Source organism: Tamandua tetradactyla, chromosome 16 (genome assembly GCF_023851605.1).
Source record: "Tamandua tetradactyla isolate mTamTet1 chromosome 16, mTamTet1.pri, whole genome shotgun sequence".
Lineage (NCBI taxonomy): Eukaryota > Metazoa > Chordata > Mammalia > Pilosa > Myrmecophagidae > Tamandua > Tamandua tetradactyla.
In genome coordinates, this window is record NC_135342.1 from 26,986,580 (window position 1) to 27,209,884 (window position 223,305).

Sequence of the window (223,305 nt, forward strand, 5' to 3'; positions counted from 1 at the left end):
TTCTGTTACTGATTTCTAATTTCAGCCCATCATCTTCAGAGAACACACTTTGTGTGGTCCTTGAATCCATTTAAAGGTATTGAAATTTATTTTATGGCCCATAACGTGATCTGTCTTAGCAAATACTTTGTATGTGTCTGAATAGAATATGTACTCTGTGGTGATTAGGTATGGTGTCCTATATATGCCAATGAAGTCAAGCAGGTAGATAGTGTTGGTTTAAATCTTCTATACCCCTACTGATTTTCTGTCTACTTATTCTATCAATTGAGAGATACTGAAATCACTGATAATTGTGGGTTTATATACTCTCCGGATTCTATCAGTTTCTGCTTCATGTATTTTGAAGGTCTGTTATTAGGGGCATAAATGTTCTAATTTGATATCCTCATGGTGAATTGACCCCTTCTTCATTATGAAGTACTCTTCTTTAACTCTGACAATATTCTTTACCCTCTGAACATCTACCTTGCATGGTATTTAATGTGGCCATTCCAGCTATCAAATGTTATCGTCATATATCTTTTCTCCTTTTAATATATGTGTGTTCTGATATTTAAAGTGTGTTTCTTTTCAACCTTATATACTTGAGACTTGTTCATTTCTAATTCACTTTGACAATATCTGACTTTAACTATTATATTTGGTGTGATTATTGACAGCATTAGGTTCAATTGCATCATCTTATATTTGTCCCATCTGTTCTTTCTTCTTTTTCCCCTCTTTTCTGCCTTCTTATGTGTTCATTGAGAGACAGAAAGAGAAACAGAGAGAGTGACAGAGAGAGAGTTTCAAAAAATTTTTGGTGACCATTCTCAAAACAATATCTCTTGTAGCTGATCAGTAGGATAACACCCACTGTAATCATATTATTGTATTGGTAGTCCCTAAAATAACACCTCTCATGGTTTAGCCATCAATCTAAGACAGAATTAGACTAATTTGTTTTACTTTGATTTGTATTTTCTGGATTACTTTGCCCCCACTTTGATTTAAATTTGTTTTAAAATTACATAAAACTTTTACATGACTCCAAGATCAAAACTATATACTGAGAGGCATTCAGAGAAGCCTGGTGTCCATTTCTGTCCCCATTGCCCCATTTCCTCCTTTTGTCCATAGATAATTACTGTATTTCTCTTTGGTTCATTCCTCTATTTTTCTTTTAACAGGTTCTCATTTTAATAGGGTTCAAATTAGTTTTTTTTTTTTAATCATTCTTCATGTTTTTCTTTTGTGTTTTAAAAGTCAGAGCCATACCAAAGGTCATTTAGGTTTTGCTCCATGTCATATTTTGGAAGCTTTATAGTTTTACATTTTCCATTGATGTTGATGATCCCATTTGAGTTAATTTTTTTGAAAGCTGTAAGGTGTCTATATTCATTTGTGTGCACATGGATGTCCTGTTGTATCAGCACCATTTGTTCAAAAGATGATCCTTTCTCTATTGAAATCTCTTTGCTCAGCTGACTATATTTATATAGGTGTACTTCTGAGTGCTTTATTCTGTTCCACTGATCTATTTGTCTATATTTTCACCAATACTACACTGCCCTGAGTATCATAGTTTTACAGTAAGTCTTGAAGTGCATAACACCAGTTCTCCAACTTTATTCTTCAGTATTGTACTGTGGACTGTATTTGTTAAACTACCAGAATGCAATATGCCAGAAATGGAAGGTATTTACCAGGGAAATTTATTTTGTTGTGAGTTTACAGTTCTAAGGCCATAAATATGTTCCAGTGCATCCAGGGAAAAATACTTTGGCTCAAGGAAGGCTGCTCTGGGAAGGCACGTGGCTGGTATCTGCTGATCCCTTGCTTTTAGGCTCCATTGCTTTTACATGTTTCCTGTGGGGATTCCTCACTTGGTGTCTGTGGGCCTTCACTTAGTTCCTCCAGGATACAGCTCTGCATTCGGGCTTGCTTAGCATCTCATGGTAAGGCACTTGATGACATCTGCTGGGCATTGTATCTTCAAACATCTGGGTCTCATTTTGGCTATATCAGTTCTGAAGCATCTGTTCTCTAAGCATCTACATCTGCTCTGAAGTTTTTCCAAAAATTTGCACTTTTAAAGGACTCTTGTAAACTAATCAAGACCACCTTGAATGGGTAGAGCCACATCTCCATCTAATTAAAGGGCACATTCATAATTGAGCATGACACATCTCCACAACAATAATCTAATCAAAGCCTTCTGCCCTACAAGACATTTATTTAGATCTTTGATATCTTTTATCAGAGTTTTGTAGTTTTCCTTATATAGATCCTGTTATTTAGATAGATTTATTGCTATGGATATCATTTTTGGGTGCTAATGTAAATGGTGTTGTATTTTAATTTCAAAATCTAACTGTTTGGGGGTGCGGGGAAGATGGCAGAATTAGATTGATCAAGTTCAACCCTGCTCCAAGAAATAGCTAGAGAAGGGATGGAAGGGCAACTGAGATAGTGATTCCAGGGTCTAAGTGACCTGGGAGAGTCTTCCGCACCACACTGGATGGCCCTGGTAACAAAAGCTGAGGAACTGAGAAGCGGAGAACTGGAGACTGTTCAGCTGGTACAAACGACTTAATGCTGAAGCCTGGAGCCCTCAGGAGTTCATGGACTGGGAGACAGGAACTAGGAAGTAAGTCAAGCCACATTCCTAAAACTTGCTATGCTCACCAGCATGACCCTGTAACTTATGACTCACCTCACACCCCATGCACCTGAACACCATTGCCTGCCTGCACTCCCAATGCTCAAAGCACTCTTGCCATGTCAGCCACTCAGGCACATACCTGCTCCACAACCCCACCCCAAGCACAGGGCAACCCACTTCTACACAAGAACAGTTTTGCCTCACCCCTGCTGAGCCCTACTTCCCAGTCCCTGCCCCCTGCAGGCAGTCACCAGAGCATAAAAGCTGCTGGTGCTTACCTCCATACCCAGGCTATACCTGCCCCTAGCCCGTATGGTTGCACAGCCTCACACCACCTCCCTGAGCTCTGAGCACATGTGCATCACTATATGGCACTCCCAGATCCACACATGCGCATGACCCCCAGACAATAGCCCCCCAGCTCTAGGAAAGCACTGACCTGCGCAGTCAGGCCACATCTGCCCCAAGTCCATGCAGACACAATGCCTACCTGCTGCCCTAGCTCTGCACATGTACACAAAGAGCCCCATACCCTAGACCAGCACACATGAAAGCCCTGCTTCCTAGACCCATGTACTGGCACAGCCACATCCTCCCCCACCGCTGGGCAACCACACTCACAGGCACCAACTTAGCATCCTCAACCTGTGCCTATACCTGTGCTGCAATGCATCACTGCACTGTTGTGTCCCACCCTGTGTGCTGTATCCTGCTCCACATTAATCATGCAAATACAAGGCTCTAGACTAGTGAAGGGAATCAACATCCAAAGTAAACCAGTTAAGATATTTACATGGGGCAAAGGCAGAAGAAGATCACTAAACCTATCAGGATGCAGACAGATATACCCCAGCCTAATGACCAAATTAAAACACCAGAGAAGATACAGACATTGGAACAACTAATCAAACATGTTCATATAACTCTACTAAATAAAAACTCTACTCCACTAATGACATAAAGGAGATCAAGAAGACCATAAAGAGGAATTTGAAAGAATAAACAGAAAAATAGCAGATATCATGGAGATTAAAGATTCTGTTGACCAAATAAAAAGCGTACTAGAATGCACAAAACAGAAGATTTGAAGAGGCAGAAGAAAGAATAGGCAAACTAGAGGACAGGACAATTGATTTCGAACACTCAAAACAGCAAATGGCAAAAAAGATGGAGAAACTTGAATTGGGTCTCAGGGAAATGATGGAAAAAACAAATAACACAAATATAAGAATCATTGGTGTGTAGAAGAGAAGAGTAAATGGCTAAGAAGTGTAGTTGAGGATATAATGGGGGAAACCGTGCCAATCCTTATAAAGGATATAAATATACACCTCAAAGAAACTCAATGAACCCCAAGTAGAATAAATATAAACAGGTATTCCCCAAGACACATAGTAATCAGTCTGTCAAAAGTTGAAGAGAAGCAGAAAATCCTGAAATCAACAAGTTAAAAATAATCTACTACATACAAGGGAAACCACATAAGACTGAGTTCACACTAGACAACTGCCACTATGGAGGCAAGAAGGCAGTGGTATAATATACTTAAGAACATGAAAAAGAAAGACTTTCAGCCAAGAATTCTGTAATCAGCCAAATTCGCTTCAAAACTGAGGGAGAGATTAAAATTTTCAGACAAATCCTGAAAGAATTTGCCAACAAGAGACTGGCCCTACAAGAAATAGTAAAAGCAGTTCTGCCAGTTAAAAAAAAAAAGACAGGAGGGGGAGGTCAGCAGGAGGGCACAGAATTGGAGAGTACCAGTAAGGGTAACGTAAAGGATAAAAAGAGAAAGAAGGAAGAAAATACATAGATCTGACAAATAAAATCCTAAAGATAAGATGGTGGATTCAAGAAATGCCTTTTCAATAATAACTCTGAATGTTAATGGACTAAATTTACCAATTAAAAGATATAGATTGGCAGAATGGATTATGAAATATAATCCAGCTGTATCCTGCTTACAAGAGACTCAATCTTAGACGCAAGCACACACATATTGAAAGTGGGAGGATTGAAAAAGACGTTCAACACAAGTTGTAGCCAAAAGAAAACAGGTGTAGCTATACTAATATCAGACAAAATAGACTAAATGTAAAGACATCATAAGAGACAAAGAAGGACACAATATATTAACTAAAGGGACAATTCACCAAGAGGAAATAACAATCATCAATGTTTATGCTTCCAATCAAGGAGCTCCAAAGTACATGAGATACACATTGGTAAAACTGAAGGGAGTGATGGGTATTGCAACAATAATAGTAGGGGATATTAATATACCACTCTCCCTTCCAGATAGAACAACAAGACAGAAGATCAACAAGGAAATAGAGAAGTTAAACAACTTGAAAAATGAATTAGACCTAACAGACATGTTCAGGTCATACACCATACATACAAGAATATGCATTCTTCTCTAGTGCTCATGAAATATTTTCCAGGATACACCATAAGCTGGGACACAAACAGGTCTTTATAAATTTAAAAACATTGAAATTATTCAAAGCTGTTTCTCTGATCACAGTGGAATGAAACTGGATCTCAAAAACCACCAAAGAATGAGAACATTCAAAAAGATAGGGAGATTAAATAACACACTCTTAAACAATCAGTGGGTCAAAGAAGAAGTTGCTAGAAAAATCAGTAGCTATCTGGAGACAAATGAAAATGAGAATACAACATATCAGAACATCAAGAGCTGCACCAAGAGGAAAATTTATTGCCCTAAATGCCTATGTTAAAAACAAGAAAGAGCAAAATTCAAGGACTTAACTGCTCACCTGGAGGAACTTGAGAAATAACTAACCCCAAAGCAAATAGATGAGAAATAACAAAGATGAAACCAGAGTTAAATGAGTAGGGGAAAAAAGAACAGTGGAAAGAATCAATAAAACGAAAAGTTGGTTCTTTGAGAAAATAAATAAAATTGATGGGCCACAAAGTCCCCATGGGGGAATGGTGAGAGAGGGAGAAAATTCAAATTCCCAAGTAGAGAATTCTTGATATTCTCACAAGCGGTGGGGACAACCAAAGCAATAGGCTGAGACTGCAGTCTTGGGATTTGTTCATATGAACTTAACCCCACAAAGGATAGTCTAAGAGTCACCCCCAAAACAACCTCGTTTGTTGCTCAGATGTGGCTCTCTCTCTCTCTCAGCCAACATGCCCTCCCCCCTTTACGTGGACATGACTCCCAGGGATTTGGACCTTCCTGGCAATGTGGGACAGAAATCCGAGAGTAAGCTGGGACTTAGCACCAAGGAAAACTTCTAGACCAAAAGGGGGAAGAGAGAAATGAGACAACGTGTCAATGGCTGAGAGATTCCAAACAGAGTCAAGAGGATATCCTGGGGGTTATTCTTATGAATTAAATAGATATCACCTTTTTAGTTAAGGCATAACAGAGAGGCTGGAGTGAACTGCCTGAAAATGTAGAGCTGTGTTCCAGTAGCCATGTTTCTTGAAGATGATTATATAATGATATAGCTTTCACAGTGTGACTGTGTGTTTGTGAAAATCTTGTGTCTGATGCTTCTTTTATCTACCTTATGGACAGGTGAGTAAAACATATGGATTAAAAATAAATAATAGGGGGAACAAATGATAAAATAAACTTAATAGACTGAAGTGCTAGTGATAAATGAAAGAGATGGATAAGGGGTATAGGATGAATGACTTTTTTCTGTTTTCTTTTTATTTCTTTTTCTGAATTGAGGCAAATGTTCTAAGAAATAATCATGATGATGACTATACAACTATGTGATTAAAAAATAATGTTCAGGGGAGAGGGCCAAGATGGCAGCTTAGCAAAGTGCACGTTTTAGTTTGTCCTCCAGAACAATGACTAAATAACCAGAAACAGTACAGAAGAGCTCCTGAGGCCACATCAGAGACCAGTCACACAGCGTACCCCAGTCTGGGCTAGCTGGACCTGCTGTGAGCCTCCTCAGAACCGTGAGTTTCCCAAGCCGTGGTGGCCGGTGCACCCGCACCCCCACAGGCTACTTCCCTGAGGGGAAAGGAAAGAGACTTTACCAGCAGCAGGGGCTGAGCCCAACCAAACGCCAATTGTGGCATTAATTAACAAATTCTGATTACTAAAAATAGGCCCCCAGCTCAGGTGAACCTGGTCAAAGTGGAGGTCGCTAATTTTTGCCCTGGTGCCGAGGGGGCAGGGCTGACAGAAAAAGAAAAAAAAGGAAACACAGGTTTTTGTAGCTGTGTTTCTACAGACTTGACTGCCCTTGGATTCAGCGGCAGGATTTCTCAGGCTGCAACTGCCCCAGGCATAGGGAGAAACAAGCTTGTTTGAGGGCTTGTCTGGAGCCTGTGCCTTCCCCAGGGGAGGGGTGAAGCCCAACTCAGGTGGAATCCCTCCCTTAAGGAACTCAGACACCAGAGCTTGGTAATTTGAAGCCATTAAAACCAGCCTACAATCTCTCCTCTGTCTCCACCATGCCCCCAGCAGGGAAAGCCTGCCAAAGTTAAAGGTACTGCATCATCTTATGCTGGTGGGACCCACAGGCAGACAAGTGCCACATACTGGGGAGGATAAGAAAAACAGAGTCCAGAAACTTCACAGGAAAGTCTTTCAACCTGTAGGTCTCACCCTCAGGGAAAACTGATGCATGTGACTCTTTCCTCCTGATAGGAGGCCAGTTTGACCAGGAAAAATCTGGCTGGGGTCTATAATACCTAAGTAGACCCTCCTAAGTGTGGGGGGAAAAGGCACCATACAGGCAGGGCAAAAAACAAGAAAACAAGAACTGAAAAATTCTCCTCTGTTAAACAAAACCTAAGCTAGAAGTCCAGAAAAAGTTGAACTGAATGTCAAAGAACAGACAGACAACAAATTCATCCAGCAAGAAAACCCTAGGTAAAAGAAGTGAAAGCAATCTCCAGAATAAACTAGTTAAGATAATTAAATGTCTAGACATCAGCAAAAAACAACAAATCACACCAGGAAAATTGAAGATATGGCCCAATCAAAGGAACAAACCAACAATTCAAATGAGATACAGGAGCTGAAAGAATTAATTCAGAATATACAAACAGGCATGGAAAACCTCATCAAGTAGCAAATCAATGAATTGAGGGAGTATATAAAGAAGGCAAGGAATGAACAAGAAATGGAAAGTCTGAAAAAACAAATCACAGAACTTATGGAAATGAAAGCCATGGTAGAAGAGATAAAAAAAGGATGGAAACCTACAATGGTAGATTTCTAGAGGCAGAACATAGGATTAGTGAACTGGAGGATGGAACATCTGAAATCCGACAAGAAACAGAAACTATAGGGAAAAAAATGGAAAAATATGAGCAGGGACTCAGGGAATTGAATGACAATATAAAGCACACAAATATACGTGTTGTGGGTGTCCTGGAAGGAGAAGAGAAGAGGAGGAGAAAAACTAATGGAAGAAATTATCACTGAAAATTTCCCAATTATTATGAAAGAATAAAAATTACAGCTCCAAGAAGGGCAGTGTACCCCAAAGAGAACAGATCCAAATAGCCATACTCCAAGACACTTACTAATCAGAATGTCAGAAGTCAAAGAGAAAGAGAGAATCTTGAAAGCAAGAGATAAGCAATCCATCATGTACAAGGGAAACCCAATAAGATTATGTGTAGATTTCTCAGCAGAAACCATGGAGGCGAGAAGACAGTGGGATGATATATTTAAATTACTAAAAGAGAAAAATTGCCAACCAAGAATTCTGTACCCAGAAAAATTGTCCTTCAAAAATGAGGGAGAAATTAAAACATTTCCAGACAACAAATCACTGACAGAATTTGTGACCAAGAGACCAGCTCTGCAAGAAATACTAAAGGGAGCACTAGAGACAGATGGGAAAAGACAAAAGAAAGAGGTGTGGAGAACAGTGTAGAAATGAAGACCATGAGTAAAGGTAAAAAGAAGGAAAATTAGATATGACATATAAAACCCAAAAGTCAAAATGGTAGAAGAAAGTACTACCCATGCAGTAATAACACTAAATATTAATGGACTGAATTCCCCAATCAAAAGACATAGACTGGCAGAATGGATTAAAAAACAGGATCCTTCTATATGCTGTCTACAGGAAACACATCTTAGACCCAAAGATAAACATAGATTGAAAGTGAAAGGTTGCGAAAAGATATTTCATGCAAACAACACTCAGAAAAGAGCAGGAGTAGCTATACTAATATCCAACAAACTAGACTTCAAATGTAAAACAGTTAAAAGAGACAAAGAAGGATACTATGTACTAATAAAAGGAACAATTCAGCAAGAAGATATAACAATCATAAATATTTATGCATCAAACCAGAATGTTCCAAAATACATGAGGCAAACACTGAGAAGAGAAATAGACACATCTACCATAATAGTTGGAGACTTCAATTCCCCACTCTCATCAACAGACAGAACATCTAGAGAGAGGATCAATAAAGAAACAGAGAATTTGAATAATACAATAAATGAGCTAGACTTAACATACATTTATAGAACATTGCACCCCACAACAGCAGGATACACCTTTTTCTAAAATGCTCATGGATCATTCTCGAGGATAGACCATATGCCAGGTCACAAAGCGAGTCTCTATGAATTTAAAAAGATTGAAATCATACAAAAACACTTTCTCAGATCATAAAGGAATGAAGTTAGGAATCAATAATAGGCAGAGTGCCAGAAAAATTCACAAATATTTAGAGGCTCATCAACACATTCTTAAACAACCAGTGGGTCAAGGAAGAAATTACAAGAGAAATCAGTAAATACCTCGAGACAAATGAAAATGAAAACACAACATATCAAAACTTATGGGACACAGCAAAGGCAGGGCTAAGAGGGAAATTTATTGCACTAAATGCCTATATCAAAAAAGAAGAAAGGGCAAAAACTCACGAATTAACTGTCCACTTGGAAGAACTAGAGAAAGAACAGTAAACTAACCCCAAAGCAAGCAAAAGAAAAAAAAATAACAAAGATTAGAGCAGAAATAAATGAAATTGAGAACATGAAAAAATTGAGAAAATCAATAAAACCAGAAGCAGTTCTATGAGAAAATCAAAACATTGATGGACCATTAGCAAGATTGACAAAAAGAAGAAGAGACAGGATGCAAATAAATAAGATCAGAAATGGAAGAGGAGACATAACCACTGACCCCACAGAAATAAAAGAAGTAATAACAGGATACTATGAACAACTTTATGCTAATTAACTAGACAATGTAGATGAAATGGACAGCTTCCTAGAAAGGCATGCACAACCAGCTTTGACTCAAGAAGAAATAGATGACCTCAACAAGCCAATCATAAGTAAAGAAATTGGATCAGTCATTAAGAATCTCCCCAAAAAGAAAAGTCCAGGGCCAGATGGCTTCACATGTGAATTCTACCAAGCATTCAAGAAAGAATTACTACAAATTCTGCTCAAACTCTTCAAAAAAAATTGAAGGGGAGGGAAATCTACCTAATTCATTCTATGAATCCAACATCACCCTCATACCAAAGCCAGACAAAGATATTACAAAAAAAAAAACAACAAAAAACAAAACTACTGACCAATCTCTCTAATGAATATAGATGAAAAAATCCTCAAAAAAAATTCTAACAAATCGGATCCAGCAACACATTAAAAGAATTGTACATCATGACCAAGTAGGATTCATCCCAGGTATGCAAGGATGGTTCAACATAAGAAAATCAATTAATGTAATACACCATATCAACAAATCAAAGCATAAAAACCATGTGATCATCTCAATTGATGCAGAAAAGGCATGTGACAAAATTCAACATCCTTTCCTGTTGAAAACACTTCAAAGGATAGGAATAGAAGGGCACTTCCTTAAAATGATAAATGGAATGTATGAAAAACCCACAGCTAATATCATCCTGAATGGGGAAAAACTGAAAACTTTCCCCCTAAGATCAGGAACATGACAAGGGTGTCCACTATCACCACTATTATTCAACATTGTGTTGGAGGTTCTAGCCAGAGCAATTAGACAAGAAAAAGAAACACAAGGCATCAAAATTGGAAAGGAAGAAGTAAAACTCTCACTGTTTGAAGATGATATGATACTACATGTTGAAAACCCTGAAAAATCCACAGCAAAACTACTAGAGCTAATAAATGAGTACAGCAAAGTGGCAGGTTACAAGATCAACACTCAAAAATCTGTAGTGTTTCTATACACCAGTAATGAACAATCTGAGGGGGAAATCAAGAAAAGAATTGCATTTACAGTTGCAACCAAAAGAATAAAATATTTAGGAATAAACTTACCTAAAGAGACAAAAGACCTATACAAAGAAAACCATAAGAAATTGTTAAAAAAAAAAAAAATCACAGAACACCTAAATAGATGGAAAGGCATACTGTGTTCATGGATTGGAAGATTAAATATAGTTCAGACGTCAATTCTACCTAAATTGATTTACAGATTCAATGCAATAGCAATTAAAAACCCCAAAATATATTTTTCAGAAATATAAAAACCAAAAACCACATTTATCTGGAAGGGCAGGGTGTCCCAAATAGCTAAAAGTATCCTGAGAAAAAACAATGAAGTCGGAGGTCTCATGCTATCTGACTTTAAGGTGTATTTTGAAGCTACAGTGGTCAAAACAGCATGGTACTGGCGTAAAGATAGACATACTGACCAATGGAATCAAATAGAGTGTTCATATATAGACCTTCTCATCTATGGAGAATTGATCTTTGATAAGGCAATCAAGCCAACTCACCCAGGACAGAACAGTCTCTTCAATAAATGGTGTCTAGAGAACTGGATGTCCGTATGCAAAAGAATGAAAGAGGACCCATATTGCACACCCTATACAAAAATTAACTCAAAATGGATCAAAGACGTAAACATTAGATCTAAGGCCATAAAACTGCTAGAAGAAAATGTAGGAAAATATCTTACAAATCTTATACTAGGAGATGGTTTCCTAGACCTTACACCCAAAGCAAGAGCACTGAATAAATAAATAAATAAATAAATGGGAACTTCTCAAAATTAGACACTTTTGCGCATCAAAGAACTTTGTCAAGAAAGTAAAAAGACAGCCTACACAATGGAAAACAATATTTGGAAATGATATTTCAGATAAAGCTCTAGTATCCAGAATTTATTATAAAGAGATTGTACAACTCAACAAAAAAAAGACAGCCAACCCAATTACAAAATGGGCAAAAGACTTGAACAGACACTTCTCAGAAGAAGAAATATAAATGGCCAAAAAGCACATGAGGAGATGCTCAACTTCCCTGGCTATTAGAGAAATGCAAATCAATGAGATATCATCTCACACCTGCCAGAAAGGCCATTATCAATAAAACAGAAAATGACAAGTGCTGGAGAGGATGTGGAGAAAGAGGCACACTTATCCACTGTTGGTGGGAATGTCAAATGGTACAACCGCTGTGGAAGGCAGTTTGGCGGTTCCTCAAAAAGCTAAATATAGAATTGCCCTATGACCCAGCAATACCATTGCTAGGTATCTATTCAGAGGACATGAGGGCAAGGACACAGACATTTGCACACCAATGTTTATAGCAGCATCATTTACAATTGCGAAGAGATGGAAACAGCCAAAATGTCCATCAACAGACAAGTGGCTAAACAAACTGTGGTATATACATACGATGGAATATTATGCAGCTTTAAGACAGAATAAAGTTATGAAGTATGTAACAACATGGATGGACCTTGAGGACATTATACTGAGTGAGATTAGCCAAAAACAAAGGACAAATACTGTATGTTCTCACTGATATGAACTGACATTAGTGAATACTCTTGGAATATTTTGTTGGTCACAGAGACCACCAGGTGATAGAAATAGGGTAAGATATTGGATAATTGGAGCTGAAGGAATACAGATTGTGCAACAGGGCTGAATATAAAAACTCAGAAATGCACAGCACAATACTACCTAACTGTAATACAATTATGTTAAAACACTGAATGAAGCTGCATGTGAGAATGATAGAGGGAGGAGGGCTGGAGGCATAAATGAAATCAGAAAGAAAGACAGACATTACAGACTGAAATAGTATCATCTAGGAATGCCTAGAGTGTATAATAATAGTGACTAAATGTACAAATTTTTTAAATGTTTTTGCATGAGGAAGAACAAAGGAATGTCATTACTATAGGGCGCTGAAAATAGATGATAATTAATATTTTAAAATCTCACTTTATGTGTGAGACTAAAGCAAAAAATGTTTATTTGGTACAAAATTTTTATTTTAAGTAGTGCATTTCCTAATATAACATGTAGATAGCTTGATTGAACACCATAAGTACTTGGACTCTCAGGTAGGACATGAGATTTTGTTGGTTTGTTCAGAGTGATGCCCTGATGAATCCCAGAGTGATTCAGTCAGTGAGTGGGAAAGTATTTGCAAAGTCACCTTCAGAGAATGGGGAGAATGGGGAGAAATTCAACTTCCCCAAGTTGAATCCTTGGTATTATCACAAGCAGTGTGGATAACCAAAGCTATAGGCTGAGTCTCCAGTCTTGGGGTTCGTTCACATGAAACTTAACCCTACAAAGAATATGTCAATTCTACTTAAAATTTAGGCCTCAGAGTCACCCCCAAGAGAGCCTCTTTTGTTGCTCAGATGTGGCCTCTCTCTCCACCAACACAACAAGCAAGCTCACCACCCTCCCCCTGTCTATGTGCGACACGACTCCCAGAGGTGTGGACCTTCGTGGCAACATGGGACAGAAATCCTAAAATGAGCTGAGACTCAGAATCAAGGGATTGAGAAAAACCCTAGAATGAGCTGAGACTCAGCATCAAGAGATTGAGTAATCCTTCTTGGCCAAAAGTGGGAAGGGTGAAATGAGACAAAATGTCAGTGGCTGAGAGATTACAAACAGAGTTGAGAGGTTATCCAGGAGGTTATTCTTATGCATTGAGTAGAGGTCACCTTGTTATTCAAGATGTAATGGAGAGGCTGGAGGGAACTGCCTGAAAATGTAGAGCTGTGTTCCAGGAGCCATGTTTCTTGATGTTGATTGATAATGATATAGCTTTCACAATGTGACTGTGTGATTGTGAAAACCTTGTGTCTGATGCTCCTTTTTCTACCATGTCAACAGATGAGTAGAACATATGGAATAAAAATAAATAATAGGGGAAACAAATGTTAAAATAAATTTAGTTTGAAATGCTAGTGATCAATGAAGCCAAGCAGTAAGGGGTATGGTACGTATAATCTTTTTTTTTTTCTGTTTTCATTTTATTTCTTTTTCAGTTGTCTTTTTATTTCTTTTTCTGAATTGATGCAAATGTTTCAGAAATGATGAATATGCAACTAGGTGATGATATTGTGAATTACTGATTATATATGTAGAATGGAATTATCACATATTAATGTTTTAGTTCATTTGTTAATTTTTTAAATAAATAAATAAATAAATAATGTTCATATTGTGTGTTGATTGGTAGTGTTCTAGTTTTCTAGGTGCTGGAATGCAACACAACAGAGATGGATTGGCTTTTAATAAAAGGGGATTTATTTTGTTAGTTCTTCCGAGGAAAGGCAGCTAACTTTCAACTGAGGTTCTTTCTTATGTGGGAAGGCACAGGGTGATCTCTGCTGGCCTTCTCTCTAGGCCTCTGGGTTCCAACACCTTTCATCAGGGTGATTTCTTTCTGCATCTCCAAAGGCCTGGGCTGAGCTGCGAGTGCTGAGATGAGGTATGCTGAGCTGCTTGGGCTATGCTACGTTGTGCTGTCTCATTTGAGCACCAGCCAATTAAGTCAAACATCAGTCATTGCAGCAGGCATGCCTCCTAGCCAACTGCAGTTGTAATCAGCAACAGATGAGGTTCAGGTACCACTGGCTCATGTCCACAGCAACAAAAGTAGATGCCTTCACCTGGCCAAGTTGACGACTGAATCTAACTACCACGGGTATTATTAATAAAAAATTTTTTAAAAATTGATGGGCCACTAGCAAGGCTGACAAAGAAGAAAAGAGAGAGGATGCAAATAAACAAAATCAGAAATGAGAAGGGGTGCGTTACCACAAAGCCTGAAGAAATTAATCATAAGAGGATACTATGAGCAACTGTATGCCAACAAATTAGACAGCTTAGATGAAATGGACAAATTCCTGGAAACATACAAACAAGCTAAACTGACTCAGGAAGAAATGGAAGATTTCAACAAACCAATTACAAGTAAAGAGATTCAATCAGTCATCAAAAATCTTTCTACAGAGAAAAGCCCACTGCAAAATGGCTTCACGAGGGAATTTTATCAAACATTCCAAAAAGAACTAAAACTGATCCTGTTGAAACTTATCCAAAAATTTGAAGAGAAAGGAACACTATCTAACTCATTTTATGAAGCTAATGTCATTTTAAAATGGGTAAAGATGTGTATAAGTTAGGGTTTTCTAGAGAAACAGAATCAACAAGAAATATTCATAAATATAAAATTTATAAAAGTGTCTCATAAAACAGTGGGAACGTAGAGTCCAAAATCCGTAGGGCAGGCTGTGAAGCTGACAGCTCTGATGGAGGGTCTGGACAAACTTCACAGGAGAAGCTCGCTGGCCAAAGCAGGAAGAGAGCCTGTCTCTTCGGAATCCCCCTTAAAAAGCTTCCAGTGATTAGATTAAGCATCACTCATTAAAGAAGATACTCCCCTTGGCTGATTACAAATGGAATGCACTGTGGGTGTAGCCAACATGATCAAGATTTGATTCCATAAAATGTCCTCATAACAAAAGACAGGCCAGCATTTGCCCAACCAGACAAACAGGCCCCACCACATAGCCAAGTTGACACATGAACCAGACCATGACAGTTCACCCCTTGTCAACTTGGCAGCTATATTCATCACCTTAAACCATACCTAATTTCTAAATAGTAAACAATAAAAGATACATTTTTTTTCCACCTGACAATACTCAACTGTCCTGCATATAACCAGAAATACATTAAATCTCTCCAGAAAAGGGTACAAGACCTTGGGTAATATTCATTCTTAAACTTGATATCTTACAACTTAAATAGTATAATATAAACAAAACAGCATTACAGTCCTCATTTCCATGACTGATCACGTGGTCATGGTTCATATTTATCATTACCTTCTTTCACTACCCATTCCATGTTCCCTTTACCTGCAGCAAGCGCTTCAGCTGGCCATGGTTCTTTGCCTGGTGGGGTGACCCAAACCTTCATTTCTGAAGTTTCAGAGACACTGGTAGTCCTGCCAGGATTAGGTTGTAGCAGATTTCCATGGATTTTAATCACAGGGCATGGTAGTACTAAAAGAACCCTAGGGGATCTCCAATAATCCAGGAAAACCCTTCTTCACTTCCCTTGTGTAGCTGCAGCCCTATTCCCCCCTGATAGTCAGGGCTAATCATTCCATCCAGTAATGTAATCCCCATCTTGGCTTGTTGATCCAGGGACATGAGTAGCCCAAAGTGAGCAGGTGGCAGCCTTAGATTCCAGTTCAACGGAATTGTTGTTTCTCCTGGTGAAATCACTCCCCCTTTTGGAACTAAAACCTGTAGGCCAGCAGAGCTCAGGGCCACAGGGACAGGAGTAAAAAATTTTCCTAGTGGATCACTAGGGGTAATAGTGAATGGTGCCACTCCCATTTCCACCCCTTGGTTCCTGGACCCATTGACCCTGGCTATGGGAGAAACAGCACAATACAGCAGATGCTGATTCAGAGCATACACAGCTTCCTGGAGAACATTACCCCAGCCCTTCAAGGTATTGTCACCTAGTTGGCACCATAATTGAGTTTTCAAAAGGCTATTCCCCTGTTCGATCAATCCAGTTGCTTCTGGATAACCAGAGAATTCCATGAGAATGTGTGCACGCCCACACTTCATTTGCTGTGAAGTGCGTTCCTTGATCAGAAGCAATGCTGATTGGAATACCATGATGATATAAAAGGCATTCTGTAAGCCCACGGATGATAGTCTTGGCAGAAGCATTGTGTTCAGGGAAAGCAAACCCATATACAGAGTATGTGTCTACTCAGAAAAAATCACTGCCCCTTCCATGATGATCAGCCAGCTGGTCAGCTCAGGGAATGGTGCCATATTGGGGGCTGAGTGCGGGTCTTTCCTGCAGGCAGATTGGGCATTGAGCAGTGCCTGTAGCCAGGTCAGCCTTGGTGAGTGGAAGTCCATGTCACTGAGTCCATGGATAACCTCCATCCCTACTACCATGACTACTTTGTTCATGAGCCCATTGGGCAATGACAGGAGATGCTGGGAAAAGAGGCTGAGTGGTATCCACAGACCAGGTCATCTTATCCACTTGATTATTAAAACCTTCCTCTGCTGACATCATCCTCTGGTATGCATTCACATGGGACAAAAATATCCTCATGTTTTTAGCCCACTCAGAAAAGTCAATCCACATACCTCTTCCCCAGACCTCTTTGTCAGCAATTTTCTAATTACAGCCTTTCCAAGTCCCTGGCCATCCAGCCAAACAATTAGCAACAGCCCAGGAGTCAGTAAACAAATGCACCTCTGGCCAGTTCTCCTTCCAAGCAAAATGAACAACCAGGTGTACTGCTCGAAGTTCTGCCCAATGGTAGGATTTCCCCTCACCACTGTCCTTCAAGGACACCCCGGAAAGGGGTTGTAGTGCTGCAGCTGTCCACTTTTGGGTGGTAACTGTGTATCATGCTGAACCATCTGTAAACCAGGCCTGGTTTTCTCTTCCTCAGTCAACTCACTGTAAGGAAGTCCCCAAGAGGCCATCATTGCTCTGGTCTGGGAAAGAAAAGATAATGTGGCAGGAGTGGAGACCACGGGTATTTGGGCTACTTCCCCATATAACTTACTTGTGCCTTCAGAACCTGCTCTGGCCCTATCTTGTATATACCATTTCCACTGTATGATGGAGTGCTGCCACACACGCTGAACTTTATGGCTTGGGTCAGACAACACCCAGCTCATGATAGGCAACTAGGGTCTCATGATAACTTTGTGGCCCAAGGTTAAGCATTTGGTTTCTACTAAGGCCTAGTAACAGGCCAAAAGCTGTTTTTCAAAAGGAGAGAAGTTATCCGCAGTAGATGGTAAGGCTTTGCTCCAAAATCCTAAGGGTCTGCATTGTGATTCTCCTATAGGGGCCTGCAAAAGACTCCAAACAGCATCTCGATTTGCCACTGACATTTCCAGCACCACTGGATCTGCTGGATCATATGGCCCAAGTGACAGAGCAGCTTGTACAGCAGTCTGGACCTGTTGCAGAGCCTCCTCTTGTTCAGGCCCCCACTCAAAATTACCAGCTTTTCTGGTTACTCAATAAATGGGCCAGAGTAGCACTCCCAAATGAGGAATATGTTGTTGCCAAAATCCAGACAGCAACTAGGTATTGTGCCTCTTTTTGGTTGTAGGAGGGGCCAGATGCAGCAACTTATTCTTCACCTTAGAAGGGATATCTTGACATGCCCCACACCACTGGACACCTGAAATTTCACTGAGTTGAAGGCCCCTGTATTTTTTGTTGGATTTATCTCCCATCTTCTGACACACAAATGCCTTACCAATAAGTCAAGAGTAGTTGCTACTTCTTGCTCACTAGATCCAATCAACATGATATCATCAATATAATGGACCAGTGTGATGACTTGTGGGAGGGAGAAATGATCAAGTTCCCTGCAGACAAGATTATGACATAGGGGTGGAGAGTTGATATACCCCTGAGGTAGGACAGTGAAAGTACATTGCTCACCTTGCCAGCTGAAAGCAAACTGTTTCTGGTTATCCTTACTAAAGCTATTGAGAAAAAACAATTTTCCAGATCAATAGCTGCATACTAGGTACCAGAGGTGTATTGATTTGCTCAAGCAATGATAACACATTTGGAACAGCAGCTGCAACTGGAGTTACCACCTGGTTGAGCTTATGATAATCCACTGTCATCCTCCAAGACACATCTGTTTTCTGTACAGGCCAAACAGGAGAGTTGAATGGAAATATGGTGGGAATCATCACCCCTGCGTCCTTCAATTCCTTAAGCATGGCAGTAATCTCTGCAGTCCCTCCAGGAATCTGGTATTGCTTCTGATTTACTATTTTGCTAAGCAGGGGAAGTTCTAGTGGCTTCCACTTGGCTTTCCCCATCATAATAGCCCTCACTGCACAAGTTAGAGTGCCAATGTGGGGATTCTGCCAGTTGTTCAGTATGTCAATTCCAATTATGCATTCTGGAGCTGGGGAAATAACTACAGAATGGGTCTGGGGACCCCTGGACCCATTGTGAGATGGACCTGAACTAAAACTCCATCGATCACCTGACCTCCATAAGCCCCCATTCTGACTGGTGGACCATAGTGATGTTTTGGGTCCCCTGGAATTAATGTCACTTCTGAACCAGTGTCTAATAATTCCTAAAATATCTGATCATTTCCTTTTCCCCAGTGCACAATTACCCTGGTAAAAGGCCATCGGTCTCCTTAGGGAAGGCTTGAAGGAAGATTAACAGTATAGATTTGTGGCAGTGTAACAGGGTTCTCCCCCAAAGGGACCTGGCCTCCCCTTCATTCAGGGGGCTTTGGTTCTGTAAACTTTCTCAAGTCTGGAAATTGATTAAGGGGCCATGACTCTGTGTTTTTGTAATTCAGTTAGACTTCTGTTCACTTGACCTAGAATGCTTTTGTTTATATAGCTCAAACAAGAATTTAGTAGACTTCCCATCTATTGTATTTCTAGGTACCCCATGATTTAGTAGCCAACACCACAAATCTCTGCGAGTCAGATTATTTTGACTCCTGCTTTGAGTTTGCTGTGCATTATAATAGCCACGTCCACCCTGTCTTTGGTGATTAAGTGCTGCCACCTGGCTTCTGCCAACTTAGGTTCCAGTCATCTCCATTGTGTTTAAGGATTCCAGCTCAGTGACTGCAGTTCCTACAGTAATATCTGACCTACAGAGAAGTGCAAATACAGAGCTCTTCAGGGATGATGGTGCTAGTCTCAAAATTTATTTCTCACTGTTCTGGTAAAAGGTGTATCCTCTGGACATTCCTGGGGTGTAAGAGCAGGGTTTGCATGATAAATCCACTCTAACATTCCAATCTCTCAAGGCCTCTGGATCCCCTCATCTACATTATACCAGGGCAGTTCTGGCATTTCAACCTCAGGTAATGGAGGCTCCCTTTTGATCCATGTTTCAAACAACCATCCAAACGAACTGTTAATGCCTTTTCTAACCCCTTGAACTATAACATTGAATGCAGAATCTCTGTTTAGTTGGCCCATATCAATACATCCAGCCTGATCCAGCCTTATATCCCTCCCACCATTATCCTACACCTTTAAAATCCATTGTCATGCATATTCCCCTGATTTCTGTCTATATAAATTGGAAAGCTGACACAGTTCTTTTGGAGTATAATGTACCTCTTCATGGGTGATACTTTGTACCTCATTTTTAGGGGCCTGTTGTGACTTTAGTCTAGTTATAGGTCTGGAAGAAATGAGGTGTGGTAGGGGTAGCTCATGAAGAGAATTAGAAGTATCTTCCAAGCCATTTGCTTCAGGGAATTCATTTGCAGTTTCATCTGGTGAAGCAGGATTAATCACTCTAGGGCTAATACCTTCAGGTGGAGGTTGGGTGGCCAACTCCTCAAGGTAGGCTGGAGGTGGTGCAGCTATGTCCTCAGGGCAGACTACTACAGGGTTATATAGAGAAGACTCAGCGTGATCCGGTGTTTCAACCTTGCCACTAACATCATTATAAACCATATGTCACCATCCCATTTTTCAGGGTCCCACTCCTTTCCAATCAATGCCCTCACTTTATGGCAGACACCATTTAAGATTGAAATTTCAGTTTATGTTGTAAAGTTGCTACTCTAGCAATAAGATTCTGAGTCTGAGTGTTGGAGATCTCAAACCTACAGCTACAGGAAATAAGATTTTCCTTCAGGACACTCATAGAAACCTCCACATCTGTCAGATGGTGCATAAGCTTCTTGTTTGAAGCTTAAGCCCATCCCTTTCACTCATCAATGTATACAGTGTATCTAACAACAATCAGCCAACATGTCTATACCTCCTATTTTCACAAAACTATGTAAAGGTATCCAAAATATCCCCCAGAGCCTGGGTTCATACAAGAGAAGCATTAGATGAATCAAATGCTGATATTTTGACTATCTCTTTTGCTAATTCACTCCATGGATTGGCAATGTCATTCTGATTATGGGAATCAGAGTCTTTAGTGCCTTTGAGTCCAGTAAGAGTAGAAAAATATTCATAAAAAAACATTTTTAAGATTCTGTTCATAAGAACCACTCCTGGTACCAAGTTCTATTAGTTAAGGTTCTCTAGAGAAACAGAATCAACAGAAAATATTCATAAATATAAAATTTATAAAATTTTTTCACAAAACCATGGGAACATAGAATCCAAAATCCATAGGGCAGGCTGTGAAGCTGACAACTCCAATGGAGGGTCTGGATGCACTCCACAGGAGAGGCTCATTGATCATAGCAGGAAGAGAGCCTGTCTCTTCTGAACCCTCCTTAAAAAGCTTCCAGTGATTACATTAAGCATCACTCACTTAAGAATATACTCCCCTTGGCTGATTACAAATGGAATCAGCTGTGGATATAGCCAATGTGATCATGATTTCACTCTATGAAATGTCTTCATAGCAAAGACAGACCAGTGGTTGCCCAACCAGACAAACAGGCACCACCTCCTGGCCAAGTTGACACATGAACCTGACCATAACCAGATGCTATAAGAAAGGAAAACTATCTGCCAATATCCCTAATGAACATAGATGCAAAGATTTTCAAGAAAATCCTAGCAAATCGAACCCAACAACATGTTAAAAGAATTTTACACAACAACGAAGTAGAGTTTATGCCAGGAATGGAAGGATGGTTCAACACAATAAAATCAATTAATATAATACAGCACATTAACAACAAATTGAAAAGGAAAAATCACATGATCATCTCAATTGATTCTGAAAAAGCATTCCATAAAGTTCAACATTCCTTTCTGATAAAAAAAACAATTCAAAAGATAGGAATCAAAGGTAACTTCCTCAATATGATAAAGAGCATACATGAAAAACCAATAGCCAGCATCATACTCAATGGAGAGAGTGAAAGCTTTCCCCAAGCCCAGGAACTAGACACTGATGCCCACTACCACTATTATTCAACATTATGCTAGAAGTTCAGGCTAGAGCAATCAGGCAGGACAAAGAAATAAAAGACATCCAAACTGGAAAGGAAGAAGTAAAACTTTCATTATTGCAGGTGACATGATACTATACTTGGAAAATCCTGAGAAATCTACAACAAAGTTACTTGAGCTAATAAACAAATTCAACAAGGTGGCAGGATGTAAAATTAATTTACAAAAACCGGTAAAGTTTCTATACACAAGAAATGACCTAATTGAGGAGTCAGTTAAGGAAAAATTCCATTCAAAATAGCAAGTAAAAGAATCAAGTACTTAAGAATGAACTTAACTAGGAATTTAAAGGATTTACACATAGAAACTATCTAACATTGCTAAAAGAAATCAAAGAAGATCTAAATAGGTGGAAAGACATTCCCTGCTCATGGATAGGTAGGTTAAATATAGTTAAGATGTCAATTCTACCCAAATGGATCCACAGATTCAATGCAGGACCAATCAAAATTCCAACAACCTACTCTGGAGACTTGGAAAAGCTAGTTACCAAATTCATCTGGAAGGAGAAGGGACACCAAATAGCTTAAAAGATCCTATACAAGAACAATAAAGTGGGAGGATTAACACTTCCTGATGTTAAAACTTATTATAAAGCCACCATGGTCAAAACAGTATGGTATACTGGCACAAAGATAGAAATATTGCCCAATGGAATCAAGTCAAGAGTGCAGAAATAGACCACCAAATCTATGGTCAACTGATTTCTTACAAGGCAGCAAAATCCAATGAGCAGGGACAAAATGGTGTTTTCGAGAAAAGGGCATGGCAGAACTTGATATAAGTAGCCAAAAGAATGAAAGAGGACCCTTATCTAACACCCTATCCAAAAAGTAACTCAGTGTGGCTCAAACAACTAAATATAAGAACTAGCACCAAAAAGCTTCTAGAAGAAAATGTAGGGAAACATCTTCAAGACCTAGTAATAGGAGGAAGCTTCCTAAACTTACATGCAAAGCACAAGCAAGAAAAGAAAAAATAGATAAATGGGATCTGCTCGAAGTCATGTTTCTGCACCTCAAAAGACTTTGTCAAAGAGGTGAAGAGGCAGCCAACGGGGGAAAATATTTGGAAATCACACATCGGACAAAGTTTTGAGATCCTGTATACATAAAGAAAGCATACAACTCAACAACAAAAGAACAAACAACTCAATTATAAAATGGGCTAAAGGTATGAATAAGCCTTTTTCTGAAAGGTTCAGAAGACTCAAGACATATGAAGAGCTGCTCATTTAATTTCATTAGATGTAAGGGAGATGCAGATCAAGATGACAATGAGATACCAACTTACACCTATAAGAATGGCTGGTATTAAACAAATAGGAAACTATAAATGTTGGAGAGAATGAGGAGAAATTGGGGCACTTATGCACTGCTGGTGGGAATGTATAATGTAACAATCAGTATGGGAGACAGTTTGGTGGTTCCTTAGAAAACTAAGTACTGAGTTGCCCTAAGACCCAGGAATAGCATGACTTGATATATATCCAGAAGAGCTGAAAGCAGTGACAAAAACAGACATTTGCACACTGATGTTGATAGCAGCATTAATCACAATCACCAAAACATGGAAACAAACCAAATTCCCATCAACAGATGAGTGGATTAACAAAATATGGTACATACATATGATGGAATATTATGCAGCAGTAAGATGAAATGACATCCTGAAGCACATGACAAGATGGATGAGCCTTGAGGACATAATGCTGACTGAAATAAGCCAACACAAAAGGATAGACACTGTATGACTCCACTTTTATGACCATGGTGAAGATAAAATCAGAAGCTTAAAATAAAGAATATAGGGGACTTAGAGATACACAAAAACTAGGGATGGGAGAATGGTTAGCTAATGAGGTGAACTCAAATGTAAAGAAATAGATAGAAAGGAAGGCAGTTCTCTACCAGGACTACAAGTAATATTTCCATATTGAAGATGAACAATGTTGAAAGGGGTTGTATAGACCTATGTGTCCCACTGATTACCACTAGAAATATAAATTGGTTCTTGCAAGAACTACTTCGAAGGTACAAATTGTGTAGAAAGAATATTTAAGTCCAGGATACAAGGGAAAACTACTATTGCATGCTATGGGTTTGTTTAACAGGAAAACATCAGCAGGACCACAGCAACAACTGGGGTAAAGAATGAGGGGAGGGACAAGAATTAAGGGGAAGTTTACATTTCCTATTGGGTGAGAGTGTGTTTATTGGTTATCTTTTCCTGCAGAACAGTGAAATTATCTAAAATTGAGAGTTTTGATGGACTGTGGACTTTTGGCATTATACATGATGCCTAATAAATGCAGGTGGCTGGAGGATGCACTGACTGAGAAGTAGATTGGTGAATGATGGTATATATATATATAATCGAATATTGTGCTGCTACAAAAAGGAACAAAGTCCTGAGGCATGCAACAGTGTGAATGAACCTGTGGGACATTTGGTGAAGCAAACAAGCCAGAAATGAAAGAACAATTATTGTATGTTATGCTTTAGAAAATGCTTACAAGGAAACAGGGCTTAGATTATAACCTCTTATAGCAGAAACATTTAGTCCAAAGGGGTAATTATTATTTCTGGTTTTGAGAGAGGCTCTTTTATATATCTATAACCTGGTATTTAGATATAAGAACAAAGCTGATCAGGTTGAGATTAAAGTAATTCAGAGCCCAGGGGTAAGCAAGACATTTTCTATATTTCAAAACCACACCTACTCTTTGAGACCAAAGGAAGAAAGTTTTATTTTGACTGGATTCTGAATTTTCTGAAGCACATATTCTAACTTAATCTGTCTGAATAGCTCATTGAACAATGGAAAAACAGGGAGCTCAGAATAAGAATGAGGGCCTTTAATCCTGTATACCTTAATGTAATTCCTGGATACATCCTGGAATATAGTAAGCAGATAATCAAAAGGTATTGGCAAAGTCCCTTGAAGGATGGGGGAAGAAATATGGAACTATTAAATTTTACCATCAGGCAATCCCCTGATACTGTGTCAAACATTAGGGAAACGCAAATCAATAGGCCAAGCCCTTGATCTTGAGATTTACTCTTGTGAAGCCTATGTAGGCAGTGGTGAAGCTTAGCCTACCTTTAGGTATGCCTAAGAGTTACTTCTGAAGGACCTCTTTTGTTACTCAGGTGCGGTCTCACTCTCTCTAAGCCCTACTCTTCAAGTGCAATCATTGCCCTCCCTCCTATGTGGGACATGGGACATTAAGTGGTGAAAGTCCCCCTGGTGTTATGAGGGATGAGTCCAGCCCTGGCACCAGGGGATCAGCAATACCATCCTCACTAAAAGGGGGAAAAAGAAGTGTAACTAATAAAGATCAGTGGCTGGGAGAGTTCCAAAAGAGTCAAGAGGCTACTCTGGAGGGCACGCTTATACACACTTCAGTTAGACATTGCTACCTATCATAACTTCCCAAACCCCAACCAAAACTATTCCAGCCAATCATAAAGAACACCTAGGGGAATAAATAAGATTCTACAAAGCTTCCATCCACTAGGGTAACTTTTCAGAAACCTACAACTTCCAGATGGGTCCTTGGACCCGATAAGTCCTGAAACCTAGAGGGTCCAGCCTCTCCAGAATACCAGGTAGTTCCATCTCCTTATCCCATATTATTGACAGTCCCTTCCAACATGAAAAAGTCAGAATGGCCATAGCACAAATACCCTTACAGAGTGGGATAGAAGGTGGAGTTGTATAGAGAAGGTAGGATCTAACAAATGAATTTGATCACTGAATCATTAAATTAATATTTCTTTTAGTCTCCAGTATCTTAGAGCAGCTAGAAGTAAAAACCTAAAATTGTGGAATTGCACCCCATACCAAACTCTGAAATGTGTTCTACAACTAGTTGTTGTGCTGTGCCTTGAAATTTATTGCTTTTTTGTATATGTTATTTCTCATAAAATATTTTTGCAATGATAAAAAAATATTTATTCCTTCTAGTCTCTTATATTCTGGAGCAGCTATAAAGAAAAATCTGAGAGGGTCATATGGTAGCCTATGACAACTCTGGGGTCTCTCATGTAACTACCTGTTGAATAGTGCTTTGAAAACTATTGCTATTTTCTTTCTTTGCTTTCTATGTATGTTGTGATACAATAGAAAGTTAAAAATATATGTTTCCATTGCTCATATATAGGAAAACAATTGACTTTTGTGTATTAATTTTGTACCCTTCAACCTTACTATAATTTGTTATTAGTTCCCGGGTGCTTTTTCATCGTTGTTGATTCTTCAGATTTTATAAAGGATGATCTTGTCATCTCTGAACAAATACACTTTTGTTTCTTTCTTCCCATTTGTTACACCTTTATTTCCTTTACTTGTCTTACTGCATTATCTAGAACTTCCAGTACATAGTTGAATAGTAACAGTGAGAAAGTAGATTCTTAAGTGTTTCTAAATTTTATGGGGGGGTAGTTTATCATAATTAAGTATGATGAAAGCTGCAGGGTTTTGGGGGCTTTCATTGGAGATGCTCTTTATCAAGCTGAAGAAGTTCTTTATTCCTGGGTGCCGAGTTCTATCATGAATGGGGGATGGGTTTTGCCAAATGCTTTTCTGCATCTATTGATATGATTATGATTTTTAAAATATTTAATGTTTGATGTGGTGGGTTATGGATAACGGTAATTGATTTTGAAGTATTTTGCCAGCCTTACATATCTGTGATGAATCTCTCTTGGTCATGGTTTATAATTGTTTTTACACATTGTTAGATTCAATTTGCTATTACTTTCTTTTGGATTTTTGCACATACCTTCATGAGAGATATTAGTCTGTAATTTCATTTCCTGTAATGTCTTTTCAGGTTTTGATTTTAGGGTAATGCTGACCTCATAAAATGAGTTAGGAAATGTTCTCTTTGCTTCTAGTTTTTAAAACAGTTTCAGTTTGCTAAAGCTGCTGGAATGCAGTATATTAGAAATGGGTTGGCTCTTTCAATGGGGATTTACTAAATTACAAATTTAATAAACTAAGGCCCTGAAAATGTCCAAATTAAAGCAACAAAAGATAACTTCTCAGAGGAAAGGTAGTTGCCACCTGGGGTTCCTCTGTCACATGGGAAGGTGCAGGGTGACATCTGCTCATTCTTCTCCCCCTGTTTCTGGTTTCAAAATGGCTCTCTCATCTCCTGTGTATCCTTCTTGCTTCTGCCCATGGCATTTTCTTTCTTAGCTTCCCTAAACTGTCTTGGCTCCGAGCTCTCTCTAAAATGTCTCTCCCTTCAAGGAATCCAGCAAGTGAATTAAGACACAGCTTAAATGAGCAAGTCACACCTCCATGGAAACAATCTAATCAAAAGGTCCCACCAAACAATAGGTGTGCCCCACAAGATTGGATTGAAACAACACAGGATTTCCTGGAGGGACAAAACAGATTCAAACCAGCATACAGGCTGTTAGAATTATTATCACTACTTCTTCAAATCATCTGGGCCATGTGCTTTTTTCTTGGAAACTTATTATTGATTCTATTTCTTAAATAGATAAAAACCTATCCACATTATCTACTTCTTTTGTCATGTTTGGTGGATTTTGTCTTCCAAAATATTGGTCTATTTCACCTATGCATCAAATGTGTGGGCACATAGTTCATAATTTTCCTTTATTCAATTAATGCCCATGGAAACCAGTAGTGATGATCCCTCTTCAATCTCTGATATTAGCCTTTTTTCTTTACTAGCCTAGCTAGTGTCTTGTAAGTTTTATTGATCTTTTCAAAGAGCCAGCTTTTGGTTTTCTTGATTTCTCTACTTTTTCCCTGTTTTTCAATTTCATTGATTTTGACTCTAATTTCCATTACTTCTTTTCTTCTGCATATATTGGATTTAATTTACTCGTCTCTTTATGCTTTCCTTTGGGGAAAGCTTATATTATTGATTTTAGATCTTCTTTCCTCATATATGCATTCAATGCAAGAAATATTCCTCTAAGCCCTGTTTTCCCCCCATCTTGCAGATTTTGATGTCTTACTTTCATTTAGTTCCAAATGTTATTCCATTTTTCATGAGAGCTTCTCTGACCCTTGTGTTAATTTAAAGTTATGTTGTTTAATCTCAAACACTGAGAGATAGTTCAAATGTCTTTCTGTTATTAATATCTATTTTAATTTCATTGTTGTCTGAAAATGTACTTCTCATGATTTCTGTTCTTTTGAATTAAGTCAGGTGTGTTTTATCAGAGCCAATGTGCTCTATATTTGTGAATCTTTTTGTGAGCTTGAAAAAAATGCATATTCTGCTGTTGCTTGAAGTATCCTATAAATGTCAATTAGATCCACTCATTGATGGTGCTGTTCTGTTCAGCTGTATCCTTACTGATTTTCTTCTGCCTACTGGATCTGTCAGTTACTAATAAAAGGGTGTTGAAGTCTTAAACTGTAATAGTGGATTTACCTAATTGTCTTTGAATTCTATTGGTTTTTAGATTTTAATCTTTGTCATATATTTTGAAGCTCTGTTGTTAGGTATGTACACATTCAGGATTGTTGCTTGCTTGGAGAATTCACTACTTCATGTTATGTAATGCCTCTCTATCAGTTTCTGAGAAAAAAATGCTATATTCATAACACCAATTATGGATTTATCTATTTCTGCCTTTACTTCTATCCATTTTTGCTTCACATAATTTAAAGCTCTGTTGTTAAATATCTTCACATTTAGTATTGCTATTTCTTCTTATGAATTGATCTTCTATCTCTAGTGTTACTGTTTATTTAAATTCTGTTTTGTTTTTTCTTAATAGCCACACAATTCTTTTGTGCTTAGTGTTTGCATGGTATAGGTTTTTCCAGCATTTAGCTTTCTAACTATATTTGTATTTAAATTTAAAGTTTGTTTCTTGTCAATATCATATTCTTGGAACTTGTTTTTTAATCTTCTCTGATACTATCCTTTTGTTAGAATGATTAGATGTTTCACCTTTAATGTAATTAGTATTACATTATTGTCTAATATTACAATATTGTGTTGACCACTTTGATTCCTATCAAGAATGGAAGCATCCATGTTTCTATTAATAGTTGTTCTTTTCTCAATTAATTTGACGTATTGTATAAAGATGTCTCATATTATCTATAAGTTTCCTTTCAAAAATGGCACAAATGGGGTAATAATTTTTTAGAGAGCATTCAATTGACCAGGGTTTTTGTCAGATCTATATTTTTCTCTCCTTTTATCCTTTTATTCACCCTTACTAATACTCTCCAACTCTGTGTTCTCCTGCTGACCTCTCTCTCCTATCTTTTCAGCAAGAAGAAATTCCTTTAGAGAGTTCTCATGGGGTTGCTTTTGTATTAATGGCTTCTCTTGGCTTCTACTTATCTGTGAGTATTTTAAACTGTCCTTCATTTTTGAAGGATAGCTTTGCTGGATAGAGAATTTTTGCTGCAAATTTGTCTCTTTCAGCATCTTAAATATATCTTACCATAGGCTTCTTCCTTCCATTGTGTCTGATGAGAAATCAGCAAAGTAGAAGGATATCAGATCAATGTGCAAAGTCAATACTAGTAATGACCTATCTGAGGGGGAATTGAAGAAAAAAATTCCATTTACTATAGCACCTAAAAGAATCAAACGTCTAGGAACAAACTTGACCAAGGATGTAAAGGGCCTGTATTCAGAAAACAATGCTAAAAGAAATAAAGGAGACCTAAATAAATGGAAAGAATAAATCATGGGTTAGAATGCTAAATGTCATTAACGTGCATTCTACCCAAATTGATCTGCAGATTCAGTGCAATACCAATCAGAATTCCAACAGACTGCTTTGCAGAAAGCTAATTTTCAATTTTATTTGCATGAGTAAGGAGCCTAAAATAGCCAAAGCATCTTGAAAAAGATTGAGAAGTATCACACTTACTTACTTTAAAGCATATTTTAAAGCCACAGTGGTTTAAAGAGAATGTCACTAGCCTAAATATAGATATATCAACCAATTCTCAATGAATTGAGAGTCCAGAAATAGACTCTCAAATCTATCATAATTGATTTTTGGCAAGGTTCCAAAGTCCACTCAATTGGGACAGAATTGTATCTTCAATAAGTGGTGTTGGGAGAACTGGATATTCATAACCAAGAAAATGAAAGAGGGTTCCTATCACACAAAATTTACAAAAATCAACTGAAAATAGACCAAAGGCCTAAATATAAGATCCAGTACCATAAAACTCATGGAAGAAATGTAGGGAAACATCTTCAAGATCTAATGATAGGTGGTAGTTTCTTAGACTTTATACTCAAAGCACAAGCAATGAAAGAAAAAAATAGAATAATGGGAACTCTTCAAAATTGAATACTTCTGTGCTTCAGAACACTTTGCCAAAAGGATGGAAAACAGCTGACTCAATTGGAGAAAATATTTGGAAACCATATATCTAATAACAGTTTGTTATCCAGAGTATATAAAGAAACACTACAACTCAACAATAAAAAAAGGAACAATCCAATTTTTAAAAATGGCGAAAGACATGAACAGACATTTTTACAAACAAGAAATAAAGATGGCTGAAAGGCACATGAAAAGCTATTCAGCTCCACTATCTATTAGGGCAATACAAATTAAAGTCACAATGAGATGTCATTTCACACTTACTAGAATGGCTATTAGACAGCCAGGAAACTACAAGTGTTAGAAAGATGTGGCGATACTGGAACATATTATGCCTGCTGGTGGGAATGCTAAATAGTATAGCCACTGTGAAGAATGTTTTGGTATTTCCTCAAGAGGTTAAATATATAGAGTTGCTTACAATCTGGCAATTTTCCTACTCTGTCTATACCCAGAAGATCTGAAAGCAGGTCCACAAACAGACATATGCACACTGATGTTTTATTGTAGCATTGCTCAAATTTTTTGCAAAAGTTGGAAACAACCCAAGTGTGCACAAACAGATGACTGGATAAACAAAATGTTTATCACACACACACACACACAAAGGAATATTATTCAGCAGTAAGTAAGAATGAATGAAGTCCTGCAGCATGTAACAACATTGATGAACCTTCAGGACATTATATCAAGTGAAATAAGTCACACATAAAAGGACAAATATTGTATGATCTCCTTGATATGAAGTAATTATATATGTAAATTTATAGACATAAAATAAACAATATAGGTTATCAGGATCTATAATAATGCTAAAGAAATGGGACCTCTTGCTTAAAATGGTCAGAATTTTAACTAGGGTGACTTAAACATGGACTGAAATTACAGTAGCACATTATTATGACAAAATTTAACTGTTTGAATGGTGTGTAAAAGGGGCAGAAAGGGGAAGTTTAGAGTCATACATGTCACCCCCAAAAAAGTTGAAGGTTAAAACATGGGGAATGTGTAACACAGTGAATCTTGTGGTGGACAATGTCTTTGATTAAATGTACAAATATTAAAAAGTTCTTTCATGAACTAGAACAGATGCACAATACTATTACAAGGAGTTAATAATGGAGGGGTGTTTTAGTTTGCTAGCTTCCAGAATGCAATATACTCAGAAATGGAACAGCTTTTTAACGGGAGAATTTAGTAAGTTGCTAGTTTACAGTTCTAAGGCTGAGAAAATGTCCCAATTAAAACAAGCCTATAGAAATGTCCAATCTAAGGCATCCAGGGAAAGATACCTTAGTTTGAGAAGGCTGATGACACTTCTCTCTCAGCTGTAAGAGCAGATGGTAAACATGGTAGCATCTGCTGGCATTCTTTCCAGGCCTCTTCTTTCATGAAGCTCCCTGGGAGGCATTTTCCTTCTTCATCTCCAAAGGTCGCTGGCTGGTGGATTCTTTGCTTCATGGTTCTGTGGCATTCTGAAGCTTTCTCATGGCTGTCATCCTCCTCTGCTCTCTTAGACTCTCCAATGTCACCAGCTGGCAGGTTCTCTTTGCCTCATGGCTCTGCTTGATTCTACTGTGGCTTTCTCATCATTCTCAAAAAGTTATTCTCTCCAAAAATGTCTCCTCTTTTTCAGGATCCCAGTAAACTAATCAAGACCCACATAGAATGGGTGGAGACATGCCTCCATCTGATCAAGTTTAATACCCACAATTGATTGAGTCACATCTCTGTGAAGATAATCAAGTTTCCAACCTATAGTACTGAATAGGGATTAAGAGAATCAGTTGCTCTCACAAGATTGCTTAGGAATAAAACATGACTTTTCTAGGGTACATACATTCTTTCAAACTGGCACAAGGCATATAGGGAGAAAATGTACTTATTGCAAACTATGAACTGTTGTTAAGAGTAATATTTTAATATTTTAAAGTCAACATTAACAAATGTCCCAAACCAATACTATGGGTCAAAAACAAGGGGGATGTTTTGGTTTTCTAAAGCTGCAGGAATGTAGTATACCAGAAATGGATTGGCTTTTATAAAGGGGATTTATTAGGATACAAATTTACAGTTCTAAGACCTTAAAATGTCCAAATTAAGGCACCAACAAGAGGACACCTGGGAGGAAAAGCCACTGGCTCTTATCTGGATTCCATCACAATTGAAGGCACATAGTGATGTCTGCTGTCCTTCTATCCCAGCTTCCATTTTCAAATGGTTTCATCAGCTTCTGGCATCTCCTGGGAATTTCTCTTTTGCATTTCTAAAACATCTGTGTCTGTTCTGAGTACTCTTTCTCTATGAACTCTTTTAAGGATGCCAGTAAATTAAGACCCTGCTTGAATGGGCATGGTCAGATCTCCATGGAAACAATTTTAATCAAATAGCCCCACCCACAACTGGTAGGTCACATCCCCTATGGAACCAATCTAATCAAAAGGTCCCACCCTAAGCAGTAGGTCTGCCCCCACAAGATTGGATTAGAGGAACATGTCTTTTCAGGGGTACATAGCAGTTTCAAGACAGCACAGTGGGCCTGTGGAATATGAAGGAATTGGGATTTCTACTTTATTTTTATTTCTTTTCTGGTGTAATAAGAATGTTCTAAAATTGAATGGGGGGGATGTATGAACAATTAAGTGATGATACTGTGAGTCAGTGATTGTTCACTTCAGATATGTTTGAATATATCTCAAAAAAGTTGCTTTTAAAAAATGAACATGAAATTGATTCACACACAGATAAAAACGAAATGTGTCAGTGCAGAACTATCTTACAGGAAATGCAAATGGAAGTTTTTCAGAATAATACCTTTTAATCCCAGATATGAATATGAATCCTCATGCCCAAATGGGACATGTGTGAATATTTCTCAAAAAATTGCAACGAAAACAAAAAAGAAAGAGGACCAGTGTGCTGGTTTGAAAGGATTTATGTACCCTAGAATATCGATGTTTTAAGCCTAATCAATCTTGTGGGAGCAATGGTTTCTTCTAACCCCTATTCAATAATGTATGCTAGAAACTTTGATTAGATTATCTCCATAGAGATGTGACTCAATCAAGTGTGGGTATTAAACTTGATTAGGTGGAGATGTGTCTCTACCCTTTCACACTGGAACTTGATTAGTTTACTGGAATCCTATAAAAGAATAAGTCTTTTAGAGAAAGCTTCAGAATACCAAAGAACCACAAAGTAGAGAGTTGACCAGCCAGCAACTTTTGGAGATGAAGAAGGAAAATACCTCCCAGGGATCTTCATGAAACAAGAGGCCTGGATAGAAAGCCAGCAGATGCCTCCATGTTTGCTATGTGCTCTTCCAGCTGAGAGACAAATGCTAAATGTCATCGGCCTTCTTGAACCAAGGTATCTTTTTATGGATACCTTAGTTTGGACATTTCTATAAGGCTTGTTTTAATTAGGACATTTTCTCAGCCTTAGAACTTAAATTTGTAACTTATTTACTTTTATTTTTTTACATGGGCAGGCACCGGGAATCGAACCCGGGTCCTCGGGCATGGCAGGCAAGCACTCTTACCTGCTGAGCCACTGTAGCCCTAAACTTGTAACTTATTAAACACCCCTTTTTAAAAGCCATTCCATTTCTGTTATATTGCATTTCAGCAACTAGCAAACTAGAACAACCAGTAAAGGTAATTTTAATTATATAAGACAGTATTAGTACACATGCAATCTTCTTCTCTTAATTATTTTTGTAGTTTGAAGCTATTACATACTCCTAGAAAAGCCATGTTCTTTAATCCTCATTCAATTGCTGACTGGAATCTTTTATTGTTTCCATGAAGATGTTACCCATCCAATAATGGGTGGCAACTTTTGACTAGATGGTTTCCATGGAGATGTGTTCCCACCCATTCAAGGTGGGGTTGCTCATTGGAGTCCTTTAAGAGAGAATCATTTTAGAAAAAAGCTTTACAGCCACCAGAACCAACAGAGCCCACAGAGCCCAAGATCTTTGGAGCAGAAGGAAAACACCCCCAGGGAAGCCTTAAAAAGTGAGGAAAGAAAGCCAGCAGATGTTGCCATGTGCCTTTTCAGATGAGAGAGAACTTTTGAACATCATCAGTCTACTTGAACCAAGGCATCTTTACCTGGATACCTTAATTTGGACATTTTCATGGCCTTAGAACTGCAAACTTGCAACTTAATAAATTCACCTTTATAAAAGCTGTTCCAGTTCTGCGATACTGCATTCTGGCAGCTTGCAAACTAACACACTGTTTTAAAAATGAATTTTATAAAAGTATATAATTGTATTTTAGAGTTTATGACATAAAGAAATGTAATATACTTGACTATAGGAGATGAGTGGGAACAAAGCCATATTAGAGCAAAAAAATGGCACCAGAAGATAACTTGCATCTGCAAGAACAAGTGAAGACCAGAAATGCTAAATATGGAAGTTAATATAACAAACTCATCAAATATATACCTATACTCTTTTCTTCTCTCAGCTTCCTTAAGATACATGAAATGATATAAACGAGTAATTATAACAATGATGATTCTTTAACATACATAGATAGCATATGTGTAACAATAATAGCACATTGGGGGAAGGGAGACTAAAAGATTTATAGGAGTAAGTTTTTATGTTTCACTGGAGCTAATTTAGTATAAAACTGAAATAGATTAAAATAATTCAGCATGCATATGGTTAGCTTTAAAGCAACCACTGAGAAAATAATTAAATATATATAGTTAAGAATTCATGAAAGGAATTTAAATGTTCCCTAAAAAATATCCTCTTAAGCAGCTGAAAATCAGGAAAGGAGTAACAAAATAGTCATGAAACTTACAGTAAACATAGAAAAATGGAAAAATTAATCCAACTACATCAATGATAGCATTCAATGTGAATGGATTAAACAATCCAATAAAAAATGAGGGATTTTCAGGCTTCTTAAAAACAACATCAAAGCATATGCTGTCTACAGAGGCACTTTAGATTCAAAGATACAGATGGGGTCAATGTTAAAATATAGGGAGACTTATAACACGGAAACAGCAGTCATAAGAAAGAAGGAGTGTTTATATTAATATAAAACAAACAAACAAAAAAGACTTTAACGCGAAGACAAAAACCCTTAAAATACATTAATCAAAATTTCACACAATTAAGGAAGAAACTAATAATAGAAACTTCAGAAATGCCTTTAAATAATGGGTAGCCAGAATAACAACAAGGAAATAGAAAACTTGGATAAAACCATATACCAACTATACCTGACATATATCAATAGAACACCCCACCCAAAGACAGCAGAATACATACTTTTCTCAAGTACCTACACAACATCCTTCAGGATAAAGCATACAGTAGACAATACAACAAGTCTCAAATTATCAAAGAATAAAACCATGGAATGAATGTTGTCAAACACAATTGAATGAAATCAGAAAACAATAACTGGAAGGAATTTGGGAAATTCACAAGTATGTGGAAATTAAACAACTGACCTAAATAGCCAGTATGTCAAAGCAGAAATCTCAAAAGAAATTAGAAAAAAATTTTGAGGTGAAATAATAACAAAACACAACATACCAAAACTCAGGGGGAGCAGCTAAAGCAGCCCTTAGAGGGAAATCAATAATGATAAATGCCTGTAATAAAAAGGAAGAAAGATATTAAAGGCTTAAAGGCCTAATTTTCCAATTATGAGAAATTATACCTGGGTTTGATTCCTGGTGCCTACCCATGCAAAAAAAAAAAAAAAGAAAAAAAGCAACTAAATCCAAAGTGAAGAAAAAAAGAAGGAAATGATAAATATTAAAATGGACATTAATGACATGGAGAATGGAAAATCAATCAGAAAAAATCACTTAATTGAACAGAGGTTCTTTGAAGAGTCTAACATTTAACTAGACTGACAAAAAAAGATGACAAAGTAAAGTTAGGACTCAAGGAGATATTACTACAAATTTACGAATTTTAAAGAAATTAAAAGAATTATAATGGATGCTATAAACAACTATATGCTGAGAAATCTAGAAGAAAGGAACAATTTCTGGCAAGACAAGTGGACTAAACGTGCTCAAAAAGTAATAGAAAATCTAATCAACTTAAGTAAAGAGATTGAATCAGTAATAATAAAAAAAAAAAACCTACCCACAAAGAAAAGGCCAGGACCGGATTGCTTCAAAGATAAACTCTAACAAACATTGAAGAATTAATACCAATTCTTCACAAAATTTTCCAAAAAAAAAAAAAATAGAATAGTTGGGAACTTTTCTCAACTCATTCAATGAGGCCAACTTTACCATGATAACAAAGCCAGATAAAGAATAAAGATATCACAAGAATACTAAAGACCTATATCTCTTATGAAAATAGACATAAAAATCTTAACAAAATAGTTCCAAACTTAATCCATCAACTGGTAAAAAGGATTAAGCACCCATGATCAAGTAGGATTTATGTCAGAAATGCTAGCTTGGGTTAACATCTGACGAATAATCCCCATGAATAAAAGATAAAACAACACAATCATCTTAAAACAAGCAGAGAAAGCGCAATAGATGAACAATAAGACAAAAACCTAATTAACAAGTAGATCACTACAACCCCATAAACCCTCCAGATCTAGACCCAAACACATAAGGAAAGATATAATATATGATAACAAAGGCATTTTAGATCATTTAATGCCCTCTTGAGTGGCTGTAAGTCTTGCAGATATGGGTATATTAATTAATATTTATATAATTAATATTTTATCATGTGTTAAACAGTTTTTTCAGGTATTCTCCTTAGTAGTCTCATTTGAAAGATAAGACAAAGTATGTATTGATAATTATTCAGTTTGAAGACATCACTCCACATTTAATTCAATTATAAAACAGGGAAAATAGAACTTTGCAATTGGTACACTGCTGTCCACAACCTTAAGGAAATAATCAGGAATGAGAGAAAATGATATCATATGACTTCTGATGTGGTGCATTAAGAGATACACACTATGACCCATGGAGAATTCTGGCGAAAGTATTTAACCTGAATTTAAACATGATGACAAAATGAACCATATATTTAGTAGAAGTTCTTTCTAGGGGGAAGCACTCTAGGCTCTTCAAAAATATGAAAGTTTGAAGGTCAGTAAAGCTGTGAACTGTTGTAAAAGAGACTAATAATTCATAACAACTAAATTTAATGAACAATCATATCTTTGTTTGAAAAAGAGCTTTAAAGGACATTCCTGGAATAATTGGAAGTAATTTGATTTTTTTACTAGATAATATTGAATAATTGTTAGCTTTCCTGAGTGTGGTTACTATTGTATTAGAAAATGCCCCTGTTCAAAGAGCATGCATACTGTGTAATAAAAGTGACAGCAATTTACTCTGGAATGTTCAGCATACAGCGAGAAACATGGAGGGAGAGAAAGAAAAAGTATAGTATGTTAAAAAAGTGATGAATGTGGGTGAAAAATATATGGGTGTTCATTTTATTATTCCTGTAACATTTCTCACTTTCAATTTGTATAATAAAATATTTGGGAAAATATTAATATACCATGTACTAACTAATTCAAATTGATGACTCAGGTAAATTTAAGTAACTAGATCATTGGCATTAAATAAAAAGTTTAAATGTAGTCTCAACACATAAGAAAACAGTGTACCTCATAGAAGTGCATTTTATATTAGTCTGTAAAATATAGACTATTTAATCAATGACCTTATGTAAATTGATAATTATATAGAAAAGATTTTTAAAACTCTTTGGATACCTAATGCACAGCTGAAAACAAAATTAAAGGCAAACAGACCAGAGATGTCAATTAAGAAATGAAGCTATAAAATTTTAGAGAAAACATGGATGAAAAAATAATGTACAAGTAACACAAAACTGTGAGAACATTGTAGGAAAGGGTGATATATTTGCCAGTTTTTTCATGGCAAATATTTGAAAGGAAACACTACTAAAAGTGAAGATAGAAATTTGGAACAGGAAATTATTTTTGCAATTTTCATCAGAGAAAATAGCCTATATTAGCTAATAACAAAGTAATTCAAAATCATTAAGAGAGAATATACTGAGTAGAAAATCAGCAGCAAGTAAAAAATTGAGAAGGAAATCTGAAAGGTTTCTATCATCTTTCATGATAAGATATATGTAATTGAAAAATGCAGTTTTCACTCATCAGGCTGACAAGATAAAGAAAATTGGCATCTAATCTTTTAGCCATGGAACTGAAAATAAAAGGTATGTGCACGTGTTGCTAGACACCTGAACTGCTATAATCTAAAGGAGAGCAGTATAAAAATACCTAACAATGTCTGTACCCATTTCTCCACCAATTCTTGCTGTAGGAATTAATGTTACAGGTGTCACCACACCTATCTACAATAATATAATTTATGTCAGCAGTTAATAGGAAAGTACTGGGTGGGGGTATGGGGACACCATGAATTACAGTAATGGATTGTTTAAATAAATCATGAGACATCTATTTAATAGGAAAATATGTAACAAATTAAAAGAATAAGGTACTTTGTGAAATTTACAAGAGATATTGAAAAACATAAATGGGAAGGGGCAATAATATGTATAACAAGCCAACATTTTTTTCAAAAACAATCATATCTTTATATGCACTCCAGCACCTATGCACCCACACACATGCACATAATTTCTTAACATATACAACAATTAGTCAAGCAGTTTTTACCATGGGCAAACTTTTAAAATCAGTGGTGGATCATAGTATGCTTCCTGTATTTTCTAGCTGTGACTATACTTTTTTTCAGCCCAGGTTCCATGTACTGAGTAAGCCAACAGCATTGGCAGTCTTCTACCATACAGACAGTGGAAACTAAATATTATTAGCTATCGATAGCAATAGGAGAGTTTGGAGGACAGCCCTCATCACAGGCAGGACATATCCTAGCCAAGGTGTCAGGGGTGGAGAGGGTCAGAACCCAAAGGATTCTGGAGATTGTAGTTTAATTTACCACACTGCTGAAACTATGTAGTTCCTTTTTGAACTACAGAAAGGAACCTTGTTGGTATTGTTTCCTGGGGCATTAACAGGGCCTCCATCTCATGAGGCCTGGATGTCTCCTTAATGAAAGCTGGGCCCTGTGACCACTGATCTAGGACCTCAACTTGGGTGTTTTAGGCTCTGGGTCTGGATAGACATGGGTTTGAGTGATGAGAGTATGGTCCGACTGAAATACCCTTCCCGAAATGTAGCGGAGACCTGGTAATGCTCAGTGGATGTAAGATGACCTGGGATAATGCATGTTTGTGGCCTAAAATTTATTCGATGGAGCCTGACACTTCAAAGGTAAGAAAGGGGCAGGATTTGCCCATTTTCAACCCCATCTCCTTTAATGTGTCTGTGTGGAAGCAGTGGCATTTCGAACCAAGTTGTTCTGGTAACTGCGGGGCCAGCCTTGTCCTACCAGCTGTATTACCTCACAACTCTGCCAATCTCCAGAAGAGGACTCTCTTGTGTCTCCTGCAAGACAGAAAGCCATGACCCAAGGTGAGATAATCCTTTCTGAAATACATGAGCATTTTTTTCTTTATCTATGCCTTTCCCAACCATATTCCATTCCAGCCACCCAGCTTTCTTCCTCAGATGTCTCTTTTATTTCAGATCAATCCAGGGTATAAGGTTTTTGAGGACTTTATTATCCAAGTCCAACAGACAGATCTTAAGGTCTTATTAAGGCCAAATGACCAAATGAAGAAGGATAAAATCAGTTGTTTCCGTATGATGTATAATAGTGCTTCCAATAAACATAGTGTTTACTTTGAGGAAGTCCCAGTTATTTTTAAAATTTCATTACCTGTGCTTTGGGTATAAGATCTAATAAGTGACCACCTAGCACATGATCTTGAAGATGCTTTCCTACATTTCCTTATAGTTTTATAGTTCTGGATTTTACATTTAGGTCTTTGATCCTTTTTTGAGTTAATTTTTATTTAAGGTGTGAGATAAGGGTCCTTTTTTCATTCTGAACTGGAGCCTTGTCAAAAATCAATTGAGTGTACAGTGAGGGTCTGTTTCTGAACTCTCAATTTGATTACATTCATCAATGTCTTTATGCCAATATCATGCTGCTTTTTATCACTGTTGCTTTGTAATATGCTTTAAGTCAGAAAGTCTGGGAACCTTGTTTTCAAGATGTTTTTGGCTGTTTCAGATGCCTTACCTTTTCAAATAAATTTGATATTTGGGGTTTTCTTCTACTAAGTAGGATGTTGCAATTTTGGGATTGCATTGAATCTGTAAATCAATTTGGATATAATGGACATCTTAATGACATTTAGTCATGCAGTCCATGAACATGGAATGTCCTTCCATTTAAGTCATTGTTCTAGTTTGCTAGCTGCTGGGATGCCACACACCAGAGATGGATTGGCTTTTAATAAAAGAGGATTTATTTTGTTAGTTCTTCAGAGGAAAGGCAGCTAACTTTCCACTGAGGTCCTTTCTTAAATGGAAGGCACAGGATGGTCTCTGCTGGTCTTCTCTCCAGGCCCCTGGGTTCCAACAACTTTCCCTGGGATGACTTCTTTCTGCATCTCCAAAGGCCTGGACTGAGCTGCAAGTGCTGAGATGAGGAATGCCGAGCTGCTTGGCTGTGCTATATTGCATTCTCTCATTTAAGCACCAGCCAATTAAGTCAAACATCACTCATTGCAGCAGACACGCCTCCTAGCTGACTGCAGATGTAATTAGCAACAGATGAGGTTCACGTACCATTGGCTTGTGGCCGCAGCAACAGAACTAGGTATGCTCACCTGGCCAAGTTGACAACTGAATCTAACTAACACAGTCATCTTTGAATATTTTTAAAATAATGTTTGGAGTTTCCTGAGAATAGGGCTTTACATCCTTGGTAAAACAATATTCCTAGATATTTTATTGTAAATGGAATTTTTATCTTGATTTCCTCCTCAGACTGCTCTTATACTAAACAGAGTTCTGCAAGTGAAGGAAAGAAAAGAGAGAGAGGTTTGGAGCAGACTGTAGAAATAAAGATTACCAGGAAAGGTAATTAATAGGATAAAAAGAGAGACAGAAACAATATAAAATCCAAAGGATAAAATGATTGAAGTAAATACTGTCTTTACAGGAATAACATTATGTCTTCATGTATTAGTTGGAACACCTGTATAAATAGGAAGTTGCTCTCATATATGTTCCTGTACATTTAAAATAAGAAAGGTAGGATAATACTTTATTTTTTATCTCTATTTACCCATTTCACTAGCATCTTCCAACAGTGAACAAAGGTTGCCTTTTTTTGTCCTTTTGATTTTTCTGGTTTCATATTGAAATAAGAACTTAACATACACTTGATGTTTTTCAATCCAGTGTAATTATAGACATTCCTGATATTCAAAATACATTCTCTTAGATGAGTGGGTACCTCTTCACAGTGGGTTTTATATTTTTTTAGTAGTAGTTTTTGATAGCTTCCTTGTTATCTGGTGTGAAAAAGATATTCCAATCTCATCTTGTACATTTCTTGTCTCAAATCTGGAGTTCATTGTTTCTCTAATAGCTCTAATTGATTCCTTTTAGTGAGAAATAGTATTCAAAAACTGGATGCTCAGTAGTGTGTTGAGTGCCATTAGGCTAGTCAAAACTTCTAGGTCTTTATGTGAGCACAGTGAAGAAATCTTTACTGTTTTAAAAAGATAACCTGTAGCAAATGAGTGATCCGATTAAAAATTAGATCTACAAACTTTTATTTATCCATTTAAAAAATTTTATGTTTATTCAATTTCTCTCATGCTAAAAATCTCAATTATCAAAAAAATTAAAGTCTCACTTATCACTGACCCTAGGAATGATAGAAAAATCACATATTTACTTAATCACACATTATACATACAACACTCTAAAATAAGAGCCACACCACCATCTATATGATAACTTAAAACAGTTTGAAATAATTAGTTTTGCAGTTTCATTTGTAGGTGTTTAATACTATTGTCAATAAATAGTAGTGATAGCAAGCATGCATCCTCTTTTTCCTAACATTAATATTCATATCTCTCAAGTTGATCATTAAGAACAATGTTTGCTGAAGCTTCTGAGTATTTGGTTAAGCCTTTTCCAGTTCTGTAGTGTCTTAGTGCAAAATGAATATTTTGATGAGTTATGAGATATGAACTTATAATGAATGTTTTCTGACACATGATATAAAAAGATTTATAGTGACTATGGTTTGTTCATGTCTTCTAATGAAATAAGAATTATAACTGAAAAGTTTCCTAGTCATTATACAGGTTTCTCACCTGAATATATCCTGAGGTGTAGAACAAGGGATGACCGTTCTGAGGCCTTTTGACATACATTACCCGTATGGCTTCTGGGCCAGTTTGAAAGTATTGTGTATCCCAGAAAAGCCGTTTTAATCCTGACTCAATCTTGTGGGGGCAGCCATTTATTTTAATCCTAATTCAATACTGTAGGGTGGAAACTTTTGATTAGATTATCCCCACAGATATGTGGTGTGCCCAATAGTGGGTGTAACCTTTGATAAGATGCAGATGTGATTCCACCCATTCTAGGTGGGTCTGGATTAGTTTATTGAAGTCCTTTAAAAGAGGAAATGTTTTGGAAAAGAGCAGAGCTGACATAGATGCCAACATTTAGAGACTAGACATGGATGTTTGGAGATGCTGGGAATCCAGCAGAGGTTGCCATGAGATGTTAAACAAGAAAGAATGTAGACAGAGCCAAGGGAAGCAAAGAGATGAGAGCCAGCTCTAGAGAAGCAAAGAAGTGAACTCCCACAGGAACAGAGGCTGAGAACCACAGAGCCCAGAAGTAAGGGACCAAAGATGCCAGCCACATGACTGTCCAGCTGACTGAGGTGTTCCTGACCATTGGCCTTTCTTGACTTAAGGTATCTTTTCCTGGATGCCTTAGCTTGGACATTTTTATAGGCTTAGAAAGGTAAACTTGTAACTTATTAAGTTCCCTTTTTAGAAGCCATTCCAATTCTAGTATATTGCATTCTGGCAGCTTACAAACGAAAACATCTTCTTATCTCTATGACTTTTTAAATGTACAGTAGATGTGTTTTGAGAAAAAACCTTCCCTCATTCATTGCACTTAAGTGGTTTTTCACCTATATGTCTTCACACACATGTCATAAGTACTGAGCTTTGACAGAAGGCTTTCCCACATTCATTGTATTCATAGGGTTTCTCCTCTGTGTGACTTCTATGTATAGAAACAGATGATATTCAAGGAAAGACTTTCTCACATTCATTTCACTCATAAAATTTTTCTCCAATATGAATTTTCAGAAACTCAATGAGGTTTTTATTAAACCTAAATGCTTTTTCACAATTAGAACATTCATAAGGTTTTTTTTTTGCAGAATGTTATTTTTTTTCATGCTCAGTGAGACCCTATTTATTATTAAAGGCTTTCCCACAATTCTTACATGCATGATTTTTCTCCAGTGTGAACTCTTTGATATATATTAAGCTTTGACATCAAAGGTAAAGCTTTTTCACAATCATTGCATTCATTAGTTTTTCACCTGTATGATTTCTCCTATGTGAAGTAAATGGTGAGTACTGGAGAGACAGCTTTTCCACAAATATTACATTTATATGTTTTGTCCCCTGTGTGACTTCACATGTGTGAAGTAAGGAATTCAGTTTGAGAGGCTTTCCCACATTCATATGGTTTCTCTTCAGTATGAATTTTCAGATACACAATGATGTTTTTCTTATATCTGAATACTTTTTCACAATTAGAACACTCATAAGGTTTCTGTCCAGTGTGCATGTTCTCATGCTCGGTGAAATTATACTTGCAGCAGAAGGCTTTCCCACATTCTTTCCATGCATAGGGTTTTTCTCCTGTTTGAGTTTCTATGATGTGTAATGAGGTTTTGCATTTCAATGAAACCTTTTCCACATTCTTAAGGTAAGAAGCCTTCTTCTATGTATAGAAAGGGATAGCATTCAACCAAAGACTTTCTCACACCATTACATTCATAGGGTTTCTCCCCTGTGTGACTTTTTACCCATATGAATTTTCTTATGTGAATTAATGCATGTATTCCGATTAAAGGTTTTCCCATGTTTATAATATTCATTAAGTTTCTCTGCACTATGAATTCTCAAATGTCTGATGAGGTCCAACTCCTGAATAAAACCTTTTTTACACTGAGTACACTTAAAGGGGGCTACTATCATAGTGGATGAGCTCTATTTCCCAGATTTATTATATTTATGATGTTTCTTCTCCTAGTCCCTATCATGATTAAGTAGGCCTAAATCATGTTTCAATACTCTTCAGAATAGTAACATTTTTAGAGGCATTTCCTGATAAAAGTAATTTCTGAGTTCAGAGAAGACATTTTTTGAAATTTTTCAGTTTCACTCCCTTTTTCCTCAGGCAAGACTTTCTCAAGTATTGCTGCAACTCTTTTTAAAATCTTTGTTGTTCTCTCTCTATCACTTCACCAGCTTCCCAGTCTTTTTCTAAAAAGAAATAAAAATATGTAATAATGTCCAGCAAAATATCATGAATAAAATTTCAGAAATGAGCAAATTCTTTGGTTTCAGAACATATCTCCCATTATAAGAGGAATCAACATTAATTTGAGATTGCCTGGTTTTCAGAAGTAAAAGTCATAAGATTTAAAGGTAGAAAAAATAAAATAACATTAATGAATCTAAAGGATATTTCAATCCTTTTAGTGTTACTTTGCACAGTGCAGAAATCAGGGAAGTTAGCAGGTCAAAAACTGGACTTATGATGAAAGGTTACAATAATATATGAGAAGAATCCATCTGGATTCTTCTGCAAAGAGAGTAGTATCAGCAGCAGAATAAAAAAAATCATGTACCTTAACATAAATTGAATAAAATCAATTTGTTTCCTCCCTATCCAAAAATTTCACTAACATAACAGAAGAGATAAAAATATATATAACTGTTGAAAGTATAGAAGTACCATTGGAAATACAGAAGTACCTGAGCTGTGTCATATTTTGGATCCTAGGAAATTGAAGGAGCATAAACAACAAAGCTGAAAATGGTTAAGTGAAAGTTCTTTTAGGGAAAAATGTCAAAACACTGAATTGTGACACAAAAGTAAGAAGGCCTCAGGAATGGGTAAATAAACTACCTCAAAAGGTTAAGATGAAGGGTATTTCTGAAAACAGTATATGAAGCAGTTACAACTCTCATCTGACAGAGCCCATAGTTACTATTTTTCCATACTGGGAGAGATGGAAGTTACATTTGATGGGAAAATGGGAGAGAGTCTCCAGGCAAAGCCTGTAAGAAAGGGAGACAATCAGGAGGATTAAGCAAAAATTTATATATTGAATGCTGAGACTCACCAGTCTACCAGTCCTTCTTGCCATCTCGCAGAATACTGTCATTCAGAAATGTTCCCCTATGTAAAAAAATGGGAGAACTCTTTTAGAAGAAATTGAATAGATTCAGAGAAAAGACACAGACATATTGATACTTGAAACCTCCTTCAACCCTGCCCTAAAATGCCTAGTTTCTGTCTGGTAAAACCATAGTGAATACTCATTAGTTAACAATGGGTCTTGTCCAGACACACAACTGAAATCACATGTTTGGGTTTAGTACTTACAGATAAATGGGCAGCCAAAGGTTACAAAACATTTGTGAGAAATCTTTAAATAACCAATAATAAAAAAGAAATGAAAGTTGGATAAAGAAATCAGGAAATAGAGCAAAGCAAGGAGAAAAACAAAGCTTAAAAACAAGAGTAAACAATATGCTCAGTAAGATGGAATTGTAGGATGCTCCAAAATCCCATCCCATCCCAGAAACACTGAAGTCAAGCAGGACTTGCCAGAACTCTGGTAAACAATCAAAGATTTTATTGTGAGGAGGTGAACACTGAGTCAAGAAACTGGCAATTGAAAATGAGTAGTATCTATTGGTGCTTTTACTAGCTCTTATGCGATGCCCTCTATGGTTTGGTGAAGCAGTCTATAAGATAGCATCCATGCTTCTGGTACAGGTCATTAGTCCCAGGTTCTGGAGGGAGCAGAGAATGCCTTATCACAATTTAGGGTGTATGTATGTCTTTTTCAAACTTTCTAATGCTTTAATTCTATCTTATCTATCCAGGGCTGACATGTGGCAGGCATGGCTGTGAAAACACTGTAATGGAAGGATCAAATTCCAGCTTCTTGTGGTGCATGATTACAGTTGAGTCATATGCTAGAGGGACTGGAACCCAACAAGAAAGACTGTGGAGAGTTTATTTGGTAAGGGGGGCCAATTAGGAACACATATGGATACAGGGGAATTCAGAAAGGTACCAGCATGCCCCATGCAAGATGCATGCTCCAAAAAAAAAACTAGAAAAATCTAAGATTTTAAAAAATTTTTTATTAATAAAATCAATCAACATACAATATGAACATTCTTTTTTTCTTTTCATCATATAGTTGTATATTCATCATCATGAAAATCTAAGATTTTACTGCAGATTTATCTCTAAACTCAGTGTAAGACTGACTAAACCCTAAGCATGCAGACAGTCTGCAAAGAATGTGCAGGTTTTGAAGCTCTTATGTACCCCAGAAAAGTCAATGTTCTTTTAATCCATTCTAGTGTATGCAGATCTATTGTGATGGGTTGTGGTTAGGTTGTTTCAATTAAGATGTGACCCAACCAATTCAGTGGGTCTTAATCCTTTATTAGAGTCCTTTATGAGAGGATAAAATACAGAAAAAAGCCCAGAGAGCTGAGAGAGAGGAACACCCAGAGAGCTCAGAGAGAAAAATACCAGGAGAAGGAAGCAAGGACCCAGAGAAACTGAAAAAGCTAGAACCTGAAAGCAACAAAACCTGGGAGAGAAGGATGAGCAGATGTGCCTTCCCTTGTGATGGAGGAATCCTGTTCCTTTAGAGAAGGTATCATCCTGTTGACACCTTAATTGGGACATTTTCATTGCATTAGAACTGTAAATTTGCAAAGTAGGAAATCCATATTGTAAAAGCCAACTCATCTCTGGTATAGTGCATTCTGGCAGCTTTAGCAAACTGAAAAAAAGGTACCTTCTAACATTCAAGGAAATCTCTGTTCTAACACCAGCTGAATAGAATTGAAAGGAATAGAGATTTCAGTGATGCACAGGGCAAGTAATATAGCCTTTACAAAAATAATTTAGCAATATCACTGAAGAAATTTAAAAATTTTTAAAGTATGATAATGCTTATATTTTAATCTTTTTTCTTAATATTTTTATTGAAAAATCTTCACATATATAATTTCCATACATGGTGCACAATCAATGACTCACAATATCATTAAATAGCTGTATATTCATACCATGCTCATTTTTTATAACATTTGCATCATTCCAGAAAAAGAAATAAAAAAGAAAGAAAAAATCATACATACCATACCCCTTACTCTTCCTCATTTACCACTAGTATTTCCAACTACCCAACTTATTTTACCCTTTGTCCTCCCTATTTATTTACTTATTTATTTTAATTATTATTATTTTTGCATGAGTAGGTGCCAGGAATTGAGCCTGGGTCTCTGGCATGGCACATATTATTTATTTTTATCCATATTTTTACTCATCTGTCCATACTCTGGATAAAAAGAGCATCAGACACAAGGTTTTCACAATCACAAATACACTATTTTAAAAACATATAGAAATGAAAATGAGAAGAGGATCAAAATAGGTCATTAACAGGTCAAATAAACCCCAAAAGGACAGTAATGGAGAACTAACATTATCAACATGGCAGAAAACCTCTTCTGAGAGATACAACAACAACAACAAAAATATTAGTTGCTACAATAAAAATTCTTAATCTGGATGAAGGTATAGACTGGAGAAGGATCCAACATATGCTGAATTGAAGAGAAAAATATCAGGTAGGAAACTTCCATCTCAGACCTAGCAGTCCTCTCCCCTTTGGGGACAAAGGGGACAGAATAGTGTCTTCAATAAATTGTTTTGGGAGAACTGGATATCCATAAACAAAAGAATGAAAAAGGACCCTGTTAGCCATGCAGTCATTAAGGATTCCATGTGAGACAGTGAAGTCAAAGATGAACAGATTTACTGAAGAAATAAAGCAGGGAGGAAGCAGATGGAAGAACAAAAGGGAGAAAGCAGGTAGGAGCCTAAAATTGGCTCCTACCTGGGCAGCCAGCAGGAAGAAAGAGAATATGGCTCCTGATCTTTGTTCTGGGAGCTGTGTTTTAAAGGGACAGTGATGCCTGGAGGGGAGGGTGCCCACTAGGTGGTGTGTTGTTTCCTGATTGGATGGGGGCTTGTAAATGGTTTATATCTGGATCCTTGGACCTGCCAAGGATGCTGGGGGGTGGGCACTAAGCTAGGGCTCTCATCAAGAGTTCCTTTTGCTCTTAGAATTTTCTGAGACCTAACATTCCTGCCTTTTTTTTTTTTAATAAAATTGAATGAAGCTGGTGTTGGGTTGGGGTTAGTGCCTTAGCTTAGTTCAAAGTAATTTCCTGAAGGAATAGGGGCATTGTGTTCTTTCATTGACTACTTCCTGAGGACAAAAGGGCATAGCTGGGGGAGAGGGGGATTGCTTTGAGTTGAGCAGGGTATAGTTGTTTTTTTGGGGGTACTTTTGTTGGAGCAGGTTGATAGCCATGTCTTTGCTGTGATAGGAGCTGTAGCAGAAGTAGGTTTTCAGAATTCTGCCGGCTGGTTACAGTTGCTATTGACCTGTGAATAAATCTTGATAGACATTGTAAGAGGCAGGGGGCTAGGAGGAAAATTAATAGGAGGACAAGTAAGGGCCCAATGAGGGGGAGCAGAATAGCTCATAAAGGAGAAGAATGAAAGAGGACTTGAGAGAAATGCAAAGGGATGAATGATGAAATTAGTTGTTATTTTTGGAGAGTTTAGCATTTTCAAGTTTTAGAGCTTTTCAGGCATTGGAATAATTTGGAGTTTTAAGTTTTTGAAAAACAACCTTAATAAGTAAAATTTTATAGAGCATTAGATATTTTTTAGGTTATATCTAACCTATATCCAACCTGTTGGTTCGGATTTGCCATGCTGTGGCAATTTGCAATATTTGGCTGAAGGTTGCACAAGAGTAACCTCCAGAATAACCTCTTGACTCAATTTGAAATGTTTTATTTAGCCTTTTAAACTCTACTTTTTCCACTTTTGGTCAGTTTATCCATGATATTAGGGCCAGTCTTATTTTTGGAGCTTATGTTTTACAGTGCCAGGGCCAGCTATGTTTTGCAATGTCAGGGCCCACTATGGTTCACGCTGCCAATGCCAGGCTTATATTCCTGGAAATTATGTCCCACACTGGGGGAAAGCTTAGAGTTTGACTTAGAGAGAGACCACATTTCATCTCGTAGGCACTAATTTTAAGTCGGTTTAGTTTATTATCAAAGAAATAAGTTTTATAAGGGCAAGCCTCAAAACTGAGGCCTTGGCCACCTGGAAAATTCCTTATAGTTTTATTTTTTCCAGTTTTTCCAAGGACTTTGCAGATACTTTTTTATTTTTTGCCTCAAATATGCTGATAAAATATTAAGATTTGGTGCCTTATTCCAATTTTTACATTAAATGAGTCTGAATTTTGTTGTTTAATTTATTAGATTAAATTAGTGCAAGTTTTGATCAAAATAAAGTTTTTAAAAATTTTACACAGAAGTTAAAGCTTTAAAATATAGACAGTATTATTTTTTACTTTGTATATTGATTTACATTGGTTTTAACCAGATTAATTTTATTACATTTTTAATTGGAGTTAGATTTTTTTATTTTTTATTTTTTTAGTTTTTAAATGTTGCTGTGTGGACCCATGCTAACTTTTAGACCTGAAGAACTAAATTTGAGTTTTAGATGCCATATAGACACTTAAAGTTTCAGGAAGCTATTAGGCTATACAAAGAGTAAAGTACCTTAGAATTTAAAGATAACAAAGTTTATAATATAGGCTTTAACCTTTATAAGTATTTTTTTTTTTTTTTTTTTTACATGGACAGGCACCGGGAAGTGAACCCGGGTCCTCTGGCATGGCAGGTGAGCATTCTTGCCTGCTGAGCCACCGTGGCCCTATAAGTATTTTTTAATGAAACTGTTTTTAGAAATAAATTATTAGACAGCTGTTTTATGTTAACAAATTATAACAGAGGCCTTGCTTTGCTCCACTAGTGTATTAGAGCAGAGCAGTGCCCCTGACAATTTGGCTGTTTAATTTTTTTTTTTTTGGCTGTTTCTTTGATCGGTATTTTTTTAAAGAAAAATTAAAACTATGATTAATAATACCATACTATTGCTTAATATTATATTGATTAATGATAGGATATAATATGGAAAGTGAGAACATTGTTAAATTTTTAGGAATTTTATATAGTTTATAAATATATGAATTTTATTTATTTAAATTTAATTAGTAACAAGATAGAAAATTCCTTTTAACTATTGTAATACTTTGCAAACTTTTTTTATGCAATAGATTAAGTTATTATAGTATTTTATTTATATGAGGTGAAAGAATAGATTATTTCAGCTTTTTCCTAACAGTGAGAAGACCTGTCTTTTGAAAATAAAGGATAATGTCAACATAAACATTAATAAGGATATTATTTTGATGTAAAATATTTTAGACACAGTATTTAGATGATTAAGAAAAAAATCTTTTAAAAATAATCCATGTTAGTAGAACACAGAGAAAACTTAACTTCAGTTTTGTATGAATACTTAGCTTAACACAAAAGCTTTCTTTTTTTCTGAGATATATGATAAATAGACCTATTAAATTTTGGCTAGCACTGATTATGACAGACAGAATTAATTTTTATAAACTTTTTTTATAACTTTTTACAATTATTTCAAACTTTTATATTATAACAAATAAAATTTACCTCCTTTTTTTATTTAGGGCTTGTAGTGTAGTCCACAATTGCTATAACAAACAAAATGTTTTTTTTAACTTTTTATTATTTTTTGTATTTATTTTACCTATAGTTTTTTTTTCTGCATGGGCAGGCACTGGGAATCGAACCTGGGTCTCTGGCATGGCAGGCAAGAACTCTGCCTGCTAAGCCACTGTGGCCTGCCCAGTTTTTATTTATTTAGACTGCATATAATTAGAAATAAATTTGATAATAAATTTAGAAAGGTTTAGAACTTGCATATTTTTTTCCAAAAGCAGTAAGAGATACATTAGTATACTGAATAATATTTTGTATTTATTTTTCATAATGTTTTCCTTTATAATTTCCTTCTATGTATTTTTGAATTATTTTATTTCCAGATTGGCATTTAAATAGTTCATGTATTGGCCACTGCTTATGAATTAGTAGATAAATGACATTTACCTGTTTTTTATGCACTAGGGTTTGGCACTGCCTTCAATTCTGCTTAGTTGAATACTGCCCTTTTGTTATGACTGATTTTAAACTTTTGGTTTCTGAGGAGGAAAGTATTGATTTACTGGGCCACAGGGCATTTTTGATGCTGTTTTGTTATTTTGTTTTTGTAAGCAAAATTGAGAAGATTTGGGTAAATAAATTATTATACTGTTATCTAATATTATGTAGAAAGATTACTGACATTAGAAAATGTCTTAATTTTTATAACATTTTTAAATATTTTTATGCAACTTAAAACATATTAAATGAATTTTATTTTTAACATTTTATTTTATAAAGTTGAAGAGCAAATTTTGTGCAACTGTTTGGATTAAAAAGTTATTTTTTAGAATTTGACCTTTAGAAAGTGTTCTAGTTTGCTAGCTGCAGGAATGCAATATACCAGAAACAGAATGGCTTTTAAAAAGGGGAATTTAATAAGTTGCTAGTTTACAGTTCTAAGGCCGAGAAGATGTCCCAATTAAAACAAGTCTATAGAAATGTCCAACAAAGGCATCCAGGGAAAGAAGTTCAAGGTTTCTCTCTCATCTGGAAAGGCACATGGTGAACATGGTCAGGGTTCCTCTCTCATCTGGAAAGGCACATGGTGAACACAGAATCATCTGCTAGGTTCTTCTCCTGGCTTCCTGTTTCATGAAGCTCCCTGGGAGGCATTTTCCTTCTTCATCTCCAAAGGTTGCTGGCTGGTGGACTCTGCTTCTCGTGGCTATGACGTTCTGCTCTGCTCTCTCTGAATCTCTCCTTCAGAATGTTTCCTCTTTTACAGGACTTCAGAAACTAACAAAGACGCACCCAAATGGGTGGAGACATGTCGTCACCTACTTCAGTTTAACAAACACTCTTGATTAAATCACATCTCCAGGGAGATGATCTAACTACAGATTCAAACATACAGTATTGAATGGGGATTATTCTGCCTTTACGAAATGGGATTTAGATTAAAACATGGCTGTTCTAGGGCACATACATCCTTTCAAACCAGCACAGAAAGCAAAAGGTTAAAAGTTATTAGGTTTGAAACAATATTTGGTTCTATACTTGAACTAAAACTGAAGGATAAAATTCAGCCTTTTTAAACAATGAGATTCATTTTTCTTACACAGCCAAGGTTATGATTAAGTTAATATAAAGTACAAGAAGTTATTTTGATAAAACACATTTTCTGCTTTTTACACTGATTACTTAGAAAAGATTTCATAACTTTTTTTAAACCAGGCATAAAGTTAAAGAACAAATTTGTGCAGCTGTTTGGAATAGAAAGATATTCTTTAGAGTTTGACTTTTAGAAAGCAAAAGGTTTAAAGTTACTAGGTTTGAAACAGTATTTGGCTCTTTACTTTAACTAAAGCTGAGGGAAAAAAACTTAGCCTTTTTAAACAATGAGATGATTCATTTTTCTTACACAGCCAAGGACATGATAAAGTTAACATAAAGTACAAGAAATTATTTTGATATAGCACAGACTCTCTTTTTCCACTGATTTCTTAGAGAAGATGTTTATAACTTTTTTATTAAAACAGGCCAACAGTCCAAGAAAACTTTGTTACTTTAACAGAGAGAAAATTAAATTTTAGTCTTGCATTAGTATATTTTCCAGTATTAAAGTTTTAAAAACTTTTATAGATATGGACAGGACTAAGGTAAATCAGAATATAGGGTAAAGGATGATATTGTCCATATTTTAAAGCTTCAACTTCTGTGTGAGACCAAAAGGAGAGATGTTTATTTGGTATATTATATAAATATATAAAATTTATATATTGGATAGTGCATTTCCTAATTTAACTTGTATGGTCAGTTTAATTGAACACCGTAAGTACACGGAATCTTGAATAGGGAGTGAGATTTTGTTAGTTTATCCAGGTTAGTGTGATATACCACAGAGTAATGTGGGCTGTGAATAAAGAAGTTTTTGCAAGGTCCCATTGGGGGACTGGGGAGCAAGGAGGAAATATTCAATTTCCCCATTTCAAGAATTTCTGGTATTCTTGCAAACAATGGGGACAACTAATTCAATAGGCCAAGCCCTCGATCTTGGGGTTTGCCCCTATGAAACTTATTCCTGCAAAGGATAGGCTATGCCTACTTAAAATTAGGCCTAAGAGTCACCCCCAGAGAACCTCTTTTACTGCCCAGATATTGCCCTTCTAAGCCAACTCAGCAGGTGAACTCACTGCCTTCTCCCCATGACTCCCAGGGTTGTAAATCTCCCTGACGATGTGGGACAAAAATCCTGGGATGAGCTGGGATGAGATCATGCACACAGCTTCATTCACTCTACAATCGTGGTCACCAGGGTGGGCCATGGTGTCTCACTGGCAGAGTTCTTGCCTGCCATGCCGGAGACCCAGGTTCGATTCCTGGTGCCTGCCCATGCAAAAAAAAAAAAACCAAAAAAACCAATCCTGGTCACCAAACATGCTACTCCAGTTCACTACTAGGAAGAGATCAAAATATGGTCCTGAATGTTAGAGCAGGTATGCCAGTGAAGCTATTATGTTCTCCAGAAAAGTCGTGTTTTAATCCTGATCCAATCTTGTGCAAGCAGTGGTTTCTTTTAATCCTGATTCATAATGGCAGGTCAGAAGCTTTTGATTAGATTATCTCCACAGAGCTGTAATGCCCAATTGTGGGTGTGACCTTTTTTTTTTTTTTTTTTGCGTGGGCAGGCACCAGGAATTGAACCTGGGTCTCTGGCATGGCAGGCGAGAACTCTGCCACTTTGCCACCATCGCCCAGCCGGATGTGACTTTTTTGATTAGATAGAAATGTGATTCCACCCAATCCAGGTAGGTCTTAATGAGTTTACTAGAGTCTTTACAAGGGAAACATTTTGGAGAAACATCAGAAATGTCAGAGCTGACAGAGAGAGCCAATGTATGTTTGAAGATTGAGACAGAAATAGCCAGAACCTGAAAAGAAGAAATCTCCAGGCCCAGCAGATGCTTAACTAAGAGATGAAACACAGAGTTTTGCTCAAGAGCAGCTAAGTGAATATCCACAGATACTTAGAAAGGAAACCACTGACATTACCATCTGGAAGGAATGGAATAGAGAACAAGGACTAAAATATGCCAGCCAAGAACCTTCCCATACCACCCTTCCTTGACCAAAGGAATCATTTTCTGGATGCCTTCATTAGGAGGTATATAGACCTTAGAACTGTAAACTTGTAACTTATTAAATGTTCTTTTTAAAACACATTCCATCTCTGTGGTATATTGCATTCCAGCAGCTTAACAAACTAAAACAGCAGGTTTTATTAATTTTACTTATTTTCACTTGAAGAATGGTGAAATTTGATCTCTGTCTCCATTATGCTGGAATTTCATAAGTTTGTGACCTGAAGAAACTGAGAATAAATTAGGCTTGTCAAAAAGAGCAGAAAAACATTTTTTTTTTTTTTTTTGCATGGGCAGGCACCAGGAATCGAACCCAGGTCTTTGGCATGGCAGGCCAGAACTCTGCCACTGAGCCACCGTGGCCCGCCCCAGAATAGCATTTTGTTCTTTTCTCACAGTTATGCAATAATAATTAGGGATACAAAATCAGGATACATATAAAAAACCCTTCACAAACAAACTACAACAGCAGAGGCTCCCTTAGTCTGCTAAGTAGTTATAATAAAAAATTAACAATTATAATTTGCTGAACTGTTACCACATATGCACTAATCTTTTCAGTGTAGCCAAAAGTGACTACTTACTTCTGTCACTTTCTGAACTGTGATCCAGATGCTCTGATACATTATTCTCCATCTGTAATTTAGCAGCCTCACCATAATCTTTGAACTTTAAATTGTTTAGTAACCTGGGAATCTTGTGATCTTGCTAACAGCCAGCCCCCTTAATATTTATTAATGAAGAAACCTGAGTCTTCCTACCCTAATTCCGGGTCTGTATTGCTAGATAAAACCAATTCTAACCAAAGTTGGCCCACCGGATATGTGCAGTAGCCTACACAATCTACAAGTGACCTATACCTCATTATAATTCTAAAAATCATGCCCATCATGTTAAGGCAGCCATTTTCTTACATGAGACCTAAGACCAAGTATGTAAGCTATCTGCTTAAGCTTAAGTAAGCTATCTCTAACCACCTCATCTTTGGCGTTTTAATTATCATAAACCTGCCTATGTCAAAAAATGCTATAAAATTTACAAAACCTCTACATTTCAGGGAGACAAATCTGAGGCCCGCAAGCTTCCAGCTCTATTTTTAAAGCCCTGGTGTGATAATTTGGCTGTTATGCATAACGTGGAAGGATGCACACGTTTTGGTCCGCAACAGAAATTCCACTGCTATGCAGCCTCAACTACAAATCACTTCATTTCTGCAGTAAGAAGAATCATAAATACAACCACACACCTGGTCACTGAGACGCAGCGTGCCCGACATCACGCATTGTCAAACAGAAGTGCGCGTGCGCGCGCGCGCGCACACACACACACACACACACACACACACACACACACACACACAGCGGTCCGAATGCTCGTTCCAAAGCGTTCTCAGGCCTCCTTCCCAGCATAGGATGCTTCCCTCTTTCTTCTTTCCCCGGGCGGTTTCCTCCTCCTTCAGATCACAGCAAGACCCTGGACTCAACTAGCCACTAACCACGTCAAGGCCCAACCACCTGAAGCATGAGCTGCTTCACGCTGAAAGCAGACAGACAATCCCGGAAGTAAAATTTTCACCGCAGTTGAGGCGGCCGGGTTGCCCAAGTCGGGTCCTGGGTAAGTGTATTGAGCCACCCAGTTTCCTGGCTGAGTGGCTTGCTTTGGCCTTCCTGGCGCTGGACTACATTTCCCAGAGGGGCCGCGCCGACGTGGCTTCATTTCCATGGTGAGATTTGGAGACCTTGCGTAGAAGACGGCCGCTTCTGTGACAGGCGTTTATTTAGTTCAGCTCCAGGTGGACAGACAGACCAGGCACCCAGCTTTGCTCGGGTCGCCATATCCTGGAACCTGAACTGCACTCTGTGCAGGTGAAGGGTCCAGAGTGGCAGAGAAGAAACACGCGGAGGCAGGGATGCTGGAATGGTGCTGCCGTGTCCCATGTGGATTTATAGTTGTGATACAGGGTGCCTGATCTCTGCAACTGTGTGGGAGACGGGGCGTTTTTTACGGTGGTTTTGTGTGTGAACGTTTGCGTGAGTTCGGGTTGTGACTCTGAAGGTGTGATAGTATTGTTTGTGATAAACTTTTTAAATTTATTCAATTTAGGACAATCTCCACCACCACCACCACCTTTTTTTTTTTTGGTAATGGTTTTGATACTCCATTTTTTAAAGGAGTCCGGGATTAACAGAATGTCCCACTTTCAGGAATTGTCTGTTTCCTCCTGATCAAATTCAGGTGAAACAGTTTTGACAAGAAACTATATGGGTACTATATTCTTATTACTACAACAGGAGTCATATTGAGTTTAATATAAATCACCAAAAACCAGTAATATGTTTGTGCATGCACATATATATATATTGTACTATACATATATATACACACACATATAGGTATGTATATGTATGTAGCATATATATATTTATAGTACTAGTGTTGATATTGCTGTTTGATCATTGATTATAGTTGGGACTACCAGATCCTTCCACTGTAAATATAATAATTTTTACTTTAGTAAATATACTTTTTAATTAGTTTATATTTTTACTTTATAATTCTAACTTTAAAAGTAGTAATTTTTGGAGTGGCTAAACATTTTTGTACAGTTCAAAAATACTGAATACAGAATATAACATACACTCACGTGTTACCTTGTAGAAATAATGTTAACATTGTATAATGTGTCATATTTATAAAGATATAAAAACATCACAAACGAATGTGAAAAGTCCATTGTTCTCTAAATCCTATTCCCTCCCACCCCTGTGGCAGTCACTATCATGAATTTAATGTGGATAATTTTAGCCTACCTACAGGTATCTATCAGATTTTTCAGATCTATTGTAAATACGTTGGATGGCTAATTTTTAGGTAGCAGGAGCTTATAATTCATTATTTAATTTTCTATCTAGTTCATTCTCAGACTCCAATTTCTGCAGATGCAACCAAAATGCTTAAAAACCATAAAATAATCCAAGAACTTCTGCATAAAATAAAGTATTAAAAACATTATAATAATTATATAACTGACAAACTCAAAAAAGAAAATCCCTTTTATAAGCAAAAAAACATGTTCTGTAATGAAACTAAACAAATATGTTAATCTTTAAATTAAGGAAAGTTGTTAGTACCTTCAGGCACCTGATGAAAGTAAACTGGGATCCATGAAAGGTTAACCCCCCAGGGAAATGACAGTGAAAATGTTCAGCATGTTTAAAGAATGGAAGCAGGGGTTTCAAGTCAATGTGAAGATGGGCTAAGATGATTTCATCCTCTTACCCAGACTTGCTTCAGTTTATACCTTTTTTCATGGTGTGATAATGGAGGTTCATTATGGTGGGGTTCTTTTTCAGATGGTAAATTTTGGGTAAAAAAATGGAAACTGTCACAGTGACTATTTGAGTAATGCATGTTCTAGATAATTGGGGATACATATATGTGTACCTCTAAAAATGTTATTTTGTGTGGTTAATTTTCCCTTTGTTATATATGTCTTTGTATAATTTTATTTCATTTTTGAAACCTTTACAGAATAAAACATACAAGATATACTTTGACTTTTGTGCAATATTCTATTATATGAATGTATTACAATGTATATCTTTTCTCTTTTGTTATTGAAGCTTCTTAGTTCATTACAGAATTTGTTCTAGTTTTCAGAATCTCAGGGGTGGGGTAAGTGCAAATGCCCAAGGATAGTAAAACCAAGAAAAATACTGAACTTTGTGCTGGTGAATTACCACTGCCCATGCAACTCAGTCCCTGTGATACTAAGAACAGGGTATCACAATATCCACCATGGAGGACTAAAAATATATTTGCTGGCATTTTGGTATGTGACTCAATGTACACTCGGCCTCTAAGTAACTGCATCTATTTGGTTAAAATGAAATCCTTTATGGAATTCTTGCTGCAAGAGATTCTGAAAAGTATATAATGGCTATCATTTGTAGAATGCCCTACCATGTGCCAATGTTCTAAATCATATATCGATTTTTTATATATATTTATATTTTTTCATTGTATATCTACACTATCATGCTGTTATTATGTTAGATGCTGTTATTGTCATCTCCATTTAGATGAGGAAACTGAGCAATGATGAAGTAAAATAACTTGACCAAGATGTGCCAGACTGAAGCTGTTCATGATCCCCCCAAAAGCCATATCCTTTCCCCTAATCTAATCTTTGAGGGCAGCCATGTTTCTTTTAATCCTGAGTCAGTACTGTGGTATGGAAACTCTGATTGGATTGTTTCCATGGAGATATGACACACCAATTGTGCATGTGGTATTTCGATTAGATGGAAATGTGACTCTGCCCATTCAAGGTGGGTCTTTTTATTTTATTTATTTATTTATTTATTTATTTTTTGTGCTGACCATTTTTTTTTTTAGACGTCATACCATTCTACATATGCAATCAGTAATTCTTAACATCATCACATAGATGCATGATCATCGTTTCTTAGTACATTTGCATCGGTTTAGAAGAACTAGCATTATAACAGAAAAAGATATAGAATGTTAATATAGAGAAAAAAAATAAAAGTAATAGTAATAAGAACAAAACAAACAAAACAAAACAAAACAAAAACCTATAGCTCGGATGCAGCTTCGTTCAGTATTTTAACATGATTACTTTACAATTAGGTATTATTGTACTGTCCATTTTTGAGTTTTTGTATCTAGTCCTATTGCACCGTCTGTATTCCATCAGCTCCGATTACCCATTATCTTACCCTGTTTCTAACTCCTGCTGAACTCTGTTACCAATGACATATTCCAAGTTTATTCTCGAGTGTCGATTCACATCATTGGGACCATACAGTATTTGTCTTTTAGCTTTTGGCTAGACTCACTCAGCATAATGTTTTCTAGGTCCATCCATGTTATTACATGCTTCATAAGTTTATCCTGTCTTAACGCTGCATAATATTCCATCGTACGTATATACCACAGTTTATTTAGCCACTCGTTTGTTGATGGACATTTTGGCTGTTTCCATCTCTTTGCAATTGTAAATAACGCTGCTATAAACATTGGTGTGCAAATGTCTGTTTGAGTTTTTGCCCTTAATTCCTTTGAGTAGATTCCCAGCAATGGTATTGCTGGATCGTATGGCAATTCTATATTCAGCTTTTTGAGGAACCGCCAAACTGCTTTCCACAGTGGTTGCACCATTTGACATTCCCACCAACAGTGGATAAGTGTGCCTCTTTCACCGCATCCTCTCCAGCACTTGTCATTTCCTGTTTTGTTGATAATGGCCGTTCTGGTGGGTGTGAGATGATATCTCATTGTGGTTTTGATTTGCATTTCTCTAATGGCCAGGGACATTGAGCATCTCTTCATGTGTCTTTTGGCCATTTGTATTTCCTCCTCTGAGAGGTGTCTATTCAAGTCTTTTTCCCATTTTGTAATTGGGTTGGCTATCTTTTTGTTGTTGAGTTGAACAATCTCATTATAAATTCTGGATACTAGACCTTTATCTGATATGTCGTTTCCAAATATTGATTCCCATTGTGTAGGCTGTCTTTCTACTTTCTTGATGAAGTTCTTTGATGCACAAAAGTGTTTAATTTTGAGGAGTTCCCATTTATTTATTTCCTTCTTCAGTGCTCTTGCTTTAGGTGTAAGGTCCATAAAACCGCCTCCAATTGTAAGATTCATAAGATATCTCCCTACATTTTCCTCTAACTGTTCTATGGTCTTAGACCTAATGTTTAGATCTTTGATCCATTTTGAGTTAACTTTTGTATAGGGTGTGAGATATGGGTCTTCTTTCATTCTTTTGCATATGGATATCCAGTTCTCTAGGCACCATTTATTGAAGAGACTGTTCTGTCCCAGGTGAGTTGGCTTGACTCCCTTATCAAAGATCAAATGACCATAGATGAGAGGGTCTATATCTGAGCACTCTATTCGATTCCATTGGTCGATATATCTATCTTTATGCCAATACCATGCTGTTTTGACCACTGTGGCTTCATAATATGCCTCAAAGTCTGGCAGCGCAAGACCTCCAGCTTCGTTTTTTTTCCTCAAGATGTTTTTAGCAATTCGGGGCACCCTGCCTTTCCAGATAAATTTGCTTATTGGTTTTTCTATTTCTGAAAAATAAGTTGTTGGGATTTTGATTGGTATTGCATTGAATCTGTAAATCAATTTAGGTAGGATTGACATCTTAACTATATTTAGTCTTCCAATCCATGAACACGGTATGCCCTTCCATCTGTTTAGGTCTTCTGTGCTTTCTTTTAGCAGTTTTTTGTAGTTTTCTTTGTATAGGTTTTTTTGTCTCTTTAGTTAAATTTATTCCTAGGTATTTTATTCTTTTAGTTGCAATTGTAAATGGGATTCGTTTCTTGATTTCCCCCTCCGCTTGTTCATTGCTAGTGTATAGAAATGCTACAGATTTTTGAATGTTGATCTTGTAACCTGCTACTTTGCTGTACTCATTTATTAGTTCTAGTAGTTTTGTTGTGGATTTTTCCGGGTTTTCGACGTATAGTATCATATCGTCTGCAAACAGTGATAGTTTTACTTCTTCCTTTCCTGTTTTGATGCCTTGTATTTCTTTTTCTTGTCTAATTGCTCTGGCTAGAACCTCCAACACAATGTTGAATAATAGTGGTGATAGTGGACATCCTTGTCTTGTTCCTGATCTTAGGGGGAACGTTTTCAATTTTTCCCCATTAAGGATGATATTAGCTGTGGGTTTTTCATATATTTCCTCTATCATTTTAAGGAAGTTCCCTTGTATTCCTATCCTTTGAAGTGTTTTCAACAGGAAAGGATGTTGAATCTTGTCAAATGCCTTCTCTGCATCAATTGAGATGATCATGTGATTTTTCTGCTTTAATTTGTTGATATGGTGTATTACATTAATTGATTTTCTTATGTTGAACCATCCTTGCATACCTGGGATGAATCCTACTTGGTCATGATGAATAATTCTTTTAATGTGTTGTTGGATACGATTTGCTAGAATTTTATTGAGGATTTTTGCATCAATATTCATTAGAGAGATCGGCCTGTAGTTTTCTTTTCTTGTAATATCTTTGCCTGGTTTTGGTATGAGGGTAATGTTGGCTTCATAGAATGAGTTAGGTAGTTTTCCCTCCACTTCGATTTTTTTGAAGAGTTTGAGGAGAGTTGGTACTAATTCTTTCTGGAATGTTTGATAGAATTCACATGTGAAGCCGTCTGGTCCTGGACTTTTCTTTTTAGGAAGCTTTTGAATGACTGCTTTGATTTCTTTACTTGTGATTGGTTTGTTGAGATCATCTATATCTTCTTGAGTCAAAGTTGGTTGTTCATGTCTTTCCAGGAACCCGTCCATTTCCTCTAAATTGTTGTATTTATTAGCCTAAAGTTGTTCATAGTGTCCTGTTATTACCTCCTTTATTTCTGTGAGGTCAGTAGTTATGTCTCCTCTTCCATTTCTGATCTTATTTATTTGCATCCTCTCTCTTCTTCTTTTTGTCAATCTTGCTAAGGGCCCATCAATCTTATTGATTTTCTCATAGAACCAACTTCTGGCCTTATTGATTTTTTCTATTGTTTTCATGTTTTCAATTTCATTTATTTGTGCTCCAATCTTTGTTATTTCTTTCCTTTTGCTTGCTTTGGGGTTAGCTTGCTGTTCTTTCTCCAGTTCTTCCAAATGGATAGTTAATTCCTGAATTTTTGCCTTTTCTTCTTTTCTGATATAGGCATTTAGAGCAATAAATTTCCCTCTTAGCACTGCCTTTGCTGCATCCCATAAGTTTTGATATGTTGTGTTTTCATTTTCATTCGCCTCGAGGTATTTGCTAATTTCTCTAGCAATTTCTTCTTTGACCCACTCGTTGTTTAGGAGTGTGTTGTTGAGCCTCCACGTATTTGTGAATTTTCTGGCACTCTGCCTATTATTGATTTCCAACATCATTCCTTTATGGTCCGAGAAAGTGTTGTGTAAGATTTCAATGTTTTTAAATTTGTTAAGACTTGCTTTGTGACCCAGCATATGGTCTATTTTTGAGAATGATCCATGAGCACTTGAGAAAAAGGTGTATCCTGCTGTTGTGGGATGTAATGTCCTATAAATGTCTATTAAGTCTAGTTCATTTATAGTAATATTCAGATTCTCTATTTCTTTGTTGATCTTCTGTCTAGATGTTCTGTCCCTTGATGAGAGTGGTGAGTTGAAGTCTCCAACTATTATAGTATATGAGTCTATTTCCCTTTTCAGTGTTTGCAGTGTATTCCTCACGTATTTTGGGGCATTCTGGTTCGGTGCGTAAATATTTATGATTGTTATGTCTTCATGTTTAATTGTTCCTTTTATTAGTATATAGTGTCCTTCTTTGTCTCTTTTAACTGCTTTACATTTGAAGTCTAATTTGTTGGATATTAGTATAGCCACTCCTGCTCTTTTCTGGTTGTTATTTGCATGAAATATCTTTTCCCAACCTTTCACTTTCAACCTATGTTTATCTTTGGGTCTAAGATGTGTTTCCTGTAGACAGCATATTGAAGGATCCTGTTTTTTAATCCATTCTGCCAATCTATGTCTTTTGATTGGGGAATTCAGTCCATTGACATTTAATGTTATTACTGTTTGGATAATATTTTCCTCTAACATTTTGCCTTTTGTATTATATATATCATATCTGATTTTCCTTCTTTCTACACTCTTTTCCATATCTCTCTCTTCTGTCTTTTTGTATCTGACTCTAATGCTCCCTTTAGTATTTCTTGCAGAGCTGGTCTCTTGGTCACGAATTCTTTCAGTGACTTTTTGTCTGAGAATGTTTTAATTTCTCCCTCATTTTTGAAGGATAATTTTGCTGGATATAGGAGTCTTGGTTGGCAGTTTTTCTCTTTTAGTATTTTAAATATATCATCCCACTGTCTTCTAGCTTCCATGGTTTCTGCTGAGAAATCTACACATAGTCTTATTGGGTTTCCCTTGTATGTGATGGATTGTTTTTCTCTTGCTGCTTTCAAGATCCTCTCTTTCTCATTGACCTCTGACATTCTAACTAGTAAGTGTCTTGAAGAACGCCTATTTGGGTCTAATCTCTTTGGGGTGCGCTGCACTTCTTGGATCTGTAATTTTAGGTCTTTCATAAGAGTTGGGAAATTTTCAGTGAAAATTTCTTCCATTAGTTTTTCTCCTCCTTTTCCCTTCTCTTCTCCTTCTGGGACACCCACAACACGTATATTTGTGCGGTTCATATTGTCCTTGAGTTCCCTGATACCCTGTTCAAATTTCTCCATTCTTTTCCCGATAGTTTCTGTTTCTTTTTGGAATTCAGATGTTCCATCCTCCAAATCACTAATTCTATCTTCTGTCTCTTTAAATCTATCATTGTAACTATCCATTATTTTTTCTATGTTTGCTACTTTATCCTTCACTTCCATAAGTTCTGCGATTTGTTTTTTCAGTTTTTCTATTTCTTCTTTATGTTCAGCCCATGTCCTCTTCATGTCCTCCCTCAATTTATCGATTTCATTTTTGAAGAGGTTTTCCATTTCTGTTCGTATATTCAGGATTAGTTGTCTCAGCTCTTGTGTCTCATTTGAGCTATTGGTTTGTTCCTTTGACTGGGCCATATTCTCAATCTTTTGAGCGTGGACAGTTATCTTCTGCTGCTGGCGTCTGGGCATTTATTCAGATTTCTCTGGGTGTTGGACCCAGCAAGGTTGTAAGATTTTTCTGTGAAATCTCTGGGATCTGTTTTTCTTATCTTGCCCAGTACGTGGCGCACGTGGCACACGTTTGTCTCAAGTGTTTGGAATGGGTCTCCCCCAGTCACCGATCTCCGTGGCCTGGGGCTTTCGGATCCAAATCTCTCCGTTAGTTCAGGGGCCGCGCGTGGTGGGGGCGTCAGCTGCCGCAGCTTGAGGGGACGCTGTGGCTGGTTGCGGGCCGCAGCGGGCCTGGGGGATTCCCCACCGGACCAGGAAGCCTCCCGTGGGGGGGGCTTCCGCGGCTTGGATAGCCCTCGTATCTGAGACTCGTATCCGCGGACTCGAAGCAGAGACTCGAAGCCGCCCGCAAAAGAGGGGTGCCACCTGCCTCGGCTTGGGAAACTTGCTTCTCCAACACTCTCAGCCGGCCTGGAAAGGGGGGAGGGAGTAGCTCGGACCACCGCAGCTGCCGCTGATCGGGAGATCGCACGCCGCTCGGGGGTCTCACTGCAGCCGAGTCTCGCAGTCAGTCTAGCCAGCCCAGACTTTGGATAGCCCTCTGATCCGGGACTCGTAGCCGTGGACTTAAAGCCGAGACTCGAAGCCGCCCGCAAAAGAAGGGCGCCGCCTGCCTCGGCTTGGGGAACTTACTTCTCCGATACTCTCAGCCGGGCCGGGAAGGAGGGAGGGATTAGCTCGGACCGCCGCAGCTGCGGCCGCTCGGGGGTCTCGCCGCAGCCAAGACTCGGAATCAGACTTGCCAGCCCAGACTTTGGATAGCCCTCTGATCCGAGACTTGTAGTCGCGGACTCGAAGCCGCCCGCAAAAGTGTGGCGCCGGCCGCCTTGGCTGGGAAGCTTGTCTCTCCGAGTCTCTCAGCCAGCCCCGGAAGGAGGGAGGGATTAGCTCGGACCGCCGCAGCTGCGGCCGCTCGGGGGTCTCGCCGCAGCCAAGACTCGGAATCAGACTTGCCAGCCCAGACTTTGGATAGCCCTCTGATCCGAGACTTGTAGTCGCGGACTCGAAGCCGCCCGCAAAAGTGTAGCGCCGGCTGCCTTGGCTGGGAAGCTTGTCTCTCCGAGTCTCTCAGCCAGCCCCGGAAGGAGGGAGGGATTAGCTCGGACCGCCGCAGCTGCGGCTGCTCGGGAAATCACCCGCCGCTCGGGGATCTCACTCACCGCAGCTGAGTTTCGCAGTCAGACTAGCCAGCCCAGACTTGGTTACGCTGTGTGTCCATTCCCTGCTGTAGCCCCGGGAGTTGTTTTGTACTGTTTCTGTTCACCTATTAGTTGATTTGGAGTCGGAGGAACTAAGACGCATGTACCTTACTAAGACGCCATCTTGGATCTCCTGATTCCTTTTTATTTTTTAAAAATATTTTCATTATAGACAATGAACAAATATACAGACATTCTTGATATACAAACATTTTTGTCATGGTTACAATCAATGGCTCACAATATCATCACATAGCTATGTATTCATCACTATATCACTTTTTTTGAACATTTACATCTCTCCAGTAAAAGAAAAAAGAAACAACTCATACATGCCATACCCCTTACCACTCCCTTTCATTGACCACTAGTATTTCAATCTACTCGATTTATTTTAGCCTTTGTTCCCCATATTATTTGTTTATTTCTTACCCATATTTTTTACTCATCTGTCCATACCGTAGATAAAAGGAGCATCAGACACAAGGTTTTCACAATCACACAGTCCCATAGTGAAAGCTATATCATTATACAATCATCTTCAGGAAACACGGCTACTGGAACACAGGTCTACAGTTTCAGGTACTTCCCCTCTAGCCACATCATAAACTAAAATGGGGATATCTATATCATGCATAAGAATAAATTCTCCAAGTTCACTCATTAATGTTAGTTCATATCAGGCAGACCATACAGTATTTGTCCTTTTGTTTCTGGCTGATTTCACTAAGCATAACGTCCTCAAGATCCATGCATGCTTCATGACTTTATTCTGTCTTACAGCTGTGTAATATTCCATCACATGTATATACCATAGCTTGTTTAGTCCAAATTGTTGCTGACAGGGCAACGAGAATTAAGACAGACACAGATTTCTGAAAATGGGAGAAAGGGACTCTTGAATGTCTAGAGCCAAGAGCCCTTTGTTAGTTTTGCTCCAGCTATTTATTAGTGGTTACTTCAAAAGGCAGGAGGAAGTAACATCAAGTTAATTTTTAATGTTAATTACAATTACACCAATATGTAAAATACAAGAAAATACAAAACTTTTTTTTTCTTTTTTTTTTTTTGTGATCGTGACTGAATTCTATGAAATGAAGAAAATGCAAAACTTTTAAGCTAAGTTGTTTATCTGTGAAATCTCTTCAAAGAATAGCACATTCCAGCCCCCAGCCCTTTTACCCTTCAAAGCTTCCTTGTAGGAGATAATCTGCCTACAGTGTTCCAGTGTTCCGCAAGAGCTACATGACCCAGTGTTGGGGTCACCATCTCAAGGTTTAGCCTGAAGGTCAAAAGGTCTGTTTTCCACACCAAATGATGGAAATTTGGGCTGTTTCCATCTCTTGGCAATTGTAAATAATGCTGTTATAAACACTGATGTGCAAATGTCCATTTATGTCCTTGTCCTCATGGACATAGATACTTAGAAATTGTATTGTTGGATCTTATGGCAACTCTATACTTGGCTTCCTGAGGAACTGCCAAACTGCCTTCCACAGGTGTTGTACCATTTTACATTCCCACCAACAGTGGATAAGTGTGCCTCTTTCTCCACATCCTCTCCAGCACTTGTCATTTTCTGCTTTTTTTTTTTATAATGGCCATTCTGCTGAGTGTGAGATGATATCTTATTGTGGTTTTGATTTCCATTTTCCTAATAGCCAGGGAAGTTTAGCATCTTTTCATGTGCCTTTTAGCCATTTGTATTTCCTCTTCTGAGAAGTGTCTGTTCATGTCTTTTCCTATTTTTTTAAAACATTTTTTTATTGTATAGTATAACATATATACAAAGCAAAGAAATAAAAAAGCAATAGTTTTCAAAGCACTCTTCAAAAATGGTTACAGGACGGATCCCAGAGTTTGTCATGGGGTACCATACAATCCTCTCATATTTTTCCTTCTACCTGCTCTAGAATATAGGAGGCTAGCAGGCTTAAATACTTTTTTTTTATCATCACAATCAACTTTATTTTTCCTTCTTTTTATGTAAACAATAACATGTATAAAAAAAGTTATAAATTTTGAAGCATAGCACCACAATTAGTTGTAGAACATATTTCAGATTTTGACATGGGTTACAATTTCACAATTTTAGGTTTTTACTTCTAGCTGCTCTAAAATACTGGAGACTAAAAGAGATATCAATTTAATGATTCAGCATTCATATTCATTTGTTAAGTCCTAACTTCTATGTATAATTCCACCATCACATTTGATCTTTCCATACTCTCATTGGGGTGGTTTGGGCTATGGCAATTCTAATTTTTGATATTGGAAGGGTCTGTTACTAATATGGGGTAGGGAGATGGAACTATCTGATGTTCTGGAGAGGCTGGGCTAGGTTTCAGGACTTATCTGGACCAGGGACCTATCTGGAGGTTGTAGGTTTCTGGCAAGTTACTCTAGTGCCTGGAACCCTTGTGAAATCTTATAAATTGCCCTAGGTGTTCTTTAGGATTGGCTGGGATGGTCCTGGTTGGGAGTTGGCAGGTTATGATAGGTAGCACGGTCTACCTGAAGCTTGCGAAAGAGCAGCCTCCAGAGTAGCTCTCGACTCTATTTGAACTCTCTCTGCCACTGAAACTTTATTAATCACACTTCTTTTCCCCCTTTAGGTCAGGATGGAATTGTTGATCCCACAGTGCCAGGTCTGGATTCACCCCTGAGAGTCATCTACCATGTAGCCAGGGAGACTTTCACCCCTGGATATCATGTCCCATGTAGCGGGGAGAGCACTGATTTCACTTGCAGATTTGGGCTTAGAGAGACTTAGGCCACATCTGAGCAACAACAGAGGTCCTCAGAAGTAACTTTTAGGCATGCCTACAGGTAGTCTAAGCTTCTATGCTACCCACATAAACTTCACAAGAGTAAGCTTCATAAGTGAGGGCATGGCCTATTGATTTGGGTGTCCCTAAAATTTGACACAGTATCAGGGGATTCCCTGACAGTAAGGTTTAATAGCTCCATAGTCTTTCTCCCCTCCCTCAGGGGACTTCGCCAATACTTTCTGATTATCTGGTTAATATACTCTAGGATGTTTTCAGGCATTACAATAATCTATACAGGATTAAAGGACTTCTTTCTCATTCTGTGCTCTCTGTTTCAGTTGTTCAAATGAGCTATACAGATAGGTTGAATTAGATTATGCACTACAGAAAATTTCAGTTCCAGATCAAATAAATCTTTATTCCATAGGTCTCAAAGAATATGTGTGGTTCTAAAATATAGACACTGTCTTCCTTACCCCTATATTCTGAATTACTTTAACCCCAACCTGTTTGGTTTCATTTTTATCTCTAAATATCAGGTTGTATATCTTTTGCCCATTTTTAAATTAGATCATCTTTTTTGTTGTTGAGTTGAACAATCTATATATTCTGGATAGTAGACCCTTATATGATATGTCATTTCCAAATATCGTCTCCCATCATGTAGGCTACCTTTTTACTTTCATGACAAAGTTCTTTGATGCACAAAAGTGTTTAATTTTGAGAAGCTCCCATTATTCTATTTCTTTCTTCAGTGTTTGTGCTTTGGGTGTAAGGTCTCAGAACTGTCTCATTACAATTTTTAAAAGATATTTACCTACCTTTTTTTCTAAAAGTTTTATTGTCTTAGCTCTAATGTTTGGATCTTTGATCCATTTTAAGTTAATTTTTATATAAGCTGTGAAATATGGATTCTCTTTCATTCTTTTGCAAATGGAGTTTTCCAAGCTCCATTTATTGAAGAGACTGTTCTGTCCTAGGTGAGATGGCTTGACTGCCTTATCAAAGATCAATTGTCCATAGATGAGAGGGTCTACATATGAACACTCTATTCAATTCCATTGGTCAGTATATCTATCTTTATGCCAAAACCATACTGTTTGGACTACGGTAGCTTTGTAATGCACCTTAAACTCAGGTAGTGTGAGACCTCCAACTTCATTTTTCTTAAGATATTTTTAGGTATTCAGGGCACCCTGCCCTTCCGGATAAATTTGGTTATTTCTGAAAATGAAGTTTTGGGGATTTTAATTGTTATTAAAGCAATTAAATCAGTTTAGGTAGAATTTACATCTTAACTGTATTTATTCTTCCAATCCATGAACACAGTATCCCCTTCCATTTATTTAGGTCTTCTGTAATTTCTTTTAGCAATTTCTTATAGTTTTCTTTGTATAAGTCTTTTATATCCTTAGTTAAATTTATTCCTAAAAACTGCCAGAAAATGTAGAGCTGTGTTCCAGTGGCCATGTTTCTTGATGATGATTGAACAATGATATAGCTTTCACAATGAGACTCTGTGAATGTGAAAACCTTGTGTCTGATGCTCCTTTTATCTACTATATCAACAGAAGAGTAGAACATATGGAATAAAAATAAATAACAGGGGGAACAAATGTTAAAACAAATTTAGTTTGAAATGCTAGTGGTAAATGAAAGCGAGGGGTAAGGGGTATGGTATGTATAATCTTTTTTTCTCTGTTATTGTTTTATTTCTTTTTCTGTTGTCTTTTTATTGCTTTTTCTAAATTGATGCAAATGTTCTAAGAAATGATGAATATGCAACTATGTGATGATATTAAGAATTACTGATTGTATATGTAGAATGGAATGATATCTTAATGTTTTGTTTGTTGTTCATTTTTTTAATTAATAAAAAAAATGAAAAAAAATAACTATAGGTCAAAAGGATATGGAAAGTTACAAAGTTTGAGAAAGTGAATTTTGGTTTTTATATTGTTGTAGATAACAAGCCTTGAATGGATATGGAAAGTAGCCCAAACTTAAGAAAGTGAATTTTGTTTGTTGTAGTCATTGTTCCCTATAAGCCATGAATTAATAAAGATGGCTGGAAAATGTTTTTTAAAAAATTTATTCCTAAATATTTTATTCTTTTGGTTGCAATTGTAAATGGAATTTCTTTTCTTGATTTCCCCCTCAGATTGCTCATTACTACTGTATAGAAACATTTGGTGTTGATCTTGTAACCTGTCACTTTGCTGTACCCATTTATTAGCTCTACTAGTTTTCCTGTGGACTATTCAGGGTTTTTGACATATAGTATCATATCATCTGCAGACAATGAGAGTTTTACTTCTTCCTTTCCAATTTTGATGGCTTATATTTCTTTTTCTTGTCTAATTGCTCTAGCTAGAACTTCCAATGCAATGTTTAATAACAGTGGTGACAGTGGACATCCTGTTTTGTTCTTTAATTTAGGAGGAAAGCTTTCAGTCTTACCCCATTGAGGATGATTTTAGCTGTGGATTTTTCATATATACATGTGGTAAGTAGAATCAGTTGTCAACTTGGCCAGGTGAAGGCACCCTAGTTCTGTTGCTGTGGACATGAGCCAATGGTCCATGAATCTCATCTATTGCTGATTACATCTGCAGTGGGCTAGGAGGTGTGCCTGCTGCAATGAATGATGTTTGACTTAATTGGCTGGTGCTTAAATGAGAGAGCCCAATGTAGCACAGCCCAAGCAGCTAAGTATACCTCATCTCAGCACTCGCAGCTCAGCCCAGGCCTTTGGAGATGCAGAAAGAATACACCCCAGGGAAAGTTGTTGGAACACAGAGGCCTGGAGAGAAGGCCAGTAGAGACCATCCTGTGCCTTCCCATGTAAGAAAGAACCTCAGTTGAAAGCTGCCTTTCCTCTGAAGAACTAACAAAATTAATTCCCTTTTATTAAAAGCCAATCCATCTGTGGTGTGTTGCATTCCAGCAGCTAGCAAACTAGCACAATTCCCTTTATCATGTTGAGGAAATTCCCTTCTATTCCTATCCCTTGAATAGTTTTTATCAAGAAAGGATGTTGAATTTTGTTAAATGCCTTTTCTGCATCAACAAGATGATCATGTGTTTTTTCTGCTTTGATTTCTTGATATGGTGTATTACATTAATTGATTTTCTCATGTTGAATCATCCTTGCATATCTGAAATAAATCGCACTTGGTCATGTGTATAATTCGTTTAATGTGCTGTTGGGTTTGATTTGCAAGAATTTTGTTGAGGATTTTTGCATCTATATTCATTAGAGAGATTGGTCTGTAATTTTCTTTTCTTGTAGTATCGTTGTCTGACTTTGGTATGAGGGTGATGCTGGCTTCATAGAATGAGTTAGGTAGCCTTCCCTCCTCTCAAATTTTTTTGAAGAGTTTGAGCAGGATTAGTACCCATTCTTTCTTGAATGCTTGATAGAATTCACATGTGAAGCCATCTGGCCCTGGAGTTTTCTTTCTTGGGAGCTTCTTAATGACTGATTCAATTTCTTTACTTGTGATTGCTTTGTTGAGGTTGTTTATATCTTATCGAGTCAATGTGGCTTGTTCATGCCTTTGTAGGAAGTTGTGCATTTCATCTATGTTGTCTACTTTATTAGCATAAAGTTGTTCACAGTATTGTCTCATTTCCTCCTTTATTTCTGTGGGGTCAGTGGTTATGTCTCCTCTTCCATTTCTGATGTTATTTATTTGCATTCTCTTTTTCTTTTTGTCGAACTTGGTAAGAGTCTATCAAATTTGTTGATTTCCTCAAAGAACCAACTTCTGATTTTGATTTTCTTGATTGTCTTCACATTCTCAATTTCATTTATTTCTGCTCTAATCTTCACTATTTTTCTTTTTACTTGTTTTGGAGTTAATTTGCTGTTCTTTCTCTAGTTCTTCCAGGTGAGCAATTAATTTCTCCATTTTTGCTGTTTCTTCTTTTTTCATATAAGCATTTATGGCAATAAATTTCCTGCTAGCACTGCCTTTGCTGCATCACATAAATTTTGATATGTTGTGTTTTCATTTTCATTTGCCTCAAGATATTTACTAATTTCTTTTTAATTTCTTCCTTGACCCACTAGTTGTTTAAGAATGTGCTGTTGAGCCTCCAAATATTTGTGAATTTTATGGCCCTCTGACTGTTATTGATTTCCAACTTCATTCCTTTATGATCTGAGAAAGTGTTTTGTATGATTTCAACCCCTTTAAATTTATTTAGACTTGCTTTGGGACCCAGCATATGATCTTCCCTTGAGAATGATCCACGAGCACTTGAGAAAAAGGTGCATCCTACTGTTGTGGGGTGTAATGTTCTATAAATGTCTGTTAAGTCTAGTTCATTTATTATATTATTCAATTTCTGTTTCTTTATTGATCCTCTGTCTAGATGGTCTATCCATTGATGACAGCAGGGAATTGAAGTCTCCAACTATTATGGTAGATGTGTCTATTTCTCTTTTAAATGTTTTCAGTGTTTGTCTCATGTTTGAAGCACTCTAACTTGGTGCATCAGTATTTATGATTGCTATGTCTTCTTGTTGAATTGTTCCTTTTTATTAATACGTAGTGTCCTTCTTTGTCTCTTATAATTGTTTTACATTTGCAGTCTAATTTGTCGGATATTAGTATAGCTACTCCTGCTCTTTTCTGATTGTTGTTTGCATGGAATATCTTTTTCCCACCTTTCACTTTCAACCTATGTTTGTTCTTAGGTCTAAAATGCATCTCCTGTAGACAGCATAGATGGTCCTGTTTTTTAATCCATTCTGCCAGTCTTTGTCTTTTGATTGGGGAGTTTAATCCATTAACATTTAGTGTTATTATTGTTAATAATATTGTTTCTTCTACCATTTTGTCTTTTATGTAATATCTAATTTTTTCCTCTTTTTACCTTTACTGAGAATCTTCATTTCTACACTCTTCTCTTCACCTCTCTCTCCTATCTTTTCCTATATGCCTCTAGTGCTCCCTTTAGTATTTCTTGTAGAGCCAGTCTCTTAATCACAACTTCTGTGATTTTTTTTTGTCTGAAAATGTTTTAATTTCCCCCTCACTTTTGAAGGACAATTTTTCCTGGATTAATGGTGGGTCTCGATTGAATTTCTTTAAAAGCTGAAACTTTGGAGGAAGTTTAGATACCTGGAGAACCATTTTGTCAGAGCTGACAGAACTGCAGACATTTGGAGATGCTTGGAGTGCCAACAGAGAGACCAGATGCCTCTACACAGACATTTTGAGATGCAGAGCCCAACTGATGTCACCTTGTGCCTTCAAATGAGATACAAATGAGCCAAAACCCAGAGTTATGTCCCCAAGGAGATAAGTGAAGGCCCACAGATGCTTAAAGAGGAAACCACTGGGATCAGAAGCTGGAAGTACTGCAACCAGGAACAAGGGCCAGCAGAGACCAACCTCATACCTTCCACATGGTGACAGACATCAGTCTTTCTTGAGTCAAGGTGTCTTTCTATTTTGGATATTTTTATGAACTTAGAACTGAAAACTTGTAACTTAATAAATTCCCTTTTGACGAGCCATTCCCTCTCTGGTATATTGCATTCTGGCAGCATTTAGCAAACTAAAACACAAGCCTCCAGAGCTAAGGGGACACAGAAATTATTCAAAATAATGATAGTTTTAATTAAAAGGACAGCAACCATGCAGAGGAGCATCTCCTCCCTATCCTCAAGTTTCCTACTGAAGTATAATGCTGCCAGGTTATACTGTCCATGGAAGGAAAGTCCTGCTGAATTTGAGAAGTAGGTTTTACAGCTCAACTTGGGGTGGTCTGGCTTGAATCTGCCCACTTAACCACTTTGTTGTACTGCCTTTCTATTGCATCTAGGAAATTATTAGGTTGAATGGCCATAATCTAGGGAAACTATTTTTATGACCTGGTGTATTAGTTAAACTGCTGTAATGCAATTTACCAGAATTTTGCACAGGGAATTTAAGTTACATGTTTACAGTTCTAAGGAAGTGAAAGTATTCAAATTAAGGCACCAAAAAGAGGTTACTCTTCACTCAAGAAGGACTGATGCCATCCAGAACACCTCTGTTAGCTGGGAAGGCACAAGGCTGGCATCTGCTGGTCCTTGTTCCTGGTTCATTGCTTCCAGCTTCTGATGCCAGTAGTTCCCTCTCTAAGTGTCTGTGGGTCTTCAATCAGTTCCTCTGGAACAGCAACTCATAGGGAGGCACATGATGACACCTGCTGGGCTTTGCCCACATCTAGGCATATTCTCTCTGGGCACTCCAAGCATCTCCAAGCATCCATGTCTCTGAAGTAACTGTTCTCCAAGTGTCTGCATATCTGTTTTTCTCTGTCATTTCTGAGTTTCTCCAAAATGTTTCCCCTTCTAAAGAACTCTAGTAAACTGATTAGGACCAATCTTGAATGGGCAGAGTCACATCTCCATCCAATCAAAAGGTCATGTCCACAACTGGGCATGTCACATCACTGTGGAGATAATGTAATCAAGTTTTCACCCTAAAATATTGAATCAGGATTAAAAGAAATGGCTACCCCGATAAGACTGGATCAGAATTAAAGCATGGTTTTTTTTGGATACATAATAGCTTCAAACTGGCACAACTGGTGACCACTTAGATGCTTTAAATGAATTCAGTAAGACTGATTCTTCCAGTGTATAAAAACCTAGATATACCAGAGTATTTTGGGTCACTCTTAGGTAAATTAAAGTTTGTTGAGGGTTCTCCTCAAACTTAGTTCTGCCTGTTGCAGGAAAGAAGCATGCCACCAGAGAATGAGAATAACAGAGATAATTTCTCTCTTATCAGATGTGGGTTGAACTGTGCCCCCCTAAAAGATATGCTGAAGTCCTGTGAATGTGACCTTATTTGGAAAGAGTATTTGCAGGTGTAAACAAGTTAAGATGAGGTTATACTAGATTTAGAGTGGACCCAATCCAAAGACTTGTATGCTTATAAGGAGAGGGTTATTTGGAGACACACAGGCACACAGATGGAAGAAGGTTATATGAAGACAGAATTTGAAGTAATGCTGCTATAGGCCAAAGAATGAAAGCTATGTGAGATGAAAGCAACAGATTCTTCTTCAGAGCTAATAAAAGATTGCTCCTTGAATCAAGCAAATACCTTGATTTAAGACTCCTCGCTCCCTGAACAGTGAGATTAAATTTCTGTTAAGCCATCCAGTTTGTAGTAACACATTATAGCAGCCCTAGGAACCTAATACTACAGGATAGTACCTTTACTTATCACTCAGCTTCCTAAATTGTTCTTGACTTTTTGAATTCTGGAGCTGAAAAAGGAAGCAAAGGAAAGGGGTACATATAATTTCTTACTGGGATGACACTGTAATTCAGTATTGCCATTCTCTACACTTAGCAGATGTTTAAAGGTGAAAAAAAAAGTGGGGCTGTTATTGGTTATTTGGAGAATGCCAGCACTTGGGAACCTCTCACTTATATTCCCTTGACTCAAACAAATGCATTTGGGATAGCCAACAGGCAATTTACTCCACCCTTGGCCCTTAGGAATCCAGCAATGTTTCCAGGTTTTCTCTGCTAAAATCTGTTTATTTCTCCAGGTGGCCCTCCTATGCTGGACCTAGGGCCATATCTAGTCCTTGGAAAACATTCCCACATTCTTGTTTTAGATTGGGATTGTTGGCTGATGGCAAAGGAGCAACAACTATTCAGCCCATCTCCTCGGATTTCTTCAAGAAGGCAACAATCCACTTAGTCCCTCAACTGTAGTGATATCAGGGCTGCCCCTTCCAGTAAGTGTTATGGACTACCATACTCTTTATTTTGCCCTGGAAGGTATAAGACTCATAGCAGAACAGCTCTCCCAAAATTATTTCCTAATCACAATCTGATTTTTTGAACATCCTTAGCATTGTATGTGGTGGTTTTGTAACCAGTTTTTGGCAACTTCCTTTATCAATCTTATAAGGTATTGTTTTAAATGCAGTTTTTTTTTGTCTGGTGCCTTTTCTCACAAGACAAAAAAATAGGATACTAAAAATCCTATTAATGTAAGGTTAGTATCCTATAAATGTAAGTTTTTAGATTTTCAGACTTAAACCTCGGAAGAAAAGTATGAAGGGCATTGTAATAATTAATGAATGAGCCAATATAAAGTATCTGCCACATTCTTTTTGAGAAATATTGAAGTTGTTTCCAATTTCTCTCCACTACAACAATACAGGCAGTCAATAGCTTTGTTAATCTCTTGCTTATGTGGCATTATTTCCTAAAAGCCAAGAAGGAAGTGGAATAACTCTGTAATATGATATTTTGTTCTCAGATGTACTACCTATTGGCAAATTTTTCAGCCAAATGACACCCAGAAACTCACCCACTGAATTAGTTTGCAAGCTGCTGGAATGAAATATATCAGAACTGGAATGGCTTTTAAAAAGAGGAATTTAGTAAGTTCAAGTTTACAGTTATAAGCCTATAAAAATGTACAAACTAAGGTATCCAGGGAGAGATATCTTAGTTCTAGGAAGGTCATAGGTCAGGAATACCTCTGTTAGCTGGGTAATCATGTGGCTGGCATCTGTTGGTTCCTTGCTCCTGGGCTCCATGCTTTCAGCCTCTATTCCTGTGGGGGTTTCTCACTTTACTTCTCCAGGGCTGGCTTTCATCTCCTGGCTTCCCTTGGCTCTCTCCAGGTTCTGGCTGGCTTAACATCTCATTGTGATGTCTTCTGGGCTCCAAGCATCTCCAAAAACCCATGTCTCTCTTATCCAAGTGTCAGCATCTATGTCAGCTCTACTCTGAAGTCTGTGTCAGCTCTGTTGTTTCTGGCTCTCTCCAGTATTTCCTCCTTTAAAGGATTCCAATAAACTAATCAAGACCCATCTGAAATGGGTTAGAGTCACATCTCCATCTAATCAAAAGGTCACACCCAGAACTGAGTGTGTCACATCTCTGTGCAGATAGTCCAATCAAAAGATTACAACCTACACTATTAAATCAGGATTTAAAGAAATAGCTGCTCCCACAAGAATGGATCAGGATTAAAACATGGATTTTCTCGGGTACATAATACTTTCAAACTGGCACACCCAGTAAACAACAAAGTTTGATTACTTTCACTTCTCATTCCTTAAAAAAAATGTATTTCAATGTTATGGCATTTCCCAGATTTTTATACGGTTTAATTTTTTTTGCTTGTCTATTGACTTTCCTTGGTTCCCATGTTTTATATGCATATGATTACTTATATCCTCAATATTAAAAAGGCACTGACTGAGACACAAAGGGATAGAAACTGTATGATTTCCCTAATATGATCCTGGTAAAGGTAAACTCAGAGGCTTTTAACATAGAATATAGGCAAACAGCATACAAAGAAGCTAGAGATGGGTGGTTATCTAATGAGGTTGAACTTAAATATATGGGAATGGATGGAAATGATGTAGTTCTTTAGTGGATTTATATGTAATATTGCAATATTGAAGGTGAATATGATTGAAAGGATTATACAGAGCCACATATTCCACTGATTAACACTACAAATATAAGTTCTTGCATGAACTACTTCAAAGGTATGAATCTTGTACTAAGAGTCAATAATAGAGAGGTATAAGGGGAAAACTACTATTGCATGCTGTGGCCTATATTTAACATGAATACATCACCAATACCAAAGCAATACAAATGGTAAATAATTGAGGTAGGAGGAGGAACAAGAGAGGGAGTTTGGATTTTCTGTTTGGTGTGTATTTGTCTGTTACGTTTCTCTTTGGAACAATGAAAACAGTCTAAAACTGACAGTGTTAATGATTGTAAAACTTCAGTGTTAATGATTGTAAAACTAAGTAAGGCTACTGTGAGACACTGATTATTTTGGGCATTATCCATGATGTGCAAAGGATGGAGGTGGCTGGTGGGTACATTGATTAGGAAGCAAAGAGCCAAAAACTGTGGTGTGTAAATATGATGGAATATTGAATGTATACAGAAAGGAATGAAGTCATGAGGCATGCAAGGAGGTGAATGAACCTTGGGGACTTGTTATGCAAAATGAGGCAGAAACAAAAGGAAAATATCTCTTTTAGAAAATATTTATAGGAAAATTGGGGCCTAGACTGTAAGCTTTTATAACACATTCATTCTAGTTTGCTATTTGTTGTTTCTAGATTCTGAGATGCTGTGCTATATGAATATACCTGGTAGAGCTCCCTGGAACTTTGGTCACCTGTGTCATACCTAAGACTCAGAGTTGAAGTTCTGCAGCTCTGAAAGTCAACATTGTTACATATAACAACTGTTAAATCAAAAAAGAGATCAGACTTCAAACGGAGATAAAAATCAAGTTGATTTGGTTGGGACTAAGGTAAGTCAGAACGCAGGGTAAAGGATAATATTATCTGTATTTTAGAACTTCATCAACTGTATGAGACCAAATAAAGTGAGGCTTCTTTTGTTTAAAACCTAAATTTTCTGTAGACACACTTAATGCAAACTGTCTGGGTAGTTCATTTAAATAACCCAAACACATGGAGCCAAGAATGTGAATGAGGACTTGCAATTTTGTTTAGCTCAGTGTAATACCCAGATATATCTAAAACTACATTGGGCAGATTATTAAAAAGTATTAGCAAAGTCCCTTGAAGGACTAGAGAAAAAATATGGAACTATTGTTTTTTTTTTTTAATGGAACTATTAAACCTTCCCACCAGATAAATACCTGATACACTCACAAACTACAGACTCCCAAGTTAACAGTCCAAGCCCTTAATTTTGAAACTTGCTCTTTTGAAACTTATTTCTGTAGTGGAGAATCTAAGACTATCTATAAATAGGCCTAAGAATTACCACCAGAGAACCTCTTTTGTTGCTCAAATATGGCCTCTCTTGGAGGCCAACACTACAGATAAAATCATTACCCTACATGGGACATAACATCCACGGTGTGAGTCTCCCTGGCAATGTGGACATGACTCCTAAGGATGAGCCTGGCCCTGGCACTATGGGATCAACAATGCCTTCTTAACCAAAAGGGGGGAAAATGTGATGAAATAAGGTATTAGTGGCTAACAGTTCAACTAGAAGCAAGAGGCCATTCTGAACACTACTCTTATGCAAACTTCAGCTAGATATTGCTAACTGTTTTTTGCGAGCCTTGACCAATATCATTCCTGTTAATCCTCAAGAACACCAAAGAATGTATCTGAGATTCTACAAAAGTTTTACATACTAAGTTTACTTTTCAGAAACCAAAAACTTTCAGATAATTCCTGAAACCTAAGGTGCCAGTCTCTCTGAGAACATCAAACAGTTCCATCCCCCTATCCCATATTGTCAACACCCCTTTTCAACATGAAAAAGTTGGAATGGGTATACGCCAATTAACCCTAAAAATTGGGAGAAGGATTGAAGGAGGAGAAGTTATGTTAGAATTTATGAAATGAGTATGACTACTGAATCATTATACTGATATTTGTTTTTAGTCTCCAGTGTCTTGGAGCAGCTAGAAAGAAATACCTCAAACTGTAGAACTGTAACCCAAACGAAACTTTTAAGTCTGGTCTATAACTACTTGTTAAAATGTACTGTGAAATTTATGGTTTTGTATGCATATTTCACAATAAAAAATGTTTTTCTTATTCGTTTCTTTTTTTTTTTTTTTTTACTGTTCTTGGTTGGGTGTAACAGTTTAAGTTCAAACATTTTTTTCTTTCAAATCTTGAAAAATCCAATTCCACTGTCTCTTGCATCCAATGTTACGGTTAAAATATCTGATGTCTCATTTTTATTCTATTTTAGAATACTGTTTGTAAAATTCATTAAAATGTGTCCAGGTGTGGGTTTCCTCCTAGCTACCTTATTTTGCTCTCCAGAAGCCCTGTCATCTATCGTCATATCAATAAACGCATTTTCAAGTATTTCATTTTCTTTCTCATTTCCCTATTCCCCCCTTCAGGACTTTTATGTAGATACTGGCATTTCTCTAGTCTCATATTTCTTACTTTTACTTCCTAACTTACTTTTTATATTTTTGATGCTTCCTAAGAACATCTGTCTGATAGTCTAGTTTTTTAGTTCATTCTTCTGTTTTCATCCTTCCTCTCCCATTTATTATGCTGTTTCAAGTGTTATATTTTTTAACCTAATATTTTCACTTTTAAATGACTGGTCATTTTCCTTCATATCATGAATATCTTCCCTTTTCTTAGTTCACTGAACCAGTAATTCTTCTCAGATGTCATAACTTGTTAAGCTTGTTATCTGGAATGACCCCAAGCCAGGCACTAATTTAAATAAAGCAGAGAGGATAAACCTCATTTGCTGCTGTTTCTTCCAGTCAAGGATTCCTTTAATCTTTAGGAAGCAGTGATTTCTTTACATAATCTATCAGCCCTGGGGAGTTAGAATGATGTAGCTAAAGATAGGCGATTAATTCAATGTTTTTATGCCCTGAAATTACCACTGATAGAGAACAGCTTGGATCCTTATTGCTGATTTGTGACAATAGGATAAGCAAAAAATAATCACAATATATTGTGGGCAAGAAGCAACAGCAGTTATAAAAGGCTTTCCCAATCTATTCTCTTTAGTATCCAAGGCCCTCTGCCCCATGGTGCTAACCCCTCCACTTACTTCTCCCCCCAACAAACACACCAGACTGATCTGAGAGTTGGTTTTTGTTATGGTTGTTGTTCACTCCATGCACCTTGTTTTATGTTCACTTCTATTGTGTCTCAAGAGTTGACTTTGAGAGGCAGAGCTAGCAGCCCAAGCAAGCTCATATTTTGTCAGAAACTGGAAAATAATCTCCTAATAAATGATCCAACCTCATTAGCATCCTGATACTTACAGAACATGGTATTTCCTATTCCTATTTCAGCCAATCACCACAAATAGGCTAAGATTTCCAGGCCATCCTTACTCTATCAGACTCCCATTGCACATGGCTCTGCACAGCCCACTTTCTAACTCCATTTGCACCCATGCCCAGTTCTCTGGGATTCACTATCACCCAAATCCTCACGTCCTTAAAAACATTTCTCAATGTTTCCTTCATTTTTTCATCTAATTAAAACTTGGATTTCCCCTGAAGACTATGTTTCTATGGCAGCCCATCCAATGCTGGCTATTTTCTCTTCATATCTGTATTAGTTTTCCAGTTGCTAAAAGTAATGCCACACAGTAGGCTGGTTTTAACAATGGGAATTTATTGGTTAATGGTTTTGAGACCAAGGTAAATAAAAAATTGAGGCATCAACACAGCACTGCTATTGCCCCAAAGACACTGGCATTCTGGGGCTGGTGAAAGGCAAAACTTGGTCCTTGGCATTTCTGTCACATGGCAATGTACATGGCAATGTCTCCTTCCCCTTCAGGTTCCAATGACTTCTGGTTTCTTGCTCTTTTCTTGGCTTTTTCTGCATACAATTTCCTTTCCTTAAAAGGAGTTAACATATATTTGATAAAGGCTCACTTTCATTGAACTTGAGCACACCTTAATAACATCTTATTTACAAATGGGCTCAAACTCATAGGACTAGGAATTGGGACCTACATATGCCTTTTGTGGGGGATATGATTCAATTCTCAACATCCACTATATCAGTAGGCTTCAGGGCAGGGGAGCTGGCTCTTTTCCTCATTTTGTTTCCAGACAATTTTCCCTATCCAAAACCACCCACTTTTTCTTCTTTTTTTTTTTTCTTTACCTCTTAAGACATCAAGAACACAAGCTACTTCTGCTCCTTATTCCACCTCCCAGATTCCTTAAGGATTTTAGCCTCCAGCTCACTGTTATGGTTTTTAAGAATACTTCCATCATTTCAATATACATGATTTTCCAACAGTCTGTTCTCTTTTTCCATGACCACATTTCCATAAATTATATGTCATTCATCCCACTTCATGCACTCATTCTTGGATTACATAGATCTGAACATTATCAATGCAATGACTTCATCAACTCAATTTCAAGGACACAATTCTTTGAATATCACCTCCATCTTTCCAAGTCACTCCTAAATCCATCTGACTTTAAAAGTCCTTGAATTCCACATAAATCTACAATCCATTTATTCTACAACCAATTATTGTCTTTTACCCTCTAAAATCCTCATTTCTCTACTTAAATAGTATAACCACTTACTAAAACCCTTACCTTATTGTGCTTTTCATTTATATATTATTATAAAATAAAGTTATTATATTATAACTACCCTGGTTAAAGCCACAGTGAAACATGGCTAAAAAAACACGATTATAAAATATAATGAAATGTATGCTAATTACATGACCAAATAGTTCTTTTGCAGAAGAACGCTCTACTTATATATACAAGTAAAGTTTGGTCACAATTTCTAACAAAATTATAAGTTATGGCTTATCTTAGATAAATTATTTTTCAATATTCCAGAATTTTGATGCAGTAACACAAATATACACTTCCCAAAGGCACATCTTATCCTTGGTTCACTAAAAGATCTTTCAATTTTTAGCAACATGGTGAATGGCATTATTGTAATTATAAGTTGTAAAAGCCTACCATAAGTAGAGTCCAAAGATTCAATGTCATAAAATGCAGGCTTTAGTTATTGGGGTTAATAATGTATTTTCAATTGGCCTGTACTGTGTACGAACTTAGCTTATATTTTCTTCCCAAGTCTATATCATATATTTTCCTTTGAATTGTTTTATTGACTATATCAAGCAAATCTACTGTCAAAAATAGAGACAGCAAGCCTGCAGCTCTTTTCCAGATACTAACATTCATACTTCTGAGTTTCATCATTAGGTACAATGTTTACCCATAGCTTTGTGGTACAGGCTTCCCATTGCACCAATATGAATATTACCTTAAGGCTTTCCACTTTCAACTTGTCTGGGTGCAGAATGAATTTTTTGATGAGGTATGAGATGTTATTTCTACTTAAAATTATCTGACACTCAAGGCAAAGGGTTTTATACCCCTGAATTTGTTGATGTTTAATGAAATAAGGATTATGATGGAAAGGTTTTCCAAATTCTTTGCACAGGTTTTTCACCTGTATGTGTCCTCACATATAAAGTAAGGGCTGAAATTAGTTCTTTCCACATACATTATACTTACAGTTTCTCACCTGTATGAACTTTCAAATGTACAGTAAGAGATGGTATTTGAGAAAATGCCTTTCTACATTCATTACATTTAAATGATTTCTCACCTCTATGACTTCTCATATGTGTGATAAGTAATGAGCTTTGACAGAAGGCTTTCCCACAGTCATTACATTCGTAGGGTTTCTCCAGTACGAATTTTCAGATGCTCAATGAGGTTCTTCTTATCTGAATACTTTTTCACAGTTAGGACATGCATAAGGTTTCTCTCCAGTATGAATTTTTTCATGCTCAATAAGGCTTCACTTCTGGCTGAAGGCCTTCCCACATTCATTACATTCATAGGGTTTGTCTCCAGTGTGAATTTTCTTATGCTCAATGAAGTTTGATTGGTGGCTGAAGGCTTTCCAACATTCCTTACATGAATAGGGTTTTCTCCCATGTGAATTCTATGATGTCTAATGAGGCTTGCCATGTGAATGAAAGCATTTTCACATTATTTACCTTCATAAGGCTTATTTCCTGTATGAATTTTCTGATGTGAATTAAGGTACTCCTTCCAGATAAAGGATTTTCCACATTTATAACATTCATACGGTTTCTCTATATTATGAATTCTCAAATGTCTGATGAGGTCAAACTCCTGAATGAAGGCTTTTCTAAACTGATCACACTTAAAGGGGGCTACAACAATAAAGGATGACCTAGGGCAACATTTCTCAGACTTATATTCATGATGCTTCTTCTCCTGGCCTCAACTGTGATTAAGTCTAAATTATGCTTCAAACTCTCTCCAGAAGAGTCACATTTATAAAGGCATTTCCTTGTAAAATTAATGTCTGAGTTCATAGAAGACATTTTCTCAACTTTTGTAAATTCACTGTTTTTTTTTTTCCTCAGTTAAGGTTTTCTCAGATATGGTTGCAACTCTTTCCTGTTCTCTCTCCTTTGGCTCACCAACTTCATAGTCTTCTAAGAAGGAATAAAAAACAAACAAACAAAAATCCCAAGCATTATATTATTAGTATAATTTCAGAAATAATCTAATGTGGAGTCAATTCTTTGGTTTTGTTTCACAATAGGAAAGGAGTCCAAGTGAAAATTTATTTAAGATTGTCTAGTACTTGGAAATAAAAGTCCTCAAAAGATTTGAGCAGAAAAACTAACATATGAATCTAAAGGATCTTTGAATGGTTTTAATGTGACTTTGTGCAGTACAGAAATCAGGGCAATGAGCAGATAAAAAAGGATATATGATGAGATTAAAGGCTAAAATTATATAGAATCAAAAGAATCCATCAAGGGTGACGGCAAAGAGAGTAGCATGATTAGATGAATCATCAAAGAACAAATCATGCAGCTAAACATAACAAACTGAATAACATACATTTGTTTCCACTCTCTCCCAAAATTCTACTAAAGTAGAAGAGAAAAAGAAGATATAAAACCACAAGGACAAAGATAGCTGGAATAAGTACAGAAGTATATGCACTATGTCCTATTTTTGCAAACCAGAAAACTGAAGGAGGATTGTCCATGGACAGCAAAGCTGAGAGAGATGTTATGAAAGTACTTTTTAGGAAAATGTAGAAACGTTGATTTGTGCCACAAAAGTAAAAAGGCATCAGAAATGGGTGGAACAAAGTACCTCAAAAGATGAAGATGAATGTTATTGCTGAACATGAAAAGGTTATAACTCTTACCCCACAGAACCCATAATTCCTGTTCCTCCACACTAGATAATGGAAGTTACATTTCATGGAGTCATGCCATGAGAGACTCCAGATGAAACCTCTAAGAAAGGAATAAAACAAATTAAATGAAAATATACATATTGAATGGTGAGAATCTCCAAATTCTCCAGTCTTTCTTGTAATTCCTCAGAACACTGACACTCAGTATGGGAGAAATATATTCAGGAGAAATTGAAGAGGTTCAGAGAAAAGGCAATGATATATTCATACCTGCAACCTTCTTGTCTTCCTTCCCTTGCAAATGCTGGCCGCGGCCCAGTAACAGCACAATGAACTGCCATTAGTTGATATGGGTCTTGCCTAAACACAAACTCAAATCACTTCTTTAGGCATTGTATCTAAAGATACATGGACAACCAAGAATTATAAAATATTTCAAAGAAATCTCTAAATTGCTAGCAGGAAAAAAAGATATGAGAGGTAGGTAAGGAAATCTGATAAAATGCAGCAAAGCAAGGAGAAAAAGAAAGCTTAACAACAGTAAACAGTGAGAATGGTGGCTTCAAAATGATGGAATATGAAGCTTCAAAAATATGATCCCATCACAAAAATACTGAAACTAAGCAGAAATGGTCAGAACTCTGGAAAACAAATAACATTTTATAGTAACAAAGTGAATATGAAAGCAAAAAGCTGGCATTATTCTGGAAGTGGCTTACTGGCACTCCTTTTCTGCTTCTGTCAAATGGGATCTTTCTCTTTCTGTTCCTCATACCTCCATGTAAAAATTTCCTTTGCTTATATGGACTACAGTCATATTGATTAAGCCACATACCGTTTCAGATCAACCTGGTCTTAATAGGAATTCTGAAGAGTTCATACTCACAGCATCAGGGGTTGGAATTTGAAAATATCTTTGTGGATCACATGATTCATTCTGCCACAAACACTACAATTTTCAACAATCAAAAAAAATCAAACAAACATTAAAACCTGGGGAAAAGGGAAAATGTGATTTCCAGAGTTAACATTAAAATATTCAAATATCCAGATTTTTACAGTAAAAAATGAATACAAAGAAATAGGGAAAGACAGCCAATTCAAACAAAGCAACAGAAGTCATCAATGAGGATAACTAGATAAGGAAAATACATGTCAAAGATATTAATTCAACTGTTCTAGTCATATCTAGTAAGCTTAAGGAAAATGTCAATAAAGGACTAAGGGAAATGATTAAATCAATATATAGACAAAACATGAATTTCAGTTAAAAGATAGAAATTAGAAAAAGGAACCAAACTGAAATTCTTGGAGCTGAAAAGTACAATGAAAAGAATTTAAAGGTCAATAGAGGAGTTCACAGGAGATTTCAACAGGTAGAAAAATGATTACAGAACTTCCAAGCCACGTAAATTGAAACTGCCTAGCCTTAGGAGAAAAAAAAAAAAGAGGAAAATGAATAAAGGATAAGAAACAAGTAGGAAACTATCAAGCATATGAACATACACATTAAGAGAGTCCCAGAAGAAAGGGACAGACAATATATGAAATAATGACCAAAAACCTCCCCCAAATGGACAAAAGACATGAATATACAGATCGAAGGTCAATAAATGTCAAATAAGATAAACTTAAAGACATTTGTGTCAATACACATTATAATCAAACTGATAATGTCAAAAAAAGAGAAAGAATTCTGACAAGAGCAACAGAACTGATTTGTCAAGTACATAGGAATCCTAAATAAGATGAACAATTTCTCATCAAAATCCATGGAGGCCAGAAGGCAGTGGGGTGATATAGTGAAAGTGCAGAATGGCAAAAATATCAAACAAGAATTTTATATCCAGCAAAATCAACCTTAAAAATGACATATTTAAGATATTTCCAGAAAAACAAAAGTGGAGGGAGTTAATTCCTAGACTTATCCTAAAAGAAATGATAAAGAATGTAAAGAAAAGGACACTATATAGCAACATGAAGCTGTATAAAGAAATAAAAATCTACAATAAAAATAACTACATGGATAAATAAGAGCATTATTGTATTTTTGGTTTGTGGCTTAACTTTGTACTTCTTAAATGATACATAGATAAAGTGTAAGAAGTTTATGTTATTGGCCATACAAAATACAAAAATATAATTTTTTTTAGAACAAACTAGTTTTACAGTTTGTTCTAAAGTTCAAAACTGTGAGCCCTCACACTTTTTCTTTTTCAAGATGATTTTGACTATTCAAGGACCCTTACGCATCCAAATAAATTTGATAATTAACTTTCAATTACTGTAAAGTAGGCTGTTGGAACTTTGATTGGGATTGCATTGACTCTGCAGATCAATTTTGGTAGAACTGACATCTTAACGATAGCCTTCCAATTCATGAACATGGATGTCTTTCCATTATTTAGGTCTTCTTTGGTTTCTTTTAGCAATGTTTTGTAGTGGTTTGTGTATAGGGCCTTTACGTCTTTAGTTAAGTTTATTCCTTGATATTTAATTAGCTGTTATTGTAAATGGGATTTTTTTTCTTGATTACCTCCTCAGATAGTTTATACTAGTTTTAGAAACATTACTGATTTTACATGTTGATCCTGTACCCTGCTACTTTGCTGAACTCATTTATTAGTTCTAGTGGCTTCGTTTTATATTTCTTAGGATTCCCTACATATAAGATCATGTCATCTGCAAAGAGTGAAAGTTTTACTTCTTCCTTTCCAATTCAGATTCCTTTTATTTTTCTTGCATAATAGCTCTAGCTAGAAATTCCAGCACAGTTGCTGAAGTTGAATAACAATGCTGGGTGAGCATCCTTGTCTTGTTCCAGATCTTAGAGGGGAAGGCTTTCAGTCCTTCTTCATTGAGTATGATTTCAGCTGTAAGTTTTTCTCACATGTCTTTTATCATGCTGAGGACGTTTCCTTTGATTCCTATCTTTCAAAATGGTTTTATCAAGAAAGGATGTTTGATTTTGTCAAATGCATTTTCTACATAAAGTGAGATGATCATGTGTTTTCACCCTTTTACTTACTAACGTTGGTATATTATCTTAATTGATTTTCTTTTGTTGAACCACTCTTGAGTACCTGTGATAAACCCAATTTATTGTGGTGTATAATACTTTAAATGTGCTGTCGAATTACAAGTATTTCATATGAGGATTTTTGAATCTATATTCATTAGAGTGGTTGGTCTTTCTTGTATCTTTGCCTGGCTTTGGTATTAGAGTGATGATGGCTTCATAGAATGAATTGGGTAGGCTTCCCTCCTCTTCAATTTTTTGAAATGCTTGAGCATGATTGATACTAATTCTTGGAATACTTGGTGTAATTCACCTGTGAAGCCATCTGATCCTGAACTTTTCTTTCATGTCAGGTTTGTGATAACTTTGATTCAATCTATTCACTTGTGATTGGTTTGTTGAGGTCTTCTTTTTCTTCTAGTCAGTTTATGTTCTTCATGTATTTCTAGGAAGTTGTCCATATCAACTGAGTTGTCCAGTTTGTTGCCATACAGTTGCTCATAATATCCTCTTATGATCTCATTAACTTATGTGAGGTCAGTAATAATGTCCCTCCCACTTCTGATTTTATTTGCATCTTCTCTTTTTTCCTTTCTCTAGCTAAAGGTCCATCAATTTTATTGTGTTTTCTGAAAGAACCAACTTCTAATTTTGATGATACCCTCTACTGGTTTTGTTCTCAACTTCATTTATTTCTGCTCTCATCATTGTTTCCTTCTGTTCACTTTGGGATTAGTTTATTATTCTTTATCCAGTTCTTTGAGGTGTACAGTTAAGTCTTCTATTTTAGCTCTTTCTTTTTTTTTAATAGGGGCATTTAGGGCAATAAATTTCCCTCTCAACATTGCTTTCACTTCACCTAAGATTAGACATGTTATGCTATTTTCATTTGTTTCGAGATATCTACTGGTATCTCTTTTAATCTCTTCTCTGACACACTGGTTGTTTAAGAAAATGTTGTTTATCCTCCATAAATTTCAATTTTCCCAGTCCTCCACCTGTTATTGATTTCCAACTTCATTCATTATGATTAGGATGTACTGGCTTGCTAAAGGTGCCAGAATGCACCTTTAAAAAGGGAATTTATTTAGTTCTAAGTTTACAGTTCTAAGGCTTTAAATGTTCAAACTAAGGCATCTAGAGAAAGAAACCTTGGTCTAGAACACCTCTGTCAACTGGAAAGGCACATAGCATCATTTGCTAGCCTTCTCTCCCTCACATTTCAAAAGGCTTCCCTGGGGGTTTTCTTTCTTCATCTCTGTTCTAGTTTGCTAGCTGTCAGAATGCAATATACCAGAAATGGAATGGCTTTTAAAAAGGGGGAATTTAATAAGTTGCTAGTTTACAGCTCTAAGACCAAGAAAATGTTCCAATTAAAACAAGTCTATAGAAATGTCCAATCTAAGGCATACATGGAAAGACACCTTGATTCAAGAAAACTGATGATGTTTAGCATTTCTCTCTCAGCTGGAAGGGCACATGGCAAATATGGTGGCATCTGCTGTGTTTTCTCTCCAGGCCTCTTGTTTCATGAAGCTCCCCAAGAGACATTTTCCTTCATCATCTCCAAAAGTTGCTGGCTGGTGGACTCTCTACTTTGTGGTTCTGCAGTGTTCTCTGCTCTCCCAGGTCTCAAGCCATTTCCAAAAATGCTTCTTCTTTTAAAGGATTCCAATAAAGTAATCAAGACCCACCTGGAATGGGTGGAGACACATCTCCACCTAATCAAGTTTAATACCTATACTTTATTGAGTCACATCTCCATGGAGATAATCTAATTAAAGTTTCCAAGATACAATACTAAATATGATTAGAAGAAATGGCTGTCTTTACAAAATGGGATTAGGATTAAAACATGGCTTTTCTAGGGTACATAAATCCTTTTAAACCAGTACAATCTCTAAAGGTCTCTGGCTGTGTGAGCTCTAAAACTTTTTCCAAAATTATCCTTCTTAAAGAGCTCCAATAAGCAATCCCACCTTGAATAGTGAACACATTTTCATGGAAATACCCTAATCAAATTGGCATACCCATCACATCTCCAGGGAGACAAACTAATCAAAAGTTTCCACCATACAGTATTCAATCAGGATGAAAAGAAATGGCCTCCTGCACAAGAATGGGTCAGGAAAGAAGATATAGCTTTTGTGGGGTACATAATAGTTTCAAACCAGTACACTCCATACTCTGGACCTCCAAAACACATGTTCTTTCCATACATTTATCCCATCACAATATCATAAAAGCTTTAAACCATGTCAGTAACAACATAAAAACCATACAAAGTGAAAAACAGTACAAAATCTCACTGAAGTCAGTTACTGTCAGGGTGTGTTCTTAAGGGAAAAAAAAATTCTCCTCTGGCTCTGGACCTGTAAAACTCAGAATGAGTTATATGCTGCCAATATACAAAGGAGGACAGTCATAGGGTACATGTTTCCACTGCCATTGGGAGAAATCAAAAGGTAAACAGGAGTCACCCAGACCCAAACAATTCTGAAAATGTGCAGGGCAAACTACATTGGTTTCAAAGTCTGAGAGTTATTCATCCTTGAGGCTTTAGAAACCAGCAGTCCCACCCTTTCCAAGGGCTTAAGCAGTGGTCTTGCTTTCTCCAGATGCTGAGGTGAGGGCTGGAGACTGGGGCACATTGGAGGACTACCTTTCTTTCGAATCCACCCTCTCCAAGCTTTGAGGTAGCACCTGGGATCTCTGCCATCTTCAGGGCAAAAGTTGAATCCCTCCAGAAAAATGCAGTGGTAGCCAGGTTCCTTCTATTCCCTGGCTTAGATGCTCCACCCTCTCTGAGGCCTGGGGTGACAAAACTCTTCCTAAGCATGAAGGCCTGCACTCTGCCTTTGGAGTAAATTCACCCTCTCCAAGTACACGAGTGGGTCGGCTCTCCTGGCCTGAGGTTACTTGGTTTCAGTCCTTAGCTTCCATGGTTCAGTCTCTGAAGTCATTTTTGCTTCAATTTGTCCCTTTTCTGTTCCTTTTCGTCCAGACTGGCAATGGTTCCATTTACACAGATCCTGTAACATTCCTATTGGTTTTCTATGCAGGGATCATAACCATCAGACAATAGGCCTTTCCACAAATCCTTTCTGTATCACTCCATCTCCAATCCTCACTTGTTCTGTAATGGCTGGCTGCATCCATGTTTGGTTAAATCCTCACATGAGGCCTTATACACTAGACTGCCCCTTTTATTACTATATAGTGTACTTCTTTATCTCTTGTCAGTTTTATGAAGTTTATTTGACTGATACTAGTACAGCTCCCCTAACTCTTTTCTCATTCCTGTTTGCATGGACTATCTTTATCTAACTATTCTCTTTCATCCTATTTGTATCCTTGGGTGTAAAGTGAGTCTCTTGAAGACAGCACATAGATGGATCATGTTTTTATTATCCTTCTGCTTATCTATATATTTTGTTTCTTTTTTTGTCTGTGTATTTTTATTGGGAAGTTATATCTATTAACATTCAATTTTATTACTGTAAAGGTAGAACTTCTACTATTTGGTCCTTTGGATTTTATTTGCCATATCTTATTTTTTCCCTCTTTGTCCCCTTTTATTTACCTTTACTGATAGTTTTCACTTTTATGCTCTCCTCCAAGCCTCTCTTTCCTGTCTTTTCCTATCAGCCTGCAGTACTCCCATTAGTATTTCTCGTATAGTATTTCTCATAGAGCTGGCCTCTTATTAATATACACATGCACAGAAACACACACCCACAAACCAAACCACTACTTCTTGCTTAAGGCAAAACCTAGAATAGATAATAATAGTTGTTAATTAACACTGTAATACTCTCATTAATTTTAACAAGGGCTATACCTTAGCTAAATGTCAATAACGGGGATTAAATGGGTATGAAATTTTTTTCAAGAGATGTGAATGTTCTCATATTAATCGTGCTGGTGAGTGTCTAACTATGTAATTATACCAGAAGTCACTGATTATAAATTTAGAATGGATTGTATGGGATGTAAATAAAACTGATTTTTGAAAAAAGCACTAGAAAATTATGAGTGCTGGAGGGAATGTGGAGAAATACATATTTACTGTTGGTGATAATATAGAATGGTGTAGCCAGTCTGGAAAGCAGTTTGACAGTTCCTCAGGAAGCTAAGTATAAAATTGCCATATGATACAGCAATCCCATTACTAGGTATACATTCAGAAGAACTGAAACCAGGGACACTAATGGATATTTGGAGACCCATGTTCCTGGTGGCATTATTCACAATTGCCAATGGATGGTGGTGTCCCAGGTGTCCATTAACTGAGGAATCGATGGGCAAATAGTGATGTATACATATGATGGAAGACTGTGCAGCTATATGAAGGAAGTTGTGATGCATGCAACAATGTGGATAACACTGAGGTCATTATGTTGCATTATGTAACATCATAAATGTTTATGCTCCAACCAAGGAGCTCCAAAGTACATGAGACACACATCGACAAAATTGAAGGGAGCAACAGATGTTTCAACAATAATAGTAGGAGACTTCAATACACCACTCTCCTCTATAGATAGACTAACCAGACAGAAGATCAACAAGGAAATAGATAAGTTAAATAACTTGATAAATGGATTAGACCTTATATATATATGTCATTGCACCCCAAAGCATAAGGATATACATTCTTCTCTAGTGCTCATGGAACATTCTTCAGGATAGATCATAGGCTGGGGCACAAAACAGGTCTTTATAAATTTAATAACACTGAAATTATTCAAAGTACTTTCTATGATCCCACTGGGATGAAGCTGGATCTCAATAACCACCAAAGAATGAGAACATTCACAAATACATGGAGATTAAATAACACATTCTTAAACAACCAGTGGATCAAAGAAGAAATTATGAGAGAAATAAGGAGCTATCTGGAGATGAATGAAAATGCGAATACAACTTATCAGAACTTATGGGATGTGGCAAAGGCTGTTCTAAGAGGGAAATTTATTGCCCTAAATGCCTATATTAAAAAACAAGAAAGAGCAAAAATTGAGGAGGATTTTAACAGCACACCTGGAGGAACTTGAGAAAGAACTTGAGAAAGAACAGCAAACTAACCCCAAAGCAAATAGAAGAAGAGAAATAACAAAGACTAAAGCAGAGACAAATGAATGGGAGAACAAAAGAACAACAGAACCAATACAACCAAAAGTTGGTTCTTTGAGAAAATATCAGTAAAATTGATTTTCTAGCAAGACTGACAAAGAAAAAAAGAGAGAGGATGCAAATAAACAAACTCACAAATGAGAAGGAGTACATTACCACAGAGCCTGAAGAAATAAAAGAAATCATAAGAGGATACTATGAACAACTATACATCAACAAAGTAGACAACTTAAATGAAATGGACAAATTCCTGGAGATACACAAACAAGCTACACTGACCAGGAAAAAATAGAAAATCTCAACAAATCTCTATCACAAGTAAAGAGATTCAATCAGTCATCAAAAATCTTCCTACGAAAAAAGCTCAGGGCCAGATGGCTTCACAGAGGAATTTCATCAACATTCCAGGAAGAACTAACACCAATCCTACTCAAACTCTTCAAAAAAAATTGAGGAAAAAGGAACTCTACCTAACTCATTTTATGAAGCTAATATCATTTTAATACCAAAACTGAGTAAAGATGCTATAAGAAAGGAAAATTATAGGCGAATCTCCCTAATGAACTAGATGAAAAAATTCTCAATAAAAATATTAGCAAATCAAATCCAACAGCACATGAACAGAATTACACACTATGACCAAGTTGGATTTAAACTAGGAATGCAAGGATGATTCAATGCAAGAAATCAATTAATGTAAAACAGCGTATTAACAAATTGAATGGGAAAAATCACATGATCATCTCGATTGATGCTGAAAAAGAATTTGACAAAATTCAGCATCTTTTCCAGTAAAACACTCCAAAAGATAGGAATTAGCGACAACTACTTCAATATGATAAAGGGAATATATGAAAAAACAATAGCCAGCATTGTACTCAATGGAGAGAGACTGAAAGCCTTGCCCCTAGGATCAGGTACAAGACAAGGACGCCCACTGTCACTACTGTTATTGAACATTGTGCTAGAAATTCTAGCTAGAGCAATCAGGCAGGACAAAGAAATAAAAGGCATCCAAATTGGAAACGAAGATGTAAAACTCTCATTATTTGCAGATGATATGATATTATACTTGGAAGATCCTGAGAAATCTACAGCAAAGTTACTTGAGCTAATAAATAAATTCAGCAAGATGGTGGGATATAAAATTAATGTGCAAATATCAGTAATATTTCTACACACAAGCAATGACCTAGCTGAGGAGTCAGATAAGGAAAAAATTCCATTCAATATAGCAACTAAAAGAATCAAGTACTTAGGAATGAACTCAACTAGGGATGTAGAGGACTTGTACACAGAAAACTACATAACATTACTAAAGGAAATCAAAAGATATCTAAATAGGTGGAAAGACATTTCCTGCTCATGGATAGGAAGGCTAAATATAGTTAAGATGTCAATTCTCCCCAAACTGATCTAGAGATTCAACATAGTATCAATCAAAATTCCAACAACCTACTTTGAAGATTTGGAAAAGCTAATTACCAAACACATCTGCAAGAGAAAGAGACCCCGAATAGCTAAAAGCATTCTAAAAAAGAAGAACAAAGTGGGAGGATTAACACTCCCTGACTTTAAAATCTATTATAAAGCCACAGTGGGCAAAACAGCATGGTACTGGCACAAAGACAGAAGCACTGACCAATGGAATCGAATTGAGAGTGCAGAAATAGACCACCAAATCTGTGGTCAACTGATTTTTTTCTTTTTTTACATGGGCAGGCACCAGGAAACAAACCCAGATCTTTGACATCGCAGGCAAGACTTTTGCCTGCTGAACCACCATGGCCTGCCCAAGGCCAACTGATTTTTTTTTTTTATTAATTAACGGAAAAAAAAAAGAAATTAACCCAACATTTAGAAATCATACCATTCTACCTATGCAATCAGTAATTCTTAACATCATCACATAGTTGCATGATCATCGTTTCTTAGTACATTTGCATCGGTTTAGAAGAACTAGCGACACACCAGACAAAGATATAGAATGTTAATATAGAGAAAAGAAATAAAAGTAATAATAATAATAAAAAAACAAACAAACAAACAAACAAACAAAAAACAAAAACAAACAAACAAAACCTATAGCTCAGATGCAGCTTCATTCAGTGTTTTTTTTTTTGCTTTTTTATTAATTAAAAAAAATTAACAACAAAAAACAAAAACATTAACATATCATTCTATTCTACATATACACTCAGCAATTTTCAATATCATCACATAGTTGCATATTCATCATTTCTTACATTTGCATCGATTTAGAAAAAGGAATAAAAAGACAACAGAAAAAGAAATAAAAAGATAACAGAAAAAAAAAGATTATACATACCATACCCCTTACCCCTCGCTTTCATTTATCATTAGAATTTCAAACTAAATTTATTTTAACATTTGCTCCCCCTGTTATTTATTTTTATTCCATATGTTCTACTCATCTGTTGATATGGTAGATAAAAGGAGCATCACACACAGGGTTTTCACAATTACACAGTCACATTGTGACAGCTATATCATTGTTCAGTCATCATCAAGAAACATGGCTACTGGAACACAGCTCTACATTTTCAGGCAGTTCCCTCCAGCCTCTCCACTACATCTTTTTTTAAATTTTTTTTTAAATTTTTTTATTTTTTTATTAACGGAAAGAAAAAAAAGAAATTAACACAACATTTAGAAATCATACCATTCTACATATGCACTCAGTAATTCTTAACATCATCACATAGATGCATGATCATTGTTTCTTAGTACATTTGCATCGGTTTAGAGGAACTAGCAACACAACAAAAAAAGATATAAAATGTTAATATAAAGAAAAGAAATAAAAGTAGTAATAATAGTAAAAAACAACAACAACAAACCAACAAGCAAACAAAAACAAAAAAAACCCTATAGCTCAGATGCAGCTTCATTCAGTATTTTAACATGATTACTTTACAATTAGGTATTATTGTGCTGTCCATTTTTGAGTTTTTGTATCTAGTCCTGTTGTACAGTCTGTATCCCTTCAGCTTCAATTACCCATTGTCTTACCCTGTTTCTAACTCCTGCTGAACTCTGTTACCAATGACATATTTCAAGTTTATTCTCGAATGTCCGTTCACATCAGTGGGACCATACAGTATTTGTCCTTTAGTTTTTGGCTGGATTCACTCAGCATAATATTCTCTAGGTCCATCCATGTTATTACATGGTTCATAAGTTTATCTTGTCTTAAAGCTGCATAATATTACATCGTATGTATATACCACAGTTTGTTTAGCCACTCTTCTGTTGATGGAGATTTTGGCTGTTTCCATCTCTTTGCAATTGTAAATAACGCTGCTATAAACATTGGTGTGCAAATGTCCGTTTGTGTCTTTGCCCTTAAGTCCTTTGAGTAGATACCTAGCAATGGTATTGCTGGGTCGTATGGCAATTCTATATTCAGCTTTTTGAGGAACCACCAAACTGCCTTCCACAGTGGTTGCACCCTTTGACATTCCCACCAACAGTGGATAAGTGTGCCTCTTTCTCCACATCCTCTCCAGCACTTGTTATTTTCTGTTTTGTTGATAATGGCCATTCTGGTGGGTGTGAGATGATATCTCATTGTGGTTTTGATTTGCATTTCTCTAATGGCCAGGGACATTGAGCATCTCTTCATGTGCCTCTTGGCCATCCGTATTTCTTCTTCTGGTAGGTGTCTGTTTAAGTCTTTTTCCCATTTTGTAATTGGGTTGGCTGTCTTTTTGTTGTTGAGTTGAACAATCTCTTTATAAATTCTGGATACTAGACCTTTATCTGATATGTCGTTTCCAAATATTGTCTCCCATTGTGTAGGCTGTCTTTCTACTTTCTTGATGAAGTTCTTTGATGCACAAAAGTGTTTAATTTTGAGGAGCTCCCATTTATTTATTTCCTTCTTCAGTGTTCTTACTTTAGGTTTAAGGTCCATAAAACCACCTCCAGTTGTAAGATCCATAAGATATCTCCCAACATTTTCCTCTAACTGTTTTATGGTCTTAGACCTAATGTTTAGATCTTTGATCCATTTTGAGTTAACTTTTGTATAGGGTGTGAGACATGGGTCTTCTTTCATTCTTTTGCATATGGATATCCAGTTCTCTAGGCACCATTTATTGAAGAGACTGTTCTGTCTCAGGTGAGTTGGCTTGACTGCCTTATCAAAGATCAAATGTCCATAGATGAGAGGGTCTATATCTGAGCACTCTATTCGATTCCATTGGTCGATATATCTATCTTTATGCCAATACCATGCTGTTTTGACCACTGTGGCTTCATAATATGCCTTAAAGTCAGGCAGCGCGAGACCTCCAGCTTCGTTTTTTTTCCTCAAGATGTTTTTAGCAATTTGGGGCACCCTGCCCTTCCAGATAAATTTGCTTATTGGTTTTTCTATTTCTGAAAAATAAGTTGTTGGGATTTTGATTGGTATTGCATTGAATCTGTAAATCAATTTAGGTAGGATTGACATCTTAACTATATTTAGTCTTCCAATCCATGAACACGGTATGCCCTTCCATCTATTTAGGTCTTCTGTGATTTCTTTTAACAGTTTTTTGTAGTTTTTTTTATATAAGTTTTTTGTCTCTTTGGTTAAATTTATTCCTAGGTATTTTATTCTTTTAGTTGCGATTGTAAATGGGATTCGTTTCTTGATTTCCGCCTCAGCTTGTTCATTTCATTCAGTGTTTTAACATGATTACTTTACAATTAGGTATTATTGTGCTGTCTATTTTTGAGTTTTTGTATCTAGTCCTGTTGCACAGTCTGTATCTCTTCAGCTCCAATTTTGACAAGGCCCCCAAATCTTCTGAACTGGGAAAAAATAGTCTTTTCAATAATTGGACATGGAAGAACTGGATATCAATAGCCAAAAGAATGAAAGAGGACTCCTATCTTACACTGTACAAAAAATTAACTCAAAGTGGATCAAACACTTAAATATAAGAACCAGCACCATAAAGCTTCTAGAAGAAAATGTAGGGAAACATCTTCAAGACCTAGTAATAGAAGATAGCTTCATAAACTTTATACCCAAAGCATAAGCAACAAAAGAAAAAAATAGATAAATGGGAACTCCTCAAAATCAGATGTTTCAGCACTTGAAAAGATTGTCAAAAAGGTAGAGGCAGCCAACTCAATGGGAGAAAATATTTGGAAATCACATATCAGACAAAGGCTTGATTTCCTGTATATACAAAGGAATCATAGAACTCAACAACTAAAGAACAAAAAGCTCAACTATGAAATGGGCTCAAGATTTGAATAGGTATTCTTCTGAAGAGCAAATACAGATGGCTCAAAAACACATGAAGAGATGCTCATTTTCATTGGTTATAAAGGAAATGCAGATCAAGACTACAATGAGATACCTCCTCACACATATATTAAACAAACAGGAAACTATAAATGTTGGAGAGGATGTGGAGAAACTGGGAAACTTATGCACTGCTGGTGGGAAATTGGTGCAGCCACTATGGAAGACTGCTTGGTGGTTCCTTAGAAAACTAAATATCAAGTTACCTTATGACCCAGCAATGGCATTACTTGGTACATATCCAGAACTGAAAGCAATGACACAAATAGACATTTTCATACCGATGTTCATAGCAGCATTATTCACAACCACCAAAAGATGGAAACAAACCAAATGCCCATCAAGTGGATCAACAAAATGTGGTATATACATATGATGGAATATTACGCAGCAGTAAGACAAAGTGACATCCTGAAGCACATGACAAGATGGATGAGCCTTGAGGACATAATGCTCATGAATGAAGTTGGCCAGACACAGAAGGATAGCTACTGTATGATTTTACTTTTATGAGGAGCATAAAGGTATAATCAGAGGCTTATAATACAGAATATAGGGGACTTAGAGATACATAGAAGCTAGAGATGGGTGAACTGTTAGCTAATCAAGTTGAACTCCAATGTAAAGGAGAAGATAGGAGTGAAGGTGGTTCTGTAGTGGGTCTTTAAGTAATATTGCCATATTGAAGATTAACAAGATTGAAAGGGGTTGTATAGACCTCTGTGTCCCACTGATTAACACTAGAAATATGAACTAGTTCTCTTAAGAATTACTTCAAAGATATGATTCTTGTACTAAGAGTGTTTAAGTCCTGGGTATGGGGGAAAACTGCTGTTGGATACTATGAGCTATGTTCTAAAGGAAACCATCAGTACTATCACAGCAATAGCAGAGGTAAATAAGGGGTCAGGGACAAGAGTTAAGAGGAGGTTTAGATTTCTTATTTGGCGAGGATGTGTTTATTGGTTTTCTTTCTTTTTGGAACAATGAAATTATCTAAAATTGAGAATGTTGATGAACTCTGGACATTGATGCCTGATGAATGCATGTGGCTGAAGTGTGCGCTGACGGAGAAGTAGATTGGCGAACGATGGTGTATACTTATGAATGAAGGTTGTGTTGTTACAAAAAGAATAAAGTCGTAAGGAATGCAACAATGTGAATGAACATGTGGGACATTTGGTGAGACAAAATACAAACAAAGAAAACACTGGTATGGTCACCTTTAGAAAATGCTTATAAGAAAACAGGGACCTAGATTGGAAGCTTTTAAAGCAGACACATTAAGTTCATAGTAGTGATTATTATTTCTGGATTCTGAGAGGCTGTTTTATATATAACCTGATATTTAGAGATAAGAATGAAGAGGTTGGAATTAAAGTAATTCAGAACATAGGGGTAAGGAAGACAGTGCCTATATTTTAGAACCACACATACTCTTTGAGACAGATGGATGAAAGGTTTATTTGATCAAGGAACTGAAATTTTCTGTAGGGCATAATCTAATTCAACTTATCTGTGTAGCTCATTTAACAACTGAAACATGGGGAGCACAAAATAAGAAAGAGGTCCTTTAATCCTGTATAGATCATTGTAATGCCTGGATATATCCTAGGGTATATAAAGCAGATAATAAAAAAGTATTGGCAAAGTCCCGAGGGATGGGATAAAAATATGGAACTATTAAACCTTACCACCAGGGAATCCCCTGATACTTGTCAAACTTTAGGGACACCCATATCAATAGGCCATGCCCTCTATCAGGAGGCTTTCTCCTGTGAAGCTTATACAGGTAGCAGAGAAGCTTAGACTACCTATAGGCATGTCTAAGAGTTACTTCTGGAGGACCCCTTTTGTTGCTCAGATGTGGCCTCAAGCTCTCTAAGTTCAACTCTACAAGTAAAATAATTGCCCTTCCCCCTACATGGGACATGACATCTAGGGGTGAAAGTCTCCCTGGCAACTTGGGAGATGACTCTCAAGGATGAATCCAGACCTAGCACCGTGGGATCAACAATTCCATCCTGACCTAAAGGGGGAAAAGAAGTGTGATTAATAAAGTTTCAGTGGCAGAGAGAGTTCAAATAGAGTCGAGAGGCTACTTTGGAGGTTGCTCTTAACATAAGCTTCAGTTAGACCTTGCTATGTATCATAATCTGCCAACTCCCAACCAGAACTATTCCATCCAATCCTAAAGAATATCTAGGGCAATATATAAGATTCCACAAGGGTTCCATGCAGTAGAATAACCTTCCAGAAACCTACAAACTGCAGATAAGTCCCTGGTCCAGATAAGTCCTGAAACCTAGCCCAGCCTCTTCACAATATCAGATAGTTCCATCTCCCTACCCCATATTAATGACAGACCCTTCCAATATGAAAAATTTAGAATAGCCATAGTCCAAATACCCCTAAAGAGAGGGATGGAAAGATCAAAGGTAATGATGAGTTATTAGAGAAGATAGGATTTAACAAATGAATATGAATGCTGAATCATTAAATTGATATCTCTTTTAGTCTCCAATATTTTAGAGCAGCTAGAAATAGAAATGTAAAATTGTGAAATTATAACCCATGTCAAACTCTGAAATATGTTCTACAATTAACTGTGTGCTGTGCTTTGAAATTTATAGATTTTTTTTGTATGTATGCTATTTTTCACAAAAAAAAGAAGGAAAAGAGTCGACCTGATGATAAAAAATATTTTTTATCTAGCTTCCTATATTCTGGAGCAGCTAAAAGGAAAAATGCGAGGGGATTGTATGTTAGCCCATTACAAATTCTGGGATCTGTCCTGTAACCACTTGCAGAAGAGGGCTTTGAAAACTATTGCTTTTCTATTTCTTTGCTTTGCATATGTTATACTATACAACAAAAAAAGTTAAAAAAATATTGTAAGCAAATTTGCTCTCATTCAGACCTTGTGATTCCATTAATAAAGGGCAGGGAGGGTAGATTTAGCATAGTTCTTAAGGGCTCTAGGATTTTGAGAATGGTAAATGAGCAGTGGCTTCAACTTAAAATCACCACTGACATTAGCCTCTAACAAGAGAGTAGGCCTGTCCTTTGAAGCTCTGAAGCCAGGCAATGACTTATCCTCAAAGAATGCCCTAGATAGCAGCTTTTCCCAATAGATGCCTTTTTTGCCTATAGTGAAAATGTGTTATTAGTGGAGGCAGTTTCCTCAATTATAGTAGCTAGATCTTCTTGTTAACTCATAGCAGCTGCTACTTCAGCATTTGCTGCTTCACCTTGAGCTTTTATATTTCGAAGATGGCTTCCTTCCTTAAACCTCATGAACCAATCTCTGCTACCTTCAAACTTTTCTTTTGGAACTTCCTCACCTCTCTCAGCTTTCATGTAATTGAAGAGAGATACCGTCTTGCCCTGCATTAGGCTTTGGCTGAAGGGAATGTTGTGGCAGGTTTGATGATCTACCCAGACAACTGAAACACTCTCCATAGCAGCAATAAGGCTGTTTCATTTTCTTTTCATGCATATGTTCAAGGGAGTAGCACTTTTTAATTTTTTTCAAGAACTTTTCCTTGCATTTGCAACTTGGCCAAGTGTTCGGTGCAACAGGATTAGCTTTAGGCCTGTCTCTACTTTGGACATGCCTTCCTCCCTTACCTTAATCATTTCTAGCTTTTGTTTTAATGTGAATACCTTGAACACTTAGAAGACATTGCAAAGTTTTTAAGTGGCCTAAGTTCAATACTGCATCTCAAGTAATAGGGGGGGTCCTAGGTGAGGGAGAAGGAGAACATCTAGTCAGTGAAGCAAACAGAACACATAACATGTAATGATGAAGTTTGCCATCTTATGTGGGCATGGTTTTTGACTCCCCAAAACAATTACAGTAGTAACCTCAAAGATCACTGCTGACAGATCATCATTAAAAGGTATAATAATAATGAAAAAATTTGAACTATGGTGAATTTACTAAACTGCAACATAGAAACATAAAATGACCACATGCTGTTGCAAAAAAATGGTGCCAATAAATGCTGCTCAGTGCAGAGTTGCTATAAAACTTCAATTTTTAAAAAAATGCAATATCTGGAAAGCAAAGTGAAGCACAATAAAGAAAAGTATGCCTGAAAATAGATTCAATCAATAATCAAAAAAGCTTTCAATAAAGAAGAGTCTAAAAGGAGATGGCTTCCCTGTTAAATTCTACCAAATAATAGAAAAACTAAGAACAGTCTTTTTCAAGCTCTACCAAAAAATTGAAGAGGAGGGAGTATTCCTAATTATAATGTGTCAGCATTATCAGGATACCAATGCTAGTAAAAGCAACACAAGAATAGAAAATTACAGACTGATACCCCTTAATAAAAGGATCATCACATAACCAACTGGAATTTATCCCAGCAATGCAAGTGTGGTTCAACAGAAGAAAATCAATCAATGTAATTACCACAATAATAGAACAAAGGGAAAGGCCACATCCTTATGACAACTGATGACCATGCAGAAAACATAGTTGACAAATCCAACACACTTTCATGATAAAAAACACTCAGAAAACTAGATCTAGCTGAGAACTTCTTCACATGATAAGACAATGATGAAAAACCCTTAGCTAACATCACATTCAATGGGGAAAGAACTGAAAGCTTCGTTCCTAAATAAGAAACAAAGCAAGGATGTCTGCTTTCACCACTGCTATTCAAATGCAGTGGAAGTTCTAGGCAAAGTACTTAGGCAAGAGCAAGAAATAAAAGGGATTCAAATTGGAACAGAAGAAGTAAAACTATCTCAACTTACAGATGTTCCCTAATTAGAGGAAATCCCAAAGAACCCATAACAAAACTACAAGAGCTTATCAACAATGTAATATGATAGAAGATGACCAAGCAGAAATCAAATACCAGCAATGGACAATCTGAAAAGGAAATCAAGAATAAAATTCCATGTACAATGGCATATAAAAGAATAAAACATAGAAGAATAAATCTGTACAGGCAGGGCAACATCTTACACAATAAGAATTAAAAAAAAAATTGTGAAAGAAATTTAAGAAGATCTAACTAAATTGGAAAGACAGTCTCTTTTCAGGGATTCAAAGACCTAATACTGTAAAGATGTCAATATGACTCAAAGCAATCTACTGATTCAGCACAGTCATGATCAAAATTCCAGCAGCTTATTAGCAGAAACACAAAAGTCAATCCTCAAATTCATATAAAATGGCAAGAGGCACCAAAGAGGCCTCCTTGAAAAAAAATTAAAAATCAAAGTTTAAGTTCTTCCTGATATCAAAACATACAACAAATCTTTAATAATGAAAACAGTATAGTATTACCATAAGGATAGATATATAGACCAATGGAATGTAACTGGCAATCTAGAATAAATTCTTACTTCTATGGCCAACTCATTTCAACGGATCTACTCAATGGGGTAAGAATGGTCTTGCCAACAAATGGTGCTGAGAAAACTATATCTACATGTAAATGAATGAAATTGGATCTCTACCTAACACCATTCCCCCAAATTACTATAAATTGTGTCAATAACCTAAATATAAGAGCTAAAAGCATAAAAATCCCATAAGAAAACATAGGGATAAACCTCATAGTATTGGATTTGGCAATGCAATCTTAAACATGACAGAAAGCATGAGCAACCAAAGAAAAAAATAGGTAAATTCTGCTTCATCAAATTAAAAACTTTCAGGCATCAAAGAACATTATCAAGAAAGTGAAAATGAAACCTATAGAATGGGACAAAACAGTTGCAAATCACATACCTCATAAGGGCCTAGTGTCCAGAATATATTAGAAAATCCTACAACTCAAAGAAAAAAACCAAACAAATCAATTAAAATATGGGTAAAGGACTTGAAAAGACATTTCTCCACAGAATAAATACAAATGGCCAATAAGTATATGTAAAGTGTTCAGCATCATTAGCCATTAGGGCAATGTAAATGAAAGCTGCTACTTCATACCAACGAGGATGGCTACTATTTAAAAAGCAAGAAATAAGTGGTGGAGAACATGTGGAGAAATAGGAATACTCATTCATTGTTGGTGAATGTAAAATGGTACAACCCACTCTGGAAAACAATTTGGTGGTTCCACAGTAAGTTAAATACAGACTGGTCATATGACCCAGCAATCCCACTTCTAGATAAATACCCCAAAGACTTGAAAACAGGTTCTCAAACAGATAATCACATTCCAATGTACACGGCAGCATTATTCACAGTAACCAAAAAGTGGAAACAAGTATCCATCAAGGATGAATGGATAAACAAAATATGGTATATATACACACACAATATAATTCAGCCATAAAAAGGAATGAAATCCTGATATATGCTGCACCATTAATAAGTTGTGAAACATTATACTAAGTGAAATAATCACAGGACAAACGTATGATTCCACTTATTTGAAATATCTAGAATAAACAAATTCATAGAGTCAAAATAGATTAGAGGTTGACAGGAGTTGGCAATAGGGAAAATGGGGACTTATTGCTTAATGTGGCAGAGTTTCCCTTGACAGTGATAAAAAAGTTTTGGTAATGGGTAGTGCTAATGGTAGCACAACACTGTAAAGTAATGCCACATAACTGTTCACTTAAAAATGGTTAAAATGGCAAATTTCATGTTTTATATATGCTACCACAATTTAAAAAAAACAGTAAATAATGTAGAAAGACAACAGAACATAGCATTCAAGAAAAGGGCAGTGTAAAAAAGGATTAAAGAAGTGAAATCATTGCACACTGCACCCCCCCACCCCCACCCCCCATGTGGGACATGATATCCGGGGGTGAAAATCTCCCTGGCAGTGTGGGAGATAAATTTCAGGGATGAGCCTAGCCCTGGCACCACGGGATCAACAATATTATCCTGACCAAATGTGGGAAAAGAAATGTAACAAATAAGGTATCAGTGACTGAGAGAGTTCAAACAGAGTCTAGAGGTTACTCTGGAGGTCACTCTTATGTAAGCTTCAATTAGACACTGCCACCTATCATAGCCTGCTGTGCTGATTTGAAAGGATTATGCACCCAAGGAAACCCACATTTTAATCCAGATCCAATTTTATAGAAACAACCATTTCTTTTAATCCCTATTCAATAATGTGGGTTAGAATCTTTTGATTAGATTATCTCCACAGAGACTGACACGTCCAATTATGGGTATTAACTTTTTGATAAGATGGAGATGTAACTCCACCCATTCCAGATGGGTCTTGATTAGTTTACTGGAATCCTTTTTTTATACTCATTTTATTTTATTTATTTATTTATTTATTTACATGGGCAGGCACCGGGAAGTGAACCCGGGACCTCTGGCATGGCAGGCAAGCATTCTTGCCTGCTGAACCACCGTGGCGCGCCTTACTGGAATCCTTTAAAAGAGGAAGCATTTTGGAGAAAGCTTGAGAATGAGAGAGCCATGAGAGGAGAGAGCCACAAGAACCATGAGAGCCTACGCCGCCAGAGACCTTTGGAGATGGAGAAGGAAATCGCCCCTGGGGGAGCTTCATGAAACAAGATGCCTGGAGAGAAAGCTAGCAGACATTGCCATGTTCACCATGTGCCTTTCCAGTTGAGGGTGAAACCCTGAATATCATCAGCCTTCTTGAACCAAGGTATCTTTCCCTGGATGCCTTAGATTGGAATTTCTATAGCCATGCTTTAATTTGGACAATTTTAACAGATTTAGAACTGTAAACTTGCAACATACTAAATTTCCCTTTTAAAGAGCCATTCCATTTCTGGTATATCACATTCTGGCAGCTACCAAGCAAAACAATTGCCAGACCCCAGCCAAAATGATTCCTGCCAATCCTAAAGAACACCTAAGGCATTATATAAGATCTACAAAGGTTCCATGTACTACAGTAACTTTCCAGAAACCTACAACCTCCAGAAGGGTTCTTGGACCAGATAAGTTCTGAAATGCAGGGGGCCAGCCTCTCCAGAACATCTAACTGGCTCCATCCACCTATCCCATATTATCAACAGCCCCTTCTAACATGAAAAAGTTAGAATGGGCACAGCCAAAATACCTTAAGGAGTAGGAGAAAGATCAAAAGTGATAGTGGAATTATACAGAGAAGGTAGGGTTTAACAAATGAGTATGATTGCTGAATCATTATATTGATACTTCTTTTACTCACCAGCATTTTAGGGCAGCTAGAAGTAAAAACCTAAAATTATGGATTGTACCCCATGCCAAATTCTGAAATCTGGTGTACAACTAATTGTTGCAATGTGCTTTGAAATTTATCGCTTTTTTGGTATATGTTATTTTTCACAGAAAAGAAAAAAAAAGTCAACTGTGATGATAAATGCATACAAAAAAAGAAGCAATAAAGAAAAGAAAATTAAAAGATAGTTTCATAAAATAGACATTCAGACCAAGGACATTTTGATAACCAATTTTCTTGCTCTAACTTACTAGGGAACAGAATGTCTGCTTCTTCGGCCAATTTGGATTTGGTAGATAAATGAAGAGGCTTGGACTTGGGAAAAAGTGAGAAGGGAACCCTGGCTCTCCCTCTTTCTAATGGGATGCCTTGGGCAATTAGTAAACTCTCTAAGCCTTAGTTTCCACATCTGGAAAAGGGTGATAACAGGCATCCCTTCATAGGTATATTGAAAGAATAACATGAGCAAGCAAAGGCACATAAAGCACTTAGCTCAGTGGCTGCTGCAAAGTAAGTACAAGAGTATTGCCTATTATTATTAGCTTGAGAATTTTAACAACACTCAGAATAATTCACTTTGAGATTCTTGAGAAAGAGTAAAAAAAAAAAAAGACAATAAGAAATTGCTTTCAGGAATTAAAAATGTGACAAGTGAACAAAAAGTTCAAAAGTACTTCAGAAAAGAAGGATAAGAAATTTCTCAGGAAGTACAATTAAAATAGAAGCTGATGTGAAATAAAATGGAATTATGCTTTTCTTCAAAAGCATAAGATTCAGTGGTTGAACAGGTCAATTTTACTACAAGCGTAAGAAACAAGATTACCCCATTCTCATTTAAATTGTCCTAGGGAGTGGATCAAGAAACTAAAGAACAAGGGTCAAGTCCTGCTGCCATTTGTTTTCTCACAAAAGTTTTATTGGAATAGAGCCACAATCATGAGTTTACATGCTGTCTATGGCTATTTTCACAATAGCAGTGATGAACAGCCAACAAAGCCTCAAATATTAACTACCTGATCCTTTAGAAGGAACATTTGATGACTTCTGTAATGAAGCATACAAAAAGAGACTTCCAAAATATTTCTATGAAAAAATCATAATAATAACAAAACTTGACAAGGAATTCAAGGACCTATAAGAAAAAGACAGGTATCCTTATATATAATGTGGCCAAAATCTAAATTAAAAGCTTGGCAAAAATAATCCAGCTGAATATCAGAAGAATTATTAAAAGAGAACTATGTGCAGCTACAAAAAGGAAGGATGTTGAGAAGCACACAACGAAATGAATAAACCTTGGGAACAATGTGTTATGTAAAATTTGCAGAAACAATAGAACAAGTATGCTAAGGTCTCTTTCAGAAAAACTTATAAGAAAACTGGAACCTAGATTATAAACTGTTATAGCAGTCCCACTTAGTCATAAGTGTACTTCTAGATTCTGAGACACTGACCTATATGTGTTATTAGCTGGCATTTCCCTGGAACTTTTGAGTAACTTTGTGACATATAAGAGCCAGAAATGGAGTGCTGTAGCCCTGAAAGTTAGCACAACTATATACAGTAACAGTTAGTGTAACCAGTAACAGTTAATGTAACTAAAAGAGATCAGGCCTCTATTAGAGATAAAAATGGCTGGGACTAAGGTAAATCAGAGTTCAGGGTAAATGACAATATTGTATGTATTCTAGATCTTCACCTACTGTATGAGATCAAAGGCAGAGAGGTTTATCATGTCTAAAACCTAAATTTTCTGTAGCATACAATCTAAATCAACCTGTCTGGATAGCTCATTTAAATAACCCAAAGTCCAGTTGTCCAGAATGGGAACAAGGCCTTGTAATTCTGTATGGCTTAATGTAATACCAAGATACATCTCAGCCTATGGTGGGCTGAAAATTTAAAACTATTGGTACAGTCCCTTCTGGGTCTGAAGGACTATGAAGACATGGAACTATTAAACTTTCCTATCTGGGAAACCCCACATACTCTCTCAACCATTGCTGATTCACAAGAAAATAGGCCAAACCCTGGATTTTGAAGCTTGCTCTTATGAAATTTATTTCTGTAGTGAAGCTAAGCTACCTATAAAGAAGCTTAAGATTTGCTTCCAGGAAACCTCTTTTGTTGCTCAGAGGACTCTCTCTCTCTCCAAACCCAACTCTGCAAGGAAAATCAGTATCCTCCCTTCTATGTGGGAAAGGACATTCAGGGGTAAAAATCTCCCTGACAACATGGGGCTTGACTCCAAATGGATGAATCTGTCCCCAGCATGTAGATGGACAATGCCTTCCTGACCAAAAGAGGGGGAAATAAGTGTAATAAAATAAAGTTTCAGTGGCTAAGAGAGATCAAATAGAGTCAGAGGCTATTCTGGAGGCCACTCTTAGGCAATCTTCAGGGAGATAGTGCTAATTGCCATAGTTGATGAAACCCCAACCAATGTCATTCCTGTTAATTCTTAAGAACATCTAGGACTGGAACTGAGACTCTGTAAAAGTTTCATGCATTATGAATGCTTTCAATGCTTTCCTGGAACTTATAATTTCCAAAGGGTTCCTAGGCCAGATAAATCCTGAAACCTAGAGGGACTAGCCTCTCCAAGATTATCATCTAATTATATCCTGTACCCTTTAGTGTCAACACCCCTTCTCCCAATGAAAAAGTCAGAACTGGCATTGCCTAAAGATCCTTATAGGCTGAAAGAAGGATCAGAGGAAAAAGAGCAGTTAGAGAAAACAGGACTTAACAAATATGACTGCTGAATGACTAAATTGAAATTTCTTCTAACATCCAGTGTTTTGGAGCAGCTAGAAGGAAAAATCTGAAACAGTAGAATAGTAAGCCATAATGAACTTTGAAATCTGGTCTGTAACTACTTGCTGAAGTGTACTTTGAAAATTAATGCTTTTTCTTTCTTTCCTTTGTATATTTGTTATATTTCACAATAAAAAGTGTTTAAAAAAAGAGAGAGAACACCATGAAGAATTCCTAGTAGAACTGCAAGGATGGTGCAACAATATTCATAACCTCCACACAACAATTTACTTAAAAAGTTAGGGAGAAATTAAAGGTATAAATAAATGGAGAGAGGTATCATGTTCATGAATAATATGGTAAAAATACCCACTGTACTTAAACTTATTTATTGATTTAATGCAATGCTACTTTACTTCTCAGAGGTTTTATTGTTGACCAGACAAACTGATTCTAAAATTTATATAGAAATGTCAAAACAACTTTGAAGATGGAAAAAAAAGTGGAAGGCCTCGCTCTAGTAGGTATGAACACTTATTAAATCTGTTTGCTACAGGCACAAAGTAGACAAATAGAATGAAAATAAATTGATCACTTAGAAATAGATTCATACATATATGGGTGATTCATGACAAAGGTGACATAGCAAAGCAACAGGGAAAGAACAATTTCTTCAATAAATTTGTTATCACCTGTATATTTTTATGGAGATAGGTGATACTTGATACGCAAATCATATATAAAACCATATATAAAAATCAGTTCCATGTAGACTATAAAAATTTTAAAGAGAAAACAATAAACTTGAACATATTAGAGAATATGTTCTTGATCTTGGGTTAGTAAAACAATTTTTTAAATGGGATACACACAGCACTAACATTAAAAGATGTCAAAAATTGACTACATTAAACTTAAAAACATCTGTTCATCATAAACTACCATTAGGAGATGAAGAAAGCAAGCTGTCTAGCTGAAGAAAATTCAAGCCATAAAAGACTCTTATCCAGAAAAGGAAAAAGTTCATTTATAAATCAATAAAAGAAAAACAGGTAATTCAGTAGGAAAATGGCCAAGAGCCTTGGATGCCAAAGAGTAAAATGGGAAATTCATGTGTAATAAACATATGAAAAAGTATTCTATCTCACTGGTAATCAGGAGAATGCAAATTAAAACCACAATGAGGTAAGACTATACCTTTACCAGAATGGTTCAAATAAAAAGACCAATAATGGCAAACACTAGTATCTGTTTAAGAACACTTCACTTCTGATTGAATATAAATGGAAATAAATACTTTAGAAAATGGTCTAGTATTATCTACTAAGGCTGAAGATATTCATAACCCATTATGGCATAATTCCACTCCTATGTTTATAACGAACAAACATGCATGCATATATGCATCAGGAGATATATATGAGTGTTTATAGCAACATGACTTACAACCATTAAAAGCTGGAAACAAGTCAAATTTCCATCAATAATAGTTATAAGAGTGTTTATAGCAGCATGATTTATAACAGCAAAAAATGGGAAACACATCAAATTTCCAACAATAATAATAGAATGGATCAATAAATTGTGGTACAATCATGCAATGGAAGACTAAGCCACAATAAAAATAAATGAATAAAAATTACATATAGACAGCAAGGGAAGAATCATGCAATCATAATACTGAACAAATGGGACTCAAGCATAAAAAGTACATAAACTATGACTCTATTTATATAGAATTAAAAAGAAACTAAATATTATCTTTAGGAATGAACACTTAGGTTATAAGACTATGAACAAATAAGGATCATGATCGTCATAATTGAGGGATCAGGGAAATGCTCTGGCTAATTTCTTAGCCAGGAGAATGATTACATTGATATTTACTTAATGCTATTTTGTCAAGATATACATTTATGCTTTATGCAGTTTTGATGTGTGTTCTATTTCACAAAACAAATGGTTATTAAAAAACAAAAAAACCCAGTTTGTTTAATAAAAAAAAAAAACCTGGAGTTGGGTTAGCAGAATGGCAGCAATATTTATAACAACATTATGATGTAACTGAGAAATGAAGATTTAAGGGATGACTATTATTGCTGAATCATTGCATAGATATCCCTTTCTGCTTTCTGGTATACTGAAGGAGACAGAGGGAAAGATCTGAAATCTCTAAATTATAATCCAGCTGCCTTGATATCTGATAATGATTGTACACCTTTATCTTCTGCCCTGTGATTGTAAAATCTTGTGACTAACCTTCATTTGTACTCATTTATCCAGTTTTTTTTTTTTTTTTTTTTTTTTACTTTAGAGTCTTGTAATCAGTAAAGACAGACCCTAATGTTTATTTAAAAAAATTTTTTTTCATTTTGTGGCATGGGCAGGCACCAGCCCCTAATGTTTATTAATGAAAGGTCTTGGGTCAGCCAAGAACTAACCCACCCAAAGTCCAAAGTTGTCCTGATAATCAAAACTGGATCTAACCAAAATGGGCCCACCTGACATGTGCAGTATCTTAAACTTTAATCTACAAGTCACCTATACCTCATTCCACTATTTTCTTATATATAGTCTGTGACTAAGCATGTAATCAATCTGTGCATGCTCAATAATTAGATCACCTCTAATTACATCACCTGGAACCACTGTGCTCATTACCTTAAACCCTGACCATCCTTTTCTCTAATAAAACTATCAGAATTACTGCTGTTTGAGGAGACAGATTTTGGGCTGTTAGGCCATCTGCTCTCCTACTATGTACCTAGCAATAAAAATCTCTTTCTCTCTTTGAAACCCTGGTGTTATTGAGCCTGTTGGGCAAAAGAATCCATGGGCTTTGTCTGGTAAAACTAGCATGTAGAAGAGTTTAAGTATGCTGATAGCCAATGAAAGGACAATGAGGGATATGCCTATGGCTTTAATTCTGACACACTGTACAATGGATGAAAAGAGATAAAGAATGAAATGAAAAATGAACCTGAGTAAAAATTTGGCTGGTCTTCCCTGTTCTTGGTGAGATAATCTCTATATCCCTCAAAAGGAGTGTTTTTTTGTTAATCATGGTGATTAACCATACCTAATAGTTTAAATGCTAAGAAAATGACAGGGTATTTGTAGTCTTAGGGTGGGGGATGGCCACATCAGAAAGACTAGTTAAGTGATTTGAAGGTTGGGATATTGAGCTGTGTAATGTCAGCCTGACCTCTCTGAACTCTAGAAAGGAAGTGGGTCTGGACACAGAGTTCAATCACGTGGGTACTGTACTCTGTTAGCATGCCTATGTAATAAAATCACACATAAAATCAGGATACTCAAAGTCTGAGATTCCAGAATTGAAAAAATAACTTTGTTATGTTGGGAAAGTGAAAGGCTCTGAGTTCATGTGAGGACGCCATGAAAGTTTGTGTTTGAGGTCCACCCTGCAGTCCTTGCTCTATATATTTCTCCTCTTAATATGTATCATTTTATTATAATAAAGCTTTAGTTGTAAATACTGTGCTTTCAGTAAATTCAATGACTTGCTTTAGTGAATTGTTGCACCTGAAGGGGAGGTAGGACCCTCCAAACTTCTAGCCAGTTGATACAGAAGTACCAGCGGTCTGTGCCCCTTAACTTGCAAATGGCACATAAAGGGTACTCTTGTAGAGAACTGCCCTAAACCTGTGGAGTCTTGCCTAACTCTGGGCATTTAGAGTCAGAATAGAACTGAATTGAATTGAGATACTGCAGTATTTACAGAAGCAAAAGAAGTCATTAAAGTTTTCAAATTCTATATAGAACTTAAATGTCAAACAGAGATTTTGAAAAATAATAGTTTTCTATCAGGTTGTTATAATTTTCCAGCATCACATCCCTGTACAAATTCCTTTGAGCAGGTTTCAGTTGTTGCCATTCCTCCTCAGTAAAGTCAACAGCCACATCCTTAAATGTAATTGTGTACCGTAACAACATATTTCTAATCAATTTAAGAGTGGTATATTTAAGGGTGATATCTTCTGAAAGCATGCAGAGGTCAAAGTTCATAAAAAGCTATATAATAAGTACCTAATGTTTAACTAGTTTTCTTTTATACTCTAAGAGATAATGTCATAATATATTCACTAAGTATCTGTGTTTATTGCTTCAGACAACTTACATGTTCATCAAACATTGTGTATGAAAGAGAAAATCTTATAATGGGAAATGATAGAGTAACACAGATGGCTACAGGAGTCACTGGCCAAAAGTATATGACAAATGGTATTGGAGGCAGAAGGAAATGAGAAGGAAATAAAGAACCAGAGTTTGGGCATGTAAAATTCAAGGTTTGCAAAACGGGGTAAAGATATCCAATAGACTCTTGAATATGTTCACTGGATGCTCAATAGGGACTAGGATGGAAATGAGCAATTAATAATCATTCATGTATAACTAGTAGCTGAAGCCACTGTAGTGGGATTTGCTAATTCATGAAGCTAGCAAAATGGAATGAGAAAGGAGGCTGACAATAGAATTCTAGGGAGAAACACCACTTAAGAAATAGGCAAAGAAAAAGTATTCACTAATGGGAAATTATTTTTAAGTGGTCAGAGGATTTTAATGAAAAGGACAAAATATCAGATTTCTAAAAAAAGTATGTCATGAAGAACAAATTTGAACTTTCCCTCTCATAAAACAAATGAAGAAAGAAATCAAAACACTAAATTCCAAAAGGATGTAGAAATAAGAAAAAAATGCACAATTTTCTCCTTTCTTTGAAAGGAGGAACACCTCATTTTCTGAGACTAGAGTAAAGATGGTGTGGAGAGCTATGGATGACCACTTCAAAACGCTGCCAAAGCATTTTATTTTATTTTATTTTATTTTTTGCATGGGCAGGCACCGGGAAACAAACCCAGGTCTCCAGAATGGCAGGTGAGAACTCTGCCTGCTGAGCCACTGTGGCCCACCCCAAAGCATTTTATTCTGATGCTCATGAAGATCTTTTGTTTTCCTCTCTCTGAGCCCATACAGCTCAGAGAGAATTAGCCATGGAAGTTTGGAGCAAGCAGAGGGAAAAGCCCTGGAGATGCTAAGAATGGACCTACAGAAGCTCAGAGAGGAGGCCACTGGAACCAGGAGCTGAAAGCAATAAAATCCAGGAGTGAAGGACCAGTAGACAAGGGCCATGTGCCCTGCTATCTGATAGAGGAACCCTGGATGCCAGCAGCGTTTCTTCAGAGAAGGTATCTTCTTCTTGATGCCTTAATTTGGACATTTTCACAGTCTTTGAATTATAAATTTGTAACCTAATAAATCCCCATTGTTCAAAATCAGTTCATTTCTGGTTTATTGCATTTTGGCAGCTTTAGCAAAAAGAAACAGGTTTTCATTTTATTGTTGGGATTATTGTAATCTACTTTATCCATACTACAAAATAAGGTAATAAAATAAATACATCATATAAAACTTACATGGGACTTGATCACTTCTCCTTCCTGGGAGGACAGAGTATTGAGATGGCTAACCTGGGGGATGGGTTAAAAAGAAAAATACAAACCACAACTTTGAGTAACCAGTTGCTTAGCAGCTCTAGACAAGCCAGGGAGATAAAAGTCAACCTTCTGGTGGGGGAAAAAATCTTAAGATCCATGAAAAGGACACTATTTGGAGGCACTGATATATATACAAACATGAGTGACAAGTATAAGAAAATCCTATGGGGCATCAATGTAGATTGCATAGATTAAGGAAATTTCCCCCCAAAACCATTTGGGAGTAAATTCCTGAGCCAATGCCACATACCCTTGAATATGCTAATGTGCATTTCCCACAAACAAGGACATGTCCTTACATAACCACAAGACAATTACCAAGATCAAGAAATTAACATTAATACATCTAGTCATCAGACACCATTAAACTTTCATCAATGGTCCCAATAATGTCCTTTGCAGTAAAGCATATAGTGCAGAAGCAGGCATCATGTTTAGATATCATGTTTCTTTAATCATCTTTAATTGAAGAGCCTTTCAGATTTGCCTTGATTTGTATAGTCCTGACACTTTTATCACAAGTCAGTTCCTTGGAGAATGTCCCAACTTGCTTTTCTCTAATGGTTCCTGATAATCTGGATATGCTTTTTGGAAGAAATACCACAGAAGTGAGGTTGCATTCTTCTCAGGGAATAACAGGAGGCAAATGATAGCATTTCATCCCATTATTGGTAATATTCACTTTGATCAATTAATTATAGTGGTATCTTCCAGGTTTATCCACTATAAAATTACTCATTCTCCTTAGTAAGTAGTTAGAATTAAATGGGAAGTATTCTGAGAATATATGAACAACCCTATGTAAACATCATACTTCCAATTTATTAATGTATATCAGTATGGACTTGTGATTTCCTATTTTAGTCAAAGGCTTTTACTATTATTTATCTTAATGATAAATAAGACCCAGATTGGGCAAAGTGGGAGACCTTTCCCTCTGGCTTCTGTGTCCTTTAAACATGACCCATCTTTTCTAAGTACTTCCATACTTGTGGCATAAGATATTCCAGACTTATCACTATATGCCTGTCCCAAAACTAGAATCAGTGATTTCTTCAAGGAGCCTGTCATAGTTAGGTTCATGTGTCAACTTGGCCAGGTAGTAGTGCGCAGTTGTATGGTCGGGCAAGCGCTGGCCTGTCTGTTGCTATGAGGACATTTCATGAACTTAAATCATGATCATGTTGGCTGCATCCACAACTGACTGCATTTGTAATCAGCTAAGGGGAACGTCTTCTGCAATAAACGATCTTAATCTAATCACTGGAAGGCTTTTAAGGAGGATTCAGAAGAGACAGCCACTCTTCCTGCTTCAGCCAACCAGCCTCTCCTGAGAGTTCATTGAGGACCTTCACTGGATCAGCCAGCTTGCAGCCTGCCCTACAGATCTTGGAATCTTACATCCCCATGGTGGCCCAGCCAGTCTCTCCTAAGAGTTCACTGAGGACCTTTATCAGAGCTGCCAGCCTGTGGTCTGCCCTACAGACCTTGGACTCTAAATCCCCATGGTTACATGAGACACCTTTATAAATTTTATATTTACAGATATCTCCTGCTAATTCTGTTTCTCTGGAGAACCCTAGCTGGTACAGATCTCAAGTTTCTAATAGAAGAGAGAATAGTATTTAGAGGCCAAGAGTCAGTGAATACTAGTGTATTCACTACTCCCAGACTTTCTCAGTGCACAAAGCAAATAATATATAGCACACGCATAAACTGCATATACACACTTACATCTATATTCATTTTTAATTTGTGTACATATAATGAAAACAATGAATGTACACTAATTCAACCTATTCAAATATACAAAACTATAGAATTCATTCTTATTTTCTCTCATCATATGTGTAACTTCCTTCTCTGAGAGAGAGAAACTTTGGTTCTATTATCCTTAAGTGTGTGTGTGTGTACATGTATATGTATGTGTCTGTGTGTGTATGTATGTGTGCATATATGTATGCTAAATATTTGATCAGTCTTCTTGGTTATAACTAATATCCCACTGTAAATGCTATACTGTCAGTGGGAATAGACTTGCTTACCATGCACAAGCTTCAGTAGTGCTTTAGGCCACCATAGCTGAAATGGGATGTATGCCTACCTTGCTCAGCCTCACCCAGTGTTGTCAGGATTGAAGGGTTAGGAAGGAGAGAGAATGGAAAAGAGAAGAGGAAACTGACTGAAGCCACAAGAAGAAATACAGATCTAAGGTAAAGATAATGACATGGGTAAACATAAATACCATTACTATTGTATTTTTTATTTTTGGGTCCCTAATTTAGTAACTAATTTAGGGAAGGATCATCAGTGGATGCTAAACCACTAGGTAAAATGTAGTATGTGAAATGGTATCAAAGTATCTCCATCAGATTACTACTCAGGAAAAAGGTATCTTTTATCATAAAGAAATCAGGTGTACACATTACTTGCAAAAACATGATCAAATTTAGTATCATGACTAAGAAATCAAACAGAAATTATGTGCTCTTTTTCATTTTTTCAGTGAGTGAACTGCATCTTTATTCACATTTAAAAGAGAACCCAGTCCCTTGAGTTCTGGTGTGTGAGTAGCTTACACCTGGACTTGGAGTGCAAGCTGTCCATGGGAAGGAAGGAGGGTGGCCAAGAGGCTTCATCACATGTACACACATAATCTCAATCTCCCCAGGGTTCATACTCTTGCTGCTGCCTCTGAAAAGACAGTTGTTTAACTCCTGGGATGTAAAAACCTTTGTATTTCCAGACATTTTCTACTTGCTGCCTCTTGATGGGGCACTGCAGAAGGAGCCTGGTAGCAGCTGAAGAGTGAGCCCGTCTGCTTCCTGATAGCGCTGTCCAGACATCTTGTGGGGCCTCCCAGGCTACACTGGGACCTTTCTAGGAAAAGGTTCTGTGGAAGGTTGGGGCTGGAGGAAAGCCCACTGGCTCCCCCTGGGCATACTGTGATAGCATTCAGTTCTAAAACACAAAGGGCCTGTGGTGAGGGGTCCAGACTGAGGTCCCCTTGTAAACCATGGCAAGCAAATGCTCCCCTGGTGAGGCCAGGTAAAGAGATAGACAGGTGAGTCAGGAGGGGTCTGATTCCAGCATAACCTGGAAGGTTGCTAACAGCAGCTACTGATTTTGTGATCAGAGAAGCGAAGCTGACAAAACCACAGTGGCTGAGTGGCACCAGCTTGCAGAGGCTAGAGAACATGGGAAGCAGTCTCAGCTTACTCACAGAACAGATAAGGCAGTGAATGGCTCACAGCATCAAGTCAACAACAGGCAGTACAGACTTTCATGTGAGGGACGTCCCTGCCCAGTTAGCAGTGTCTCCCTGTAAAACCTCAGGGTATGCACATGTATTTCTGTATACATACATTCATATGTATTCCAGGTGTATTTCTGAGTCTGCTCTCTGGCTAATGTATTGTACCTGGGAAGAAAAAATGCAAAGATGACAGCCTCACTCTAAATTGCCACTTAATTTCCACAGTCTACAGAACAAGACCTGATGTGGGAGGAAATATGGCTTCTCATTGTAGAACACTTAGGACTGGTGAAGGGATAAGAGAAAGGTTTCCCGGGAGCAGAAGATTATCTGTCGTGGAAGCGCAAATCCCCTGCTTGGCACTCCTTCATTAATATCTGTTGCAGAAGATGGAGACTGAGGCCATTGAATAATGCAACAAACCTCCTCCCTTCTCACTCCTATCCCCCAACACAGAAGATGCAACAGGAATAGGGAAGAGGCCCCCGGAGGTCAGCTTGGAGTAGGTAACCTGGTAGAAAGCAGACCAAGTCCAGGACTGCAGGACACACTGGCTCTGGAATGTGGGCCTGAGAGCCACTCCCTGGGGCACTTTCAGCATCTCACTGCAGCTGGCAACCATGCACTACCCTCCTTGCCTGTTGGCAGCAGGGACTCTGATGCTGTCTGCCCTGGTTGGGCACAGCCAAGGGGTTCCATATGGAATGTGCATGGAGCAGTGGCGAGCATGTGGGGAGGGCCTCATGTGTGCAGGAGTCTAAATAAGAATTGGTGCCAAGACTAAATAACAGAGATCTGTCATAAAAGGAGGCATTGAAAACCATCAGTTTCAGTATGTCTAAAATATTTCTTAATAAATGTTAAGATAGATAACCATAATTTAATCTCATCAGTTAAAAACCACTACTGACTGTCATTCAGGACACTTCAAGGAGGGAAACAGTGGGATCGCTATAGGAGAGGCCTACCAAGGAAGATCTTAAGAAAAATAAAATTTGGAAAAAACACATTCCATTCTAATTGGGTCAGACAGATGAGAATTGATGAACAGAAGACTTGTTTGACTGTTGTTTAGAAGAGACAGCCACATCTCCCCTCAGTGGTACAAGTGGGTATCTGGCCTATCTGATGAGCCCCATCAACACTCGGCAGGTAAGTGGAGGTGACATGACCCTCCACATTGCCACGCGAGCCGTGCCTACAGAGTGCAGGGCTTCTACCACTCTGGCTTTGGGAATCAACACTCACCAAATGGAGGGCTAGCAGGGAGAGTCTGCTCGTGAGACAGCAATGCTCTGCTCACTTCTGAGCACCAGCTGTAAGCTGACCCCAGAGTGTTCCCACCTCAAGTGGCATAGGACTCACCCTACTGCTTCTGTCTTGGGCTATAAATCTTACAATCTAAGCCAAGGCTTTCTCTTACTATCAGATTCTTCTAAGTCAGTTCTTGGCTGACCATTGAGTTTGCTGGCCTCAAGGGCAGGGCTTAGCAATAACCATAACATAGGGCAACTTTTCTGGGCCTTTGGCTCTCTCTGTGGTGGTAACTGAGAGCCATCTGGGAGGGTGAACTGTTTTTTGAAATCTCTGTTATCTCCTTCTCCTTCCAAAGAGTCAAAGAACTTATAGAAAAAGCTAAAGTCTCAATTCAGGTCCAGCCTACCAGGCACACAGTCTCGGAATGAGCAGGAAGTCATCTGTCTGTGGGGCACCCATCTGGGCTGTCCAGGAAGTCATGCACAAAGGCCGCCTAGGAAGATGCATACTTCTGTCAGCCTTGTGGATGTAGGCTATCTCTAGCACCAGGGGGTCATCAGGGTTGGGGTCACACAGTGAGGAGCAGATGGATAAGAGAACTGTACCTTTAGACACTATCAGGGCAGGAGGCCACTGAGCCTATAAGATGTCGATGCTTTTGATATTGGGATGGTAGAATTTGGTTGTGAAAGTGACCTTTGGGGGCTTGAAATGGTAATCTGTAAGGAAGTGGAAGGTCAGGAAGAAAATACCTCCTTAGTAGGGGCTGTCATTAACCATCATCACCCACAGGTCCTGGTGAGTACTGGCAAGAGGGTTCCGTTATAAGTCAGTTAATTTTTTCTGGATCTAGTTCAGCACCATCCTACCCGACCCCCAGCACATAGGCAGCCCACACCACAGCGGCCCACACCAGGGCTCCCCAGGAGGCTCACAGCTCCAAGTGTCGCCAGCAAAGAACCAATTATGTGCTTCTTAATGAGATACAATAGGAATAGCACAACACCACCAATAGTATTCTGGTTTAAATTGAAACTAATGGTGCAAAACAATCACACAAATCCTAAATGCTGGATATTCTATAAGACAAATGTTCTAGTTCCTTCAAAATTGCCAATATGAAAGACAAAAACAGGGTGGGGATAAAGCAGGGACTATTGCTTTATATTCAATAAACTAAAAAAGATATGACTACCTAATATAATATGTGACTTTGATTGGGACCCTTGATCAATTTAAAAAATAGGCATATAGGACATATGGGGAACTGTGAAAATTTGAATATATACTGTATATTAGATGATATTGAGAATCAATGTTAAATTTCTTATGTGCGGGCGGGCCACGGTGGCTCAGCAGGCAAGGACGCTTGCCTGCCATGCCAGAGGACCCGGGTTCAATTTCTGGTGCCTGACCATGTAAAAAAAAAAAATTTCTTATGTGCATTGATGGTATTGAGTTTATACAGGAGAATGCCCTTTTCTTAGGAGATGCATACTAAAGAATTATTTAGTGCTAAAGTTATCTGCAATTTACTCTTAAACTCTGAACACCAACACATCAGGTGAGTTCTAGTTGGCAATATTCTGTATGTATTTTCATAGATCACAGCTGGGAAGAAGTAACAAATTCCACCAGGAGAGGACGACCGGAAGATCTGCATTTCAACTCCTCCTAGACTCTATCCATGTGTCTCTTCCCTTGGCTATTTTTAACTTGTAACCTTTCCTTGTAATGAACCATAACTGTGGGTTTAACAGTTTTCAGTGAGTTTCGAGTCTTCTCAGAATTACTGAACCTGAGAATGGTTTTGGGAACCTCCAAAACTTGCTTTGGTGTCAGAAATCAGAGCAGTCTTGTGTGGACAGTCCCCAGAACTTTGCAGTTGCACCCTAACTCCTTCTACCATACTTTCAATGTTTTGTAGTTTTAAATTTTTCAAAATAAAATCTGCTGGTTTGAAACTGTTATGCACCCCAGAAAAGCCATGTTCTTTTTCCTAATCCCAGTCTAGTGGGGGCAGACCTATTGTTTAGGGTGGTGGGATCTTCTGATTAGGTTGTTTACATGAAGAAGTGACCCACCCACAATTGGGTATTTTTTTGATTAAGTTGGTTCCATGAAGATATGACCCATCCATTTGGGCATGGGCTCTTCTGATTAAGTGTTTTCCATGGAGATATGTCTCCACCCATTCAAGGTGGGTCTTAATCTGCTTATTGGAGTCCTTTGAGAGGGAACCATTTTGGAAAAAGCTCAGAGGTGACACAGACAGAGACATTTGGAGATGCAGAAAGAAAATGGCTCTGGGGAAGCTATTTGAAACCAGAAGTCAAAGGGCCAGCAGAGCTAGACACTTGCCTTCTCAGATAGCAGATGTGTTCCAGATGCCATTGGACTTTCTTGAATCAAGGTATCTTTCTCTGTATGCCTTAGTTTGGACATTCTTATGGCCTTAGAACTGTAAACTTGTAACTTAATAAATCCCCTTTATAAAAGCCAACCCATTTCTGATATTTTGCATTTCAAGGAGCACTAACAAACTAAAACATAAATACTTAAGGAAAAACATTACAAAAAATAATAGAATGACTTGAACACTTTCCCAGGATTGCTGATTAAATGCCAGACTTATATGTACTGGTATAAACCCAATCTCTTGAAGAAGGCCAAAATCATTTAACCATCATCACAGAGACTCTCATAGAAAATAATCCAGTATCAGGAAACAGAAGAACATAATTATCAATGCTGTAGAAGGCCATTGGGCTAAGAGATGAATAAGTCTAAATGTCTCCAAGGTTAAAATGGGTCACAAGGACATAAATCTAAAACTCACAGTTGACTTAAAAAAAGGCAACTCAGGCATATGAAAAATTGTGAGCCAAGTATTCTTTTCTCTTTTGTCTTCCTAAAGGGTTAAGGTTCTCTGAATTTTATCTACTTTCAGGGTTTAGGACCCCTGGCTCAATTGCTTGCTCCAAAATTTTCAACATCTCTATTTTCTTTTGAATTTTAAAATTAAAATTTAAATACAAAAGTAATACATTTTCCTTGTTGTGTGCCTGTATGAGAGAAAGAGAGAGAGAGATTACCAATAATGTTTAAACCCCATGACACCCCTCCCTCCTTAGCCTAAATCCTGTCTTCTCATTTCAAAAGTTACCTTTGATAGCAGTCTAGTGTGTATCCCTTCCATAAATATGTAATATTGTTTTCTACGTGTTTTTAAAGTACTAATTTTATCACACAGTTTGTTAAAAAAAATTACTCCTCAGCTCTACAGTCTGATTTCTAATGGTCTTAACCTTTCTGGGTTAGTGTACCTTTTTGTGAATCTGATTTAACTGCAGGTACTTTATATATTAAAAAAATCAAATTATATGCTTACATACAAAACAAGTTTAATTCTCAAAACGAATCCCAACCACATGGAATGTATTCATCCCAGGTTACTGATTCCTGTTTTCTCACTTTTAAACAATAGCCTCTTTCTAGCAAACATCCATTGCAACTATTCAAATGCCAAAGGAGATAACCCCAAACCAAACAGGTGTGGCTTCAGACAATGCATGCTATCCAACTTCAAATCAGAATGTATCACCTCTTTAAAAAAAGCAGGTTGTATGGGTGTTTTAGTGGTAGAATGCTCCCTTTTCATGCCAGAGACCCAGGTTTGATACCCAAATCATGCACACACACAAAAAAGCACTCTATATCTTCTACATACATTAAAAAAATTATTGCTACATGCAATGCAACCATACAACCTACATCAGTGCAACTTCATCATTATTTTACACAGCCATACAAGAATCACGCACCCAGCTTCATTCACTCAACACTCCTGGTTTCCAAATGTACTACTCCCAGTCACACTACTAGGAAGAAATCAAAATATGGTCCTCAAAGTTACAGTGGGTTTTATTAATTTTACTTTTTCTAAAGAGTGGTGAAATTACAACTCTATTTCCACTGTGCTGGAATTCATACACAAAAAAAACAGTTAAACAAACAAAACCAACATGATACCTTGAAGAAACTGAGAATAAGTTCAGGCTTGCTAAAAAACAGAACAGTCTTTTGCTCTTTTCTCTCTGTAGGCACAGGTTTGCTCATCAGTGTTAGGCCTGGAGAACCAGGATCCCTTCCCCCATGATGTGACCTACCTCTGGCAAATATTTTTAAACAGCTCTCCCACCCTAGCTTGTGCTTTTTCATGCTCCAGCAGCTGCCCTTTTATAATAAGCCCCATTACTCAACCTCCACACACACACACACACACACACACACACACAGACACATACCCGGCAGAGGCAATTACAAACCTGCATACTTCAGGCAGCACTTAAATTTTAACTTCACCAGTGAAGCACTGTCAACTCCTAACTTGACCCCCCTAATTCTGAAAACTAGCAATAGAAACTTACCTAACCCTTGCCCCCCAACTCCCCAACCTGATTCTGAAGATGAAACAATAGAAACTTATCTAACCCTTGCTCCCAACCCCCAACTTTAAGCCATAAAAACCCTATCCCCTGCCACCATGGGGCAGACATTTCTCTCCTAAAGTGTTGCCTGGGCAGCTCTGTTTATCCCTGAAATAAAGTCTCTGCCTGAACATCTGATCATCCTGCCTCGTACCTGGAAAGTTTGTCTTTCATCTGGTACCAAAACACAGGACTCAGAGCGAGGTGACCCCCAAACCCCTGGCCTTAAAATCTGGAAAGCAGCAAGCAGTGGCAGCTCATCCCAGGCTTACTCCCAGATCCTGGTCGGTGGGTCATGAGCGCAGTCACCCTCTGAGCAGTCTCCTGGCAGTCTGTGAGGCAAGTGACTCCTCGACCCACTCTGCCTTGCAACTGGGGAAGCAACAGGCAGCGGGAGCTTGTCCTGGGCTTACTCCCCAATCCTGGCAGTCCAGTCAGGAACAAACTTTCAAAGTACCCCTCCAGACTCACTCTGCAAACTCCCCTTCTGACGAGGACTGTGCTGGAACTTCACTCACCTCAGCTCGCCAAACTGCGGGAGCCGAAATCATAAGCACACCCCGCCTATCCCGGTCACCATCCAGTCCTATCTGGCTGGTCAGATTCTCAACTGTTCATGAAAGCCCTGGTATCAGGCTCTGATGCAGCTCTGCCAATACCTACAGATGAGGGACTGAACCCAGGACCCGGCTTCTCTCTAAGAGACCACTGTGTTCTATTCAGTTCAAGTTTGGGGATGCCTAGCTCTAGGGGAGACATTTAGCTGGTTCCTTTTAAGTTGAGAAATGTCCAACACTGAGGAAATCTTTTTCTTCTCTTATACTGGTGACATTGGTGCGGGGCACTCCCTTCCCTCAATGGCCACTCCCCTAGGGTGCCTACTTAAAACAATACAAAACTGTAGGCTACTAAGACAAAATTTGACCTAATTGTTCATATTCTATTGTAACACTGTCTGGCCACAAAAGAAAACTGGGCAACAATTCACAGTGGCCAAAGAATAGGACTTTTGCCATGATCTTGACAATTTCATTTATCAGATTGGAAAACGGAGTGAAAGTCCATATATTTAGGCCATCTTTTCTCTCTGCTCTCATATGTCTCTGTTCCTCTTGCTCAACTTATCACATCCTTGTAGCCCATATCGACCCCACCTCAGCTCCACTAGAACTGCATCTTCTTCCTTACCCTCATTAATCTGGTGATTTTGACCCCACCAATCAAGCCCCTTCTTCTAATAGAAATTTAATCCAACAGAACAACCAACCTCCAGCTCCAGCCTCAAACTACCCCTCCCAAATCCCTCTGAACCTGCTCTCACTCTCAAACTCCTCCTCCAATTCCCTCCAAAACCCACTCTTAACCACCACTGTTCTAGTTTGCTAGCTGCTGGAATGCAATATACCGGAAATGGAATGGCTTTTAGAAAGGGGAATTTAATAAGCTACAAGGCTGTGAAAATCTCCAAATTAAAAATGTCCAAACCAAGGCACCATCAAGAGGTTTCCTTCACTCAAAAAAGGCTGATGAGTTCAGGGTGTCCCTCTCAACTGGGAAGGCACATTATGAACATGGCAATGTCTGCTAGCGTTCTCTCCAGGCCTCTTGCTTCGTGAAGCTCCCTGGGAGGCATTTTCCTTCTTTATCTCCAAATGTCACTGGCTAGTGGACTCTGTGGTTCTCCTAGCATTCTTGTGGCTCTCTCGTCATTCTATCATTCTCTCTCTCTCCAAAATGTTTCCTTTTTTAAAGGATTGATGGGTGGCATCACAATTCCTTGGAAGCTATCTGATCAAAAGTTAATACCCACAATTGGGTGAGTTGAATCTCCATGGAGATAACCTACTCAAGTTTCCAACCTATAGTACTGAATAGGGATTAGAAGAAACCATTGCTCCCACAAGATTGATTAGGATTAAAACATGGCTTTCTAGGGTACATAAGTCCTTTCAAACCAGCAAATTCCACTCTCTGGATCCTAAAAAAGACATGTTCTTCTCATATACAAAATACATTCATTCTATCACAATATCAGAAATCCTGAAAGCATTTCAGTAACAATACAAACACAATACAAGGCTAAAGCCAGGACAAAGTCTTATCAAGGTCTGCTATAGGCATGGTTAGTCCTGAAGCAAAATTCTCCTCTGGCTCTGGACCTGTAAAACTCAGAACAAGTTATTTACTGCCAACATACAAAGGAGAAACAGTCATAGGATATACGTTTTCATTTCCATAAGGAGAAATTGGAAGGAACACAGGGATCACCGAACCCAAGCAGTTTTGAAAACTTGCAGGGCAAACTCCATTAGATTTCAAAGCCTGAGAGTCATTTATCTTCAGGGCTTTAGAAAGCACAGTCCAACCCTTTCCAAGAGCCTACAGAGTGGCCCACCACTCTCCAAACACAGCCTTGGGAGAGACCACCTTTTTCTCAACTCCACCCTCTCCAAGCACTGGGGCTGTACCTGGGCTCTCTGTCATCTCCATGGCAAATGCTCAACCCCACCATGTGGTGGCAGCCAGGCTCATTCCAATCCCCAAGGAATGTGCTGTACCCTCTCCAAGGCCTGAGGCAACACCACTCTTCCACTGCAATGAGGTAGAAGCCCCATCCTCTGCCTTCAGGGCAAACTCACCCTCTCCATGTGCTTGGGTGGCTCAGCTCTCCTGGTCCCAGTTTTCTTGACTCTAGACTTTATCTTCCATAGTTGTGCCTCTGAACTTATTTTTCCTCCAATGTGTCCCTTTTCTGTCTCTCTAAGTTCAGACTACGAGTGGTTCTGTTTATACAGATCCTGCAACCCTCTTGTTGGCTTTTCAAGAAGTAAGCTTGGATTGTGCCCATCAGACATAACTGCCCATCAGATATAAGGAGTTTCTACAAATCTTTCCTGGATAACTCCATTCCCAATCCTGGCTTTCTCTGAAATGATTGTCTGGCTCCACATCAGGCCAAATCCTCATATGAGGCACTTTTCTCTGGGGTCTCCCTTCCTGGAAGCCCAGAGTTTTCCAGAACATCAGTTTCTGGTTTCTTTGTACCCAAGAGTTTAGTTCTCAGCTTATCTCTTTACTGTCGCAGTTCACTAAAAGTTGCAAGGAGAAACCAGGCTGCACTTTCCATATTTAATTTGGAAATCTCTTCTACTAAATATCCAAGTTCATGGCTTTTAAAATCTGCCTTTCAGCCAAAACCACTAGCCAATTTTGCCAGATTATCTGTCATTTTAAAACAAGGATCACCTTCCTTCCAGATGGCCATCACACACGTCTCACATCACTTTACAGATACAGTGGTATCTGTAAAGTCCACATCTCCCAACAGTCTCTTCAAAGCATTCTAGGCCTTCTCAGTCAAACTCCTCTGGCTCCTCCAAAATCTTCCCCTTATCTATTTAAAAAGCTGTTCCAACATGTTTGGAATTTGCAAACTGCAGCAACACCCCCCTTCTCTGGTACAAAAATCTGTTCTAGTTTGCTAGCTTTCAGGATGCAATATACCAGAAATGGAATGGCTTTTAAAAAGGGGAATTTAATAAGCTACAAGGCTGTGAAAATCTCCAAATTAAAGCAAATCTATAAAAGTGTCCAAACCAAGGCACCATCAAGAGGTTCCCTTCACTCAAAAAAGGCCAGTGGGTTCAGCATTTGTCTCTCAACTGGGAAGGCACATGGTGAACATGGAAATGCATGCTAGCTTTCTCTCCAGGCCTCTTGCTTCATGAAGCATCCTGGGAGGCATTTTCCTTCTTTATCTCCAAAGATCGTTGGCTGGTGGACTCTCTGTGGTTCTCCCATCATTCTTGTGTATCTCCTACCATTCTTGTGGCTGTCTCATCATTCTATCACTCTCCAAAATGCTTCCTTTTTAAAAGGATTAATGGGTGGAGTCACAATTCCTTAGAAGATATCTGATCAAAAGTTAATACCCACAATTGGGTGAGTTGAATCTCCATGGACATAACCTACTCAAGTTTCCAACCTATAGTACTGAATAGGATTAGAAGAAACCATTGCTCCCACAAGATTGATTAGGATTAAAACATGGCTTTTCTAGGGTACACTAATCTTTTCAAACCTCTGAAACCCGCTCCCATACATGCCACCACCATGTATTGTCTAACCCTCCCCAGCCCCTCCTACTATTGCACGAAGTAGCCGGTCCTGAAGGCATACTCTGCATACATGTCCATTTTCTTTAGGAAATGTATTCCAAATACAGAAAAAGCTAGGCCCATTTTCCATCAACCCTGCTCAATATATTAAAGAATTTACATTCCTTTTGCAATCTCATAATTTTTTCTGGTTAAACCTAAACATGATTCTACTTCCAGAGGAAAGGGAAAGAGTCTGGCAGGTGGTACAACAACATGCAGACACTTTATATACCACAGACAGCACCAACCCCCCTGAAGTACCAGAAGTGCCCTGAATAGACCCCAGTTACTATATAAAAATTAATCACCCTGACATACAGAAATGCCATCACTTCCAAACCTATATCCTTGCAGGGCTTGAAAAAAGTCTCCCTAAAAATGATTAGTTTTGACAAACTTAAGTCTTTCAAGGACCTGATGAAAACCGAGCCCAATTTATGGCCAGGCTCACTGAAACTCCGCTTGCATACATGTCTTACCACAGAAAGCCCTGAGGGGTGCCTGTGGTTAAATTCCTATTTCATTTCCCAGGCTACCTCAGATAAAAGACACAAACTTAAAAAGTTTGAAGATGGTCCCCTCACTGCACAACAGGATCTGATGGCTACCACCTTTAAGGTTTTAAAAACTGGGAGGAAACTATAAAAGAAGAGAAACAAACTAATTTTCAAATGATATCTATGGCCCTTTCAGGCCACCAGCAAGCACAAAACGTAGCCAGAGGTCACATGTCTACCTCTGGCCCCTTCTTCAGATGCAACTCTACAGGACACTGGGCAAAGCACTGCCCCAATCCCTAACCACCCATCAGGCCTTACCCACTATGTGACCAAGCAGGTCACTGGAAGATAGACTGTCCCCGAACCCCTCCAGGTTCACAGACATCCTCCCAAGCTGGAGCTTCTGCTGATCTCCTGGGCATCCTCAATGAGGACTGATGGGGCCCAAGGACTTTACCAGCCACCATCACCATCGACAACCAGGAGCTTTGGGTAACTCCTCTCATAAAAGGTAAGCCTATTACCTTTCTATTGAACACAGGGGTCACATATTCACCTTTTAATGCTTATTCTAGCCAGACTAGTAAATCGGCCATTCAGATCATGGGGGCAGAGGAACTCCCTTCACACCTAGGTGCACCCCACCCCTAGCTTGCCATCTGTTCACACACTCCTTTCTAGTCATACCACAGTGCCCTTCACACTTAATTCAGAGATATTCTCACCGCCCTACATGCCACCACCAATATACTCCCATCACATGTCCAGCCGCCAGTCAGCCTCTTCCTCCTCCTAGCTTTCATACCACAAGACCCTCTCCAAACAAGCAGTCTATCCTCGCTCCATCTGGCAGTAAATAACCATAGTATAGGATACTGACAATCCTACTATAGCCCACCATCACATTCCCATTCTAATCAAATTAAAAATAGAATCCTCTTTCCCTTCAATTCCTCATATCCCATTTCTCCCAGGCAACTATGAGGCTTAAAGCCAAGCAATTCTAAGCTCCCCTCAAGGGGTCTATTCCAACCAACCCATTCCCCATGCAATACCCTTATTCTTCCTGTAAAATAGTACAAGATCTCTGGGCCATCAATAAAGCTATAATTCTCTTCCACCCGGTGGTCCCAAACCCCTATACCCTCTTATCCAAAATCCCAGCATGCACAACTTGTTTCTCATTTTTAGATCTCAAAGACACCTTCTTCATAATTCCTTTATACCCCGAGTCCCAGAAACTTTTCATCTTTATTTGGATAGACCCTGATACTAATCATTCCTCTCAATACAACTGGACAGTCCTCTCCCAAGGTTTCCGAGACCCCCCCCACCTCTTTAGGCAAGCTCTAAGCCGAAGATCTCATACAATTCAAAACCAATAGCCGTACCATACTACAACATGTAGATGACCTCCTAATCTGTAGCTGTTTACTTTCAGACATCATTCCAAGCTTTGAGATACTACATCCATTGCAATCTGATAATGGCCCCACATTCATTTCACAACTCACATGGGGAGACTCCCTAGCTCTGGGTATCACCTGGGACTTACATATCCCCCACTGCCCCCAATCTTCAGGAAAAGTAGAAAAAACTAATCACTTACTCACAACATACCTTACCAAACTAACAACAGAGATCCACACTCCCTGAACACAACTCTTATACCTTGCTCTCACCCATCTTAGAGTATTCCCCCAACAACCCTCCTTTCTAAGCCTGTTTGAGCCTATGTACAGATGTCCTTTCCTCTTAGGCAATCTACTTCCCCCTGAATCGCCATGGGAAATTACTTTCCCATGCTCTCTCAATTAAGAACCCTTCTCTGCCAACACACAGAAAACAGGGCACAAATATGGGCATAGAGATAAAAAGGATAAAACTGACTGTACCCAAATCTCAGAACTTAAATAAAGCACTTAAGGTGGCTCAAGAAAAAGATAAGACTTCCTCTGCTTACCTGCAAAGGTTGAGGGATCAGGTAAGAAAATACTCAGGAATGGACCCTGATAGTCCAGTGGCCCAAAGAATGCCAAAAGTCAGCTACGTGAACGGTCTTGGCCTGACATTCAGAAAAAGACCCAGAAAAATAAATGAGTAGATGGATAAACCACTGGAAGAGTTATTAAGAAAGTCTCAGAAAGCATTTATGAGAAGGGAAGAGGAAAGACAGAGCACAGTCGATCACATGGTTAAAAAGAGATTAGAAATAAAGTAGGGAAGAAATAGGCAGAAATGAGATAGAGTCTGGGCCAAAGGGGATAAAGGAGTGAGAAGGACACAGGACTCAGCAGGGCATTATCACTGTGGAAAACCTGGTTATTTCAAAAGGGAGTGCCCGAGTTTAAAAAAGGTCAGGTGATACCCCCCATGAATTTTGAGGATTAGGGAGGGTCAGAGGCGCCTGTCTCAAGAGTCCCCTGGGGGCCTTTGGTGAACCTGAAGGTGGGTCCATAACAGGAAGAAATTACATTTTTGGTAGACACTGGACAGCTTGATCTTCTGTGAACCACATCCCAAAGAGGATCTAATTCTCTGGTAGCTTCCTCACAGTTTCAGGGTAAAAGGGAAAGGATTTAAAGTCAGCAAATTTGGTCCTTATTTTACCCCTCTGCCTCTACCTAAACCACAACACTAACCTCCCTACTATTCCCATCAGCTCTTCCTCTTACTATCTTGCTCTGCTTCATATTAAATGCCCAAACAACTCCTTGCCACCCTCTTGCAGGAACCATCCAGCAATCTCCTCTGTCAAACAAAGCCTACCTTTAACAACTCTGACCCTCACTACTCTCTTCCATGTGTAAATACAGTTTATGACGGAACCCAAGCATTCAACCTTTCTACCCACCCGCATCTATATTTTATCCCTTCTGAACCTTCAAAAGTCCTAATGCTTGCAGGTATTGGCTTTTATTTTCTATGTGGTACCACTACATATTTAATACTTCCTTGGGTATGGACAGGAACCTGTACTAGGATATCTATCAACCCTAAAGCCACTATCTTAAAACCCCAAGAAATGGCCTCTTCTGGACAAATACCTAATCTATGTTCCTTTCTTGAAACCTCACTCCAACCTCAAAAATGAAAAAAAAAGAGGCAGTTCTTAGATGATCCAGAATATGGATTAGAAGCTCATGATAATCCTATTCTAGAAGAACCTGACATAGGACACACCATCTACCACAGCCTGTTTTCGTTTGTAGGAATTCCACTACTAGAATGGTCAATTTTAATCATTTCTTTCATTACAACTATACTGAAATGCAACAGTATGAGCTATTACTAATCAGCAACCAGAAATAAATAGCCTAGCTTCAGTTGTTATACAAAACAGGAGAGCATTAGATGCTCTCATTGCTGTCTCAGGAGGTACCTGTGCAATCATAAATGAAATCTCTTGTTTTTACGTTAACAAAACTGGACAAGTAGAAGAAAACCTTAAAATTTTAAAAGAAAATATAGAAAGTATTCAAAAAGCCTGAGATAATAATCATGGGAGCCAGTCATGGCTATCTTCATTCTCCTCATACTTCACCTCTAAAATCAATGCATCTTTCCCTTATAACACCATTACTAATATTGTTTTTAGTTCTTCTTTTCAGCTCTTGTCTCGTACAGCTCCTTCCCAGTTTATACATCAAACTATATGGACAATAATTCAAGAACACATAAGCAACATCGCTCAATACGAGAAAGAGCAAAGACAAGTTCTACTCCTATCCCACAACTCCCCCAGTCAACCTCCCCTTGAGACAACTGTGCCCCATTTCAGCCAGAAGCAGTTACAGAAAACAGACCATCACCTCCATTCCCCTTATTACAAAAGAGACCAGAATGTTATGCCTAGAGAACAGGACCCCTTCCTCCCACGATATGATGTTCAAACAGCTCTTGCACCCTAACCTGCGCCTTTTCATGCTCCGGCAGCTGCCCTCTTATAATAACCCCCATTACTCAACCTCCACCCACAGGCAGAGGCCATTACAACCTTGCATGCTTCAGGAAGAGCTTAAATTTTAACTTTACCAGTGAAGCACTGCCATCTCCTAACTTAACCCCCTAATTTTGAAAACTAGACAACAGAAACTTACTTAACCCTTCCCCTCAACCCCCAACCTTAAGCCATAAAAACGCTATACCCTGCCACCTCAGGGCAGCCATTTCTCTCTTAAAGTGCTGCCTGGGCAGCTCTGATTCTCCCTGAAATAAAGCGTTTTCCTTAACCCCTCGTCCTACCTCATTCCTGGTGCGTTTGCCTTTCAATCAGAAAATGGGTACAAGTGTCTAACCAAGAATTCAGGGAATCTGATTAATGCTGGAATCTGCTAAAATTCACTCTTCTCCACGTATAAAACTATTTTCTTACTTTCCTAGTCCATAACCTCTCAATTTTACTCATTAATGCCCTCCCTAACAGAAGAGAACGGATGCTGTTGGGGATTGAATCATATCCCCCACAACAGACATGTTTAAGTAAGAATTCTCCCTCCCCTGTTCTGTGGGTATGAATCCATTTGTCAAAAGGACTTCTGAAGATATTAGGATGTAGTCAAATTGAATGAGGGTGGGCCTTGATCCAATCTGACTAAAATCCCCAGAAACAAAGGATATTGAACATGGAACTAGGAGCCTAAACTAGGAGATGCGAACTTGACTATCTTTTTTTTTTTTCACACAGTCACACACAGGCTTTTAATGGCTGACCCTCCAGAGACACTCTGAAAACAGGCACAAGGACAGGACATTAATGTAAAACCAAATAATCCCACAGTCACGCAACCACACTCAATCAGGATACAAAATCAGAGATACATATAAAAGAACCTTCACAAACAAACCACAACAGCAGGGGCTCCCTTCGTTCGCACACAGCCTTAAAATTCCTTTTCTATGCAGCCCCAAGTAGAAATCACTTCATACCCAATAGCATGAAGACTCACACACAGGCAGAAGTACAACGACACACTCGGGCACAGACACACTCACAGTCTTTCTGACGTTACGCATCAACTCATACACACACACACACACACACACACACACACACACACACGGGCCCAACACATACCAAGAGCCCTGCAAAGCACACAGTGTACAGCTCTCGGGTCACAACCCGAACTTGGGGACCTCCCTGGCTTTTACCTTTTCGCCTGCTGGGCCTCCTTTTTGTTAGGTCAGGGGAACAGGGAAGGTCACCGTGACTGGAGTTGTGTAAAATGTGCCGCCCCTTCTAAACGTCACCTAAACCCCTTGCTTAAAACCCACCCTCACCAGGACCCAGCGGCGAGCTCACAACTCCCTACCTTGAGTTCTGTGAGCTCTGCCCGGGAGCGTAGGAATAAACTCGCTCACTCTAAGGTTTTTTGGTCTGCCTCTTCTCTCTTTCGCCTTCTAAACCTTACACTTTTATCACCAGGTGACCCTGCAGTCAACTCGCAGCCTCAAACCCCAACCACCGAAACAGTACGAGAAAGACGCCTTCCCACTGAGGGCGCTCGGACACTCTACTAAATCTCCAATTCTCCGCCGTAAGTGAGGGTGGCTTCCCGGAAACCAGTTTAGGGAAAGCGGCTTGGGCGTCCTCCCCCTTGCGGGGTTCGCCATGACTTTCCTGGCGATGGACTACATTTCCCAGAGGGATCGGGCCCCAATCGCGGTTTCATTTCCGTTTGTTGGCGATTTGAGGCTCTCGCGTAGAAGAAGGCCGCGTGCGTGGTGGGCGATTAGTTCAGCAGTGTCTGGGCTGGTAGATTCGTAACCGTGCTTTGATGGTGTCGCTAACTTGAACCTTTAACTACACCCTCTGACCAGGTAAGAAGTCCAGAATGACAGGGTGGAAACGCGCGGAGGAAAGGGTGCTGGAATTGTGTGTGTGGCGGTGTCTTGCATTGTTTTTGTATTATGTCAGACAACTGTGTGGGCGACCGGACGTTTTCGTCCCTGGTTTGAGTGTGAGCGTTTGTGTGAGTTTCGGTTATTTGTGACTCTAAAGGTGTGATAGTACTGCTTGTGATAGATAGAACTGTCTGTGACCGTGTGCTTACCTACCTGGCTATTTCTGTGTGATTGTATGACTGATTGGGTCTGCACCGCGTGTATGGCTGGGGATTGCTTGTCATTGTGAGGTGTGTAACAGTGCTGTTGTGACAGGGTGTTAGCATGCTTGTTCACTGTGAGGTTCTGTATGTGAATGGTAACTTGCATATGATTTGCGTTTGCCTGTGATTTAGAGATCACAGTTCCTCTGTCATATAATGTTTGTGACCCTGTATTGCCTTGATCTGCTATTTGGTTGTGCTTGTTTGATTATCTGATTGTGTGTGCCACATGTATGACTGGGGTTTGCTTGTGCCTGTGTGAAGGGAGTAAAAGTTCCTCTATGACAGGGTGTTTGCCCCCTTCAGGATGCTCGGGTATACTTGCATAATTGTATGCCCTGTGTATGATTGAATTTTGTTTGACTAGATGGTCCAGCAGTATACTCACGTGATAATTATGACTCACGCTGTGTAACTGTGGAAATGTGATTGTAAGTTTGTGTGTCCGTTTGTATAGCTTTTTATATTACCGTATTATGATGTTTACTGATGTGCAGAGGTCAAGTTTTCTTTGGTATTCCTAGGGTTCATTCAGCCGGGAGTGTGAATCACCAATTCCATGTGGCTTTGTACTCTTCTGAGTACTTGACTTTTTTCTGTCTTTCTCCCTCACTTTCCTCCCTTTTGCCAACTGAGGTACAGCCTGTGTTCATTCATTTTTGTATCCATCTTCAGTTCAATTTGGAGCTGTAGTTATATAATCCCTGTGGCTTCCCCTTGTGGCCTGCAGGACTTGGATGAGGAGAAATGGCAGGCAGGAGGGAAGTCAGAACTTTGAGCCTCTAAGTAAAGAATAGGAGTTTCTAAAAGCCACAGACCTGGTCTTAAGTTGAGAATTTTAAAAGTGAATCAAGATAATCTACTTGGAAGTGTAACTGGTTCCTGGGGTGGGAATATTTCTGATGGGAATGCTGTATTGTCCAGCTACTTGCTTCAGAAACTATAGAACTCCATTCCAGGGCTCTGTCTTCAGCCTTCCATCCAGAAACAGATCCTAGCCCAAGACACCTGTGACCATGGCCCTTCTTTCTGATAAAGAAGGTACAGGACTGTTCTAATCTCCTTTGCACTTAACGTTTTATATTAAGTGAGGGTTAGGTTGTGGAAATGGAGGAAGAAGGTGTGTTCTAATTTAGAGTATGCCCCAAGAAATACCTAGAATCCCGTAATTCCATGTTCTTTGCCTGAGAGTAAGTATTGCCTTGAGAGGAATGAGTGGCTGTTGTACATTTAGAAGCAGAGTTCAAGGTGAGTAAATGATTCCTCTTTGATTCCATAAATGTCTTTATTTTGCAGAAATAAGGATCTTTTCCTTTTAAAATTTCTTATCTAAATCTTCTGAATGATGGAGGGGCAAGGCAATTTTCTATAGAGTGGGTACAAGGAAATTGTGTAATTAGTTGTGATGGAAGCTTCCAAAGAGTGCTTGAGTTGAGGAAGGATGAATTTGAGATTCATGGATATAAAAGGAGCGCTCTATTGTGTTATTTCTGATACAATGGTGTTCTGTTTTTTAACTTTTTATTGAAAATTTCCAATGGAAGCAAAAGCATAATGAACCTTCATATGGCCGGTTTTAAAAGTTATCTCTTGTCAATCACATTTCACTGATTCTTGAATTCAAATTTTTTTTTAATTTGCCTTTTGAATTCTTTGACTCTTGCCTTATTTTGGTGAGTGTTGTTAATTTTCAAATTTTGGGGGGAACGTCCAAAGACCTTTCTATTACTGATTTCTAATTTCAGCGCATTGTTTTCAGAGAACACATTTTGTATGGCCTGAATCCTTTTAAATTTATTGAAATTTATTTTATGGCCCAGAATATGGTCTGTCAGCAGGTATTTTGCATGTGTTTGTATGTGAATAGGATGTGTATGCTGTTGTTTGATAGAGTGGACAATATATGTCAAGAAGGACAGGTTGGTAGATGGTGTGAGGGGTTAAATCTTCTATATCATTATTAATTTTCTGTCTACTTAGTCTATCAATTGAGATAGTCTATTGAAATCTCTAGCAATATACTTGAGTCTTGTTTTTAATTCATTTTGACAATATCTATCTTTTAACCAGAATATTTAGACCATTTCTATTCAGTGTGATTACTGATAACATTAGGTTCTACTGCATCATTTGCTATTTATCTTAAATTTGTCCCATCTGTTATTTGTTCGCTTTTCCCTCTTTTCTGCCTTCTTATGTGTTTGTTGAGAGAGAGAGAGAGAGAAAATCAAAACTTTCATAACCAGTACTTTTGGAACCATATGAATCCACAAAACAGGCAAGACCTCTTGGACTTCTTTTGATCAATAAGATATCACCCACCATAATCACATTATCGAGTTTGATAATCACCTAAAATAAGACCTCACATGGTTTAGACATCAACTTGAGACAAAATTAGGCAAATTTGTTTCATCTTGTTTTCTGCCTTTAGGGATTGCTTGTAGCTACACACACACTTTAATTTTTTTTTTTAATTACATAAAACATTTATGTAACTCCAAAATCAAAATTATACAATAACAGGCATTTGAGAAGTCTAATGCTCATTCCTGTCCCCTCTGCCCCATTTCCTCCTTACCTTTATAGACAGCTACCTGCATTTCTCTTTGGTTTATTCAAATCCAAATTAATTTTTTTCTTTTCATTCATTGTCACGTTTTGTTGTTGTATATAAAAAGTCATAGCCAAACAGAAGATCACTTAGATTTTTCCTATGTCATATTCTGGAAGTTTTATTGCTTTACATTTTTCATTTAAGTCCATGATCTATTTTGAGTTAATTTTTGTGAAAAGTATAGGGTCAGTGTCTAGACTCATTTTTTTTTTGCATGTGGATGTCCAGTTTTTCCAGCACTATTTGTTGGAAAGACTATCCTTTCTCCATTGAAATCTCTTTGCTCCTTTGTCAAAGATCAGTTGACTATGTTTGCCTGAGTCTTTTCCTGGACTTTCTTTTCTGCTTCATTGATCTATTTGTCTGTTTGTTTGCTAATACTATGCTGCTGTGATTACTGTAGTTTTGTAGTATATCTTGGAGTGGCTAGCATCAGCCCTCCAACCTTATTCTTCTTAAGTATTATGTTATTGGCTGTACTGGGCATTTTGCCTTACCATACAAACTTTACAGTCAGTTTATATCTGATTGTATTTGCAAAGTAACTTGCTGGAATTTTGTTTCAGGTTGCATTGAAAATCTGTAGATGAAGTTGGGGAGAACTGGCATCTTTACAATATTGAATCTTCCTATACATGAACATGGAATATCGCTCCATTTATTTATATGTTTGACTTCTTTCATTAGAGTTTTGTAGTTTTCCTCATATAGTTTTTGTAGTTATTTTTGTTAGATTTATACCTTTGTGTATGATTTTTTTGGTGCTAATGTAAATGCTTTATTCTTTACTTCAAAATCCAATTGTCCAATTGCTCATATGTGGAAAACCAGTTGACTTTTATATAATAATTTTGTTTCCTGTAACTTTACTATAATGACTTATTAGCTCCACAAAGGTTTATTGTTGTTGTTGTTGATTCTTTGGGATTTTCTAATAGACAATCATGTCATCTCCAAACAAAGGGTTTTATATCTTCCTTCCAAATTGGTACACATTTATTTTCTTTACTTGTCTCACTGTATTAGCTAGGATTTTCAGTACAATATTGAATAAAGTGGTAAGAAGGTCCATTCTTGCCTTATTACTGATTTTACAGTAATCTAGTTTATCACCATTAAGTGTGTTAGCTGTGGGGGGGGGTATTTTGGAGATATTTTTTATCAAGTTGAGGGATTTCTCCCTTATACCTGGTTTGCTGAGTTTTTATCAAGAATGGGGGTTGCACTTTCTCAAATGCTTTTCTTCATCTATTGATATGATTTTATTTTTAAATTTAGCCTGTTGATGTGATGGATTATGGATCTCATTAATTGATTTTCAAGTGTTGAACCATCTTTACATATCTGCAATAAATCTCCATTGGTTGTGGTGTGTCATTCTTTTTACCCATTGTTTGTTTTGGGATTTTTGCATCTGTCTTCATGAGAGATATTGGTTTGTAGCTTCCTTTCTTGTAATGTCTTTGTGTCATTTGGTATTAGGGTAATGTTGACCTCATAGAGTGAGTTAGGAAGTGTTCCCTTTGCTTCTATTTGGTAAAACAAACTTGAGAACTCTACTACTTCTTTGAATCTAGAAAACCATCTGCACCTGATGCTTTCTTTCTTGGAAATTATTAATTTGTTTCTTAAATAGATAAAAACCTATTCACATTTTCATTTTCTCATGTCAGTTTCGGTAGATTGTTTCTTTCAAGAAGTTGGTGTATTTCACTTAAGTTTCAATTTCGTGGGCATAGTGTTGTTCATAATATTTCTGTATTATCCATTTAATATTCATGGGATTTGTAGTGATGGCCCCTCTTTCATTTCTGATATTAGTAATTTGTGTGTTCACTTTTTTTTTTCTTGGTTAGCCTAGCTAGAGTTTTATCAGTTTTATTGATCTTTTCAAAGAACAAGCTTTTGGTTTTGTTGATTTTTCTCTAATTTTTCCCTTGTTTTCAGTTTAATTTATTTCTGCTCTGGTTTTTATTAATTTTTCTTCTGTACATGTTGAAATTACATTACTCTCCTCTGTTTCTTTTGGGTAAAGCTTAGGTTATAGATTTTAATGGTAGAAATTCCCCTTTGAACACTACTTTTGCTGCACCTCACAAATTTTCATGTCTTACTTTCATTGTCACTTAGTTTAAATTGTTTTTAAATTCCTCTTTTCTTTGGCCCTATGTTATTTATAAGTATGTTGTTTAATCTCAAACTCTGGAATATGTTCCAGCTGTCATTTTGTTATTGATATTTTAATTCCACTGTGGTCTGATAGCTACTCTGTATGATTTCCATTCTTTTGAATTTGTTAAGTTATGTTTTATGGGACAGAATGTATTCTCTGAGCTTGTAAGAAATGTGTATTCTGCTGTTGGATGAAGGATTCTATAAATATCAATTAGGTCCCACAATCGATGGTGGTGTTCAGTTCACCTGTATCCTTACTGATTTTTTGCCTACTGGTTCTGTCGTTAACCAAGTGGATTTTTCTGTTTTTTCTTGAAGTTCCATTAGTTTTTGCCTTACATAATTTGATGCTCTGTTAGGTACAGAAACACTGAGGATTGTTGTTTTCTTGGAGAACTGACTGCTTCATATTATGTAATTCCACTTTATCAGTTCCTGCAAGAAGAATGCTAAATTTTCAACTCCATTTGTGGGGTTGTCTATTTCTCCCTTTAGTTCTGTCCATTTTTGCTTCATGTACTTTGAAACTTTGGTGTTAAATCTTTGCCTATTTGAATTGCTATATCTTCTTAATAAATTGATCTTCATCTCTAGTATTACTCTTTATTTTGAATTTTGTTTTTTCTTTTATTAATTTAGCCACATGAAGTTTCTTGTGCTTAGTATCTGCAGATTGAATAGCTTTTACAACCATTTTACTTTCAACTTATTTATCTTTATATTTAGTTTGCTTCTTGTAAATAGCATATACTTAGTATATGCTTAGTATGATGTACTACTTTATTTCTTATCTTCTCTGATACTGTCTTTTTACTAGCATCAATAGAGTATTTATTTATTTATTATTATTTTATTTTTTTTTTGGCATGGGCAGGCATCAGGAATCAAACCTGGGTCTCCAGCATGGCAGGTGAGAATTCTGCCTGCTGAGCCACTGTGGCCCGCCCTAGACCATTTATTTTTAATGTACTTACTAATAAAATTGAATTTAAGCCCTTCGAGGAATGGAAGCATTCTCTCTCAACAGTTGGACATTTCTCAGTTTATTTTTGGCATAATGTGTAAAGATGCATCATATTACTATAAATTTCATTTCAAAATGATAGAAGCAGTGGAACAGATAATCAGAGGTATAGACACCAGGAAAGGTCGCTGGCTCAGAATAACAAGCAAGAATCAACTGACTGACTTTTGTACTGTGTATTGGTATGTTCTTCATCTGCTGATTAAAATAACTGTATCACACATTAAAGATGGTTTATTTCCTATTTAAAAATATGCAAAATAAAACATTTAAAATATTTAAAAAATGGTAAAGTTGTGATACATATATTAATATACAGAGAGAGCATTGAATTTACCAGTCTAAGAACTACCTCTCTTTAATCTCCCCTTTTAAGTGTGTATTTTGCAGGTAGGGGTGGAAACAAGAGGCAGGAAGAGGAGAACAAAGCTAATTCTAACTTAATCATTTGGCATTTTGCAAAAAGCATGGTCTCATGGTTCTGTTTTCCTCTCCTTTCTGCTTTTTCCAGACTCTTTGCTTCTCCAAGATAGGATCCCAGAAGAGGATGATCAGTTCTTGCAGCTCTAAAACCAGTGGCCCAAGTGAAATGGTGTTTCCTCATACCTGCTTTGGTCACTTTTTTTCAGGATTTGTACATGTTTGCATTCCTTATTCCTGAAACTTCATTCCTAATTGACCCCTACTCAGTAATGTATTCCCCAGTTTGGCCCATTCCTGTAAATAATAGTAATCTTCCTTAAGTGCATCTCTGTTATGTATCCTATATTTGGATATTTATTCTTCAATGCATTTGGCATCTTTGACTGGTAGCATTGCAAAAAAAAAACAAAAAACAAACAAACCAGCAGATTCCCTGATTTGATAAAATAAAGATAGATGTTAAATGGTACAGCCCATGAGAAAACTTTGAACATCTCTTTAGACCTAAGTTTATTGATTAGACAAGATAGGAATTGGTCTTGACTGGGCTCAGTCTCAGTATGTGACAAATGTTCATGCTTTATGAACTTTTAAGATTAGGAAGGAATATCGTTCGGCACTGGCTGCAGAGAGATCCAGGGAATTCTTATTGGTGAGTACCAATAATATAGATCATTTTGAGGTTAAACATTATTGCAGTGATCTTGAATGTGTTAGTTTGGATTATCTTTTCTACCTTTCTACTTCTTGAAACAAGAAAAGTTACAATTAGAAATGATAACTAGTGACAAGAATGATCATCATTTACAAGCATGAACTTGAAAATTATAACCTCCTAGAACTAAAACATGCTTATGAGATTTTTATGTAATTTAAATGTTCAAATATGAATAGTTATTTGGTCAGATATGTTCATTAAATGCAGCATTCTGTAGCTAATAAAAAATACTAAATTATTTGCTACTAGGGAAGTGCGTAGGATGTAATTCTTGGTACAGCAATGAACCTGAAGCTTCAATAAATTCTTTACTTTTATACAAATTTTATTTTATAAAGTAGAGATTTTATAAAAAATTTTATAGAAATATTCCCCTAATTATTTTTCTTATTATTTAACTAGAGGAGAAAAAAGAGGACCTCATATTTATTGAGAATGTATGATGTTCTAATATAGGTTTTATATAGAATACTCCTGCTTTTGCTTTCTTTTAATTGTGACATTGCAGCTACTTTATGAATTCCCAAACTTATTTGTATCATGTATCATGAGATGTTCTATATGCAGGAGATATCTGTATCAAAAGGAGTAATCAGGAATATGTTTGCATTTCAGAATCACCAACTTTACTTTTTCCTGTCAGTGTCAGAGGCTTCCCAGCTGGTTTGCTCTGTTGTCTCCTTTGTGGAGTGCTTCACATCATCCCCCCTTCCACTGGAAAATATTTTCTTCATTTCTACAACTAATATTATTTTGTTGCCTTAGAAATCAGTGATGTTTTTGGAAATTGCCATTGACTTCTCTCAGGAAGAGTGGGAATACCTGTATTTTGCTCAAAGGAATTTGTATAGAGATGTGGTGTTGGAGAACTATAGCAAGTTAGTGTCATTAAATAACGATATCTGCCCCTAGATTTTCAGTATCTACCTTTGGAATAACTGCTTTCTCTATTCTTACTACAAAGTTGACTTTTAAGTTAGTAACTGAGTTATTATTATTCTCAAAGGAATGGTTTGAAATTATTGGAAGTAAACACAGACAGTTTCATAGGCCAATTTTATCTTGGCTATCCTTCAAAAAATTCTTAACATTATCTTTCTTGAAGAACAACTGGCTAGACTTGAATTCTAGGACACTTGAAATATTGTCAGAAAAACCGGGCTATGTAATGTTACGTTTAAATCTCCTAGAGGTGCTCTAAATAATTTGCAAACCCTATTACGAACTTTAAAAAAAAATGCAGAAATCTCTCAGAAGAGCTTATATCATTTATATAGTGATAGGGTATATCACACATTTCACTGACAATTAAAGTGAACACAATCCATTACTTACTACAAACATATTCTCTTATATATACTCTGTGATTGAATATTACAGTGTAGAAACTTTCCATTTTATATTACAGGAATATGCCAGAATCACCTTTTATTGAAAAGTAGCTCAGAAAGAAGCTAGAATAGTCTAAGAAAATTTCCTGTTTTTTACCATGGTGAAATAATAGAGATAGAGCCTTATCAAACTTTATGAGTAATTTTCACACCTAGATAATCACTTTATACTTTGTCCTCCTCAAGTCACTAGAATTTAACTGTTTCTTTCCTTTTCAGCCCTCTTTCCTTTGAAAGCTTTATTAACTTATTGGTTTGTTTGCTCTTCTGCAGGGCCCAGGTTTCATGGAAAAAAGACCTGAAACTTGAGGAGAAAAGCATAGGTTTTTCAGTATGATTTCTGTAAGGAATCCTACCTGTTTTTACTTTTTCAATTCACTGTTCTTTTATTACAATCATTCCCTATTTTCATCTTTTCCAAGGACATCATTTTACATATTCTTAGGAATCAATTCCTTTCCAGATTTATTTTTATGCTAAACTTATGTAATTATCTTCATTCTTAAAAATTTGTTCACTCAAAAATATATTTATTGAGAGCCTATTTTGCACGGGACACCGTAGTAGTAGGCCTTAGGGAAATAATGATCTAGGAGACAAACAAGGTTCCTACTCTTCTGAGAAGGAAAATATATAAGGAAATGAAAATATTGTGTCCAGTATGATAGAATAGTAAGATATAAAGACAGAATTAAGACAATAGAAAAAAAGGGCTTGAGATTTTATTCTCTGAGCTTGTGTCCTCTGACTGTTACATGAAGTAATTGTCAGTTCTCTCTGGGGGAAAGAAAGAAGCCTTTAGAAATCTTGTATCTTAAAAACAATTATAATTGTGCTTGTAATCAAAGATCATTGAACCCACAAAGAAACATGTCAAAAGTGAGTGATAATCTAAAGAAACAACATTTACATAGTAAAAGACTTCAGATAATTGGAATTATTAGATGCAAATATAAACTGTGTCTCTGAAATGATTAAAGAAATAAAAGAATGGCAAGTAATAGATTTTTTCATAAAGGTAAAGATTAACAGAGCCAAATGGAACATTTCTTAAGGTTCAAAAATAAGCTTTGAACTTTTACATTTAAAGGTTTTAACATCAGAATCAGTGAACTGGACAATATATATGAAGAAATTAACTGGAATTCAGCATACAGATGCAAGGAAAAATATAAAGATTGAGACAGACGTATCGAATGAAAATACTTAGCACATATCTGATCAGAGGCAGTGAGGGATAATGGAAGAGACAAAGTTTCAGTTTCATTTCATTTCAGAGGTGATAAAAGAGAAGATTCCACAGAAATAAGAAACAGCATTTTAAAACGTATCAATAAAAAGGAAATCCAAACCTAGATACAATGTAGTAAAATTATAGAACATTGAAGAAAAAGAGATGTTAAAAATATCCAGAGAATAGTATTTATTAAACCCATAACCCAGTAATTCTACTCCCTTGTATGTGCCCAATAAAAATGTATCCATATATTTCCCAAAAAACGAGTATTAGGTTGTTCACAGCAGCATTGTGTATAATAGCTGCAAATTGAAAACTACCCAAATGTCCTTCAACAAAATAATTTAGTAAGTTGTGATATATTCACACAGTGAAATAGTGTTCAGCATTGAGAGGGAATGGGTATCTGTAAATGCATGCAGCAGCATGGATTAATCTCACATTTATGATGTTTGAACAAAAGAAGCCAGACAGAAGAATGCATACTGTATGATTCATGTATTAAAGAACAAAAACAGGCAGAATTAATCTATCTTTTTAAAAGTCATGATAATGGTTACTCTTGGAAATGGTTTGGTGGGTAATAACTAGAAGTGACCATGAGGGTGCATCTAGTGTATATTCTATTTGTGAAAAAGTTCAATGAACTTTTATATATGTCCTTTTCTGTTTGTATATTTTACTTCAACTTTAAAATAGGAAATATATAAAGAGAGAAAAGAAACCTCTTACAAAGGAAAAACAACTAGACTGATAGCAGACTTCTAAAGAGCACACAAATGAGTATTCAGAAACCTATTTTAATAATGAAGACAGGGATTTGCAAAACAAAAATTGAGACTGTTAATCACTGAATGACCTTCACAGAAAGAACTTCTAAAGGATATTATTTGGGGAAGAGAAATATATCTCAGATGAAAGGTTTGGGTGTAGAAGGAATTAGGTAACTATAAACCAGCATTATCTATTTAATGTAATTACATATCTAATTGTTGAAGTTAATAGAAAACTAAAATATTAGCCATACCTCCTGTATTAGTTAGGGTTCTCTAGAGAAACAGAATCAACAGGGAACACTTGCAAATATAAAATTTATGAAAGTGTCTCACGTGACCGTAGGAATGCAGAGTCCAAGATCCACAGGGCAGGCTGCGAAGCCGATGACTCCAATGGATGGCCTGGATGAACTCCACAGGAGAGGCTCACCAGCCAAAGCAGGAATGGAACCTGTCTCCTCTGAGTCCTCCTTAAAAGGCTTCCCATGATTGGACTTAGCATCACTAATTGCAGAAGACACTCCCCTTTGGCTGATTACAAATGGAATCAGCTGTGGATGTAGCTGACGTGATCATGACCTAATCCTATGAAATGTCCTCATTGCAACAGACAGGCCAGCGCTTGCCCAATCAGATGAACAGGTACCACAACTTGGCCAAGTTGACACCTGTCCCTAACCATGACACCTCCTACTTCTAAACAGGAGTTAAAGTGTTCGAAGGTGCTTGTGTATTGAGTCAGATTTTTAATAAATTACTAAAAACTCGTGTTTAATTGTCAGTGGTAAATTCAAGGGTGAATAAGCACTTTAATCGAACAAAAGGCAAAATACAAAAGGAAGTACAGGAAAGATACTATAGATAAAATAAAACATAGAAAGAAATCCAAATATGTCATCATTTACAGTAAGATAAATTAGTTTTAAACAGCCAGTTGAGTATTCATTTTGGCAGCAGATATACTAAAATTGGTATGATACAAAGAAGATTAGCATGCCCCCTGCACAAGGATGACATGCAAATTCATGAAGCATTCCATATTTTTAATGCCCATATTAAAAAACAAGAAAGAGCAAAAATCGAGGACTTAACAGCAAACCTGGAGGAACTTGAGAAAGAACAGCAAACTAACCCCAAAGCAAATAGGAGAAGAGAAACGTTCTAGTTTGCTAGATGCCAGAATGCAATATACCAGAGACAGAATGGCTTTTAAAAAGGGGAATTTATTAAGTTGCTAGTTTGCAGTTCTAGAAAATGCCACAATTAAAACAAGTCTATAGAAATGTCCAATCAAAGGCATCGAGGAAAAGATACCTTGGTTTAAGAAGGCCGATGAAGTTCAGGGTTTCTCTCTCAAGTGAGAAGGCACATGGTGAATACAGAGTTTCTCTCTCATCTGGAAAGGCACATGGTGAACACGGTCAGGATTCCTCTCTCATCTGGAAGGGCACATGGCGAATATGGCATCATCTGCTAGCTTCTTCTCCTGGCTTCCTGTTTCATGAAGCTCCCCAAGAGGCATTTTCCTTCTTCATCTCCAAAGGTCGCTTACTGGTGGACTCTGCTTCTCATGGCTATGTCATTCTGCTCTGCTCTCTGAATCTCTTATTCTCCAAAATGTTTCCTCTTTTATAGGACTTTAGAAACCAGTCAAGACCCACCCAAATGGATGGAGACATGTCGTCATCTAATCCAGTTTAACAACCACACTTGTTTAAATCACATATCTGGGGAGATGATCTAATTACAGTTTCAAACATACAGTATTGAATGGGGATTATTCTGCTTTTATGAAATGGGATTTTGATTAAAACAGGCTTTTCTAGAGTCCATACAGCCTTTCAAACCAGCACAAGAAATAACAAAGATTAAAGGAGAGATAAATGAATGGGAGAACAAAAGAACAATAGAATCAATAAATCCAAAAGTTTGTTCTTTGAGAAAATCAATAAAATTGATGGGCATTAGCAAGACTGACAAAGAAAAAAAAGAGAGGATGCAAATAAACAAAATCAGAAATGAGAAGGGGTGCATTACCACAGAGCCTGAAAAAATAAATCATAAGAGGATACAATGAACAACTATTGGCCAATGAACTAGATAACTTAGGTGAAATGGACAAATTCCTGGAGACGTGCAAGCAAGCTACACTGATTCAGGAAGAAATAAAACGTCTCAGCAAACCAAACACAAGTAAAGAGATTCAATTAGTCATCAAATATCTTCCTATGAAGAAAAGTCCAGGACCAGATGGCTTCACAGGGGAATTTTATCAAACATTCCGTAAAGAACTGACACCAATCCTGCTCAAACTTTTCAAAAACATTGAGGAAAAAGGAATTTGACCTAACTCATTTTATGAAGCTAATACTTATTTTTCATTCTTTAAAAAAAAATTATTTTTAGAGCACTTTTCAATTTATAGAAAAAATTATTGACAAATTACTGAGTTCCCACATAACACAACCCCGTAAACACATGCAACTTTTCCTTATTATTAACATGTTTTAAAACTTTTTCTATTGTATGGTATGACATATATACAAAGCAAAGAAATAAAAAAGCAATACTTTTCAAAGCACTCTTCAAAAAATGGTTACAGGATACATCCCAGAGTTTGTCATGGGCTACCATGCGATCCTCTCATATTTTTCCTTCTACCTGCTCCAGAATATAGGAGGCTAACGGGCCTAAATACATTTTTATCATCACAATTGACTTTTTTTCCTTCTTTTCTTTGTAAACAATAACATATATACAAAAAAGCTATAAATTTCAAAGCACAGCACCACAGTTAGTTGTAGAACATATTTCAGACTCTGACATGGACTACAATTTCACAAATTTAGGTTTTTACTACTTGCTGCTCTAAAATACTGGAGACTAAAAGATATCAATTTAATGATTCAGCATTCATATTCATTTGTTAAGTCCTATCTTCTATGTATAATTCCACCATCACCTTCAGTCTTTCCATACCTCTCCTTGGGGTTGTTTGGGCAATGACAATTCTAAATTTTCCCTATTGAAGTGTCAGTCACTAATATGGGGTAGGGAGATGGAACTATCTGATGTTTTGGATAGACTGGGCTAGGTTTCAGGACTTATCTGGATCAGGGATCCATCTGGATGTGGTAGGTTTCTGGAAAGTTACTCTAGTGCCTGGAACCCTTGTGGAATCTTATAAATTGTCCTGCATATACTTCAGGATTGTCTGCAATGGTCCTGGTTGGGGGTTGTCAAGTTATGATAGGTAGCAAGGTCTAACTGAAGCTTGCATTACAGCACCCTCCAGAGTAGCATCTCGACTCTATTTGAACTCTCTCTGCCACTGATAACCTTATTCCCCCCATCTGTTAAGAAAGGAATTGTTGATCTCATGGTGCCAGGTCTGGATTCATCCCTGGGAGTCCTCTCCCACATCGCCAGGGACACTTTCACCCCTGGATGTCATGTCCCATGGAGGAGGGCAGACAATGATTTCACTTGCAGATTTGGGCTTAGAGAGACTGAGGCCACATCTGAGAATAAGAGGTCCTTCAGAAGTAACTCTTAGGCATGCCTGTAGGTAGTCTAAGCTTCTGTGCTACCTATACAAACTTCACAAGAGTATGCCTCATGAACGAGGGCATGGCCTATTGATTTGGGTGTCCCTAAAGTCTGACACAGTATCAGGGGATTCCCTGATGGTAAGGCTTAATAGTTCCATAGTCTTTCTCCCCTCTCTAAGGGGACTTTGCCAATACCTTTTGATTATCTGGTTAATACACTCTAGGATGTTTTCAGGCATTACGATAACCTATGCAGAATTAAAAGACCTCTGTCTCATTCTGTGCTTCCTGTGTTTCAGTTGTTCAAATGAGCTATACAGATATGTTGAATTAGATTATGCACTACAGAAAATTTCAATTCCTTGATCAAGTAAACCTTTCTTCCATTGGTCTCAATATATGTGGTTCTAAAATATAGACACTGTCTTCCTTACCCCTATGTTCTGAATTACTTTAACCCCAACCGTTTGGCTTTGTTCTTTTGTCTAAATATCAGGTTATATATATAAAACACCCTCTCAAAATCCAGAAATAATCACCACTCTGGACTTTGTCTACTCTAAAAGCTTACAGTCTAGGCCCCTGTTTTCTTATAAGTGTTTTCTAAAGGTGACCGTACCATGCTAAGTGAAATTAGCCAGACACAAAAGCATAGATGTTTTTTGAGTCTGCTAATATCATTTTAATTAAAAAACAAAACAAAAACCAGGTAAAGATGCTATAAGAAAGGAAAACTACAGGACACTCTCCCTAATGAACGTAGATTTCAAAAATTCTCAATAAAATATTAGCAAATTGAATCCAAGAGCACATTAAAAGTATTATACACCATGACCAAGTGGGGTTTATACCAGGAATGCAAGGATGATTCAACACAAGAAAATCAGTTAATGTAATACAGCACGTTAACAAATCAGAAGGGGAAAAAAAATCACATGATCATCTTGTTTGATGCTGAAAATGCATTTAACAAAATTCAGCATCCTTTTCTGATAAAACACTCCAAAAGATAGGAATAAAAGGTAACTACCTCAATATGATAAAGGGAATATATGAAAAACCAATAGCATCGTACTCAATGGAGAGAGTCTGAAAGCCTTCCCCCTAAAATCAGGTACAAGACAAGAATGCCCACTGATGCCACTGTTATTCAACATTGTGCTATAAATTCTAGCTAGAGCAATCAGGCAGGACAAAGAAATAAAAGGCATCCAAATTGGAAAGGAAGAAGTAAAACTCTCATTATTTGCAAATGATGTGATACTAAAAATATCCTGAGAAATCTACAGCAAAGTTACTTGAGCTAATAAATTCAGCAAGGTGACAGGATATGAAATTAATGTGCAAGAATCAGTAACATTTCTATACATAAGCAAAGACCTAGATAAGGAGTCAGTTAAGGAAAAAATTCCATTCAAACTAGCAACTAAAAGAATCAGATACTTAGGATTGAACTTAACTAGTGATGTAAAGGACTTTTATGCAGACAACTACATAACATTGCAAAAAAAAAAAATCAAAGGAAGTCTGAATAGAAGAAAAGACATTCCCTGCTCATGGATAAGAAGGCTAAATATAGTTAAGATGTCAGTTCTCCCAAAATTGATCTACAGATTCAACACAGTACAAATAAAAATTCCAACAATTTACTTTGAAGATTTGGAAAAGGTAACTACCAAACTCATCTGGAAGGGAAAGAGACCCCAAATAGCTAAAAGCATCCTATAAAGGAAGAACGAAGAGGGAGAATTAACACTCCCTGGCTTTAAAACGTATCATAAAGCCACAGTGGTCAAAACAGCATTGTACTGGCACAAAGACAGAAGCATTGATGAATGGAATCAGATTGAGAGTGCAGAAATAGAACACCAAATCTATGATCAACTGATTTTTGACAAGGCCTCCCAATCCTCTGAACTGGGACAAAATAGTCTTTTCAATAACTGGGCATGGAAGAACTGGATATGAATAGCCAAGAGAATGAAAAAGGACCCCTATCTTACACCCTATGCAAAAATTAACTCAAAGTGGATCAAACACCTAAATATAAGAACTAGCACCATAAAGCTTCCAGAATAAAATGAAGGGAAACATTTTCAAGATATAGTAATAGGAGATAGCTTCCTAAACTTTACACCCAAAGTACAAGCAACAAAAGAAAAAATAGGTAAATGGGAACTCCTCAAAATCAAATGCTTCTGTACTTCAAAAGACTTTGTCAAAAAGGTGAAGAGGCAGCCAACTCAATGAGAGAAAATATTTGGAAATCACATGTCAGACAAAGGTTTGATTTCCTGTATATACAAAGAAATCATGCAACGCAAAAACAAGAACACAAAACCCAATTATAAAATGAACTGAAGATATGAATGGGCATTTTTCTGAAGAGCAAATACAGATGGCTCAAAAGCACATGAAAAGATGCTCATTTTCACTGGCTGTAAGGGAAATGCAGATCAAGAATACACTGAGTTACCACCTTACACCCATAAGAATGGCTGCTATTAAACAAATAGAAAACTGTAAATGTTGAAGAGAAATAGGAGAAACTGAGACACTTATGCACTGCTGTTGGGAATGTGTAATGGTGCAGCCACTATGAAAAACTGTTTGGCAGTTCCTTAGGAAACTAAATATCGAGTTGCCCTATGACAACTTGTGAACGATGTCTCTTGTAAACAGTGAAATTATCTAAAATTGAGAATGTTGATGGACTGTGGACTTTGGGCCCTCTACATGATGCCCAATGAATGCAGCTGGCTGAAGGATGCACTGACAGAGAAGTTGATTGGTGAATGATGGTATACTTATGAATTCAGGTTGTGCTGCTACAAAAAGGAACAATGTTGTGAGGCATGTAATGATGTGAATGAATATGTGCGACATTTGGTGAGACAGAATAGCCAGAATCAAGAAAACAAGAATGCGTGGTCACCTCTAGAAAATGCTTATATGAAAACAGAGGCCTAGATTGTAAGCTTTTAGAGCAGGCACATTAAGTCCAGAGTGGTGATTATTATTTCTGGATTTTGAGAGGGTGTTTTATACATGAAACCTGATATTTAGAGATAAGAACGAAACCGAAGAGATTGGGGTTAATGTAATTCAGAACAGGGTGGTAAGGAAGACAGTGTTTATATTTTAGAATCACACATAGTCTTTGAGACCAATGGAAGAAAGGTTTATTTGATCAAGGAACTGAAATTTTCTGTAGTGCATAATCTAATCCAACCTATCTGGAAAGCTGATTTGTACAACTGAAACACAAAAAGCACAGAATAAGAAAGAGGTCCTTTAATCTTGTATAGATTATTGTAATGCCTGGATACCTCCTAGAGTATATTAAGCAGATAATCAAAAAGAATTGGCAAAGTCCCCTGAGGGAGGGAAGAAAGACTATGGAAATATTAAACCTTACATCCTCTGATACTGTGTCAGACTTTAGGGACACCCAAATCAATAGGTCATATCCTCGATCATGAGGTTACTCTTGTGAAGCTTATGAAGGTAGCGCAGAAGATAAGACTACCTATAGGCATGTCTAAGATTACTTCTGGAGGACCTTTTGTTCTCAGATGTGGCCTCAGTCTCTCTAAGCCCAAATCTGCAAGTGAAATCATTGCCCTTCCTCCTATGTGGGACATGACACCCAAGGGTGAAAGTCTCCCTGGCAACTTGGGAGAGGACTCCCAGGGATGAATCTAGACTGGCACGGTGGGATCAACAATTTCATCCTGACCAAATGAGGCAAAAGAAGTATAACTAATAAAGTATCAGTGGCAGAGAGAGTTCAAATAGAGTCGAGAGGCTACTCTGGAGGTTGCTGTTATGCAAGCTTCAAGTAGACCTTGCTACCTATCATAACCTGCCAAACCCCAACCAGGACCATTCAGTCCAATCCTAAAGAACACCTAGGGCAATATGTAAGATTCCAGAAGGTTTCTGCATACTACAGTAACTTTCCGGAAACCTACAATGTCCAGATCGGTCCCTGGTCCAGATTAGTCCTGAAACCCAGCCCAGCCTATCCAGAACATCAGATAGTTCCATCTCCCTACCCCATATTAATGACAGACCCTTCCAATAGCAAAAATTTTGAATTGTCATCACCCAAACAACTCCAAGGAGAGGTATGGAAAAGTTGATGGTGGAATTATACATAGAAGATAGGACTTAACAAATGAATATAAATGCTGAATCATTAAATTGATATCTCTTTTAGTCTCCAGTATTTTAGAGCAGCTAGTAGTAAAAACCTAAATTTGTGAAATTGTAGTCCATGTCAGAGTCTGAAATATGTTCTATAACTAACTGTGATGCTGTGCTTTGAAATTTATAGCTTTTTTGTATATATGTTATTCACAAAAATAGAAGGAAAAGAAAAGTTGATTGTTTTGATAAAAAAGTATTTAAGCCCTTTAGCCTCTTATATTCTGGAGCAGGTAGAAGGAAAAATAGGAGAGGATCATATGGTACCCCATGACAAACTCTGGGATCTGTCCTGTAACCACTTTTTGAAGATTGCTTTGAAAACTATTGCTTTTTTATTTCTTTGCTTTGTATATATGTTATACAGTAGGAAAAAAAGTTGTTGTTTTTTTTTAAAAACTAGTTGAAAAGTAGAAATAGTCTAACTCCCTTCTCCCTTTTCAGACTTGATAGTGGGTTTAAAAATTAAAACCCAGTATATGCTCTTTAAAAGAGATACAAGTACAACATAAAATCATGGACAAGTTGAACGTAAAATTGGATGTTTGGGGAGAATCTATCATACAAATAAAGAAAAGAAAGCTGGTTAGCTCTTTAGTATTAGAATATATTTTAGGATAAAAATTGTTATCAAGTAGGGCCTCTACATAATGAAAAATTGTGATATGTAAAATTTCCTAATGCATATGTACCTAAAAACGTAGCCCCAAAGTAGCAAAAATTGGCAGAGTTGCAGGGACAAATTACCAAATATACACTGATGGACATTTTTGGCATATTTGTTTTCAAATATTCATTGAATAGCACAAAAGAATAAAGGTTAAAGATTTTAATCTATACAACAAGCTAGATTTAAGTAATACACATATCAAGCCCCACACCCCCAAATTATAGGGTACACTTTCATATCATGGACATAGGGAACATTTTTAAAAAATTGACATCATACTGGGCCATACAACAGATCTCAACAAAAATTTAAAATCTTGTGCCATACATATCTAATTCCCCGATCAAAATACAATTAACTTGAAGTCAATCAAAAAACTTAATAGTTTCTATGTATTTGGAAATTTTTAAAGATTTTTCTTAAGAAATTGTGAGGTCAGAGACTAAGTTATAATTGATATTTTAAAACTTTAGATATGAATAATAATAAAATTTATGCATATCACATACGGCATTATTCATGATAGGTAACAATGGAAGTATCTACCAACAGATGAATGGATAAATAAAATGTAGTACATGCATACAGTGAAACATTATTCAGTTGTAAAAGGTAGCATGGATGAACATTGAAAACATGCCAAGTCAAATAAGCCAGATGTAAAAGATGCATATTATATGGTTCTGCTTTTTCGAAATATCTAGAACAGGTAAAGTCGTAATGACAGAAGTAGATTTAGGTTTCCAGGATCTGGGGTTAAGAGAGAATGTAAAATTATTGCTTATAGACACAGTTTCATTTTCAGGTGATGAAAAAGTTTTGATAATGGAGGGTGTTAATGGTAGCACACATGGTGAATGTAATTAATACCACTGAATTTTACACTTGCAAATGGTTTAAATGGCAAGTTTTATCTTAGATATATATTACCAAGTTATGTATTTTTAAAAAGCCTAGTGTGCTTGAGAACCAATACTTTGAGGAGAAATTCATAAGTTTAAATGGCTTATATAGAGAAAGGCAGAAAATCAGTGAGCTAAGCGATTAATTTAGCAAAAATTAACTCAGAACATATTAAAAAACTTATAAAAAATGAGAGCAGAAATTAATGAATAGAAAACAGGAGGACAAAAATATATAGTAACTGGCTTCTTTTTAAAGACTTACCTATTAAAGAAAAAAGATAATGTACAAATAATCACTATTAGGAATGACTAAGTGGTATAAATCTACTTTAAAATGATAGGAGAGTAATATAAAATCTCAGTCATAATTGCAAATTTGCAAAATGAACAGTTTCCTTAAAGATGTGATTTATTAGAACATTATCGAAATAGAAAAGATGAAAAGCCTTATAATTTCCAAAGACATTTAATTAGTATTAAAATCTTCCTATTAATACTGGAGGTGAGGCAAGATGGCAGCATAGTGAGGTGTGGAATTTAATTCATCCTCCAGAGCAGCTAATAAGTAGCCAGGAACAGTACAGAACTGCTGGGGGGAACATCAGTGACCAGACAGCGTATACCAGTATGGTCCAAAAGTGCAGTGGCTGAGATCCCACACAGAACTATAAGTCCCACAAGCTACAAGGCCCACCCCCCACCCCATGGGCATAGAAGGCTGGTTCCCCAAGGGAAAGGAAACAGACTTTGCTAGTAGCAAGGGCTTAGCTCAACTAAGCTCCAGTTGTGGAATTAACAATATTCTGACTACTGAAAACAGGTCCCCAGCACAGATAAATCTGAAATAAGCACTAAAGAAAGTCGGAGATTTTGCCCCAGCAGAGAGGGGGCAGGGCTGATGGGGGGAAGGCTTTTTCAGTTGGACGGCACAAAATAGGTGGAAAAGGGCTGGACCATAAGGAAAGGGGGCACATAGAGCCATGTACCAACTCAAGCTCTTGATTGACAAATGCAAGGAACGGGTCCTGCTCTGAAAAGGCTTTTTTCTTTCTTTTTTTAACCACTTAAACAGCTCACTAAATAGAACTGGAAGCACTCTCAGGCTCTAGTACTGCCACAGGCAAGGGTGAAACTAAGGCTTGTCTAAGAGAGAAAGTAACTAGTCAGCTGGAAGGGATTAATTTCCTAAAGGGTGTATCTTTCCCAAGAAAAGAGGGTCAGGACCCAGCTCAAGTGGCATCCATCCTTCAAGGAATTCAGGCCCCAGGGATTAGAAAACAGTCAAAGCCATCCTCCTACCTCCCCTCTGTTGCAACCATGACCTTGGGAGGGCGATTGTGCTGAAATTAAAGGCAACGCATCAATTTAAGCAGATAAGCGCCACATGCTGGGCAGAATAGGGAAAGCAGAGGCTAGAGGCTTCATAGGAAAGTCTGACAACAGGCTGGGTCTCACCCTTAGTTGGTCTCGTTCAACTGATGCTGGATATTCTTTCCTCCTGAGTCTGGGAAAATCTGACTAAGGTCTGTAATATTTGAGGAGGTCGTCAAAAAGAAAAAGAGAGAGAGAGAGAGAGAGAGAGAGAGAGAGAGAGAGAGAGAGAGAGAGAGAGAGAGAGAGAGAGAGAGAGATCAGTTAAACAGAACCTGTGCTAGAGGTGTAGAATAAATTGAACTGAATGTCACAGAACAGATAGAAAACAAAACCATCCAGCAAGAAAACCCCAGGTAAAACAGTGAAAACGGCCTCCAGAATAAATTAATTAAGGAAATCAAATGCCTACATGCCAGCAAAAAATAGCAAACCATACTAGGAAAATCAAAGATATGGCCCAGGCAAAGGAGCAAGCCAATATGTCAAAGGAGATACAGGAGTTGAAACAACTAATTCAGGATGTTCGAATGACATGAAAAAAAAATCTCATCAAAAAGCAAATCAACAAGTTGAGAGAGATATAAAGAAGACATAGGGCAAACAAAAAGAAGAACTCAAAATTTGTGAAAACAAATCACAGAACTTATGGGAATGAAAGGCACAGTAGAAGAAATGAAAAAAAAAAAAAAAACTGGAAACCTACAACAATAGATTTGAATAGGCAGAAGAAAGGATTAGTGAACCGGAGGACTGGACGTCTGAAATCTGACACATGAAAGAAAATATAGGGAAAAGTATGGAAAATATGAGCAGGGTCTCAGGGAATTGAATAACAACATGAAGCACATGAATATACATGTTGTGGGTGTCCCAGAAGGAGAATAGAAGGGAAAAGGAGGAGAAAGAGTAATGGAGGAAATATCATGGAAAATGCTATGTAAGATAAAATCACAGATGCAAGAAGTACAATGTAACTCAGACAGAATAGATCCAAATAGACATTCTCCAAGTCATTTACTAATCAGATTGTCAAATGTCAAAGACAGAATTTAGAAAGCAGCAAAAAAAGAGCAATCCATTACGTACAAGGGAAGTTCAGTAAGACCAGGTGTGGATTTCTCGGCAGAAACCATGGAGGCAAGAAGGCTGTGGTATGATATATTTAAGATTTTGAAAGAGAAAAACAGCCAGCAAAGAATTCTGTATCCAGCAAACCTGTCCTTCAAAAATGAGGGGGAGATTAAAATATTTTCAGACAAACAGTCAATGAAAAATTTGTGACTAAAAGACTGGCTCTGCAAGAAATACTAAAGGGAGAACTACAGGCAGATAGGAAAATGCAGGAGAGAGGGGTCTGGAGAAGACTGTAGAAATGAAGACTCATGAAAGGTAAAAAGAAGAGGATTATTAGGTATGTTGAAAAGACAAAATGGTAGAAGAAAGCACTGCCTTTATGGTAATATTACTGTGAACTCCAATCAAAAGGCTTAGAGTGGCAGGATGGATTAAAGAACAGGACCCATCTGTACACTGTCTACAGGAGACTCACTTTAGATCCATGACAAAATACTTTAAAAGTAAAAGGTTGGGAAAAGATATTTCATGCAAACAAGATATTTCATGCAAACAACAATCAGAAAAGAGAGGAGTAGCTATACTAATATCTGACAAATTAGACTTCAAATGTAAAACAATTAAAAGAGATAAAGAATGACACTGTTAATTAAAAGGAATGATTCAACAAGAAGACATAACAATCATAAATATTTATACACTGAGACAGAATGCTCCCAAATACATGAAGCAAACACTGACAACACCAAAGGGAGAAATAGACACCTCTACCAAAATAGTTGGAGACTTCAATGCTGTGCTCTCATCAATGGATAGAACATCTAGACAGAGAATCTATAAAGAAACAGATTTTGGATAATACGATAAATGAACTAGACTTAACATTTACAGAATGTTGAACCCCACAACAGCAGGATATGCATTTTTCTCGTGTTCATGGATCATTCTCAAGGATAAACCATATGCTGGGTCACAAAGCAAGCCTCAAATTTTAAAAGATTGAAATCATACAAAACACTTTCTTGGATCATAATGGAATGGAGTTGGAAATCAATAACAGGAAGAGGACCAGAAAATTCACAAATGTATGGAGGCTAAACATACTCTTATGAAACCATTGGGTCAAGGAAGAAATGACAAGACAAATCAATAAATATCTTGAGGTAAATAGAAATGAAAATGCAACATATCAAAATTTATGGGATGCAGCAAAGGCAGTGCTGAGGGGGGAATTTATTGCCTTAAATGCCCATATTTAAAAAGAAGAAAGAGCTAAAGTCGAGGAATTAACTGTTCACTTGGAAGAACTAGAGAAAAATCAGCAAACTAACCCCAAAGCAAGCAAAAGGAAAGAAATGACGATTAGAGCAGAAATATATGAAATTGAGAATATGAAAACATCAAGAAAATCAACAAAACCAGAAGTTGGTTCTATGAGTAAATCAGTAAAATCGATGGCCCCTTAGTTAGGTTGACAACAGCTTCCCATTAAAGAAACAGCAGGTACAGATGGATTTATAGGTGAGTTCTACCAGGTTTTCAAGAAACAGATTTTTTTCAGTCTTTCAGACTACCAGAGAGTAGAAGAAGAGAATGCATTTTCTTCCTCCTCTTTCTGTGACTCCAGTTTAATTTTTCTATCAAAACCAGGCAATGTCAATCTCACTTATGAATATAGATGTAAAATTCCTTAACAGAATAGTAGCAAACTAATCCAGCAAAGAAAGAGATAGTAAGTCATGAGCAAGCAATATTTATTTTATCCTAGACATGCAAGTGTGATTTAACATTACTATATATAAGTAATTCACCACATTTTCAGTTTTATGGAAACCTTGTGATCATCTCAATATATGGAGAGAGAACATTGGATGATAAACTAGGAAGAGAAGGGAACTCTTGTAAAGATATCTTTCAAAAATCTTGAGCACACTTTTTCTTTTCACTGTAAAAATGTTAGACATTTCCTATTAAAACCAGTAACAAGACAAGAATGCCCAGTATTCCTGATTATATTCACTATTATATGGGAATGTTAGCAAGCATACCATGACAAGAAGGAGAAATAAAAGCAGAATGATTGAAGGAAAAGAATGAAGAAGCAAAAAAGAAGAAAAACATTTTTCACAGCTGAAATGTTTGACTATGTAGAAAATCCAAAAGAATATACAAGCAAATTATTAAAATGAATAGAAACCAGCAAGAGCCTGGACCTAAAAACTGAGACCCTTTTATATCTGTACCCCAGGAATTAATAGGAAATAAAGTAAAAAGCAAACAGCTACAAAAACAAAAAAGACCCAGAGATTACGTCTCCTAAGCGAATAAGGGGTGTTTAAGACATAATGATAGTATACAGCCATTATACTTAACAGAGTATTGCATTGGCACAGGGACAGACATTGATTAGTGAAACAGTCAGAAGCAGATCTCTACATTTACAAAAATTTTATCTAATTAAGATGGCACTGGATAACTGTGGAAAGGAAGGAGTACCAATGGAAGGTTGTAAGATCCTTGGTTATCTGTAATGAATTATATTAAAAACAAGATTTTGAATTCTAACATCATATATAAAAGACTGAAATGTAAAAGGCAACACTTTTAGACTATATACTAGAGTATCTTTACAATCGATATAAGGAAAGATTTCATAAGCAAAACAATGTACTAATGATGAGGGATCGATAAATTGTTTCATGTAATAATTGTTCCCTTTATCAAAGACACCATAAATGAATATAAAGCCATGTATAAGTGAAAATATTTACAATATGTATAGTCAACAGTTATTATCTAGACTATGAAATATTTGTACAGTTTGATAAGAAAAAGATAAATAATCCAATTTAAAAAAGAGCAAAATGCATTTATAAGCAGCTTAAAGAAAAAGCAATGCAAATAACCAGTAAACACAAAAAGATCCTCAACCTCAAAAGCAATCAGGAAATGCAGATTAAAGCCACAGTGAGATAATTATCTCTCATTCCCTAAATTGATGAAAATTAAGCCCATCAAATACAAAGTATTAATAACATTTGAGGGTAGGAGCCCTCTATACCACATTATTAAAAAATGAACCAAGAACCCAAATGCCTACTGACTGATGAATTAAAAAATGATATGTTCTTAAATGGAATATTATTCAGCAATAAAAGGAGGGGATTTCTATGCTGAAACATCAACGAACCTTGAGTTCATCTCATTATGCTAAGTGAAAGAAATCAAATGGGAAAAGCTACATAATGTATGATTCTGTTTATATGAAATGTACAGAATAGGCAAATCTATAGAGACAGGCTGGGAACCAGTGGAAAATGGACAGGCATAGTTCTTTTGTAGTGATGAAAATGTTATAAAATTAGATTATGGTGATTGTTACACAACTCTGTGAATAACTAAAAACTAAGGAATTGTATACTTTGAGTTAACTGTAAGTATATAAATTATATCTTATTAAAGCTGCTTTTTTTTTTTTAATGCTCTGTACCCCTACTAACAGCAGTATCAAATGATATAACTACTTTGGAAAATAATATGGACTTGTTTCCAAATTTTATGCACTTTAGAAATAGCTGGAGAAGAGGGTTGTTCTAGTTTGCTAGCTACCGGAATGCAATATACCAGGAACAGAATGGCTTTTAAAAAGGGGAACTTAATAAGTTGCTAGTTTACAGTTCTAAGGCCGAGAAAATGTCCCAATTAAGACAAGTCTATAAAAATGTCCGATCAAAGGCATCCATCCAGGGAAAGATACCTTGGTTCAAGAAGGCTGATGAAGTTCACGGTTTCTCTCCCAAGTGGAAGGGCACATGGTGAACACGGGCAGGGTTCCTCTCTCATCTGGAAGGGCACATGGCAAATATGGCATCATCTGCTAGCTTCTTCTCCTAGCTTCCTGTTTCATGAAGCTTCCCAGGAGGGATTTTCCTTCTTCATCTCCAAAGGTCACTGGCTGGTGGACTCTGCTTCTCATGGCTATGTCATTCTGCTCTGCTCTCTCTGAATCTCTTTCTTTCTCCAAAATGCTTCCTCTTGTATAGGACTCCAGAAACTAATCAAGACCCACCCAAATGGGTGGAGACATGCCTCTACCTAATCCAGTTTAACAACCACTCTTGATTAAATCACACCTCCAGGGAGATGATCTAATTACAGTTTAAAACAAAATACTGAATAGGGATTAGAAGAAGTGGCTACCTTTACAAAATGGGATTAGGATTAAAACATGGCTTTTCTAACGTACATACATCATTTCAAACCAGCACAGGGGGTCTTTTCAAAAATCCCAACCCCCAAGCCATAACCCAGACCGATTAAATCACAATCTCTGTGATGAGAAATGGGCATTCTTTTTTTAATCTCCCCATGTTGTTCAAATGTTGAGAGACATATGGGAACTCACTGCAATATATTACTTAGAGCCTATTTTTTAAATTTGTAGACTCAGTCTATTGTCTGGGTCTCCCGCATGGCAGGTGAGAATTCTACCACTGAGCTACCCTTGCACCTCCTAGAACCTCCTAGAATGCTTTAAATTTGATGAATCTCTCCTATCTAATGCATTATTATCTGTTTTCTTTAAACCCCCAAAATGGATATTATTTTTTCTGTTATAACAACATTGGTTGTTTAGATTTAAAAGACTGTCCTTTGGATTGGATTACACACTATTCTCTTACATCATCTCTTTCCTTCTGGGATTGTTAGTTTTCCCAAAATATTTTAGGGAAGGTCTATTGATAGTAAATGCCCTCAATTTTAATTTTTGCTTTTGGAAAGTAACCTTGTTTGACTTTCATTCATTCCAGATTATTTAAATAGGTATAAAATTATATGCAGACAATTATTTTTTTCTCAGCACTTAGAAGATACTTTTCTACTATCTCCTGATTTCTGTTGTTGCTTTTGAGAAGTCTGCAGTCTGTCTCATTGTTGTTCCATTTGTAAGTATTTTATATTTTCCACCGTACTTTTAAGATTTTTCTTTAAGATTTTAATTTAATAGGTTATATTGTTTCTTTTTCAGAAGCAGAAAAAGTTTTTCTTCATTTCCTAGACTTTACTTTTGGATTTTTTTGGTTTTGTTTTTGGCTTTTGTTTATTTGTTTTTGGTTTCTGTATGGTCTCTTGTTGTTTTGAGTATATATTTTATATTTTCATGTATTTCAAGCATTTATGTGGGTTATTCAACAATTTCATTTTAAGGGGAACAAGTCTGATTCAGTTGTTTCTTGCATACATGGGGATTCTTGTATATTAATGAATTATCCAGAGGATTTTTTTGTTCCCTTCCATGAGTCCAAACCAAGATTGAACCATTGCTTCTTATTTTCCTGTATGGTCAGGTGGAATTTTTTCCCCCTTCTCTGCATTGGATGTTCTAATTTTATGACAAGGTTTAATCCCAATACCAGACATTTTGTGGACTTAAGACCTTATTTTTCTTGTTTTTTTCTTTGTTTGTTTTCTTTGTTTTGCTCTCCTTGTAAGATGGGAGAACAGAAGCAATTGTGTATGCTTATGAAATAATTATAACAGGAAAGAACAAGTTGATTTTGCCAGAGACTAAGAGGGCAGTTTCTCCAACAGTGTCTTTATTGCTCCAACGAGTAGCAGTACTATCCTTAGATAAGGCACAGAAAGTTCATCCATGATAACAGGAAAGGAGGCAGAATATGAATATAAACGGTGGTGGGAAGATTGAGGCACAGGATCTTTTAGAAATTCTCTTCTGATTGCTTCAGTTTTCTCAGTGAAATCAGCTCAAGGCAATTAACTAAGCATCAGGCTAGAGGAAGAGGAATTATAACATCTGTGAAGTAAACAGAAACTGATACATACACAAAGAGAAACTGATAAATTCACAATCATGATAGAGGACAGTAATATAAACAAAAGAAATAAGGACAAAGGCTGGAACTTTATTAAATGATAGTAAGATAAAACTTTTTTTATTTATTAATAAAATTAAGAACAAACAAAAACATTAACATATCATTCTGTTCTACGTATATAATCAGTAATTCTCAATATCATCACATAGTGCATATTCATCATTTCTTAGAACATTTGCATCAATTCAGAAAAAGAAATAAGAAGACAACCAAAAAAGAAATAAAACAATAACAGAAAAAAAAGATTACACATACCTACCCCTTACCCCTCACTTTCATTTATCACTAGCATTTCAAACTAAATTTATTTTAACATTTGTTCCTCCTATTCCTTATTTTTATTCCATATGTTCTACTCGTCTGTTGACATGGTAGATAAAAGGAGCATCAGACACAAGGTTTTCACAATCACACAGTCACATTGTGAAAGCTATATTGTTACTCAGTCATCATCAAGAAGCATGGCTGCTAGAACACAGCTCTACATTTTCAGGCAGTTCCCTCCAGCCTCTCCACTACATCTTGAATAACAAGGTGATATTGACTTAATGTGTAAGAGTAACCTCCAGGATAACCTCTCGACTCTGTTTGGAATCTCTCAGCCATTGACACTTTGCCTCATTTCACACTTCCCCTTTTTGGTCAAGAAGGTTTTCTCAGTCCCTTGATGCTGAGTCTCAGCTCATTCCAGGATTTCTGTCCCACGTTGCCATGAAGGTCCACACCCCTGGGAGTCATGTCCCACGTAGACAGGGGGAGGGTGTTGAGTTTGCTTGTTGTGTTGGCTGGAGAGAAAGGCCACATCTGAGCAACAAAAGATGCTCTCTTGGGGGTGACTCTTAGACCTAAATTTTAAGTAGACTTGACCTATCCTTTGTGGGGTTAAGTTTCATGTGAACAAACCCCAAGACTGGGGGCTCAGCCTATAGCTTTGGTTGTCCACACTGCTTGTGAGAATATCAAGAATTCAACTTAGGGAAGCTGAATTTCTCCCCGTTCTCACCATTCCCCGAAGGGGACTTTGCAGATACTTTTCCACTCACTGATCAAGTCACTCTGGAATTCATTGGGGCATCACTCTGGATAAACCAACAAAAGCTCATGTCCTACCCAAGATTCCAAGTACTTATGGTGTTCGAGCAACTGTCAACATAAGTTACATTAGGAGATGCACTAGTGAAAATATAAATTTTGTACCAAATAAGTATTTTTTGCTTTAGTCTCACACATAAGTTGAAGTTTTAAAATATTAATTACCATCTATTTTCAGCACCCTGCAGTAATGACATTCCTTTGTTCTTCCTCATGCACAAACATTTTTTAAATTTGTACCTTTAGTCACTATCATTGTACACTCTAGGCATTTCTAGATTACACTATCTCAATCTTTATCATCTATCTTTCTTTCTGATTTCATTTATGCCCCCAGCCCTCCTCCCTCTATCATTCTCACATGCAACTTCATTCAGTGTTTTAACATAATTGTATTACAGTTAGGTAGTATTGTGCTGTCCATTTCTGAGTTTTTATATTCAGTCCTGTTGGACAATCTGTATCCCTTCAGCTCCAATTACCCAATATCTTACCCTATTTCTATCTCATGATAGTCTCTGTTACCAATATTACTTACTTGGAAATATTCCAAGTTTATTCACTAATGTCAGTTCATATCAGTGAGACCATACAGTATTTGTCCTTTTGTTTTTGGCTAATCTCACTCAGCATAATGTCCTCAAGGTCCATCCATATTGTAATATACTTCATAACTTTATCCTGTCTTAAAGTTGCATAATATTCCATCATATGTATATACCACAGTTTGTTTAGCCAGTCGTCTGTTGATGGACATTTTGGCTGTTTCCATCTTTTTGCAATTGTAAATAATGCTGCTATAAACATTGGTGTGCAAATGTCTGTTTGTGTCTTTGCCCTTACGTCCTTTGAGTAGATACCTAGCAATGGTATTGCCAGGTCATATGGCAATTCTATATTCAGCTTCTTGAGGAACTGCCTAGCTGCCTTCCACAGCGGTTGCACCATTTGACATTCCCACCCACAGTGAATAGTGTGCCTCTTTCTCCACATCCTCTCCAGCACTTATCATTTTCTGTTTTGTTCATAATGGCCATTCTGGTGGGTGTAAGATGATGTCTCATTGTGGTTTTGATTTGCATTTCTCTAATGGCCAGGGAAGTTGACCATCTCTTCATGTGCCTTTTGGCTATTTGTATTTCCTTTTCTGAGACGCGTCTGTCTGTTCAAGTCTTTTTCCCATTTTGTAATTGGATTGGCTGTCTTTTTCTTGTTGAGTTGAACAATCTCTTTATAAATTCTGAATACTAGACCTTTATCTGATATGTCATTTCCAAATATTGTCTCCCACTGTGTAGGCTGTCTTTTTACATTCTTGATGAAGTTCTTTGATGTACAAAAGTGTTTAATTTTGAGGAGTTCCCATTTATTTATTTCTTGCTTTGGGTGTAAGGTCTATAAATCCGCCTCCAAGTATAAGTTTTATAAGATATTTCCCTACATTTTTCTCTAACTGTTTTATGGTCTTAGACCTAGTGTTTAGATCTTCGATCCATTTTGAGTTAACTTTTTTATAGGGTGTGAGATATGGGTCTTCTTTCATTCTTTTGTATATGGATATCCAGTTCTCTAGGCACCATTTATTGAAGAGACTGTTCAGTCCCAGGTGAGTTGGCTTGACTGCCTTATCAAAGATCAAATTGTTCATAGATGAGAGGGTATATATCTGAACACTCCATTTGATTCCAGTGGTCAATATATCTATCTTTGTGCCAGTACTATGCTGTTTTGGCCACTGTAGCTTCATTATATGCCTTAAAGCCAGGCAGCGTGAGACCTCCGGCTTCATTTTTTTTCCTCAGGATACTTTTATCAATTCGGGGAACCCTGCCAAATTTCCAGATAAATTTGGTTATTGGTTTTTCTATTTCTGAAAAGTAAGTTGTTGGGATTTTGATTTGTATTGCATTGAATCTGTAAATCAATTTGGGTAGAATTGACATCTTAACTATGTTTAGTCTTCCAATCCATGAACATGGTATGCCCTTCCATCTATTTAGGTCTTCTGTGATTTCTTTTAACAATTTCTTGTAGTTTTCTTTGTATAGGTCTTTTGTCTAAAGTTTAGTTAAATTTATTCCTAAATATTTTATTCTTTTGGTTGCAATTGTAAATGGAATTTTTTTTCTTGATTTTCCCTCAGATTGTTCATTCCTAGTGTATAGAAACACTGCAGATTTTTGAGTGTTGATCTTGTAACCTGCTCTCGATCCATGTGCACTTGAGAAAAAGGCTAAGAAGCCTTTATCATTCCCATGATGCCACATCCCAGTTCATTCCAGGAGTCAGGTCCCACATTGCCAGGGAGATCCCTGGGGGTCATATCCCATACAGGGAAGAGGGCACTGAGTTCACTTGCCAGGTTGACTTAGAGAAAGAGGCCACATCTGAGTAATAAGAGAAGTTCTCTAGGAGTGACTCTTAGGCATAATTATCAGAAGGCTTAACTTCTCCTTTGCAGGAATAAGTTTCATAGGGGCTTTCCCCAAGATTGAGGGCTCAGACTGTTGAATTGGTTGTCCCCACTACTTGTGAGAATATCAGAAATTCCCGATGGGGAAGTTGAATATTTTCTCCTTTCTCACCAGTCCCCCAAGGGGACTTTGCAAATACTTCTTTATACTCTGCCCAAGTTACTCTGCAATATATTGGGGTATCACAGTAACCTGTACCAACTGAGAGGATCTCATGCCATATTCAAGATTCTAGGTGATTATGCTATTAAATTAAACTAACCATACAAGTTAAATTAGATAATGTCTCTACCAAAAATATCAATTTTGCAGCAAATAAACATCTGTCCCATTGATCTCAACACAGTGGTTGAAGTTTGAAAATATGCGCCATATTATCCTTTACCTAGTATTCTGATTTACCTTAGTCCTATCCAGATCAGCTTCATTCACATCTCTAGATGAAGTCTGATCACTTTCATCTTTTGTAACAGTTGCTGAATGGGGTAATGCTGACTTGCAGAGTTTCAGTGCTCTAACTCTGAGTCTCAGATGTCACATAAATACTCAAAGTTTTAGGAAATGACCAGGTTCTCAAATAGCTAAGTATCTCAGAATTTAGAAATATCCGTTATAATTCCTAAATATATGTGACTCTTACAAGAGCTTCCAGTCAGGACCCTTTGACTATTGTTCTAAGTTTTTTTATTATATTTAATATGAGTGAGACTTGATTATGTGCCTTTTTGGTTTTGACATTTTATTCAATATACTGTCCTTAAGCCTCATTCATGTAGTTGTATGTCTCACAAGTTCATTCTTTCTTGGCAACCACTCAGTAGTCTGCTATATGTAAACACCACAGTTCCTGCTTCCATTCCTTAGCCATAACCTTAGTCCACCTCCATCCATTGCGAATCACAAATGCAGCCGCCATAAAAACCACTGTGCAAATGTCTATTTGTGTTCCCACTCCCAGTTCTTCCAGGTATATAACTAGCAATGGGTTTGCAAGATCATATGGCACCCCCACTCCTATCCTCCTGTGGAACCATCACACTGCCCTCTGGAGGGTCTGCACCTCTCAGCTTCTGTCCCAACAGTAGATAGGTACATTTCTTTCTCCACAGTTCCTCAGCAGAAATCATGGAGAAGACAAGGCAGTGGTATGATATATTTAAGAATCTGAAAGGGAAAAATCGCCAACCAAGAATTCTATACCCAGCAAACCTGTCCTTCAAAAATGAGGGGAGATTAAAATATTTTCAGCAATCACTGAGAGAATTTCTGTCTGAGATTGGCTCTAAAAGAAATACTAAAAGGAGCACAATAGGCAGTTAGGTAAAGGTCTGGAGAAGGGTGTAGAAATGAAGATTGACAGTAAAGGTAAAAGGAGAAGAAAAATTAGATATGACATACAAAATCCAAAAGGCAAAATGGTAGAAGAAAGTACTGCCCTCACAGTAATAACATTAAATGTTAATGGATTAAACTCCCCTATCAAAAGATAAACTGGCAGAATGGATTAAAAACAGGACCCATATATATGCAGTCTACTGGAGATTCACTTCAGACTCTAGGAGAAAAATAGGGTGAAAGTAAAAGCTTGGGAAAACATTTAATTCAAACAACAACCAGAAAAGAGCAGGGGTTAGCTATACTAATATATGAAAAATTAGTCTTTAAATGTGAAATAATTAAAAGAGACAAAGAAGGACACTATGTATTAATTGAAAGGAACAATTCAACATGAAGACATCATCATAAATATTTATGCACCAAGCCTGAGTGCTGCAAAATAAATGAGGCAAACACTGACAACACTGAAGGGAGAAGTAGACACCTCTACCATAATAGGGACTTCAATTCCCTGCTTTCATCAGTGGATAGAAAGTCTAGTCAGAGTATCAATAAGAAAACAGATTTTGAATAGTAGGATAAGTGAACTAGACTGAACATTTCCAGACTGAACATTTCCAGAAAATTAACACCCCACAGTAGCAGTATATACACATTTTTCTCAAGTGCTCATAGATCCTTTTCAAGGATAAACCATATTCTGGGTCACAAAGCAAGTCTCAATGAATTTAAAAAGATTGAAATAAAAACACTATCTCAGATCATAGTGGAATGAAGTTGGGAATCAATAAGCGGTAGAGGGCCAGAAAATTCATAAATATATTAAGGCTAAACACTCTTAAACAACCAGTGGGAAAAGGAAGAAATTACAAGAGAAATCAGTAAAAATCTCAAGGCAAAGGAAAATGAAAACACAGTATATCAAAATATATGGGATGCAGCAAAGGCAGTGCTGAGAAAGAAGTTGCCTTAAATGCCTGTATTAGTTAGGTTTCTCTAGAGAAACAGAATCAACAGGAAACACTCGCAAACATAAAATTCATAAAAGTGTCTCATGTGACCATGGGAACGCAGAGTCCAGAATCCGCAGGGCAGACAATGAAGCTGATGATTCCAAGGGAAGGTCTGAACAAACTCCACAGGAGAGGCTCACCAGCCAAAGCAGGAAGAAGAGCCTGTCTCTTCTGAATCCTCCTTAAAAGGCTTCCAGTGAGTAGATTAAGCATCATTCATTGCAGAAGACACTCCCCTTTGGCTGATTACAAATGGAATCAGCTGTGGATGCAGCTGACATGATCATGATTTAATTCTATGAAATGTCCTCATCGCAATAGACAAGCCAGCACTTGCCCAACCAGACAAACAGGTACCACCACTTGGCCAAGTTGACACATGAACATGACCATGACAATGTCTATACTAAAAAAGAAGAAAGAGCAAAAATCAAGAAATTAGGTGTTCACTTGGAAGAACGTGAGAAAGTACAGCAAACTAACCCAAAAGTAAATAACAAAAAAGAAATTATAAAGATCAGAGCAGAAATAAATGAAATTGAGAATATGAAAATCAAGAAAATCAATAAAATCAGAAGTTGATTCTTTGAGAAAATCAATGAAATTGATGGACCCTTAGCTCACTAGGCCAAAAAAATTAAAAAAAAAAGAGAGAGAGATGATGCAAATAAATAAATTCAGAAATGGAAGAAGGAACATAATCACTGATGCTGCAAAAATAAAGGAGGTAATGAGAAGATACTCTGAGCAACTATATGCCAATAAACTAGACAACATAGATGAAATGGACAACTTCTTAAAAAGGCATGAATAACCAACATTGGCTCGTGAATACATAGATGGCCTGAACAAAGCAATCATAATCAAGAGATTGAATCAGTCATCAAGAAGCTCCCTCAAAATAAAAGTCCGGGACCAGATGATGTCATATGTGAATTCTACCAAGCTGTCAAGCATTAGTACCAATCCTGGTCAAGTCTTCAAAAAAGATGAAAGAGGAGGGAAAGCTACCTACCTCATTTTTTTAATGCCAACATTGCCCTAATACCAAAGACAAAGATACTAACTACAGACTAATCTCTTTAATGAATATAGATGCAAAAAACCTCAACTACTTGCAAATCTAATCCAGCCTCACATTAAAAGGATTACATACCACGATTAAGTGGGATTTATTCCAGGTATGCAAGGTTGGTTCAGCACAAGAAAATCAATTAATGTAATATGCCATATCGATGATTCACAGCAGGAAAACCAGATCATCATCTCGATTTTGCAGAAAAGGCATCTGACAAAATTCAACATCCTTTTTTTTTTTACTTTTTAAATTTTATAGTATAACATATATGCAAAACAAAGAAAGAAAAAAGCAATAGTTTTCAAAGCACTCTTCAAGAAGTATATACAGGACAGATCCCAGAGTTTGTCATGGGCTACCATATGACCCTCTCAGATTTTTCCTTCTAGCTGCTCCAAAATATAGGAAGCTAGAAGGAATAAATATTTTTTTTATCATCACAATCGACTTTTTTTTCTTTTTTGTGAAGAATAACATATATACAAAAAAGCAATACATTTCAAAGCACGGTACCTCTATTAGAGTTATAGAACAGATTTCAGAGTTTGGATGGGTTACAATTCCACAATTTTATGTTTTTATTTCTAGCTGCTGTAAGATACTGGAGACGAGACTGAAAGAGATATCAATTTAATGATTCAGCAATCATCTTCATTTGTTAAATCCTATCTTTTCTGTATAGCTCCCCCATCACCTTTCATCTTTCTATGGCTATGGCCATTCTAACTTTTTCATGTTGGAAGGGACTGTCAATGATATGGAGTAGGGAGATAGAACTAGCTGATGTTCTGGAGACTGGGCCCTTTAGGTTTCAGGAATTATGTGGTCCAGAGACCCATCTGGAAGTTGTAGGTTTCTGGAAAGTTACTCTAGTGCTTGGACCCCTTGTGGAATTTTATATATTATCCTAGAAAGATTGGCTGGAATGATCCTAGTTGGGTTTTGGCAAGTTATAATAGGTAGCAATGTTTAACTGAAACTTGCATAAGAGCAACCTCCAGGGTAGCATCTTGATTCTATTTGAACTGTCCCTGCCACTGATACTTTATTAATTACACTTCTTCTCTCTCTTTGGTCAGGATGGAATTGGTGATCCCATGGTGCCAGGGCTGAACTCATCCCTGGGAGTCATCTCCCACATGGCCAGGGAGACTTTCACCCCTAGAGTTATGCCCCACATAGAGGGGAGGTCAATGATTTCACTTTCAAAGTTGGTCTTAGAAAAAGTGAGGCCATATCTGGAAATAACTCTTAGGCATACCTATATGTAGGCTAAGCTTCTCTGCTATCTTGTGTAAGCTTCACAAGAGTAAGCTTCAAGATCAAGGGTATCCTTTTGATTTGGGTATCCCTAAAGTTTGACACAGTATCAGGGGATTCCCTGATGGTAAAGTTTAATAGTTCTATATTTTTTCTCCCTTCCCTCAAGGGACTTTGCCAATACTTTTTGATTATCTGCTTAATATACTCTGTGATGTATCCAGACATTACTTTAAGCTGTACAGGATTAAAAGACCTCTTTCTTCTGGGTTCCATGTGTTTTAGTTGTTCAAATGAGCTAGACAGACAGGTTAAGTTAGATTATGTGCTACAGAAAATTTAGGTTCCAGACCAAATAAATATTTCTTCCTTTGGTGTCAAATAGTATGTGTGGTTCTTTCATTTCTGGCTTATTTTGCCTCACCAAATGTCCCACACACTCATTTGCATTGTTGTTTGCCTCACAACTTCATTTCTTTTTTGTAGCAGCACAATATTTGATCATATGTATACACACCATTCGCCAATCTACTCAGTAAGTACATTCTTCCACTACATTCATCAGGCATCATGTATAATGCCCAAAGTCCATAGTCCATCAACACTGTCAATTTTAGATAATTTCATTGTTCCCAAGAGAAAGATAACCAGTAAACACACCCTCACCAAGTAGGAAATCTAAACCTCGTTTTAACTCTTATCCTTCCCACCATTATTAACTCCTGCTGTTGCTGTGGTAGTGCTGTTGTTTTCCTTTTAAACATAGCCCATAGCATGCAATAGCAGTTTTGCCCCTGTACCCTGGTCTTAAACACTCTTTGTAAACAAATCATATTGTTACAGTAGTTCTTACAAGAACTAATTTATATTTCTAGTGTTAATCAGTAGAACACATAGGTCTATTCAACCCCTTTCAATCTTGTTCATCTTCAATATGGTAATATTACTTATAGACCCACTAGAGAACCACCTTTACTTCTATCTATTCCCTGACACTGGAGTTTAACCTCGGTAACTAGCCGTTCACTCATCTCTAGCGTCTGTGTATCTCTAGGTCCCCTATATTCTCTATTATAAGCCTCTGATTTTACCTTAAGCATGGTCATAAAATGGGATCATACAGTATTTATCTTTTTGCGTCTGTCATTTCACTTAGCATTATGTCCTCGAGGCTCATCTAAATTGTCATGTGCTTCAAAACATCATTTCGTTTTCCTGCTACGTAATATTCCATTGTATGTGTATACCACAGTATGTTAATCCACTTGTCTGTAGATGGGCATTTGGATTGTTTCCATCTTTGACAATTGTGAATAAAGCTGCTATGAACATCAGTGTGAAAAAGTTTGAGTCATTCCTTTCAGCTCTTCTGGGTATATACCAAGTAGAGCAATTGCTGGGTCATAGGGCAACTCAATATTTAGTTTCCTAATGAACCACAAAACTGTCTTCCATAATGGCTGTACCATCATACATTCCCACCCAGCAGTACATAAGTGTCCTGATTTTTTCACATCCTCTCCAACATTTTTATTTTCCTGTTTGTTTAATAACAGCCATATTTATAGGTGTGAGGTGGTACTTCATTGTAGTCTTGATCTGCATTTCCCTTATAGACTATGAAAATGGATATCTCTTCATGTGCTTTTGAGCCATCTGTATTTGTTCTTCAAAAAAATACCCATACATACTTTTAGCCCATTTTATAATTGGGTTGTTTGTTCTTTTGTTGACATATATGATTTCTTTAATATACAGGATATCAAACCTTCATGTGATGTGTGAATTCCAAATATTTTCTCCCATTGAGTTGGCTGCCTGCACCTTTTTGACATAGTCTTTTGAGGTGCAGAAGCATTTGATTTTGAGGAGTTCCCATTTATCTAAATTTTTCTTTTCTTGCTTGTGCTTTGGATGTAAAGTTTAGGAAGCTACCTCCTATAAATAGGTCTTGAAGGTATTTCCCTACATTTTCTTCTAGAAACTTTATGGTGCTAGTTCTTATATTTAGGTGTTTGATCCACTTTGAGTTAATTTTTGTATAGAGTGTAAGGTAGAGGTCCTCTTTCGTTCTTTTGTCTACTCAGCATCCTTACTAGGACATATAAAAGTTCAAACACAAGTTCTTGTTATTCTCTCCAGATCTGCTTCTATCACAGGGTTCTTCTTTTTCTAATGTGGCACTTTCATTCTTCCAGGTAGTCAGGCAAAACACTTGGAATCATCTTTGAATTCTCTCTCTCACATTACATGTCCAATCCTGCAGCAAATACTCTTCAGTGTACCTTCAAAATGTATCCAGAATCCAGTGATTTCTCACTTGTTCCATCCCTTCCTCTAGAATTGTCTGGCTTGAACTATGTGGACTATTACTATAGCCACCTAACTTCTTTACATCTTGCTTCTAACTATTGTAGTTTTTTCCTTCCTACTATCTGTTGTGTGTTTTTTCACCCCCAAACATTCCCCCTTCCTTCTCCCATTCCCAGTAACCTCTAATCTACTTTTTATCTCTTTAATTTGTTATTTCTAGTCATCCCTCTTGTTTTTTTTTTTTACTACCAGAATGATTCCTTTCTTAAAAATTAAAATCAGATCTTATCACAACCCTCCATTAGCTCCTCACTCAGAGTAAAATTCAAATTCCTTAAAATGGCCAAGACTGAAATGTTTCTTGTCATTTTCATTTGAGTTAGATGGCTTTTGTTTTCCTTTCCCTGAACTGTTGACCTTAGATGGTTCCGATTTGGTAAAGGGGTTCAGTTATAATCCTGACCTTTTCTGGACCCAAGGGCTTTTCTCCTGGATTTGTCAGACCATTAAAATGCAAATGTTTGGCCAATTGAAGTCAGCAGTTGCCCCAGTGGGAGCTGTCTCTTCTGAACTTGTTTACCTCTCTAGTTTGTGGATCCCACTTCATTATGGTCCCTCTGGATACTATTTACTTTCTTTTAAGATTGATTTGTGTTTTATTCAGCCTTTCTTGGTGTTTTTCAAGAAGTCTGATATACCATTTATATGATCAGTATATCTCCTATCCCAGTCATAATACCCAACAGTTCTGTTACCCCTCCAGTGTCTTCATGCAGCCTCTTTGTTGTCATCCTCTCACCCCATCATATTCTTAACAGAAGCCACTGCTCTATTTTCCAACTGTAGAGTGTTGCCTTTTCCTAAATGTCATATAAATGGACTGAAATTATGTAGCCTTTGGTTCTGGCTGGTTTCACTTAGCACAATGTGTTTAATATATACCTAAGTTGTTACATGAATCAGTATGTTCATTCTGAATGAACATCAGAATGTTTCAGTAGTTCATTCCTGTTCATTGTATAGTTGTATGGAATGTACCTAAGTTTGGTGATTTATAGACACTGTTTTGCTTCAGTTTGGCACATTATGAGTAAAGTATTCCCAACAGCAGTGTGTGAGAACTTTTATATTCTATTTCTTAATCTGCATTGCCATTCCTGTTCTGCACTATCAGTTATGTTCTTTCCATCAAGCCTATATCCAACATAATTCCTGGCACTTTGTCACTCTAGACTCCTCATGTATTAGTTACCTTTTGCTCTCCGACATCCCCAGTAGCCCAGGATTACAGAAGCCCTTCATTTTATCTTATACCTACAGCAGTGCCTGGGAAATGATAAAGGTCATCTTCTAGGATGAACAAATAGATTTGACCCTTGATAGAAGGGGTAAGGAAAGGAAGAGCATGAAGTAAGAAAACAGACCATAAAGATAAGTAAATAAACAAAAGCAACTTAGTGTGTTAGTTGAAAAGAGGAGGGGGAGCTAAAGAAGATAACTATGGATGGTATGTAGGAAGCAGTATCATAACTCCAGTGGTGGATATATGATATGATAGTTAGGTTCAGGTGTCAATTTGACCAGGTAATGATGCACTGTTCTCTTGCTGTGGACTTACATCATCGGCATTTGAAATTCATCTTTGGCTGATTACATCTGCAGTTGGCTAAGGGGAATGCCAACCACGGTGAGCGATGTTTAATTTAATTAGCTGAGGCTTAAAAGGGAGATAACTCAGCAGCTCAGCACACCTCATGTCAGCACTTGGAACTCATATGTTTGGAGATGAAGAAACAAATCACCCTGAGGAAAACTGTTTGAACCCAGAAGCTAGGAGGGAAGCCCAGCAGATGTCCACTGTGTGTGCCTTCCCATGTAACAGAGATAGCCTGAGGAAAGCCAGCAGCCTTTCTTCTGAAGAACTATAAATTTGTAACTAAATAAATCCTGTTATTAAAAGCCAATTCATCTCTGGTGTGTTGCATTCTGGCAGGTTTAGCAAACTGAAACACATGACTTGAGTCATTCTGGGTCTGTTTCTTTCGTTTTTGTTTTTTTTTCCTCCTGTTTTTCAGTTATGTTTTGTACCTTCATTTATCTGGCTATATTTTATTTGTTATTTTCAAAATACAAAAATAATTTGAAGCCTTGGAATATGTTATACATCTCTAATGAAGATTTAAGTTTGCTAATGACAATCACTTTAATCTAGATTTCTAGGTTTGAGGTGATTCAGAAATGAGCTTCATACCCTGCCCAGGCTGTTTACTGTTTTACCTTTACTGTTTCCTGTAGCGCTAAGAAATCCTAACACAAAGAACAATGAGTTTATGGTGTTCTCCAATTCTTGTTGTGATACTCTATAAAACTGTCAAAAATGCTGTTCAGTTTCTTTGCATTTAATTTGCCTTTTCTAGGATCAGTAGACATCCCTTAGAGGAAAAGTGGCCCCAAATGCTCTGTTCATCTCGTGAGTTTTCATATTTTTTTACTTTTGGTCTGTGAACTCTTTATGCCTTCAGTCAGGTACTTTTATATTTTGTCCAATTGTTCTCATTAGGAAGGTTGATCTAAGTTACCTCATCTTCTATGAGAAATCGATGTTTCAGATTCAGAAACTTAACTTTTCTTTAAACATTTTTATTGTGAAATTTACATACAAAAAAGCAAAAAATTTCAAAGTACAGAGTTCACGTGGGTTACAGTTTCACAATTTTAGATTAGTCCTTCTAGCTGTTCCAAGACACTGGAGACTAAAAGAAATATCGATATAGTAATTCATCAGTCATACTCATTTTTTAATACCTATCATCTCAGAAATTGACTTTTAAATTGAGCTCTGACCAATGAGAAAGAGTCAATTTGCAGTCTCATACAAAACAGTCCAAAGAGATAGAACAGCCTGGAGTTGGAAAAGATCTTGTGACTTTCTTAGAGCTGGAAGGAAGATAGAATATTTAACATGTGGTGAGCAACCAGGAATGCTTTAATGGAGAAAATCAAATACATGAGCAGAAACCAGACAAACCATGGAAGGCTTTGTCAAAGTCAGGGAAAGGAGTTTGCATTTTGTTCTAAGTGTAATTTGGAAGCTCTTAAAAAGTTTTTAGCTGAAATAGCACATCTTGATCTTAATATGAATTAGAATCAGTTGGTAGAAAGTATTAAAACTAGAGCTATGTTCTTTTCCTGATTCATTGGATTCAGATCCAGTTAGTTTAGGGGGGTATCTGGGCTTCCTTAATTTTAACAAGCTCCCTAGATATAAGAATGAAGCAGATCAGTTCAGGACTAAGGTAAATCAGAATACAGGGGTAAGGATGACATTGTCTGTATTTTAGAACTTCATCTACTGTATGAGACCAAAGGAAGAGAGGTTTATTTTTTCCAAAACCTAAATTTTTCTGTAGCACATAATTTAACTCAACCTGTCTGGATAGCTCATTTAAACAACCCAAATACATGGAGCCCAGAATAGGAATGAGGGCTTGTAATTTTGTATAGCTTAATGTAATACCTGGATACATCCTAGAGTGTATTGGGCAGATAATTAAATATTGTCAAAGTTCTTTGAGGGACTGGAGAAAAAATATGGAACTATTAAGCTTTACCCTTGAGGAAAACCCTGATACTGTCTCAAACATTAGGGACTCCCAAATCAGCAGGCCAAGACCTTGAATTTGAGGCTTGTTCTTGTGAAGCTTATTTCTGTAGTGGAAAAGCTAAGCCATAGTTATGCCTAAGAGTTACTTCCAGAAAACCTCTTTTATTGCTTAGATGTAGCCTCTCTCTTTCTCTAAGCCCAATTCTGCAAATAAAATCATTACCCTTCTCCCTACGTGAGACATGATGCTCAGGAGTGCAAATCTCCCTTTGCTATTTTAGCCATGACTCCTGGGGGTGAGCCTGCCCCTGACACCATAGGATTGACAACACCTTTCTGACCAAAAGGAGGAAAAGAAATGCTACAAAACAAGATATCAGTGGCTGAGTTAAAATAGAGTAGAGAAACTTTAGCTAGATATTGCTAATTACCACAGTTTGCCAAACCCCAATCAAAACCATTCCTGTTAAATCCTAAAGAATACCTAGGGCTTTATGTGGGATTCTACAAAAGTTTTATTCAGTAAGATTACTTTCCAGAAACCTACAATGTCCAGGTGGGTTATTAGGCCAGATACATCTTGAAACTCAGAGGAGACAGCCTCTCCAAGAACATTAACCAGTTCCATCACCTTATCTCATATTATTGACACCCCTTTCCAACATGAAAAAGTTAGAATGGGCAATAGCTCAAATACCTGTAAAAACTAGAAGGATCAAAGGAAGAAGGATGTTTATAACAGAAGATAAGATTTAACAAATGAGTCTGGCTGCTGAATCATTATATTGATATTTCTTTTAGTCTCCAGCATCTTAGAGAAGCTAGAATGAATAACCTGATATTGTGGAACTGTACCATACCAAACTTTAAAATCTGTTTTATATACTTGTATCAGTGTATTTCAAAATTTATTGCTCTTTTGTGTATATTTATATTTCACAATAAAAGATGTTAAAATTTTTTGACAAGCTCCCCAGGTGATTGTGATCCCAACCAAAATTTGAGAATCACTGACCTTAAAAGTTTTCTTAATTTCTTCCCTTAACTTCTCAGGTGACTTTTCATTGTTTTCAGATCTCTTCCATGCTCCTTTTACCTGTTAATATATGAAATCATTTAAACCTAATACTTTTTTCAAACTACATAGCAACACATTACTCTACAATGAGATCAGTTTCATGGGTTTTGACCATCTTTTTGCATGTGAAAGACAGAAAAAATAGATTAGAAAACAAGGTAGATATTGTAGTAGGTATTACCACACAATAAACAATATTTGTAAGACGGTGATGTAAGCCTTTTATTTCTTATGAGTATTGTTTTCCTATTTGTTTTAGTTTGTAAGCTGCTGAGTGCAATGCACCAGAAATGGAATAGCTTTTAAAAAGGGGAATTTATTAATTTGCAACTTTACAGTTCTAAGGCTGTGAAAATGTCCAAATTTAGTCAAGGCTATAAAAATGTCTTAATTAAGGCATCCAGGAAAAGATACCTGGTCAGTGATGTTTGTGTTTTCTGTCTTAGCTGGAAAGGCACATGGCGACATCTGCTAGCTTTCTCTCCAAGAATCTTTAATGGCTTCCGTAGGGCTCTGTCCATTCTATTGGCTCTGTCGGTTCTTATGGCTTTAAAGCTTTTTCCAAAATGTTTCCCTCTTATAGGGCTCCAGTAAACAACTGCACCTTGAATGGGTAGAGACTTATCACCATGGAAACCATCTAATCAAAAGTTACCACCCACAATTGGGTGAGTCACATCTCCATGGAAACAATCTAAAAGATCCCACCCAGTAATATTGAATGAGGATTAAAGGATGTGACTTTTCTGGGGCACACAACAGGTTCAAACCAGCACACTAGTATTTTTCTTTTCTACCATAGAAGTTCTGTTTCTCCTGAATCAATAACAAAAGCGATTTTCTCTTATTTTTCAGACTTACCTTCAAGAACTGCAAGAATGTACACTTATCCCTATGGGAAATGACTGACAGGCTTGAATGCTGTCATCTTAATGAGTCCAAGTCCAGAGATTATTTGGAAGTCAAAAGCAAGGTAGAGAGGAAACAAGAAAATCAGGAGGAATATTTCAGGGAGGGGATGATTACCTATGGAAAAATGTCCATTTTCAACCAGAATTCTTACTTTTCTCAACACCCAAGATGTCAGTCTACCGAAAAACCTTATAAATGTAAGGAATGTGGGAAGGCCTTCAGACGAGCTTCACACCTTACTCAACATCAGAGTATTCATACTGGTGAAAAACCCTTTGAATGTAAGCAATGTGGAAAGGCCTTTAGTCGAGATTCACAGCTCAGTCTTCATCAGAGACTTCATACTGGTGAGAAGCCCTATGCATGCAAGGAATGTGGGAAGGCCTTTACTCAAAGCTCACAACTTATTTTACATCATAGAATTCATACTGGTGAAAAGCCATATAAATGTGAAGAATGTGGTAAAGCCTTTATTCGTAGTTCACAACTCACCCGACATCAAAAAGTTCATACTGGTGAAAAACCTTATGAATGTAAAGAATGTGGGAAGGCCTTTACTCAAAACTCACAACTTACTCTGCACCAGAGACTTCATACTGGTGAGAAACTCTATGAATGTAAAGAATGTAGAAAGGTCTTTACTCAGCTCTCACAACTTATTCTACATAAAAGAATTCATACTGGTGAGAAACCCTATGAATGTAAGGAATGTGGGAAAGCTTTTATTTGTGGCTCACAGCTTTCTCAGCACCAGAAAATTCATAATGGAGAGAAACCATATGAATGTATGGAATGTGGAAAGGCCTTTATTCGAGGCTCATTACTTATGCAACATCAAAGGATTCATACCGGTGAAAAACCATATAAATGTGAAGAATGTGGGAAGGCTTTTATCCGTGGCTCACAACTTACTCAACACCAGAGAATTCATACCAATGAGAAACCCTATGAATGTAAGGAGTGTGGTAAGACCTTTAGTCATGGCTCACAACTTACTCAACACCAGAGAATTCATACTGGTGAGAAGCCCTATCAATGTAAGGAATGTGGAAAGGCCTTTAATCGCGGCTCACTCCTTACCCGACATCAGAAGATTCATACTGGTGAGAAACCATATGAATGTAAAGAATGTGGGAAAACCTTTAGCCGTGGCTCAGAACTTACTCAGCATGAGAGAATTCATACTGGTGAGAAACCCTATGAATGTAAGGAATGTGGGAAGTCTTTTATTCGTGGCTCACAGCTTACTCAGCATCAGAGAATCCATACTGGTGAGAAACCTTATGAATGTAAAGAATGTAGAATGGCCTTTACTCAGAGTTCCCATTTATCTCAACATCAGAGACTTCATACTGGTGAAAAACCATATGTATGTAACGAATGTGGGAAGGCTTTTGCTCGTGGCTTACTGCTTATTCAACATCAGAGAATTCATACTGGTGAAAAACCCTATCAATGTAAGGAATGTGGGAAAGCCTTTATTCGTGGTTCACAACTTACTCAACACCAGAGAATTCACACTGGAGAAAAACCCTATGAATGCAAGGAATGTGGGAAAGCCTTTAGTCATGGCTCTCAACTTACTCTACACCAAAGAATCCATACTGGTGAGAAACCCTATGAATGCAAAGAATGTAGAAAGGCCTTTACTCAAAGCTCACATCTTTCTCGACATCAGAGAATTCACACTGGTGAGAAACCATATCAGTGTAAGGAATGTGGGAAGGCCTTTACTCGTGGCTCACAGCTAACACAACATCAGAGGATTCATATCAATGAGAAATCTTTTGAATTTAAGGAATGTGGAATTGACTTTAGTCATAGCTCACAAGTTTATGTATGAATTATTTGGCTCTTATTAATGTAGAAAGCCTTCTCTGGCTGTTCATCAATTACCTTCAAAGAATTCTTAAAAATATGAATATGGGAGTATATTTGCCTCATGAAGCTCAGCATCAGAGTTTTTTCCATGGGGGAAAGATAATTTATTCCATGGAGAAAACCCTTTTATCATTACTGAAAATATCTGAAACTTTAACAAATTATAATAGGGTACAACTCATAAATGTAGCAAAGTCGTTACCAATAGCATATATATCCTTCAATATCATTTGGTTTTATCAGTTAAAATTTCCTTTATAATATTATGAAAATCAACCTGTTTTGGTTTAATCATTTGTAAAATAGTCCTAAGTACTTTCCTTGTATGTTTTCTGGGTATTTTAAGTGATTTGTTACATATAAAAGCTCTTGGAACAGTGCCTTGAACATAACATTATCAGAAATATTAGCCATCATTAACATTACTACTTTAGAGAACTTGCATAACTGGAGGATATTATGAGTGTAATGAATATTTAGTACTCTTTCACTGACATGTATCTCAGACTAATTGGAGAGAAGATGGTATGAGGTAATGAATTAAAGAAAGCTTACATTCTGATCTCATTCCATGTGGTATAAGAAATCCATACAGGAAAGAACCCTGTGGATTTAATCAGTATATTGTTGAGCCCTGCTTTTAGAGAATTTGGGAGAGGTGTGAAGTGATCTGTAACAAAATACAAAACCCCATATTTCCTACCATCTTTAACTACAGATTTAAAACATTATTTAGTAATGAAAAACTAACCAAAGTCTTTCCACTAGGAAATTTTAAACTTGAATGTATATCTTTTGAATAAACTAGAAGTAAAAACTGATATTACATGCTATTTTGAAATGAAAAATTATGAAACCCTGTGTCAAAGATTTCTAGTCCTCTATGCAAAATCCATTTTCCATTTTTTAGTAATACAATTCTGGACTGAAAATCAGCGTCCTTTGCAGGTCAATAAGATGGAAGTGGTAATTGTATAGATAGGACATTTGGGAAACCCTTTGTTACATTTCCTTTCCCCACCTTGTCTACAATATTGAAAGCTAAGTTGAAGCTCCAGCAGTCTTTTGGACTTTGAAGATGCTAACTGGGTGCATTGGTTTGCTAAAGCTGCTGGAATGCAATATACCAGAAACGGAACAGCTTTTTAAAAAGGGATTTTATTAAGTTGCCAATTTTCAGGTGTAAGGCCATACAAATTATCCAAACTAAGGTAGTCAGAGAAAGATACCTAAACTCCAAAGAAGGACTGATGGGTCCAGAACACCTCTGTCAGCTGGGAAGGCATGTGACTGGCATCTGCTGGCATCTTTGCATTTTGTTTCAGCTTCCCCAGGATTGTTTTTCTTCTGCATCTCCAAGCATCTGGGTCTTGTGTTGGCTCTGTCTTTTTCCAAAATGGTTCCCTCTTAAAGGGCTCCAGTAAGTGGTCCCACCTTGAATGGGTGGAAACATTTCCATGGGAACACCTAATCAAAAGGTGCCACCCATAAATGGGTATGTCACATCTCAATGGAAACAACTTCAAAAGATCCCCCCCCCGGCAATACTGAATCGGGGTTAATGAACATGGCTTTCCTGGGGGGTACACAACAGTTTCAAACCAGCACACTGGGTGTTAGGGATGGCAAAACAAATACAGAAGTAGTCTACAACCCTGCTGATTTTGTGGAACAGTCATACCAACTGTGGTTTGCCTATCTCTTTATGTCTTTTTGTAAAATTAAAGTCAACCTTATTTGTGGCTGTTGTAGTTTCAATTATTGACATTAAAAGAAAGTTCTTAAGGATGAGAAGTGGATTGCTCTGGGTAAAAAATCTCAAATGTGGGAATGAAGATCTACTCACCTCAGGCTAGTAAACTGGATTTTTTTTAATTTTAGAGGCAGAACATTTGGTCAGACTGCTTCTCAGTCTGTAAGATCTTGTACCAGCAGCCAAGGCTGTAATATAATGGGAAGTGGCTGGAATGATGCATAACGTTTGGTTTTATTAGTTGTTTCTTGCTGCTTTCATGTCCTCTGAGAAAGATTAATTCAGTGTAGAGTTAGCTAGGCTGCTAGTAGAGATTGAAAGCAATATTGCTTGTTAAGGGTTCTTATCTCTGTCTGTAGGAATGCAACCCAGGGTGACTGTAAGCTTCATAAGTTTTGAACCTTGTGGGACTGAAAAGGCAAAACTGGTTCTCTGCCCTTAACTGAAGGCATTGTGGTGCTGTAAAGTGGTAGCTTGAATATGAAATGAAGCCATTGCCCATCCGTATGATCTGCTACCCTACCAAGTCTTTTCTCATGTTTATTGAGTGTTTACAACATTCTAGGCACTATCCTAGGTATTTGCAATATATCTGTGATCAAAGCTAGGAAGAAGATATAGAATGATAAGAAATTGCAAAGAGGATTAAAACAAAAAAGAAAAAAGTTGGGAGAAACAGCATAGTTTGCTATATGAAATAGAATCTCAAGGTAGACACTAAGAAGAATTTGAAGGAGTGAGGAAATTAGTGGTTATCTAAGGAAAGAGCATTCCAGGTAGAAGAAAAAACTAGAGCAGAGGCCCTATGATGGCAATATGTTGGTGTATTTGGGGTGCATTAGGGAACCATGTGATAGGACAGGAAGTCAGATGAAAAGGGGCCAGATCCTGCAAGGCTTTGTAGGACATTGTAAGCATATTCAGTTTTATTCTGAGGGTGATAGCCAGCCATTGGACAGTTTTGAGTAAAAAAACCCACACAAGGCTAAGAGCAGGGGTTTATGTAGTAATTCAGGTGAAAGGTTGGTGGCCTCAGTCTAAGGTGGTAGTTATGGGTATGGCAAGAAGTAGTTGCATTTTAGATATGTTAAGCATAGTGGACCAAGGAAGATATGTGTGAGCTGTCATACGTATGAGCTGTCATTTGAGAAAAAAGAAGAGTCCAGGATGACTTTGACTCAAAGCCTTTTGTTCTGAGCAGCTGGAAAGATGGTGTTCCCATCAACTCAGCTGGAGGAGGCTGCTGTTAATTCCAGCAAGTTTGCTGGAGAATATTGGGAGTTTAGTTGTGGACATGTTGAATTTCTGATATCTTTTAGCTATCCAAGTGGAGATAGTAAGTAGGCACTTGGATATACTAGTCTGTATTGGCCTGGTAGTTATTGCCTGTTTTTATTTAGAATCATGAGTCCAAATGAGATCATTAAGTGGATATGCACCGATATATTAGAAAAAGAAGCAGCAAGGACTGTCCCATACTGTACTCCAATAGTAAGTGTTCAAGAAGAGACTTGTAAAGGATGCTAAGGGGAATGAGTGAGATGGGATGAAAAATAGTATGGCATCATGGAGGCCAAATGTAAAAAAGAGAATTAAAGGTGGGTTGGACAGTGGTATCAGATACCATTGGCAGGATTTTTGGAATTTCCTAGGCTGCTTAAGCAAATACCATGAGATGGACTAGGCTAAAAAATAGGAAGTTATTTGCTTACAGTTTTGAAGCCAGGAAAATATCCAAATCCAGGCATCATAAAGGTGATGCTTTGTCCCCAAAGACCGTGGCATTCTGGGGGTGATCCTCAGCTCCTCTGTCATATGGCCAGGCACATGGTGGCCTCTTCTGGTCTCTTGCTTCTCTTGTGGGTTCTGTTTCAGATTCTTCCTGTGGCTTTCACTGTCTGAATGTGAATTGCTGTGTGTTTCTACAGACTCCAGTAATAGAATAAAGATCCATACTGATTAAAGTGGGTTACACCTTTACTGAATTAGCCTCATCAAAAGGTCCTACATACAATGGGTTCACACTCAGCAATGGATTAAATGTAAGAACACATTTTTCTGGGGTACACACAGCGTCAAACCACTTATTAAATAGTTGAGGATTGAGAAGTGGTTATTTTATTTAGCAATATCATTGGTGACCTTGAGAAGAACAAGGATTCTTGTTTTTGGAATGGTGGGAGTAAATTCCTGATGGGGTTCAAAGAGGAGACAGTAAATATGAAGACAACTTCTTGGAGGCATTTTGCTGCAAAATGAAGCAAATTAATTGGTTTATAGTTAAGGGGACATAGAATAGGAGTGTGGGTGTTTTCAGAATGGAAGAAATAATAGTAATCTTGTATGTTGATTAGAATGGGTATAGAGAGGGAAAAAATGATGGTGTAGCACAGAGGGGAAATTTGCTGGAGCAACGTCTTCATGTGGGTGAGAGGGCTAGGATTTAGTGGATGAAGGCATTAGTTTTAGATAATATTGTGCAAAATTTATTCCTGATAATAGGCAGGAGGGCATGGCATATGGATTGCTGATGCTGGGGAGTAGATGAGGGAGAGAAGTCTTGGGACATTCTTCTGATAACTTCAGTGTTCTTATGAAGTGATAAGGTCATCAGCTGAGAGTAAGTATGGGAATATGAAAGATTTGAAGTTTGAGGAGATAATAAATTATTAAAGTGAGATATTGAATGGGCTACAGATTTAAACAATATGGTTGTCTGGGAGCATTTAAGAACTAGAAAAGGTAATGAGCAAAGAGGAATCTCCAAGCTTAAAAAGTACTTAGGGGCGGTGCGATGGTGGCTCAGTGGCAGAATTCTCACCTGCCATGCTGGAGATTCCCAGTGTCTGCCCTTGCAAAAAATAAAATTACTTAAGATCTTTGGCCTTATAATTAAACAGTAACAGATAGTTTGTAAGCTTATTTAGTTCTTGAGGTAAATGCACTGCCAACATGACCCAATCCTATCCTGACACAGCCTGTGATTCTAATACCCACTCAGCGAACAATTACAAGGCTGTGGTACAAGTCCTTTAGGAAATGTATGTAATATTGCTATTTATTATATATGTATAAATTGTTTACATACTTACTCTTTCTTTTTCCATTTTTAATATATATAAATGATATATAAAATATTGTCTTGTGCTTTTTCACTTATATATACTGATGGTTGTTTCAGTTTCTTTGCTTGAATAGCACAGTCAAACTGGCTTAAAATACAATGATCATTTGTTTAGCTTACAAATCTACAATTTGGGCAGGATTGATGGGCAGCTCATCTCTGATCCACAGTATCAGATGGGATGGCTCGAAAGTTGGTGGTCTCTTAGTGACTGGAGCCTGGAATAATCTGAAGGCTCACTTGCTCACATGTTGGTTATTGATGGATGTCAACTGGACCTCAGATAAGGCTGTCAGCCAGAATAAATTCTTATGATGTCACTATTTAGCTTCTTGGCTTCCTCTCAGCTTTCTGCCTGGGTCCTAAAAAAAATGATGGGAATGGTGGAAGTTCATGTCATTCACACCTCAGTGATAAACATTTCACATTTTAAGACGAGCTTGTGGTGAGTGATTTATTGTGGGCATCCTTGTAAAATCCAATCTGCTATAAAGAATATTTATTTCCATGCCTAGATTTGGATGTCACATAGCCTCACTTCTGCCATTCTTTTTTGGTTTAGGCAGTCACTTGTTGATGAGAGGAGGGTCTGGTTGAAAGAAAACTATATGGGATGGATATATTTTGGTGGCCATACATTTTTGGAAAGCAAATTCATCACCAAAATCCTTTCATACGTGAAGTTTCCTCATTCAATTTTTTAAAATTTTCATTGTTACCATATATACAATCTAACATTACCCCTTTTAATTGCATTCAGGTATAGATATTTCAGTGTTGTTAATTACATTCAAAATATATTACTATCAACCATTTCTTACCAAAACATTTCTGTCATTCAAAGAAGAACCCTGTATATTTAAGCCTTAACTTCCCATTACCTATCCCCACCCTCTTTCCTGGTAAACTATATTCTAGATTCCAACTCTATTAATTTCCTCATTCTAATTATTTCAAATTAGTGAAATCATATAATTATCCTTTTGAGTCTAGCTTATGTCACTCAAAATGATGACTTCAAGACATCCATATTGTTGTTTGTATCAGGACTTCGTTCCTTTTTACAGCTGTATAACATTCCATTGCATGTATATACCACATTGTATTTATCCATTTATTGGGTGATGGACACTTGGGTTGCTTCCATAGTTTTGGTAATTGTCAGTAATGCACACATTGGTGTGCCAATATCTGTTCGAGTACCTGCTTTCAATTTTGTTGAGTATATACTGAGTAGTGGCATTGCTGAATCATATGGGAGATCTATACTTAGTTTTCTGAGGAACTGCTAAACTGTCTTCTACTGTGGCTGCACCATTTTACATTGCCATTAGCAATGACTGAGTGTTCCTCTTTCTCCACATCTTCTCCAACACTTGTATTTTCTGTTTTTTAATATTCATTCTAGTAGGTGTGAAATGGTCTCTCATTGTGGTTTTGATTTGCATTTTCCAGAGGGCTAATGATGTTGATCATCTTTTCATGTGATTTCTAGCCATTTGTGTATCTTCTTTGGAGAGATGTCTGTTCAAGTTTTGTGCCCATTTTTTAATTGGGATGTTTGTCTTGTTATTAAATTTAAGCATTTCTTTATATATTCTGGATATTAAACCTTTATCAGATATGTTGTTTCAAATATTTTCTCCCATTGTTTTGGTTATCATTTTACTTTCATGATAAAGTACTTTGGGTGCATTTAATTTTGATGAGGTCCCATTGTCTTTTTCTTTTGTTGCTTGTGCTTTGAGCATGAAGTCTAAGAAACCATTGCCTAACACAAGGTCCTGAAGATGCTTCTGTTTTGGTTTGCTAAAGATGCTGAACTGCCATATACCAGAAATGAGTTTTTAACAATGGAGATTTATTAAGTTGCAAGGTAGAATTCTGAGGCCATGAAAATGTCCAAATTAAGGTATCACTCAGTGGATTCCTTTCTGAAGAAAGGCCAATGGCATCTGGAGTTCCTCTCACATGGGAAGGCACATGGTGATGTCTGCTGCTCCTTCTCTGTGGGGTTTTCCTTTCTCTCTTAGCTTATTCCAGCTCTGGGCTCTCTCAAAAAACGACTCTGCCTTGAAGGACTCCAGCAAGCAAATTAAGACCTACCTTGAATGGGTGGGGTCACATCTCCAGGGAAACAACCCAATCAAAAGGTCCCACCCAACAATAGGTCTCTCTCCACAAGATTGGATTAAAATAACATAAGCTTTTCTGGGGGCACATAACAGATTCAAACTAGCACAGTTGCCCCACATTTTCTTCAAGGAGTTTTATAGTTCTGGTTCTCATATGTCGGCCTTTGATCCATTGTGATTTTTTGTATATGGTGTGAGGTAGAGGTTCTCATTTTTGAGAATGGAGATGTAGTTTCCCATTACCATTTGTTGAAGAAACTATTCTCTCCCAATTGAGTGGTATTTTCCCACTTGTCAAAATCAATTGGGCATAGATGTAAGGGTCCACTTCTGAGTTCTCAATTTGATTCCACTGGTCTATATGTCTATCCTTGTACCTGTATCACACTATTTTTAATTACTGTGGCTTTTAAATGAGTTTTTCAGATCAAAAATGTGAGTCCCCCAATATTTCCTTTTACAAGATGGATTTGCTATTTTGGGGCCCCTTACCCATCCATATAAATTTGATGATTGGCATTTCCATTTCTGCAAAGAAGGCTGTTTAAATTTTTATTGGGATTACATTGAATCTATAAATTGCTTTATGTAGTATTGATATCTTATTGATATTTAGTCTTTGGTCCATAAATATGGAATGTCCTTCCATTTATTTAGGTCTTCTTTGATTTCCTTTAACTAGGTTTTGTAATTTTATGTGTTCAAGTCCTTACACCATGGTTAGATTTATCCCTAGATATTTTATTCTCTTAGTTGCTATTGCAAGTGATGTTTTTTTCCTGATTTCTCCTTCCAGTTGTCCACTGTGTATAAAAACATTGCTTATTTGGGGGTATTGATCTTATAAACCCCACTTTGCTGAATTCATTTCTTAGATCTAAGAGCTTTTTTGTGAAATTTTCATGATTTTCTATATATAGAATTCTATAATATGCAAATAGCAAAAGTTTTACTTTTTCCTTTTCAATTTGGATGCCTTTTATTTCTTCTTTTTATTTCTTTTATTTTTATTTTATTTCTTGCCTGTTTGCTCTGGCAAGAACTTTCAGTACAATGTTGAATAACACTAGTGACAGTGGGCATCCTTGTCCTGTCCCTGATCTTAGAGGGAAAGTTTTCAGTCTTTCACCATTATGTAGGATGTTACCTATGGGCTTTTCATATATGCCAATTAATACATTGAGGAATTCCCTTTTATTTCTGATGTTCTAAGTGTTTTTATCAAGAAGTGTTTTCTGCATCAATTGAGATGATAATGTGTTTTTTATTCTTCATTGTGTTAAGGTGGTGTATTACATTGATTGGTTTCCTTGTGTTGAACCATCCTTGCATACCAGGGTAAATCTCACTTGATCATGGTGTACAAGTCTCTTAATACGCATTTGGATTTGGTTTGCTAGTATTTTCTTGAGTTATTTGGTATCCATATTCATAAGAGATAGTGGTCTGTAGTTTTCTTGTGTTATTTTTATCCGGCTTTCATATGAGGGTGATGTTGGCCTCATGGAATGAATTAGGGTGTATTCCCTCTATTTTTTGGAAGAGTTTGAGCAGAATTGAGTTACATCTCCTCAACATGTTTGATAGGATTCCTCTGTGAAGGAATTCTGTGTGAAGGTCCTGGTTTTTCTCTGTTGAGAGGTTTTGATGACTGATTCAGTCTCTTACTAGTAAATAGTTTGTTGAGATCTTCTTTTTCTTCTTGAATCATTGTAGGTTGTTATTGTGTTTCTGAGAATTTGTCCATTTCATCTAGGTTATCTAATTTATTGGTGCACAGTTGTTCATATTATCCACTTATATCCCTTTTCCTTTCTGATTTTAGTTACTTGCATCCTCTTTTTTTGTCATCAGTCTAAATAGTCATTTGTCAATTTTATTGGTTTTTTCAAAGAACCAACATTTGGTTTTGTTGATACCCTCTGTTGTTTTTGTTTCTATATTTCATTTATCTCTGCTCTAATCTTTGTTATTTCTTTCTTTGTGTTCACTTTGGATTTAATCTTTTTTTTTCAAGTTTTTCCAGTGTTGAGGTTAAGTCTCTGATTTAAAGTTCCTCTTCTCTTTTAATGTATTTAGAGCTATAAATTTTCCTCTCCACACTGCCTTCACTGTATCCCATAATGTTTGCTATATTGTATTTTCATTTTCATTCACCTCAAAATATGTCCTAATTTTGATTCTGATTTCCTCTTTAACCCATTTGTTAAGAATATGTTGTTAATTTCCACATATTTGTGAATTTTCCTTTTCTCCCTCTGTTATTGATTTCTAGCTTTGTTACACTGTCATCAAAGAATATACATGGTACAGTTCCAATATTTTTGAAATATTGGGACTTGTTTTGTGATATAACATATGGACTATCCTGGAGAGCAGTCCTCAGTCTTGTAGCTGTACATTATTATTATTAGAGATGTATTGTTCTATTTTATTCAGGTACCATAACTTTTGGAAAAATTCCCATTTTTTCCTGGACACCTCTTTCTCTCCAGTTAGGCCCTAAATTTCTTTTCCTCTTTTGCCAGGCTTTGACTAAATGGAACACTATCAAAAGTGCTATATTCAACTTCTGTCTCATTTGCTTAAAAAGGAATTTCCATGAAAGTGTATAATTAAATCCTAATATTTCAGTAATTACATGCAAATATTTAAGGAGACTATTAAAAGTTATACTTTATTATAAGTTCCAGAACAAGATGGAAAATAAAGAAATATCACATTATGATAAAGGGTGTAAGAGATAAGAAAACTCTAAAGAGTAACCTAAGACTGACAGAGTACTTAAGGAAGGATAACCTTAGAAGGGGTACTCCTTGCCACATCTGGAGTTTGGACCTCATAGAAGGTGTCGTTATAGTCCACTGGATGGTGGAGAATTTGGGTGGGTTGCCCATACAAGATTTAGTCTTCAGGCAAGAATCAACGTTTTGGACATTGTTAAATTGTGTCTGGTAGAGTTAAGCTGCAAATGGCAGGCACAGAGCTTGAGGAACAGTGTCTACATTGGGTGAGTGGGTGGGAAATGAACCCCCTGGAACATAGATTAGCCATGGTTGGTGGGATGGGACTCAAGGAGTCAATGGCAACTGTGGGTCCAAGACTACAGTTCGTATCATATAGGAGGGCTGTGAGAAGGCAGTCTTCTGGCCTTGACTGGGGCTTTATAGTCATGGAGGGACTGAAAGCTCAGGGCACATGGCTGGGGGACTGCACCACTGGATGGTCTCACATGCCTATACTTGTAAACAACCCTGTTCTAGTTAGCTAGCTGCCAGAATGTAATATACCAGAAATGGAATGACTTTTAAAAAGGGGAATTTAATAAGTTGGTAGTTTACAGTTCTGAGGCCATGGAAATGTCCAAAAGCAAGTCTATAGAAATGTCCAATCTAAGGCATCCAGTGACAGATACCTTGGTTCAAGAAGGCTGATGACCTTCAGCATTTCTCTGTCAGCTGGAAGGGCACATGTTGAACATGGCAGCATCTGCTGGCTTTCTCTCCAGGTCTCTTGCTTCATGAAGCGCTCCAGGAGATGTTTTCTTTCTTCATCTCCAAAGGTTGCTAGCTGGTGGACTCTGTGGTTCTCTTGTCTTTCTGTTGGGATTTTTTGGCTCTCTCCTCATTCTCAAAAGGAACTCTTTCTGAAATGTCTCCTCTTTTGTAGGATTCCAGTAAACTAATTAAGAATGGGTGGAGATACATCTCCATCTAATCAAGTTTAATACCCACAATTGAGTCATATCTCCGTGGAGATAACCTAATCAAGTTTTCAACCTATAGTACTGAATAGGGATTAGAAGAAGCCATTGCTTTCACAAGATTGATTAGGATTAAAACATGGCTTTTCTAGGATACATAAATCCTTTCAAACTGGCACAAACCCTGTAGAAAAAAAGTCAAACGGCACACACCAAAAGCAATAATTTTCCACCCATGTGCTCTTTTGTAAAGCTTAGCATCATGGTCTCACTGCAAAGGAGAAAATACTTAAAGAGTTCAGTCCATTATGGCAGAGCAGATACTAAAGGTTAAACTTCAAGCTATGGGGCAATGCATTGAAAACTGGCATAACAATGGATGAAAATCTTGAAAATATAAACTACTTTCAGTCAGATAAACCCAAGAAAGAAAAATGGGAGAAATGCAAAAGTAGGTATTTCACAGAAGAAAAAGCAAAAATTGCCAATGAATAAATGAAAAGTTGCTTATCCTCATTAGCAATCATGAAAATACAACTCCAGACTATATTGAGATAGATTCACATTACCATCTATTTGCATAAAGTTAGCAATTATGGATTGGCGAGAATTTGGAGAAATGGGAATTCTCATCTCTTGAGAGGGAAACTCATAACTGCTTTGGAAAAATAGGCACTACCTAGTAATTTTAAGATGCACATACTTTATGATCTAGTATGCAGTTATATCAAGCATATAGATATATCAGAAATATATCCCCTACAGAAAATTTCCAGATACACCAGTCCATAAATATAAGCTCTTAGTGACATTGTTTTTGCCTTAGAGCTATAATTAGATATATTATTTATAGAACACTCTACACATTGTTTTAATTACATAAGAGTATTCATCAAGATAAACCATTTGCTGGGTCACAAAACAAACCTCAACAATGCAACAGAGTTGAAATCATAGAGTATGTTCTCTGACCATAATGGAATAAAACTACAATCAATAAAAATAGAAAACCAAGAGAAAAATTATCAAACACTTTTGAAATTAAATGTTATGCTTCTAAACAACGTATAGGTCAAAGAAGAAATCTCAAAACTACTGACCTGAAAGAATGTGAAAATATAGCATACAAAAACTTAAGGCTTAAGTACGGAAAGCGAAATCTATTGACTAAATCTTTCCTAAGAAAAGAGGAAAGGACTCAACCTAAAACTTCAGCAAGCTAGAAATAGAAAGACATTATCTCAACTTTATAAAAACCATATTTTGAAAATTCTAGCCACAACAATAAGGAGAGAAAAATAAATAAAAAACATATAGTTAGAAAAATATTTTATTTATAGATGACAAGGTTGTCTATGTAGAAATACCCAAGGAATCTAAACCAAAAAAAAAAAAAAAAAAACTAAACTAAAACTAATAAGTGAGTTCCAAATCTTTCCAGGACACAAGATCAATATACAAAAATTAAACATATTTCATCTGTATACTAGTAATGAAGACATAGAAAATTAAAATTTAAAAATGCTGAGAATTTACAATCACTAAAAAAATCAACTAAGTACATATCTAACAAAACACAAATGGCCCACTGATACAAAACTCTGGGCCTCTGCCCGCCTATTTAACTTGTAACTAAACCTTTTAAGTCACTGTGGTCTCCACCCTTGTCATGAGCTACCCAGTTCTGCCAGGGTCAGCTGGAGACAGATGTAAATCCCCTGTAATATCTTCAGACTTTGTGTTAAATGCTGGCATCAAATTCTGTGACCACCTGACAGGAGCACCAGGAATGGTCTGGGATAAAAATCTGCATCGTGTTTGATTCTAATAGCAACTCCCTAGGGGCCTGTCTTTCAGCATGTAGTGGAGCATGGATCACCCACAAAAGAATCAAACTCAGTTGGCCCCATCAATAACCAGTGGTGCATCATATAGATCCAATAGTGCACCTCGGCAGTAATAGAACAAGTCATGATACGGATCAGACACCCTTATAAGATGTGGAAATATAAGCAAGGGGTCATACCAGAACAAGAAAGATGCAAAGAAAACCCATACTCGCACCTCAAAAATCATTAGAAATTATAGGCAAAAAAAATCTGCTCCCATTACAGGCAAGGACAAAGACCCTTCTGTCAGCAAGAAGCAGTTACATAAGACTGACCCCTCCCCACCTTCCGTACCCCTTAAGATTAAGGGATGGAATTCTCTGAGAGGGGAATAGGTTATGGAGGGAAGGATGGAAAGGGCAGTGACCCTAAGATCCATAACAAGAAGTTCCTTTTGGTGCATGGACACCTAGCCCTTACAAACCTAGCTTCACTTAGGTCGGTGCCTGAAAAGAACCGATGAAAAAATGTGACTAATCAATCTCTTATCAGCATGACGAGACAGAGAGGGACCCCACCAAGTCCTTGTAATGAAAGGATCCCGACCTCAGAGGGCTGCTCCTTCTTTAGAGAATGCCTGTTCTCATCCCCTTTGAGCATGTACTTTTGCTATGCATTAAAGTTTGGGGCTGTAAAAAAAAAAAAGAAAAGAAAAACACCTGCAGGTTTTGTTGCTAAACACTACAAAATGCTGATGGAAAAAGACAAAGAAGACCTAAATAAATACTAAAATACCATATCCGTGAATGGAAAACTCAGCATCATAAAAATATGTTATCCCCAAATTATGTAAAGTTTTAATGCAGTTCAATTAAAATTCCAGCAAAGTTTAACATACATGAGTAAGTTTATATTTAAATGTGTATGGAAAGGTACAGGCCCTATAACTGCTAAAACAATTTTGAAAAGGAAGAATGTGAGTGGAATCACTGTACCTTATATAAAGGCTATATGACTACAGTGATCAAAACACTGTGGTATTGTGATAGATCAATGAAACAGAATAGAGAACACAGAAATAGACCCACACATGTTATGCCCAAAGATACTTATAACATAAATACATTTATAAAAATTAACTCAAAATGATCAAAGACCTAAATATAAGAACCAAAACTATAAATCTAGAAGAAAACAGAGGGAAGCATCTTCAGGACCTTATGTTAGGCAATGGTTTTTTAACACCAAAAGCATGAGCAACAAAAGAAAATAATAGGTAAATGGGAATTAATTAAAAGTAAAACTTTTGTGCATCAAAGGACTTCATGACAGTAAAAAGACAACTTATGTGGGAAATATTTGGAAACCACATATCCAATAATGGTTTCATATCCAGAATATATTAAGAAATGCTACAGTTCAATAACAACAAAAAAAAGACAACACAATTTATAAAAAGGACAAATACTTGAATAGACATTTCTACAAAGAAGATATACAATTGACCAATAGTCACATGAAAAGATTCTCAACATCATTAACCATTAGGGAAACACAAATCAAAAGCACAATGAGATACCATTTCACACTCATTGGAGTGGTTACTATTTAAAAAAAACATAAAAACAGATGTTGGAGAGGATATGAAAAACTAAGAACACTTGTTCATTGTTGCTGGGAATATAAAATGGTGCAGCCACTGTGGGAGACAGTTTGATACCTTTAATTTTCCTCAAAAAAAAAATTAAGCATAGAATTGCCATGTGACCCAGAAACTGCCTGTCTACATATATACCCAAAAGAATTGAAAGCAGAGACTTGAACACATATTGCATACTGATATTCAGAGTGGCATTATTCATAATTGCCAAAAGGTGTACACAACCGAAGTGTCCATCAAAAAATGAATGGATAAACAAAATGTGATATATACATACAATGAAATATTATTCAGCCATAAAAAGGAATAAAATTGTGACAAATGTATATTTTTACATTTTCCACTTTTCTGGTTTCAGCAACTATGATATACTTTATGCTAGCCTATAGCTTTCATTTTTCTTTACCTCAGTGCTTGTAGCCAAGATTAACCCAACAAGAAAATTACTTCCTTAAAAAAGATGGACATTAATGATGTTTATCTCTATAGTAATGATTACTTATGCCTTTGTTAGTTGTTTGAAATTTTAAACTATATGTACCTTTATAATTACAGAAATAAAATAAAACAATTTAAATTGAAGAAAATAGAATTTTATAGTTAAAAAAAACATTTAAGAATGTGCCACAATGAAGTCAGCAGGAATGGCAGAATAAAGGTCGGTCTCTGAAAATCTATACTTGCATAAAACTATGGGAACACTGGCAAAAATGATCAAAATAAACCTTCTCAGAACTCAGAAAATTAACCAAAGATTTATATAATCCAAGGAGCATTTATTCCAGAAAAATGGCTGAATCTCACTTAAGAGCAGTGAAATTTGTGGAATTCTAACTTGCCTTATTCCCATCACTCTCTCCACAGTGCTGTGATAGCTTTCAAACCAACAACTTCACTATCACAGTAGCATGAAAACCAGAGGCTTTAACAGTCATTGGAAGTGGAGAATGAAATGTCTATAAGGGACTTGAAAGCTTGTACATTTTCTAAAAGGCCAAACGTGTAGAGCTCATGCCCAGAAAATACTTGAGAAGGCCCTAAGCTCTCATGTCTGGTTGACTTTGAGAGGCTTTGCAGCAGGAAGTGGAGGCTAAATCAGAGTTATAAACTGCTCCCAGAGAACTGAAAATGTTACACACACACACACACACACACACGCACACACACACACACACAGAGCCCATAAGCAACTGTTAGGAGGCTTCTTGGTTCAAGGAAGAATGTTTAAGGAATCATCTCACTGATAATTAGCTAGCCAATACCTAACAAAGCAGATACTCCAGTGGCCAGACATTACTGAATTAGTTCAGGAAGCATTAAACCACTAGCAGTAAAAACATCAAACCTGGTGAGACGGAGAAACCTGTTATCCAGGGTTGCTACATTTTATTTAAAATGTCCAGTTTTCAACAAAAAAATTACAAGACATGCAAAGAAACAAGAGAGGATGGCCCAGAAATGGAGTGGGGGTGGTGGAAAGCAGTCAATAGAAACTGCCCGTGAGGAAACCTGCACTTTGGACTTATTAGATATAAATTTAAACTATTTTATATATGTTCTAAGAACTAAAGTACACTGAAGAACTAAAGGAAAGTATGGAATAATGTCTCACTATTTTAGTTTCAAAGGGCTGCAATAACAAAGTAGCACAAACTTGGTGACTTAAAACAACAGAAGTGTATTTTCTCATAGTTATGAAGTCCTGAAGTTTGAAATCAAGGTGTTGGCAGGGCCATGTTATCTGTGATGGCTCTACAGAAAACCCTTCCTTTTCTTTTCCTAGCTTCTTGTGGTGACCAGCAATCCTTGGCATTACGTGGCTTGCAGCTATAGAACTCCAGTCTCTGACTCTGTCTTCATGTGGCCTCCCCCTGTCTATCACTGTCTCTGTCCATAGGTCCTCTCCTCATAAAGACACCAGTCATACTGGATTAGGGCTCACCTTAATACATTTCGGCCTCATCTTAACTAATATCTTCAAAGATCCAATTAACAAATAAATTCACATTCACAGGATTGGGGATTAGGATTTGAACATGTCATTTTATAAGATATATTTCAACCCATAACAGATGGTTATAATAAAAAAGATAGTCAATAATTAGTTTGGTAAGGATGTATAGAAATTGAAATCCTAGTACACTGCTAGTGAGAATGGTATAGTTGGTTTGGAAAATATTTTGGGAGCACCTTGCGAAGTTAAGCATAGAATAGTATGACTCAGAGATTGCACTCATAGTCATATGCCCAAGAAAAATGAAACATGCTCAGACAAAGCTTGTAATGGATGTTATAGAGTAGTGATATTCATAATATCCAAAAGGTGGAAACAATCCAAATTTCCATCAACTGATAAGTGGATAAAAAATGTAGCATATACATACAAGGGAATATTATTCATCAATAAAATGGAATGAATTACTGAGACACATAACAACATGGATGAATTTTGAAAACATTATGCTACCATAAAGAATCCAGTGGTAAAACATTTTGTATGATTCCATTTTTATAAAATTTCCAGAATAGGCAAATTCAGAGACGAAAAGTAGATTAGTGGTTGCCATGGCCTGAAGTGGTTGGGGAGAAATAAGGGGTGATTGTTAATGATACAAGTTTCTTTTTGGTGTGATAAAAATGTTGTGGAATTAAATAGTGGTGACAGTTGCAGAACCTTGTGAATATACTAAAGACTGAATTGTACACTTCTTTTTTACATGAGTAGGCACTGGGAAACGAACCCGGGTCTCTCCAGCATGGCAGGCGAGAATTCTGCCACTGAGCCACCATTGCCCACCCTGAATTGTACACTTTTTAAAAAGTGAATTTTATTGCATGGGAATACCTCAACTCAAATTATTAGGAAAAAATGCTGCATTAGTTTTATGGCATTTTACTAATTGTCTATCCATGAAAATTCAGCTCAATGAACTGAAAATTCAGCTCCCTTCATTCCAGCATCTTCTGGTATTGGTGATGATGGTGGTGTTATCCTAGAAACAATCATACTACATTCATAGAAGGTAGATTATAAAGTTTACTAAGAACTTGCTATCATTTACAGAGGATACAGAAAAGCTAAGAGAATATAAATGTATAGGAAAATTTATTGGAATAAGAATTGTGGGCAGTTAATAAAATTCAATTTATTTTTACCTATAAGCAAGAAAGGGTAATTTGTTCCTATTAGTATCCTTCTCTTGTATTCCTGGACTGTTTTCATGTTTATAAAGCACTTGAAAGGAGGTTATTCTGAATTAAAATAATGTAAGATATCAGTATTTTTAATATTTATTATATGTTGAAATAGAAATATTTTTGGTTATATTTGATTAAATAAAGTCTTTTCAAACTAATTTTACCTGTTTCTTTTTACTTTTTAAATATGGCAACTAAAAAAATTAGTTACATACGTGATTCTCCTATTTCTATTGGGCAGCCCTGGGTTAGTTAGCTCAGAATTTGTAGCTGAAGAGACCTTGTGGAATAACTAAAGATGAAAGAAGGCAGGAGCTTAATCATATCAAATATTCTGATAATTTATGTTCCAAGTTTTTTTTTTTTTTAATGAGTAGGTACAGAGGTAAACGAGGAGAGAAATTGCCTTAGGTGATGGAAAGTTGAAATTTGATATGTCTCATTTGTACTCAAACTTAAAATCGAAAATCCATGGAGTACATTCCTGTTCAACATCTGGCTGCCTGGTAAATATAGCCCACTTCAGAGCTGTTCATGAGCATATGATTTAAGCAGCACAGGGATACAAGATGCCTTTGACAAAAAGTACATACACTCAGCCTAAGTCTCCTTAACCAGCTCTGATAGATGCATATCTCAATCTGCAGGATGTGAATTAGGTTTGTGGAAAAGGAGAGGACAGTGTTAACGTTATTTTTTTTTGCTTTAACTAATTTTTATTCCACTGTGTTGTGGGAGTGGGGGTAGATAAGTGCTCTCCTCCATTCTGCAATCCTGTTTGCTTCCTGTTGATATCTTCAGTCATTCAAGTATGTAGGTCTGAGACATCACAAGTTCTAAGAGAGAATCTCTTTGAGATTCTTAATTGGTTATTTTGCCATTTGGCTTGTAAATAAGAAAACAACAATTTAAAAATGTCATTAAAAATAATTCTGAATATTGGGTACAATCATGGTGACTGAGTTAATCTCTTTATTCCTTATGCTACCTACCTGTTTGAAGTAAATCTCAATCTCTACTCACTGTTTCTTCAGTAATGGCTTCACACCATTTTCTTTCCTGTTTCCTTCCCCACCTCCAGTTTATTTTCTAAAGTAAAAATAGCTACCATTAATTACTGCTAGGCATTTAATATATATTGCCACAAATTCATTTAACAGTTCTATGGCAACGGTAGAATTATTTTCCTTTGATATCTGAGAAAACTGAGTTCAGAAAAGATAGCAATTGGCCCATGAAAATTCTAGGCACTTATGTTGGAAATAATAGGGAACTGATTAATAAATCGTGGTTCATACAGAATATTGCCCTGCAAACATTAAAAATGATGATGGAAAAAAGTATTAAAAAAAGGTTGTAAAATCCTCTACACAACCATATAGTCATTTTCAAAAAATTCAAATGTGGAAGGATAGTCAAACCAAATGGTTAAAAGTAGTTCCTTCTTTTTATTGTAAGTGAGCTTCTTTCTGAAGAAAATGGTGAACATTATAGAAACACATGCCTGGGGTATAGAACAAAATGACTGACAAAAGCAGTTATTATTAAATGTTCTATTTTATTATTATGAAATAGTTTAAGTATACAGAAGGGTACAGAGAATAAGAATCATTACCCATATACCCACAATCAGCTTTATCAAATCCTAAGAATTGGCCAGGTTTGCTTGTTTTTTTAAAAATAAAATAGTAAAGATATATATCTTCCTTATACTCTCCCCCAATCTTTTTTTCTCTCTACCCAGAGGTTAACACTGTTCCAAATTTGCTGATTATTTCCATGAATGTATTTACACTATTTCTATGTAGCATTTAGCCTTGAAGAAAAGACATAGCATTGATTTGCCTGTTTTCAACCTTTATATAAATAAGTGGTATTAGATAATACTGTCCAGCTCAATTTAATGTTTTTTAAAGATTTACTCATGATACAAGTATCTCTAGTTCATTTGCTCTACCTTGTATTCTAACATATTTGGCCTAATAGTTTAGATTCCTTTCAATTTTTCATTCTCACAAACAGTGCTGCAGTAGACATGCATGAAACTCTCCCTTACATCTTTTACCTTACATCTTTGGTAAAAGAGTATTCACATCTTAAATTTTATTAGATATTGCCAAATTGCTATGAATACAAATTTCCTATTGCTGCACATTCCAATAAATGCACTCTTTTAATTTTTGCAAAATAACGTTTTGGTTTTAAAATAGTTCATTTTGGTTTTATTTTGCATTTCCCTTACTACTAATTATAAGTAAATTATTTGAGCATACCAAATCCATCTTTTTTCCATTGTAATGAATACCATGTTTATCATATGTAAATTTTTTGCAAATGGATCAGATTTAATAATTTTCTTGCTGTTCTCAAGAATTTACATTTCAGACATGAATTTCAGAACAAACTTGTGAAATTAAAGGGAAAAATGGCCCATTCAGGAGTTTTGGTTGGAACTGCAATAAATTTGCGAATTAGGATGAAATGCCAACTATATAATGCATTGAGTCTCCTGAGACTGTATTGTGATTCTTGATTTATTTTCTTATTTTTCTCCAGTTATCTGGGTTTAGAATACCCATTTCATATTAAAGTAACAATTAACTGTCTCGGCCTCTACAATTTAGATCCTTGAAGACATGGTATTTTTACTTCTTATTATTGTCTCCTCATACCTAAAAATAGTGCTTGGTAAAGAGTAATCAATATTCACTGAATCAATGAAAGCCTAAATTAACGAACAAAGAGATTAATTCTTCCCTCAATCCCCTTTTGATTTTTTTTTTGCAATCACTGGATAAAAACTTTAGGAACTGCCCCCTTTTTCTATGACCCAGAATAGTTTAAATGCTTCAGAAACTATCCTGAATTTATCCATACAACTACCTGGGCCTGGTGCATATTTATGGGACAATATGAATTTCTATGTTGTTTTTTTAGAATTGTTATAATTTCTATTTTCTCCCTGATCTAACGGTAAGTTTTGAATTCTTCTTAGTTAATCTTGATTTCTTTATTTCAATTGGTTTATCCAAAACTCTTTGGAAACTTCCTAAAATGGGTATGTGCTGTAGTTCTATCATCTATGTATATTTTGATTACCCTACTAGAGTACAAAGATGCCCATTTACTTTCTTAAATATTTACGTTTTCCCAGTTCTGACCTGATGCTTCCCAGGGATGTTCCATTTTGGTCACCAAAGACCCTTGATTTGGTTGTGAGAAATAAATGAGCTAATATATATTGAGTACTTAAAACAGTGCCTGGTGCATTGTAGGCACTCAATACATGTTAGCTATTATTATTCACTGCTAATCTTTTGTATGTGAAGAATTATTTGAAGTACTTTACATGCAAATTTTCATTTAATATGCACCTATCTAGAAGACTATTATTTCATTTAGTACTAACATTTCTATAATATGATATCCTTTATTATCCCATTTTTAAATTAAAGAAGATCCTGAGGTTTACATAAATCAAGAAAATTGCTCAAAGTCACACAGGGCCAGCAAAGTGGCAGACCTATGAGTTTCCAGAATCTAAGCTCTTAGTCTTGGAAAGTGTCTGGCTTCCAGAGAGGGAGACTAGAATAAAATAGAGCTCAAAGGTATGTAAAAACCAAATAATGGAAAGCTTCATAGATAATTTTAAGGGTTGTGGATGTTAGCCTAAGAACAACAGCAAGCCAAAAAAATTTTAACCAGATGCCATGATGTGTGTGTTATACTTTAAAAAGCTCAATTTGGATGCATTACGGAAAATGGATTTAAGGAGGGCAAAAGCTGATACAGAAAGACCTAACAGAAAGCTATAGCAGTGGTACAGATGCGATGAATCTTAGACTAGGGTGGAAACATTGGAGATGGAGAAAAGAAAGCAGATTCCAGAAATTTTAAAATATTGCATTACAGGACTTGATGATTGACTGGATTGGGTGGCGTGAGTGACTCCCCAATATGAATTCTCTGGTGATGTGCAAGGTGTGCACGCTGTCTGAAGGTTTTCTTGCATTCATTACATTCATAGGGTCTCTCTCCAGTATGAATTCTCTGATGTTGTGCAAGAGATCCACAGTAGCTAAAGGCCTTTCCACAAACATTACATTCATATGGCTTCTCTCCAGTATGAACTCTCTGATGTTGAGTAAGGGATGAGTCATTGCTAAAAGCCTTCCCACATTTAATACATTCATAAGGTTTCTCTCCAGTATGAACTCTTTGATGTTGAGCAAGGTATGCAATCTGGCTAAATGCTTTCCTACATTCTTGACATTTATAAGGTTTTTCTCCAGTATGAATTCTCTGATGTTGAGCAAGGTGTGAATTCTGGCTGAAGGCCTTCCCACATTCCTTACATTCATAGGGTCTCTCTCCGGTATGTATTCTCTGATGTACAGTAAGGTAGGCACGAAGGCTAAATGCTTTCCCACAGACATCACATTCATAAGGTTTCTCTCCAGTATGAACTCTCTGGTGTTGAGCAATGGATGACCTATTGCTAAATGCTTTCCCACATTCAATACATTCATAGGGTTTCTCTCCAGTATGAACTCTCTGATGTTGAGCAAGGTAGGCAAACTGGCTGAAGGCTTTCTTACATACCTTACATTCATAAGGTTTTTCTCCAGTATGAACTCTCAGATGTTGAATTAGATGTGCATTCTGACTGAAGGCTTTCCTACATTCCTTACATTCATAGGGTTTCTCTCCAGTATGAATCCTCTGATGTTGAACAAGATTTGATCTCTGGCTGAAGGCTTTCCCACATTCTACACATTTATAAGGTTTCTCTCCAGTATGAATTCTTTGATGAAGAGTAAGGGATGAGCTCTGGCTGAAGACTTTTTCACAGTCATTACATTTTAAAAGTTTCTTCTCTGCATAGATACTTTTGGACTTAAAGGCCATTAATTTTTTTTTTAAGCTTTTCTTATGTGTGTCATGTTTATGTACTTTCTCCACTTTGGGGATTACCTGTCGTGTATGAAGCAGTACATTATGATGGAAACTTCTCCATGATTTGTTATATTTTTGGTCTCTTTCATTAACAAATGCTTCTTCATGAGTGATTATTTCTTCCTTGAAAAATGCTTTTTGATTTCCTGATTGCCTCTCAAAATGGTCCTCACATTTCCAATTTTCTCTCAAACTAGAGTACTTGAGGCCATAGCTTGTAAATTTTTCTGTCTTCTGGAACGATTCCTCATAAATGTCTTTCTTTGGGGTTATTTCTTTAGTCCCACACATAGATTCCCCGCCTGAAAAGTAAAAGTAAAAAAAGTCTCCTCTATTAGTACTAGAAGAACATTCATGAAGTGATGTAAGTGAACTTAATAGCACATAAAACACAGAGAACATAGCTTTCGTATTACTTATGTGTGCAAGTACAGAAAGTGAAAATAGCTCTTACAGAAATCTGAGAAAGAATGATTGAATTGATAAGACAATCAGTAAGGAAAATCTTAGGGCAAGAAGGAATTATAGAGGTGGTCTAAAGCTGATTATAAATTCATGCCTGTATTAATATTACAGGTACTGAAATAATCTCCATTTTTATAGCTGCTTCATTCAAGAACATTCAATGAACTACTATTTATCTTGTGCCATGTTCTAGATGTTTTCAGTACCCCAGTAAACAAAACAAAGATCCTTACCTTCATGGACCTTATATTCTTGGGAAAGAGAGAAAATAAATGATAAATAGGTATATCTTATTGTATATTAGAAGGTACTAAGAAGTAAAGTAAAAGAAAGAGAAAACCAGGGTAAGAAAGATCAGGAGTGTGGGGGAAGTCAAAGATATGAATCATTAATAAATTAACATTTAAGCAAAGATTTGAAGAGAGTTAAGAAGTTAGTCACTTAGATATTTGGGGAAAGAGCATTCTGGGTAGAAGGAACAGTTGATTTAAAGGTCCAAAATTAGAAGTATGACTGTGTGTTGAAAGTCAGTAAGGAAGCCAGTATGGCTGGAGAGGACTAAGTTGTAGGAGATGAAATAAGGGAGGTAAACAGTAACGTTATAGGCCTTCTAAGGAATTTGGATTTTACTGTGAGTGGGTTGAAAACCTACTGAATTGTTCTGAGAAGAGGAGTGATATATGGTTGCTGTTTTATGAAAATAATGGAAGGTGTGAGGCAAGAGAAGAAGCAAAGAGGCCTATTAAAGTAATCTAGCTGCAAGATGATCAGATCAGAGAGATATCAATGGAGAAATGGTGAGTTTGTTAGATTCTCTATATATTTTATAGATAGAGCCAAGAGGATAACCTGATAGCTTGAATGTGGGATGTGACAAAAAGAGAGGAGACAAGCATACCTTCATAGTTTATAGTCTGAGAAATAGAAGGATGATGTGGATGGCCATGGGTGCAGCAGGTTTGTGGGTACGGAGTATGGAAGATATGGAACTCAGTTTTGAACATAAGGTTGAAGTGTCTTTTAGACTTTAGTCTTTGAGTAGGAAGCTGGGCATGTGAGATTAGAGTTTAAGAGAGAAAGCTGGACTTCAGATTTATACCATAAACCATTTATATGGTATTTAAAGAAACTATATAACCATAGCTATGAGTATAGATAAAGAAAAGAGGAAAGGGGCAAGGACTGAACCCTGGAGCGTGCATTATTAAGGTATTTAGGAAAAAAGGAGAAATCAACAAAAGAGTTAATGAGAAGCAATTGTAAACAAGAAGAAATAAGAACTGAGAACATTAATACTACATGATATTAATTTAAAGGGTAAAATAAAATCAATTTCTTGTTTAATGCTTTACATACAAAAAGGGTAAAATCCATTATCACACATGGTATTGAAAAATGTTACAAAAAATAGTAACAACAGCTAATAATAGTAGGCATGAAGAAGAATTATGTGTTGTAGTCATTTAGAAAAAACAACAAATGAATCATTACATAAATAAAAGGCACATAATGAAATTGCAGGGTCTCTAGGGGAAATCACTCTACTATTTATACTTCTACAGTTTTTCAAATAAGAATGTATGATTTCAGAATTTTAGAATCAATTTTACAAAGCAATAGAAAGCATAAAGAAAATATTTAACATTAGAAAGATGTTAAATATAGATATAATCTATTATATATATATATATATAATCTAAAAATAGATATAATCTATTCTACTCTACCTTGAAAATATACCTTGATAATGACTAGGAATGCCAGATTTGAATTTAGAATTCTCCGCGTTACTCCCCTTATCATCACATCAACATCCTACCCCATAAAGGGGCTTAGTGTGCAAACATGTGTACATAACTGTCTGCAGTCCAAGTTCTATCAATACCATACACAGAGCCGTATCTTATCCACCCTTGGGCTAGTGGTGCACAAACTGCGCAGTAGTGACCTTCAGGAAGATGTATTATAAGCAAGTCCAAGAAGAAAGCTTGGGCTGTTTTGTTAGGGAATTCTGAGTCCCAGACACTAGGAACATGTCATAAAGAAGGGTGCAAACTCCGGAGGAGAACATTCCATTGATCCTATGGATTCCTCACTTTGCAATGAAGGTGTAGCTAGAGATGGGACAGTGAAGGATCCTTTAAGACCCAGGGCCCAGGGAAAGAAATGCATTTGCCTATAATTAAATATGACTGTACATAGGAATTAGGTACAGATATTCCTTGCAATACAAACTCTCACTACTCATAATTTAAAACTCAGGAACCAACTTTGAAAATGTGATATTTTCTATTATTCAAATTCCTATTCTGTGAATTTAAGTGGCAAACAGATTTGATTATCAAGGTACACCTCACATATATATATATATATATGTATATATATGATAATAGAGGCATTTAAAATTGCTAAAATATGAACAGATAACCAAGATTCACCAGACATAAATAAAATCCTGAAATATGATAGAAATATAAGCCATAAAAGACAGAAAAGAAATAACCATAGAGGAAAAAGATTGGAATGTCAAGAACTAAATAAAAATAATAAGTATCCTCAGAATTTTTAAAATTACATTAATAAAACAAAATAAAATGCTGTGAACAAAATCAATTGGAGAACAAAGACTTTATTAAAACTTTAGTAAAATGAAAATTCAGTAGAAGGGTTGGCTATTAAAAATTGAAGAGGTCTCCCAGAACTTTAAGTCAGAAGACAAAAGGCAGGGTAATTTGAAAGAAAATGTGAGAAGAATAACAAATTAATCAGAACCAATTAGCAGAATAAATAATCAAATATACATACAGAGAAAAAAGAAGTGAGAAAATCATCAATAAAATAACTTCCCCAGAGAGTAGGGACATGAAAGGTCTTGCTATATACTAAGGATGATGAATTTTAAAAGAGACTGAGACCTAGACATATCACTGAGAAATTTTAGAATATCAAGGATATAAAAAAGTTTCTAGAAAAAAAAGAAAATAACAGATCACCAATTAAAAAAAATGACATTAGACTGGTATCATACTTACCATAAGCAATACTGGATGCTAAATAAAAATTAGCATTAATTTTTAATTATGCTTTAAAAATTCTGAGGGAAAATTATTAACATTCAAGAATTCTGCATGAAAGTATATGATCGATTAGGTAAAGGGCAGCAAAAGACATTTTCGAACATACAAGAAATCAGAAAGTTTATTTTTTAAACTCTCTTTGTTAGGAAGTTACTTATGATTTCCTCCAGCAAAACAAAATGAAAAAAATAGGAAAGATGAGGATCAGGAAATAGGGGCTATAACCTAAGAGAATGGTAACAGGAAATTCCAAGATTAATAGCTGTGTAATATGCCTGAAAAAATCAATCTAGTTGTTAGAGTTGTCTGGGACAAAAGGAAGACTCAATAGAATATATATTTTCATTGAGACACAGCTAGAGGTTGAGGAACACAAGAAAATAAAGAAAAAAGTTGGAAAAGAATACAGTTTAAATATAATACAAAATCAGAGGGTTTTTATAAGAATGGAAAAATTTTCAAGTCAGAGGCAAGAATTAGTAACAAGCTGGAGGATATTAGAAATTAGAGAGGAAGGTATATGATTTGTCTGCTAACAGGAAAAAGAAAAGCAATCATACTGCAGGGGGAAAAAACTGTAAAAGAAAGGCAAAATTCAAATATGAATCAAACTAAATATACAAGATAATTTTCAATAAGTCATAAAATATAAGAAATAAAAATCTCTGATGTTTGAGCTGTTGTGTAACCCAGGAAAGGTCATGTCCTTTTAATCCATCCATGTGGGTATAAACCTGTTGTAGGTGGGACATTTTGGTTCAATTGGGATGTGACCCCCCTCCCCACAGTGGGTCTTAATCCTTTACTGGAGTCCTTTATGAGAGGATAACAAGCAGAAACACATTGAGAAAGTTAAGAGAAAAACGTCCCCAAAGAAGCAAGCAAGGACCACAGGAGGTGAGAGAGTCACTGAAACCAGAACCCAGAAGAAAATGACCAGCAGAAGTCACCGTGTCCCTTCCAATGTGACAGAGGAACCCTGGATGCCAGCAGCTTTACCTCAAAGAAGGTATCTTCCTCTTGATGCCTTAATTTGGACATTTTTATGGCCTTAGAAATATAAATTTGTAAACTAATAAATCCCCATTGAAAAAGCTAACCCATTTCTGGTATATTGCATTCTGGCAGCTTTAGCAAACCAAAAGAGAATCTATTTCACATTTTTCTGGAGGGGTAAACAGTTTGGGCATTAGAAATACGGAGAAGAAAATGTGATCCCTCTCTACTCTCTGGAATTACAGTGACAGTCTTTGTATAGTCATAATAGTATAATTTCAAAAATTTAGTCGAGAGTCAAGACAGTCTTCAGGGTTATCATATGAAATAAAGCAATATGCTTTTGGAGCAAAAGGAAGAAAAAATTTGCAGTTATGTTTTAAATCCTTATCTTTCCTATCAAGAGATCAATATTGCATGGCTTAAGTTTTAAAATTAGACACAAATACACATTTACTATTTAATTTTGGAGTACCTACAAGAACACCTTGGCCATGTGATGATGCCCTGTTGTTCTGTTTCTGTTGCCTTAAATCATCAGTATATGAAATTCATCTATGGCTGATTACATTTGCAGTTAGCTAAGAGGAGTACCACAATGAGTGACATTTAATTTAACTAGTTGGAGGCTTAAAAGAGAGAGATCAGAAGATAGCTCAGCAGCTCAGCATACCTCTCAGCACTTGCAGCTCATCTCAGACATTTGGAGATGGAGAGAAGGCCAACAGACTTTGCCATGTGCTTTCCCATGTAACAGAACCTCAGATGAAACCTAGCTGCCTTTCCTCTGAAGAACTATACATTTTTATCTAAGTAAATCCCTTTATTAAAAGCTGACCCATCTCTGGTGTGTTGCATTCTGGTAGCTTTGGCAGACTAAAACAACACCTAAAAAGAAAAATGGTTAAAAGTAATTGTATTTATTGAAAGGGACTGAAAGGTAAGGCAGGTTAGTGCAGGGCACTGCTGTTTTTCATTTTCACCTTTTCTATAGTAATGGGTAATTTTAACAATAAGCTTGTGTTATTTTCATTAAAAAAGTAAAATTAAAAATAAATCAATAAGGAGGATGCATGGGTGGTTCAGTGGTAGAATGCTCATCTTCCATGCAGGAGACCAGGGTTCAATTCCTGGATCATGCACTCCAAAAAATTAATAAATAATACAATAAATAAATCAGTGAGGGCTGATTTCCACTTCCAGACAAGATGGAACAGACATACTTCTTATTCCTCCCACCGAATATAGCTAAAAACTTAGGACATCATACTAAAATAAACATTCAGAAGACCCTGGAAAGTAGAAAGAAGGCAGACCAGCTTAGGACTTTGGGATCAAAAGGAAAACATGAAGCAAATTCTCTTTGCCTCATATATACTGGACTGGGTGCTGGAGAAGCTAGTAAGCTGGTAATGCCAACAAAGACAGCAGAGCCTGGGAGAATGCCCACAACCTCTAGCCAAACATCCAAGAAAGAAGCAGCCAAGCATGATAGAATACTTTTAGACAGTATCTGCCCTTCTTCAGCCAAGCACAATAGAAAAAACTACAGCCCCACCCACCCTTATCAACAAAGATAGAGCAGGAAACCCAAACTCCCATCCTTGCCTGGCGGAAACAAGGTGCACCTCTCCCCTCAATGGAGTGGTGTCAAAGGAAGCCTAGTAAGGAGCCAGAAATTTTACCACTATCCAGAAGTAATGAGGCTCCACTGCCTCCCATAGTTTCAGTGGATGCCACATGGAGAACCTGGATTTCCACCCCCACCCAGTGGTAATGAGATAAAACCCCTCACTTCTTCCTGCTGGGGTGGTGTCAGAGGAAGCCAAATCAGAAACTGGGACTTTCATTAACTAACAATGATAAAGACACTATGCGCCCCACACACATACACACATAATGTCAGTGGAGGTCTCATGGGGAGCTGTAATGAGGCAGACTTCCATCTCTTAGCCAGGGGGATATTGCCAAAGGCCTAGGAAAGAACCTGAACTCCCACCCCTACCAAGCAGTAATGAAGCACTCTTCTTTCCCTGAGGGTGTCAATGGAGACCAAGTGGGTAACCTGAATTTTCATGTGCACCTGGCATTAATGAAATGAAATTCACTTTTCACTACCAGTCAGGGCCAGAAGAAGCCTGCTAAAACAGAAAAGTCAAATAAGATTCAGACTCTCATAGCATAATATACAAATGTCTAGAATATAATAAAAAATCATTCAAACTAAAAACTAGGAAAATCTCAAATTGAATGAGGAAACACAATCAACAGATATCAATACTGAGATAACACACGTTGGAATTATCCGACAAGGATTTTCATGGAGTTGTCATCATAAAAATGCTTCAATGAGCAATTAAAAATACACTGGAAACAAGAATGAAACATCTAAGACAATGAAATAGAAAATATGAAGAAGAACCAAATGAAAAGTTCAGAATTACAAAACTGCAATTACAATGGTAATTAATATTTTAAAACTTTAACTGATGTGTGAGACTAAAGCAAAAAATGTTTATTTGGTACAAAATTTATATTTTGACTAGTGCATTTCCTAATATAACTTATGTGGACAGCTTAATGGAACACCACAGTACATGTAACCTTAAATAGGGCATGTGATTTTGTAGGTTTGTTCAAAGTGATGCCCTGATAAATCCCAGAGTGATTTGAACAGTGAATAAAAAAGTATTTGAAAAGTCCCCTTGTGCAAATGGTGAGAAAGGGGAAAATTCAACTTCCCCAAGTGGAGAATTTTTGATATTCTCACAAGCAGGGTGGATAACCAAAGCAATAGGCTGAGCGAGGTTTGTACATATGAAATTAACCCTGCAAAGGATAGGCTAAGCCTACTTAAAATTAGGCCTAAGAGTCACCCCCAAGAGAACCTCTTTTGTTGCTGAGATGTGGCCTCTCTCTCTCAGCCAACATGACAAGCAAACTCACTGCCCTCCCTCTATGTGGGACATGACTCCCAGGGGTGTGGACCTTCCTGGCAGTGTGGGACAGAAATCCTAGCATGAGCTGGGACTCAGCATCAAGGGATTGAGAAAAGCTTCTTGACTAAAAGAGGGAAGAGTGAAATGAGACAAAATAAAGTGTCAATGGCTGAGAGTTTCCAAACAGAGTCAAGAGGTTATCCTGGAGGTTATTCTTATGCATTAAATAGATATCACCTTTTTAGTTAAGTTGTAATGGAGAGGCAGTAGGGAACTACCTGAAAACGTAGAGCTGTGTTCCCATAGCCATTTTTCTTGAAGATGATTGCATTATGATATAGCTTTGGCAATGTGACTGTGTGATTTTGAAAAACTTGTGTCTGATGCTCCTATTATCTACCTTATTGACAAATGAGTAAAACATATGGACTAAAAATAAATACATAATAGGGGGAAGAAATGTTAAAATAAATTTAGTGGATTGAAATGCTGATGATAATGAAAGGGAGGGGTAAGGGGTATGGTATGTATGAATTTTTTTGTTTTCTTTTTATTTCTTTTTCTGAATTGATGTAAATGTTCTAAGAAATGATTATGACGATGAATATACAACTATGTGATGATGTGAGTTATTGATTATATTTCAAGAATGGAACGATTATATGGTAAGAATATTTGTGTTTGTATGCTGTTATGTCTAACAAATAAAACAAAGGCAAAAAAAATGCAATCACAAAAGTAAAAAATCCAATGGATGGGGGTGTGAGATGGTAGTTCAGTAGTAGCTCAGTGGTAGACTTTTTGCTTGCCATGCAGAAAGAACGTGAGTTTGACTCCCAGTACATGCACTTCCTAAAACACAAACAAACAAGCAAAGCAAACAAAAAACAAACGAGCAAAAAATTCAGCAAATTGTGCTACAATAACAGGATACTCACTCGCATGGAAAAATAATGAAATGTGGCCCTGCCATACAGCATACCAAAAAAAAAAAAAAAAATCCAGTGGATAAGCCCAGGAACAGGATAGAAGGATAGAGGAAAGAATAAGTAAACTCAAGATAAAACAATAAAAATTACCAAGCCTGTACAGACTGAGAAAAAAACAAATGAACAGAGCTCAGATATCTGTGGGACTATAACAAAATAACTAACATTTATATCATCAGAATTCTAGAATCAGAGGAAAAAGAGGGTGGGGCTGAAAAACTATTTGAACAAATAATGGCCAGAAATTTCCCAAATTTGGCAAAAGATATAAACCTAGATTCAGGAAGCTGAGCAAACACCTTTAAAAGGAAACGCAAAGAAAGCCACACCAAGACACATCTTATTAAAATTCTTAAAACTTCCAGGTCCATTCACTTACCAAAACAAACAAAGAAACAAGTAAGCAAAACAAACAAATAAAAATTCAACAAATGATGCTGCAATAGCAGGCCACTCACATGTAAAAATAATGAAATGTGACCTCACCATACAGCATACAAAAAAAAAAAAATTCTTTAAAAAGAAGGAGAAAAATCTCAAAAGCATAAAACACACGCAAACGCGCGTGCACAAACACACACACACTTAGGGGGAAAACAATTTGAATGAGAGTGAATCCACTCTAGTCAGAAACCATGGAAGCCAGAAGGAAGTGGCACAACACTTTTTATGTGCGAAAAGAAACTTTAAAGTAAAGTACTGTCACACCAGAATTCCATATTCAGTAAAAAAAAAAATCCTTCAGTAATGGAGGGAAACTAAAATAACAAACAAAGGGAAGTACGAGAATTTGTTGCCAGCAAACTTACTTGGAAAGAATAGCAAAAGAAGGTCTTTGAAATTGAAAGGAAATGATAAAAGAAGCAATCTAGGAATATCAAAAAAGAAAGATCGGAAATAGTAAAAGTATGGATAAATACAGAGGGCTTTTCTTCTATTGAGGTTTCTAAATTGAAGATTGAAGCAGAAGTGATGTGATTTTCAATTATGTAGTGGAAGTATTTAAAACAATTATATTATAAATGGAAGAAGATTAAGGGACTTAAAGGAAGTTAAGATTTCTACATTTGAACTGGTAAAATGTTGACACCGTTAGACTACGTTGAGGTATGTCTGCATAATGTAAAACCTAGATCAATCATTAAAGATTTATACAAAGTGATATACTAAAAGTCACTATGGATAAATAAAAATGAAATTCTAAGAAATATTCAAATAACTCACAGGAAGGTAGGAAAAAGAAAATAGAAGATATAAGTCCTAATACAGTAAGTATATTGAATGTAAATGGTCTAAATACAACAATTAAAAGACAGAAACTAGGGCAGCATAACAGTGGCTCAGTGGCAGAGTTCTTGCCTGCCATGCCAGAGTCCTGGGTTCGATTCCTGGTGCCTGCCCATGGCAAAAAAAAAAAAAGAAACTGGCAAAAAATATTTTTAATGACCCAACTATATGTGACCTATAAGAAATTCACTTAAATATAACTATATTGGCAAACTGAAAGTAAAATCACAGGAAAAGGGATACCATGCTAATACAAATAAAAGTAAATCAGACTGGCTACATTAATATTAGATAAAATAGACTGCAAAGGAAATTATCAAGGACAGAGAAGGGTATTACATGATAAAAGGGTCAATTCACCAGGAAGTCAAAGTAATCCCAAATATGTATGCAATAAACAACAGATCTGCAAAATATGTGAAACAAAAGCCAAAAGGAAAAAGACAAATCCACAGTTGTAGTTGGAGACTTCAACGCTCCTCTCTCAAGAACTGATAGAACACATAGAGAGAACATCAGCAAGGGTATAAAAGAACTCAACAACACCATAAACTAACAGGATCTAATTCACATTTATAGAACCCTCTGTTCAAAAGCAGAAGAAAACATTCTTTTCAGCACCTACATACACCAAGATAAACCATAACCTAAGCCATGGGAAAAAGAAAACCTTAATACAGAAAAATCATTTGACAAAATTCAACACCCATTCAAGATAAAACCCTCAGAAAACTAACACAGAGAAAATTCCTCAACTTGATAAAGAACAGCTACAAAAACACTGCAGTTAACATCATACTAAATGATAAGAAACTGAACACTTTCTCCCTAAGATCAGGAACAAAGCAAGAATGTCTGCTCTCCCCATTCTTAGTCAACATAATACTGGAAGTCCTAGCCAGAGCACTAAGGCAAGAAAATAAAAGGCATACATATAAGAAAGGAAGAAATAAAACTCTTACTTACAGATGACTTGATGTTTGTAGAAAATCCCAAGACACTGTCAAAAACTTCTAGAACTAGTAAGTGAATTCAGCAAGGTCAAGGATATAAGATCAACATAGAAGAATCAATTAATTTCTTCAATTGCTCAAAGAAAAAAGAAAATAGTTATAATTCTAACAAGATGGAAAAGGCTTATAGGCTGACTACTATACAACTCTGATGAAAGAAATCAAAGAAGACTTAAAAAATGGAGTATATACTATGTTCACAGATTGAAAGACACAACAAAAAGATGCCAATTTTCCCCAAATTGGCATAGGTTTAATACAATCATTATTAAATTACCAGCAAAATTTTTTGTAACTATGAATAAGTTTATTCTAAAATTTGCATAGAAAGGCAGAGGAACTAGGAGAGGTAAAGCAAAATTGAAAGAGAATAAAGTGAGAGGAATCACTTTCCCCATTTATGATTTATTAAGCAGCTACCATAATCAAGACTGTAGTACTGGCAAAGGGATAGACACATAGCTCAATGAACAGAATGAAGAACACAGAAGTATGGTCCACTACAAGTATGGTCAACTGATTTTTTAAATCAAGCTTTATTTTGAGATAATTGTGGATTCACATGTAGTTTTCAAAAATAATATAGAAAGATCCATGTACCTTTTGCCCAATTTCCACAATGGTTACATCTTGCAAACTATAGTAAAACATCACAACCAGGATATTGGCATTAATACAGTCAAGACAAAGAACATTTCCATTGCAATAATCTCTCATATTATCCTTTTATAGCCACACCCACTTCTTTCTCTCATCCCCTCCACCGGTTCATTAATCCCAACAACCACTAATGTGCTTTCCATTTCTATAATTTTGACATTTACAAAGTGTTATATAAATGGAGTCATACAGTATGTACCCTTTGGGATTGGCTTTTTTCATTCAGCATAATTCTCTGGATATTCATCAATGTTTTTGCATATATCAATAATTCATTCATTTTATTGTTGAGTAATATTCCATGGTATTTTGCATAATCATTCAACTAAGCAGAAAACATGGATTGTTTCCATTTTTAGGCTACTATGAATAAAGCTGCTATAAGCATCCATAGATAGGATGTTCCTATATATGGGAAGGTCCTATATAAAGGGGAACCTACAAAAGACCTAAAGCTAATATACTTAATGGTGAAAGAGTGAATGCTTTCCTCCTAAGATTGGGAATGAGACAAGGATGCCCAGTCTCTCCACTTCTATTTAACATAGTACTGAAAGTCCCATCCAGTTCAATAAGAGAAGAAAAATAAATGAAAGGCATATAGATTGGTAAGGAAGAAATAAAATTAGCCTTATTTGCAGATGGCATGACTGTCTATATAAAACATACCAAGGAATCCTCAAAACACTTCCTAGAGCCAATCAGTGAATTTAGTAATGTTGAAGAATATGAGTAAACAAACAAAAATTGATTGCTTCTATTATGAGCAGCTAACAAATGTAAACAGAAATTTAAAACAAATTACCATTTACATTTCACACCCCCCACAAAAATAAAAAAAAACAAACTTATGCATATATATATACTTATGTATATCAAGATGAGTTAAGAGTCAAGGGGCAGAAAACCATAAAATTCTGATAAAAGTAATAAAAAATGACCTAAAAATTGTAAGAAATGCTGTGTTCATAGACTAGAAGATCCAACATAGTAAAGATGACAATTCTCTCTATAGTGATCTATAGATTTAACACAGTTCCAATTAAACCCCCAGCAGAACTTTTTGACATCAATTATAAAATTTATATGGATGGAGAAAGGAGTTAAAATAACTAAGACACTTTTGAAAATGAAGAACAAAATTGGAGGAATCACGTATTCCATTTTAAAAATTATTATGAAGCAAAAATAATCAAGATATTGTGGTTTGGACCAAGGGACTGTCATATAAATTAACAGAACAGAATAGAAAACTCACAAATTGTCATATACAAGTGCCCCTAACTGATTTTTGACAAATGAGCCAAATGAATTCAATGGAACAAGTTAGACTTTTCAACAAATGGTTCAAGAACAATTGGATATCCAAAGGCAAAAAAAAAGTGAGCCTCAATCTAAACCTCAAACCTTATACAAAGAAGAATTCAAAATGGATCAAATAAATATAAAACTTTAAAGTTGTAGAAGAAAACACTGAGGAGAACTTTGAGCTTGGTGAGAGCACTTTGACACAATGCCAATAACATAAAAGGAACAAATTGATAAGTTGAACTTCATAAAAATTAAAATCTTCTTCTCAGCAAAACATCCTATTAAGGGGATGAAAAACAAGCTACAGAGTCAGAAAATATTTAAAACCACATACCTGACAAAACACTCATATCTAGAACATATAAAAAAGCCAAAAGACATGAACAAACATTTCACTGAAGAAGATATACGAATAGTAAATAAACAAGCAAAAAAGTGTTCTATATCATTAGCGAACATAACCCAATATGGAAAATCAAAACAAGACCATATTGAGATACTGTACACATCTACCAGAACAGAGACAATAAAATACTGTGATAATACCAAATGTTGGTAAGAGTGTAAAGAAAGTTTGTATAATCATTCAGCCATAGAAGGAAATGTGGGTTGTTTCCAGTTTTAGGCTATTATGAATAAAGCTGCTATAAGCATCCATATATAGAATGTTCCTATATATGGAAAGGTCCTATATATATTAAGAGGAACCTACAAAAGACCTAGAACAAATATACTTAATGGTGAAAAAGTAAATGCTTTCTCCTTTAGATTGGGAATGAGACAAGGATGTCCAGTCTTTCTACTTCTATTTAACATAGTACTGAAAGTCCTATCCAGTGCAATAAGAGAAGAAAAATAAATGAAAGGCATATAGATTGGTAAGGAAGAAATAAAATTAGCCTTATTTGCAGATGACATGACTGTCTATATAAAACATACCAAGGAACCCTCAAAACACTCCCTAGAGCCAATCAGTGAATTTAGTAATGTTGAAGAATATGAATAAACAAACATAACATTCTTGGTTGGAACATAAAATAGTACAACTATTCTGGGAAATAATTTGGCAATTATCTTTAAAACCTAAACAGATATTTACCATATAACACTGTAATGAGTCCCTGGACATTATCAGAGATAATGAAAACTTAAATCCATGCAAAATCTGTACAATCAAAATGTCCATCAGCAGATGAATAAACAAAATGTAATACAACCAACCAATGAAATATTGCAAGCAAAAACAAATAAACTATTTATACATGCAATAACTTCCATGAATTTCCTGAGCATTATGCTGAATCAAAAAAGTCTATTTCAAAAGTCACTTACTGTAGGATTCCATTTATATAACATTCTTAAACTTTGAAATTGTAGAAATGGAGAACAGATTAATGGTTGTCAGGGATTAGAGCTATTGGAGGGGAGAATTACAGAGGGACAGGAAAAGATAAGATAATTCTGTATCTTATGAAGATTATACAATCTACACACCTGATAGCAATATACACACACACTGTATAATGTCAATTTCATGGTTTTGATACTGTAGAATAGTTTTTGGGAACCTCTGCAAAGGATATAAGGCTGCTTGCAACAAGAAAGCGGAATTAATGCAATTCCTGAAGCAGAGCATTTAAATTAAGACCCATGGAAGTATTTAAGAAGTCACACAACCTTAAAACAAAAATGGAACACAAATCTAAGGATATGAAAAAGGACACAGAATGCATTATGAAAACGGGAGGTTGCTAAACTTTTTTTTACATGTATGTTTAGTTCGTAAATGTTGCTTGTTCTAGTTTGCAAGCTGCTGGAATGCGATATACCAGAAATGGAATGACTTTTAAAAAGGGGAATTTATTGAGTTGCAAGTTTACAGTTCATGAAAATGTCCAAATTAAGGCATCCTGGGAAAGATAACTTGACTCAAGAAGGTGGACATGTCCAGAACACCTCAGTCAGCTGGAAAGGTACATGGTGATATCTGCTAGCTTTCTCTCCTGCTTCTTATTTCATGAAGCTCCCCCAGGGGTATTTTCTCTCTTCATCTCCAAAGGTCTATAGCTGGGTGTACTCTGTTGGTTCTGATGGTTCAAAAGCTTTTTCTAAAATGGTTCCTCTTAAAGGGCTCTGGTAAGCAACCCTTGAATGGGTGAAGACACATCTCCATGGAAACCGTCTAATCAAAAGTTACCACCCACAATTGGGTGGGTCATATCTTCGTGGAAACAATAAAAAAGATTCCACCCGGAAATACTGAATGAGGATTAAAGGACATGGCTTTTCTAGGGTACATAACAGCTTCAAACTGGCACTCTGCTGGAATGCCAGCTTTTAAAAAGGGAATTTAAGTTACAAGTTTACCATATTAAATTACAAGGCCATAAAAATGTCCAAACTAAGGCATCCAGAAAAAGATACATTGACTCAAGAAAGCTGATGTCTATCACATATTTGAAAGACATGTGGCTGGCATCTGCTGGTCCTTGTTCCCAGTTCCGTGGCTTCTGATGCCAGTGGTTTCCTCTCTAAGCATCTGTGCACCCTCGCTTAGCTCCTCTGGGACAGAACTCTGGGTTCTAGCTTGCTTAGCATTTCAAGGGACGGCATATGGTGATATTTTCTGGGTTCTGCATCTCCAAATGCAGGCATCTGCTCTGTCAGGACTTTAACCATCTCCAAATATCTGTCTCTGCCAGCTCTGAAGCAACTGTTCTCTAAGTGTCTGCATTTGAGGTTTCTTCAAATGTTTCCCCTTTTAGAGGACCCTCTTAAACTGATCAAGACCACCTTGAATGGGCACTCATATCCCCATTTAATCAGAAGGCCACACCCAAAGCTGGGTGTGTCACATCCCCATGGAAGATATCTAACGAAAGTTTTCCACCCTACAATATTGAATCATGATGAAAAGATATGACTTTTCTTGGGTACAACGAAGTGGGCCAATCTCCATGGAAACAAACTAATAAAAGATTCCACCCTAAACAATAGGTACAGCCCCAGAAGATTGGATTTAGAAAAGGGCATGGCTTTTCTGGTGTACTTAACAGCTGCAAACTGGTATCATGTACAACAAATTCATGGCCCAAATTAAAATAGGAAACTATTAAACTTCAGGAATATTGGATTGGATTGTAAGCAAAACAATGAAGATGAAGAAGCTGAAGAAATTGATGTTATGGTGTGGTAAGCATATATGTCTTCATCCCTCAAAATAAATATCAACAATCAGAAACTTAAGAAGAAAAAAATAATTAAAACTTTATAGGAAAGGCACTCTACAAATTCCAAACAAGGTAAAATGTTGCAGGATTTCTAACAATGATGAGAGTGTAAGAAACTGAGCTCTATTTCACTGTCCCTATGGAAAACTGCCCCAATGACAATGTTTCTATGCACCAGTTCAAGACCTTGGAACTAGAGAGAGAAATCCATCATAGCACAAAGCTTGGCTCTTCAATGAATCATACTTAAATAGCCATAATGTAAATGCATTTGTTACTTAAATAGCCATAATGTAAATGCATACAAAAATGTAATCTGTATTTTTTCATCTGTTTAGGGAATAATTAATTAAGGTTGTATTTTTTAAAGTTGCCAAAATGCAACATACCAGATATGGACTGGCATTTACAATGGATATATTAACTTACAATTTACAGTTTTTAAGCTGTGAAAAATGTCCCAACTGAGGGCATCAACAGGACAATACCTGGACTCTGAAGACAGTGTGCCAGCATCTGGGTCACCTCTGTCACATTGGGAAGCCATATGGCTGGCATCTGCTGGTCCTTCTTTCCCAAGTTTTGTTGTTTTTAGCTCTGACTTCAGTGGCTTTCTTTTTCAGCTCCTCTGGGTGTGTTCTTGCCTCTCAGCTTCTCTCTGAGGCTTTTCGTGAGCTTCTTTGTCTTTTGTCCTCTTATAAAGGACCCCAGTAAGAAGATTAATTGAAACAACCTAATCATAGGAATGGATTAAAATAACATGGCTTTTTCTGGGGTAAACAACAGCTTCAAACTACTATGGTTACAAAGTAGAATGCAAAAGTTATCTTATCAGCTTTGATAAAGTAAAAAAGTATGGCTGACAAATGGGATATCAAAGGGGGAGGAGAAAAGTAAATAAATGACAGTGGTGTCCTTATAAAATGGGAAGTTAAGAGGTTCTGTGTGTTTTTGAAGGAAAAAAAGATGTGCTTTTTGTTTTTTTCCTTAAAGGGTGGCTAAAAGTCAAATTAGTATATGACTATATTAAATGGGGATGAGAGTAAGGGAGAATAGCATGAAATCAACAGGAAATGCCTAAAGGTGGAGAGTTCAGGTGGGACAGGATGTCTCAAAAAGAAAAATTTTTTAGATTACTTGATGTATTTCAGTGTACAGATAATAGATTTTTAGTTTAGAGATGAACTATGGAGATTTTTTAAAATGAAGAAAACGAAACTGAGGCAATAATGGACCCCAGGAAAAATTAAAAGTTGTTAAAGAACTATGCTGCAAACCTCAATCATGAATAATACTATTCATATACTATAAGCCAGCTTACAGAGGGACAGTATACTAATAGTATACTAATAATATTATTTATACTAATTCGTTATTTTATAAACACTGATTTACCAATGAATGATTATATAACATTGGGGGAGAGGGGACGGGTGTGTAATTGGAATCATAAAAAATGTCCTTAAAAAGCAGTATAAACATGGTATTTGGAAAAATAGTTAAGAGATCTTAACTATTTCTTATTTTAGACACCTCCATTTTTCCAAAATGTGGGTGTCTCTGGAGAAAGGAAATCAGGGATAGGTAAAGAAAATATAGAAGAACACTATATTTCACTACTAATCTGGTAGTATTATTTGATTTTTGGAACTATGTATATATATTTCTTGATTAAAAGTTAATTTAAATAAATTTATTTTTTAAAAGTTCCTTGGTAATTAAAAGTATACACCACTGGTTAAAATCCACTAGAGTAGATTGGGATTGAATTTTTAAATCAGGCAGATCTCTGTTCAAATACAAACCAGTTTTGTGGCTTTATGTGAGTCCATTTATCTACCTAAACCTTGGTTTCTTAATTAAAAGGGGTAAATATCCACTTTGAAAGGTCAGTCTGAGAATTATAAGTCTGTCTTAATGCTTGATATGTACACAATAAGCATTATATGTTATAATGAAATATCACTGCATCTTAAAACCCACCCCCCCGATACACAAATCAGTGTGTATAAATGTTATTCAGTGAATTAAACTGACATAACAATCTAGGCATATGGAAAAAATTAAGCTGCCTTGCTATACCTCTCTTTTATACTGAAAGAATTAATGATTGGAAGGCCTTGAAAGAAAGCCAGGATCATGCTGCAAGAATACATAAGTGAATAATCATTTGAGGATGGCCTATCCTAGCCTGATGGAATTTGGTTACAAAGAAAAAGATTAAAATATTTGACTACAAATATGTTCAAGAGCATGGTGCTGTGATATCTGTGGGCGCTGGCAAATCTGGCCCAGGATTTAGAATTGGCAGTGCCTGCTGGTGCATCTGACACTGAGTTGGGTGAGGTAGACAGTAGGGGGTGGCAGCCAGGGTTGGTTGGAGAAGCAGATACCAAATCATAAATGGCGCTAAAGCAAGAGTCGTAGCATAAATTCCAGGAAACTGAGCTACAGCTGTGCTTTCATGGCCATCTGCTTTATGAAGCAATGTGGGTAAAGGTTGCCATAAAGGACAAACAAGTGAAATTCTTTATAAATTATGGTGGTTGGAATAAAACTGGGTTGAAATGGCTTCTAGAAAGCAAGTACTCATATACGTGGACACCAATCTGCAGAAACAGAGAACTTCAAAAAACTAATCTAGAGCAATAGTTAGAGGGGCAGATGAGAAGGGCTGCCCCAGGAAAGAAGACATCTGGTCTGCAACAGAAAAATGTTGAAGTGAAAACAAAAAAGAACAAAACAGAAAACACTTGGAAATGGAAATGATGGCAGTACTAGTGAAGACACTTCAGCCTCTTCGGAAGAAAAGGGCTGAAGTAGATTCTAGTGTTAAAAATGAGGAGACATTCATGAACAGAGTTGAAGTTAAAGATTGCTGAGAAACTAAAACCATGGCTTGTTGATGACTGGGCTTCATCAGGCAAAAACAGCTCTTTTATCTTGCTGCCATGACGAATGTGGATTGCATTCTAGAGGATTATGCAAATTACAAGAAATCTCGAGGAAATACTGATAAAAAGAAACATGCTGCTAATGAAGTTGTGGCAGGGATAAAAGAATACTTCAATGTAATACTGGATACTCAGTTACTCTACAAATTTGAGAGACCACAGTATGCTGAAGTCCTTGCAGATCACCCTAATGTACCCAGGTCCCAGGTGTATGGAGTGCAACACCTACTGAAATTATTTATATGAATCGAAGCAATGTTGGCCTATATACCTCTGGATGAGAAAATCCTTGCTGTATTATTGAACTATCTTCATGATTTCCTAAAGTATTTGGCAAAGAATTCTGTGATTTTGTTTAGTATCAGGCTCCTCCTGAGTACTGCCAGAAATCTGTGTGAGACTGCTGACACTCACTTATGTTTGAATCACCATTTAACACATTTTTTGTGTGTTCACTCACTTTAATAACTTCGTATACCATGTTATCACCATGGAGTGCAAAGTCTGACAAGAAAATTTCACAGGTGCAACAAAGCATTCTGTAGTATGTCAAATTTGTGTATAATGCCCAGCCAAACCAACTTGTTCATAAATCATTAATCACCTTCAGTACGGGTAATATGTTTTGTTTAAATTTGTGACTCTTATAGACAAAATAAACAAATATAATACACAATTAAAATCCTCATTTGCTTTTCAACTAGCACTTTATATACTTCCATTTCAAGATGATATTTAAAAGTTATCCTTAATTCTGCAATTATAAAAGAGCTAAATGGAATCCATAATTAAATCATTCTTATATTTATTAATAAGCATGATTCTAAAATAAATACTACTTCTAAGCTGCTCTGTTTTAGGTTTAAACACACTAGTTCAGTTGTGGGAGGCATTACAATGACATACTCCATGCACTTTTCTGAAAGAGTTCTTTAAGAGTCAATCAACCCTAGAAACCAAAATACAAAACCAGTCCAGAAGGTAGGCATAAAAAATAAATTAATTGGGATAAATAGCAGTCTTACATAACAACCAATGTGATATTCTGCCTGCTGTATTTTT

General features: G+C 36.8%; 2 protein-coding genes, 1 long non-coding RNA gene, 1 other non-coding gene and 1 pseudogene across 11 annotated transcripts in view; 3 read left to right on the plus strand and 2 right to left on the minus strand.

The window, feature by feature from the left end:
* Positions 1–43,586: 43,586 nt before the first annotated feature.
* On the minus strand, positions 43,587–134,700 carry LOC143660099 (uncharacterized). 3 transcript variants are annotated; one of them, XR_013163844.1, is made up of 5 exons: positions 134,086–134,700; positions 130,737–130,838; positions 115,030–115,083; positions 45,600–45,655; positions 43,587–44,733 (listed from the first exon to the last, which is right to left on the minus strand). It is a non-coding gene; the product is annotated as an uncharacterized LOC143660099 (long non-coding RNA). The 3 variants fall into 3 exon arrangements; XR_013163845.1 differs by lacking the exons at positions 43,587–44,733; positions 45,600–45,655 and adding an exon at positions 81,565–81,832 and having other exon boundaries at positions 134,086–134,698; XR_013163843.1 differs by lacking the exons at positions 43,587–44,733; positions 45,600–45,655; positions 130,737–130,838 and adding an exon at positions 81,565–81,832 and having other exon boundaries at positions 134,086–134,696.
* Positions 134,033–181,233, plus strand: LOC143660048 (uncharacterized). The gene is made up of 2 exons (XM_077133420.1): positions 134,033–134,593; positions 179,027–181,233. The coding sequence occupies exon 2, from the start codon at positions 179,073–179,075 to the stop codon at positions 180,924–180,926; it is 1,854 nt and encodes a 617-aa protein (XP_076989535.1). The 5' UTR covers positions 134,033–134,593; positions 179,027–179,072; the 3' UTR covers positions 180,927–181,233.
* LOC143660524 (U6 spliceosomal RNA) lies at positions 146,183–146,286 on the plus strand. Its single transcript, XR_013164118.1, has one exon. It is a non-coding gene; the product is annotated as a U6 spliceosomal RNA (small nuclear RNA).
* An 18,625-nt stretch (positions 181,234–199,858) lies between the features above and the next one.
* Positions 199,859–223,305, minus strand: part of ZNF570 (zinc finger protein 570) — a 45,523-nt gene continuing 22,076 nt past the window's right edge. For 2 of the 6 annotated variants that reach the window (XM_077133447.1, XM_077133446.1), the window contains exon 6: positions 199,863–203,624. In XM_077133447.1, coding sequence (XP_076989562.1) covers positions 202,273–203,624 — 1,352 coding nt within the window. In that variant the 3' untranslated portion in view covers positions 199,863–202,272. Of the gene's footprint in view, positions 203,625–205,527; positions 206,239–219,777; positions 223,300–223,305 lie in introns of those variants that run through there. The other 4 variants (XM_077133449.1, XM_077133450.1, XM_077133448.1 and 1 more) reach the window with 4 other exon arrangements.
* Positions 221,795–222,933, plus strand: LOC143660079 (mortality factor 4-like protein 1 pseudogene; annotated as a pseudogene).

What these genes read in the sequence shown, in the direction of transcription:
- LOC143660048 (XM_077133420.1), top strand. Translation starts at nt 179,073, where the DNA reads ATGACTGACAGGCTTGAATGCTGTCATCTTAATGAGTCCAAGTCCAGA.